We start from the raw sequence: 275,090 nt of genomic DNA, 5'->3' as shown, positions 1-275,090 counted from the left end.
GGGACTTAGCCCATTAGTTGGTCTTCTTCCCTGTGAGAAAGCTTCCACTGATTACTAGTCTTGGGAGATGGGCATTCTCCCAGGCTTTTGGAGTCCTAAAAGTGTCACAAATGCCAAGAAGAAACAGGGAAAGAAGAAGCAAGGAGACAATTTTCTGCCCTCTTTACTATTTACAAACCATCGCATGTCCCTGATTTCTGTCCTGGATGTAATCTAGGTTCTCAGCATTTAAGAAGAAATTGAGAAATTTTTCTGTAGCTCTGATAGAAAAAATAGTTCTGGAGGTCTATGCCTCTACGTGCTGGAAATGCAAAAGGGGAAGTATCCTAGCTCAAGTTTAGTAAATCATAACTCTTCCTGTTGTCAAGGATTTCACAGCTTTACTCACACTTGGGAAAGCTCTCAGAGCAGATCTGAAAATATTTCACAAATACCACAAAAGTACTTGCTCATCAAGGAAAATTCCAGGCTTGGCACTAAACAATGTAATCTATCAAACAGCACCAGCAAGTCTCACTTGATATGAAAAATCCACAGGACAGACCAACACCAACCTCAGACCTGGGCAAGAGGGCACCCTGACTTAGGACCCACGATTAAGAGGGCCTCATTCTGGTCCTGCTCTGGCCATAGCCCTCCTCATAGGCTAAGGGGTCCAAGTTGCCAAGGAGACATGCCTACCTAGAGCCTATTTCCCTCCTTTTACACCATGTTCCAGGTATCAGAGACCCTAGAATTTCAGCAATGGTGCAATACTTTTTCTCAGTCCTTCAACTCCAGACTGAGTAGTTTCAGTGTACACACCAAGGGGCAGTTGTTCTGACAATATTGAATACAAATGTGTGCACAAGGTCCTTCATGTGTTGGGCAGACCCCTGGACCAGAAAAGAAAGAAGGAGGATGGTCCAGGGCCCAACTCTTCCAACACCATCACGTTCCAGCAGAGAACTCTGAAGAGTCATAGAATTCTAATTGTGTGTGTGTGTCTGTATGTTTATGTGTGTAAAATAGTGTTAATATATAATACTAAAATTAGTATTTTATATATATATATTCCAATCATTGTAGAGTCAGTCTGGGAACTCTGCGCCTACAGCCCAATGTTCTTAGCTGCTCTAAGCAATCATTCACTCTGGGGGTCTGCTATCTCACCAGGACACCCACAGAGTGGGTCTCCACCACCACCAGAAACCAGAGACTTTGGTCCCCTTCTCAGCCTTGGAAAATCTCCTCCATTCTCTTGCTGCTTTCTTATACCTCATCTCTCCAATTGTTTTAGGCTTACCCAAGTGCCAAGAAGACAGACTGTGTTCAAGCAACTCAGGCTTCAGGCACTGTAAAAGTATCTGTGGCAAAGGAAACAAAGGTACAAACAAAACTGGGTACAAATTCCAGAGGGAAAAGCCCTCTGAAATATGTCTAAGTTTTCCAGCAGCAAAAAGAAAATACAAAGCAATACCTCAACAAACAATCACAGGGGATATTTGAATTGTTATGTATCTTCCATCGTTTTAAATAACACTATAAAAATCATTTGTACATGTGCCTATATTCCTGGGATGGATTTCAAACAGCAGAAACATGACATATCACTCGAGGGGCCCTACTTAGTTAAACAAATAGAGAATGAGGTCCTTCATTTCACAGTTGAAGGGCAAAGGGGAACATTTTGGTCATTTGATAGAGTTTGCTTTTCCAAGAAGACCCCTTAACATACCCTGTAGGCATGATGAACTACTTTTCTGGAAGCCAGTGGCTTCCTGGAGGAAACTTAACTCCCTATGCCTGACATTCAAAGTTAGGAGAACTTATCAGGATGGATTGTGATGGTCTAACCAAGTTCTGCCATCAAGAAAGAATAACAAAGCCCTCCTAGGACACTCACCAGGAGGAGAGGGAAGGGAAGTTTGGGGTGGTATTGGACCTCCTCACAGGCTTATGAAATTCGGTAGGGGGGGCTGGTTCTGTACAGTATGAGGCTGAAGAGGGAAGCAGTCCTCCACCAGTGACTCACACAACGGTTTGCTCTTGCCCAAGCACAGAGATGGGTTTGGACTAGCAGAGATATCACTGTACCAGTGGACAAGCAGGACAGACCTCCAACAGCAGCAATTGCAGCAGAACTGATGGACTGATTCATCCTTCCAGTCCCCTGCCTCCTCTGGAGTGTTAAGGCAGAGCTGGGCCCTTTTGCCTATGGCCCTTGACCATTGAGGATCTAGGAGGAGAGAACGCAAGAGGAAGAATTTGTGGGTGTTTGAATTAATAATTGCAAAAATAAGAAATGAGGATATATTTGTATCCCAGGCTGGAGAAATAGGCCCTTAAAAACTCACACTGGGACTTCCCTGGTGGCACAGTGGTTAAGAATCTGCCTGCCAATGCAGGGGACACAGGTTCCATTCTGATCTGGGAAGATCCCACATGCCACAGAGCAACTAAGCCCGTGTGCCACAACTACTGAACCTGTGCTCTAGAGCCCCCAAGCCACAACTATTGAGCCTGTGTGCCACAACTACTAAAGCCCATGCACCTAGAGCCTGTGCTCTGCAACATAAGAAGCTACTACAGTGAGAACACGTGCACGACAACAGAATAGCCCCTGCTCACCACAACTAGAGAAACCCTGAGTGCAGCAACAAAGACCCAACACAGCCAAAAATAAAAAAATAATTAATTAATTAATTTTAAAAAAACCCACATACTATCAGAATCATATTTATTCATACCACGGTACAGAGAAAATACAGAAAATGTAGATTCTACATTCAAGAAACAATAGTGCAGCCTTGGGACAGGGTCCTGGTTCTGCCCTAAGGGATACACTTAATATCTTTGAGCTCCTCTGCAGAACTGAAACCCCCAATAAATGGAAGATGTTAAGTACTTGATGAAGCACCCCTCATTCCAGGGAGAAGGTCACAGTTTGATAACCTCAGGAAGCACAGAAGCTCATCAGGGGACCACCTGAGGCCAGATTAAAGGATGCAGGCCCTGCACACACCCTCGTCCCTATCAGCAAACCTGCCCTTGAACCATTGCTCTAAAACTCGTCACCAAATCCTACCCCCCCCCCTCAACTAGTTGGGACACACAGTTAGCCGCTGTGCCCCCTTTTCCCAGCAAAGCAATAAAGCTGTTCTTTTCTACTTCACCCAAAATTCTTTGTCCAAGATTCAATTTGGCACCAGGGCACAGAGGCTGAGTTTTAGCATCATTTCCAGATGGGTTTACCCATCCTCCATCCCTCTTCAGTATGGTGTTCGAGCAAATGGCAAAGGGATTTCCTGACCTCATGAAAGCAAGAAAAGGGGGTCCAGGATTGCATGTAGTGCCCCTGGATCCTTGCTGGTCCCCATAAAAGAAAGCTTGTCTGTGTGTCTCCTGGACCAGTGACCACTGAGTTATGCACAACTGGTGACGTACTAGTGTATACAACCAGAGACCATGGTCCAAGCCATTTGGCCCCATCCCAAAGACTCTTCCTCATACCTATTGCAGGCCAAAATTTAAAAAAGTTTGATTGCAATAAAATAATTTAATTGGAAATAGTACAAATGAACAAATGACGTTGGGAGACATTTACAGTACAAGTGTGTCCACAGAGTATTGCAATGACAGTGCTCATGGAAGGCCTAACTGGTTAACATGCATTCTTTGCTTCTGCCAGTAGGGACTAGTTCATTGAAGTGAACAGATTCCAAAACAAGTCCAAACATGTTCTGTTTACGTTCTAGGAATTATAATAATATGCCTTTCATGATTCAATGGTCAAACAAAATTCCAGCCAGCAATAAGTTTCCCAGTGTTCTGGAAAAAAGGCATGCTATTTTGCATGTGTTTAGAACCATTGACAATGACATTGTGTATATATAGTCAAGATTTTTTTCTCATTTCTTCAAGCCAGGGCAAAGTGAGACGCCTCTCACCAAAACTTCAAGGCAAAGGGATGAAAGAATTGCTCACCCTCCCTAAATCTTAAACCTCCAAGAGGGGCACAACTAAACCAGAGCTTTGTGCTCTTGGACAGCCCCTGGCTGCGGACCAGCCCTGCAGGATGGGCAATTTGCCTGAAGCACTTGTGAGCCTGGAATCTCTTGGGCAGAACACTTGGCTTGAGAACAGTTTATCTCCAGGAAATGTCTTTGCTGGGGGCAGGTGGAGGGGGGGTAGGGAGGACTGAAGGGTCTACTTTACTTGAGATTTTTTTTCCAGCAGAGAGATTTCAAAACAATCCTCATTCATGTCTAAATGGGTCTTTCCCAGCTAGATTAAAGAAGCTGCTAAGCACTGTGGAACAGTTTTAAGTGATAGACTACTCAGCTAAAGTTAAATCTGCAGTTGCTAGGGGCCATTTGCTCCTGCAACAGCTACCACCAAAAGGCAACTAACAGTGGATTTTATGAGTGTGTGCCTTTTGAAAAGAAATCTTTAAAAGTAATATCCTTCATTGTTGTTAAGGAGAAATTGAACAATAAGGTGCTATAAGTGATAGAAAATGGACGATGTTAATACAATCAACCCTCCGTATCTGTGGGTTTCACATCTGCGGATACATAGGGCTGACTGGACTAGCCATTTTACATAAGGGACTTGAGCATCCTCAGATTTTGGTATCAGTGGGGATCCTGGAACTAATCCCCCTTGGATACTGAGGGATGACTGTATAAGTCGATTTACTTATATTCCTCAACTTGAAAATTTAATGTTTGGCAATCTTAATTTGGGAGGGGTTTATTGTGGGATTTTTCAAGGTTTCCATGACCTTCCAGTTTAAGACAAAGAGGAAACACATGGGTCTGTGTCACCATCCCAGGCCGCGGTGCACGACAGGTTTGATCAACGTCTGGAAGATGGAAAGCAGATGGGGTTATGCTGACCAATCACAGAGCACAGGAAACGAGAGAACGATGCAGTGAAGGCAGAAACCAGTCTCTGCTAAACCTCTGAGAGGCTTCTGGCAAGGCAGAGGCAGGTATAGAGAGTAGAAGGGGGAAAGAAAACTAGAAATCTCTCTTTTCAGCCATTCACTCCTTTCCCAGGCCCCTGACCAGGCAGGGTGATGGGTGGCGGCAGCGTTTAATCCCCAGCAAAAGCTAGAAGCTCTTCTCTAAAATATCCACATCGAAATATGGGTAGAATCAAGGTTGCTCGCATGGGTACTGGCACCTCAAAGTAAAATGATCCCTATTTTGTTATTTGCCTGCTTGCTCACCACTTTTAGTCTCTAAATTAAAGCCTGCCAAGCATACCAAGCCCTCCCACTCAGGGGAGAGGCCTATTGCAGGAAAAACTGATAGGAAAAGCTCACATCTGTGGCTGATGATAATCAACCCAGAGCTTCACAGGCGGGAACTGAGATCCAGACATTTGCAAACACCTGAGACAAACCACAGGATCAATGAGAGGGACCAAAATGAACAAACTACCAAAAAATAATATTGACCCTTGAGGAAAAAGCAATTTTTCACAGAACTAAGAAAATCCAAGGGAAAAAAAAATTCTGATTAGTTTTCTCCAAAAAGTCTGAGAAGATACTGAGACAGTGTATCCACAACTACGAGAACACGCTGCTGTCAAAAAGGAGAGATAACCAATGGATTTTTTAAAAAAATATTTTAGTCGCGGGAGGGAGGGGATATGGGGTTATATGTATAAATACAGCTGATTCACTTTGGTGTACCTCATAAGCTGGTACAAGAGTGTAAAGCAATTATATTCCAATCAAGAGCTTAAAAAAATATTTTAGCTACAAGAGAACAGTTAACAGAAGAATAGATGGCTGACTGATGCCATGTCTTCAGCTCTCACTTTATCTACATCCTTTGCTATTTAACATCATGGTAACTTCTCTAGTTTTCTCTGGGTTTGTCCAGGTGAATTCCTTTAACCAAGGATGCTAGCAGGTGACACAGAAAGAACCTGGAAAGATGTGTTCCCTTTCTTCCACTCATGCCATTGCCATAGAAATGCCTGGTAGCTAGGCTCCTGGATGTATGTGAGAGATGCATGGGGCATCTGGGCTTCAGCTGGCAGCCTGCCACCTCTTGGTCAAAGTACTGAGCCCAACAGACATCAGAAGAATTGCCCATTCAAGTCTCAGCTAACACTCCCCCTCAGGAAGGCTTTCCCTGACCGCTCCGCCTAAGAAAGCCCTGCTTGGCAATGATCTCATTACTGTTATACTGCCCTCCTGGCACCCATCATTACTAAATGACCTTGTTTCTATCTCTGTGTTCATGTTGACAGTTTGTTCTCTCTACTTGAATGAAACCACCACCAAATCAAGGACCCTGTCCATCTTCCTCACTCGTGTTTCTCTAGCATCTACAACAATGTCTTGCATTTAGCAGGTCATCAGTAAGGACTTTTTAAATAAATAAATTTTAAAATGAATGAATGGGTTGGCAGAAGGAAAAACTAAGAAGAAGATTAGTTATTAGCAGTGATAGTCAAAATATTTACTGCCTGCTATGGCCCATATTAGACAAATTCAAAAGGTCACCATCCATAGGCCTGGGGGCCACCCTCTTGCCAGGTGAATAACACGTTACTTAGTTGATCTAAGGAAGATCCGGGGGACCCCTGAAGTACAGTAGTCCCCCCTCATATCTGTTGTTTCACTTTCCTTGGCTTCAGTTACCACCCCCCTCAGTCAACCACAGTCTGAAGATATTAAATGGAAAATTCCAGAAATAAGAAATTCATGACTTTTAAATTTCGAGACGTTCTGAGTACAGTGATGAAATCTCACATCACTCTGCTCTGTCCTGCCTAGTACGTGATTCATTCCTTTGTCCAGTGAATCCTGCCTATTAGCTGTCTTGGTTATCGGATCGTCTGTCTCAGCAGTGCTTATGTTCAAATAACCCTTATTTTATTTAACAAAGGCCCCAAAGCGCAAGAATATTGGTGCCGGAAATTCATATATGCCAAAGAGAAGCTTCCATTAAGTAAAAAGTTACAAGTTCTCAACTTGATAAGGAAAGGAAAAAACTGTATGCTGAAGTTGCTAGGCTCTAGAGTGAGAACAAATCTTCTGGCCGTGAAACTGCAAAGACAAAAAATGAAGTTCGTGCTACTTTGCTGTTGGATCTCAAACTACAAAAGTTATGGCCACAGTGCATAATATGTGTTTAGTTAAGATGGAAAAGGCATTAAATCTGTACAATAAGATATTTTGAGAGAGACTTCATTCACATAACTTTTATTACAGTGTATTATTATAATTGTTCTATTTTATTATTAGTTACTGTTGTTAATCTCTTACTGTGCCTAATTCATAAATTAAACTTTCTCATAGGTGTGTGTCCATAGGAAAAAACATAGCATATACAGGGTTTGGTTCTACCCACAGTTTCAGGCATCCACTGGGGGTCTTGGAACATATCCCCTTGTGGATAAGGGGGGGCTACTGTATTTCAGTATTTTAACAACTGGGTTGGCCCCTGGTACATACCATTTGAAGACCACTCAGGTGATTAGGACAGCCATGGAATATGCAATAGTCACCAAGTCCCATAAACTGGACAAATACTTCATGTGACTCATTTCTGAGTGGTCAGTAATATCATCTTGGTGTCCCCAAATCTCACATCACTATTGTTGGATCTCATATCAGTGGCTACATGAAAAAGAGGATTGCTGAGCTTGAACCTCAAGCTCTCAGCCATCACTCTTGCTTTATGGGATTGAAGTCATTTAAGGAAAAGAATTAGATCACTTTCATTTAAAAACTGTCTCCCACTTCACCCACTCACATTTCTCTGAAGTCAGTGAGCCACTACTTCTGCTTGGCAACCAAGAGCGGCCCTCTCTTATTCCCCAACGTTCTCCTTCTTTGCCAAGATAATCTTTCCCAGACAGGGGCATTCAGGAGGAACAGAAATCTCCAGAAACGGGAGGAAGGGGGGGAATCCCACAGAAAAGGCCCTGGCAGTGCTTAGTTACATGAATTCCACATTTGGATAGGAACCAGCAGCTGACACACATATGAGAAGCTTAGGAGAGAATGTGTACTGAATAGTTCACCAAAACCAAAAAACAAAAATTTAATTTTCAGGCCATGGAGAAGAAGCCTCGTCGAAAGAATACACCAGCTAATTTTCCATACGAAATATCTGTTAACTACAAATGGCAAGTTAACTACTAACTAAAATAGTCAACATTATAAAACTTCACTTGCTTGGTTGAAAAAAAGAAGAAAGCCTGTTCAAGCCAATTTTTAAAGAGACGGGTGGTTTATTTCTCTAAATGCTCTTTTGCAGAACAGAAGGATAACTACTAATAGTCTCTTGGACAACCTATCAAGAATGAATGAGAAACATTTTCAATGACTTCAAATTGTTATATCCAGTTGCTTCAAGCATGCATAAAAATAGACTGTTATCACTGTATTAAGTATCCTGTCTTGTTTCTTAGAAATATCTTTCCCCGTATATGTGAACATTTAAGACATCAGCCCACGCAATGATTCAATGATTAAAACCATAAATAGGTTGGAGGTCAACTAACGAACTTTTCCATTTTTAGAAAACCAGCAGCATTATCTGAGAAAGGGATAAAAGAGCTGCAAGTACAGAGCTTTTTAACCCTATCTCCTGCTGCTAAGGGGCTGTTAAATATTTGTAAACAGAAAGCAAGCATAGAAGAAAAGCTTTTTGATTAATGGGGGCAAGTCTTTCAGGAAACATCCAACTTGAAAGATACTCTTTTCCCCGCCTAAAGCCAGAGAAGTCACTAAATCTTCTCCTACCACAGCTTCAGGAATTTTTTAGGTGGTTTTTTCTTTTTTCCAGAACAATTAACGTCATGGAACAGACAGAATTCCAGCATCCCTACATTTCATAGATAGCAAAAACATTCACAAAGAGCCAAAGTAATGGGAAAAGTTGATGAAATCCTTTAGTTACAGCAGAAATTTCCTTAAAGAGCAAACTTTGGTCTGTGAAATCATTTTGTCTCATCTGAAATCAAGAGGTAACTAACATGGTATGTCCCATGTGACTGGGTGTCCAGGGAAGACTAGCCTAGGAGGCACTACACCAGGCTCAGGCTTTAACCAATAACCTAATGACAAGAATTGGTAACTAACAGTAGAGACATATCATAGATATGCATATGGAGAGAAAGGTGGGTGGGGAGTAGGCTGTGATGACTACGGTTATTAAACAAAAGTGCTACACTTTATTTCATAGTTTAGGATGACTCACTGTTTTATAAAATCCCAGGCTGAGTCACTTCATTATTAAAAGCCAAGAAAGATGAAATGAGAGACTTGGCCTGCATCCTTACTATCCTGGGGCAGAGCTTGGCAGCCCCAAACTAGAACCACGCCTGAATGGGTTCCATTTCCCTTTCAAGTAGACCCCACATCAAAACTGGTACAAAAATCTCTGTTCTAACACTTCGCCTAATTACAGAGAGGACCAGTAATTTATTTTGAGGGTCGACCTGTAATAATAAAAAAAAAGTTATAAAAATCACTATCTCCATGTGAAAGTTGTAGTTTTAGGCACTTTATCTAGTGATAAAATGTCAGATTTAGCTAATTGCTAAGCCAGTTGGAACAAAGCTTACAGCCAAGGTCAGACACCTGGGAGAAGATAGACAGAATGGCAACATGTAGTCAAAAATGAAGAGCTCAGAACACCAAGTGGTCATAGAGGGAAGCCTAACACCATGGTCAAAGAGGCACATTCAAGATTAAGGCCATAGAGAATACTTCTCAGCCATAAAAAAAGAATGAAATAATGCCATTTGCAGCAGCATGGATGGACCTAGACATTATCACACTACGTGAAATAAATCAGACAGAAAGAGACAAATATCATGTAATATCACTTACATGTAGAATCTAAAAAAAAAAAAAAAGGAACAAATGAACTTATTTACAAACCAGAAACATACAGACATAGAAAACAATACACAGCTAGTGGAAACCTGCTGTATAGCACAGAGATCTCCACTCGGGGCTCTGTGATGACCTACATGGGTGGGATGTGGGTGGAGGAGATATATGTATACATACAGCTGCTTCACTTCATTGTATGGCAGAAACGAATACAACATTGCAAAGCAATTATATGCCAATAAAAATTTTTTTTTAAATTATAATCAACTCGCCCCACCCCCAAAAAATAAAATAAAAAACAAACGTATGGTTACCAAAGGTGAAAGAGGGTGGGGGAAGGATAAATTAGGAGTTTGGGATTAGCAGATACAAACTACTATATATAAAATAAACAACAAGGTCCTACTGTATATCACAGGGAACTATATTCAATATCTTATAATAACCAGTAATGGAAAAGAATCAGAAAAAGAATACATGCACACGCACACACACACAGGTAATGGAATCATTTTTCTGTACACCAGAAACTAACACAACATTGTAAATTAACTATACTTCAATTAAAAAAAAAAGATTAAGGCCATGGCCATAGAATTTGGAGGAGTATACGCTGTGTCAGAAGCCACGCATAGTACATCTGAGAACCAAGCTCCGTAGCAAGAACAAACATCAATAACAGACAAGAACAGATAAAAGAAACAGATGCACAGAGTGGGGAGACATGAGACTCAAGAGCTGAGATCTTAACACCTCTTTAATCCCGGTTCTCATGCTGTTGTGAGGCCCAACTGCAGCTCTGCCCTTGAATCGCCTGTGATACTTCCGTATTCATATAATATTATAACTCCCTGACCCCTTTTCTTTAAGTCAACTCCAGTTGCTTCCTGTTACTTGCAACCAAAGAATTTTAATTGACATAGCACACATTATAAAGATCTTGAAGCACATTGCCAAGTCGCTCTCCAGAAAGTACATGGGGATTCATTTATCCAACAACAGGGTCTGTTTTTCTCCACTCTTACTAACTCTAGATATTTCCATTCTTTCAAATCTTTACAAATTCTCTTTTATATTCTAATGGCTGGCATTTGCAGAAATAGCTTTTGCACCCCATGGCTTTGCCACAGAAAATACAGAAGGCATGGATATCAGGGAGAGATTTTGGACTCGGGGAACAAGCACTCCCATTGACATAAATGTGTGTTAACTTCCAAAGGGAAAGTGATGAGATCATCTGTGGCTCAATATGAAGAGTAAGAGGATGCTAAGCAAGGGCCTCTTGGAATGAATGGACAGGAGGGAGGATGAGCGTGAGTTGTGTCATAGTCTAAGAGGAAGAGAACACAGTAGACACCTCTTGGGTCTCAAGGAAATCACCCAACCCATAAAGATTTCCTCTTCTTATGATCCCACTGATGTCCAGAGGTGACCCACCAGAAGGTTGCTAATCTACCATGCTATTGATATATCGATTGTAACTTTACACAGATGAAGTGTAAGGATTAGGAGGGAAGAAACACTATCATTTTACTAGCTATACGACAGACTACTCTGATGGCCTATGAGTAACTGCAAATTATGAGAACTTATGAAAGACTTCTGAGAAGTAAATAGTTAAAAATAAACATGTACAAATCAATATATTCTAGATAAAACTGGTTAAAGTAAACAATACAGATGGTCACTCAATCACATGAAAAATGTAAATATCTGGGAACTGGTATGAAAATATATCTGATAGATCTATATAAACAGCAATGAGCAGAAAAAAACAATTCTCTTTATATAAACAAAGACTGCTTAAATAGAGAGACACAGGTTTTGAGATGGGACTATTTAGTATTATAAGATGTAGCTTATCTCCTGAAGTCAATTAAAATTCAAAGATATATTCAGAACTTGACAAAAATATTCATCTGGAAGAAAAGCCCATGAGGCTTATAAAATGTTGGATTAATAGGGGGCACTTATCCAAACACATCTTAAAGATTACCATAAAGCTACAGTAATCAAAAAAGAGTGGTACTGGCAGTAGAATAAACAGAAAAAAGTTCAATTAAAGAAAAGAACAGACTCAAAAATATATACATATATCTATATATATGCCATGCATATGATAAAGGTTAGATTACAAACCAGTGGGAAGATAATGGATTAGTAATAAATTATATTTGGAATAAATACAGTTAAAACCATTATGTATTTGTTACATTTAGTTACAAAAACCCAGTATCTTCTCTGGCTAGTTTAAGCAGAACAGGATTTAGTGCATAGCACTAAATGGCTTACAGAACCATTAAGATGACTGGAAAAAAAATAAGAGTACAGGCTGTATTTCCAGGAATGACTCCTAAAGCCACATGGCAGGTCTAGGCTAAGAGAGTTGATGCCAAATTGCTAAGTGGCTAATACTATTGCCAGATCGAAGCTTTACTACATCTGCTAGTTTCTGTATCAGTAACATGGATGTCATATACCCTACCTTTCTGCCCATTCAACTCATTTGCAAAGTGAAGACTCACACAAGTACATCCCATTCACAAAACCTAAATCACATAGGAAACACTGGCTACTCAGATATGTGGGACTTACAGCTTTCCCGCATGTGTAGTACAAGAGGTGCATTAGAAGAGGAATAATAGATGGTGAGCAGACCGATTCACATAGACCAAAATAACCCTCAGGTACTTTACATATAGAGAACCAAGTTCGAGAATAGAACAAAATACAGATATATTTAAATATGCTATACCTTGTAATGTGATATATAATAACAGAAACTGGAAAAACCCTAAAGTTATCAGCATGAAATAGCTTAAGTTAATTATGGTTCATACGTGGACTGTCATGCATCTATTAAAAGAATTAGAGATTAATGATATGAAAAGATGTTCACCGTGGATCATTGAATTTTAAAATCAGATAAAAGTGTGAGGAGTATAATCCTATTTTGTGAATTATTCCTGTAAATTGTGTTATACTCATTAATAGATATATTACATGTAATATACATATTTAATTTATGCTCTAGGACAAAGCACGCACACACACACACACACACATATTTATCTGGAGAGACAGAATGAGAGTGAGGAGGAAAAAAGTTATACACCATAATGATAACATTGACTATCTCAGAACAATGGGACTTTGGGTTCATTTTTACTTTTTTCTTGCTTATGATTTTAAAATGGATATATAATAACATAGTATCTCCTTTATTACAAAAGGTTGCTTTTTTATAAAGAAAAGGAGAATAAATCAATAGAGTTTAGAATAAAGATATTTTTAATCCTAAGTATTGATAAAATAGTAGCTAAGAAATATTTTTTAATAGACGTTAACATTTACTGAGAAATTACTATTTGACAGACACTATTCTTAGGGCTTTGAATGTATTAATATATAACACACAAAGAGGGTTAAGCAAGCTGCCTGAGGTCACACAACTTGGAAGTGGTTGAGCTGGGCAAGGTGAACCGGTTATAGGACCCTGCTCTCAATTCTAGCATTAAATAGTGTTATTAATAGTAACGTTGTTAGCTCACATTTCCAGGGCACCAACATACAATTCAATTCAGCTCTTCAAGGTGTACAATTCAATAGCTTTTAGTATATTCACACACGTGTGCATCCTTCTCCTCAATTAACTTTGAAACATTTTCATTACCCCAAAAAGAAAATCCACACCCTTTAGCTGTCACCAGCCACCCCCACCAACCACCTTAGGCAAAATATTTGTTTGAAGCCTAACCTATTGTATCCTTGCAACAGCTCTATGTGGTTGGGACTAATACCCACCCCCTGCCCCATACAGATAAGGAAACTGAAGCACAGAGTGGTTAAGAAACTTGCCCAAGTTTACACAATCAGCCAGCAGTGGAACTGGGGCTTAAATTTAGGCAGTCTGCCTTCAGAACACTTCTCTTATTGCCAGTGATGGTATGCTACCATCACTACATTACAAAAATTAAAATTTATGAACAAGTAGGAATTATTCCAATAATATAAGAATGGTTCAACTTGAATAAACCTAGTAAAACATATCATATTAATAATTGCAATTTTAAAAGTCATATGCCAAAAAGCATTTGATAACATTCAATGTCTATTTCTAGGAAAAAACAAAACAAAAAGATTGAAAAAACCCTAAACAAGAATAGAAGAATCCTTATACACCATCTCAAATAGATATAATACCTCATAGTGACGCAATGAAGCCACACATAAGTTATAAAGAATAAAACATGTCCATTTTCATTACCCTGACAAAGTTATTCTAGTAGTTTCATCCAATGCAATGTCAGTAAAAAGGAAAAAAATTAAGTTTCTCTTGAAAAAGAAAATGCAAAAAATTATTTCTAGAGAATATACTACATAAATAGAAGAATACTAGAAAATCGGCTTCTAAATCATTTTCAGTAATACAACATTCCAGTAATCTAAGGAACAGAATAGACAACAGTAGAAAATAAAACAAGATAAATGTACGTGGGCTTGGCCTGTGGGAGTCAGCTGAGAGCTCAAATCTGTCTTTCCGGCTGTACAGTCCCCGTAAACTGGAAACCATTAAGTTCTGCTTCACCTCGAAAGAATGCATCCCAGTTAAGATTCTTTACATTCTTTTCCCTCGCCTATTTTGCCCGGAAAAATACTCGAAACCACAATGTTAGATGGATTGTTTATTTCTGTGTGTCAGTACTTTAACTGGAAGGAAGAGGAGGGGATTTTTCATGGATCTTTAGGTTACAGTGATTTGACATTTTATTAGTTACAGGATTTATCACCCATGTGGAAAAAAGGAAGAACTTTTGCAAAGGAAGAGTGGAAAAGCTAAGGGCCAACATTACATATTCCCTTCTTCCCTGACCTACTACTCAAAACCTCCAAGTGTGGAGAGTAAAAAGAAAGGACCCCCCAAGAGTCCTTTGATGTCCATGTGACTATGAGGAAATTACAGACAGACAGTCTTGGTGCATCTTACAGACCTGCTGGTGTCACCAGGGATCCAGGCTGAAGGGACTCCATGGCTTTGCCTATCTAGAGGGCAAACACATCTGTTCATCTAGAGGTTATCAGGACTTCTAAAAGTTTTGGCCTAATGAACTTAGCAGATTTTTTTTTGATAAACTGTCATTTATTCATCTTTACTCTCTCCGCCCTCCCGCAAAGGCTTCTGTGGCTAAGATGTCAATATGTTAATTTAGCTTTAGAAATAGATCAATAGCTGAGGTGCACAGGATGAAAATTGAGTTGGAGTCAGAATCCTGGTCTGAAGCTCAGATTATCCATTTAAATATCGTTTGTAATCTTAGCTGAGCCACTTAACCCCACATTCACCTAAAATTATCCTGATCAATGTCACCAATAACCTGTTGGTTTCCAAGTTCAACAGATCCCTTTATTTAAAAATCTCACCTAATCTCTCTACGGCTTTGGACCCTGCCGATCACTTTTCCTCCTTGGGCTTTCATAATATCACCTTTCTGATTCTCCTCCTATCTGTCATATAATACTTCTTACTCATTAGTTCATGCCTTGCACCAAGGATCTGACTTCAGCACTCAGTTATCTGGGTTGAAAACCCTTTCTCTGGGTAGCCTCATGCAAATCCACAGATTCAATTCCCAGATCTTTATCCTGAGACCCAGAACATCGGAACAAACCATGGAGACTTAAACACAACAGGCCCCAGGTGAGTTAAATATCTACCCCCGTGCCTCTCACACTGTCCAAATCAGAAAACGAGTTCCTTGGGCGAGAATGCTGCTGATCTGTGGGTGACCCTTTGAGTAGCAAGGGTTGAGAAGCAAAGCCTCTTTTTATAACCCCAACAACAGATGGTCAAGTCTTGTGAATTCCACCTTGTTGATATCTGTTTCCTCCTCCTCATCCCCACCTCCACTGCCTTAGTTCAAGATCTTATGACATCTCCTTCTCTCTCCTGATCTTCCTAACACCTTTCTGGACCGGGCCAGTTTTTCCTGCATACTTCTCCCATAAGGACCTTTATCAAAGGCAAACCTGAGACTCTTCAATGGCTCTCCATGACTGTATAATTATTCAAGCTCCCTTATTTTATACACAAGGCACTTCAGGATCTGCCCTCATCCTGTCTCTAGAACTTCATCTGCAGTCGCCTTCCCACATTGCCTGCACCTCGATTAATAACTTGTTTCCTCAAACACTTCATGCTGTTCCACTACACTTGTCCACCAACTCTCCCTTCTTTCTGTTGGAATGTCATTCCAAACCCCGAAGTTTACTCTTCTCTCTTCCTTCTGGGATCCTCTCATTTGTCCCTTTGGCAAGACGTTTCCCTTTATCCTTAGTGTGATAGGTTGCATTCACAATGCTTCACCATTTTCTGCATTTACATTTTTGCCATGGCCTTATCATGAGCAAAGTGTACTTCCCCACACTTTAACTTTGAGGTCAGCTTTGTGCCTTCCTTTGGCCAATAACACAGACACAAAGAAGATGATGTGCCAGTTCCTTGACCCTTTAAACAAACTTCTGACATTGCTATGAGAAGAACGTGTCCAAGCAAGAGACACTCATGGAGCAGAACTTCTCCAGCGAGCTGACCTGAGTCCGGCTTTGATCAGCTGACCCTCAGAGGACCCACAGACACGTGAGATAAATGCTCACTGTTATATGGAACTGAGATTTTGTGGTTGCTTGTTAGGCAGTATGTTATAGCAATAGATTAACCAAGAAGCCAATGTGGTTTGTCTCTTCTTTGTCCTCCCATAGTGTCCTTGCATGCTTCTGTCCAGTTTCTCTCCAAGACAAATAAGAAAGCAAAACTGGCCCAGCTGCCCGTATTACCACTAAGCACATCACAAACTTCAGCCAGAGGGGGAAAAACTCCTCTGTGCACTCGGATTAAGTTTTTTAAAAAAGCCAAGAACATCCCACCTAGCACTGCTTCTCCAAATACAGGAAGCCTTGAGCCCTTTTCTTTAGGTTATTAACTCTCTAATCGAAACAATTTTACCCTTGACTTTTATAAGACCGATGCCTACACATATATGCAAACCTTTATTTATAGATGACAATCAAGTGAAGAAACATGTTTTTCTGCCATGAAAAAAGCTAACTTCACCTCGGTTATTTGGGGAGGCCAGCTCTCTTGAAGTGTGAGGTAATTGGAAAAACTTCACAAGTAAAAATACTTTTATTTTCCCAGTGCTCTTGTCTGACCTTTTCTTTGCCACAAGGTAAGGTGCTGCATGTTGGGCTCCACTGAGGGCTCAGTATTCCAAAAGCCTGTATCTTGCAAGGGTGATGGTAGCTTGGAGATTTGTCAGTGAGAGCAGAAATCTGAAGGACACTGTCTTGGCGAGATGCTAAATCAAAAAGACAACCCCATGGTCCAAACTCACCACCAAACCCAGACCAACAGGCAGGCAGAGAACCCCTGGATAAGTTTGGAGACAGACCTTGGGTACCCAGTTCTCACACTCATGAAAAGGTATTGCTGCACTGCTTTAGGGAGAGGTGAGTGTCATGCTGGCCATGGACAACCTCTCACATCAAACTTTGCACGTGCTGGTGCAAAAATTTTGTATTTAATTCTTTTGTGTTGTATATACAAAGAAGCCTTGTGATACTTGTGTGGCGATATTTAAAATGGTGATTACGAATATGATTTAGCTGTATGGGACATGGTTCTGAATGTTAAATGAAAAAACAGAAAAGAAAATGGCTTGCACACCATTATTATAATACATATTCCTAGAAACAGACTGGAAGAAAATACATGCCCCAAATAGTTGGTGAAATGAAGAGTCAGTTTTGAAATGTTTCTATTTTCAAAACAAAGTAAAAACATCTCACATAAAATAGCATCTACGAGTAGACACTGAAAATTTAAAAAGAAAGGTTTCTCGTTGAGCATTGAACCAGAACAAAGCAGCGTGTAAAACTCCCTGGCATCTCCCCATAGAGATACTCCTATCAAGGGCTACACTCCTCTCATTCCAGTCGGTGTGGTCCCATCTCCAAACTGGGTTGGAGATAAATGACTCATTCTTTGGCTCTCAATTTCTAGACTCTACACAGACTACTGTCCTTCCAACACATTACAATTGAGAAGATTACTGTTTACTTCAATTATATGCCAGTTACAGATTCAGGACTGGTTTTCTTGATTAAAATGGGACATACCTGGATGTTTAGCCGAAGGTCTTGAAATATCTCATCAGCGAAAGTACTCTGCTTTTTTATTGAATGCTTATACACAGAAACTAGAAGCTTCATTTTCAGAGGATGAATTTTCGACTTCATCTCCAAAGCCAAGGCTTCCTCTGATTGGTAGCCTCACGTGCTATCTACAGCCTGCTCCTGCTTTTAACAAGTGTGAGTGAAAGCAGCTGGTCCCAGTCCCGTGTAACCCTTCACAGGCTTGATGTTAAAATGGTCCATCAGCTTTTTATTCCAATTGAAGTCACCTGCTCTGTTTGACTTTCCCTCTGAGGTTTTGTTTGCCAGGAGAGAAACGAATTTTTTTCTGAAGACCTGTGAATATCTCCCCACTGGCATTAAACTGAAGATGTCGAAAAGGAATACTCAATATTGGTGCAAATATCCCCAGCATCACCTGTACTTTAAAGCAGAATGTAGGGTGGGGTGGGGAGAAGCAAGGAAAGAAAGATATCTTTCTCTACCAAAGTTGATTTCTTTTATAGGATATCACAAATAGACATGATGTTATGCAATAAATACAATCTTTGTGCTAACAGGAATCTGTTCCAAATAACAGATTAAAAGTAATCTATTTATAGAACAGCTTGTAACAACAAAATTAGTATGAGATTCCTGTAGGAATAACAAAATAGCAAGAGTGCTTTTTAGAGAAGATTCACTCTGGGGACTAATAAAAGGGAATATGAAGCTTTACAAAACAATGGGATAGGAACATGCCTCTTGCCCTGCAGAGCTCACAGAACTGTTTGAACAAAAACACTGGGAGGAAAATATAGGAAAGAGAGGATTGAGACTGGATGTGCCAGGAAGAGTTTGGAGATGGGCCAAAGTGATAAGCTGGGCAGTCAAGGATCAGGTTCTTCTCATGCTAGAGGCAGAAGAGTCAGAGTCAAAGGTTCATGTGCTGAGGCTGAGAGAAGCATTTGTGGAAAGAGCCAGAATTCTGAACTCAGGTTAGGAATAAGCAGCAATGGGGGTATGGCAGCAAGGACAGAAGCTGTGACTAATACGAATCTTGGACACTAATGGACTTGGTTCCTGGATGATGTCACCTTCAAGGAAACACACTCAAAACAGCCAAAAATAATAATTTTTTAAAATGTCAATCTTAAACACACAACTCAAAAAAAAGGCAATAAATTATGCCCAATTCAAAACCCATGTCTTTTATTACGGAGATCAATTTCATAACTTTTCCCCTGAGGTCTTCTCCCCTCTTCATCTCGTATCCCCAGTTAGGGCTCTCTGGACCCTTTCACTCTTTCCAGGAGCTAGTGAGGCAGAGAAAAATGCTCCTCAGAGAGAAGTAGAGGGGGAATAGCCAAGTGGGACAAGAGCTTTCTCTTGGGTAACGTGGGATGCTAAGATGATTTACATAGACTAATAATTTTTGACTATGTCTCCCTGCCCCTGTTTTCAAAATTACACTCCCCTCAAACTCACACATATACACACACAGACAAGAAAATTCTTCTATTAAGTGGGGATCCAAGAAATTCTTTTTATTTACAATCTAGCTTTCCCTCTCTCTTCTACAGGGGACATCAGGAATCACCCTTGTCATGTGCCTCTGGATGTCTTCCAGGCGGACAACCACAGCCCTCTCCACTCTCCTTAACTAAACTTGATGCTGGCAGATGGGCAAATGCCTGGGATGCAAACACAGTCAACTCAATATTTAATGGACTGGCACTCCAGGAGTTCTGTCTCAGATTTTTGGCACCAAAGTTATATCTCTGGTGACAATCTTCCTAGTTGCAGACTACCACTAGATATCCCTCTTCCCCTCAACCTATACAAAGGAATGAATCTCCACCCCACCTCTGGGTCTGTGACCAGAAGGGGGAAAGAATATCTGTGCGGGCAGAGCCTCTCAGTGAATAATTAGAAATGCAATTCAAATTCAGAACTTGGCTGCCTTGGAAAATCCCACCGGCTCCTCTCTTTCAAGTGCTGTGTCTTTAAAGAGTGGAGGAGCGTCTGCACACTCTGTCCCAGCATTGTTATCTTCATTAAGAAATCCTGTGACCTCAAGGCTTTAAATGTGGACTTCTTTTCCTCCTTAACTCTATTCTTCTTAATAGCAAGATTTAGAGGGTCTTCAAATTAGCAGTGAAGTTCAATAATTCCTGATTGGAAACTAACACTGCATGAATTCTAGAATCTTCATCCATTAACCATACCCAGAGAAAAGCTTGTTCTCAGACTCCTCCAGTCAGTAGCCAATTAGATTAAGCCATACTGGGGAGATCCAAAAAATACATGTACAATTTATCTCTGAAAGTGCTCAGATCAAGCTTATCCTTCGTTGATAAAAAATATATTCATTAAAGTACCCTGCAATAAAGGGGATCACTAGCTTAGTGCCTCAGCTCCTCCACTTGGAGAAACAGTTAGCAAAAACAGGAAAAAACTTTAAAAAAAAAGTCACAGTATGGGGGGGCAGGGAGGGGACTCCCCTGCCAGTCCAGTGATTAAAGCTGTAAGCATCCACTGTAGGGAGCGTGGGTTCAATCCCTGGTCAGGGAACTAAGATTTCACATGCTGCATGGCATGGCCAAAAAAGGAAAAAAAAAATCACAATGTGTATTTTCAGTGCAATTTACTAGACTATAGGGATGCATAGAACTAATGTATGGTGCTATGGGAAAAAGAGTAATCAGAGAACAAAAATGAGTCCAGGGGAGGTGGGGAGGAAAGATGATTTATCAAATTAATAAGTAATAAAGGCCAGAAATAGCAGAATGGATACTAGACTGCTGAAAATAAATTAGAATAAGCACACCAGGAATTTACTCAGCTATTCAAGAAATATTATTTAAACACCTCCTCTGCTCTCTGTTCCAGATCACATCCAGACATTGGGGATACAAGAAGCAAACAAACCCCTGCTCCCATGGAGCTTCCATTCTAGTGGGAATTATTACAGCATACAGAACAAAAACAGAAATTATGTAAATGAGAGGAATGCTCAGTAATATGACTAATAGAGGAAGATGGTCCAACATCTATATAATTAGGTCTTTCAGGAAACTAGAGAGCACATGAAAGAAATAATAGAAGAAATTTTCTCTGAGCTGATTGAGGTTTACATCAGACTCACTGAATCCAGAGGAGAAATGGTAAAGAAGTATCCAATATCAAATTGAAAAACAAGTTAAAAAGCATTATTAAAGATGACAAAAATCACTACATAATGATAGATTTAATTCACTAGAAAGATCTTTTTAAACATGAAACTCCTAATAAAATAGCCCAAAATACATAAAGAAGAAATGGATAGACCACACACTGAAAAAAAATGACAAATGCACTATCAAAGTAGACCTCCATACTGCTTTGTCAATTATTGACAGAGAAAAAGAAGAAAGCAGCAAAATGTCAAACATTAAAACACAATGAATGTGCTTGATCTAAAGAAAACATGAAATTTTGCATTCAACCATTAGAGAATATTATTTCTTCTACAAGAGACATTTAGAAAAAAAATAGATATTAAGAGACTCCTGATTTCTGAATTCCAAAATAAAGATTAAATCTTATACTATAATAATGTTACACACTGGCATCATTTACCATTCCTGCAACACTCAATGCTAGAGATAATTGAGCAATGTTTAAAATTTTCTTAAGAAAAAAATATTATTACCCAAGAACTGTAAACTTGACCCAAAAATGTTCACATGAGAGGGAAAACAAAACATGGTTTCTTACATACAAGCAGTCATGAAGTATGCCTCCTGGTGGAAAAACATCATTCATGGAAGCCAAAAGAAAAATGATTCAGCATAAATAGGTAAAGAAAGAGGAAGACATAGGGGTATAGGGGCAAAAGACTATCAAAACATCTAGTAGCTGGTTCTCCGACTTCAAAGAGATTAGAAAAGTAATTTCAGGATGGCAAATTAGAACAAAGAAAAATAAGGATACACAAAAGCAGAGTAAAGAAAAATAAAGAGAATCAACTAAATAACTATATTATACAAAACCTCATGGAATGAACAGTAAAGCAGAACCAAGCTTTTTGCTGTTTATAAACTCTATGCCCAAAACAAAATAACATAGAGCTGGAAAATGAATAAAGAAAAAAACAGCAGGCTTAGAAATACTAACATTTGGAGATGTCTAAATTCAAACAAACAAGTCTATGTTATCAAGTTGATAAAAAAAAAAAGTCCAACCATGTCCATCTAAGCCATATGCATTTAATTTGGCCAAAATTACAATCATAATGTGGGACTACAGCAAACCACTTAATGTGATACCTAATGTAAAAGAGAATAGCTTATATTAAATTAAATATACCAGACACAAATTTTATTAGAAAGAAAATATAGATCTGAGTATCTAGCAAAGAACTCACATGCTTTTCAAGTTACTTTGGGATTTGACACATTAATTCTAAATTGTAAATAGAACAAATGTGTAAGAATACTTACAAAAATATTGACACAAAGGATAGTATGAGTAAGTTTCTGTGTCGTATATTAAAACATTTAACATTGTAATAATTAAAATAAATATTAAATTATTATATATAAATTACTTAACTAAAAGAGTTGAGATCAACAGGCTACTTTTTCTTTCTCATCCTTTCTCCACATGCACATTTATTTATAAAGCATATATATGTACCTATATGAACAATTCCACAAACGATGTTAGAAAAATTGACTTTCTTCCTGGAGAAAAATAAAGGTATATCTTCACTTCTTACCTTATGCTTAAAAATTGCAGTAAGATTGAATATTTAACCACAAAAATAATAGAAACACAAAATAAATGGAACAAAAGATGGTCAGATATATTTATAAAATGGGGGTAGACAAAGTATTTCTAATCTTGTCACAAGATGCAGAAACCATAAATGAAAATACTACAAAATTGATTAAGGGAAAATGAATGCAGCCAAAGATATTACATTCAAAAACATTCACCATATATAAGAAAGACAAAGGTTAGTGAAACAACTTCCAAATTAAAATGACCAAAAACTCATAAAAAATAGAAAAAAGGTATGCAAAGAAAAATAAGAAACTCATGAAAAAAACTGTCAATCTCACCAGTAAACAAAGAAATAAAAATTAAAATAAAAGTGATGAATTGTTAAACACATATCAATTTGGCTAAGACTCAAAAGATTACTTAGGACCAATATTAATGAAGGCATAGGGAATGGGGTCTCTCGTAACTGGAAATCTTCAAGGATATCCAATAAGTAAAATCAAAAATTGAATGCACATATTCAATTGTGGTATCGGCAATTTCACTTCTAGAAATTTACCTTAGGGAAGTAATTAGACAAGCAGAGATACATAAGATTCCAGTATTTTTTATGAGGGAAAAATTATAAAAAAAATGTTCACCAAGCATGATTTTAATTACAGTTCATGTACACAATGGAATATTATGCAGTGATTTAAATGCTGAATTACATGTGTGTGCATATGCATGAATGATATCTAAAATAAGGAAGAAAAACAGATTATGACACAATACGTATGCCATGATCCAATTTTTGCCTGATGGGATTAAAATTTAGTTACATCTTGGAGGTACAAAAATGTAACTTTATTTCTTTACAGCTGAATTTGATCTTCTGAGGTTCTATTTCCACTCAATGGTAGAAAAAATAAAATCAATCTTACACAGAGTAACTGAAAATTATTTAAAAATTTAGTTTATTGAAGCTTAACTCATTTTCCTCTGGAAAACTTCTCCCCACTCCATTTTCTTTATTTTAGCCTGGAAACTTCTCACCTGAGGCATTTAGGTATGGGGGGAAGCTCATGGGTCTGTCTCTGAAACTTGCAATGATTCCAGGCTTATCCCACCTTAGGATTGGAAGTGGCTTCTGCCCAGATGTAGCAAGTCCTGCCTTGCTTTTTTGTGTGTTTGCAGGTACCCTGCTGCTGTCTGTGGTTCTGACCTGTCCTTAGGCCACGAGTTCCTGTGCATTCTACCTCCTCCATCCCAGACTCTCAGCCTCTTCCCATCCACCAGGTCTCTTGGCAATTTGTGCAAGACAACATGGTTTTTTGAGGGGATTACAATGCTAAGTAGGTATCTTTTTTAGGAGATAAAATCATGACTCTCATACAAAAATAAAATAAATACATGGCAAAGATTTTACTTATCTCATTAATTAATGAGGGAGCCAGTAAGATGTTACACTCCAGTAAAAAAGGAGAATTGAAAGTATAGGATCTGGAATTCTTCCCATCAATGTTACGCTGGAGCAGGGCAACTGCCACCAGGAGGCTCCAAACTATAGTAGGGAGGAGATAGTCTTGGCCCATGCAGCAAACCCCAGGAAATCTCAGAAGGCTCACTGCAATTTGCTTTAATCATTTCATTGACCTTTAAATGTGATACTGCATTTAAAGTAATTAAATTTGTTGGACTTCACTGATTGCATTACTGCTGGGATTTAAGATGGTTGAGTAGTGTCTTATTTCTTTTAAATCTGAACTTATTCAGCATAAGTAATGCAAACATCTGACTATCTCATTATTTCCTCTACTGTAGCGCTTTTCTGAGTATTTACATATGAAACATTTTATCGTAAATTAGTTTCCTTTTATATGTTTTCCATTAATTACAGTTAGAGAATTAAGATTATTGATTTTTGTTTTGAAAATTATGAATTAGATTGCATTACCTAAAAATCTCATTTCAGGATAGTAATTTTTTAAACAAAAAATTGTTAATCAAGGTAGACACTGGCTCTGATAAAGTTGAGAGCCACTGCATTGCACCATTCTGCTTCTTCTAGGGGCCTGTGCTCTGATCATTAAGGAGAAAATATCTCCAGTAGAGACAGTGACATTGGGCTTTACTTAGGTTCACCTTCACCATAATGGTGAGTCCTGGAACTCTTCCTATTTGATGGCCTGGGTGGGGCCAACACCTCTTTAGTATAGATGATACTTGAAGTTTACCATGCCATGTCTGCTCCAATATACTTGTATAAATGAATGCAGTGAAAAATTAGTATACTTCTATTTCCCATAGCACTTCCAAAACTAAAATATGCTTGTTATTCATATACATGGATATAATTATTCTGAATATATCATTCTTTTCTCTATTATTCTCTGTGAAATGGCCATTTAAATTTTACACAGTAAATTAATTTTAAATTAAACAAAACCTAATAGATTCTTCCAAATCTGAATTCAGGATTCAGGGTAAATTCACATCTTTAAAATGTATAAATTTTTACATGAATGGAGCATTCAACTCACGTGTCCCCAAATAAGGCAAGGATATGAGAAGAAAAGAATCAACAAAAACAGAATCAAGAATTACTGAATTCATGTATAAGAAGGCAATAGGTGGAATAACAAAACCCAAGAGCTGTTGCTTAGAAAATACTAATACATTTGCCAGGCTCTACCAAAGCTAATCAAGAAACAGAGGACATGTCAATACATTAATAGTGAGAAGGTACTATAATCAATACAAAAGTGATTTTTTTTAAGCAATATGTTTTAATAAGGAAAATGTATTAACACACACTCAGCCCTATGTTCAGGGGTAAACAGTCTGCCTTGTAGATATCCCAGAGGTAACAACTACCAAACACGTCTATAAGTGAACTCACATTCTTCTCCCAACCCTCACCCCAAATCTGTTTCTCATCTAAGTTTTCCTATCTTAGTAAACGGCACCATTATCATGCTTAATCCAGAGGCAAGAGAATTGCCTTTATTCTTTCATGTTCCCTTACAACACACATCCCATCAAATTACTAAATCTTGGTTGCTTTTCTCTCTTACGTATATCTAAAACCGTCCCACTTCTTTCCATCTCCACCACCAACACCGTAATCTAAGGTAACATCATTTTTCACCTCAGAAACATTAGTAGCATCCTACCGGTCTCTTTTCATCCACTCATGCCCCCGTCTAAGCTATTATCCAATTAGCAAGCTTTCAACCTGCATAGCTCACAGTTTTCCTCCCTGCCTTGAAATCGCTGAGTGGCTCATTGCTCTTAGAATAAAGGAAAACCTCCCTAGTGGAATGACAGTGTTCTGCCTAATATAGCTGCTAATCATCACCCCAATTCTAGCCCCACCCCCCACCCCCGCCTTGTTTTTTCATGCTCCATATATATAAACTTTCAGGTGCTTAAGAGCATGCTTTACAACTTCTACACATGACCTTCCATCAACCTTTCCACACCTCCCTTTCACCTAGATAACTTCTACACACTCCTCAGCTGTAAACTTGAAAGTTACTTTCTCAGAAAAGCCTTGTTTCCTACCCTACCCCCATTCTCAGACAAGGTTAAGTCTCCTATAATATTCATCTCATTCATAACAATTACTCTTCCCATGGCTCACCTCCTTTCTAGACTGTAAGCTCTGTGAGAATAGGCACAGGATTGAACTTTGGGGACCACAGCAGAAGAAAGGATTCAATGATATACTCTAAGATCACCAAAGAAGTAACTGAAATTTCCAAAGCTAGTGTCATAAATGTGGTTTGAAGACTGCTGCTGGTGAAGACTTAAAAGTGAGAAAAATGATATTGGAAACTGGAAAAAAGGGAATCCTTTTTAGATAGTGGTAGAAAGTTTAGTAACGCTAACACAGTAATGTGGAAAAATAAAAAACGTACTTACAGGCTGGGTGGTTTAGCTAAGAAGATTTCCAGGTATAGTGTTGGAGGTTTTGCCTGTGCTCTTTTTGACATTTATAGTAAAATGCAACAGGAGAGAGATGAGCTAAAGTAAGGACTGTTAAATATAAAGGATCCAGAAATTGGTTTGAAAAGTGTCAATTTCTAAAAATGGTAAAGAATGCTAAGTAAAAATGGCTTTGAGCAAAGAACAAATTGAGAGCACTGTCAGGAAAACATGGTCTAAAGATGAAGCTAAGTTTGTGACCATAAAATATTTTCTTCAAATTTCAGAAAACTGTAAGTTGGTGCCTTCAAGAACCATTCAAACAACAGGGCTTCTAAAAAACAAAAAAGGTTGTCCTTGCTATAAAAATCCATGTGCAGGTCTTTGTGTGGACATAAATTTTCATCTCCTTTGGGTAAATACCAAGGATCTCAATTGCTGGATGCTGGAAGGTAAGAGTATGTTTAGTTTCGTAAGAAACCACCAAACTGTCTTCTAAAGTGGCTGTACCATTTTGCATCCCCATCAGCAATGAATGAGAGTACCTATTGCTCCATATCCTTGTCAGCATTTGATGTTGTCAGTGTTTTTAATTTTGCCATCCTAATAGGTTTATAGTGGTATCTTGTTGTTCTTTTACTTTGTAATTCCTTAATAACATGATGTTGAGCATCTTTTCGTATGTTTATTTGCCATCTATATATCTTCTATGGTGAGCCATCAGTTCAGGTTTTTTGCCCATATTTTTTAATTGCATTGTTTATTTATGTTGAATGTTAAGAGTTCTTTGTATATTTTGGGTAACAGTCTTTTCTCAGATGCGTCTTTTGCAAGTATTTTCTCCCAGTCTGCAGCCTGTTGTCTCATTCTCTAGACAGTATCTTTCACAGAAAAGATGCTTTTAATTTTAACGAAATCTAGCTTATCAATTGTTTCTTTTATGGATCACGCCTTTGGTGTTGTATCTTAAAAATCACTGCCAAACTCTAGGTCATCTAAATTTTTTTCCTTTGTTAACGTCTAGGAGATTTATAGTTTTGCATTTCACATTTACATCTTTGATCCATCTTGTGAAGAGTATAAGTTCTGTGTCTAGATTCATGTTTTTGCACCATTTGTTAGAAAGACACCTTTGTTCCATTGTATTGGAAGAAATCTTTGTCAAAGATCATATTTGTGTGGGTCTATTTCTGGGCCCTCTATCCTGTTCCATTGATCTGCTTGTCTAGTCTTTCACCAATACCAGACTGTCTTGATGACTATAGCTTCATAGTAAATCTTGAAGTTGGATAGTGTCAGTTCTCCAACTTTGTTCTTCTTCATTACTGCATTGGTTATTCTGGGTCTTTTTCTTCTCCATAAAAACATTAGAATCTGTTTGTTGATACCTACAAAATATCTGCTGAGATTTTGGTTGGGATTGCATTGAATCTATAAGTCAATTTGTGAAAAACTGACACCCGACAATATTGAGTTACTATACACAAACATGGAATATCTTTCCATTTATTTAGTTCTTTTTGATTTTTTCCATCAGAATTTTAGTTTTTCTTGTGTCAATCTTGTCTATGTTTTGTTAGATTTATATCTAAGTACTTCATTTTCTTTGGTGCTACTGTAAATGGTGTTTTTAACTTCAAATTCTACTTGTTCATTGCTGGTATGTAGGAAAGTGATTGACTTTTGAACATTAATCTTACAGCCTTTCTATAATTGCTTATTAGTTTCAGTTTTTTGTTGATTTGTTCAGATTTTTGATGTAGACAATCATACCATCTGCAAACAGACAGTTATATTTCTTCCTCTCTTGCCTGTATATCTTTAATTTTTCTTGTCTTAGTACATTAGGTGGAATTTCCAGTATAATACTGAAAAGGAGTGGTAAGAGATGACATCCTTGCCTTGTACCTGATCTTAATGGGAAAGCTTTGAGTTTCTCACCATTAAGTATAATGTTTTAACTTTTTTGTAGATATTCTTTACCAAGTTGAGGAAGTTCCCCTCTATTTCTAGTTTACTGAGAGTTATTTATCATGACTGGATGCTGGATTTTAAAGCAGTAAATTCTTTTTCTGCACCTATTCACATGACTGTGATTTTTCTTTCTTTGTCTGTTGGTGTGATGCACTGCATTGTTTTTTGAATGTTTAACAAGCCTTACATACCTGGGATAAATTCTACTTGGTCGTTGCATATAATTCTTTTTATACATTGTTATATTCAATTTATTATATTTATTCAACATTTTATTGAGGACTTTTGCATCTATGTTCATGAAAGATATTGGTCTCTAGTTTTCTTGTAATGTCTTATTTGGTTTTATTAGGGCAATGCTGGCCTCATAGAATGAGTTAGGTAGTACTCCCTTTGCTTCTAACTTCTGAAAGAGATTGTAGAAATTTGGTATAATTTATTCCTTAAGGAGAATTCAAAGTGAACCAGTCTGGGCTTGATCAATTTCTTTAATAGATACAGACCTACTCAGATTGTCTATTTCTTCTTGTGTGAGTTTTGGCATATTGTCTCTCAAGGAATTGACCCATTTCATATAGGTTATCAAATTTACGAGCATAGAGTTGTTCACTGTATTTCTCTATTATCCTTTTTAAGTCAATGAGATCTATAGTGATATCCTCTTTTTCATTTTGGTATTAGTAACTCATTTCCTCTTTTGTTCTTAGTCTGATTATACGCTTATTGATTTATTGATCTTTTCAAAGAATCAGCTTTTGGTTTCATTGGTTTTCTCTTCTGATTTTTTTCATTGTCCCAATTTTACTCTTTCTTTTCTTCTACTTACTTTGGTTTTAATTTGCCCTTCTTTTTCTAGTTGCCTAAGGTGGAAGCTTAGATGACTGATTTCAAATCCTTCCTCTTTCCTAATATACATACACATTCACTGCTATAAATTTCCTTCTAAGCACTGCTTTCACAGCATCCCACAAATTTTAATAAGTTGTATATTCATTTTTATTTAGTTCAAAATATTTTAAAATTTCTCTTGAGATTTCTTCTTTTACTCATATGCTATACAGGAATTCTTTATACCCAAGTATTTGAGGATTTTTTCATCCAAATTTTTTTAAATTAATTAATTTATTTATTTATTGGCTGCATTGGGTCTTCGTTGCTGCACATGGGCTTTCTCTAGTTGCGGTGAGTGAGGGCTACTCTTCACTGTGGTGCGTGGGCTCCTCATTGTGGTGGCTTCTCTTGTTGCAGAGCATGGGCTCTAGGTGCACGGGCTCAACAGTTGTGGCTCATAGGCTCTAGAGCACAGGCTCAATAGTTGCGGCACATGGGCTTAGCTGCTCCACAGCATGTGGGATCTTCCTGGGTCAGGGATCAAACCCATGTGCCCTGCATTGGCAGGAGGGTTCTTAACCACTGCGCCACCTAGGAAGTCCCATCCAAACTTCTTTTAACTAAAGAAACTTCAAAGATTTATAGCATCCAGTATTGGTAAAATATAGATTAAAAACTGTTTTCATACATGTAGGACTATAAACTGGTATCATTTTTGGAACTGTGTTTTTGTATCCTCTACAAAAGTTAAAATTTAAATGTACATTTCCCATGACCCAGAAAAGCAAAAAATTAGAAACCTAACATTCATCAAAATTTAATACTATTTATTAGTATTAAAGCTAGGCTACGTTGCAGTAACAAATGAACCACAAAATATCACCATAAACACCAAAAATGTTTATTTCTTGATGATGCTATACATGCACTATGAGTTGGTAGCGATTTTGCTCTACAGAGTCACTCAAGGTCCCAGAATAATGGGGACTTCACTCTCCTCATGTTCACATCTCTGTGCTTGGCTTTTGGGAGAAAAAAAGATGTGGAAAGTAGCACAGGGGCTTTTTACTTCCTCAGTGTAGAAATGGCACTTATCGCATCCACTTACAGTCTACTGGCCATCATTAGTCACATGGGCCTGCCTAACAGAACTTTAGTTTTCCCAGAGACCAGAAGGAGGTGAAAATAAGATATTAATAGGCTCTAAACATCTCTACCTCAACTACACAGTGAGGTAGATACATATTTATCAACCTTGGATCGATCTCTGTAATGTATGATCAAGTAAAAAAAAAACAAACAAACCCACCAAATATGCTATATATAGTTAACCTTATTCTGTGAAAAAGAAACATCTCCACACGTTTCTGGGTAATATTTTCAGATATTAAGTTCTGCTCCTTTATTCCTCCCCATTTCCTTCCTCTTCTTTCTTCCTATTCAAAGAGATCAAAGGCCTTGTGTTTCCTATGTTGAGGAGGAATGTGGCAGGATGACAGCCGAAGGCTACAGACTCCAAAGTCTAGATCTTCAGTCCAGAGATACATCCTGAGCTTCGTGTATCACAAAGGCACTTCCCTACTGCAAAGTTCTCCTAGGGTGGCTCAGATATTTTTAAATGTACTCAATATCTTCATTCTGTAAACCTGCTCCTCATCCTAGGTTCTTTAATCTCACCGTATCACATTCCCATCTATCCAGAGGCCAAGGTCATAACCTGAGGTATGACCTTATTACACAATCACCAGGTCCCAGATACCTCTCAGATCCTTCCATCTCCTCTACACCTCCATGATCACCTTCATCTTTCATTAATGTGACAACCTCTGATCTTGCCTTTTGCCTCCAGGCCTCCTCCTCTTCAATTTATTCAAAAGCATAAATCAGACTGTGTCACTCCCTTATGTAAGTCCTTCACCTCATTCTCCCTATTTCTCAGGATAAAATGACTTTCAAAATCACTCAAGACATCATGCCTGCTGCCTTTCAAGCCTCCTTCTGACAGTCTCTGTGGCCTTTCTTTCCAAAATAAGTGCATTCTCTCACAAAGCATTTCCACGTCTTGCCTGGAATTCCTATCTACCTATGCTGGATTTGTGTCCATTTCTCTAATGGGTTGTTTTGATGTGCCCTGGTTACCAAAGTGGGTGCAAGTTCAAGAGCTTGACAGAGCCACACCTTCGTGCAATTCAGGCTTGAGGTGAGGACTTTGACAGGACAATTCCTATCCTAAGGAGAAGCCTTCCTAGTCTCTCCTTTCAAAGGCAGTTCCTCTCCCCGCCTTCTCTATCCCTTTTATCTTCCTTTAATTTCTGTGTCATGTGATAATTTCCTTTATAGCTCTTAATACAACTTGTAATTTTACTTTTAACTTACTTATTTCCCCCCATTATCTCCCTCACTCTTACTAAATTTTAAGTTCCATTAAAGACCTTCGATAGCTCCTTCATAGCAGTATCCTAAGGGTATACAGAGGGCCTCAAAAAAAGTCCTTCTGGATGAAGAAATTAAAGAACTACTGACAGTAATAACAATGACAGCACCTAATTATGGTCTTGCAGTTCTTGGTCAAGAACTATTTAGTAAACTATTTTTAGTTTTGTTCTAGTCATTTGAATCATTAAAAGGAGGTGAAAAGTATAAGAGTATCTCATTCTAAAAGAATTTATAATCTAGCTTGGGATACAGGCATACTTGCGACAATGTAAACCCCACACAGAACAATTCACACGCCTGTTCCTGACCTCATGTTATCTATTACTTTTACTGTACTAGGTTCTTTACAGGAGTTTTAAATGTAATGCATCAAACTGATCAAGGAACTCATAATTTGTTTGGAGAACCAAGATAGATAAGCACCTATGCGGAATTATGAATGACAATATAATAGGTTCAACTCCTAATAGGTTCAAAGAGTTCTCTGGACAACAAATATTAGGCCCCCAATTTTCCCTCTGAGACACAGTTTCCTCATGTGTAACAGGGTCATTGCAAAGATCAAAATACAAATTATATGAATGTCTTCGGTAAGCTGTATATAACGTTACAGATTCAACATACAGCAACATTAAAAATCAAAATAAGTTAAACAAGACACACTGAGAAAGTACAAATGTATCATTCAAAGGCCTTGCCCTTGGTCTTTCATTGGTCCTACTTAATTTTAACTGTAATATTCTTAATCATGAAGGGAAACCTTTATCAGGCTTGTGGAACTAAGGAGCATTTCTTGGTCAAGAATACCTTTCCTTGTGGCTTACACATTTTCTTTTATTTAAACAAGGAAGTATTAAGTAGTATTTAGCACTGTGATGTGAGGAGGAGGATACAAAGTGAAATAAGATTCCTTTCCTGAAAGAAAGATTCAAGTTAAGAGATAAGATGCAAAACAGGTAACAAAACTGAAGCCTGGCTCCCCTGATGCCAATGGGAAGACAGGAGAATTTCACAAAACAAAATGTAAAATCACTTTGGGAAAGTCTATTTGACAGGTAATGTGCTCAACAAATAATCTGTGGTCTAGCTTCCATCCTACAGGAGAGATTCTTACTTTTTACTTTACTCACATTTCTTGAAATACTGTTAAGTTTGTGTAGCTTTTATAATCACAAAACTCTCTCTGGAAATTGCATACACAGACACACATAACAACAACCACCTCTAGGGAAGTATCAGCCCCACACCCTGAAACTGCTGTTGCACAGAAGTTTTTAGGAGTTTCAGTATGAAAAAAAAAAAAAAAAAAACAGTTAAAATGTAACTGAAGAAATGAGAACAGATTAGTGGTTGCTAGGGGTCAAGATGGGAGTAAGGGAGTGGCTATAGAAGTGTAACAGGAGAGATCCTTGTGGTGGTGGAACTGTTCTGTACGTTGCCTGTATCCATGTCAATATTCAGCTGTGATGTCATATGCAAGATATCACCACTGGGGGAAACTGGGTCAGGGTTACAAGGCTCTCGCAATATTATTTCTTACAAGTGCATATGAATCTAAAATTATCTCAAACATTTAATTTTAAAATAATAGCAACATTATAACCAATCGAGTAAAGTCAGAATCCATGAGCCCCTACTGGTATAAATAAGTGAATAAATAAATGGGAGAGGACGAAGCTTTTTTTCACAGTAGAGAGCTAAATTTTAAAGAGAAAAGAGAATTAGAAATTCATCATTTGGCAACCATCAGAGTAATGATTCATTCATCCAAGAAATATCAACAAAGGCTAAAACTAGATGTTAAAATTTGATAAGGAACAGAATATTTCCTACAAAATGCTTATTACAAAGGGAAAAAGTAGTTTTTTTCACAGTGGAGAAATCTGGCAGACATCATCTTGAGTAATCAAAGTTCACATGACCAGTAAGGGAACAAATCAACATCATGTGCTCCTTGACAGGATGCAGTAAGAAGGACCACAGCAGCACTTCTATGTTGTTTTGTCAAAGATAATTAATATGAACCTAATTCTGAAGAAATATCAGACAAACTCCAAGTGAGGGACATCCTATAAAATGTATAACCTGTGATCTTTCAATGGCAAGGTCATGTCGGGCAAGAAAAGACTGAGGTACAAGACTGAAGATGACTCAAGAGATAGGACAACTAAACACAACCAGTGACCCCCCACTGGATTCCTTTGCTGTAAGGAACATGGCTGGAAAAACTGGTTAAACTTGAATGGGGTCTGTGAATTAAGTGGTAGTTTGTCTCAGTGTTAATTTCCTGATTTTGATGGCTGTGTTGAGGTTATGAAAGAGACTGTCCTTGTCTGCAGTTTGTAATGAATTACACAGTATTCAAGGATGATGGGGCATCCTGCCAGTGACTTACAAAGGGTTGAGGGAGAATGTTCTGTAAATTCAGCAAACTCTTCTGTGAGTTTGAGACTGTTCCAAAATAAAAATTATTTACTATAAAAAATGCAATTGATAATTTTCCCTGCAGTCTATAGAGCTCAAGAGGTCAAGGTGTGCCCAATCTCTGCTTCCTCTTTCAATGAACATACCGTTAAATGAGGAGAGCAATGACTGAAGATGCCATTCTCTAAAAAGGGTGGGCACGCTTTTCTCTGTAAAGGGTCAGAGAGTAAATATTTTAGACTTTGAGCAAAGTCTCTGTTGCAAATATTAGATTCTGCTGTTGCCGTAAAAAAACAGCCATAAACAATGCATTAGCCCTAGTGAGTGTGACTGTGCTCCAATAAAACTTGATTTACGGACACTGATATTTGACCGTCATATCATTTTCATGTTGCACAAAATACTCCTCTTTTTTCCCCAATCACTTAAAAATGTAAAACCCATCCTTAGCGCATAGGTCATACAAAAAACAGGCAGATTTGACCAATGGGTCTTCATTTGGCAACCTCTGTTTTAGCTTTGTAAATGGTCTTTATCTGCCATACCATTAATCAGATTATCAGGAAGTAATCTGAATGTGAACATTATCAACGTAAGAATTAGAGATTGTACATGTAGACTATATAAAGTACAGATGAATGTTACAGACTAAATGGTCCCTGCTTTGGAAGACTGATGACCCACGGTGGCTCCGCGTTACACACATTTCTTCTGTCAGATGGTGCCTAAATCCTAGCCCAACTCAACACACAAACCAATCCCAAGCCTTCCAAGGGTTTTGGGATCAGGTAAAACTCACTTAGTGTTAAAAAATAAGCAGTTTGTTTCAAAAGGTCTTGATGTTGAAATGCTTTGCTTACCTTGGTATAATGAAGGGACCTGATAAAGAAGCATGTCTATGGTTTTTATCTAGCACGAGTCACACTCTGGGTTTAAGAGGAAGGGCTGGAAAGAATGCCACAAAATTCCACTTCAGAAGTTGAGCGCCTGATGGAATAAATGAGAAAGATGACAAACAACAGAACCTAAAGCAACAGTTAACTGGGAAAGAGAACAGGAAAACTGATAAGACTCACTAATTGTATAAGGTTAGCTGAGGTTTTGAATCTAGCAAATTACGGTTTCACTAAAAAAAAAAACCAACACCAAAACCAAAACCAAAACCAAAACATGGTCACTTTGTAAAGAAGACTTCTGAGACATTTCATTTCTAACAATCTTACAACCACCTAAATTTAAAGGTTTGGAATTCTATTTCAAATACTCAGTGAGACATTCATTTGAATATGAATACATAGTTATTTCCCCCATCTTAACAATATATAGAAAAGAATAAAATTAGCATATAACCAGAAGATACCTATCACTTTTATCTTGTTAATCGCTAAATCTAAAAACATAAAGACCACCCTAATTTTATAAACTCCTAGTGAGAGTCTTCCATAAAGTCATCATAAAATTCTTATAAAATCAGTTTTTACAAAAGAAACTCACTCTCATAGTTACGCTGCTGAGGTGAAGTATTGTCCTAAGATGTTATCACTCCTTTCATGCAACACAAACCACCACCTCTTGGACACTGCAAAGACTTATGACTTAGGTTGGAAAAAAAAGCAGTTCTGAGCTGGGGAAACATATGGTGGCTTCACGTCCTAGTTCAGAAGCCCTTGTGGCAGGAACAGAAAAGAGGTCACAGAAGGCAGGCACCACGCAATGCAAGGATGACTCTTCAACAAGAGAAACAGCACTGGCCAGAACCACACATTACCAAACACTGATTGAGAATGATTTATTAAAGTCCAATTAGTATGTTTTAAAATTTCAAATAGTCCGTATCTCCTTCAGAATAAATGCACACGAGTAAAAGTCCAAGTTCATTTTCTTTCCCTTCCTCTATAAAATGCTCTGTATTTTGTATAAAGTCTGTGCAGACACCTTTCTGCTAACTGGTTCCACATACTCTTTCCAGTGTGGGCACTTGTTGAGTCTGCCCTCTGCTCAAATGGTGACCATGCACTGACTTCCTCCTTCCTAAATAAGCATTCTTCTTCTGAACATCACTCTCTTAGACGTCCTGCTGACTTTCCCACACCTGCTTCTGACTGTGACTTTACTGGTTACTTATTACAACAAACTGGTGCAATAATTAGTTTACCCGGACAGTTGAACAGGTATCACCTAATATAGTGGCATCTGGGGGAGTGACCTTAGAGAATACACAGTATCCAGTCACATACTGACACATTCAACCCATTTGCTACAGAAGCTATTATGTAACGTGAAGATGACCCCTTATTCACTCCGCACGTTTGACTTCTTTGCATTTTCTTCAATCCTACATTAGAGCTGTGGCTACCAAGAGCTAGAGCATTCATTGCTCAAATGAAATCTGGAATTGCTAGACATATTAAGTAGGGTGTCCTGGCTATTTGTGACAGCTGACTGTTTCTAGTCCATCTTGTTATATAAAAAAAGTCACTTGCAACTAAAGTAACCACTGCATTTCCTTTGTAAAAAGGTAATTTAACTGGCTTTCCTCATAATTGCCACCTGCATAGGGCAAAAGCAGGAAATCCCCTTTTATAAAAGGTAAGAGCATAAAAAGACATTTCACATTAAAAAAAAAAATCCTTCATGGGAATGTGTCCTAAGTAAATAATCAATTATATGGACAAAGTTTTATGTACATAAAACTTTTGCAACATTATTTATAATAGTGAAAATTAGACATAACCTAAGTAGTCGACAATACAGGAATGGTTAAATAAACTGAGTTGAACCCATTAAATGGAATATTATATAGCCATTAAATTATGTTTTTTGTAAAATTTTTAATGCCATAGGAAAATGTGGCAATTATGCAGTGGAAAAAACAAACTGGTTATAAAATTGTTTACAGTATGACTCCAATTATATAAAAAGGTTTATCATATACATATAGGCATACACAGGGGCGGGGCTGTTAATGGTGCTTACTTCTGGGTTGTGATATTATCAGTATTTTTTCTGTCTTATACATTTCTGCATTTTTCAAGTTTTCTACAATGACTATGTATTATCATACAGAAAAACACAGGTTATTAAAAAATTCCTCCGATGAACTAATAATTAGAATGTACTTGGGTATTATAAATATGTGGAAACAATACCATTGTGTTCATCTATAACTTTCATAGAGTACATATTCTTCTGATAATAAACTTACATTCCCTGTTTGTTTTATACATGTTACAACACTTTAATGAAAAAAGGTAATATGGTGGTTAGATCATTGTTTGTTTCATAACCTAAACAAACACTGGCTTTGACATCTAGGTTTTTCTATTTCCTAGATTTAAAATTAATACCCTTTTGTCTTTTTAAGTACGGCATACTGCATACATACATTATGTGCATGCTTTCTAAAAAAAGTAATTCTAATTTACAGTTTTCCTACATAAGGAAAAAAATGTAGTTATGATCGTTTAAAAACAGCCCATAGTCTTATCCATCACAAGCATGCTGATAGGCGTAGACATGTTTATTAAGTGAAATGTACCCTTTAAAAAGAAAAAAAGGGAAGCCTGTATGTAAATGAAGTTGTGGATTCAATTAGTCAGCATTTATTCTGACTTGCACCAAACCACACAAAATCTTTTGAAGACTAGTTAGTGTAGTGTAAATGGACACTCCAGAGTCTGTTTACGAATTCCAGAGCAAGATCTCCACTTTCTACTTTCAAAAGGAATGGGGAGCAGGATGAGGGGTGTCACATAAGCTAATTTTTCGATACATATCAAGCCTTGGTGGGTCCAGGAACAAATACTGCCATGGGTTAGTGTTTAAGTACATGAGTGCATTTTTTCCTCTCTCTCACATCCCACCCTGCCCTGGCCTTTGGGGAGGGGAAGGCTGCTCATCGCTCAATAGATGACGGCCACGTCTCATCTTCATTAGTCTCCTTTCTAAACCACGGAGTGGTCATTGCTGTGAACTCCAGCCAGGATGGTGTGGTTGAGGGAGGAAGCTGAGCGGTCGGAGCCTTCCGTGGGGCCGCTGGTGTTCTCACTGCGCTGGCAGCAGAGGATCTGCCTGAAGGTGGCGCTCATCTCCTTGTCGCGGTAGGAGTAGATGATGGGGTTCATGGCAGAGTTGAACTCGGCAAGCAGAAGGAAAAACTTCTCATAGGCCAGGACGTTACACTGTGGGCAGCACACGTCGAGAAGTAACAAGACCAATCCAGGAGTCCAGCAGACGATAAACGCACCTGCGAGGACGGGGAGCGGGATTGGGTAGGTTGAGAAAAAGAGAGAACAGAGAAATAGAATGAGGAAGTGAGCAACCATAGGGTGCAACGATTTCAGTTCAAGGTAAAAAATACTGAGCTGCAGAGCCACGAGGCTATCATTTGAAATAAAATGTTCATTTTCTGAAATAATCAGAAAAGGTTTCGACGATAAAACAAGCAGTTGAATAAAACCTCATTAATTCGGACCTCACTAAAACTGAGTATTTATGAGACTCTGGTGATGATTATTTTGAGCAAAACAGAGTTCGTTAAGCAATTGAGGTATGAAATCGAGACATCCTGCAGTCCGGATACACACTTCCGATGCTTATAAAAATACAGTTTTTAATAGCATAAGGCTGTTTTCAGGCAAAAGCACTGTGACAAACACCCTTTAATGTTTAGTTAAGGCACAGTTTCTGGATTCAGTTTGACGGGGCTCAGATCCTTGCTTTGCTATTTAATAAACTGGGTGAACTTAGGCAAATTACTTTCTTTTTTTTAACTGAAGTAGAGTTGACTTACAATGTGTTAGTTTCAGTTATTTTGTATACAGCAAAGTGATTCAGTTATACACACACACACATACACACACACATATTTTTTTAGATTCTCTTCCATTATAGGTTACTACAAGATACTGAATATAGTACCCAATGCTACGCAGTAGGTCCTTGTTGTTGGCAAATTAGTTTTTTTACCTCAGTTTTCTCATCTGAAAAACAGAAATGATTGTATTTACCTCATTTGGTTTGTTGTAGGTGTAAATGAGTGCTAAGAAAATAACGACTCAGTGTATCTTACCAGAAACAACAATAACAATAATATTGTTATTATCTGCTTAGTAACGTGGGCCTGTTTGGAAGTAGCAACTTCCAATGATAAGATGTATATTTACTGTTATTTTTAGTCAACTATCACTTAAATGGTGCTTTTCTATATGCTTTACAAATATTAACTCATTTAATCTGCACCATAGCCGTATGAGGTAAAAACTATTATCTCATCACACAGAGGAAGAAACTGAGAACCCGAAAAGTAAAATAAGTTGCTTAAGGCCATGGTCCTGGAAAGTGGCAGACCAGAGGCAAACTCCAGAGTTTCTGCTCTTAAAGGCTAGCTCCAGAAAGTACTATGTTATATTCCCACCTCTTAAATTAATAAAATTAAATACTTTAAACCAAAATTTTATGCTCTAGATGTTTTCCTATTTAAATTCTCTTGCTTCCCCAACTCTTATAAATCATGAAGACTTTACTATCACAGTAGAGGGATGGAAATACAAATTATATTCTTAATTCCAATTTATTTAGCTCCTGAAACCACTATTTTGGCTCCCAGGGAAAACGGAGGTTGTAAAATAGCATTAAGATCTACCACAGTGTTACCCCAGGATGAGCTGGGGCTCCTTGGCTAAGAGAACATGAACCGGTGGGCACCATTGTGTCCCATTACATCTTACTTGATGGGCCGCTTATGGATAATCAGGTTACACAGTGAGCAGACAGGGATGACCCCAGAAGTGCATTTGGATTTTTGATTTGAATGTCCCCGGCCTAGGTGGAGGCAGGCTTGGTTTGGGGTCATGAATTGAACTAGCCTCAACGAATGAGTTTCACAAAATGTAAACAAACGAGATTTAGTCTCCAAACAGCCCAGTTTTGACTGTGAGCTTTCTTTTTTTTTGAAACTTTTCAGCAGGGAAATGAAAATAAAGAAGGGAGCAAAGTACCCCCATAAAGCTCTTTGTTCTAAACACAAATGTGTGTTGGTTTTAAACTGCTGTTTGCTTTGAAGACTGGCCAAGGTGCTTCATTTTCTAATAAATACAATACCTTAGACTTTCCTTAGAGAGAAAAAAAAATATTTCAAAAATCAGGAGATAATAGCCAAGGAGCTATTTGAACTTCAAGTAAAAATGTTAATAAAGCATTCGCTCCAAAGTCCTTGAATTTCCTTGCTTGAAAATCACTCAGAAAGCTAAACATAAAGGAAAATCAAAGGAATGCCTCTTAAGTTTCAGAAATAATGCATTATTCATTGAGAAGCTGGGAAGGGAATTATTCTCAGGATGGAAAACGCTTGGATGGAAAATACATGGTCCATTATTCCATTTACTTGGAAACTAAAAACATGCAGGCTCTTCATGAATGGGAGAGCATTCTTTCAAGTTTCCTTTCCCCTTTCTTTTATCAAAGCTCTAATTGAGCTCAAATTTAGAGCTTGATTAGATACTAGCAACATGCATCTCAATGGATTTATTTTAAATAACATGATCTTTTTCTCCTTCCAGGCAGCAGAATGGAATGGACTTATTCTCATGGATTTGCTCAAGCTGTCTGACTTTCTTCAAAAGTGATGGAATTCAAATATAGTCACTTGTTGTTTATAACTTCTAACTTTTCAATTCAAAATGAGCAAGATCTTTGCGATAAAAGCTATGATGGTTTCAGGAACTAGCCCACTGGGCCTTACCAACCATGCAAGGAGCCTAGATGAGAGACAGGAAGCAGGAACACCATGGCCAGACCAGGAGATAATACACATCAGTGCTTCATTGAGGACTCCAAGTCCTCTCCTTCCTTCTTCACTAAAAGGAACTGTTTTTAGTACTATTATTAGGCCCAACCACACCATCCCAACCCTCTGTATTTGGATCTTCAAGACCTGATTGAGTAATTTAAGAGACTCATAGTACAGGCCTCAAAAATCAACATCTAAAATCAATCATATAATCCTGTATGCTAACACATATATATGGAATCTAAAAAAATGGTACTGATGAACTCAGTGGTAGAGGAAGAATGAAGACGCAGATGTAGAGAACAGACTTGAGGACACGGAGAGGTGGGGAAGGAGAAGCTGGGACAAAGTGAAAGAGTAGTACTGACGTTTGTATACTACCAAATATAAAATAGATAGTGGGAAGCAACTGCCTAACACAGGGAGATCAACGTGATGATTGCTGATGACCTAGAGGGGAGAGATAGGGAGGGTAGGAGGGAGCCTTGGGAGGGAGGTGATATGGGGATATATGTATAAATACAGCTGATTCGCTTTGTTGTACAGTGGAAACTGGCACAACAGTGTAAAGCTATTATACTCCAATAAAGAGAAAAAATAAAAAAAAATCTAAAATAAAATAAAAGCAATCATACAGAGCTTTTCTTTCTTCTCTTCTCCCCTCCCCTATCTTCCACAGAGGCGCTGAGGAGCAAACTGACCGAAAACTGAAGGTGGACTTCCTCAGTGGAAAATGGGCCCTGGAAACTTCCAAGGTGATTAGGCTTCTAAACAATAGTGACTGAATATTATGAGATCAACTTTGCTCAAATTACAGATTCACCACCAAGCATCTAAAAGCAAAAACTACACCCAAGCCCCTGTCGTATAAAGGAGTCAACCATCATCCTATCAGGTCACAGAACCTGAGAGGTGCATAGGGGACTCTAGATCTGTAGTCTATGGACAGATTACCAACACGTAATCTGTAGAGACTCACGCGTAAGGCAGGTTGATAAGAATGAAAAGGACCTCCATCTCCACATCTGTGGAGTGGAGAAATAACAGCTCTCTGCCTACTCCATAGGGTGTGGCGAGGATCAAACTGAGATAGATACTACACGTAAAAGCCCTCTACACGCTGCACATCTACCTGACTACGCTACCTATTGCCATCATGCGAGGCATAATGCGTGTAGGCTGGTGTAGCATAGTACCACAGCAGACTTCCTTCAGGGCACGATGTGGAAGCATGTTTTGGACGATGAAAACCTGGCATTTCAAAAAGTTCTGAGATGACATCATCCTAAATATAAGCAATTCCTAGGACTTGCAGGTGGATGTGACAAGAATAACAGGAAAAGAGAGGAACACAGACAAGCATGGGAGCCCCAAATCATTTTGGAGTTTCTTGTGGGTCAACTCAGTACCTACCAAGATGCTGAATAAAATAATGTGGTACTCAGTAGGGACAGTCCTTTAGGTGGCTTGTATATTTCCAGAACATTTCTGATGGATGAATCCCCACAGGTCAAGGCATAAAACCAAGGAATGGTATGCAACAGCATGAAAGAAAGAGGAAACGCAAGTAGTTTGTGGTTGCTTATTGTAAAGTCAGAAGCAGCAGTAGCAGAAGATAAGATGTTCAAGGTTATGAAGACCTTGTGCATAGCCTGGCTGAAACATTTGAAATTTTTCTAGTCTAGCACTGATTCTCAGCCCAGTCACGTACTACCGTAACCTGCAGAAGACTTAAGAAACAACGATCTTCATCTACCCTTCCTCCCACAAGATTTTAATTTCATTGGCCTCATTGGCCAGAGTCTGATTTAACATACAACGCTGTAAGAGAATGGAAGAAGAAAATGATCTGGATAAAAACAAAGGCAAAACCATCAGGTATTTCCAAATTCAAGAGGAGAAATAATAAGACCCTACACAGAGGCAGTGGCAGTGGGAGAAGGGAGGTATGAGAAGAGTGGAAAAGTATTTAGGAGGTGGACAGCATGGAATGGATGAGAGAGACACAAAAGTCTGGAATGATTCCTAGATTTTCCATTTGGGAGAAGGAGGAATGGTACTACCTTCCACAAAGGAGGAAACACAGGAGAAAGTATCAGTTGGTGTTTTCTGAGGGTAGGTGAAGAGAACACAGATGGTGCCCTAGGTTTTATTTATCTTCAGCTTGAGGTGCCTGCGTGACTTCAGATGGAGATGCCTTAAAGACATCCTGATGGGCTGATGGCAGTTCGAGTCCTTTAAGACTGTTTCTCAGTGGGCTGCACAAGAGCGGTTATATTTGGCATGATTTGCCAGTAGTACAAGTAACATGGGGAGGAGAATAATCAAAATACATCTGTGGTCTGAGATAAACAGCAGAAGTCGCTCTTCCATGAGCAAGCTTCATTCCTTTCTTCTACATCTGTCAAATCAATCTGTGAGGGCCCCGGTGCCCATGAAGATGGAAGGAGAGGTGCTGGAATGTGGACGCAAAAAAGCAGGGAGGAAGGAGGCTGTTTTGGAACAAGGGGTCACAGCTGCAGAGCAAGATCAGATTACCACACCGTCCCTGAAATCTACACACCCCCATCAGCTGAATAATGCTTACCATCTGGTCTCACAATTAGAGGCTTTTTTCTAGAGGGACTTTTTCCTGACTAGTTGAACTTTGCTTGTATATGGAACATAAGAACCAAAGTTAAAGAGAAAAAAAATGTCTGACAGAGAAGACCTCAAGGGAGGGAGTCCAAGGTTTTTGATGCAAAAAACAGAAAGCACTTCTAGTCTGGCTGGCAAATTTGGGTTTTTACAAAAAAAAATCAGACATCTCACAGATTGCAAACGAGTCAAGGTAAATCCATTCTACACCTCTGCCATGACTGAGTTAACCTCTCCTCAGCCACTCTCTTCTTGCTTCTCAGATGAGGATCTCAGTCCTGCTGATCTCAGAGGCTTGTGGTAGAGATCAAATGGGAAAATAAATGCTCAAACACATAAACTACTTTTTCTATTGCCACCACAGTGTGTTTTCTTTCAGGGCAGATTATCTTGATATCCCAGAATCCAATCTAATTTCAGTTCATCTTCATAGTGAGAGTGTGATTTCTGTTACTAAGGTACAGATATGCTTAGCTAGGAAATCACTCTAAATTATCAATCCCAAGAGAGACTGTTAGGTAAGAGACCTCAGATACAAAGCTTACTGCTAGGTCTAACAGTCATCGGGTCATTGTAATGGAGATGTACATGTGAATGGCTTTTTGAGATTAAAGATTTTCTAAAAGGGTAAACTAGATTCACTATAAAATCCATTTTCCATAAAGCTGAGAAGATGAAATTAATGCAACTGAGATATCTCCACAATAAGCCATTTCTATCTTAATATCAATTTTACTTCATTTAGTTTAGTGCCCAATACTTCTACTTCTTAATGGTCATAATAAATGTTTCACGCATGATTCATTAAATCATTCATTGTGTGTTTCTATCACTCACTCCTGAGAGCAACATTTATCTTTTAGAGAAGGGCATTAACAACACACAGATCTCCAAAGCAGAGTGGGGTACTCGTTACGTTCTCTTCTTAATATTCCTGTGCAGGAGTTTCAGCCCCCATACTGCTGTCCTGCTCAGCACGATGCTGGATTTCCTATACACGGGAGAACGCCAACAGTGCCCTCCTCCTGGCATTTTATACTCTTCCACACATAAGCAGTGAGTATCATACACATATATGCTCCATACCCTACAACAGACTCTAAATCTTGTCCTACAACCCGTACATTGGAAGGCACAGGCCGAAGTGGCTTGCGTGCCAGGACTACCTCTTAAAGAGGACCAACTGTGCCTGAGAACAGCCAGTGGAAACCACTTCTCCACAGCCACAAACCTAGCCAAGCAAGCAATACTTTTTATCTGCCTATTGCGACAGGCTCCTAACCAATTCCTCTTCCTGCTTCTTCTCTAAAGTCCAGCTTGCACAGAACAGCCAAAATGACCTTTCAAAAGCATAAATCAATTCACATTATATCACTTTCCTACTTAAAATCCTGAAAGGGCTTCCTACTTGAAATCCCCACTGTGGTTCATAGCGCCTTACGTGACTGGCGCCTGTTAGACTCTTCAGCCTCATCTCTTTCCACTCACCCCTCTTTCACTGGGTTCTAGCCACACACATACCAAGCTCATTTCTGTCTCAGAACCTTTGCATGTATGGTTCCTTCATCTCAGAATACTCTTTCTGTAGATCTTCATGTCTGCTTGCTATCAAATATCACTTCCTCAAAAGCCAAACCTGACTATACTAGCTAAAGCAGCACCTTTCTCCTCACTAATTATTTTATCATCTTCATACCCCTTATCTATACCTACATGATCTTATTTATTGGTTTATATGTTTATTTTCCATCTGCCTTCAATGAGAAGGTAAGCTTCATACAAGAAGGAACGGTATCTCTTTCATGTCAGTATCTCTGGCATCCAGAACAACGGCTGGTAAATGGTGGCAATGTATCTTCTGCTGAATGAACTAGCAAGTCACAGCTAAATGCCTAGTAGACATATCCGAAACAAGGAAAATTCATCAGTAGAAAAGTCACTTAATTCCGTGTAGAAAATAAACATTAACACATGGAAAGTGTAAGTTCCTTAAATGGGCACCATGAGGCATTCGAAGGGGCATGAGATGGACCCTATAATGCAAAAGTCTCGTTATACATGCATTTGTTACTTTAGCAAAAACTAGTCTGTTGTTTCTAATTCTGATGGATGCCAGATTATCTACGGAATCGACTGAGTTTTGGAGAACCAGGTCGGGTCAAGCCTTATGGTAGACACGGCATCAGCCAATTTGCTGGTAAAGGAATGTTTCAATAGGATGATGCTGCCCCATGAGACCCTAGATTCTGTAGCAGCTTTCTGGAACAATCACTATTTGACCAACATACCTTTGTGTTAATCTCTCAAGATTCAAAGTTCCCCTTAGGGGCATTCAACTCACCACGCTTTATTCTCATATCCACACTCTAGCTATTAAGAAGTAGGGAGAGGGCTTCCCTGGTGGTACAGTTGTTAAGAATCCGCCTGTCAATGCAGGGGACACGGGTTTGAGCCCACATGCCAGGAAGATCCCACATGCTGTGAAGCAACTAAGCCCGTGTGCCACAACTACTGAGCATGCAAGCCACAACTACTGAAGCCTGCACGCCTAGAGCCTGTGCTCCTCAACAAGAGAAGCCACCGCAATAAGAAGCCCGCACACTGCAATGAAGAGTAGCCCCTGCTCTCCGCAACTAGAGAAAGCCCGCGTGCAGCAACGAAGACCCAATGCAGCCAATAAATAAAAAATAAATTTATTAAAAAAAAAAGTAGGGAGAAAGAATACATCCTACCTCTCCAGCATATATCTTACCATTTTTTAAATATAAATTACAGTTCTAATCATTTATCAGCATAAATGCCCATCTATATTACTATTAATGAGACTTTCTCAAGTGTTATACTTGGATTTTTTGTAGAGACTCAAATTGGTCAGTTCTTTTCATATATTTATGTCCTGATAATTTGTAATATTGTTTCCTTAACTCAAGGAACACATAATTTATGAGAGGATAAGGATAATTCTCAATCTAATTTTCCTTCCCAGAATGGCATCTCAGCTGCTTTTCTTTCACTGATTGATGTCTAAATGATGGTATGAAGCTAATTCCTTGAATTACTATATTTTTTCCTATAGAAAATTTTGAAAATATGGAAAAATATAAATAGGAAATGTAAAAAATCACTTATAATCCTGCAGTCTCAAGACACTTTAGTATATGACCCTGCACACTTTTTAAATTTCTTATAATTATCAATTTGAGCCCCTTTTCTTTGGATTGCGAATGAAACTCATATAGAAAGATGGTCAGTTTATTAGTGGTGGGTAAAGGAGGGCAGGCAATCAGATGTTTTATTTTAAGGAATATGTTTTTGTTCTGTTTTTATATGTTTTTGATGTTTTCATATAGCAATGTGTCCTAATTTGGTCAGTATAATAGCCTCTTAAATCTTTGAGGATATTTATTATAATTTATTTTAAGCTATACTACCTCTGTGTCCATGTAAGATGCTTCAGAATATACAAAGGCACCGATGGGGGGCAGGGGGCACCATATTTCAGGGGCTGTCTGTCCATTGTGCAGGAGACTTTCCTGAATAGTGGACCCCCTGGGAAGACAGTATAGTGAATGTTATCAAAGCCAGCTTTTTTCTATACCTAAAACATCCAATGATGCCATCTAATGAATAGGCAAAATGCTATATAAGACAATCACATGAGGGAAAGGTGTGTTCCTCCGAAAGTTTCTGCGAACAGTGAAAATGAAGATGCAGTAAGACTCAATACAGAAGTAGCATGGCCATTCTCATTAGCTCCAAATTCTAAGAAATCAAGAGAGAGCTAGAAAACTAAAGATGTGCTAATTTATATGTCCTTACAAACACACCCACACACTCCACTTCCAACAGTAGCCAATGTTCTCCTGGAGATATGACCCCTGTATAAGCAGACAAAATAGGAAATGCATTAATTTACTTTCAACAAAACCAATGTGTGTTAAACCATGTTAAGATGGGTCACTGCCTCTTCTCTTCCTCCCTAAACATGTTTTCTGATTTCTACACAGCTCTGTCTTGGAGGGAACTAAGTAAAGTAAGACTGGCTCACCAGAGCATTATTACCCACTAATAACTAAAAAGCAATGTTACTCCAAATGCCTTTATCATTTTCAAATAACAGATATATTTTAAAATTAAAAAACATATAATTTATATATGCACATATAATACACACACCTACATATACTATATAAGTGTATATATAACATATATGTATGCGTGTATGGATATATATACCCATACACATTCACAACAGTCACTGCATCTTAGTGTCTTAAAAAAGACAATGAAAAAAAGACAGTGAGGTTTATTTTCACATGAGACCCAGCAAAAAAGGATAATGTCACATATTCTTCCCACAGGAGCTAATTCACCATTCTCAGAATAATTAAACCTGTTTTGCCTCCTAAACACAGTGAATACAAAATTTTTCAAAAACAGATTTCCCTCCCTTATTTAAAAAATGATCAATCTTAAATCTCACAGAAAGTTAGTATTGTCAACACAGTGCTACACCGCCTAACACAGAAAGTGATACTAAACTTATTGCATGACTGTGGTCTAGCTGTTACCAAGGTGATTTGAATAATATTTATCCCTTAAAGGATAAATGAAACTCCCCCTGCCCAGAATCTTTCCCTAGAAAAAGTTCAACATAAACAGGGAATCTGTAACTGGTTTTACAATATATTTTTCAACTATGAATTAAGATTTTCCCAAAATGGTACAAGTCTAAACGAGCACTAAAATCTGGCTGAAAATACAGAATAACGCTAATGACAGAATCCTGTGGGTTTTACTCTTTGCAGTTCTTGAACTGCTGGCCTGGATCAACAAGATATGTGTTACCCAGAAGACAAATTCAAGGAAGAAAACATGTAATGGAAATTTAATTCGTAATTCATTATTTTACTAACAAAATGAGGGGGGGGGGGGAATTAAAATTTAATCCAAAAGCAAATTCATAAAAATTCTTGCAACCTAAAAATGTTCATTTAAAAATATGTTTGTTTGTTTATTTATTTAATGGGGGAAAGACACAAAAAGAAGAATGGCAGAAATTGTAAATATGACAATGCATTTTGAGATTGGCTATGCCTCTTACAGTGGCTAAATGTTCTGAATTGATGTTTACGAAGTAGGGATTCTCGGCAGAGTAGGAGGGAGGTACAGTCTGTTCTACTATAGCAAGTGTGTGCCTAAGACATCTCTTGTTATCAAAAACATTTATTAAAACTTTTTTGTCATAAAAATGATTATTCAATTGGGAAGTGGGTATTTAGGCTAAAGAGTTCCAAATTCAAATCATAAACCTATTTTTCTACATGAATTTCAATCAGTTTATTTAACTACATGTTCAGAGAAAAATATTGGTTGCTCAAAACTAAGATAAAATATCACAAAGCAAATTCTAACACATAAATCCTGAACAAAAATCAATCAGTTCTAAAGCCATCAAAATAAACTGTAACAAGATTACTTCTCAGAATTTATCCTATAGATATATTTACACATAACACAATTATGTATGTACCAGGAATTCTTTGCAGCATTGTTTGTTTTTAAAAATTGGAAATAATCCAGGTAACACACAAGTAGAGAAGTAAAATAAATTAAGTTGGATTTATAAAGTGGGATTCTATTCAACTTTCTAAAGTTCTTAAGAAATTGTATCCTTACCAAATGATCTCCAAGATACACTAAGAAGAACAAAATATTAAAACATACATATAAAATGGTATCAATTATGTTTTAACAACAGAAACTAAAAGCGTGTGCACACACAAACACAGATACCCTATAATAAGCTTCAGTTGAGGCTAAAAGTCAATTAATTTTAAAAACGTTTAGAACATAAAATTATAAAAATGATACTTTCAATATTTTATTTGAAATGAAAATACCAATTTGTATTCATTTGCCAATCCTTTAACCTAGAGCCAAGACTTTGTATTTGAATATGGGTCTGTTAACTGGAGTTCTACACTGGCTTCCAAGCAAAGCCACACCAATAAAGCATCACATACTAACTCCCTCCAAACTGGCTTCTTCAGAGTGGAGTCAGAACTTAAAATTCTTGCAAAGCAATTTGAGTACAAAAACCCTGCTGATTTTTTATGGTTTTCCCCACATTTACAGTTGCTCTCCCCAGCAAATTTCAAGCAGTTTCTTTTTGCAGCTTGTCTGCACTGAATATTAACAAAGCCTTCCCCTTAGCTTTCCCAGAAACACTTTCTCGTTGCCCTCATTTTTATTAGATAATGTGATATTTACCTAGTCACATTATTGTTATAGTAACCTGGCACTTTAGGAGCAAAAATAATTGATTCTTGGTAACTGTAAGAGCTAAGTGACTTGGCCTTAAAGGCTATAGTTGACTAACCCTTTTTAAAAAATTCATCTAAATATACGAGTGTATACTACATATCAGGTACTATTCTAGGTACTGGGGATGCCACAGTGAATCAAACAGAAAAAATTATCTCCCCTCATGGAGCTTAGGTTCTAGGAAGGGTGTAAAAGACAACTAACAAAATAAATCAGTAAGATACTTTTAGAGGGGGACAGTATTTGGGAGATGATGAGACAGCAAGTGAGGAAGGAGGAGGGCAGCTAGAGGTTCACACAGTTATCCAGACAAGAGCTGAGGGTGGCTCTGAACGTGAGAAGGTGGTGATCACAGACACAGGTTGATGGTAAAAGCTGATATGATTTGCTAATAGACTGAGTGCTGGGGAGAGGGAGAGGAATGGAGGAAACCTGCAAGCAACTGAAAGAAAGGATTTAGCAATGAGGAAGTCACTGAGGACACTTCAGTGGGTCTTGAAAATGGAAGCCTCTTTGGGATAGATTCAAGAGTGAACAGGAAGACTTCCCCGGTGGCGCAGTGGTAAAGAATCCACCTGCCAATGCAGGAGACACCGGTTCAAGCCCTGCCCTAGGAAGATTCCACATGCCACAGAGCAACTAAGCCCGTGCGCCACAACTATTGAGCCTGTGCTCTAGAGCCCATGAGCCACAACTACTGAGCCCATGTGCCGCAACTACTGAAGCCCACGCGCCTAGGGCCCATGCTCCACAACAAGAGAAGCCACTGCAATGAGGAGCCTGCACACCACAATGAAGAGTAGCCCCCGCTCTCAGCAACTAGAAAAAGCCTGTGTTCAGTAACGAAGACCCAGCACAGCCAATAAATAAATAAAATAAATAAGTTAAAAAAAAAATGGCTCCTCGCATAGAAAGAATGAGGAGTGATATGATCTAAAAGAAAAAAAAAAAAAAAAAAGAGTGAACAGGAGAGAAACTGGACCTTCCAAGTACAGACAAAGCTTTTAGGCAGTTCTGCAGTGAAAGGAAGAGAAACGTGGCTATGGGCATGAATTACTATGTTTTACAAAGTTTCTGTTAACAATCAAGTTGGTTAAGGGAAAGCAAAGAATAAGTACATACTCTGTATGTGTGTGTATCACATATCCCCCACATAGATGTTCATATATGTACAGATTTTTAGACTGATATACCAGAGATTGTTACCAATTATATGTAAACTGTATACTTTAAATATATGTAGTTTGTTATGTCAATTATACTTCAATAAAGGGGGGGGAGGGAGGGAGAGAGAGAGAGAGAGAGAGAGAGAAACTCAGATAAGAAAGACTGAATAGCACCAAATCATCTTTAGTTTCTTTTTCGCATGTGTTGGTAGCAAGCATCTGTCTGGCCTTCTCAGAACCACGCAGGAAGGTTAGTGGCATGGGCTACGTGTTGGGATGGGGACGGGGAGACATCTTGTCCAGCAGTGTCCAGGGCTGGGTGGGTGAATCTTTCAATCCAGGAATGAAAAGTTAGAAAGCGCCTTTGGCTTCAGAATTAAATCTCAACTGTATTAATATGATTTTCTTATCTACAAAGAACAGCTAACAGACTGGGGAAGACTTATAATCCTATTAGTGATAGAATGAGTAATAAATCCATGCACACACCCATACACTGTTGATAGAAGAGTCATCTGACAATCTTTTTGGAAGCGATTTGGCAATGTCTAAATTTAAAATGTCCTATGTAACGATTCCACCTTCAGAAACACATCACCTCCACAAATACTTGAAGCAGCATATAAAATTGTGAATACAGAATTCTTGATGAAGAAATATATATACTTGGGGGAAACTGTAAATCTAAACATCCACTGACATTATATATAAATGAATAGTAAACAGTCATAACATAGACTGACACTGCTCTACTGTACTGACCCACGTCAGAAGATACGCAAATTATATTGTCTGTAAAGTTACACCAGGCACAATATTCCATTTGTTATAAAATTTCTATAGGTACTTTATGTGTATGTAACCCTACCTGTGTTACAGAAAGTCTAGAAGAATACACACCAAATTGTTGACAGGAGTTACCTGAAGGAGACAGGGATGGTAGTATGGACTTTAAATTTTAATGTAAATATTTTGTAATTTTTGGTTTTTTTATAAAGAGCATGTTTCTCTTTAATAATTAAGGAAACAGTGGACAATATTCAGGCATTATTCCCACAGGCACTCAAGAAGTTACCTGGTGAGGAGGAAGATGGAATGAGGCTCCTTAGAGATAAAATTTAATCTCCCAGGCTGTGCAATTGGAGAATTTTAAGGGTCAGTATTCATATTTTATAGGAGAAAAGGAGCCTGAGGTCACATACGATTTCTTTCCCTTACTAGTTATGTGACATTGGACAAGTTACTCGATGTCGCTGAGCCTCAGTTTCCTTATCTGTCAAGTGGGTAACTATGTATTTTCAGCACCGCAGTGAGGACAGAATGAGACACTGCACGTAGAATGTAAAGCACGAGGCCACTTAACAGACTCCCTCCATTTTCCCCCTTTCCTTCTCCTTCAGGGAAAACGCAAGGAATAAATCTACAAGAAATATGGATGTTTCGGGCAAACAGCTATTAGTTCTCTCAATCCAGAGATAGCAAATTGAGGGGCTGCCTTCCCTGTTACGCTGCCACCCCCGCCACAGAGGGACCATCAGGCTGTTTTTCGAGAACCTTCTGAAAGTCCTGGCTAGCATTTCTTGATGAGCTCTCAAATTCCAGGTTCTCCCCTTTCTGCTTTCAGTTGAAAATAAAATGAGTATTTTCTTTCCATTTCTTAACTTTTAAGACCCTGCCTCATATGAAAAAGAATTTGAGGTGAGAGACAAATGAATACAAAGTTTCAGTGATCCTTGACTTTCCTATGCTTCAGGCAGAGGGGAATAATTTCTAAAGAGTAAGAGGCCACCTCAGCCTGTTTTGCAGCTCTCACATTCTGGAAAAGGATGAAATCCTCCTGGCTTTGGAGAGCCTGGGAACACAGTGGAATGGAGACGCTCTACTTGGAGCCTGTTCAGAGCTGGCACAGCCAGCGGGGGCGTCTTTAGGCAGCTCGCTCTAAGTTTCTCTGAGGCGGATGCTGTGGCCTGGACACGTGGCAGCGTGGGCCCCTCCATCAGCAAAGGCAGGACTGAGTCCCCAGGTCAGGGCCCAAGGCGGAGGCCAGATCTTCCTCCTAACTGCAAAACTGGGTGAGGCTGACTTGTTTTTTTTTTTCCTCTTCTTTTTGTTTTTTTAATTTATTTATTATTTTCTGAGGGGTACACCAAGTTCAATCATCTGTTTTTATACACATATCCCCATATTCCCTCCCTCCCTCAACTCCCCCCTCCACCCTCCCTCGAGTCCCCCCCACCCTCCCCATCCCTGTCCTCTAAGGCATCTTCCATCCTCGAGTTGGACTCCCTTTGTTATACAACAACTTCCCACTGGCTATGTAATTAAGACTTGTTTTTAATGACAGGGCCTGACCCAGCTGAGATGTTCGAGGAAAACAGGTAAGGCAGGGAAGGAACTTCTTCAGGGAGTGGACACAGTCCTCACATTTCTGTTGCTGATGGTGGGGCTGGATCAGGCTGCGATAGCACTGAGGGTGGGTGGTCAGCCTCAGTGCCCTCTGGCCACCTCGGTAGGACTGGACCCCACCCTCCTGAAACAGTTGGGCTGCTGGGAAACGGCCAGTGCTGAGAGAATTCCATCGCAGTCTAGTTTTGGCAAAAGGGGAAAAGAAAACAGATAAAAAATAATTTTCCTAAGAGCAAATGAAGTCGAGAGGGGCTGCGTGTTTGCTTTTGTAAGAAAAGGGAATGGACGCTTTGGACCACCCTGGACATTTCTCTTGCTTTTCTCGCTACATTCACCTACCCACTTCATATACATTTCTTAATCAAAGATCTTAATCAGATCAGGCTTACAGAGAGAAAAACTCTGTTAGGGAAGATATAAGCTGTGGCGATTCACCTGCCTACCTTTTGCTGCAAGCTGTCAATAAGATATCTGCTTCCAGTTGTGACTGGAGAGAGACATGGTCTTTCCTGATTTCATCCAGGGTCGATGCCAATGTAGAGCTTCAAGTCTTAATTTGTAATGAGTCTTGTTACCTCCTAAGATTGTAAACTCTGCTGATGCTTTCCAGGGCTCTAATTTTTCAAAATTACGACTGATGGTTTTCTTTCAATAAACCTCTATTTTTCAGACACCTATTTCTTCCAGTCTTTTGTGGCTTTTTTGATTTTAACTACATAAAGTTCTAAAGTGCAATTAGACCTTTTAAATGCATTTCTACAAGATATCTTTTATAATGCCCAGTTGAATTTAGCAGGGGCAACCCATACATGGAACATACACAAGGCATCTCAAAGTGTGAAATGTAGTTGCTTAGTATGATTACTGACAGCTTATTTGGCAGTTTGCACTTAAATATTTGATTTTTAAAAATTCACCATTATGCTCCAGGGTACAATGTGGAAAATAACCCTACACTTAAACTGGTAAGGAAAAAGAAGCAAAGGATCAGCAAAAAATAGTACCATTCCATCTTATTGGATGAAATAGTATAATAAGATAAGAACGTTCCAATAAGATGGAACTAATATTAATGGTATAATACAAGTGAGTTTACTTGATTAAAGACTTCTGAAGAGTCTACTACCACATGAACATTTATCAAATAAATAATACACGTAAGCATGGCTTAAAAGTTGAGGCTGAGGGTGAATAACTTGTATATGGATGTGCAACTTTTTAATCAGGGAGAAGAAATTTCTTCCTGCATCCTGTCTTCCTACCCTTCTAACCCTCTTAGCATATTGGAAAAGCTCCAACAGATCAGAATTGCAGACAGAGCACATAGGGAGAAACTTCTGTATCAGTGCCATCTCTTGCATAAGTCATAGACACTTGTCTGTGTTCTCCAAATGAGAGTATTCCCATCATACTTTCTTTGATGATCACAAGACCTACGATAGAAGAAAAAAAGACACCTAGAAAGATAGGGAGAAAGGCAGGACAAGCAGAAAGAAAAAGAACTGGGTATTGACTAAAATAAGCTCTTCAAAAAATTTTTTAACAAAGCAGATACCCATACTACTCTTGTCAATGACTGTCATCTCTACACCACTGTTGTCGAATTTTCATCATTTGGAGATTATTTCATAAAACTTACATAAAGTCTTCAACCATAGAAATTCTAGAGGTAGGAAGAAAGCAGTTAATAGAAAAATAGGGGATTCAAGGAATCCTACTAATAAAACTTGCAATCTTGCACAAATCATGTTCTCACTAGTCCTCAAATACATACATATATATATATGTGTGTGTATATATATATTTTGCCCAGGAGTTGAAAAGACTGGTGGTTCTTCATCATTTCTATGACATCAGCCCCTTTCAGAGTCCAAAGAAAGCCAATGCTCTATCCTCAGGGGAAAAAAAGTGTCCTAAAACAACTTTTTGCTTATAATTCTAGGCAATCCACACCAAAATTTCTGGACCAAAACTTTTTTTTTTTTTTTGCAGTGCTAGTTGTGCTTTCAGGAATTTTTTTAAAGTCTGTTTGACTTTGTCTAATATGTCTAATAGATTTGGAATTGCAGAACTACAGCAGAGAGTTTATATAGTTTGGCGCTTTTATTCATCTATGTATGAAATTAAAACTTTTTTTACACAGATTAATATGTGCAAAGAAACATGAATTTAAATCTAACTTCAATACTCATATTGTAGTGAGGATTTTCCACCCCAGATAGAAATAGTCTACAGAGAGGCAGTGTGAAACTATAAAAAGAACATTACTTTTAAAATAAGGAGAACTGGATTAAAAATGTTCTCAAAGCTGCAAGGGGCACTCAAGGATCTTCTGGTTCACTGCACGCATTTATGAGATGAAGACATGAGGACTAAAAGAAAGGTCTCCCATGCTGCCCTTTCCACAAAACATAAGCAACAGGACCATCTTTTGCCCCATACTGACTTCTCTGGGTCTCAGTTTCCTTATTTGCAAAATGAAAGAGATCTATTACAATCTCAATAGTCAATAGCTAATTAAACTACAATTTTTAATTTGTCCCTTTGCTACAAGCAGTTAATTCTGACATATGCTACAAGCTGCAACACTCATAAAATCAAGCCATTTGTGGATTCTGTGTCACCTCAACTCCAAAATATCCAATGAATGTTTTCATTGTGTTGGTACAAAGAAACAAGTTAACTCCTTGCAGTGGTAGCTGTCATATAAAGTAACACATTTTGGTTGATACCAGAAAAACTTGATAATCCTCTTAGATGACTCAAACATTAGGCATTTATTTTTAAATGCAATACAAATTATTCCATTAGAACATATGATGATTCTGGAGATGTTTGCAATTACTATTAAGAACAAAAAGTGTTGCTACATTTTGTTACACAGAGAAGAATCTGAATACAGCATGCTATGATGCAGTCTCTTCTTCATGTGGTAGAGTCACTAGGAACCTTTAGTTCACAATGAACATTTAATTCACAATATTTTTTTTATACTCAAAACTCTAGGAAATGCTCAAATTAAATTACAAAGTAACCAAACCAGTCTTACAGCAATTACTAAAGGAACTTCTCTGGGCAGGAAACACAAGAGAAGGAAAAGACCTACAAAAACAAACCCGAAACAATTAAGAAAATGGTAATAGGAACATACGTGTCAATAATTAGCTTGAATGTAAATGGATTAAATGCTCCAACCAAAAGATACAGACTGCCTGAATGGATACAAAAACAAGACCCTCATACATGCTGTCTACAAGAAACCCACTTCAGACCTAGGAACACATACAGAGTGAAAGTAAGGGGATGGAAAAAGATATTCCATGCACATGGAAGTCAAAAGAAAGGTGGAATAGCAATACTCATATCAGACAAATCAGACTTGAAAGTAAAGACTATTACAAGAGACAAAGAAGGATACTACACAATGACCAAGGGATCAATCCAAGAAGAATATATAACAATGGTAAATATCTATGCACCCAACATAGGAGCACCTCAATACATAAGGCAAATGCTAACATCCATAAAGGGGGAAATTGACAGTAACACATTACTAGTTGGAGACTTGAACACCCCACTTACACCAAAGGACAGATCATCCAAACAGAAAATAAATAAGGAAACACAAGCTATAAATGACACGTTAGACCATCTCAACTTAATTGATATTTATACAACATTCCATCCAAAAACTACAGAATACACCTGGCTTCTCAAGTGCACACGGAACATTCTCCAGGACAGATCACATCTTGGGTCACAAATCAAGCCTTGGTAAATTCAAGAAAATTGAAATCATATCAAGCATCTTCTCTGACCACAATGCCATGAGACTAGATATCAATTACCTGAAAAAAACTGTAAAAAATACAAACACATGGAGGTGAAACAATACACTATTAAACAACCAAAAAGTCACTACAGAAATCAAAGAGGAAATTAAAAAATACCTAGAAACAAATGACAATGAAAGCACGATGACTCAAAACCTATGTGATGCAGCAAAAGCAGTTGTAAGAGGGAAGTTTATAGCAATACAATCCTACCTCAAGAAACAAGAAAAATCTCAAATAAACAACCTAAGCTTACAACTAAAACAATTAGAGAAAGAATAACAACAACAACAAAAAAACGTAAAGTGAGCAGAAGGAAGGAAATCACAAAGATCAGAGAAGAAATAAATGAAAAAGAAAGGAAGGAAGCAATAGCAAAAATTAATAAAACTAAAAGCTGGTTCTTTGAGAAGATAAAATTGATAAACCATTAGCCAGACTCATCAGGAAAAAAAGGGCAAAGACGCAAATCAACAGAATTAGAAATGAAAAAGGAGAAGTAACAACTGACACCACAGAAACACAAAAGATCATGAGAGACTACTACAAGCAACTATATGCCAATAAATTGGATAACCTGAAAGAAACGGATAAATTCTTAGAAAAGTACAAACTTCCAAAACTGAACCAGGAAGAAACAGAAACCATGAACAGACCAATCACAAGCACTGAAACTGAGACTGTGATTAAAAATCTCCTAACAAACAAAAGCCCAGGGCCAGATGGCTTCACAGACAAATTCTATCAAACATTTAGAGAAGAGCTAACACCTATCCTTCTCAAACTCTTCCAAAATATAGCAGAAGGAGGAACACTCCCAAACTCATTCTACGAGGCCACCATCACCCTGATACCAAAACCAGGCAAAGATGTCACAAAAAAAGAAAATTACAGGCCAATATCACTGATGAATATAGATGCAAAAATCCTCAACAAAATACTAGCTAACAGAATCCAACAGCGCATTAAAAAAATCATACACCATGATCAAGTGGGGTTTATCCCTGGAATGCAAGGATTCTTCAATATATGCCAATCAATCAATGTGATACATCATATTAACAAACTGAAGGATAAAAACCATATGATCATCTCAAGAGACGCAGAAAAAGCTTTTGACAAAATTCAACATCCATTTATGATAAAAATTCTCCAGAAAATGGGCAGAGAAGGAAAGTACCTCAACATAATCAAAGCCATATATGAGAAACCAACAGCCAACATCATTCTCGATGCTGAAAAACTGAAAGCATTCCCTCTAAGAACAGGAACTAGACAAGGGTGCCCACACTCACCACTATTATTCAACATAGTTTTGGAAGTTTTAGCCACAGCCATCAGAGAAGAAAAAGAAATAAAAGGAATCCAAATTGGAAAAGAAGAAGTAAAATTGTCACTCTTTGCAGATGACATGATACTATACATATAAAACCCTAAAGATGCTACCAGAAAATTGCTAGCACTAATCAATGGATTTAGTAAAGTAGCAGGATATAAAATTAATGCACAGAAATCTCTTGCATTCCTACACAATAACAATGAAAGAGCAGAAAGAGAAATTAAAGAAATACTCCCATTTACCATTGCAACAAAAAGAATAAAATACCTAGGAATAAACCTGCCTAAGGAGGCAAAAGACCTATATGCAGAAAACTGTAAGACACTGATGAAAGAAATCAAAGATGATACAAACAGATGGAGGGACATACCATGTTCTTGGATTGGAAGAATCAACACTGTGAAAATGACTATACTACCCAAAGCAATTTACAGATTCAACGCAATCCCTACCAAATTACCAACGGCATTTTTCACAGAACTAGAACAAAAAATTTTACAGTTTGTATGGAAATGCAAAAGACCCTGAATAGCCAAAGCAATCCTGAGAAGGAAAGACGGAGCTGGTAGAATCAGGCTCCCTGACTTCAAAGAATACTACCAGGCTACAGTGATCAAGACAGTATAGTAGTGGCACAAAAACAGAAATATAGATCAATGGAATATAACAGAGAGCCCAGAGATAAACCCACGCACACATGGGCACCTTATCTTTGACAAAGGAGGTAAGAATATATGATAGAAAAAAAGACAGCCTCTTAAATAAGTGATGCTGGGAAAATTGGACAGCTACATGTAAAAGAATGAAATTAGAACTCTTCCTAACACCATACACAAAAATAAACTCAAAATGGATTAAAGAGCTAAATGTACCACTGTGCAAAGGGAAGGTGGGATGCATTGGGAAATTGGGATTGACATATATACACACTGTGTATAAAGTTAGAAAACTAATGAGAACCTATTGTGTAGCATAGGGAACTCTACTTAATGCACTGTGGAGACCTGAATGGGAAGGAAGTCCGAAAGGGAGGGGATATATATATATATATATGGCTGATTCATTACGCTGTACAGTAGAAACTAACACAACATTGTAAAGTAACTACACTCCAATAAAAATTAGTTAAAAAGATTAGTATAAATAAATAAAGATCCTAAAAAAGAAAGATCTAAATGCAAGGCCAGACACTATAAAACTCTTAGAGGAAAACATAGGCAGAACACTCTATGACATACATCAAAGCAAGATCCTTTTTGACCCACCTTCTAGAAAAATGGAAAGAAAAACAAAACAAATGGGATCTAATGAAACTTAAAAGCTTTTGCACAACAACAACAAAAAAACCATAAACAAGACAAGAAGACAACCCTCAGAATGGGAGAAAATGTTTGCCAATGAAGCAACGGACAAAGGATAAATCTCCAAAATATACAGGCAGCTCATGCAGCTCAATATCAAAAAAGCAAACAACCCAAGCCAAAAATGGGTGGAAGACCTAAATAGACTTTTCTCCAAAGAAGACATGCAGGTGGCTAACAAACACATGAAGAGATGCTCAACATCACTAATCATTAGAGAAATGCAAGTCAAAACCACAATGAGTATCACCTCACACGGTCAGAATGGCCATCATCAAAAATCTAAAAACAATAAATGCTGGAGAGGCTGTGGAGAAAAGGGAACCCTCCCGCACTGCTGGTGGGAATGTAAGTTGATACAGCCACTATGGAAAGCAGTATGGAGTTTCCTTAAAAAACTAAAAATGTAACTACCATATGACCCAGCAATCCCACTCCTGGGCATATACCCTGAGAAAACCATAATCCAAAAAGAAACATGTACCACAATGTTCATTGCAGCACTATTTACAATAGCCAGGACATGGAAGCAACCTAAATGCCCATCAACAGATGAATGGATAAAGAAGATGTGGCACATATATACAACGGAATATGACTCAGCCATAAAATGGAATGAAATTGAGTTATTTGTAGTGAGGTGGATGGACCTAGAGTCTGTCATACAGAGTTAAGTAAGCCAGAAAGAGAAAAACAAATACCGTATGCTAACATATATATGGAATCCAAAAATATGGTACCGATGAACCCAGTGACAGGGCAAGAATAAAGATGCAGATGTAGAGAACGGACTTGAGGACATGGGGTGGGAGGTGAAGGGGAAGCTGGGATGAAGAGAGAGGGTAGCACTGACATATATACACTACCAAATGTAAAATAGCTAGTGGGAAGCTGCTGCATTAACACAGGGAGATCAGCTCGATGATGGGTGATGACTTAGAGGGCTGGGATAGGGAGGGTGGGAAGGAGTTGCAGGAGGGAGGGGATATGGGGATATATGTATAAATACAGCTGATTCACTTTGTTGTACAGCAGAAACTGGCACAACAGTGTAAAGCAATTATATTCCAATAAAGAGCTTACATATGTATATACATATATACACACACACACATACATATATATATAAAGTAAAAGATAAAAATAGCTGTCCTTTTTGGTCAAGAGAAAAAGGACCTATACCGAGACTGGTCATAAGTTATTTCAATGCAATTCATTCCAGAAACAATAATACCAAGCAAGTATTTTGTGTGAGACAGTGTGTTAAATGTCTTTGGGAGAATGGGGGATACAGAGATGAAATAAGACATAGCTCTGCTTGAAAAGCCCAGAAACTAAAGTTGGAAAGAAAGGCATTTGTACAGCTAAAATGGAAACAGAAAAGGAAGAAGCAATAGAGGGGAGGAAAAAGAAAACAAGGCAAGAGAAAGTCACCGTGACTATTCAAACTTGAATGTGAACATGAATCATCTAGGGATCTTATTAAAATACAGGTTCTGATTTAATAGATCTGCGGTGGGGTCTGAGAGTGTCTTGCTAACAAGCTCCTAGGTAATGCTGATTTTACTTGTCCATACCCAACGCTCCAGGTAGCAAGCGTCTGAAAGACCAGTGCAATCCAACAGAATTTTCTGCAATGACAGAAGTGTTCTATGTCAGTTATCCAATATGGTAGCCACTAGGCACTGTGACTAGTGAGCACTTGAAATCTGAAAAGTGTGACTGAGAAATTTCATTTTAAAATTGTTTAATTTTAATGAATTTAAATTTAAATAGCCATATGTCTAACAGCCATCCTTTCGGAGAGGGCAGGTCTAAACTATGCTGTTAATTTTATTTATTTATTTATTTATTTATTTTCGCTGTGCAGGGTCTTAGTTGTGGCACATGGGATCTTTAGTTGCAGCATACATGCAGGATCTAGTTCTCCGACCAGGGACTGAATCCAGGCCCCTGCATTAGAAGCTCGGAGTCCTACCCACTAGACCACCAGGGAAGTCCCTACGCAGTTAATTTAGAGCAAACTGCATGGTAGGACTCAACTTCCTGCATACTTAAGAAAATCAACCTGGTTCAGGATTTCTCATCCTGGGCACTAATGATATTTTGGACTGGATAATGCTTTCCTGTTGATGGGCTGCTCTTTCCATTGTAGGATGTTTAGCAGCATCCCTGGCCCCTATCCACTAGATGACAATGGTACCCACCCTAGTCATGAAAATAAATGTCTCCAAACATTGCCAAATGTGGGGAGGGCAAAGTCAGTGGTCAAGTAATGCTTTTACAGAGAAAAGCATATGAGGTGAACAGCAACATTCTTAAACATAAACTAGGTATTTGCATGTTTTCTATTGCTGCCATAACAAATTATCAAAACTTCAGAGCTCAAAACAACATAAATTTATTATCTCATAGTTCTAAAGGTCAGAAGTCTGAGATGGGCTAAAAATCAGAGTTGGCAGGACTGGATAGCTTTCTGGAGGCTTTAGGGAGAACCCATTTCCTTGACTTTTCCAGCTTTCAGAGGCCAGCTGTGTTCCATGGCTCATGGGCCCTTCCTCCATCTCCGAAGCCTATAATCCAGCATAATCTCCCCATCTCAAGGTCCTTAGTTTCACCACATCTACGAAGTCCCTTCTGCCATGTAAGGGGACTTACAGGTTCCAGGGAGCAGAATATAGATATCCTTGATGGGCTATGTTTCTCACTCCCATTGTATTAAAATGAAAACTTAAAACAGTAAATCATTCCATACCTAAAATAATTTAAGATAAAGTTTTCCCCCAAAGTCCTGGAAAATTATGCTGCAAGTACTTTCCTACGTGAAAACATCTGATAGTGTTTCCCATTCACACATAAATTTGTCTAAGGAAGATTCAAGTTTTTCTGTTTTTGCTATTACAGTTCTCATGCACTGCCTCATGCCTCCCCAACCCTGTTGAGATCACTAGTATAAAATTACATTTTTTTATATTTCTAACACCCAACAAGTGAGAAAATATCATTTATTTCTGGATCTTCAGATTTTTCCTAGAATTTGAGATTTCCATTTATATATGTATATAGTTATTGTCCTAGTCCATTCATGCTGCTGTAGCAAAATACCACAGACTAAGTAGCTTGTAAACAATGGAAATTTATTTCTCACTGTTCTAGAGGCTGGAAGTCTAAGATCAGGTGTGCCAGCATGGTCAGGTTTTGGTGAGAGCCATCTTCTGAGTTGAGGGCTGCCAATTTCTCATCGTACCCTCCCATGGCAGAAGGGGCTAGGGAGCTCTGTGGGGTCTCTTACATAAAGACACTCATCCATTCATGGGAGCTCCACCCTCAGAACCTAAGACCTCCCAAAGGCACCACCCCCAAGACCATCACTTTGGGAGTTAGGTTTCAACAAATGAATTTGAGAGGGACACATTCAGATTATAGCTGTTATATTTACAAATTCTTTAAATTTCCTTTAGATTTTTAAAATTATTTCCCTTAGAAATGAAAGTAGTATTTGATTTTCTGAACCCTCATCCAAAATCTTCATCAGCAACTGCTCTGCATTTTTTAGATTTTTGCCCAAGGCCTGGGGCATTTTCAGTTATAACACAATTTGTGACTATGTTAAAGAAGTCAAATTATTGTTCAAAAATTTAAAAACAAATCCTTTCTTCAATCTGCTCTTTAGAGCAAAAGCCTGTATCCGTTCAGCCGTTTCTGAAAGAGATGGGTGATGAAGAGTGAATAAAGCCAGGTGGCGTTTACACTTAAGGTGTCTTTCTCTTTTTGAGTTTGATGCACAAGATGTGACAAATTGTCTTTAAAAGCCCACTTTCCCAGTCTTGGGAAGTTAAGCTTAGTGAGGTTGACGAGAAGTGATGGGGAGGAAGGTGGAGGGAGAGTGGTGGCCCAAGGATAGAGTATTTGCTGACTCACTTTCCCACCACGAAGGGTGGCAAACTGAAACCAGGCTTTAATTTAACTCTTTTTCTACAATTTCAAAGACAAAGAACTTCCATTCATAGACATCTATGGTGGTAGCATAATTAGAGAAGTGGAGGAAGAAGGGAGGAAGAAAGAAAGGGTAGATTGTGTTCTGGTTTTGTTTATAGGGAACTATGACAGGTGGAAATGTACCAGAATAGAGTACTTTCTGCTGAAATAAAGCCACTGACCAAATTCATATTTTTCTATTAGGGGTAGTCTTAAGGGTTCCTCTCCCCCAAAAGTCCATGAATAAGACTTCTGATCCAGACAAGATGGCACAGATACATTTCTCCCTGTACCTCCCAGCTAAGTAAAACACAAACCCTGGAAAAAACACAAGAGGCAACCAAAGAGAACTCTGAAATGCATAAAAGGAAGGTGAACTGATTATAGACCCCAGGACTAAGACCTAACTAGAGATCCCAGACCTAACAGGTGGTCAGCCAAGTCCAGACTTTCCAGACCACCAACTAATCAACTAAAGGCAGCCCAGGTAGGCTTATTCCTCCCTCAGAAAAAATGGGGTACCACCAACCATGCTAGCCAGCAGCACTGGCAAAAGGGATGGACCAGGAGTGCCACTGATAGTAAGTGGCCAGGGAAAACACTCTCCTTACTCAGCAGGCTAAGACCCCCTTCCCTCGGTGAGAGACAGCGGGCAGCTGACAGCACCAGCAAAGGGGATCCTGACACAAAAAAGTCCCACCTGGGAAGTGTTCTCCTTCCCCGCAATGTGAGGGAAGGAGAGAGGAAAGGAGGATCACAGCACATTAAGTGCTAGGAAGTAGGTTTGTTCTCACAGGCCAAAGAATTCCTCTTCATACCACCACTGGAGACACTGGGAGGCCATACCCAGGGAAACTCCTTCATCCCCTCAGGTGGGACCAGCAGGGAACAGCAGGATGCTGAGCAGCCCCAAATAAACCAAGCCAACCAAAATAGCACGACAAAGTCTCTGAAAATGCTAAGCCTAAACGGGATGACTGCCTGATAAAAGAAAAGATTTAAGTAGCCAAATACAGTAGCCAAAATGTCTAGGATACAATGAAAAATCACCCATCACCTCAAAAACTAGGAAAATCACTACTTGATTGAGAAAAGAATCAGCTGACACTAACAGTGAGTCAGATGTTAGAATTATTGATAAGGACTTTAAAGCAGCCATCATAAAAATTATTCAACACACAACTGCAAATTCTTTAGAACAAATGAAAAAACAGAAATATCTCAGCAAAGAATCAGAAGTTATAAAAAATAGTCAAATGGAAGTTTAAAACTAAAATATGTAATAACAAGAATAAATAGTGGATTGAATAGTAGAGTGGAGATGACAGAGGACAGATATCAATGAACCTGAAAACAGATCAATAGAATCTACTTTATCTGAACAGGAGAAATAAAAATAGGCTTAAAAAAAAAAAAAAAAAAGAAAAAGAAATCCACAGTGGTAGGGACTGGGATGATAAAAGATCTAACATTTATATACATCATCAAAGTCCCAGAAGGACAGGAAAAAAGAAATAAACTTAAAAGAATTTTAGAGGAAACAATAGTTCAAAATGTCCAAATTTGGCAAAAAAAAAAAATATATGTATGTGTATATATATACATTATATATATAAACCTACAGATTCAAGAAACAGTATGAAACTCAAGGAGGATAAACATAAAGAAATCCACACCAAGACATGACATTTCATAATTAAATTTTGAGAAATGATGCAAAAAAAAAAATCTTGACAGCATTCTGAGAGAAATGACACATTACCCATAAGAGAACACCAATTCAAATAAGAGCAAATTTCCCATCTAAAACCATGAGAGCCAGAAAGAAGTGGTACATTTTCCAAGTGTTGGGCAGGGTTGGGGGTGATTGGGGGTGGGAGGTGGGGAGAGAACTAGTCATCTTCAAATTCTATATCCAGCAAAACTATCCTTGAGGAATGAAAGGAAAACAAAGATATATTCAGATGAAGGAAAAGTCAAAGAATTTGTTGCTAGCAGACCTACCTTTCAAAAAGTGGCTAAGTTTTCCAAACAGAAAGAAATGGTGAAAGAAGGAATCTTAGAACATCAGGAAAAAAAAAAAAAAGAACAACAACAAAAGGAACAGAAATATGGCTACATACAATAGACAATTCTCCTCATGGGTTTTATAAAACATATTAGATCACTGAAACAAACACTAAATATCACATGATACTCAAGATAATTATATTTAAAAGTGGGGAAAGTAAAGAGACATAAATGGAAATAACGCTTTCCACACCTCAAAGTGGTAAAATACTGATATCAGTAGATGGTGGTAAATCACATACATATATACATAGATATAGATAGATAGACAGAGAGACAGACAGACAGACAGACAGAGATAGAGATATCATAATACCCAGAGCAACCATTAAGAAAACAATACAAAGAGATACTCAAAACCACTGTAAATCAAGATGCAATCCTAAAAGCCCTGAACATCTACTTGGGATTCTATACATTAGATGGCTAAATGTATGCAGAAGCATAAAGTCATTCAGGTCAAAGTCCTGGACTGGGAGCTACCTCACTCTGGGATGGATCTAGAATAGACCATGATCTGAATCTACCTGGACATGTACATCACCAGAACTTACTGGGCCTCAGTTTCCACATTTCTGAAATAGAAGTGGCTGGGGAAATAAGTCTGTAAGACAACCTGGGCCATTTTTAGGGCTAAAATGTGATTATTCTATAAATTATGGATCTCCGTTCTTCTCATCCCCCGTGTTATTCCTTATGATTCAGATGTCTCTAAAAGTACTCTGAAAACTCTGAGAAAGTCTACAACCAAAAAAGGTATTTATGTCTATGCACCTTCAAGGCACGCACAGATGCCAGTAGAGAGAAGAAGTAAGAGGAGGAAGAGCCTTCAAGTGTAACACATACCAACTGAAGCATGGACCATTTCCATTTAGGGGGATTATTCATTACTTCCTCACCATTGGTAGGAAATGAAAGTAAACAAAGTATTTATTCCTGTTCACTTAGTATTCCTCTTACATCAACCTATGTCAAATCCCTAAAAGGATTATAGGAAAATTGGCTGATTCCTATCACAGTACACCAGCTCAACGTGCTTTCACTTCTTCCTCAGCCGGCTATGCTACTCTAATCCAAGTCTGCATCAGTGGTCCAAGATAATTTACCTTCGGGAAGTGCTAGGTCACATATGGATGGTTTGGTACATTAGACAAAAAAATACATTTAATAAAAAAATACCCTTCACTAAGTTTTATAAATAAGTATAAACACCTTAACTTTATTGCAAATGTTAAAAGCCTTCTGTTTTGTTATTAGTAATGCGTAAGGATTAAAAAGACTATAGGGAATTCCCTGGCTGTCCAGTGGTTAGGACTCTGCACTTTAACTGCTGAGGGTGCAGGTTCAATCCCTGGTCAGGGAACTAAGATCCCGCAAGCTGCACAGCATGGCCAAAAACAACAACAACAACAACAACAACAAAAACCAACTAAAAAGACTATAAACTTCCCTCAATATCTTATGTTCTGTGACCAGAATAAGTTATTTTTCCTACGCAGAATTAGATGGAACCACTCAACAAGGCAGTCTAGCTTGGTGGTTAAGAGCTCAGGCTGTGATGTCAGATGTACCTGGACTAGAAAATGCCCTGGTCTGTGTACCTGCTGGCTGAGTGTCCTAGTTTAACATCCTGGGTCTCAGTTGATTCATTTGTAAAAAAGATATGGTAATGCCTACTTTACAGGACTGCTGTAAGAACCAAATGAAGTTACATACATCAAGTGCTTTGGATATACTAAGCATTCTACAGCAGAAACATAATTTTGGAAACAAAATGATGCATTTCAAGAGGTCAGATCACTAAGGGTTATGGCACAAAAACACAAGTTCTTAGAGATGTTACCTCTGAAGCCAAAATTCTCCTGTGTTCACGTTTGGGACTCTGAGATCACTTAGCATATGACTACAATGCTGGGCTACCCTCTGTCTCCTAGGTTAGGATAACAGTAACTCCTCTCACACCTGGTGTAACATGTTCCATGAAATAGGGTAAAATTCTACTTCATTTGTATAACTCTGACACTGGTGACTTTTTTAAAAAGCTTATTTCAAGCATGTGTCCTTTTTTTGAGGGAAAATTGAGTAAAGATTTATAATCATTAAAAACAGCATCTCCATAATTTTAGCCTGTACTAGAAATGTAAGCTTATCTTCTCTTTTTTAATACCAACCCAAAAGATGCCAAATGGTTACCTAAAAATGATCTAATGAAAGTACACATTCCAATCATTCTGTGGCAGAACTTTTGTCATATTTAAATATTTTCCTTGGATTTGACTCTCACAGCCATTAGGGTTGATAATCAGCTAGTTTTCTTCTAGGACAAGACTTTTTAAATTAAAATGATTTTTAGGTAAAAAATATAAATATATTTAGCAAGTACAAATATAATGGATATATCACATAAAATATAAGACCAAAGTTTCTATAGTGATACTGGATACACTTCAAGAGGCCAACTTATGGATAAAGGAAGTTTCTGAAAATTAGGATATGATTGGAACAATATTTTAATTTTGTAATTAAAAAAACAAAATTAAGAATAAAACAACTTCTACGAATGTCTATACAGTTTCTAGTACAATGTAGATACCTAATCACAAAAGCTAATACATGTTTGAAAATACTGAAAATGTATTCATCATATCACTTTAACAAAGAGGAGAAAAGGATAATACCGTATGAGAAGGGAGTCAAACTTACTCAAGAATTTGATGGCAATGACTTCACAGACAATCAAGGTACTTGGTAACACACTGTTCAGTGAATAACATCAAGGGAGGTGTAGAGAGAAACTAAGAGTAACAGACAGGGGTGGAGGACCATCTAGAAGGATTCATTAGAGATTTGGCAGGCCCCCGAGGCACTGAGGGATCTAATCCCCTTAGTGCTGTAGAATGGCAAGGGGTGAAGGTTCCAGGTCACTCTTTGGTGGAAGAGAGTGCAGAGATAGAGGTATAAAGACAGTGAAAGAACCACACAATTACATATATGTAAATAAACAAGTTACCCGTAAAGCAAGAATTATCAGACTGACCTCAGACTCTTCTAAATCAGGATCCAGTAAAGCAATACGTATAAGGGTTTGTAGGAAACATATTGATCCATTAATTCTATATTCTCTTCCTCATTCACAAGCCAGGGTAACAGAAAGACCCTCTCAGATTAAGGATATGTTACTGTCTGTGTGATAGGACTATACAGGTAACTATTTTCTTCTTTTGTAATATTTCCTAGTTTATCTGTATTGATCATATATTACCTTACAATGGAAGAAAATAAACATCATTAGTAAAAACTTAGCCATTAAAGCAGAACAAGAAGTGAGAACCACAGAGAGTAGAAAGATGGCTTGCAATCCAAAGAATATTTGAGATTTCTGATTTATATCAGTTTAACCATTCTAAAATTTTCATACCAAAAAAGAAAGACATCCTTAACACACACACACACCCCACATTCACATACCCCTTTTATGAGTTGAGAATTGATTCACTAAAAAATTATAGTAGAAAAAGGTTAAGTTCTTTTTCAATCCAAATAGTTCAGCCTTCCGTCTATTGCTCTTTATTTGTTCTTAGGAAATAACTAATGGGTGTTTTTCTTATTTTCTTTTTTTCCCGTAAGCTTATTTTAAGAACATTTTCCATTTAAACTAGCAATTAAAGTACTAGTAATTTTAAATATTTTTATTTAAATATTTAGAAATACTTAGCTATTTTAAAATATCTTTATTTTTATTTTAAAATATTTAAGAATATTTTTGATTTTACAATGATTTATTAATCTTAACAAAACATTAATAAATTATTATTTAGATGGGTATTTTTACTATTAAATTTACTATTAAAATACTTCAAATATAATAGTTTTAATTTTAATGATTAAAATCTTAAAACAGGAAATTCCTATGCAAATGAATGCTTGATCACATAATATCTTTGAAAGAAACTCAGAGGTAAATGTAAAATAAAATAGTAACCTAAGAGGATAAACACATTTTAGTAACTGCATTGAATAAAACATTCTAGTCTGTAAGAGAGAAATTTATTAAGCAATGGGGGTAACTAGATATTGTAGAAAAATACCTTTTCCTCTGTGGACCAGAAACTCCCTGACATGCAAAACCTCCCAGAAAGCCTTATAAATTCAGACACAGCTCCTAGGGCTGCTGGGAAGCCCATGGTGCTGGCACGAGCCTTGCTGAAGGAAAGGACAGGCATGCCCAGCACCCCTTCAGGACAGCTGGCATGCTCCAAGCACAGGAAAAGCTCAATGGGATTTGTAGTTTCCATTTCAGAAGGGACAAGAGGACTAGAGACCAGACACCAGAGTGGTAAAGATCTGTATGATCTTGACCCCTTTTTGTACCTTCCCCATATTCCTAATACCTTCTGTTTCTCAGCTGAGATTGGAATTCAACGATTAATAATATACAAAAGGTCTGGGTGTTTGTATAAGGGTCAGCAAGAAAGCAGAGAGGCCAGGAAGACGCTATCTCAGTCTAAAGTAAACCTCAGAGGCAGAAAACCCCAGGTGAGAGAGGAAGTGGACAGATAGATACAAAGCCATCTGGGTCACCGAGGACTGGGGAAGGGAGAGAGGAAAGCACAAAATTAAAAAAAAGCACAGAAGCAAAACAGCTAAATCACATGTTTTCAATACTTAATAATAGAAAAACACAATATCTTTCCAAACACACCCACTTTGACCACCCATGAGGCCAGATCTCTTTGCTGTGATCCTCGGCCTCTGTAGAACTTTGTATCACAGAACCTTGGAACTTGGAACCTTGGACACTGCCAAGAATCCACCTCCCTCAAAACCCATTCTGACCTCTTTACAGATGCAAATGTCTGATCCCAGACCCAGGGACAGAATATAAAACTTCAAAAAAGGAAAACCCTTGTTTTTTAATGACAGTTTACAAAGAAAGAGAATTAATAGAGGTCAAAGACCTTTTTGCTGACTAAAGAGTTCTCATTTAATTGTTTTCACTTCTAAAAGCAGAGAGAGAAGAGGCAAGATTAAACGAGTTTCTCTGTTCATAATAAAATCTGTTTCCAGACGTTCATCATTCAGACAGCACTGATGTTCAGGATTTCACCAACTATAGAAACTGGTGATGTCTAAATTTTACCTATTATAATATAGCCCTATGCCTCTTGCTGAAGACAATGTCTCAACATCACAGTTTTTTCATTACTCAGGAACAGTGCCCAGAGGGATGAGCCAGAGATTCCACTCTAAATATCAGCAGGACACTGTCCTTCCTTCTTCAACATCCAGTTGAGACTGGCCCCTTTCAGTTCACAAGGTGCTTGCTAATCTTGCCTCTCTCAGAACTGCCCCGAACAGTGAAAGGGTCGACCTCAACTGGACTGAGCAACTGGTCAACCTTATGAGGGTCAGATTTTCAGCCACAAGAAGGTCTGGCACAGGAACAAGGACTCCATGGCAGAACATTTTGCATTTACTCTTCAACACAGTGTATAAAGTAGGATCAGTTGTCTTATTTCCAACGAGGAACCTAAAGCTGAATTCAATTGACTTGTCAAGCTACCATTCAAATTGAAATCTGTGTTCAAATCCAGATATTCCATTGTATTCCCAGACCCTGAAATTCATTTGGCATGTATCATGCTATCTATCTACTGGTCGGCCTACCTACTTTTATGCAAATAAAGTGTTGCACTATCTGATTCCAAGGCAATTTTCCACCAGACCATGCCACATGAAAAGTACAGACTTTTAGAGCAGCCATTACACTGTGTACAGGTTTTTAAAAGTAGTATTTACCACTATTATAAGTCAGTCCTAGAGCCAAATCAGAAAGGTTCACCTTCCTGAGAGAAGTAAAAATTAGCACCAACTTGTCATTACACACACACACACACACACACACACACACACACACAGAGAGAAACACACATGATTCTAAAACTCTTTAACTCCAAGTTTTACAAAAGTATTGACAAAAGGTGTTTTATATACATTTAAAGTATATGAATCTTCAGCTTTAGATATTACAAACCCATGTAATAACCAGACTAGACCAGCAGATAAATGCATGATACACCCAAGAAACAACAGCCCATTTTGAATGGAACAAAGCAAGTGAAGGAGAATTATGGGAAATAAGTCTGAAGAACAGGCTGCAATATGATTTTGGAAGGATGAGATTTTTAGGGTAAGAGATTTCAGCTTTCTTAGGCAGTGGGGATGGGCCGTTTGAATTAGGAAGATTGAAGTGACTATTTTGCAGGATCCAGAGGAAGGGTGAGATGCTGAAAGTGGAGAGAATGGCTAAGAAGTTCAATTGGGTACCTGTTACATTCCTGCACAGGGAGGCTGGTTGTTATTAATGGGACATGTCCAGGCTTGACACGTATCACTGCCCCTTATCTTTGGCAGGAGCTGAGGAACAACAACAAAAATTTCTCCATTGCTTTTTTCCTATGGTTCCTGCCCACAAAGGATGCTGTCATCTTCAAAGGTGCCTCTCCCCAGGGGAAAGCAAGCTCTACACCCAAGAACTTACAAACTCCCACTGGATTCTAACCATACTTCCCTTTGTCTTCTTATGTAGCTGCCTAACTTTTAAACTGTTTTATCATGGAGCACACAAATGTCTTTAATAAATGTGTTTCTACCAAACATCTAGAACAATCCTAGTGGAGAGAATAACTCATGGCCACCTTCCTTCCCAGGTTGCATCCACCCAGGTAAGTATCCCAGACTTCATGGAAGATGCCTAACACAGTATGAATACAAAAGTCTTCTCCCTCTTTCCACTTCTATCTTCATTAAAGACTTGAAAAGAAGCGTACTTTATTTTGCTTGGCGAGATGTTGCTTCTGTGTTTCACTTCTCCTTCTCCTTAAAAAAGGATGTTTTACCTCTTCAGCGATGTCAAGTGCTAATCCTTGAAAACGGAATCTGTCCTTCGTTCTAACCACCTGGCTCACATAGGAATTTGGGTGAAACAGATTTCACAAGTTAAAAATAAAAGTCTGAATTCAGTGACTGTAATGATGATAAGGGCCCCTTTGTGCCAATGACATTGATGTGAAGCATGTGGGTCATATGTTTAAGACACAGACACTGTCCTCAAGAATACTTCAGACTGTTTTCAAACTCTGTTTAACTGTACTCTTAAACTACTGTATTTAGGATTTTATAGCTTTTCTTTACCTTCTTTCATTAAAAAAATTTTTATTGCTGTTTTGTGATCATGACAGTTCTACACAATGTAGAACTCTTGAAAATGAAAAATACAACAAAATTTATAATTCTATCTTTGAGAGCAAGCCTGTGAACAGAATATATATATGTACATCTTTGTACACACACACACACAAGTGTGCATATACATGCAACCATACACGTTATCTTTGTACACATTTTTTTTCCTCAGAATAAATTCCTAGAAGTACAAAGACACAAAAGTATATGAACAAAGTCTTTAGATGGAGCTTTTAACTTATTTTCTATACTTATTATCATGAAGAATGAAACGGTAACTGACTTCCCTGAGAAACTGAACAAGTTTGCCTTCTTTTACCTCTTCCTGCTTACTTCTGAGTATCTGTCGACATAATAATTTAATAAATTATCAATTATCAAACCACGGTAACAACATGAATGACCAAAATAAAGCAAACAGGTAAGTACAGGATAAAAAAACTCTATGGCAAATATTAGGCAGACATTAAATATTAAAGGAAGCAGTATCAAGTACGATATCACTTTCATAACATGACTGTCTATAGTCATGTGCACGTATATACACACACACAATACCTGTTGAAGGCGTCTGCCACGTGCCCTGCACTGTGCCAAACTCATCCCGTGTACTTTCCCTTGTAGTTCTTCCAATAATCTCAGGAGATGGACACTCCTACTGTTTCTATCTTACAAACGAGGAAACTGAGGTTCAGAGAGCTCAAGAGGTTTTTGAGGGCCACACAACTAAGAAATGGTGGAGCTGGGCGCTGAGTCCAGATCTGAATCCCTCCAGAAGACTTCGTTCTGAGCCACAAGGCTACACTGCAACAGGGAAAAACACACTGGGTGGAAATACGTCCAAATGGTGGTAGTCAAATGCGGGGTGGCTTTTTACTCTTATTTAAATGTTTGTCCTTTATAAAACATTGACACTGGATGTGATTTACTTTGCTAGGCAGGCATAAATCAGTGAAGAGTAAATAAATATCACATGCAGCCCTTGTGACTCAGGGCCATCATTATTGATAATCCCAGTATTATTACAAGGAGATCCTTTGCTTGGCCATGGTTCTCCTCCTCCTTCCCTTGCAGCTGAGGTGGCGCAATCTTCTAAAGAGGCAGGTGTCTCCTTAAGCCCTTCAGGTTTTCTCTAGAGAATGTTAATTACTGCCCCCGATCTCCCGCCTTCCTCCAAAAACACTCCACTGACTTCAAACATTTTATACTTAACTCGAAATGTTAAAATAACAGTGGTCCAGATATGATTAGGAAATATCATCTGAAAAACAAAACCTTCAAAAAAGAACTATAACATAATATGCATGGCGAACTGCATAATTCATTCTTCTAAATAAGGTAAAATAAAGATTCTTAAAGGCTGTTGAGAGAAAATACAGCAGAATTCTGAGTGCTAAGCATATTCATTTTTAATGCTGTAACATCTTTATAAGCTGGAAGATTAAACAGCTTCTTTCAAAACATAAAGGTATAGGAAATGAAATTTTAAAATTTTCTTAACCTTGTGAGGTGCAGAACAATAAGATTTTAAGTCTAAGAAATACTCTAATAAACCTCACTCTAGACTGAATCAACCAATATATTAGAAAGTCAAGCGTCATGGAAATGCTTTCACTGAACTGCACTCTGGCAGCAGACCACCAGCCTTCATGAAGGAATATTATTAAAAAATGACCTTATGAGATGTGGTACTACACATGCTGACCACAGTGAGTTTGTCCAGTACCTCACACCATAACCGATGTGTCTGTCACAGACCAAGATGCATAAGAGAAATGTCTCATTGGGCTCAGTATTCAAAAGTGCTATTTCTCCTGATAACTTATGGCCATCAAATCATGATTCTAATTGTGTTTACATCTGCATTAATTACTAGAAAGTATATTTACGTGGCACTTTCCTACATTTATTTTTCCCTTTCCCTCCTTTTTCTTGCTTATTTTTATCTTTGTCCTCTGAACTGTATGCATCTTTTTAAGCTGCCTTAAATCCTTTTTTTTTTTATACAAGGTTAAGTATAAATAAACATAGGCAGATACTCTGCACACATCTGTAAGACTGTTTATGTCATGCTGCCATTTGGATATAACAGTCACCTAACATGAATGGAATCAGCATGTCTCCTACAAACCAAAAAGGAGAAAATAGATTTTCATTTCTATTTTAACAGTGAGGTCCATCCTAAGGTCGGTCACAGGCCATTCAACAGACACTCAGATGACAACTGACTCCAACACAGTTGCTGGCTTATCTGCTGGGTCACAATTACATCCTGATTGTGTGTTTCCGAGCAACTGTGCTCAGGAAGTAAGTGGTCAGGGATATAAGACTTCTATCCTTGAGGTGAGTGGACAAAGGGAATTGTCAGGTTGGAATGTGACATTTCAAAAACAAACAGTGAATGGAGGAAGTGCAAGTGAAGGGATGGGGCAAGAGATAGGAGAATCAGGAAAGAGTAACGTCTCAGCAGCCAAAAGAAGAGAAAAATTGAAGAAGGGTGCATTCATGATACAGGAATTTTCTTTAAGGAAAGACAAACATTTATGAAGCAAATGTTTTTTAATGTAGATTTAAATGTATAATATTCCATCCTAATTTAGTCTTCCATCGAATAACATCAATTCCTTTTAAAATGATGCTTTTCAAAAGCCAATTTTTCTTCCCACTGTGCTCATATTAAAACATATGGCACGTATATGGAGGGCACACTCTACGATAACTCCCCGCCCCCCGCCCCGCCACGAGTCACAGCCTTGCAGAGTCCCCTCCCCTCGTGTGTGGGAAGAACCTATAAGCTGCTTCTAAGAAACAGAATACGGCAAAGGTTATCCATCATTCCCTTGATGGTTTGGTTATATCGCAAAGGTTAAGGGATTTTGTATATGTAATTAAACTGACTTTAAGCGGATCAAAATGGAAATTATCCTAGGTCAGTTGGACCTAATCAAATAAACTCTTTTAAAAAGAATCTAAAGGTCAGACATTGGAAACTACGAAGACTCTCTCTCTGTTGCTGACTTTTTCCCCCAATTTATTATTTTTTTTATTGAAGTATAGTTGACTTACAATGTTGTGTTAGTTTCAGGTGTACAGCAAAGTGATTCAGTTTTATACACACACACACACACACACACACACACACACATATGTACTCTTTTTCAGATTCTTTTCCCTTATAGGTTATTACAAAACATTGAGTATGGTTCCCTGTGCTATACAGTAGGTCCTTGTTGGTTATTTACTTGGAAGAAGCAATCTGTCATGATTTCCATAGCCACAAGGAACTGAACTCCGCCAACCACCTGAAGGACCTTGGGAGCAGATCCTTTCCTGGTCTGGCCTCCAGGTGAGGAGGGAGCCCAGTCAACATGTTGATTTCAGCCTGGTGAGACCCTCAGCAGAGAAGCCACTATGCTGTGCTTGGAATCCTGACCTAGAGAACCTGTGCGATAGCAAATAGATGTTTTACCGCTAAGAGTGGTGATCTGTTATGCAGCACAGAAAACTAATACAACATCTAAAGATAGTCAACTTGCATGAGAATTGCCTTATAATACTAACAGAAAAAAATGGGATGCAAATTTCAGACTCTTTTTGTGAGATTTTAGGTATATATCATTTTTTTTTGTAGCCTTAATGTTTATTTTTTAAGCCTCTTTTTGAAGCACGACTAACATCAGACTCCTTTCTTAACTGCTCACATCCTACTTAGCCAAGCTCTCCCACATTAAATGTTCCAGATACTTAAAGCTGCTGCCACCACGTCCATGATGCTTGGCTGGAGGACCACCACGCTGTGTCACTGTGGGGGTTCAGTGTTTGCCTGCCCAAAGAAACCTGCCTCCAGTAGGCCAAGAAATGTTTAGCTTGCTAGCCTGTGACTTCCACAGTTTTCTAGTAAGCAAAGAGAGAACCAAGCCACATCTTTACATTGTTACAGTGACTCAGCCCATGCGAGTCAATGCCTTCAACCTCAAAGCTGCAAGAACCCTGACTCTCCCCTCACCTTCTATTTGGGCACAAAAACTAGGTAAGTATGGGACCAGTAAACTCCCTACAGACCTGAAAGGAGAGCCAAGGTTTCATTTCCATTTTTACACTGAGATGAAAACACAGTCTAAGGCCAGGCTAGTCAGCTGAGACTCAGTTCCATAATAGCATGTTCTCTCTGCTGTGTGCAAAATTACACGCTGATGATGTATTTCCATGCCTCTGTGCCCAGAAAGTGGTTAGGCGGCAATGGCTCTCACATGGGTGAAAGGGTTAGGCATGTGAACATTTGGAAAAAAGGAAAATGGGGGCAGGGAAAGTTTGTCTCTTTCTGAAGCACTTTTCTGTCAATTGGAAATTGAACTTAAAAATGCTTGTATTATATTTTTTGAGAGATGAATACAGTGTTTTTGACATGCAGTTCGACTAAGGCCACAAGGCATTTTCTCTCTTGCAGTTCTTACTAATGAAGCATTGGCAATATTTTTTTCAAACTGCTGTGATTCTTCTACACTAAATTAAAACTACTGTAACACAAACGTACTAGACACAGCAGAAATAGCAAATTTTCATTACTTAGAAAAATCAAAGAGAGTAACAAACGTCTTTCCTTTTCCTTTTTTTCCTTTCCTTCCTTCTTTCCTCTCTCATTTTCAATGTTTTAAATATTAAAGGAAGCAACAAAGTAAGGAGCACTGGCATTGAAGTTACAAATATGGAGTTAGGGTGTGGGTTCCAGCAAATGTTGAATTATCTTCAGCAATTCACATAATCTCTTGAGCTTCAGTTTTATTATCTCTAAAATGGGCAAAATGTCGTACACATAAAGTATACACCTATTATGTCATGCAAATCTTGAGATTACATGTCTACTAAGAATACTTTACTTTTATAAATCAAATGTTATTAGTGTAAGGTGTTTTTTGTTTTAATATTGATGTTCTCTCTCATAAACTGATGACAGATACTAAATTTTAAAAATGAGTTGTTTGTTCCTTTATTCCTAACAAAAATCAAAATACTTGAAAGTAAATTTTATAGTTGCTGTCAGAAAAAAAAATAGTAATGGTTAACATATTAAGTGCTTTAATAATACTTATTAACATCAGGCATTGTATTAAGAGGCACCAGATTTTATTTCACTTCATTTTATTTTCTCATTTTCATACAAAGTAAGACCTATTATTAATCTCCATTCTAACAGATGAGGAATCTGAAGTTTCAGGAAATTAGGTAGTAAGTGGTAACCCAGGTTTATATACAAAAGCAAGCGGTCTAATCCAGAGCCCACAATTAACCACTCGACTGCTTGAAATACATTTTCTGGCTTGACAGGCCGAGAACAGGGACAGTGAGAGGGGGCCTAGGCAGGTCTTTGTTGCTATAAAGCGAAGAGCGTTCCTGGTGAATTGGGAGGTCTGGTGCGGAAGGCGTGCCCATCCACACCGCAGGGAGACGGCCACAGACGGATGCCTAAAGATACTGCACATCACTGGCATACCCCTTGGGCAGCCTGCACAGGAAATGACGCTCCCTGGATTGTGAACTGAAGACGTCCTCTAAGATTTCAAGCACAGTGATTGGTCCACAGCCTGCTACGAAACCAATCAAGGCCTTCCGCGGCTGCTTCCAGGTCTGCAAAGGGCGGCGAGCAGCTCCAGAACCTGCTGCTGCTTGAGGGAGACTAGGCAGAGGATGGCTCAGGGCATAGGGGAAGGAAATTGGACAGCTAGAACCAAGAACTAAATAGAAACAGGACCAGAGGACAAGAGAAGTCGAGCAGCCGGAAGAAAAAAAAAACAAAACAAAACTGAAGTAAATCCAGAAAGCAGGAATACAGCAGGGCTCTGGTTCCCAAACTGTGCCTTGAGGCATCTTAGGGCTCTAATGGATTTAAAAGAACATAGCCAGATATAGACAGATAGATAGATAGACAGACAGACAGATATAATAGATATAGATATATGTCAAATGTCACTGTTTCCCTCCCCTTTATATATATGTATATGTATGTGTATATGTATATATATATAGTCAGAAACCACATGAACTACTGGCTTGAAGTAGTTCACAGTTTCAACATTAGATGGCATTACATTCCTTTCTGCGACATCATGTCCCTGCAGTTTGTCTGCTATGATAAAAAGTAAGTATTGCCTAAAACTCAGTGTCGAACAGGAAACGAGGATAGCGGCGGCCGATCCAAGTCAGGTTTTGAGAAGTTGTGCAGTGGCCAGCAAGGCACTCACATCCCTTTGTCATTGCCATTAAGAACTGGTTAAAAATTACTTTCTTCCTTTCAGTGTATGTGTTTCTGCTATGTTTTATGAAATGGCTACTAATTTATCAAGACTTATGTACTTCCTAAGTTGATTTCACTGCTTAATAGATGAAACTGTCAGGTACTTCTTTCGGCCTTAAAAGCTCTGTGAAAAAATTACCAGGACAATAAGGGCACTGGGGGATTATGGGAACGTCTACATGAGTGATTCAAGTTGTCCAGGGAAGACAGAAACGTGGCTGGTCTCAGAAGAAAGTTGTGTATCTGTTTTCAGAGTCATTCAGGATCCCTTGACATGGCAGCACCACCCAGTCCAAGGAAAGCCTGTCCCACTGAATCCCAGAAGCAGGATGGGTCCTGATCCTTCTGGGCTGCCCCTCCTTCTCACAGCATAAAGAAGATTTACAACAGTGAGCATTAAGCCAGGGACTTTAGGTTTCAACACAGCATTATGATAATTCAATGAAAACACCACGTTACGTATTTCATAACAGTATCTACCACGTCCTTACATGCCTGGCATCTTCTATAATAATCTTACTTAATTTTTGAGGTGTTACTGTTTCTGCCCTGCCTCTCATGATACAGACAAGGACATGGAAGCCTGGAGCAGTTGAATACGTTGTGCAAGTTGACTTTGCGGGTATGTACGAGGGCCAGGATTAGAACCCAGGCAGTTGGCACTTGAGAAAGAATACTGTTATCCCCTGTGCTTTACCGTTCAGCTGTTAGGCCTTTAGTTTCTTAAGAAATAAATATACTTTAGACTTTTACACAGAATGAAGTACTTCAAAGTAGTACATGTATTTATATAGGGCTAAATGCACTTCTATTTTTGTTTATTCTTAGCTTCTAAATCCCAGAAAAAGTTTCCATCGCTTTTCTAGGTTTGCTAATATCCATCCTCACAAATAGAAATAATGTTAACATGACACCATTAAGAGAGAAAAAAGAGCCACCCCATACTGGCATGAATGTAACAAAATATTCTCATCCCCTTATGGTAAGAGTATAAATTGGTACAAACTTTCTAGAGAACATTAAACAATAGTTAATTAAGACTCACAATGTTTCCATGAAGAAAGCAGAGATTCATACTAGATAATATTTATCTCAATGATATTTATAATAGCAAAAAAAAAAAAGAGAGAATAAAAGATAAAACCTAAATACCCAGTGATTATATAATATTCCATTATTTGGATGTACTGAACTTTGCATAGAAAACTTATGCTTTCAAAGATTACTTAATGGCATGGTAACATGCATAGGATACTTTTAAAAATCATGCAACAAAACTGTATGTACCATATGATTTCAGTTGTAAAGTATTAATCAGAACAAAGAACTGGAAAGAAACAGCGTATTCATTTTAATGTTTTAGTTCTTCTCTGAATGGTTTAGAATTCTAAATTTTCTTAATTTTTATTTCTTAATTTTTAAGTTCTTAATTTTGCTTTTTTCCCCTTCAATAAATATGTGTTACTTTGGTAATCGAGATTCTTATTAAAATAGGATTCAGTATTTAAGGGGGTAAATGCAGTCTAACAGATTATCTCATTCCTCAAAATCACCTACGATACACAACTCAACTAAAAAAACTTATTTACATAAAGCTTGCCTGATTATACCACTGACAGAAGTCTCTCTCACCTCTAAATCCCGATACAGCTTTATCCAGACTTCTTTTTTGGTGTTTTTGTCACCACGGGCCTTTGTAATAATCATCTATGTATATGTGGCATCTTTCCTACCAGACTACCGGCTTTAGGATGGCAGGGCCATATTTGCTTTGTAACTGTATCTGCCTTAAACCTTACTCCCATCCTGCCTTGCAATTTAGTCATATCTGTAAATGAGTAGAGACGACACATTTTGATATCTGTTATCCCAACACACAAGAGGCAACAGATGTCACTTGAACTGAACTGGTTTGTACATAGTTGCAGTATTATTTATGGCACCAAAGGGAAAAGAACCAGATCTAGTGGGTGGCACCCTAAAATATAGCTCTTTACCAGATTTTGGCTCAAAATATATAATAGCCATCCATATGAAGACAGCCTGGCCTCTAGGGAGGTAAGAATGTTCCGTGCATCCAAGATGTTTGAAGAAAGGCTGAAAGACCACATATCATTACTACTATACAGGCAAGCCAAGCCTGGCTTTGGAAGAGGCTATGAATGCCATAATTCTTATACTCTCATCCCACACCAGGACTCTACATTCATTGGTAAAATGAGTAATTAAGAGATGAATGGATTATATATGTCTATAAAAGAGGATAAATGGCTCCAAGGAATGACCATCCTGGGAAAACAGTTCAAAAGACTAATTGCTACTGGTCAAAGGTAGCACTTTTATGAATGCAGAACAACAGGTGAGGCATGAGAAATTCATGTTCACTGTAACATGTGTCAGATAGCATTCTAAGCATTTTAACACCTGTTTAATTCTCACAACAACCTTCCCATTTGGGGGAGGGGGGAGTGATAAGTAATGCTCTCCCCAGTCATCAATGGGAAACAGCTCAGAAAGGTCAACTATATTGTCCAAGGTCACAAAGTTTGCACATCAGCTGACTTGGAGTTTCTAACGCGTGTACATATAATGTTAAATCTTAATCCCACGCTCTTCAGATTACACCATGCTACCTCTGGAAGAAAAGGAGAGAGGAGATAGGATATTCTTTACGTAGCCAAAATGACAGATTTATCCTTTCCTGTGAAGGTCTCCATGCAGACAAATATAACTGTATTATGTTAATGTGAAAACAAACAAACATTGTTGCTTTATCTCCTCTCTTGGGGGGGATAAAATCTTCCTCCCTAGGATAATATAAAATCACATGCCTACCTGAAAAAACCTTAGATTCTATGCCATGATTTCTCAAGGTATCTTTATGATAGGTCAGTCACATTTTTAGTCACTAAATTTAAAGGTGACAAACTTTTCTTGGGTGATAATAACAATTAGTGTGGCTACTTCAAATACTTTAAGGAAAGTCTACTAAGTGGGAAAATATCAATTTTCTTTAATAGTAAGCTCTCCAAGAGCCAAGAATTTTATCTTAGTAGTACTGTGTTTTCTCCCTACCTCTACTTTCCTTTACCTTTCTCCTCATCCTCTTGTAAAGCTGGTGTACAAACACGTTTGTGGGGGTGATCACAGGTCCTCATTTGCTGTGTAAATGATACCAATCATACGTCCATTTTGGCAGGAGAGGTGAAAAACAGACTTTAGAAATAAGCAAGGACAGATTTCACGCCAGGTTTGTGTGACTGAACTATGGATGCCTGGAAACCAACACAAAGATTCTGCCTCAGTAGGTCTGGGCTGGGGTCCAGGAAATCAGTTTTTTAAACAAGCATCCCAGGTGACTGTGATGCAGATGGTCTTTGGACCACACCTGGAAGAACACTGAGGTAGCAGTGGTACAGATAAAGAAATTATCATAAAGGTTAAGTGGATTGCCCAGTCACACCAACCAGTAAGTAGCAAATCTGGAGTCAGAACATAGTTAATACCTTTGCAACCACACTACATCACATTTCATGCTTAACATTCCAAACTTTTTTTTTGTCATTGCTCTATAAGCAGCAGCTGTAAAAACATTCATAGCTTACATTTATGTGACACTTCCTATAAAAAGAGCTTTCACAATCACTATCATACATGATCGTCACAAAAATATATTATCTATATCTGGCGTATGAAGGAACTGAAATTCAGAGAGTTTAAGATTTTTGCTTAAATTTTTATATAATATATATTTGAGACAAAGTAGTAGGACTTAATGAGTCTTGATGACTAGTAAGCACTCGAATATTAACCATTATTATTATCCTCATTTCTTTGGAAACTCTCAAAACTATAAATATTGACCTAGGAAAAGTTAAAATTGGTATAAAAAATTAAAATTAAAATTAACAGCCAAACTACACAAAATCTATTACATGTTAACCCCCCCCAAAAAAATCAAATATTTTTGATAAAACCTAGCTGTAAAATAAAGCCAAAGGGGAAAAAAAAGCCAAAGACAAGTAAATGCGAGAGGAAGAATGAAAACTCACAATGGCAGACACTTTAATTGTTATAATCTGGTTTGTTCACAAAAACACGAACGGATAAATTGTCCTCATTTTACAATCTATACAAAAACATTTGATTCTCATGAAAACTTCAGTTAAACTACACCTGAAAAAGTGTAGCGAACTAACCAACTGTAAAATAGATAGTGGGAAGTTGTTGTATAACAAAGGGAGTCCAACTCGAGGATGGAAGATGCCTTAGAGGACTGGGGCGGGGAGGGTGGGGGGACTCGAGGGGGGGAGTCAAGGAAGGGAGGGAATACGGGGATATGTGTATAAAAACAGATGACTGAACTTGGTGTACCCCCCAAAAAATAAAAAAAATAAAGTGTAGCGAACTAGAAATGTTTTAACCGTGTTATATATTAAATTGTTGAAGGGATCAAAGTAGACTAATACACGCTCTAGAAAATATCTTCTCAACCAAAATTGAATGTTACTCTAATTCTGACTTAAACAACTATTTTCACAAAGATAGTACAAAAATGTCCTCAAGGTCAAATTAAAACAATGCGTGAAAATATTCCATAATTTCTATAAGCTACCTAGTAATAAAGCTACATACAACATTATTAATGCTATAAACCAATAGTTGCAAAGGGATAGCACATTGAACTTACAATGTATTGTAATGTAACAGCAGTAAATCATTCACTATTTGATATACTATAGACAATGCATATAAATGAATGTATTTTCTAATTCTGTTTCAAATTTTTTCCGTTTTGCTTCTCATGCCTTTCAAATGTATGCATGCTTTAGTAACAGATTTCTGGTCTTAAAAGTGGTAGAACCAATTCAGATTGAACTAAAATATTAATAAATTTCATTATGGAATTATATCAACCTTCTTGTCTTAGCATAGTAATGTAATCATCTATACTACATCTAGACTTCCTATTCCAATTTGGTTTCTACGGCATTCTCTTCTATTCTAGATAAGCTGTTCTTATGTATTAGTACTTGTAGATATGCTAGAGTATATGCATGGTGCCTTAAAAATAGTGTCTTTTTAATGAAAACACCTTCATTTTTCCCCAAGACATAAGAATTTGCCAAACTAAATAAAGCTAGTGCTCTAACATCTAGAACTTTTGTTTATTTGATCATTATATATGGATTTTGCAAGAAGTCCAAACACAGGCTTCCCCTGTTTTCGTTCAGAAACTCAGATTCCAGCACCTCGATTTATAGCTGGGCTTCTTCTCCTCTGGGGCTGGGGCAATATACAAAGGAGCATTCCCAGGCATCATGTGCTCAGCAAGGTTAGCAAAGCAAATCCCTTCAGCATAACGTGGTGAATCACTTGTTGGCCACAGCAAACGCTTGTCAGCTTTTCACCTCATCAGTTTCCTGTGCAGGTCCTATAAGGCTGGGCTCCTGAGCAGCTATCTTCCCTCTCCCCACCGAGAAAGGAAAATAACTCGAGCAAATGAATCCCTGCCTGCCACATGAAGAGAAGCTTTCTGAAGTGGAGAAATACCCATTTAGAATGAACTCATGGAAAACCCTACTTAAAATGCAGTGTTCTTTGTGTCAACAAAAGTCTACTTGGGCAGGATAAATAGGTAAAGCCATGAATTTCCAGTCTCCCGATGCCAGACTAAATCCCACTTCTTCAAAAAGACCCTGTTATTGCTGTGTCACCCTATTAGGACTTCATATTTGCTTTGGATCATTATAATAACTCCTCTATTGGCGGAGGAGACCAGCCAAGGTTTAAGTAAAGCCATGACCACACTCAGTCTAGACAGTATCATCTTCACTAAAGTACATGAATAAAAAGTAGCTTCTCAGAGCATAAGACTCCAGTTTAGACCTCAAAGAAAAAAATATCAAAGGTACAAACACAAGAAAATTATTTCTACAGAAAAACAAACTGTTAAGATACTTTTTTTAAAGAGCATGACAAAGTAAAAGGAGAGAATAATTCAGTTTTGAACTGGAGGTATACATTGCCTGCTCATAAACATACATAATTTCTGAGAAATAAATATAAGATTCTATAAACCAGATATGTCCCTTTATTTCTAGACAACTCAGAAATATTAAATAAGTGAAACCCCTGAGTACTTAAATTGATCTCCAGGATAATACAGAAACCTGTAATGCAAAGAAAAAAAAAATCTATGTATAGAGAGTGGACTGACATCTACAATGCTTTATTTCCCATCCAATGCTGTGTGTATTGGGGTTGCCAGATAAAATACATAATGCCAGTTAAATATGAATCTCAGATAAACAATGAATACTTTGGTTAGTATAAGTATGTCCCATGCAATTATTTTTATTTGCTAAATTTGGCAATTCGTATGCTTGTACATGTGTTTATCATAAGTGTAGGTGTCCACATCTCCAGGCAATGATCTTTCAAGTCCTGCAACATACATGTCACTACAGAGCACGTCTTACTTTCTACAAGATGTTAATTTGCACACGCAGAAAAATCATCCCTTTCCTTATAGGTCAGTAACCATTCAAACTCATTTACTTCATAACCAATTTAATGCGAATCTGATTAACTATGGTTAATTCAAAAAATGAATTATACAGTGTGAAACGCAGGCAAAAAAATTATAAGCACAATATTGTCTTAAAATCATGCAAACTTCCCCTCACACCCCCCAAAAAAGTCTAACAGGGGTTATTTCCATATCTAAGTAATAAATTAATTGCAGTATAAGGAAGTAACTGAATGCTTAATTCAGAGTGCAAAGAATACCTAATAGAAGTAATTGCTTTGCCTGGGTTCACATGGCAAACTCCTACATATCATCTAGGATGTTATTCCTACATCCCCTTCATCATAAAGTTTCCTGACGTTGCCATCAGAAGACAGCACTCTCATCACACCTTCCATATTTTACCAAATTATATTGTCTTTATTTATTTAAATTATTTATTATGATCTCCTAAAATGAGAGCCCCTTGAGATCAGGGTCCATATTTTCATTATGTCTGTATCCCTACTCCTTAACAGAGGGCCTAGTAGACATTCAATACGTGTTTGCTAACAAAACAAACTATTATTAACAAGCTCACACTGGAACTTAACCTAAAGAAATGCCTTTGACAGGCAGGATGTGGAACTGCCTTATTATAACTACCTTTTAACAAATATCCCTTTATGAATGAAACATTATTAAATCCTATTGAATTTCAAGCTACACAAGTATATTTCTGTTGTTACTAGGGAATCTGTACAACTCTATCCAGAATAAAAGGTGTAGTTCGTTTATTCATTCAACAAATATCTAGGGTGTTCCAAGTGCTGGGCCCTGTTCTAGGAACTGGGAAATAAGATAAAGCCTTGCCATCACTGAATCCCCATAACAATACTCCAAAGAGATGTGTAAAGCAGCAGTGAGAGATTAGGAGTGAAATATTCTTTCCTTTCTGGGTGGACAGTGATGGGGCCCAGACGAAAGGAACTGGAGGTGGTCACAGGGTAAAGCTAGGACCGACTGGGGAACAGTAATAAGGTCTCATGACCCTATCCATTTGCCATTTCTTTCATTTATGCCAGACACAGTCTTTCACTGTGGAACTAAAGGAAGCAGAATGGAGCCCTGAATGATGGCTGGGTTGCCAGCTATGCCCTAAGCATCGCAGGTGCGCCGGAAGGAGCTGAGGACCCTTGTTAACAGATATTGACAAAGTGACCTGTTCCATTTCAAAACTCATTTTAATGGTCAACACTATTTAACTATTTAATCTGGAGATGTCCAGAGAGTTACCAGGCCAAAGCTATCATTTCTTATGGGGCTAAGAGGACTTTGCATACCTAGGGCTTGAGGCTCAACAAATAAGATGCAGGCAACTCTGCAGTACAGATGTATCCTTGGAAAAGCAAAGGTCACTCGGAATAAAATTTACAGCCTGTTATTAGAGCCAACGCATAATAAACCACAATAGTATTTTTATACCATGACATCGAAGTGAAGTGCCATCAGAGCCAGGAAATCCACTATTATATGTATGCTGGTGTGTGGATGAGTGTGGGTGTGTCAGAAAGAAAGAGAGAGAAGGTGGGGGGGAGAAAATGAACGTGCAGACAAGACCTTATGGTAATGATACTTGCTACCATGCATTAAGTGGTTTACATTAGCCAGATCCTGTGCTAAGCGCGCTTTACGTGAATTACCTCATCTAATGCTCATGGTCACATGATTATAGAAAGGTCCTACTATCCCTATGTTATTAGTTCTGAAACTGAGGCTCAGAGAGGTTCAGTCATTTACTCAAGGCCATGAAACTAATAAGTGAGGAGTCAGGATTCAAACTCTAAACTCTGGCCTATTTTACTCCGAATCGAAGCTCTCAAGCCCTAAGCAAACTGGTTCCCAGGGGCCGCCACAATTCCTTCCGGAAACCTTTGCATCTTTTATGACCTTTGAGGATAAGGACAAAGGACTGTGTAACATTCATTCTGGGACTGACAGGAGTCTCAGCGAGATGAGGTCTGAATCACTCTCATCAGACCTAAAATAAGAAAGGGCTTCATGTTCTGCCTGCTCTGTCCACACCTCAGAAGGAACGCTGTTAGGTTCATGTGGTATTTTTGTTTTCTGTTTCTGTTTGAAGATTTCTTCTGAGTAAAAATATTTAATGCAGTCGGGCAACAAAAGGGTACAAAGAGCTGGTATTTAAAAGTTGTTTTCTCGTTTGACTGGGCCCAGGATTTGGGGTCTGGGCAGCGCTGTGGGGCTTCCGCAGGGACTCGCTCCTGACCACACCCGCAGTGCCAACCAGCCCCGTGGCCGGCCCAACAACAGAGGCTCTCATGAATGGCCTCACAGGTCCTTCCTCAAAGAGGCCTTAACAGGGACACCACAGGGACTAGACGAGACTCAGGGTAGCTCTGGTTCCTCTTCGGAGCAACAGGATGTGCAGTTGGTCACCTGTGGCCAAGGAATAAGAGAGTCTTGTGTCTAGTCACCTCTCTTAGCAACAAGACCAACTGGGAAACCCTCCCTTCTTGCCACACAGCTCTCTACTGCAGAGTCAGTCATTTTTTTTAAATCGTTTCTTTGAGACTCTCCTCTATAAAGGTGCCACTCCCTTTAATGGGGGAGAGTACACCTAAAGCTAGTTATTCAAAAGCTTATATGGAGAAAAATTATAGTCCCTTGCTTTAACTCCAATTCTATTTCTGTGTTTTCCACTAGAAAACTCTACATGGCGGATTCACAGTAGTTACGTCCTCATTTTATTTGTAGAGTTACAAGTAGAATCCTAAATAACCTTGGAAATCAAATTGGCCAACTCCATCGTAGAGATGAAAGTACAGAGAAATTATCACACAGAGAAAGTGACTTTGCCCAGAATCACTCAGTTAATGACCAGAGTCAGGAATAGATCCCAGAGGCATCCTGCCTCAGTGAATGTAAGTGGGAAAACACACACACACACACACACACACACACACACACACACACGGTAAAATATAAACAATAAAAAACCAAGATAAATGAGAAACTAATACAATGTACTTATTAAGAAAGCCAACAGGATGATAAGATGTGTAAAAACTACATAATGTGCCAGTAATTCAGTTTCCAATGACTTCTGTCAAAGCTTCATTTCAGAGATCACCAGTTGTTTATACCATAAGGCCAAATTGAAGGGGATCCTTTCTGTGGATTCCAGATACCTTTTACAGCCACAGTGTTGACACCTCAACTGGGTAGCCACATACATACATGCTGATGTTCACAAGGAAGAAAATGATGGAAAGAGTGGATGGAACTGAACAAGCTGGAGGCCTAGGCAGTAAGAACAGCACCTTACTGGGAGTTAATGCACCTAGTTCTTGGCTTGAGCCACCAGCTAACTCAGACCTACATTTCTCAATTAACTTGGGGGCTTCAGTCTCTTTATTTGTAAGATTGAGAAGTTGGATAGTGTGATTTTTAAAGGACCCTTTCAGCTCTAAAATCCTAAATCTGGGCAGATGCTTGCTTTAAAAAAAAAAGGGGAGTTGTTCTTTTCTATCTTTACACAGTGGAACAAGTCCAGCATTGAGCTCTACCTTTAAAAAGCCAAAAGAAAACATAGAAAGAATATAAACAAACAGAAAGCAGAGCCTAGAAAGAGGGTGACTATACATCCTGGGTTGACCAGACTAGTCTTGGTTTATGCCTGTTGTCCCCGTGTCCCAGTTAGTGCCTGTTTTCACTACCAAAAGTGTCTCAGTTTGGATGATAAATTGTATGGTTATCCCTATAAAGAACTGGTATTCTTTATCTTAAGGAATCCTTCAGCATCTCTGATCACCGAAAGGCAGAAACTCCTTAGTACATTATGAAGGCTCCTTAGTACATTATGAAGGCTCTAAGTCAAAACTCCATCCAGCATACTTACCACATGGCAATCTCACCTGACTACTTTCAGTTCCCCAAAGGTGAGCTGTTGCTTAGCTTCTCCTCTACCCACATCCCGTAGGAGGAAAAGCTCCTCCACATGCATCAAGACCCAACTCAATATTGCCTCCTCTGAGAGGCCTCCCTTCCCTCCACACTGCCCAGACATCAACTAGCACATGCACCCGATTGCTTCTGCAACTCTTTCTTAGTCTTCTCTAATACACTGTAAGCTCGGTAAAGAATGAACTTCAAAAAGCAAAAATAAACAAATATCAAACTAAAAAGCCTCTGCACAGCAAAGGAAACCATCAACAAAACAAAAAGACAACCAAGTGAATGGGAGAAGATACTTGCAAATGATATAGCTGATAAGGAGTGAATACTCCAAACAATAAAAAACTCACATAACTGAACGACAACAAAAAAACAAAAAATCTGATTTTAAAATGGGCAGAGGGGCTGAACATACATTTTCCCAAAGAAGACATACAGATAGCCAACAGGTACATCAAAAGATATTCAGATCACCAGTTATTAGGGAAGTGCAAATCAAAACCAAAATAAGATATCACCTCACGCCTGTCAGAGTGACTATTATCAAAAAGGCAAGAAACAACAAGTGCTGGCAAGGATGTGGACAAAAGGGAACCTGTCTACACTGTTGCTGGGAATGAAAATTGGTGCAGTCACTATGAAAAACAGTATGGAGATTCCTCAAGAATTAACGTAGAACTACCATATGATCCAGCTATCCCACTCCTGGGTATTTATCTGAAGAATACGAAAACACTAATTTGAAAAGATACATGCACCCCTATGTTCATCACAGCGTTATTTATAATAGCCAAGATATGGAAACAATCTAAGTGCCCATCAAAGGATGAATGGATAAAGAAGATGTAGTATATATGTGTGTATACACACATATACACACAAGCACACAATGGAATACCACTTAGCCATAATAAAAGATGAAATCTTGTCATTTGCAACAACGTGGATGGATCTTGAGGATATTATGCTAAGTGAAATAAGCCAGAGAAAGGTAAATATATGATTTCACTCATTGTGGAATTAAAAAAAAAAAAGAATATACCAATTAAAACCAAACATGTAGATACAGAGAACAGAATAATGGCTACCAGAGGGGAAGGGGCAGGGAAGAAGGCAAAATGAACAGTATGGTGATGGATGGAAACTAAATTTTTGGTGATGAGCGTGCTGTAGAAATATGATGTTCCTCACTTGAAACTTATATAATGTTATAAACCAATGTTGCCTCAATTTAAAAAAATGGTGTTTACCTTATTCATCTTTTTATCCCTTAGCATATAATCAACATTCAACAATGTATTTGTTGAATTAAACTGAACAGAGAAGTACATAAAGATTTGCTTATAGGATATTTGCCAAATTATCTTTCATCAGAGTAACAAGAAAACAATGGGCTTAAACTCATCTGGCCCCAACAACTATTATTAGTACCCGTAACATTCTCCAATATGGCATGTGACCAGTGTCCTATGATAGATGGTCATGGTCCACAACATTCTTACAGCTGGATTCCAGTTCTGCTACTTACAAAATAAGTGCTCTTGTACAAGTTACTTACCCTATCTTAACTCAGTTCCCTCGGTATACAATGGGAGAAACACAACTTTCCTTGGTGTAAGGTTATAAAACAGTGCATGAAGAGTAATGCCAAGTATTGACCCTGGCACAGGGTGCATAGGTAATAAGCAGTAATTGAGCTTCAGTGGTGATCATTTCTAGCCAGAACAGATCCAACTAGAAAAAGTGTCTCCCTCTTCTTCCCCAAAGACATAGGCTCCACCTGGATTTATTTTGCTTTATTTTTCTCACTCTCTCCCACAATTAAGATGCAAAAACCTCTATATCATAACCATTATTTTCTCTTTCCAAATCCTGGTTTCCCTCTTCTCTAACTATCCCCAACAGAAGTGTCATCCCAAGGAACAGAGCGAGAAAGGCAAGGACTTACAACTCAAGATAGACTGTGGTCAAATAAGGAAGAACTTGACTGCCACTCTGATTCAATCATGGAACATATTCAAAAGGAATTCTTGGTAAAATGTCAAGTGGGGAGAATTCAAGCCTGGGGAAGGATTACATGACTTCACGCTAGGACAATGAAACCTCAAGTTAACTACACCTTGAACTAAACACTCCCTCAATCAGAAGCAGTCAGTTACTGGTGCTCCAACACCAAACAGTGGAAAAGGGCTGATGAGATGAGAATCATAAGCACCATCACCAGAAGAAAAAGGAGGAAAGGAATGCTCCCTGAAAGCTTTCTTCTACCCAGGAAATAAAGCACAGGCAGCGAGGCAGTATCAACAGAAACAAACGGGATCACAATGTCTCAGTTTAATAGCACAGCGCTATTTAAACTTTATAACACAGTCCAGCATGGTGCTGGTAGTTGTTTGTGTTATAGACAGGCAGGATAGCATGGGGGTGAAAAACACATGGGCTTTGGAACCAGACTGAAACGTATCTCAACTCCTGTACTTAACTAGCTGTGTGATCTTGGGCAAGTTACCTAACCTCTCTGTGCCTCAGTTTTCACCTCTGCAAAATGAAGCTAACAAACAGATAGCTTTTGAAGCTAACAGATAGCTTTTTGAAGCTTACAGACAGAAGCTAACAAACAGGTACCTAGACTCCACAGGGATGCTCTTTACAAAAACTCATTTCTGGGGAAAGTGGTGGGGAGGTGGCGGGGGGGTTGAATTGGGAGATTTGGATTGCCATATATACATTACTAATAAGAAAAAATATCAAATTGTACACTTTAAATATATGCAGTTTATTGTATGTCAATTATATCTCAATAAAAGTTCTTAAAAAAGAAAGAAAGAAAGAAAGAAAAAACCTCTAAGGCAGAGTAGTGCTGGGCACATGATTAATGCTATATGTGTTTTACAAATAAAACTATTAAGATCCAGTACTCACTCAAGAGCAGCTTATACACAATCTTGTGCTTCAAAACTGCTACTGGTATTGCCATCAAAAATCTCAAAGACCCCTTTCATTTTATGTTGACTCCCAGAAATTCAACTAGATGACTAACAAATCCTTTTCTTGAAGGATAAATAACCAATAAACACTGGTATACTGAACTGAACAGGTCTAAAATCCAGAGATCATTTTGACGTGGTGAAATGGAAACTGAAGGTTTGACACAGTTCATCAGACCGTAATCACCCCCAGAATACGTGAACAAAATAAACATTATTTATTGAACAGCCATTGTGGTCACTTTCTAAGCTGTGGTATTTGATCGGAAGGCACAAAATGTAAGAGGGGTGTAGCTAGGCCTGGCTTCGGCCACACAACTGAACAAAGTGGCATCAACTTAGTGAATTCACCACGGCTCTCTCGTCCTCTGTTCTGAAAGCTCAAAAGCCCGGTTTTGTCACCACATTCATTTATTCAACAGTTACTTGACAAGCACCTACTATGTGTCAGCTCCTGCAACAGGTAATGTGGAGAGAGTGGACAACACATCATTCTAATCCCTGCTCTCTGTCACAAAGATGACAATCTGGCAGAGAAGACAGATTAAAAAACCAAACGTGCACACAAAAAAGCCTGATTGCCAATCAATTAATTTACAATGAGAAGAGCTTCAAGTAGACTAGGATTCTTGTTCCTACAAGACCAAACCATCTTTGGCATGCAGTCATGACTACACAGAACTCAAGCAGGGGGAGTATGTTGTGTGAATGCTATCAGGCACCCACTTGACAAACACCAGACTGTTGAGGGTTGTGAATTACCTATTCCAAGCCCCACCCATTCTCCCTTTCTTGCTGCTTTTCTCCCAAAGGTTGCAGTCCACTTATTTAATTTCTCCTTCCTCTATTACAATCCCATACACATCTTGCCTTACCAAATTTCTTCATCTATCACCCTGATCGGAATTTTCCATGTTCTAAAACGTCTTCCGTCACACATCTACAGAAATAATGCCTTTTATTCCAGAGGCAGCTACATGTATTCAATCTCTGCAGAGCCCACTAGTTTACCCTCAGAGGGCAGCATTATATTCTGTTATTTTCGTGTCTGGGGTTGGTGTGGTGGGGCAGAAGGGGCACTTAGGGCCAACGTGCACTGAAACTGTTGCCCCATAAACCCTCAAAATAATTCTCATTTAACCTGCAAATCCACCCAATGAGGCACAGAAGTGAATTTTATATGAATCATTAAGCATACTGCACACCGGAAAATGCTACACATTACACGAAGGTCAAAATTAAAACAAGAACTTGGCAGGTTCACAGTCCACGCTCAGTAGTTATTTTCTGCTGCTGGTTCTGTGAACTATAAGCAGTCCTTGAGATAATAATAGAAAAAGTGCAGCCACAGGAAAAGTTCGGATCAGCAGTAAACAAACACTTGAGTCAAATCAGAAGTGAAATCTCTCATGTTATTTAATTTAATACAAAAAACAGCATCCATGATAAACAAAGCTGTGTTTCATCCCTGTCATGGAGAATGTATACTTGCAGCACAGGTAAGCTCAAGGCTTTAGCTGATAATTAAACACAGAGGGAAACCATTTTTGTACATCCACTGAACTTTGTTGGATGCAATAAGATAATTTCACATCTAAGGTGGTGGCAGCCTCAGTGCCGATACTACCCACAGGTGCCAGTTAGTTACAGAAAGGGCTTTAGTTGTATCAACAATCCCAAGGCCTGCTCTTCATTCTTAGAGCCATAATCAGGGCTCCCTTTCCTGGGGCTAAGATTACTGTAGTTCCCAGAGTTTCAGAGGAGCCACATGATGCCAGGTTCCATCCACTCAATCCTGCTTTACAAACTGGAACAAAGAGCATTAGAGGAACTTTCCACTGAATTTTCACGGAAAAAAGATAAGATACTAAAGATTTTTTTAAAAGATTTTTAAAAATGTGATCAAACATTAACCTGAATCTAGTCCATGGAGAAAATGTAACTCGATAAGGTAATTATTTAAAATTCTCATTGGCTGAACTTTTAAAATAGGCCCTCTAAGCTCCAAAAGAAATGTTCTTTGTGTGTCTTCTTCATGGACACATTTCCAGGAGTCAGCACAGGGCCTGGAACGTGTGAGCTGTTCTTTACCTATTTTCTGAATACATACATGAATAAATACATTCCTCCTGATCATTAGCCATGAATTTCTCATTCAGGAAAACTAATAGTTGCTGAAAGGCAACAAGGATTTAAGTACCCATCACATAAAAGAATAAAACCGTGCACTTCACTTTGAAATATGAATTAACTTCCACCACTAAAAGCAGAAAATCAATGGAAAAAAAAGGAAATTCTCATAAAAATGACTGTCACAAATGGTATTAATTCCAACCCATTCGTGCAATAAATCTATCCAAAAACTTCATACTTACTTATATGTATGCAGTAGCAATGACAGAATGTGAAAGATACCTTATTTGGAAACAGACTCATAAAAATAACTATATATGAAAGCATATTCATAAGCCATTAAAAACAATTTCTGATACATTGGAGAAAAGAGCCTCTTCAATAAGTGGTGCTGGGAAAACTGGACAGCTACATGTAAAAGAATGAGATTAGAACACTCCCTAACACCTACACAAAAATAAACTCAAAATGGATTAGAGACCTAAATGTAAGGCCAGTCACTATAAAACTCCTGGAGGAAAACATAGGAAGAACACTCTTTGACGTAAATAACAGCAAGATCTTTTTTGATCCACCCCCTAGAGTAATGGAAATAAAAACAAAAATAAATAAGTGGGACCTAATGAAACTTCAAAGCTTCTGCACAGCAAAGGAAACTATAAGCAAGACGAAAAGACAACCCTCAGAATGGGAGAAAATATTTGCAAATGAATCAACAGACAAAGGACTAATCTCCAAAATATATAAGCAGTTCATCCAGCTCAATATCAAAAAAACAAGCAACCCAATCAAAAAATGGGCAGAAGACCTAAATAGGCATTTCTCCAAAGCAGACATACAGATGGCCAAGAGGCACATGAAAAGCTGCTCAACATCACTAATTATTAGAGAAATGCAAATCAAAGCTACAATGAGGTATCACCTCACACGGGTTAGAATGGGAATCATCAGAAAGTCTGCAAACAGTAAATGCTGGAGAGGATGTGGAGAAAAGGAAACGCTCTTGCACTGTTGGTGGGAATGTAAATTGATACCGCCACTATGGAGAACAGTATGGAGGTTCCTTGAAAAACTAAAAATAGAGTTACCATATGACCCAGCAATCCCACTGCTGGACATATACTCAGAGAACACCATCATGCAAAAAGACACATGCACTCCCATGTACATTGCAGCACTATTTACAATAGCCAGGACACGGAAGCAACCTAAATGTCCATCAACAGATGAATGGATAAAAAAGATGTGGTACATATATACAATGAAATATTACTCAGGTGTAAAAAGCAATGAAACTGTGACATTCTTAGAGACATGGATGGACCTAGAGACTGTCATACAGAGTGAAGTGAGTCAGAAAGAGAAAAACAAATACCGTATATTAACACATATATGTGGACTACAGAAAAATGGTACAAATCAACCAGTTTGCAAGGCGAAAATAGAGACACAGATGTAGAGAACAAACATATGGACACCACGTGGGGAAAGCGGGGAGGGTTGGGGGGGAATGAATTGGGAGATTGGGATCCCAAATTGTACGCTCTAAATATATGCAGTTTATTGTATGTTAACTGTATGTCAATAAGGTTTCAAAAAAAAAAACACTTTCTGAGAATCTGTGATAAAGAGACTACAAGCAAAAGGTCCTCAATTTGGGCTGTAATAAAACTTTTCAAAAGCTGATATTTTTCAATACTTGATAGCCGCACTCGTCAATGTCATCTTCCACAACGTCATCATCTGTATCAGATCGATGAGACATTACTTCCCCGTGACCAATTCTGTGACTACGGAAAGACTGGGACGCTGACTTCAGCACAGGCATTTGCTCTAAAGGCGCCTAGTCCCCTGGTGATTCCTGCATATAAAGCCAGTGAATCTGGTTTGTATTAAGACACTGAGAACCCATAAAGTAAGTTACAGTCAAGACGAAACTCACCAAGCACAATGACCACAGTCTTCAGAAGACTCATCATGGTATCCCGATTGCGCCGCGGTCCAGAACTATGCCGAGACATCCTCATAGTCCTCTGGCGAACGTAGCCAAAGATGTGAGCATAGAGGACCACCATGACAACAAAGGTCACCAGGTTGAAAATGGCCCAGAAGACCAAGTAGGAGTCACTGTACAGGGGTGCCATGTTGGAACAGTGCTCAATATCACAGATGCAGTTCCAGCCCACGCTGGGTATGGCCCCCATAACAATGGCCATGGTCCAGATGACCACGATTACCACCACCACCCGCCGGTTGCTCATCCGCGTGTGAAGCTGCATGCGGAAAACTGTAATGTGCCTCTCGATTGCAATGGCCAGTAAGTTGGCCACGGAGGCCGTCAGACTGGTGTCAATGAGGCCCTGACGCAGGAGCCACGTGCTGACAGTCAGTCTCCGAGTATTGGGTCCTGTGTTGAACATCAGGTAGAAGTAGGCCAACCCAGCAAAGAAGTCCGCAGCAGCCAGATTTGCCATTAAGTAATAAATAGGAAAATGGAAGCGGCGGTTGACGTAGATTGCCACCATGACCAGCAGATTGGCCAACATGATGAAGATACAGACGGTGATTCCAAGTCCCATCACCAGCTTGCTGACTGTGTTCCACTCTGTGGCAAGATACTTTCCACTCCGGTTATAAAAGAAGGCGATGGACTCATTGTAGAAGCACTGACGTTCATTCATGGCTGTGAACTAAAAGAGAAAGGAAGAAAGATGAGAAAAAGAGAAAAACCACAGATTCAAACTTAAAGATGTATAGATAACGCAAGGCTTCTCTGGGAAATGTGGCCCCAAAAAAAGCCATAAACAAAGAATTTGAAAATCTGATCCTGCGTAATGTTCTATGATTATGTTGAAACCCCAAGGTTTCTTACTGTTTTACTGTCTTCGAGATTAAAGACATCTGGAGTGAAATAAATGACAAGGTCTGTGCTTGGTGGTTGCACATCATTGAAGTCTACTAGAAAAGCCACACGTCCCAGAAAGCTTGCCTAAAATACATGAGACAGATGAGAATGTTGCAAAGTGTTGCAACTGGAATATTTACCATAGTGAAATCTATTTTGACCTGTTATTTAGGGAATCTGTAAACACAGTTGGTTTATAGATAGGGTATTATTGCCCTATTATTCACCATTTCTGTTCTCACACAGTATGTTCAATCTGTGTCAGACATCTTGTAATGCAAGTGCCCACAAGGACCATCGGTCCTAACATTTCAAAGAGGTCACTAGGCATCAAAGCTTCTTTGCCCAAGCCAGCATTTGCTGTTCAACATTCCTGTGGTCAGCACTGTCTACCCCCACGACTCCTTACCCCAGAATAGCACTGGTCAACCAATCTATGACCTTTGAGAACTTTTTTCTTTATGGAGGACATAAGAAATATGTTACCTAATGTAACCCTCAAAGAGCAGTTGATACTTTGACACTGCTCTAAAAGTATACCTTTTAAAATGTTGAGTGACAATGTTTCACTATGTGTCTTCTTATTTTTAACATCATCAATTAGAATATATTTGCTTATTAACTACTTATACTCTCACTTGAATCCAAAAAGGATTGAGGAAGTTTATAATAAAGTGATATAGGCAGTCAGTAAAACTATTAAAACAAAATTAGAAAGTAAAAAGTAAAACGAAGGAGAAATTACAAAATTACATATCAAATAGAATAAATCACCTTTTCTAAAGCCTTAAGTTTGTCTGTGACTCCTAAAATTAGAGAATATTTCTTGACGACAGCTCACATCCTGTCTTTTTTTTACTATCTTGCACTGCATTTAATAAATTACCTAGCAAATATGACAGTTTTAACAGCTAGTTTTGATCAAATATTCTATTGACTATCCACAGGTTGTGCATACATGTTTAACAAACACTGAAAAGTCCAGCACAGTGTGTGAAACTCTTCTTGAATGGTTAGTTTTCTGATCTGTCCAGACATCCAGGGTCCCTTTCCTCACTTAGACTTTAAATAGCTTTTAGATCATGCTTCTATAATCATTACTCAAACCATGCTGAATAATTATTTATCACTTTGTTTCATTAAAAGATGATAGTCCAGGGGAAGAGTGAAGACCTTGTTGTACACATCTTGGTATCTCATGCACCTTCCAAAGGGTCCCATTCATGGGTATCTGAGAACTCATCATGTTTCATTCCACTCCAAATCTTGCCATTACTCTGGGTAACTTATTTAACTTTCTAGCTTCTCAATCTCTTGACCTCATCTCTCACGAATTTCTATCCTATTACAACTCAGCTGCCCACCACTGCCATGGTCACACCCTGGACTTTGTAACCACTGAGAACTGTTTCCCTTTGGGAATAATCAATTGATACATTCTAATACTCTTTTCATTCTAATTACTCTTCCCATTCTTCCAAATTTCTCAATTGATCCCCACCACATCAGTTGAAGCCATCTATTTCCTTAAGCATCCTACTTTTCCCCAATGGATTACCTTCCTACCTTCCCCCTTTTCCTTATCCAGCTTAGGTTCCATAGTATATTGTTTCAACCTCTTTTTTCGCTAACACAAGAACACATTCTCTTCTTCAAGATTTTGCGGTCAGGTGTCCTTCAGAATTCAAAAATATGCTGGTTTTAAGAATAGTTAGAGAGAACAACCCATATTTGATGTAACAGCCCCATCGAAATTTGGGGCAGCACTCCATAATGATACACATTCATTACTACAGTAAAACACAGGAATATATACACTAAGTTTGATAAATAAAGGTTATAAGTAGCCTCATATCTATTCATCCAGTGAGTTAAGAAAAAATCTTCAGTTTTCAGACCTTGAAATTTATAACTTCAGGTAAGGAAGGAGAGGCCTTTATCTTTTAGTCTAGTTGCTCCACTGTAGCTCTATAACAATTCCTTAGAATAACACCAGGCTTAGATGAATGCAATTGGTTCCCACTTCCTCACCTATGCCAAGGCTTCTGAGAAATGTTAGAGAAAATCAACATATCTGGAAGATTGATTCTACTATAAATTCATGCTGTCTAGCCTCAACTGAGACTTTAATGCCACAGGAAATCGGATTTTCTCCCTAATTATTATTCTGTGTCTTCTTCACAGTAACTACTTTAACTTACTATTCCCTCTTGAGATCCACCTTCGCTCTCTCCATCAGCAATTGCCAAAAGAGGAAACTTAGAAATCATCAGATTGGAACTCTTTTTACCTTTAAAATTACACATTCAAGAACCCAATCTTTCGAGAGTTGAACTCAGGCTATTCAGTTCCACAGCCAGGGCTCTAAAGCCATCCACACAGAGTGCAGTTCCCTGAACAGCAGCAATAGCATCACGTGGGAGCTTGTGGAAGATGAAGAATCTCAAGCCCCAGCCTAGACAGACTGAATCAGAACCTTCATTTTAAAAAGATCCCGGGCGGTGAAGCAGAGGGACGTGGAGTGCATCCCTCTCCACAGATGCATTGGGAATGCACAGAAGGACGCAGTCATTCCCACAGAGAACCAGCTGAACACCAGCAGACGGCCTCCGACACCAGAAAGGACCGCGGGGAGCCCGACATAGCCGGTAGGGAGGCATCTACGAGGGCTCAAAGAGGGTGAAGCGGCGGAGCTGTGGCAGACGGGAGGGAGTGAGAAACATACGGAGGGTCCGCAGCGCAGCTCAGCGTTCCCGGACCGAGACATCGATCCGCGGCTGAACGGAGGGTCCAGGAGCGGGAGCGTGGGAACCGGAGAGCTGGTTCGGGGGAGAAACATTGTTGCCGGTAGGGTGACGGACCGAGAGGACAGGAGGGAGGAGGTCCGCGGAGAGGAGTGCCGATCCCTGAGAGCTGCCCGGCCATGATGGCGGCTGGAGGCTGCAGGCTCCCGGGCGGGGGGGGGGGGGGGGGGGGGGGGGAGGAGCCGCGCGCGTAGCCTCTCTCTCTCTTTCGGAGCCTCTGCAACAGGCAGTGGAGAGACGCCCTGCGGGCCACCTAAAGCACTCAGGGATAACAAGCACCCTCAGGCGCTCGGGCGGGGCTAGATTAAAACCCCTTGCAATGCCCACAGCAGGGAGGCTGCCGAGAGAAAAAAAAAAAAACAACAGCAACAAAAAAAAAAAACCCAAGAGAGGCCCAACTCTAAGACATTCTGTTTATGCCTGAGCCACCAGCGTCCCTCTGCAACAGGCACCTCCAAGCCCGACTGAAACAACAGCGTGCCACTGCTCACTCACTCCCAGGGGAAGGAGCCACTATTGTACCCTCTCCCTCCCCACACACCCATGCTTACAGACGAACAATAAAGGAACCTCTGCTGGTCACAGAATAATGCAAAAAAACCCAAGGCAAGGAGAAGGACACTTACAGCTGAGACGCTAAGGAAACAGAAATAGTAGTATCAATTCCTATTGAACTGGTCCATTCTGGGATCAGCTCTGGATTTTTTTTTTTCTTTTTCTCTCTCTTTTTTTTTTTTTTTTCTTTATTAAATACGATCTTAGCCCTAAGGGATCTACAAGTTTTATAACGTAATTTTTTAATGATACTTTTTATTCTTTTTTTTTTTGCCTTTTTATATACTTCTATATCTAGCTAAGTTTTTGGTAGTACGGACAATATATCTCTCATACTTTCCTTTCATCCCTATCTTTTATACATTTCTATTCCTTTCTTTTTATTTGCATATTTCCAACCACATTATGCTCTTCTGTTCCCCTTTCTTCCAGCCATTTTAAGTTTATTTTATCTTAACATACTTATAAGCAACACTATTGGTCTGCTCAGACTCCTTGCTCTATTCTCCAGATGACGCACTGCCTTGGTATTTAATATTAGGCTTTTGTCTTTATCTTAGTTCTTAGTACAGTTGTCTAATTACATTCTGAGAATCTCCATTCTCTCTGGTGGTACTCTGGCTCTTTTCTATATTTGATCCTAGCTTACAAAATCTCCCTGGATTAATGTTTGTATGTGTAAGGTGTTATTTGTTTGTTTGGTTGCTTTTGCTTTTGTCTCTGATTTGTTCTGTTTCAGTTGTCAATTTCTGTTGGGTTTCTCTTGGAATATCTGATAGCACACTGGGGTTCTGTCAGGTCTTTCTAGAGCCTTATGTCCTAACGGATTCAGTAATTGTGTGTCTTATACATGTATGTGTTTCCTAGACTTAATATTTGTTTAATCCAATACTTGGACATTAGTCTGAGGCTTAGACAGTCTTCTATAAACACCTCTATCGCCAGGACAAGCAACCCCAAAAGTTTGGACAACCATGAGGAAACAAAGAAACACCATGCAGGCAAAGGAGCATGAAAAAAACCCACAAGACCAAATAAATGAGGAAATAGGAAAAATGCCTGAAAAAGAATTTAGAGTAATGATAGTAAAAATGATACAAAATCTCGATAACATAATAGAGAAAGTACAAGAAACAGTTCATAAGAACGCAGAAAAACAAACAGCAATGGATAACAAAATAACTGAAATTAAAAATACTCTAGATGCTATAACCAGCAGAATGACTGAGGCAGAAGAACGAATAAGTGAGTTGGAAGATAGAATGGGGGAAATAACTGCCACAGAGCAGGAAAAAGAAAAAAGAATAAAAAGAATAGAAGACACTCTCTGAGACCTCAGTGATAACATTAAGCGTACCAACATTCGAATTATAGGCATCCCAGAAGAAGAAGAAAACAAGAAAGGGTCTGAGAAAATATTTGAAGAGGTTATAGTGGAAAACTTCACCAACATGGGAAAGGAAATAATTCACCAAGTCCAAGAAGCACAGAGAGTCCCATACAGAATAAACCCAAGGAGAAATACACCAAGACACATATTAATCAAACTAACGACAATTAAACACAAAGAAAAAATATTAAAAGCAGCAAGAGAAAAGCAACAGACAACATATAAGGGAAAACCCATAAGGATAACAGCTGACCTTTCCACAGAAACTCTGCAGGCCAGAAGGGAATGGCAGGATATACTGAAAGTCCTGAAAGAGAGAAACCTACAGCCAAGACTACTCTACTCAGCAAGAATCTCATTGAGATTTGAGGGAGAAATCAAAAGCTTTCCAGACAAGCAAAAGTTAAGAGAATTCAGCACCACCAAACCAGCCTTACAACAAGTGCTAAAGGAACTTATCTAACCAGGAAACACAAGAAAAGGAAAACACCTACAAATACAAACCCAAAACAATTCAGAAAATGGTAATTGGAACACACATGTCAATAATCACTTTAAATGTAAATGGATTAAATGCTCCAACCAAAAGACACAGACTGGCTGAATGGATACAAAAACAAGACCCTTCTACGTGCTGCCTACAAGAAACCCACTTCAGACCAAGGGATACATATAGACTGAAAGTAAAGGGATGGAAAAAGATATTCCATGCAAATGGAAGTCAAAAGAAAGCTGGAGTAGCAATACTCATATCAGACAAATTAGACTTGAAAGTAAAGACTATTACAAGAGACAAGGAAGAACACTGCATAATGATCAAGGGATCCATTCAAGAAGAACATATCACAATGGTAAATATCTATGCCCCCAATATAGGAGCACCTCAATACATAAGGCAAATGCTAACAGCTATAAAAGGGGACATCGACAGTAACACAATAGTGGGAGACTTGAACACCCCACTTACATCAATGGACAGATCATCCAAACAGAAAATAAATAAAGACACACAAGCTTTAAATGACACATTAGACCACCTCGACTTAATTGATATTTATAGGATATTCCATCCAAAAACGACAGACTACACGTTCTTCTCAAGTGCACACGGAACATTTTCCAGGATAGATCACATCTTGGGTCACAAATCAAACCTCGGCAAATTCCAGAAAATTGAAATCATATCAAGCATCTTCTCAGACCACAACGCCATGAGACTAGATATCAATTACAGGAAAAAAACTGCAAAAAATACAAACACATGGAGGCTAAACAATTCACTCTTAAACAACCAAGGAATCACTAAAGAAATCAAAGAGGAAATCAAAAAATATCTAGAAACAAACGACAACGAAAATACAACAACCCAAAACCTATGGGACACAGCAAAAGCAGTTCTAAGAGGGAAGTTTATAGCAATACAGTCCTACCTTAAGAAACAAGAAAAGTATCGAATAAACAACCTAACCTTACACCTAAAACAACTAGAGAAAGAAGAACAAAGAAACCCCAAAGTGAGCAGAAGGAAAGAAATCACAAAGATCAGAGCAGAAATAAATGAAAAAGAAAGGAAGGAAGCAATAGCAAAAATTAATAAAACTAAAAGCTGGTTCTTTGAGAAGATTAACAAAATTGATAAACCATTAGCCAGACTCATCAAGAAAAAAAGGGAGAAGATGCAAATCAACAGAATTAGAAATGAAAAAGGAGAAGTCACAACGGACACCTCAGAAATACAAAAGATCATGAGAGACTACTACAAGCAACTATATGCCAATCAATTGGATAACCTGGAAGAAATGGATACATTCTTAGAAAAATACAATCTTCCAAGACTGAACCAGGAAGAAATAGAAACCATGAACACACCAATCACAAGTACGGAAATTGAGGCAGTGATTAAAAATCTCCCAACACACAAAAGCCCAGGACCAGATGGGTTCACGGGCGAATTCTATCAAACATTTCGAGAAGAGCTAACACCTATCCTTCTCAAACTCTTCCAAAATATTGCAGAAGGTGGAGCACTCCCAAACTCATTCTATGAGGCTACCATCACCCTGATACCAAAACCAGGCAAAGATGTCACAAAAAAAGAAAACTACAGACCAATATCACTGATGAATATAGATGCAAAAATCCTCAACAAAATACTAGCTAACAGACTCCAACAGCACATTAAAAAAATCATACACCATGATCAAGTGGGGTTTATCCCTGGGATGCAAGGATTCTTCAATAGACGCAAATCAATCAACGTGATACATCATATCAACAACTTGAAGGATAAAAACCATATGATCATTTCAATAGATGCAGAAAAAGCTTTTGACAAAGTTCAACATCCATTTATGATAAAAGCTCTCCAGAAAATGGGCATAGAAGGAAATTACCTCAACATAATAAAAGCCATATATGAAAAACCAAAAGCCAACATCGTTCTCAATGGAGAAAAACTGGAAGAATTCCCTCTAAGAACAGGAACAAGACAAGGGTGTCCACTCTCACCAATATTATTCAACACAGTTTTGGAAGTTTTAGCCACAGCAATCAGAGAAGAAAAAGAAATAAAAGGAATCCATATTGGAAAAGAAGAAGTAAAATTGTCACTCTTTGCAGATGACATGATATTATATATAGAAAACCCTAAAGACTCTACCAGAAAACTGCTAGCACTCATTGATGAGTTTTTAAAGTAGCAGGATACAAAATTAATGCACAGAAATCTCTTGCATCCCTATACACTAACAACAAAAAAAGCAGAAAGAGAAATTAAGGAAACTCTCCCATTCACCATTGCAACAAAAAGAATAAAATACCTAGGAATAAACCTGCCTAAGGAGGCAAAAGATCTGTATACAGAAAACTTTAAGACATTGATGAAAGAAATCAAAGACGACATAAACAGATGGAGAGACATACCATGTTCCTGGATTGGAAGAATCAACATCGTGAAAATGACTGTACTACCCAAAGCAATTTACAGATTCAATGCAATCCCGATCAAATTACCAATGGCATTTTTCACAGAACTGGAGCAAGAAATCTTACAATTTGTATGGAAACGCAAAAGACCCCGAATAGCCAAAGCAATCTTGAGAAGGAAAAATGGAGTTGGTGGAATCAGGCTTCCTGACTTCAAACTATACTACAAGGCCATAGTGATCAAGACAGTATGGTACTGGCACAAAAAGAGAAAGGAAGATCAATGGAATAGAATAGAGAACTCAGAAGTAAGCCCAAACACATATGGGCACCTTATCTTTGACAAAGGAGGCACGAGTATACAATGGAAAAAAGACAGCCTCTTCAACAAGTGGTGCTGGGAAAATTGGACAGCAACATGTAAAAGAATGAAATTAGAACACTTCCTAACACCATACACAAAAATAAACTCCAAATGGATTAAAGACCTACATGTAAGGCCAGACACTATAAAACTCCTAGAGGAAAACATAGGCAGAACACTCTATGACATACATCAAAGCAAGATCCTTTTTGACCCAGCTCCTAGAATCATGGAAAGAAAATCAAGAATAAACAAATGGGACCTCATGAAACTTAAAAGCTTTTGCACAGCAAAAGAAACCATAAACAAGACTAAAAGGCAACCCTCAGAATGGGAAAAAATAATTGCCTATGAAACAACGGACAAAGGATTAACCTCCAAAATATACAAGCAGCTCAGGCAGCTTAATACCAAAAAAGCAAATAACCCAATCCACAAATGGGCAGAAGACCTAAATAGACATTTCTCCAAAGAAGACATACAGATGGCCAACAAACACATGAAAAGATGCTCAACATCACTCATCATCAGAGAAATGCAAGTCAAAGCCACAATGAGGGATCACCTCACACTGATCAGAATGGCCATCATCACAAAATCTGGAAACCACAAATGTTGGAGAGGGTGTGGAGAAAAGGGATCTCTCCTGCATTGTTGGTGGGACTGTAAGTTGGTACAGCCACTATGGAAAACAATTTGGAGGTTCCTTAAAAAACTACAAATAGAACGACCATATGATCCAGTCATCCCACTACTGGGCATATACCCAAAGAAAACCATAATCCCAAAAGAAACATGTACCATAATGTTTATTGCAGCACTATTTACAATAGCCAGGACATGGAAGCAACTGAAATGCCCATCAACAAATGAATGGAGAAAGAAGATGTGGCATATATATACAATGGAATATTACTCAGCTATAAAAAGGGATGAGATGGAGCTATATGTAATGAGGTGGATAGAACTACAATCTGTCATACAGAGTGAAGTAAGTCAGAAAGAGAAGGACAAATATTGTATGCTAACTCACATATACGGAATCTAAAAATGGTACTGATGAACTCAGTGACAAGAACAAGGATGCAGATACAGAGAATGGACTGGAGAACTCGAGGTATGGGAGGGGGCGGGGGGTGAAGGGGAAACTGAGACGAAGCGAGAGAGTAGCACAGACATATATATACTACCAGCTGTAAAACAGATAGTCAGTGGGAAGTTGTTGTATAACAAAGGGAGTCCAACTTGAGGATGGAAGATGCCTTAGAGGACTGGGGCGGGGAGGGTGGGGGGACTCAAGGCGGGGGGAGTCAAGGAAGGGAGGCAATACGGGGATATGTGTATAAAAACAGATGATTGAACTTGGTGTACCCCCCAAAAAAAAATAAAAAAATAAAATAAAATAAAAAGAACCCAATCTTTCTTCCCTTTCCGTTACAATGGAAAAAGTGTACCCTTTGCCACCCAAGTGTTCTGAACCCCATCCATTCCTACTATTTGCAGAGCCTTGCTCTATAAATTGCTTCCTTTCTCTTCCTTGTATCTTCAAGTCGACCTCCCCCCTTCTCCTCTCTTTTGAATCTTTCCTGTCCATATTCAAGTAAGTTTAATCTCTACCAAAGACAGAAAGAAAGCAAGCCCCATATAACCTCTTGTTTGCCTTCCAGCTCTGATAATGTTTCCCCTTCACAGCCAATTGCTCTCCAGTGTCTCACTGGACACACACTAATTTCTCAATTATCTATGGTAAGGCTTCTCCTCCACCCCTCCACTAAATCCACTCTAGTCAATTGTTGAGTTTCACATAACTTCCCAAAGTCACAACAATCTGGTGGCTGTTCCAATGGAAACTTTTCAGTCTGCACCTTACTAACCCTTCAGAGCATTAGATACATGACTGGGAGCCTCTTTTTCAGAAATTTCTCCTTTTTTAGCTATCATGACATCATACTATCCTGGGTCTTGATCTCTCTCTCTCTCCCTCTCTCTGGTTGGTCCTTCTCAGTCATTTCTGAGGTTCCCCAACCTCTGTGCAACATTACTGTTTCTACCCTATGTTCTCATTCAACACAGTTTCATTGAGTTTTCTAACATGTCCTCCAAGATTTCAATTATCTTATACATCTCAAATACTCCCGTATCTATACATTTAACCCCTATTTCTTTCCTGAGTGCTAAGCAAATACCAAAATGCTACTGTTATCTCTATCTCATAATTACTTCCATCTCTGTGTTCAAAACCAAGCCCTAACTTACAACCTTCCCCAACTTGTTCCTCCCGTGGTCACTATTTCAGAGGCTAGAGACCCACTATCTTTCTATTGGCCTGAATGCTAAACCTGGGAATTCCTTTTCCCTTCATCCTCATCATTTAATCAATAACCATACCTTGTAAATTCTCCTTCCTAAATATCTGTTTAACCTGTTTCCTATTCCATCCTTATGGTTATGGCCACCAGCATTACTACTACACTGGCTTCCTAGGTGTTCTTTCTACCTAGCACCAATTTCTTCTCTAGGGATCTTTCTAAAAGACAAAGTTGCCCAAACTGTTCCTCTGCCGAGAATGCTTCACTAACAAGTGCGCTTAAGCTAAAACTCTAAACTCTTCAACCACCTTATCAGGCCTCCCTTGCCTCTCCAGCCTCAACTCAAGTTATTAATGACTCCAGACTGTCTGCTTCAGCTCTATTTAATGTACTGTGCTCTCTCTCACCTCTGATTCTCAACATCACTGAGAACAGAGGTTTTCTGCATCAGCACCCAGAGGGTTTGATAGCCACATCCCAAGAATTTCTGATTTAGTAGATCTGAGGTGGGGCCCCAGGTGATGCTGATGCTGCTGGTCTAAGAGCCACACTTTGAGTATCACTGGCTTAGAGCAATCTTCTCCCCATTTTCACCTTATACTCATTCTTCATGTATCAGTTGAAATATTATTCTTTCTATTCATTCTCCCTAGATCTTTGCACGTCTGGGCAAGGTGCTTCCTACCACAGCTGCCTCCATCACTCCTATGACAACACTTACCAAACTGTATAACAATTGCTTAATTATCTATTGATACCTCCCCACACTAGGCTGGAAGCATGAGGAGGACAGAGAGTCTAGCTTTCTTGTTCATCGTTGTACAGTACCCAACTATTAGATTAGATGCTAAATATACATATTAATTGCTTTAATAAATTAAAGATAATTTTAAAATGCTCACATTTCACAAATTTCCATTCTGCAAAGGATATTTAAAAAACTGTAGATATTATATAAATGCAAAATTCTGTTCTTTCCTTTAGCCCCTGTAACCATTTACTTTCTTGAGACAAAGAAATTTCTTAAATAAGAAGCATGTAGTATTTCACAGCATTCCAACTTCTGAAAGCCAACTGCCAACAAAGTCAAGCAGTGATACAAACAGCTTCTTTGCTTTTGCCACAAAGAAAAACTACATAGTTAAGAATGACAAAATAAAGTATAAATTGGCTTTTTAAGCCACAATATGTTGAGATGAATAAAACTGACAAATTTTCTCTGAAGGTATCCAATGTCTACTCAGAAAAAGGCATGTGACCTAGTCCTATGCTATCTCTTATCTCTCAAAAATTGAGTAGTGATACCATAAAAACCATACCATATTTAATGACATAACTTACATGATTTTTTGAACCACAGTTTTACCATCTATTACATGAGGAAATTGGACTAAATTATACATAAGGTCTATTTCTGATTTAAAATTCTATACTAAGAATATTGTGGGTAAGAACTCTATATTTAATAACACTGTCAGAAAATATTAAAGCAGTAGAAAATACACCAGGAATTAAAAATAGTAAGGGTAGAATACACCTGAGAAAAAAATCAGGAATTTCAGCTAGATTTAGTACAACAGGACTGAGTTAAAAGAAGAATTAAATCTTTTCTCCTATCATCTGCAAAAAGCAGAAGATGGGAGAATAAGTGAAGGAGATCCTGGCAGCATCTTCAACGGTTGTCAGAAGGGCAGTATGAAAGCACTTCTTTACTTTTTCAGGACTTGATAGATTAGGCAGAAACCCACATCGAGCTCTGAGAGAATCCAATTCAACTACGACTGGACTATAAGACATTAAGGTAGTCATGGTTACACTGATAAAGCAAACAGAAAAAATCAGCCAACACAATGGGGAGAAAGTAATCTCAAGAGGAGGAGATGGCTATCCTAAAGAATAACAAAACACCTCCCCTTGAAGCAGATTTATTTAAAAAAAAAAGGGGGGGAAGTGATTAGAAATGATTAGATGCTAGGATAGTTCTGATGTGCATCCTCAAAAAGGTTTGTTAGGGTACAAGCAGTGAAAATAGAGCAAGCCATTAAGAAGACAAAAAGAAAATAATAATTCCAGAAAAAACTACACAGAGATTATATTAGCTTCCCACTGCTGCGGTAACAAATTGCCACAAATTTAGTAGCTTAAAAAGACAAATTTGTTATAGTCCTAGAGGTCAGAAGTCCAAAGTGGGTCTCACTGGGCTAAATCAAGGTGTTGGCAGGACTGTGCTCCTTTCCAGAGGCTCTAGAGGAGAATTTTTCTGTCTTTTCCAACTTGCAGAGACGGCCCACATTCTTTGTCTCCTGGCCCCATTCCAGCTTCAAAGCCAGCAAAGGCCAGTCAAGTCTTTCTCACACTGACATCTTTCTAACACTGACTCTTCTTCCTCCATCTTTCACATTTAGGGACCCTTGTGATTACACTGAGTCCATATATCCAGATAACCTAGGATAATCTCCCCATCACAAAATCCTGAACTTCATCACATCTGAAAAGTCTCTTTGCCATGTAAAGCAGCATATTCACTGGTTCTGGGATTATATTAGCTTCCCAGTATTTAATGGACATCATTAGAACTCCATCACTGTGCCCACCAAAGAGATGAAAAATCATTTCTGAATTAAAAACAGTAATTCAGGCAATGAAATGAAGCATAAAAATTGGCAAGTGGAAAACATACTTAGGAAAATTTACGCAGTGCTCAGAGAAGAAGGTCAGAGGTAAGAATAAAAGGAAAGAAGGCACATATAGGAAAAAATTCCTATCATAACAAGCTTTCCAAGTAAGACTAGGACAAAACTTAAGTAACACAGCTTAAAGCATATAAAAAAGCTATTGCTTAAAAAGAAAGACCTCAGATTAGTGATTTAAATTTACATAAATTACAACAGAGTTACTTAAAATCAACTAAAAATCAGATATAGCTAGGTTAGATTTTGGAATCTCTAGGTTAACATTCAAAATTCTAAAAATATACAAAAATAAACAAACAAAAAGCAAACAAATCAAATATTGAGACAAAGAGAGAAAATATGATATCGCTAAGCTTCTGCTGTAGAATTCCAAAAGACAGAACACAACCAATCAAAATCTCCTTATTTCAATTATACTGCAATTCGGAAAAAAAATCTCCATTATTCGGAGAAAATGTTTAAGAGCCATACATTCCACAGCCAACTGTACTGATGTTCTCATAAGGGGACAATAAAGAAGAGTCCCTCACAGTGAGAGAGTAGCACTGACATACACACACTACCAAATGTAAAATACAAGGCTCGTGGGAAGCTGCTGCACAGCACAGGGAGATCAGCTGGATGCTTTGGGACGACATAGAGGGGTGGGATGGGGAAGGTGGAAGGGAGACTCAAGAGGGAGGGGATATGGGGATATATGTATACACATAGCTGATTCACTTTGTTGTACAGCAGAAACTAACACAACACTGTAAAGCAGTTATACTCCAATAAAGATGCATTAAAAAAAAAAAAAAAAAAGAGTCCCAGAGATGTGGGAGCTCAAAAAGATCATCATCTACATTTCCTTCCTAAAGAAAACACAAATGCATGTAAGCCATGAAGAAAGTAAAAATAAAAACCACAACAGAATAAAAAGACTGGCAGCAAGCATCAAAAATATGCAAAACATAATTGAGTCTAAGTAACTGCTCTTCATATGGTTATAAAACAAAGCAAATATCAAAAATAACAACTGTATACTTATAAAACCAATAATTTAATAATAATCTGGAATTAAAATCACTATCAATAAGAACTTAAAAATGGGGGACGAGTAGTATGTAAATATCTCTTCATTTTCTCTTATTACTCAGGTATGAATCAAAACTTACTATTTAAGTTATAACAATAATTTTCAAAAATAAGTTTAAATATGATTCAAAAACCACCAAATGGAGTAGTTAATATACTAAAAGCAAGATGACTACTTTTCATATTACTGGAGAAAATACAGTAAAAAAAATAGGGGGGAAACAAACAATGTATAGAATGACAATTTTGTGAAATTTATACAGGTAAGACTATAAAAGGTTTGTCTTCTCTTCTTTAGAAAAGTAGTATTTGTTGCGAGAAATTTAGGAGAAAACAAGAATACAATCAGACACAACTCAAATACTTTTTAAAGTTCATTATTCCAAAATCCCAATCACTATAATTAGAAATTTCTCTGTAATAAGGTACAAAATTCCACCCTGCCCAAGAAACAAAGATATAAATAAAACAGAATGATTCCAAAAAGAAATTGTCCCCAAAGCTAAAAAGAGAAGTCCACATTCACGCCCTTTTCACATCCACCAATTACATCTAAGGGTGATGGGGTGGCAGGATGATGGGGTGGCTGCTCTACAGAACAGATGTTCCAGATCTTAGAAATTTACCTCACCCTATCGTGTGATTTCAAAAGAAGTCACAACACATCCGCCAAGCCTGAATTCGAAAGAGACACAGAGAGTGTTCATCTTCACTATGCACTTCATTTATTCACTGGCACATTCACCAACATTTCTCATGCCAGGTATGGGCAAAGCACTGCACTACCGCCGTGTCTTCTAGAGGTACCAAAACGATACTCTTGGGCGCCTGCTGCAGGGCCACTCACGCTCCATCCCGTGCGGTTTTTAATCTCCTGAAAGACAACTACATCTTCACTAGCCAAATGGAGAAGGGAGCACTTAACACAAGCTCATAGACTGGTAATTAAACCAATATGATTTAGCAAGTATTTAGATAAGAATGTAAATATGTACTCTCCTGACATCCTAAAGAAAGATTTTAATCTACACTGGATAAAGGACCAGTAATAAGATCTAAATCAAGTCAGTTTGGTTTCCCACTTGTGTTAAAGTACGACAATGGAGTGGGGGAGGATGTCTTCCTCATTCTGAGGCTCACCAGCTAACTTGGTCTCCAGTAAGTCTTATAACTGCTCTGAGTGTCGATTTCTAAGATATCTCTAAGGTCTCTTCAATTCTAGCGCTTAAATCTAAAATAATCAGACCTTCCATGCATTTCCTCCCTCTTGCCCACCCCCAAAAAAGGTTGAAAAGAGATAGCACAGAATTTAATTAAATGCCATTAAGTCTCTATTAACAAAAAAAAATTTCTCACACATTTTAGAGCCTAGAATTAGAAACAATAAAAAGAAAAAAAGGAATGATCTGCCACTAGAATCAGAAGACAGAACACAAAACAATGCTGATGCAAACTAAAAATGTTTTAAAGTTAGAACGTTATCCTCAAGGTAGCTGAAGAATATGCATCTACTAGATTTTTTAAAGTTTATCTGAAAAAATGTTTACATAAAATGCAACTTCTTACACAGTAACAATGTACATGAATATGATGTACACATGTAAAAAATAAAACTATGGAAAACAAACTGTAAATCAATGAAAATACTTTGTATCTGTTACAGCCCCTTGTAACAGGCTGAGTGAGTGACATCATATTAGTTGAATTTCCAGAGAGAATTCTGAGTTGGGCCCAAAAGGAAGAAATGGGAACAAAAATAAAAAATCAACACTAAGTACACCAAGACATGCTGGAGAAAAATATAAGCATTGTTTTAGACACACTGCTGAGCTAAAAGGGAACAGCAAACTGAAGTGACAGGCTGCCCCAGCAGCAGACTATCAGATTATGGAGACAGGGAGTTAAATATTACTGGGAAAAAGATGAGCCCTTGGCCTTGACTGGGGCAGCGACTTAGCACTGAGATCCAATTGTTACGCTAGCCGTCTAGAAGATCTCCATATCAGTAAAAGGGCGGACCAGAAAAAATAATCTACCCAGTTGCACTGGGAAAAACAAGGAAGTATGTCTGTCTTAGCTTAGGCTCCAGGTTGGGAAATAAATGAAAAGACTCCCTTCAGAAATCAAGACCCCAAGCCTATAAATCACACACGGATAGGATCTGAAGTTAGACCTTTTGCTCAGTCTGAGAACGCACAGAAGGAGAAATTAAACCATAGTCCTTGGCTTGTGGTCTCTCCCATCCACGTGCCACGCACTAGCAAGCATCAAACCCCTCCAGAGGCCAGACCTCAATACAGCCACACAGGATTCTCTCAGTTCAGCCCCACTGATGGTGAAGTCATCATGCCAAAGATTAAAAACACAGAGGAAGGATATCATGTATGAGAACAGGCAGAACAGTACACAGTAAGATCGGATCCAAGAATATCAGACTAAAGACAAAACTGAATTGATTGAGTTTTTGCACTCTCCCTTCTCCACTTCAATCGGTTCCAGTTACATTTCCATTTCTATTCTTTAATGCTTATTTTTAGTATTTTAACGTGTATATTTGAAGTCTAAAGGTAATCCTCTTCCCTTGATAAGCTTTCAACTCCAATGCCTCTGGCTCCCATGTTACTGTGGTTCAGCATTTTACTTCCATATGTTTTGAAACTTACCTAAAGTTACTTGATATCACTGTTTTGATTTTACATTCTCAGTTTATTTGGTTATCTTTGTATGACACCAGCACACCCATGTTACAAGAACAAAAAGGAGATTAACAGTGAAATAAATTATTGGCCAGTATTATTTAAGAACATAAATAAAGAGTTCCTAAATAAAATATAGTATCTAGATCTATATAGGAAAAGAGAGAGATGTGTGAGTAAATAGACTTTACTCCAGAATACAAAGATGATTTAACATTTAAAACTCTAGGGGACTTCCCTGGTGGTCCAATGGTGAAGACTCCTTGTTTCCACTGCAGGGGGTTCAGGTTCGATCCCTGGTTGGGGAACTAAGATCCCGCATGCCACATTAAATAAATAAATAAATAAATAAATAAATAAATAAATAAATAATCTGGTATTAGAATTCTTCACATGAACAAATTCAAGGAAAGAAAAAAAGGCCAATGATCATCTCACTAGACATGGAAATATGTGTTTGGTAAATTTACATATCCTTTCATGATAATTTGGCAACCTGGAGTTAGAAGGAAACTTCCTTAACTTGGTAAAAGGTATATGTACAGCAATTGTCACATTTGATGGAAATATTCCCTTTTAAGGCAGAACTAAAACAAAGCTGACTGAGTCACCAGCTGCTTTCAGCATGTACTGGTGATTATAGCCAAAACAATAAGGAAAGAAAAAAGTAAAGAATTGGAAAAGAGAAACTTACTGTTTTTCACAAATGATTAATCAGTTACATATAAAATGCAAGAAAATCTATCAACAAACTGTATTAACAGAGTTTTGCAAATTTCCCAGATTAAATATCAAGCCACATGAATCAACTCTGTTCCTGATAGAAACACCAGAAAAAAATCTTAATTATTATTTCAAGGACAAGCCATTTACCATAAAAAGTTCTAATGTATCTAGGAATAAGTCTAAATATTTAAAAGCTTACAAGGAAACCTAAATAACTGAAGAGATAATATTTCATGGGCAGAGGAAAATGTTAAGATGTCAGTTTTCCCAAAATTAATATATGAATTCAATGCAATAAAATGAAATCCCAAAAGGGTTTTTCATGAAGCTGGCCAGGCTCCCTGAATACTGTTATGGAAGTACAAAAGAACCAGTGTAACCAAGATAACTTGGAAGACAAAGAACTAGATGCCCTATGGAAAAGCATATTTTATTTTAAAGTGATAGTAGTAAGACGTGATGTTGGCACAGAAAAACATAAAGAGCCAGTGGAATAGAATAAAGAACCAGAAATGCACACTTCCATGGTAACTTGATATAAGAGACATGGTTTTACCTGCCAAGGGGAAAACAGCATAACTGTTCATCTATATGAAAAAATAAAAATGAAACGAATTGACTGTCTATGCCATATCATACACAAAAATCAATCTCAGGTGATATAAAGACACATGCAAAAAGGAAATAAAGAATATATTTATAATTTGTGAATGGGGGGATTTTTCTAAACAAGACCAAAACATCGACAAAATTAAAAAATTCGAGACTTCTGTGCCCCAAAAGAATTTCTAATTGGTGAAAAACAGTAAAAAGTTTGGTAATGCATATAAAAAAGGCTTAGTTCACAAACCAAAATAGAAAAGCCAAAAAATCCAATAGCAAAATAGGCAAAGAAGGGGACAGGCAATTCATAGAAGAGAAAAACTAAATGGCCAATCGTCACATGAAAAGATAATTACCCTTCCGGGGAATCACAGAACGTTAAATACAAACTGCAGTCAGATCTAATTAATCATTCCATTGGGTGGGCAAAATTTAACAAGCCTGAAAATATCAAGAGTTGGCAAAGACTGCCATACAGCTATGGTGGGAATAAAATTTAGTACAACTGCTTTGCAAAACAGGTTGGCAAAAATCCCTTAAACTGGACACGTTTATATACATGATTGAGAGATTCTAACCCTAGAAAATCTCACATGTAAACCTAAAGAGACATATACAAGAATTTTCATTGTCACTCTTTTATCACATCAAAATATTAGAAGCAACACAAATATATGTCACCTGGAGAATAGATAAGTTGCAAAATAACCAGAAGGGTATGCTATAAAAAGTCAAAATGAATACAGTAGAGCTTTATGTAAGCTCATGACTAAAGCAATTTGCACAAAGTATACATGCAGCACACCATTCTTAGAAATGTTTAAAAAAAAAAACTTACAGAAATATACTACACATTGTTTAAACATTTTCCTCACATATGTATACATCCACAAACACATGCAAGGAGATGACAAATCTCAATTTATGGTCTGAGCCAAGAGGGAGGCTAATAGAATTGGGAAGGAGTACAAGGGTTTCAACTTTATCTATAATGGTTCATTTGTTTTATTTATTAAAGCCCAGAATATTTTCTCATGGAGATATAATTGACATATAGCATTAATTTCAGGTGTACAACATAATGATTTATTATTTGTATATACTGTGAGATGTTCACCATAATAAGTCTAGTTAACATCCATCACTATACATGGTTACAAAATTTTTTCTTGTGATAAGAAGTTTTAGAATCTATTCTCTTAGCAACTTCCAAAAATGCAGTATAAGTTTTATTAACTATCGTCACCATGCTGTACATGTACCCCCAGGACTTTTTTATTTTATAACTGGAAGTCTGTACCTTCTGACCATCTTCACCCAAAAGATTCTGAAGGAATTACATCAAAATGTTAAAATTTGAAAAGCTGGGTAACAGACATCCTATTGTATTATAATACTCTCTACACTTTTCTGTACGCTTGACATATTTTTTAAAAAAACAAACAAATACCTTATTCAGTCTGAGTCAAAGCAAATGGGTTCTGTTGTCAATAAAGCAGGGAGGAGAAGGAAGGAGAGGAGAAGGAAAGTAGTGAGCGCTATTGCTAGGCTCTACCAGGCCCAAAGAATGAGTGACGGATAAAAACTGAAATATCAATACATGATGATGCTTCACCTAACATTCCTATTTCCTGGGAGACAGCAAAGGGTCTAGGAGATAACATTACAGACTGATAGTGGCTGACAGCTTAGACCCCAGAACTGGGGAGACCTGGGTTCAAATTCCAGTTGTTTTGTTTACTAATATGACTTCAGTAAATGATTTAATGCTCTCCTCTTAGGAGTTAGTTCGCTCATCTGCAAAATAGAAAAACACCACCTTCTTTTGGTTTCTGTAACATCCGTTTCTCCTGAAACTTTTAAGTTAAGTAACCCAGAGGGCTTAAACCTTCATAAATCAAACGCTACCTCTAAAATGCAGCCTTCTTAGACTCACAAAATAATTAAATAATGCACCTGATGAAGAAAATTATTTTCTGTTGGTCCTTTTTTTCTCCCATAGGCTAAGAACAGAGTACGTTTTTTTATGATCTTGTTTTAAATCAATTTTTGTACAATGATGTGTGTGGATCAGTGTCCAGGTTCTATTCCTTCCAACAGTTTATCTATCCCTATACAAACATCACATAGACTTATTCATTATAACTTTATAATAAATTCTGATATCTGGAAGATCAGTTTTTCACATCTAGGTCATCTTCTCCAAGATGATATTGGCTAGTCTTAACCTTCTGTATTTATACACAAATGTTAGAATCAGATTGTGAGGTTTCAAGACAATTTTTTGGAATTTTTAATGTGATTGCCTTCAGTCTGCAGATGCATTTAAAGAGAACCGACATGAAATCCATGAAACGTACAATCTGCTGACATGGTAGCCGTCTGTTTAATTCTTCTTTAGTGTCTATTAATGAGGTTTTATAAATAAGCTCAAAGAGTTCTCGCACCAACTTTATTGTCAGAGTTATTCTTAATACTTGATACATTTATTGCATTTGTATATAGCATTTTTGGGTAGTTTTCTCATTTAACAGTTTTTAAAATTGAGATATAATGGACATATATCATTGTATTAGTTTTGGGTGTTCAGTTTTTTAAAAAATAGGATTGTATACCTATGCTTTTAGTTTTTGTTGTATTCTGTTACCCACATTTACTGTATTCTCTTATTCTTACAAACAGCTTCTCCATGCTTTTTCAGTGACTAGCTTAGAGGAAAGCAGTAAGATGTGCAACTGGAAAGAGGCAGTTTTTAATATTTTAAACATTTTACACAATTTTTAAAACATTTTTGAGAAAAAATCATGCAGAAAAGTTCTCATAAGACTAAATGTATATTCCTGATACACTGTTTAAGTTAAACATCTTGGCGTGACTAGGCCTACAATCTCACAGATTCCCTATCATTGACCGCCTTGTTCTTTCTACCTTTTCTTTCTCCACTGATATAGAGTTGGATTTCCAGCTGCAAGCTGTGTTGTTGCTCTACTCTTCCAAGCTGGTCTTGAATGAGACAGAGAGCTGACCAACAGCGGAGCCTCTCCATCTTGACTTATCACATCTATGCCTGACCATGACCTCTGAGTCCTGAGTTCCCACTGTGAATCCATATATAAACCGGCGTGTCAGAGGTAAGCCCAGAGCACAGGCCATAGTGCTGGGCTTCTTCCTGGGCACTCCCCTCCACTGTTTTTTCCAGGTGACTTCAGTAACCTGATCAACCACAGTTAAGGTAATGCTAAACAGAGTTCTAGAATATGCAAAGCCCTTGGAGTTGGGGCCCAAACCTGAATCCAGATGAATGGATCCAGGCTGGAACTAAGGCTTCAAACCTCACTATCCTGGCTGGTGGAAGTTCATCTCAGTGCCACTACTTCTAAATAGGGCAGCTATCTTGTTCATCAACAACCACACCGTACCCCTCTTCCTACAGGATAGGCGCTCTTGCTCCCAAAGGTTGTCTGCATCTTTGAAAGTTGCTTAATAGCTTACCTCGCCCTTCAGGAATTCATCTCCATGGCCCTTTCAGAAACATTTTATCTGATGCTAAGGAGCAGATAACAACCCACCATCACTTCTCTTCCAGCCTGAGCCTGCCCAGGATAATCATTTACAAAATGGAATAAGTCTGACTTACAGGCAGTTCTTTAAGGGATGCTATGTGATTACCAAATGGCAGTATCGTCACGCAGCAAATGAAGGTGGAATTTTTAAATGACAGTCTTATTTCAGCAAGGTACAGTTCTCAAAAGACAAATCCCCTGGACCCTATGATTACCATCTCCTCAGCTGGTAAAAACAGCAGGGCGTTGTCCCACCTTAGCGTTTATTCATGGAATAGCTGCAACTAAAGTTCAAAGAAAAATAACTGGAGAAGCTAGGTGTGTAAAAAGGAAAATAGGCCAAGAACACCATAATGGGCAGTAAGAGGGAGGAAGCCACATCCCTTTGAAGGATAAAGAATTGGCGTCATTAATCATTAAAGACTAAACCAATTAGAAAGGATGTCTTAAAAAGAAAAAGAAACAAACATGAAAGGTCTCAGTTGTGGTTTACCCTCGGTATCCCAGTACAACTTTGTCTTGTGAACAGACAACTCCAATGTGCCCTCGGATTCTGAAATAGGATACCCTCTCAAACTTTATCTGTGTTTATAAACACAAAAGGGGGCAGAGATGAATTCAAATTGCAATATGAGAACAAATTTAACTTCTAATAGAAACATGGTTCAAGATGGAGTAAGTCAGAAATCTCAATGTTTATCCCCACATGCATTTATTCCTGGCAATACGTTGGAGTTTTCCATAGAGTGTTTATCCAACTTGGCTTTCCTGTGATGGATCTTCTGGCATACTACATAAGCGCGTCATAATACACACAGACCATATGTAGAGGTAACTACTCTCTCCCTGCAAAAAACTGCCAGAATAATTATGGGGGAAAAGGAAGGAACTAACATATGTCAGGGATCTAGTAAGAGGCTGATACTGTACAAAGCACCTAAAAGATATTTTGCTGCTTAAATCTGTGAGCACAGTATACATTATTTGAATTCTAGAGATTATAAAAAAAAATTAGCTGAAGCGAGATCTATATTGAAAGAGATTTAAACCTAGATTTGAACCAAAATTCACCTGGATCTAAACCCATGCATTCTCTTTTCTCAATTCCATGTTAGGGACACTATGTCTTCATTGTGTGGCACTGGAAACATACCTCATACAACAAGGAATTGTTCACACTTTAGTCCAAAAGAAAGTTACTATCAAGACAGCCATGATCTCTTACTTTACGGACTGATAATTTAACAATTGTAGCAATTCCTTTTTTAAACTTTAAAAAGCCATTGAATAGTTCCAGGCAGAAGAGTAAGCTGATCTAATCAATGTTTTTAAAAGACAACACTTCACATTTGGTAGTGTAAAACAGATAGCTAGTGGAAGCTGCTGAATAGCACAGGGAGATCAGCTCGATGCTTTGGGATGACCTAGAGGGATGGGATGGGGAGGGTGGGAGGGACACTCAAGAGGGAGGGGATATGGGGATATATGTATACATATAGCTGCCTCACTTTGTTGTACTACAGAAATTAACACAACATTGTAAAGCAATTATACTCCAATAAAGATGAAAAAAAAAAGATAATACTTTACATACCAACTGCAAAAACACTTTTGAGAAAAGCAATTGGGAAATTCTGAATATGGATGAGTAGCAAATGATATTAAAAAGTTGTTTTTAATTTTGCTATGTGTAAGAATGGGAGTGTGGTTATATACATTAATTCTTTTCTTAGAGATGCATATTGATGTACGAGGACTGAGATAAAATAACAGGATGCTAAAGACTTGCTTTAAAATATTTCATCCCCTCAAAATGGGAGAAAGTGAAGCAAGTTTGGCCAAATGTTAATAATTGTTGAATCTCAGTGATGGCTATATTGGGGTCCGTTACAATGTTCTTTTGATTTTTGTGAATGTTTGAAAACTGCATAATACAAAGTTCCAAAAACACAGAAGCCTTTCAATCTCAAAAAACACAACCCACTGAACATGGAATTCAACTGCTTTAATCCACAAGTATCCACTCTCTATATCCATATCAGAAATAAAACCTCTAAAAACCTATTAGTAATGGTGTTCAAAAACACCTGTCTTCCAACAGACCTACCTGTTAGTTAATCAGAGAACTGGGTAAGAACTAGGGGAACAAATCTGTTGATGAAGACATTGAGCATCTACCCAAATTCATGTCTTTAATCAAAGCTACAGGAAATCACTTGAAGGGATCAAAATATCTTCGTTTCCTTTGCTTAAAACCAAGACAGCCACTTAGCAAATGAGACAGAATGAAATACCTTGTAAAATACTGATGGCAAAGATTCCTTCCTTACTGGTATCACAGGTGTGAGATCCGAAACGTCTTTGAAATTCTTAAACACCTCTTCTGATCTCTAATACCAGTCCTGGGTTTGAGACAGGCCAAACCACCCATTTATGGAGTGAACTATTGACCCCTCCATTCAAAAGGAAAATAAAGCTTTTAATTCATACTCCACCCACAATAACTGGATGAACCACCATTAAAGTCCTGCTAAACAGCATTCTAGAAACAGAAAATGGTCATTAAGAGTGGCAAGTTTTTTGGTTGCCTATTCTACCTCCATCCCCTTCATCCTCCCATCCCCGCAGGGCAGGAGCACATTAATTTAACCAAAGGATGGGCGTGTTCCTGTCTGCAAACATCTCCAGAGCTTCCTTTGGGCGCTCTTTATCTGGACTAGCCGAACTATAAAGCAGCTACAAACACAGTCTTCCTGCTGCTGCTAGCCTGGTTTTGCCCCAGTATGCATCTAGCTTCAGAACAAGGTGCTGTCTCTCTCAGGGTGAGCAAACAAAAATCTGTCTTACAGTCTAGGCAGGAGTCAAGCAGGGAATACAAACTTGTCCCACTTCAAAGCACCAGGCGTATCTTTCACTGACTAAACAGCAATTCCAGCAAGAGTGACAATAAACGCTTTCTTCCCTTTTATTGTTGGAAACAATCACCAGCTATTTTGTCCATATTAATTAGTTTATATCTAGTATTAGGCAGCCTTGATTAGAAAACTGCTCTTTGTTATCAAATGAATAGAGTAACAAACAAAACTGAAAGCTTTTTTTTCTTTTTAATTGTTGTTTTTGTCTTAGGAAAGGATTGTCAGGCCTTTCACACTTGAATGTGGGTTTATCTTTGCACAGGTCCCGGAATTCACTCTAAAAGAATGCAAGTTGATGGGCCAGACAATACCAGGCGAAGCTGATTGAGTGAAGGCTTATTACGCCTTGCCTAAGTAGATGCTGTATTTAAATTACTTTTACCTTCTCTGAACCTGGGGAAAACTTGATAATAGGAGAGACTATGTGAATACAGGCTTGGGGTAAGGGCAAATCAGCCACGGATTAAAGTCTGACTGCACGAATTACATGTGAAGAGTTGACATACAATCAGGAGGCCCATCGTGGGTGAGAGGATCCTGGGAACCAAGTGACCCGATGATCTGCATCTCTCCAGAAGGGTACGCTGCCTCTCTCTGTGACCTAAAACCCCAGCTTACAGCTGACTCCTTCCAAGAGGGCTTGAGTTCCCCCAACTATCAGAGGCTACTTCTGTTTCCCACACATGGTGACAATCATGGGACTCACTTCCCTGGCTGAGACTCATTCATGGATTGGTCCAACACAATTGTCAAAAGTCAAGGTTTGAACCCAGGTCTACAACTCACAAGCTACACAGGCTTCTTTGAGGTTCATATTAAATACCTTCATTTGGCTTCCAAGACCCTGCAAAATCTTCCCGAACGTTGTAACCTAACCCATCCACCGTTTTTACAACCTGAAGTACTCCGATAAGTATTTAACAATGAGCTCTCAGGAATGAGGGCCTGTGTTTGCCAGTTTCTGTGGTGTAAATACTCCACCCTGGCTGATTTCAAGCCACAAGCATGAAGTCAATCGGCTTAAGAAATTCCTTTGAAAGCTGAACAATCAGATCTTGTGAGCTGGCAGGGCCAGCTCTAGACATCAGTGCTCGCACCCCGCTATACAGCAACCACCCCTGAACTCACATCCCAATGCTGTGGGCTCTCTCACCTTGAGACACTTGACATCCACAGGGGCTGTTTCCTCTCCCTCACCGGAATAACTCATCCTCATTCACAAGCTCCCAGCCTGGCAGTCTTCCTTCGAGAAGCCTTCCTCAATTCTACATGTCTTTTCTGGTGTTCCACTTTACTCCCAGAGCACCCATACTTCCTGTACCATAGCATTTGTGACACAGAATTCTAACCTTTTTCTTTCCTTGTCTGGGTATTTCCCACTACATTTCTAAATTCTGACAGGGCAAAAGCCTTCTTTATCTTATTTATTCTTGCATCCCCAGGCCTGCCACAGTGCTTGCTGAACAATACTGAGGTGTATTGAGCAACATGTCAGATACTGTTGTAAGTTCTACATGCACGATCTCATTTCAACCTTAAAACCACCCTGCGAAGTTGGCTTTTTCATCACGGTGCTCATTTTGCAGATAAGGAAGCCGAGGCACTGAGAGAGTGAATACCTTTTCCACCCCCTCCCCATAGGCTCAGTTAGGAAATACTGGAGCCAGGATTCGAACCTAGGCAGTGTGATTGCAGAGCTTTGCATATCCTTCTAGACCAGTGTTTCTTGACTTTTTTTTCTATTGGTGCTGCTCAAGGGGGAAATTTTAATGAAATTCAAATCTTCCCTAAGGAGAAATTAAGTACTAAGGAATAGGATTTCATCAGGCAGGGTTAGGCTCTAGAGGGAATTTCATCTCCTAAGATGCAATTTTTGCCCTCTTGGGGGCAATATCTTTCCTGTTGCCAATGTGTGTTATAGAGTTTTCACTATATGCATTGACATTAATGTGCCACATGTTTACCCCTAAAAACATACAGTCTTGTTTTACAGTTTTAATGACATCTTCCTGTAAGTATTATTTTGCATCTTGCTTTGTTTGCCCTCAATTAGATATCTTGAGGAGACAGAGCTGTGTTGAGATAGACAGATATCCATCATTTAACTGCTGTATTTAAATCATATCAACATGACCAACTTTATTAAGTCCCTCTGCTACTGAATATTAGAAAGTTTTGTATTTCTTGGCCTTCAACGAATGCCTCAATGAATATCTTCCTGCATGTCTCCTTGGACTCATGTTTTTCTAACCTAGGGACCAAGATGGGAACAGGGTATGTGAAAGGTCTATAATTTTAACAGATACTGTCAAATTCCTTCCAGAGTGACTGCACCAATTTACTTTCCCACAGAGACTTTACAAGAGTACACATTTCCCCATGAGTTTATATTAAATATGACCTCTTTCTACCTAGGGAGGTGCTAAACATTTTTATTTAATGAGTCATTTAAAAATATTTATATTACTCACCAGCTGATAGTAGCTTGTGTAAGAGGCAAGATGTGCAGATAAGATGATGCTATTGGAAATACTAATGAATGACGGCGGCAAGGCTGGGATGCTGAAAGGCCCTGTCCAGAGAACCTGCACAAGAGCCTAACTCACTCCACAAAAGGCTAAGAATAGTGCTTGCGAGGGAACGGCTGCAGTGGACTTTGAAATGGTGACCTCAGGTAATAGGCACTAAATCTTTTTACCTGTTTGCCACATCTCTCGGGCACCAAGAACACTATTGAGGGTAATGGAAACCGAACACCCAAAGTAAATGAAGCGTTGAAAAGGCAATAATCCATCTACCAGAAACAGAAAGACACGTGATGGTGATAACACCAAACATCCTGGAAAACGATACTACAAACTTTATAATGTTGAGGAACAGCAGCGACTGTATTCATATGATAAAATTCCAAGGTCTTTTAGAGACGAAGAAAAGCATTTATAGTAAATAAAGTAGAAATGCCCCTTTCTCCTTTCTCCCTCTCCTTCTTCCTTTCCCTCCCTCCCCTTCTTTACACAGGGAACTATACTCAATATTTTATAATAACCTACAAGGGAAAAGAACCTGAAAAAGAATACATATATGTACTCACATATATATATACGAAGATCTGAAGAAACAGACCTATGTTTTTATGCTGGGTGTTTTTTCTTTTAATTGAAGTACATACAATGTTATGTTAGTTTCAGGTATACAGCAAAGTGATTCAGTTATATATATACATATATATATTTAAAATTGAATATAAGTTTTATATGATACGGGAGCCTTCATAAGGAAACGAAGATCTGAAGAAACAGACCTATGTATTTTTATGTAATGTTACATGCAAAATTTAGTAGCCTGCAAAATGATACAAAGAAAAAAAGAGTGTGGAACAATATTTTGCATCATAAAGATTCAAATTTCAATCAATATGGCTTCTTCTCAGAGATGTATTTTTTTCTTCAACCTTGGCCTAAAAGTGATTCTTATGAATGCAATCGTAGGTCACAATCTAAAAGGAAGAGAAGAAGAAGAGGAACAAGAGGGAAAGCACACCTGTTGCGCACCCACTACGTGCCCTGCATAGGTTCTCTCCTTTAATCCCTGTAACCATGCTGCAAGGGATGGTTACACGAGAAGAAATGGAAGCTGAGTGAGGTTAGCATGACCAAGGCCCCTTATCCAGCAATCGCGATGTACACGCAGGCCTAATGACTCCAAAGTCTGTTTCCCTACTGTGCCACGCTGCCTGCTGAAACTGAAAGAGTCCGATTAATACTTGAATAGATCAGATTGTAAAACAGTGAGAACAATGTTCCTGTTGTGTGACTGTTCTTCACTGGACAGGAAAAGTAACTCATATTACTGTGGTTCAGAAGGTTCTGGAATGGCATTTTCTTCTCAAAGTTACTAGAACAGGTCAAGGCAAAATCATCATCATTGTAGGAGAAGGACATCAAGACGACATTCAGAAAACGTGTGGTAAGATTACATCTGTTCTAAGATAAACCCTACAAAAGCCAACAGTGGGATTTACGACTGACTCTCTTGATTTGGAGTTTGATGCCTACGATAACAGCCAGACCCGCTAGGCACTGAAAACCACAGCACCTCCCTCACAAACACACTCTTGTCCAAATCCCAATGATAATTCAGAAACACGTGATCTCCAGAGTCAAACACACTTTCTGAAACTCAACTGAAATGTTCAACAAATATACGATTACCCCGGACCTATGCGGGTTTGAATCACGTACCTGGGGCTGTGAAATGACAGGGGTGGACGTAGAGGCAGCAGCCATGGCAGCTCCGGAGTTGTGGGCGGTGACCAGGCCCCAGCACTAAGTCGCCCGACGCGGGAGTCAGGTTCTCGTGGTTGCTGATCAGATCTCGGTCATGCTAGGAGCAACTGTGTACCTGGAGAAGGACAGGAAAACCCACCTTTAGCCTGAGAGGACTAGCACAAGGGAGTGAAGAACCTTTGGCCACAGGAAGAGAAAAATCCCTGATACCAAATGCCAACACGCAGCATAATGAAAAGAAGAACCCAGGAGGGAGCATCTAACATCTCACGGGAGCATTTCTGTACCGTTCATCCAAATCATGTTCAGTTGATGTGCTTTCATAAGTCTGAATCCAACCTGGCATGCTAGCTAGATGCTTTGGGCAGGTGATTTCAAGTTGTGAAGACAGGGAGGGTGGGCAGAGGGAAGAGCCATCCTGTCATTAAATAATAAAGGAATTGAGTGACTCACAATTAAAAGCTGATAGTTTACAGGCAAAGGGCAAAAAGAATAAGAGTCTCAAGTGTTTTAGAGACACCAAGTTCAACCTGCCCATTGGCAGATGAAAAACCTGAGGGCTGGAGGAGAGAGATGAGTAGAACCATATTCTGCATTAATGGCAGAACCAGCTCTGGAGCAGCGAGCAAGTCCCAGTCCCAGTCCCAGATAAGACATAAGTGAATGTGTTCTAATGTGTTCCATGTTTACACTTCTTTAGAGAACCTGTTACCACTTTCGGGATTAAAGAAAGGCAAGACACCCCAAAGTTATAGGAGTCAGTCAGAAGAATAAATCAGGTACTTAGATTGGGGGAGGGGGGAGCTTTGTAAATCAGACTTCCACATGTGTGAGGAAGACTACACTTCTCAATGCCTCTCGACATCCTTGGAGAGAGGATGCTAGACCTATGTGATAATTTCCACATTGCAACTCAGTCCAGAAGGGGACATTTTTTCAGTTTAAGAATTTCAGAAAATACATTCATTGTAAGAAAATTTTTTTATTTTTAGGTTGTTTTCATACCACCTTACAATGTCCTTTCTTTTATTCAAACGATATTTATGGGGCATCTACAGAGAGCTAAGGACACAGTGAATAAAACTGAGCCTGCCCCTGCCTGCAGGGAGCTTTTGTCTGTAAATATACTTTCTGGTTTCACGAGCAGACAAGATGACACCGGAACACTTTTGGGAAATGATACTCTTCATAAAAGTAAAAGTCATGACGGTAAGGTCCAAGTCTTGAGCAGGTAGTAATGGTAGAGTTGGATATTTAACCCAAGTCTTTGCCAAATCCTCTGGCACTAGTTACTATTAGCTGGATGATTCTGGGCAAGTCACATAACCTCAGAAGAACTGTTTCGTAAGAAACAATCACGGTTTGGCAGCAACTTCTATGAACCTCACATTCTGATTTTTATCCTGTCGCCACGTATTATCCTTCATACTATAGTTTTAATCATTTTAGGTTTCAGTTGTTTAGAGCTGTGGCACCTTCCTATTTTCTTCCTCTACTTTTCTGTTAGAGTGACTGTTTTCATTAATAAATAAGAGGTGAAGCTGTCAAGCCATTTTGGTCTAACACTCCACACAAAATGCTATAGCTGCCCTAAGACAACAGTGATGTTCTCCTTAGTCTCAGTTTTAGACGGAAAAAGACCCGCTGTTTATCACACTGTGAGTTTAAATAACAGCCCGGGAGAAAGGCACATGTCCATAGAGTGCCTTTCCTCCTTCATGAGGGCTGCCAGAGAGCCAAGCCTACCCTGGGAAAATTACAGGGCCCCATGGTGCACTCTTTTGTACTGGACTTATTCCTGGCATCATTCTGTGCCCTCCCCCTTCTGTATTTTTCCTTTTTCCTTTTCACATATTTACAATTCACATTTTCTTGCTCTATTATGTGTGGAGTGGACAGATGAATATATAAATATATAATATGTAAATATGTAACGACTGATAACAAAAAGCAAAATAAGCAGGCAAGTGAGATTTAAAAAGACTCACACTCTGTGTGTGCTGGTCCAATATCATTTCTGCCGAGCTAAATCATTAAGCAATAGAACCATAAAACATTTTCAATATTCAGAGTACACGGAGTTGTCCAAAAAGTGAATGCTGGGCACCCAGTGTGCAGTTGGGAAAGGGATATAGAAATGGATGTGACAAATATGCCATATGGCATCACTGCTGACAGCAAGAGAGGGGGGAAGGAGACTGGGATTTAATGAATACCTACTAGACGCTGAGCACTGACTCAGTCATTTCACGTACAGTTTAAGCAGATCCTGTTAACTCATTTCATAGATGAGAAACCCAAGGCCTTGAAAGGTTTATGCACCATTCCTAGTCATGTGGCCAGGAAATGATGGTGCAGAGACCTGCACCAGGACCCATCCCAGGGCCTCTTCATAGACGAACCCTCCAAGTGTACAAAAATTAAGAGAGAAGAAATGCTTGGAGTTTTTTTAAGCAAAAATTTCTGAAGGTCCTAAGGGAAGCAAGATGCAAGTCAAATGTTCTGCAGAGTAACTATTTCCCCAAACCCTGAAACAGGGTACACTGGGCTGCTCTCATGTATATAAAACTTTAATGATGTGGCCCTACTTTTAATTTATGTGACACATCCCTGAGCTACACAGTAGATAATACAGATAATATGTGGATGATGTTAGTTTCATATTTTGAAGAACATCAAGACAGAACAGTAACTGTCCTCCCATAAAGCATCTAAGACATATCGAGTTTTGATGCTTCTGTTGAATCTTTTTTTTTTCCACATGAAGGGATCTTTATTTCTGAGAAAATAGTGTATAACACTAGAAGAGTCATGAAAGTGTATGTTGAACCTAATCTTACATTATAAGAGCCCTTTGTAAGATGGGATATGGTTGCTTAACTCTGAAAATGTAAGGGCTAAGCAATACTACCTCAAAGGGTATAAAACAGCTCTCTTGGAGAGCAACGTCTCAAAATTACATTCATGAAACCTATTTACTTCCCCGCCTATTTACAAAACTGTACAAATCATGGGGGAAGAGATGTGATGACAAAAAAGACAATATCCTAAGTAATGATGTCACTCAGTCTCTGGCCAAGTAAGCTTGATAACGTTGACATATTGTCTCCTGCTTTCCCAGAGCCCCAGACTGCCAACTACAGAGTTGCACAAAATTTCTAAAGAAATTCATCCCTCTTTGAACTCTTCCAAGTATTAGACACCTGTCCTGCCATTCTTATAACCAGCCCTCAGCCTAACTCTCTACTTCCTTTGCTTGAGCTCCAGGTAGAGGAAATCACAAAGTCGTGTGAGTCAGCTCCATTAACCCCAGATGCCCTTGGCCATCACTATTGCCCCTTCTCTTCTTCCCTAGTTGTCCCCACTTTCCATTCTAGGCATGCTTTTTAATCTATATCATTCTTTTCAAAACCACGAAATTATATCTAATGCCACTCACTTGCAGAACATGGCTTTGTTACCTATTGACATGCTCATTCATCCATTTTACAGTCATTGGGTATGAATTACTTCAAAATCCCTCCCTATAGTTTGAAATGGATATATATATATATATATATATATATATATATATATATATATGAGATAACCAACAAGGAGCTACTGTACAGCACAGGAAGCTATACTCAATATTTCATAATAACCCCATAAGGGAAAAGAATCTGAAAAAAATAGATATGTATGTATGTGTAACTGAATCACTTTGCTGTACACCTGAAACTAACACATTATAAATCAACTATACTTCAATTTTTAAAAGAAATATTTTTTTAAAAAATGGATAGTTAAAATACAATTTACGAGTAAGAAAGCTAGACAGGCTCTTGGTTCTGTGCTAGATTAATGGAAAATAATCAATTAAATATAAAAATAGGAAATATCCTGAATCAACCCTAGAAGCCACAGATGGATCCCAGCTATTGCTTAAACTTCCGGAAACACACACTGGAAAGAATCAATATGGGACACTGAAGAACATTTAGGGCTCGACATTCTCTTCACATGAAACTGTAATTACATGGACAGAAAAATAAGTAAATGAGACCCCAAAAGACTTGCAATGATGCTCCCCGTTCAGAGAGATGAGGGCTGGAGTGAACAAAGCCAGGGAGTGTTGGAGTACATTTAAAATACACTCAGCTCCTTAAAAGGGGTTCCTGGCTCCAACCGAGCAAGTAATCTCTGGCTGTATTTACTTCTCATTTACATGTGGCCATAATGACTGGTCCAGAAAATATATGGGAAAAAAGCACTACCAGCTGGCTTCTGCTACAGGCAGCTATGCCAAGCGACAATGATCTTGCTAATTACTAAGTGCCACACTGAATACCTTAAAAAAAAAGCCCCTGGTCCTGCGGCAAATGTTCCCTTTGATGACTCCTGGAGCTGATGCTGGCACTTTTCCTGGGCCTCAAAGGAAGATGAATTTCTCACTGGCAAATTTATCTACTATAAATCTAATCTCTTCCTTCATCTGGACTTGAGTCAAACAGTGACTCATTTCAGTCTCTTGAAAGGATACAGGTCAGTACCTGATACTGAATCTGCACAGACTTCCCTCTCTAAGGATAAGAGACAGAAAAAATCCAAATCCACCGGGCAAATGAGAAACATTATGGCGCTCAAGAGGAGGAGGACTCTAGACTCAGAGCAAATGTTTACTTAATAGGTATACAACAAAAAAGAGGTATACAACATAAAACTCTAGAAAAACATGAGATCAGAAATGAGTCGGCATTAACAAAAAAAGTATGACTTATGAACTTGAATAAGGGCAGTCGATAAAGTAGAGAACAGAATAAAAAAGCAGAAAATGGCATTAGTGAAGCAGAAGATAAACCAGAGTTTTGGGTGGGGGCCTATGTGACTAAAAATTTCAGTGACTAAAAATTTCAAAGCTTCCATTCCAAAAACAGAACAGATGAACACAAAGTACTAAAGGAGGAAGGAAATCATCAGCGCTGAGACCAGGAATGGATACATTTATCCTCAAAATTTTAGAAAAGTATTACACGTAAATAGAGCCACTTAGGTCAGGTAGGAAAAAATTTCAGACTTGAAATGTGTGTATTCTTCTTGAGAGAGCTCTATACTCTATAGTCCAGCAAAAACCAAACAGAAGAAACTCTCAACCTCAAACCTGGAAGAACAAGATGACATGATAGAGGAAGGTCAGGGCTATAGCGTGTCTTTCTCAGTATTTACTTATTTTCTATTTATCTATTTATTTATCTTAAGCATCTGAAGCCTGAGACTGGAAGATTCTCCTCTGGAATCTGAGCAGATGAAAAGACCTTAACAACAGTAACATCAGGAAGAAGATACTATACCCATTAACAAAACAGGAGACTTAAAAACCAATCATTGGAGATGCAGAAGATGGATTGGAATATAAAGTTAGGAAACGTGCCCCAAATGTAGAGCCAAAAAACAAAGTGAAGGAAAATAGAACAGTAAGAATGAGAAAGCTAGAGAACTAGTCCAGGAGATCTAATAGCCAAGTAAAAGCAATTCCTTAATAAAATAAATAAATAAAGGAAATGAAGCTGGGGGTGGGGGGGCAGGGGGCAGGGGTCGACCACCACACAACAAACTCAAAACATTTCCTAAAGTGCCAAGTCCTGAGTTGGTTGACTGTAAGGGTCCCCTGCTGCCTACCTCCCCAACTGCATTGATTTTAAGATGCCCACATTAAGCACATCATCATGATTTTATTTTTTAAACACAAGAGATTTTTTTAAAAATTCCTGTAAGTGCTCAGAAAGGGATGGGGGGCACTCACACACAAAGGATTAGGAATCAGAATGTCTTTGCGTTTCTCAACAGCAACCTAGAAGCTAGAAGATAACAGACATGAAGAAGGTGATTTACAATCTACAATCTTATTGCAGGATGTCCTTCGCAAAACAGGGAGGAAATTAATCAAAATAAAGGCATGGGACACAGGAACAGGAGTTCAATTCAGGAGAAAAATATAGGGAATTCCTGGCCTACTTGTGAAAGGACATCCCTGGATGACAGGTAAGTGGACCCACGAAGTAGGCTTCACAGAATAACTGTCCGTCTGGGTAGGTTGAGAGATTTCTAGGACCGACAAAGAGTTTGGGGTTGAATGAGCGTGTAGAATCCTAAGCACACAGAATAGAATAATAAGCACACAGGAAAGTAAGCAAACATAAGAAGAATAATTAAAATTTAAAGGAAAACAAAGAATTTACAGAAGAGGAGAAGGATTCATAGAATGCTAGATGGCTCAACTGTGAACAACATTAATAAGGTCATGATATCATTAACACTGAATAGTGGCCTGACCCACAATCACAGCCTAACTATATTAGGATGAAGAGGTACAGGAGGAGAGTATGTGTGCAGCACATCTTTCACAAGGGACGTCTATCAATACTTGAAACTGATATACCAAAAAGTACAAGTAGAAATCTTAGCGATGCAATGCAAATACCCAATGAAGCCGCTAAACCAACTGAAAATGGTAGCTACGGGGAAGGTAAATTACAGGGAGGGAGAAGAGAACTCTTTTTTCTTAGAAAGTCTCATACAGCTATTCGGCACTTTAAATGAAACACATCTGTAACACTGATTAAAAAATAAAAGCAAAAAAGGAAAAAAAAAAAATCACTGCTGAAACTAAAAAATGTATTTAAAACTACAAGAGGCAGAAGTGCCACTAGAGAAAACCAAGTTGATGCCATGGAATACAAGCTTGAGAAAAATCACACGTGCTTATTATAGTAACAGTTACTAGACGGATTAGAAATTTTGGCTGTGGAGCACAGAAAACAGAGATTCAATATAAGAATAATTGGTACACTCGGGGAGAACAAATGAAACAGAAGTTATTTAATAGTAAAAGTAAACTTTTCTTAAAAGGTTATAAGTTCTTAGGCTTCAAGAACACAAACAAATAAAAAACAGGTAAAACGCACTAAATCAAAATGTAAAACCTCTGTACAAAAAACACAAGTGTGAAAAGGCAATCCACACAATGAGAGAAAATACCTGCAAGTCACAAATTTAAAAAGGAGCTGATATCCAGAATACATAAAGAAACTTAACAACAACAAAATCACACAACCAAACTAAAAAAATAAAAGACTTGAATAAATATTTCTCCAAAGATATTCAAATGGCCAAAAAGAACTTGACAAGATAGTCAACATCACTGATCAGTAAGGAAATACAAATCAAAACCACGATGAGATAACACCTCACATGCATTAGAATGGTTGCTAACAAAATAGGCAAGGACATGGAGAAATTGGAACCTTTACGGCTGCTAGTAAGATGGTTCTGCTCCTACACATATCAGAATGGCAGTTCCTCAAAAAATTAAAAATAGAGTTTTCATTTTATCCAGCAATTCAACTTCTGGGTATATATACCCAAAAGAGTTGAAACCAAGATCTCAAAGAGATATTGGTACAACCACATTCACAGCAGCATTTATTCACAATAGACAAAAAGGTGGAAGCAACCCAAGTGTCCGTGGACAGGTAAGAATGGATAAATAAAATGTACTATATGCATACAATGGAATATTATTCAGCCTCAAAAAAGAAGGAAATTCTGGCACACATTACAACATGGGTGAACCATAAGGACATTATGCTAAGTGAAATAAGCCAGTAACAAAAAAACAAATACTATGTGATTCCACTTATATGAGGTACCTATAGCAGTCTAATTCATAGAGACAGTATGTAGAAGGGTGGTTGCCAAGGGCAGGGGGAAGAGGGAACAGGGAATTGTTTAACAGAGAGTTTCAGTTTTGCAAGAGTTCTGAAGATATGTTTCACCACAATGTGAATATACTTAGCGCTACTGAACTTGAAAATGTTTAAGATGGTAAATTATATCTCATTTATATGTTACCACAATTAAAAGAAACAAAGAGCTCATTCCAGGAAAAATATGAAGTACTTGATCTACAATTGAAATGCATGTTTGTTAAATAACTAAACTTCAAGAGTTAAAAGAATTCCCATTAAAAAACAAAGTGGGGAAAAATCAATCACAAAGGGAAAAACTTAGGCTGGACACAGTCATCAGCTTGGTCACAGCAGATGACAAGACACAGAAGCAACTTTCATTATTTTGTCAGAAATACAGAATGGCTCAAAAAGCATACATTCAGCCAAGGTGTTATTTACCTGCAATAGCAAGAACGAGGAACTTGTATTAAATATAATCATGGCATCTTTCACTCCTAAATCTCCACTCGATGACATAATACAGGGAATCATGTGACAAATCAAACTCCTGTGCTCAGGAGAGCCTCGGCAGGAGCCTCTTATCAATCCATGTAAACAAAGAATATCTGTGAGAATAACAGTGACCAAAAAATGAAGCTTTTATAACTATTAAAAGAAAAGCTATATGACTGAAACGCATATAACAGTAATGAACTAAAATAAAAACTCCAGGAAACCGCAAGAACAAGGAAAACACTCACCTTTTGAGAGTCAATCAATACTGTTTTATTTCTGAAGTTGCTAAAATAAGAATTTCAGGCCAAGTTTAAAGAACCAAAAGAGAAAGAGAAAAGGGGAGATGGGACACAAAGGGATGGCAGTGCTATACTGTTTTATCTGCGCTTCCTCTCCTCACCACTGCTTCCCATAAAACCAGGGAGGCAAATGGTCCAGCTGGGATAAAGAAAGCTGTGATTACTTTCAGGGTCCATTTGCTTCACATGCAGATTTAGAACAAGGAAGTCAGAAAAGCACTTGAGAGACCAAATAATTTCCTCATGCTTTAAAATACCACCTTCTACCTATGGTGGCAGAAACGTTCTTCTTCAAAGGATCAGACCCAAGATCTTGCTTCAATATACTCACTGAAGACAATATATTTCGTGCTCTTAAATCTTTCCTTTCCCACATATAGGATCAGTTTTTCCATTTGCTTCTCCAGCTTTTCAATCAGACCCACATTTGGCCTAAAAGTCTACCATTCTTTCCACACGGCACTCAGCTAATGCATTCACAGGCAGGAATACAGCTAGCCCATCCTGCTCGAACTGCCTGCACAAAAGATACACGAATACCACAATCGCACTGTTTTGCACGTATTGTAACAGCTCAGAGTTCAGGATTCTACAGACTGAAGGGACTGCCCAAAAAGTATTTAAATAAACTCACCATTTTGATTTCAAAGACTGTATGGACAGACATACAGTTTTCCCTTTTGGAAAGTGTTCCTGCTGTGGAGAGATGCTATCCTGAAACTTGTCAAAATAACCAGGAATTGTAAAAATTTTTAGAAAAATCTCAGAACAGTTGTCACTACCAGGGCCAAGGATGTATTGGTCATACTCTGTTTACAGTTTCAAGCTCAAGCTAGTTTGTGCTATATTGTTTAGAAAATGAGGGAAATCTGAAGTTTAGGAATAATGAGTCAGAAATTGGCCAAAAAAAGAAACACACCCTATAAATTCAAAAAAATAAAAAAAAAAAAAAGAACTTGTGAGTGTGCTCAATCATAAAGGGAGAGAGCAAGAAGAAAGGTGAGGAGAAGTCAACTAGGATTTCTCACAAAGGAAGAGAAGTCAACTAAAAGAACTGAGAAAATCCTCTTGGAAGATAGGACAATTAAAAGAATTACTCTTTGAATAAGAGATAGACTTACTACCACCCTGTTTCTTTCCATTACCCAAGGCCCACAATGTCTAAACTCCTGATCTCTTTAGTATCTGTATGCCTTGACCCAGCCATTTGCACAGGGACCCAGAGCCAGAGCCCTGTGAAGACGAATGGTAATCAAGAGTTCCACCCAAGAAAGTAAATATCCGGAAGCATAGATAGGATGGGTACATTTCTCTTGGGGAATGTTTATGGAGAGAGCCTCTGAGCCATGCTGGAGTGTTTGCAGTCCACAGGTTTCAGGACAAGAAGATTACAACTTCATAACCAACCTCAGGCTGAGCTAGACTCTTCCAACCAGAGCCAACTGGAGGAGCCTTGGGGGATATTTCCTTCTAAGAGCAAGTGCATGTTTCTAAAATCAGAAGTAATTCCCAAATTACTTAGAATAGAAGGGTGTGAGAGGAAGGGAAAGAGGGAAAAGGGAAAGCAAATGGGGGTGGGGGCAAAGTGTCAAAATTAGCTGCCCAGAATGTAGACGTCTACAGCTGTGATAAGAAAAGTATTCAGCCCAGAATAACAGCTCATAACAGCAAAGGATTCTGTGGACACAGGCATCTTCCATTACTTAAGGTTTCCAGTAGCTTAAACGTCAAGTCCTTTTCAGAGAGTAAGTCAAAATCAATTCTGAGTGCCTGAATTGAAGAAGAGTGATTTAAAACTGTACCTCAGACTTGCGGTTGCCAAGGGGTGGGGGGCAGTTGGGGAGGGATGGACTGGGAGTTTGGGGTTAGCAGACGCAAACCATTATATGTAGGATGGATAAACAACAAGGTCCTACTGTATAGCACAGGGAACTATATTCAATATCCTGTAATAAACCATAATAGAAAAGAATATGAAAAAATATATATATATCTGAACCACTTTGCTATACAGCAGAAATTAACATAACACAAATCAACTATACTTCAATAAAATAAATTTTTAAAAATAAAAATGTACCTCAACATAAAAAGGTTATGCCTGGAAGATAGTTTTCTGATGTGTTTGCCACAACGTAAGAGAATAGGCACTCAAGTTTATTTCCGGTATAGATAAACTATTATAATCTTTCTGGAATACCATATGGATGTGTGTGTGTGTGTGTGTGTGGTTTGCATCAAGATCCTAAAAAGTATACTGAATCAGAGAGTATGTTCCTCTACAACTGGGAATTTATACTGTGGAAAGAGTTAATTAAGGACAAAGATTTTGCTACAAGGGGACTTAAGGCAATATCATATATGACTAGAAAATTTTAGAAACAATCTATCTAATACAGTGCTTGCCAACAGAGTTATTAAAACTATGTTCACATGCAATTCAATTGTATACAGCCAATAAACACTGAACTATTGAAATTAAGTATCTATATATCTCTCCCATTTGGGAAACATATACACAACAAGATTATACATATATATGTATTGTGTCCGGAGGTGGTATGGATATTTTAATTTTCTGCAGAAAAATAATCTACAGAGCTAAGATAGAGTAACAGGGACCAGATGACTGCCTGTCTTAAAAAAAAAAAAAAAAAGAGGAAAAGAAAAAAACGAAACCATAAAATATACAAAACATTGGACATCTAAGAAGTGGGAAAAAGAACAAGGTGAGCCCTAAGATAGCCCCAGCTTCCTGCCTTAAGAGTGTCCTGCCACAGTACAGGCGAAACCAGGGGGGACCCAGAGAACTTACTGAGTTAAAGAGGCAGATCTGAGAACCCAAGACGCTCAAGGCAGCTAGAGTTCCCAGAACTGAGTATCACAGAAGAGAGACCCAGAAAGACAGAAAACTAAACACACCCAAAAAATAAACACTTTTACTCTTATACTACAGTACCTTGAAAAGTATAGTAGTTCACACCAGACAGGTGAACATAATTGGACATGTAAATACACATTCGCATCTTTGAAAGTTTATATGTAGGGGACTTATTGTATTCCAAACAATAGAATATTACTGCGCAAGAAAAAAAATAAAATGATAATAAACGCTATTATAGCATGCATGAACCTTAAAAACATTACGCTGTGTGAAAGAAGCCAGTCACACAAGGCCAAAAACTGTGATTCCATTCATATGAAAGTCCAGGATAGGCAAATGTCTGAGACAAAAAATTTGATTAGTGTTTGCCAGGGGATTGGAAAGGATAAATAGGGAATGACTGATAACTGATGTGGGTTTCCTTTGGGGAAGGAGAAAACTTTCTAACACTGTGGTGACAGATGCACAGCTCTGAATATATCAAAAACCACTGAACTGTATTCCTTAAATAGTTGAATTATATGTGAATTATATCCCAATAAAACTGTTAAAAAGATAATTGACATAATAATGATGGGGTTTATTATAGAAATAAAAGTTTTAGAAAAGTTAGGAGGGAAAAAAGTAAATATACTCTTGTAAGATTGTTATACTATAAAGAGGTATACTTAATGATACTTAAAAGTATCATTTAAAGTATCACTTAATATAATTAATTTAATTAAATAAATATTACATAGAATAAATTGAAGCCTACTATAAATGCTGAATCAACCACTAAAAACAAAACAAGGAATTATAGCTAATATGCTCAGGAGGAAATAAAAATCATAAAATAGACCAAATGCAAAAAAAAAAAAATGAGAAACAAAGAATGGACAGGACAAATAAGCAAACAGCAAGATGAGCAAGATGATGGACTTAAATATAACCATAACAAAATACAGACACAGACACACAGACACACAGAGGAAGTGGTCTAAACAACCAAATTAAAAGGCAGAGATTGTCAGACTGTATAAAAAACCAAGACCCAGCTCCCTATAAGATACACTCCCTATAAGAACCATATTTTAAATATGAAGACACAAATAGTTTTAAAGGAAAAGGAAAAAGATCTGCCAACCTGAAACTAAAAATAAAACTGGAGTGCCTATATTAATATCTGGCAGAGTATTTGGAGCAAAATACATTATCAAGGATAGAAAAAGTCATTTAATGATGATAAAGGGGCCATTTCATCAAGATGACACAACAATAATAAATTTTATACATCTAACAAGGGAACTTCCAACAATATAAAGTAAAAACTGATGAGAGGAGAAACACACAAATCTGCATTTACAGCCAAAATTTCAATACCCCTCTGTAATTAACTGATAGAACAGAAAATTGATAAGGATAAGAAGAACATGAACAACATAATCAACCAACTTGATCTGACTGACATTTCTAGAATACTTTACTGATGGCCAGCAGAATACACATTCTCCTCAAGTGCAAAAAGAACTGGTACTAAGACAGACCATATCCTGGGCGTTAAAACAAGTATCAATAAATTTAAAAGGATTCAAGTCATACAAAGTATGGTCTCTGACCACAACTGAATTAAATTAGAAATCAATAACAGAAAGATCTTTGGAAGATCACCAAATGCTGGAAAACTATCTTCTCTCTAAATACCTTATGCAATAAAGAAGAAAGTGAAGGAGGAAATTAGTATTTTGAACTGAATAACTATTTTGAGTGTTTTGAATTGAATGAAGATAGAAACAAAGCATCAGTACTTGTGGGGTGCCACTAAAACAGTACCCAAGAGGAAAATTATTGCATTAAACATTTACAGTAGAAAAGAAGTCTAAAATAAATGACCATCAGAAACCAGAAAAAGATGATCTAATTAAACCCAAAGTAAGCAGAAAAAAAGGAAACAGTGAATAATAGCAGATAATAATAGCAGAAAGTAAAAGCAATAAACCCAAAAGCTGTTTCTTTGAGAAAATCAATACAATTGCTAACCCTCTAATCAGGACTGGTTAGGGGAAAAGATGACACAAATTACTAATGGAAGAAACAAAAGAGGGGTGGTCATTACCAACCCCACAGACATTAAAGGATATAAAGAATAAAGATAGTGTGGTATGGGCCTAAAGAAAGACAAAGAGATTAAAGGAAAATAATAGAAAGTTGAGTAGACCTATACTTATATAAACAACTAATTTTTGACAAAGTTTTGACAAAATTAATTTGACTAAGAAAGAAGAGCCTTTCCAACAAATTGTGCTGGATATCTGAATGCAAGACCAAACAAAAAACAACTTTGACCCATATTTCAAACCACATACAAAAATTAACTTAGGGTGGTGGTGGTGCGGCAGGGCAGAGGTGCCTACAGTCCCCATGGCGGCTACACCGGAAACCAGGGAGCCAGGGAAGGGGAAGCCCTTTAAGCTCCTAGGAATTTTAGATGTTGAAAACATTCCCTGCACAAGAGATTCGATATTATATGGTTCGTTAGGATCTGTTGTGGCTGGTCTTGGACATTTTTTGTTAACTGGTAGAATTAGAAGATCATGTGATGTTGGAGTAGGAGGATTTATCTTGGTGACTTTAGGATGCTGTTTCCATTGTAGGTATAATTATGCAAAGCTAAGAATCCAGGAAAGACTTACCACAGAAGAATTAAAAACAAGATTTTATATGAAAGTACCCACCTTGATCCTGAAAGAAAACAAACCAATGGTGATAGCAGCAGCAATTGAGCAGTCCTGAGCATAGGAAACCCAGATACAACTCACCTTCAGTGTGAACAAAGCTGAGATCAACTACAGAAAGCATTTTATGTACCATAAGGCAGCTTTCAATCAAGTAAATAAAGCATGTGTAAGTTATAAAAAAAAAAATTAACTTAAATGGATCACAGACCTAAATGTAAAACCTACAACTATAAAACTACTAGAAGAAAACAAGAGAAAATCTCTGCAGAGCTGGGTCAGGCAAAGTTTTCTCAGGTAAGACATCAAAAGCATGATCCAGGAGAAAATAAACTGAAACACTGGTCTCCATCAAAAGTTCTTCTGGGGCTTCCCTGGTGGCGCAGTGGTTAAGAATCTGCCTGCCAATGCAGGGGGCACAGGTTCGATCCCTGGTCCGGGAAGATTCCACATGCTGCAGAACAACTATGCCCATGTGCCCCACAACTACTGAGCCTGCGCTCTAGAGCCCACAAGCCACAACTACTGAGCCCATGTGTCATAACTACCGAAGCCCGTGCACCTAGAGCCCATGCTCCATAAACATGAGAAGCCACTGCACTAAGAAGTCCATGCACTGCAACAAAGAGTAGCCCCTAGTTGCCACAACTAGAGAAAGCCCACGGGCAGCAATGAAGACCCAATGCAGCCAAAAATGAAATTAAAAATAAATAAAAAAGAAATATATTAAAAAAATTCTTCTGCTCTTTAAAACACACTAAATTTTTAAAAAACAAGACACAAACTGGATGAAAATACTTTCAAATCATATCTAATAAAGGACTTGTATCCAAAGTGTATTTTTAAAGATCTCAAAATTCAGTAAGAGAGATAGCTTCCTCCACAAGCAGGCAGACAGCAGTATCAGCAGTATTTCGTCTTGTGGAACTGAAAAACACAGCCACAGAAAGATAGAGAAAATGAAAAAGCAGAGGCGTTTGTACCAGATGAAGAGACAGGATAAAAACCCAGAAAAACAACTAAATGAAGAGGAGATAGGCACCCTTCCAGAAAAAGAATTCAGAATAATGATGGTGAAGATGATCCAGGACTTTGAAAAAAGACTCAGTGCAAAGATGGAAAAGTTTACCAAAGACCTAGAAGAAATGAAGAGCAAACAAACAGAGATATGCAACACAATAACGGAAATGAAAAATACACTAGAAGGAACCAACAGCAGATTAACTGAGGCAGAAGGGCAAATAAGTGACCTGGAAGACAGAATGGTGAAAATTACTGATGCAGAAAAGAATAAAGAAAAAAGAATGAAAAGAACTGAAGACAGCCTAAGAGACCTCTGGGACAATGTTAAATGCACCAACATTCACATTATAGGGGTCCCAGAAGGAGAAGAGAGAGAGAAAGGACCTGAGAAAATATTGGAAGAGATTCTAGTTGAAAACTTCCCTAACATGGGAAAGGAAACAGCTACCCAAGTGCAGGAAGCGCACAGAGTCCCAGGCAGGATAAACCCAAGGAGAAATACGCCAAGACATGTATTAGTCAAGCTGACAAAAATTAAAGATAGAGAAATGTTATTAAAAGCAACAAGGGAAAAACGACAAATAACATACAAGGGAACTCCCATCAGGTTAACAGCTGATTTCTCAGCAGAAACTCTGCAAGCCAGAAGGGAGTGGCATGATATATTTCAAGTGATGAAAGGGAAGAACCTACAATCAAGAATACTCTACCCAGCAAGGATCTCATTCAGATTCAATGGAGAAATCAAAAGCTTTAGAGACAAGCAACAGCTAAGAGAATTCAGCACCACCAAACCAGCCCTACAACAAATGCTAAAGGAACTTCTCTAAGCAGGAAACATAACAGAAGAAAAGGACCTACAAAAACAAAAACAAAACAATTAAGAAAATGGTAATAGGAACATACATATCAATAACTACCTTGAATGTAAATGGACTACATGCATCAACCAAAAGACATGGACTGGCTGAATGGATACAAAAACAAGACCCATATATATGCTGTCTCCAAGAGACCCACTTCAGACCTAGGGACACATACAGATGGAAAGTGAGGGGATGGAAAAAGATATTCCATGCAAATGAAAATCAAAAGAAAGCTGAAGTAGCAATAGTCATAACAGATAAAATAGACTTTAAAATAAAAAATGTTACAAGAGACAAGAAAGGACATTACGTAAAGATCAAGGGATCCATCCAAGAAGAGGACATAACAATTATAAATATGTATGCACCCAATATAGGAGCACCTCAATACATAAGGCAAATGCTAACAACTATGAAAGAGGAAATGCAAGGCAGAAATAGAGACACAGATGTAGAGAACAAACACATGGACACCAAGTGGGGAAAGCAGGGAGGGTTGGGGGGAGATGAATTGGGAGATGGGGATACCAAATTGTACACTCTAAATATATGCTGTTTATTGTCTGTTAACTGTATCTCAATAAAAGTTCTTAAAAAAAAAATTCAGTAAGAAACCAAACTCACTTTTTAAACTGGGCAAAAGATTTACACACTCCACCAAAGATAATATACAGACAACAAATAAACACAGAAGAGCAATTAGGAAAACACAAATTAAAATCACAATGAAATACCACTAAATATTAATAAAATAACCAAAATTAAAAAGACTGACCATACCAAGTGTTGGTGAGAATATGAATCAAGGGCAACTCTCACACACTGCTGTGGAAACGGAAGATAGGATCAATTTGGGAAACAATTTGGCATTTTTTTTTACTATCCAATCAAGCCATTTCACTCCTAGGTATTTACTTAAGAGTAAAGAAAGCATGTCAACACAAAGACTTGAGTACAAATGTTTACAGTAGCTTTATCTTTAATAGCCAAAAATTGGAAACACTCAAAAGTCATTTCACAGATAAATTGCTGCAATATCTGTACAATGGAATTACTACTCAGCAATTAAAGAAATGAACTAGTCATAGGCACAACAGCATGTATCAATCTCAAAATAATTACACTGAGTGAAAGAGGCCAAACAAAACACACCATTTACTGTATGATTCCATTTATATAAAACTATAGGAAAAGCAAACTAATCTATAGTGACCAAAAGCAGATCAGTAACTGCCGGAGAATATGAGGGAAGGGTAAGGGAATAGAAGGAAGGACTTCAAAGGGACAGGAGAAAATTTGAGGGGTGGTAGTTATGTTCATTATCTTGATGGTGGTGATCATTTCAAGGGTATATACACATGTCAAAACACATCAAATTGCACATTTTAAATATGTGCAATTCACATACATCCTCAATAAAAAATAATAGAAAGCATGTGCCTTATAATAAAGAAAAATGCTACGTTATAGATTTTTAAAATACAATATTTAAAGAATATTTTCCTTGAAAGGGAAACACTGGCTTATAAGAAAATCTGAGCACTAACTATAATATATACATATATTCCTAAGAATGTAAGGCAGCCCAATACAGAGTGTCAGAGACTAAACGAGCTAAGGAGGACATCTCCATGGGAAGGCAGCTGAGAGCACTTGTCAGAGCCTAAAAGGTAATGGGGCATCCAGGAGAGGAGGAGAGAGAGGTATAGACTAATGGTTTTCAAGAGCTATAGCAATAAAATTAGAGGTTTAAGAGTGTGTGGTGCGGTGTACATGTATGCGTATGTAAGTCAGAGGCCTGGGAGTAGTGACACCCCAATAACTATGAGTATCCTAGCACTTAGATCTTGGTCTCCAAATACCATCCTCTACTGAAAGGAACCAGGCTCTTTGGAGAAATGCCTGAGTCCAGAGCTGGGGCCAGGGAAGTATAAGATGAAACATCTTGTGCCAGAAAGAAAGACAGCATTCAAAGAATTATGAAGACATGTTAAAGAGACAGAGAAATTAGCTTCAAGGGCCCCTCCCTGGCCTAAAATGCACATTTTTGAGCTTCAAAATAAATGATAGAACAGATTTATGACCCTCTGAATAAAACAGGAATCTATGAGTTCATTATAATATAAATTAACTAATAAAAGTTTAACAAGAAATAGGATATTTACATAGACTCAAATACTTTCCCACAAAATTCCTTATTACTTACAAAGGAAAAAATAGTAACTTAACAGTGGAGAAGTCTGGAAGACACTAACTTCATCAACTGATCATAGTAAACATCACCAGAAATTGGGACAAATACACATTGTGTGCCATCTGATAGGATGCAATGAGAAGAATGCGGCATCATTTTGTAACATTCCTGCCAAAGTTTCAAAATCTGAGTTGCATCAAAATAACCATGGGTCAAACCCAAACTGAGGGACATTCTACAAAATAACATCCTATCATCTTTAAAAGAGCAAGGTCATAAAAGAAAAAAAAAACAAAACTGAGAAACTGTCATATATTAAAGGAGACTAACAAGAGACATGACCAACTAATACAATGCAAGATTCTGAACGGGATCTTCTCTATAAAGGGTATTATTGAGACAATTGGGGAAAACTTGAATGGATTTGAAAATTAGCTTGATAATACAATAATGATGTTAAGTTCTGAAATCTGACGACTGTTTTGTGACTGTGGAAGAAATGTCCTTGTTTTTAGGAAATACATTATAAAGTACTTGAGGGTGTTAGGACATCATGTCAGTAATTCATTCCTAATTGACTTGGCAAGATAAAAGGTTCTTTGCATTTTTGTACTGCACTTGCAACTTTTCTGTAAGTTTAAGAAAGGAGGAGCAGGGGAGGAGGAAGGGAGGAATAGGGGGAGCAGGAGAAGCCCCATGATCTAAAATAAAACGTGTTTAATTGGAAGAGAGTGTTCATGTGTCACTACTAACCACAAGAATAGATATGCACAAGAAGAAAATGAATGCAAAGAAAATTATTTTAATCTGGTTAGAAGTTACTGTTACAAATTACATGACTATCCCAGACACACATGTGCCTGTTTTTAGAGAAGACAGGAAAAGACGTCTCAGACAAATGGCAGAGGATAAGAGGCACGTTGCCAAAAGTCAAATAGGTCTTTTGAAAAAGAAGTCTGGACCACAGTAAACAGTGCAAGCAGCATCATCCCACCAAGTTCTGTTGTATTTCCCAAAGCTGAAGAAATATTATAGTATTAGGGAGACACATTTATGTTCAATGCAAAACAAAGAAAAGGGCAGATACCCCACAAATGTGGTCCTAGGAATGTCTTCTCTTTCCCGGATATAAGGAAAATGTGACAAGGTACCATGTTCTTTGAAGATGGTGGATTATGAAATTTCTTCTGCCAACTAGTGAGGATAATCTCTTCCAGATGTTGTTTGGCCCACAATGTGCTTTTCAAAAATATGAAAGTTTTGTTTATTTTCAGAGTTCAAGAGCCAAATAAGAAACCTTGTTTCCTTCACTAACTTCTAATTAAACCAGAGATAATCGCTTTAAAAAAAAAAAATCAGTGTACATTCTAAGTCTAGACTTATACATCCTGCCCAAAGTTTTAAGGGGAAAATAAAATCAAACCTGTTGAATACAACCCTAGTATCTACTTCACCATGGGGGAAAAAAATGAGGCGCTTCATTTCCTGCTACAATATACATCATTTTTCTTCAGTGAAGCCCCTCTTAGCAATATCTCTTTAAAACAGTAGGTAACAAAGGGAAATCTAAAGAAAACTAGTATGATGCTGAAGGAGGAATTATTCCCAGCTGGGATGAAGATATGTGAAGACTAGTTTTCCTGAGAGTTCACATACATGATTTTGACAACTTGAGAGGTCAGTAAGGAAAGGCTGGCCTCATTCATTAATATAATAATTCTGTGAGTAACATTTCAAACATTATCACCCTGTGGAAGAAATCAGGAATGTGAAGCAATGGGAATCAAGTGACTCTTCTCTGTTCACAATAATTCAGTAACCATGATAACAAATAAACAAAAAAAGGGCTCCTCCCTAACTTTCACGTGAATGGTATTTGAACTCCTGTTTTCCTTGCATGAAAGGGTTTTCAATATAACAGTGGGTATCTTTTTCAATTATTGTTGAAGCTGTTTATCACAAAAGCAGGAGAATATGGAAAGGAAAAGAAGCCTTTTTATAAACTGTGAGGAGATAATAAAACCACAAAGTAGTCACAAGTCCCTCAGCCTGAGATGTGACCTCAAAACCAATTGGAGACCTAAAAACAGCTGTGAGGCGCCACTCTGAAGAGTTCTAACCATCTAACCATCAGCCTAAAAGATGCTGTCCTGCACGTCCAGAAAAATCAAATATGCGGAGAATGAAGAGTGTCATACAGAAAACTTCTAACTAGTGTGAAAGGGATTATATGGCCACTCCAAAGGGAAGACAAGTTATAATATGAAAAACGAAATTCTCGTTATAAAAGGGACCAGAAAAAAAAAAGGGGGTTCGCTAAACTGATGTTACCTAAAATATCTGGAAGATGAAGAAACCACCAAACACACTCAGTGACAGCAGTTTCTACCTGACCAAGAATTTCCTGGGGTTTGAAAAGGAGGAGTATGCTGTAGGGTCAGACTTAGTGTGATTGCTGTTTTAAGCCAAGTCATGGAAATAAAATAAGCAGGCAACATATCTATAAATCCTTTGTGTTCCATTTTACACTACTGAAGTTCTGGGCTCCAAGAAACTGAATGTAGTGTTCAACCCGCTGCACAGAAGTGGGTCCAGAGGGAAAAGGAAAAAGTCACCTTGAACCATGACAGTTTCTTTGGGTGATGACTGTGGAGCTGACCAGGACGACAAGCAAGGACTCTCCTCCTGCTGGGGCCTGATGGTTTCGTTTTGGAGCCTGTTCTCAGATCCATGTTATATGAACTCCTCTCAACTGGAGTTCAGAGCACCACACAGATGTCTTTTGGCCCCAATCCCACATTGCAGCTGTTTGTACTTATTTGAGGTATGGTGTATTTTGAAACAAAATGAGCCAGACTTCCCCTACTGCCTATGTCAGTGCCTGGTACTGGGAAACATTAACTCTTTCATAGCCAGGCGACTGATGATTGTAGATTGTAGTGCCTCCATCAAAGGGAGGAGACATAAAGAAATACTGACCAAGAGCTGAGAAAGGGTCTCCATATAAGAAGCTTGTTTCAAATCATAGGCAGATATTCCATCATTTACTTAGTTTCTGGACCCCATCTGCCTCCAAACAAGTTTCAGCCAGGTTATAAGAGGTTATAAAAGAATGAGAGTCATGACTATGAAGAATTATAAGCCAACAAATTGGATAATCTAGAAGAAATGGATAAATTCCTAGAAACATATAATCCACCAGGACAGAATCAGGAAGAAACAGAAAAACTGAACAGACCAATAATGAGGAGATTGAAAAAGTAAGCAAAAACCTCCCAACAAGGAAAGACTAGGACCAAAAGTTTTCACGGGTGAATTCTATCAAACATTTAAAGAAGAATCAATACCAGTCTTTCTCAAACTCTCCCAAAAAACTGAAGAGGAGGGAACATTCTCAAACTCATTTTACAAAACCAGCATATCCTGATACCAAAGCCAAATAAGGACATTACAAGAAAAGAAAACTACAGGCCAATATCCCTGATGAATATAGATGCAAACATCCTCAACAAAATTCTAGCAAACCAAATTCAACAACATGTTAAAAGGATCAAACACCATGATCAAGTGGAATTTATCTCCAGGATACAAGAATGGGTCAACATAATGCAAATCCATTAACACAATATACCACATCAACAGAATAAAGGATAAAAATCATATGATCCTCTCAACAGATGCACAAGAAGCATTCGACAAAATTCAACGTATGTTCATGATAAAAACTCAAAACAAACTGGGTATAGCAGGAACGTACCTCAACATGATAAAGGCTATATACGACAAACTGACAGCTAATATCACACTCAATGGTAAAAGGGTGAAATTTTCCCAACCAAGATCAGGAACAAGACAAGGATGCCCACTCTAACCACTCCTATTCAACACAGACCTAGAAGTCCTAACCAGAGCAATTAGACAATAAAAATAAAAGGCATCCAAATCAAAAGGAAGCAGTAAAGTTGTCTCTGTTTGTAGATGATATGCTCTTATCTACAGAAAATCCTAAAAACTTCATCAAAAAACTGTTAGGAGTAATAAACTAATTCAGTAAAGTTGCAAGATATGAAAATCAGCATACAAAGATCAGTTGTGTTTTTATATTCTAAAAATGAATATCTGAAAAATAAATAAAATCCCATTTACAATAGCATCTAAAACAATAAAATTCTTAGGAATAAATTTAACAAAGGAAGTGAAAGATCTGTACACTGAAAATTATAAGACACTGATGAGAAAAATGAAGACACAAATAAATGGAAAGATATCCTGTGCTCATGGATCAGAAGAATTAATAGTGTTACAATATCCATACTACCCAAAGCAATCTATAGAGTCAACGGAATCCAAAACAAAACTCCAATGGCATTTTTCACAGAAATAGAACAAACAATCCTAAGCTGATATGGAACCACAAAAGACCCCACATAGCCAAATCAATTGTGAGAAAGAACAATAAAACTGGAAGCATCACAATTCCTGATTTCAAGCTTCATCACAAAGCTATAGTAATCAAAACAGTACGGGGAACGAGATCAAGATGGCTGAGTAAGAAGACGTGGAGCTTATCGTCCCGCACAAACACATCAAAAATACATCTACATGTGAAACTATCCTCACTGAAACCTGGAAACTGGCAGAAGGACTCCTATACATCCAAAGCTGTAAGAAAGATACACAAGTAATCAGGTAGGAAGGGAAGAAAAGTAATCAGGTTGGGACCTGTGCCCCTGGGAGGGGACCCAGAGAAAAAGGGAGATTACACAAGTGGACATCTGTCCTGGGGAGTGAGTGGGTCAAGTCACAGATTGGGCATCCCAGTCCTGGGGTCCTACGCAGAGGAGACAAACCCCCTTGGCTAGTTGGAAGACCACTGAGTCAAAGAGAAAGGCTGGAGAAGACTGGACTCCTCTCATAAGAAGCACGCGTGAGCAATGACTAGGTCTTGAGGCAGGGTGGAGAGAAGTCTGCTCTAGTGCCAGGATTCCCGCTACCACCTAGCTGAGCACCTCAGCCCGAGCCAAGCAAACACTCCAGCCCCACTCACTCCACACCACAGTGTGACACTGAATCTAGGGCAGCCAAGACCAAGGAAAAGACTCAACCATGGGACAAAGAGGCAATTGAGTCCCAAGGAGGAGCCCAGGTGGGGTAGCGGTGGCCACTGTTGGCACTTACCTAGGCAGTGCCCCAGAAGCTGCCCAGATCTCTGACAGTGACCCTCTACCACAGCTAACTCTCCCATACTCCTTGAGAATCCAAACTCTCCCACACTCCTTGAGAATCCACACAGGTTTCTACCAACCCTTTGGAGCAGTTCCCCAACAAGGCATGAGTGGTAAAGGTAGTGGGGGATGATCAGCTATGAGAGACAAAGGGAGCTCACCCCTGAGGATGCATCTGAGCAGAGAAACAGCCACCTACAGAGGAAGCACATTAGACCTGTGTCTATTCACAGGCCCCACTTGCTTCAGCACTCCCCTCTTCTGGGGCAAAGTCCCAGTGCAGGGAGAAGGGAAACACACACACTTAAAGGGAACAGAGACAGCATGAGCTGGGCCCTCAGAGCTTCTACCCCAGCAACTTGACATCAGACCACCCCCCCCCCCCCGACAGGGTGGCAACAGCCAATGAGCAGAGAGGAAATCCCACCTCACACCTGACTCTGGCTCTAGCCCCTCCATCTCCAGCCCCACCCCCTACCAAGGTGAAAGCTTCCAGCACACACTGAGGAAAGACAAGACTGGTGTCCACGTCAAATTCAGCACTCCCACCAAAACCACTGGCCAAAAGCAGTGTGCACAGGGATGCTCCCACATAAGAACATCCCTTCAAGATCACAATAGGTAACTGTTTTACCTAAATTCACAGAGGCAGAGAAAGTTTAGCAAAATGAGAAGGCAGAGAAACTTCTCAATTGAAAAAGCAAAAGAAAACCCCTGAAAAAATAATGAAACAGAAATAAACAATTTACCATATAAATAATTCAAAACACTGGTAATAAAAAATGTTAACTGAATTAGGAAAAAGAATTAACCTAAACATTGAACATTTTAATAAGGAACTAGAAAATATCAAAAAGACTCAATCAGAAATTAATGATTCAACAGCTAAAATAAAAAACACACTAGAAGGAATGAGTAGCAGACTAAGTGATACAGAAGAATGCATAAGTGATCTGGAAGACAAAACAATAGAAACCACCCAATCAGAATGTCAGAAAGAAAAACAAATTTTTAAAAATGAAAGCAGCTTAAAGATCTCTGGGATAATATTAAGTGTTCCAACATTCACATTAGAGGGGTTCCAGAAAAAGAAAAGAGAGAAGGGAATCAAAAAATGTATTTGAGGAAATTATGGTTGAAAACTTCCCAAACCTGAAGAAGGAAACTGATATCTAGGTATGAGAAGCATAGAGGGTCCAAAACAAGATGAACTCAAACAGGCCCAAACCAGGACACATAATTAAAATGGCAAAAGTTAAAGAGAGAATTCTACAGGCAGCAAGAGAAAAGAAACAGAGTCATATACAAGGGAATTCCCATGAAGTTATCAGCTGATTTCTCTGCAGAAAATCTGCAGGCCAAACAGAAGTGTAATAACATATTCAAAGTGCTGAAAGGGAAAAACCTGAAACCTAGAATACTCTATCCAACAAGATTATCATTTAGAATAGAAGGAGAGATAAAGAATTTCTCAGAGAAGCAAAAGCTAGAAGTGTTCATCAATACTAAACCTGCCCTAAAAGAAATGTTGAAGTGTCCTCTCAAAATGGAAAAGAAAGAATCCAAAGGAAAGGGAGAACCCCACTAGAAAAGGCAAATACATGGTAAGGATGAAGAACAACCACATAAATAAGCTAATACGTGTATTAAAAGACAAAAAAAAAAACAACTGTAAAGCAACTATAACTGCAATAAACAGTAAAAGGATAAGCATGAAGACATAAAATAGGACATCAAAAACACAAAATTGGGGGGAGGGGAGTTAAAAAATGTACATCTCTTAGAGTGTGCTTGAACTTAAATGACTACCAGTTTAAAACAAGTAGATATAGTTACAGGTCAACATATATGAGCCCTATGGTAACCACAAATCAAAAACCTACAATAGATACATAAAAACTAAAAAGGAAGGAACACAAACATACTAGTAAAGCACATCATCAAACCACAAGGGGGGAAAAAGAATTAAAAATGAACAGAGAAGAACTACAAAAACAACCACAAAGCAAGTCATAAAATGGCAAAAAGTACATACCTATCAATAATTCATTTAAATGTTAATGGACTAAATACTCCAATCAAAAGACATAGGGTGACTGATTGAATTAAAAAACAAGACCCTTCTACATGCTGCCTACAAGAGACTCTCACTTCAGGACTAAAAACATATATGGACTAAGAGTGAGGGGATGGAAAAAGATGTTTCATGCAATGGAAATGACAAGAAAGCAGGGATAGCAAAACTCACATCAGATAAAATAGACTTTAAAACAAAGGCTAGGACTTCCCTGGTGGTGCAGTGGTTAAGAATCTACCTGCCAATGTAGGGGACATGGGTTCAATCCCTGGTCTGGGAAGATCCCACATGCCGCAGAGCAACTAAGCCCATGTGCCACAATTACTGAGCCTGCGCTCTAGAGCCCACATGCCACAACTACTGCATCCCATGCACCTAGAGCCCATGCTCCGCAACAAGAGAAGCCACCACAATGAGAAGCCCAAGCACACAACAAAGAGTAGCTCCTGCTCACCTCAACTAGAGAAAGCCCACACACAGCAACGAAGACCCAACACAGCAAATAAATTAGTTAATTTAAAAAAACAACAAAGGCTATATCAAAGGACAAAGGCCATTATATGATAAAGAGATGAGTACAAGAAGAGGATATTACACTCAACATATATATACACCCAATGCAGAATCACCTACACATATAAAGCAAATACTAACAGACATAAAGGGACAAACTGACAATACAATAATAGTAGGTGAGAACACCCCACTTGCATCAATGGAGAGATCATGCAGACAGAAAATCAATAAGGCAACAGTGGTCTTAAATTACACAACAGTCCAGTTGGACCTAACATATATCTGCAACACATTACATCCAAAAACAACAGAATACACATTCTTTTCAAGTGCACATTAATCATTCTCCAGGATGGATCACATGCTAGGCCACAAAACAAGTCTCAACACATTTAAGAGAATAGAAATATCAAGCATTTTTTTCCAACCACAACAGAATGAAAGTAGAAAGCAACTTCAGGAAGAAAAATGGGGAAGGAACAAACACATGGAGGCTAAACAGCACGCTACCAAAAAACCAATGGCTCAATGTAGAAATCAAAGAGGAAATCAGAAAATACCTCAAGACAAATAAAAATGGAAACACAACACTCCAACATCTATGGGATGCAGCGAACAGCTCTAAGAGGGAAGTTTACAGTGATACAGATCTTCCTCAATGAAACAAGAAAAATCTCAAATAAACAACCTAACCTATCATGTAAAGGAATTAGAAAAAGAAGTATAAACAAAGCCCTAATTCAGCAGAAGGAAGAAAATAATAAAGATCAGAGGGGAAATAAATAAAACAGCTATCAAAAAATAATACAAAAGAGCAATAAAACCAAGAGCTGGTTTTCTGAAAGGATAAACAAAATCTACAAACCTCTAGCCAGGCTCACCAAGAAGAAAAGAGGGAGGACCCAAATAAGCAAAACTAAGAAATGAAAGAGGAGAAATAACAACAAATACTACAGAGATACAAAAAAGAGAATACAACAGTGATATGCCAACAAACTGGACAACCTAGAAGAAATGGACAAATTTCTGGAAACACACAATCTGCCAAGACTGAATCAAGAAGAAACAGACAACCTGAACAGACATATCACTAAAAGTGAAGCTGAATTTGTAAAAACAAAAACAAAAAACCTCCCAGCAAACAAAAACTCCAGGACCAGATGGTTTCACAGGGGAATTCTATCAAACATATAAAGAGGAACTAGTACCTATCCTTCTCAAAAAACTGAAGAAGACAGAACACCCTCAAATTCATTATACCAGGCCATATCATTACCCTTATATCAAAATCAGACAAAGGCACTACAAAAAAAAAAAAAAAAAAAAAAAACCTACAGGCCAATATCTTTGATGAATATAGATGCAAAAATCTTCAACAAAATATTAGCAAACCATATCCAACAATATATATAAAGGATCATACACCATGATCAAGTTGAATTTATTGAAGGGATACAAGGATGGTTCAACATGTGCAAATCAATCAGTGTGATACACCACATTAATAAGAATAATGATAAAAATCATACAATCATTTCAATAGATGCTGAAAAAGCATTTGACAAAATACAACACCCATTCATGATACAAACTCTCATAAAAGTGGGTATAAAGGAAATATATCTCAACATAATGAAGGCCATTATGACACACCCACAGCTAACATCATAGTCAACAGTGAAAAGTTGAAAGTCTTTCCTGTACATTCAGAAACAAGATAAGATGCCCACTCTTACCACTTCTATTTAACATAGTATTATAAATCCTAGCCACAGCAATCAGACAAGAAAACGAAATAAAAGGCATCCAAATTGGAAGGGAAGAAGTGAAACTGTAACTATCTGCAGATGATATGATACCTTATGTAGAAAGTCTTAAAGTCTCCACCAAAAAACTATTAGAATGAATTCAGCAAACTTGCAGGATACAAGATTAATGTGCACAAATCTGTTTCTTTTCTATATACCAATAATTAACTCTCTGAAAGAGAAAGTTAAAAAATAACCTTGTTTAAAATCACATCAAAAAGAATAAAATGCCTAGGAATAAATTTAATCAAGAAGGTAAAAGACCTATACTCTGAAAACTATAAATACTGATAAAAGAAACTGAAGAGGACACAAAGAAATGGAAAGATATCCCATGCTCTTGGATTGGAAGAATTAATACTGTTAAAATGGCTATGCTACCCAAAGCAATCTACAGATTTAATGCAATCCCTATCAAAATGCCCAGGACATTTTTCACAGAACTAGAATAATCCTAAAATTCATACAGAACCACAAAAGAACCCAAATTCCCAAAGCAATCTTGAGAAAAAAGAACAAAGCCAGAGGTATTAGGTGCCCAGATTTCAGATTATATTACAAAGCTACAGTAATCAAAACAGCATGGTACTGGCACAAAAACAGACACATAGATTAATGGAACTGAAGAGAGAGCCCACAAATAAGCCCATGTACCTATGGTCAATTAATCTAAGACAAAGGAGGCAAGAATACACAATGGAGAAAAGACAGTCTCTTCAATAAGTGCTTCTGGGAAAACTGGACAGCTACATGTTAAACAATGAAATTAGAACATTTCCTCACACCATATACAAAAATAAATTCAAAATGGATTAAAGACCTAAATGTAAGACCTGAAACCATAAAATGCCTATCATAGAACATAGACAGAACACTGACATAAATTGTAGCAATATTTTTGGGATCCATTTCCTAAGGCAAAAGAAAGAAAAGCAAGAATAAACAAATGGGACCTAACTGAACTTTTCTTTTTTAATTTACTTTGTACTGAAGTATAGCTGAATTAAAATGTTGTGTTAATTACTTCTGTACAGCAAAGTGACCCAGTTATACATATGTATACACTCTTTTTCATATTCTTTTCCATTATGGTTTATCACAGGATATTGAATATAGTTCCCTGGGTTATACAGTAGAACCTTGTTGTTTATCCATTCTATATATACACCAGTTTGCATCTACTAATCCCAAACTCCCAATCCAACCCTCTCCCCTCCCCCACCTTGGCAACCACCAGTCTATTCTCTATGGGACCTAATTAAACTTAAATGCTTTTGTACAGTAAAGGAAACCACTGACAAAAAGACAACCTACAGAATAGGAGAAAATGTTTGCAAATGACACTACCAATTAGGGGTTAATGTCCAAAATACATAAACATAAACAGCTCATACAATTCAGTATCAAAAAATGGGCAGAAGACCTGAGTGGACATTTTTCTAAAGAAGCCATACAGATGGTGAACAGGCACATGAAAATATGCTCAACATTATTAATTATTAGAGACATACAAATCAAAACAACAAATGAGGTATCACCTCACACCTGTCAGAATGGTTATCATCAATATACAACTAACGAATGTTGATGAGGTTATGGAGAATGGGGAACTCATATAGCAACTGTTGTTGGGAATGTAAAGTGGTACAGCCATTGTGGAAAACAGTATGGAGGTTCCTCAAAAAGCTAACAACTGGACTAACATATGTTCTAGCAATTCCACCCCGGGTATATTTGTAGAAAAAATAAAAACACTAATTTGAAAAGATATATGCACCCCGCTGTTCACAGCAGCGCTATTTACAATAGTCAAGACATGGAAGCAAACCAAGTATCCACCAATAGATGAATGGATAAAGAAAAATATTTGCAAATGATATGACATTGTATGAATGATAAAAGACACCAAACTATAAAACTACTAGAAAAAAAACATAGGCAAGAAGTTCCTAGACACTGACCTTCCTAGACACTGATCTTGATTTTAGATATAGAACCAAAAGTGCAAACAATAAAAGCAAAAACAAGTGGGACTACGTCAAACTAAAAACTTTTGCACATTGAATGAAACCATCAACAAAATGAAAAGGCAATCTATGGAATGGGAGAAAAAGTTGCAAATCATTCATCTGATCAGGGGCTAATATTCAAACTATATAAAGAACCCATACGATAATAGCAAAATAACAAACAATTCAACTAACAACAGGCAAAGGCCTTGAACAGACACTTTTCCACAGGAGACATGCAAACGGCCAACAGGTATATGAAAAAAATGTTCATCACTAATCCTCAGAAAAATGCAAATCAAAACCACAATGATATATCAATTCACACCTCTTAGAATAGCTATTACCAAAAAGAGACAAGTGTTGGCAACATTGAAGAGAAGAAAAGAACTCTTGTACACTGTTGACGGGAATGTAAATTGGTTCAGCCACTAAACAGTATGAAGTTTCCTCAAAAAACTAAAAATGGAACTACCATATGATCCACCAATCCTATTTCTGGGTATATATCCAAAGGAAATAAAATCACTGTTTCAAAGAGATAACCATACCCCCCATGTTCCTTGAAATATTGTTTACAATAGCCAAGACGTGGAAACAACCTAAGTGTGTATCAATGGATGAATAAAGAAAATATCGTATATATGTACAATATATATACAATGGAATATTATTCAGCCATAAAAGAGAAAGAAATCCTGCCATTTGCCATAACATAGATGAACCTAGAATGCATTATGCAAAGTGAAATAAGTCAGAAAGACAAAACACTATATGATCTCATAAAAAAGCAAACTCATCCAGAATAGGCAAATCCATAGATACGGATTAGCAGTCACCAGGGGTTGGTGGGAGGGGAAAACGGGAGGTGACTGCTATTGGGCATCCAGTTTCTTTTGTGATAATGAAAATGATCTAAAATTAGATGATGATGATGGCTGCACATCTCTGTAAATACACTTAAAACTACTGAAGCATACATTTTTAAGGGGTAAATTTATGGTATATGATTTATATCTCCATAAAGCTGTTGTTTTTAAAACTAAAAAATAAAATAGGAATAAAATGGAAATTTCAGTAAAAAATAAAAATTAAAAATTAAAAAGCAAACTCATAGAAATAATAGAATAGTGGTTATCAGTGGCTAGGGGGCGGGGGAAATGGGGAGATATTGGTCAAAGGGTACAAACTTCCCTGCTATAAGATGAACAAGTTCTGGGGATCTAATGTACAGATGATAATTAACATACTATATTATATACTTGAAAGTTGTTGAAAATAGATCTTAAATGTTATCACCATCCCCCCAACAAGTTGATTTTTTGAGATAATGGATGTGTTAACTAACCGTATTGTAGTAATCATTTTGCAGTCTATACATGTACCTGATCATCATGCTGTATGCCTTACACTTATACAATAGGTCAATAATGTCTCAATAAAACTGGGGTAAAAAAGAGTAAGTCATGGACTGAAGTGGGCAAAGGAAACAGATTATTTCAAAATTTTATACAAAACTTTACTCTGAGCTCTCTGTTAACTAAAGCAAAAGAAAAAAAAGAGTTGCACATTAACTATTAGGAGAGAGAAACTATTCTCTTCTACTAAATACTAGTAATAGTTCTCATATAGTACAAAATACACAGAAATATTATGATGATGATGTCTTCTATCAATTCTCAATGAAATCTGAAGATTTCCATGGTTCTCAGATGGCATTTCATCCATGAACTTAAGCACAAAGTATACACAAAAACAAACACTTCTCCTCACCCCTAACCAGATCTCTTGATATAGTAGAATCCAGTCTTCTGTATTTTTAAAGTCTCATTAAGTAATTCTGAAGCAACCTCTAATTACATGCCATTGTCTTAAATCAGAGTTCTATAAGGACATTGATATAGGAATCAAAATATTTTATTCTACATGTAGAGCTATTGACTAATCTAATAAGAAACAAAGTGAGAGCAGAGGTTCCCAAAGTAGGCTTTTCCACCAATTATAAAAATACTGATTTCTGGGCCCTATCTGAGTTCTACTGAATCAGACTCTGTATGAATGGGAACCAAGAATCTGTATTTTAACAATTGCCCAAAGTGAGCCTGGGCTGAAAACCAGATGTGTTAACTCCTGCATAAGACCAGTGATTCTCTGACTGCATGCAGCATCCAGAATTCACTGGAGGGCTTGTTCCAACATCAACGGTTGGGCTCCATCCCCTGAGTTTCTGATGCAGTAGGTCTGGAATGAGCCTGAGAATTTGCACTTACTAACAGGTTCTCAAGTGATGTTGGTGTTGTCGGTCCCAGGACCACACTCTCTGAATCACTCACTGGACTGTCCATTTAGTATACCAGTTGCCTCAAATGGCCTTTGATAGAACTGGAAAGTAGATAATTCTACTGAAGTCTTTGATAAGTGTCTGAAGCGTAAGTAGTTAGTGATGTTAACCAAAAACCACTTCCATGTGCTTTTGATACCGGGCATTTGGAATTTTCTTTAACAAAATAAACTAACTTGTAATCCAAATTGAGGGTCATTTCACCTATTCAATGATGAGAAGAGCCAGGAATACTCCCAGGAAGGAGCTTTCGGATTATTCAACAAAGACTTTAACTGAAATGCCATAGAAAAACGCAGGGCAGATATAACCATTCATAAACCTTGGACACTTTTTTTAAAAACACACTTAGTGAAGCTGCTAAGAACAAGTTGTTTTTGAGCAGGACTTGACCCCAGAGTGTGTCCATAAGAATAAAAGAGCTGCAATGTACCCATTACATCATATGACGTGACCTGTGGAGCGAAGTTATTTAGTGCTGTCCATCTGAATGCTGAAGGGCGTCTGCCAAAAGCAACAGCTTTAGTTTCGATACAAAACTAAGCAAGCTCTCCTTGAGAAAAGGATGGAACAACACATCTGTGGTTTCTTAAATTCATTTCTTGTTCATGAGCATCAGATCCTACTATAGCTCTACTGGAAAGGCAATATCTAACTCACACGGAGGTTTTTTTTAAGAAATTAAATTATAAATTTCAAAGAAGGCAGAGGGATGTGGACACAGACAGGTTTTACATCATTTGGAAATGGAATCTGAACTGTTAAAAGGTAATTCCTGTATGCCACGTGACTCTCAGTGTGGCTGTGTCAATTCTCATAAGAAACATTAAGGTCCAAAATCTTTGAGATCAGCCAGTTCAACCCAGAGGCGTTTCCTTACGATCAAAAGCTATGATTAAATAACTCATACTATAAATGGCCATAAACTGACTTCTGAATAAAGATGACATCAGCCCAAATTACCTGATTGTCCCCACCCAATTTCCACTTAAAGTATATATAAAGACAAAGAAGGCAAAAACTCAAAATTGGCTCTGAAACCAAGAAAAGCAGCCAGCCATTTATAAGAACCTGGGAATAATATACAGTAAGTACAGTGTAATATCTATTAAGTGCAGTGAAGATGGAGCTGAATTAAAAGTAATCAGTGTCCAATGAATGCTTTGCTTGCTGAAAACGAACAGGAAGAAGTAAGTTAGAAGGGTCAGACCTCCCCCACTCTATCTCATTTTCCAGAAAAAGGGGTGGAGACCAAAGAGAGCTGCTTCTTACCATGCAGCTCTGCTTTACGAAATGACCAGACAGCGATCCACTACTATCCCTTCTCCCATCACTTTCAGAAGTTCTGTGTTAAGAAGTTTTTTCATAAATCAGTAAGTACAGTAAATAATCTACTGGCTGGTTCATGGCCTCCTGAAAACAGGAGAACAGAAATCCAGTTCTAAAAGATCTGGGTAGAGGAAGAATTCTAACACGAAAATTTTCCTTGTCTCTGGCCAAGCCTCTCAGCATTGATTTGTAACTCAAGGAAAGAATGGGCCCCACTTTGATTGGGGAGATTTCTTAGGGAAAATAGAGCCAGGGTTTTCTCCTGTTTTAGCAGTCAAGGTGCAGAGCTTTGCAGGTAGTCGGGGGGTGGTCCTTGTCACTGCACAAGGGCATGTGGCTAAGTAGGAGAGGCAGGGCCGGAATCCAGTAAGCACTGGACCACTTGCCCAGCTGTGTGCCTCGGTGTAGAACTGTGTCTGCCCAGAAGAATAAGCTTTCAGAGACCAGTTAGGAGCTACACAGCTAGCAAATGAGGGTTGGTTGTAATTCCAAAGTCAAGGCTTGCACTGTCCAATTTGATAGTCACTTGCCACAGTGCAAAAATAGAACATTTCCATCTCTGCAAAAATTTCTATAGGGCAGTGTTGGCATACTGTCCACAAAAACTGTGAAGTGGAAAGAAGTTTCGTCACTTTTCAATTAAAATGGAAGCAGCATCATTCTACAAAATGAGGTCTCCAGAGAGTTCTGTCATTTGGGAGTCAGCATGAAATCTGACTAAATGCATCTAGAACAATGTAAACATTAAGACAAGTAGTTATAATAAGCTCTTAATTAACCCTTCTTGTTCAACATTTTCTAACTTTTAATACATTAAAATCAAACACATGGAAGCACTGAGCTGTTCTATGTTCCTTAAAAAGGAACAGAATTCTAATTATATATTCATCTATATTCATCTATTATATTGATGCTTTCCTCAGAAAATTCCCTTGAGAAATCAATTTTCAAATTTATTTCTAAGCCACCTCAATCTGTACACTAAACTGTAAATCAGGGTAATACGTATGTGTACTATAGTTATCGTAAGGTAAAACAAGCAATTAATTTTACCCAGTTAATACTCATTGTGTGTCAAAGTTAACCACACAAAACCAGAAGCAAGTAAGAACATATTTCAGGAAGAATTTATCTTTTAAAATAAATAGGAAAAAGTGTCACATGATGTAAACTAACAATGGGTGGGGATGGAATCAAAAAATGATACAAATGAACTTATTTGCAAAAGAGAAACAGACTCACTGCCTTCAAAAACACACTTATGGTTACCAAAGGGGAAAGGCGGGGGGTGGGGGATAACTTAGGAGTTTGGGGTTAACATATACACACTACTATATATAAAATAGATAATCAACAAGGACACAAGGAACTCTACCCAATATCTACCCAATATTCTGTAATAAACTGTATGGGAAAAGAATCTGAAAAAGAATGGATACATGTACATGCATAACTGAATCACTCTGCTGTACACCTAAAACTAACACAATGTTGTAAATCAACTATACTCCAATATAAAATAAAAATTAAATAAATAAAAGGATGTTATTAAATTTTTTTAAAGTTGGCTGAAAAGCAAAAAAAGGCAAAAAAATGTTAACTATATCATATACATATATTGAACCATTATGTTGTACACCTGAAGCTAATATATGTCAATTATATCTCAGTTAAAAAAATTAAACTGTAAAAAAAAAATTGACTGGGGAGTAGTGAGGGTGAGTGTAAAGCAATACATATTGTCTTCTGAGAGTTAAATAGGAAGGCATTCTCTTATCCCTAATCAAAGTTAGATAAACCAGAGGATCTAAAGCCACAAATAGAGATAGGATTTTTCCTGCCAAGGCTGAAAGACCAAAGAAATTGAAATTATCAGTAAAATAGGAATACAAAGGACAGACTCTAGAAATATGTGGTCCGTCCAAACTCTAAAGTACTAGGGGTGTGCAACTTCTCTTTAAAATAACAGAAGCGCTGGTTTTAAGAAGCCTAATTTGCATACCCAGATCAGGAACTCTGGGAATCCAGGTCATTTATAATGGAAATCCCTAAATCCTGTGGTTCAATAGGAAAGTACTTAAACCACAGACAACCATTCTCAAACAGAGAAGGAAGACTATGGCTGCCTCAATCCCTGGATTTTAGAAGGCAACCTAGAACACTCCAAGGTAGGAGAGAGCTCATAGGTGCATACAAGTGCTGCTCAGATAAAGGCTGGCAACAGTGTGACCAGCATGGTGGCACACAAATCATCCTAGAGCTCATCCTCTGGGGAAACCTAATGTAATTTGTTTAATGGTAGGTATCACAAATTGAAAGAGAAAGGCTATCTTTGGCACTAAAAGAGTTACAAACATGCCAGCATTTCTGAAAATGCCTTAAAAAGTTTTCCTACTTGCAAAGAAAACTTCATTCTTTTTTGGGGGAGGATGGAGTAAGGTGACCTATTATTTGGGGTGCAGTAACTAAAAAGTTGTGGCAACAGCCATAGAATGGACAGTCATGCAACCTGGTGGGTTAGGAGCTTGCTTCCTTCCCAAGAGCACCATCCCACAGAGCGGGAGCATGAAAACTAAAACAGTCTTTACAGGAGTGAAGGCAACATGCTGGAGCCGCATAGCTTAGTAATCATCCCCCAAACCTCTGACTGTACTTTGGTTCTTGTGGTTCACAGAAATGAAAATGTAATGGAAACCAGAATTAGGCTGGATGGCAATAATCCCAAAGTAACTGAATTCACTTACATATACCTTTGAACATTGTTCCAATGGACATGTAATATTCTTATACTGTTAGCAGTGTCAAAGACATATTAATGATACAAAAAAAGATTATCCAAACTAGTCAGACTTAGGGGAAAACACCCAACTAATTGTTCCATGAGGACATAATCAGGGCTGTATCATACACCCAACAGACAGCTACCGTAGTTCTTTGGGCCCATAAACATTTGTGAAATGCTTGCCTTGAAAACCTGTATCTTCCAACGATAGTAACAGTCACCAATTTTGGCCAACGCTGACTTTGTAAGACATTTCTCTCACCCATTCTTGTCCCCAGTCGGCCATGTCTAATTTAGAACTAAAGTTGGCTTCATTCAAATATTCTCTCCTGTGTACCTTCAGCTTTGTTCTCTCATCATTTCCCAGTCCTCAGAAAAAAAAAACATTTTAAAAAGAATGCAGGAAGAAATACTCCATGACCCCAACTACTGCTTCTTCCTCTTCGCCAGCTCCTTGCCTCGTCCCCCACCCTCCCTCTCTTTCCAAGGCCAAGAATATTGAAGGAACATTCTGTGCTCGTTGCTTTTGCATCCTTGTATGATGTTCCATGGCTTCTGCCCTCACTGCTCAAAATTTTGAGAAAAGATCCCTTCCTCTAAATAAGGACATTTCTCTTTCCTTATCTTACGTGACTCTTTCGTGGCATTTTACAGTGTTCATCACTGTCTTTTAAAACTTGCCCTACTCATGACACCATATTCCTTTGATTCTTATCCAACTTTCTGCTAGCTCTCTCAGGCCTCTTTGCAGGATCCTCTTCCTGTGAGGATCCGAAAATGTTGGTGTACCCCCGAGTCCTTTGCTTAGCCCTTTTCTACTTCTGCTCACTCTCCCTAGGCCATCTTATTCATACCAATGGACTCCACAGACACCTGCAGGCTAGTGGTTCTTAAATATGCATCTGCATTCCAGAACATTTGTCCACACTCCAACTGACCTCTCTATAATTTTAAAACCTTCGACTCCAAAATATCCCAAACTCAACTTATTTTCCTACACTGAGCACGTCACTAAATCCTGTTGACTACACTTTTCAACAAACTCAAATCCATTCTCTCTCCTCCAGCCCTCACGGTCACTTACTTAGCTCAGGTCACCTCCTTGGGACAACTGCAAGGGTCTCTATCTCTAATTTTAATTCACTTCTTTATCTCGCTCCAATTTAACTTCCCATAATGATCTAACTGGAAAAACAAAACAAAAAACAACTGTGGAAATCCATTCAGCTGTTCACAATTGAGAGGGAGGAAGCAAACTTCAGACTCCTTTGCACACCCCACAAGACCTCCCATGATTTGGCCTCTGCCTCATGCCTGAGCAAGTCTTTCATTACTTAGCAACCAAACCACCAGGAGTTCCTGGAAATCACCACATGATTTCATGTCTTCTCACATTCTATTTTCACTGATTGGAATGCCCTCTTCCACTGCCTATCCACAAGGTAAACTCTCCTTTATCTTTCAATTTTTCATTATCAAGTCTAAGAAGTCAAAGTACGGTTCAAGATGGCAGAGTAGAAGGACGTGCGCTCACTCCCTCTTGCAAGAGCACCAAAATTACAACTAACTGATGACCATTCATCGACAGAAAGACACTGGAACTCACCAAAAAAGAGACTCCATATCCAGAGACAAAGGAGAAGCCACGATGAGACAGTAGGAGGGGCACAACTGCAATAAAATCAAATCCCATAACCGCTGGGTGGGCGACTCATGAAGTGGAGAACAGTTATACCACAGAAGCCCAATCAGTAGAGTGAGGGTTCTGAGCCCCATGTCAGGCTTCCCAATCTGCAGGTCCAACAACTGGAGGAAGAATCCCCAGAGAATCAGACTTTGAAACCAGAGGGATTTGACTGCAGGACCTCCACAGGACTGGGGGAAAGAGACTCCCATCTTGAAGGGCACACAAAAAGTAGTGTCCACACGCGGACCCAGGGGGAAGGAGCAGTGACCCCATAAGAGACTGAATCAAACTTACCGGCTGGTGTTAGAGGATTACCTGCAGAGCTGTGGCTCACTGTGGAGACAGGGAAAATAGTGGCAGGGGTTGTGGGAAGTGCTCATTGCTGTGAGCTGAGTTCACCATTAGCCCCACCAAAGAACCTGTAAGCTCCAGTGCTGGGTAGCCTCAGGCCAAACAACCAATAGGGTGGCAACACGGCGCAACCCATTGGCAGACAAGCAGATTAATGTTTTACTGAGCTCCACCCACCCAGGCCTACCTACCATCAGTCCCTCCCATCAGGAAGCACGCACAAGCCTCTTAGATAGCCTACTCCACAAGAGATCAGACAGCAGTATCAAGCAGTATCGGTAGTATTTCATTCTGTGGAACTGAAAACCACAGCCACAGAAAGATACAGAAAATGAAAAAGCAGAGGCCTTGGTACCAGATGAAGGGACAAGAGAAAACCCCAGAAAAACAACTAAATGAAGTGGAGATAGGAAACCTTCCAGAAAAAGAATTCAGAATAACGATGGTGAAGATAATCCTGGACTTTAAAAAAAGACTGGACGCAAAGATTGAAAAGATGCAAGAAAAGTTTAACAAAGACCTAGAAGAATTAAAGAACAAACAGAGATATGCAACACAATAACTGAAATGAAATATACACTAGGAGGAACCAATAGAAGATTAACTGAGGCAGAAGGGCAAATGACTGACCTGGAAGACAGAATGGTGAAAATCACTGATGCAGAAAGGAATAAAGAAAAAAGAATGAAAAGAACTGAAGACACCCTAAGAGACCCCTGGGACAACATTAAACACACCAATATTTGTATTATACAGGTCCCAGAAGGAGAAGAGAGACAGGACCCGAGAAAATCTCGGAAGAGATTATAGTCGAAAACTTCACTAACATGGGAAAGGAAATAGCCACCCAAGTCCAGGAAGTGCAGAGAGTCCCAGGCAGCATAAACCCAAGGAGAAACACACCAAGACATACAGCAGTCAAACTGACAAAAATTAAAGGCAGAGAAAAATTATTAAAAGCGACAAGGGCAAAACAACAAATAACATACAAAGGATAAGAGCTGATTTCTCAGCAGAAACTCTGCAAGCCAGAAGGGAGTGGCACGATATATTTCAAGTGATGAAAGCGAAGAACCTACAACCAAGAATACTCTACCCAGCAAGGATCTCACTCAGATTCGATGGAGAAATCAAAAGCTTTCTAGACAAGCAACAGCTAAGAGAATTCAGCACCACCAAACCAGCCCTACAACAAATGCTAAAAGAACTTCTCTAAGCAGGAAACATAACAGAAGAAAAGGACCTACAAAAACAACAACAAAACAATTAAGAAAATGGTAATAGGAACATACATATCGATAATTAGCTTGAATGTAAGTGGACTAAATGCACCAACCAAAAGACACAAACTGGCTGAATGATACAAAAACAAGACTCATATATGTGCTGTCTACAAGAGACCCACTTCAGACCTAGGGACACATACAGACTGAAAGTGAGGGGATGGGAAAAGATACTTCATGCAAATGGAAGTCAAAAGAAAGCTGGAGTAGTGATAATCATATCAGATAAAATAGACTTTAAAAAATGTTATAAAACACAAGAAAGGACACTACATAATGATCAAGGAATCAATCCAGGAAGAGGAGATAACAATTATAAATTTATATGCACCCAATATAGAAGCACCTCAATACATAAGGCAAAGGGGAAAAGCTACAAAAGAGGAAATCGACAGTAACACAATAATAATGGGGGACTTTAACAGCCCACTTACACCAATGGACAGATCATCCACAAAGAAAATTCATAAGGAAACACAAGCTTTAAATGACACAATAAACCAGCTAGATTTAATAGATGTCTATAGGACATTACCTCCAAAAACAGCAGATTACACGTTCTTCTCAAGTGCACATGGCACATTCTCCAGGATAGATCACATTTTGGGTCATAAATCAAGCCTTGGTAAATTCAAGGAAATTGAAATCATATCAAGCATCTTTTCTGACCACAACGCTATGAGATTAGAAATCAATTACATGAAACAAACTGCAAAAAACACAAACACATGGAGGCTAAACAATACGCAACTAAATAACCAAGAGATCATTGAAGAAATCAAAGAGGAAATCAAAAAATACCTAGAGACAAATGACAATGAGAACACAATGATCCAAAACCTATGGGATGCAGCAAAAGCAGTTCTAAGAGGGAAGTTTATAGCAATACAATCCTACCTCAAGAAACAAGAAAAATCCCAAATAAACAATCTAACCCTACACCTAAAGAAACTACAAAAAGAAGAGCAAAAAACCCCCAGAGTTAGAAGGAGAGGAATCACAAAGATCAGAGCAGAAATAAGCGAAATAGAAACAAAGAAAACAATAGCAAAAATCAATAAAACTAAAAGCTGGTTCTTTGAGAAGATAAATAAAATCGATAAACCTCTAGCAAGACTCATCAAGAAAAACAGGGAGAGGACTCAAATCAATAAAATTAGAAAGGAAAGCGAAGTTGCAAAGGACACCATGGAAATAAAAAGCACCATATGAGACTACTACAAGCAACTATATGCCAATAAAATGGACAACCTGGATAAAATGGACAGATTCTTAGAAAGGTAAAACCTACCAAGACTGAATCAGGAAGAAATAGAAAATATGAACAGACCAATCACAAGTAATGAAATTGAAACTATGATTAAAAATCTTCCAACAAACAAAAGTCCAGGACCAGATGGATTCACAGGTGAATTTTATCAAACATTCAGAGAAGAGCTAACACCCATCCTTCTCAAGCTCTTCCAAAACATTGCAGAGGAAGGAACACTCCCAAACTCATTTTATGAGGCCATCATCACCCTGACACCAAAACCAGACAAATGATACTACAAAAAAAGAAAATTACAGACCAATTTCACTGATGAATTTAGATGCAAAAATCCTCAATAAAATACTAGCCTATGGAATCCAACAACACATTAAAAGGATCATACACCATGATCAAGTGGGGTTTACCCCTGGAAGGCAAGGATTCTTTAATATACGCAAATCAATCAATGTGATGCACCATATTAACAAACTGAAGGATAAAAACCACATGATCATCTCAATAGATGCAGGAAAAGTTTTGACAAAATTCAACATTCATTTATGACAAAAACTCTCCAGAAGGTGTGCATAGAGGGAACCTACCTCAACATAATAAAGGCCACATACAACAAACGCACAGCAAAATCATTCTCAATGGTGAAAAACTGAAAGCATTGCCTCTAAGATCAGGAAGAAGACAAGCATGTCCACTCTCGCCACTCCTATTCAACATAGTTTTGGAAGTCCTTGCCACAGCAATCAGAGAAGAAAAAGAAATAAAAGGAATCCAAATTGGAAAAGAAGAAGTAAAACAGTCACTGTTCACAGATGACATGATATTATACATAGAAAATCCTAAAGATGCCACCAGAAAACTACTCGAGCTAATCAATGAATTTGGTAAAGTTGCAGGATACAACATTAACACACACAAATCTCTTGCATTTCTATACACTAACAATGAAAGATCAGGAAGAGAAATTAAGGAAACAATCCCATTCACCATTGCAACAAAAAGAATAAAATAAAAATACCTAGGAATAAACCTAACTAAGGAGGTAAAAGACCTGCACTCAGAAAAGTATAAGATGCTCATGAAAGAAATCAAAGACGACACAAACGGAGAGATATACCATGTTCTCGGATTGGAAGAAACAACATTGTGAAAATGACTATACTACCCAAAACAATCTACAGATTCAATGCAGTCCCTATCAAATTACCAATGGCATTTTTTACAGAACTAGAACAAAAATCCTAAAATTTGTATGGGGACACAAATGCCCATGAATAGCCAAAGCAATCTTGAGGGAAAAAAAAGGAGCTGGAGGAATCAGACTCCCTGACTTCAAACTATACTACAAAGCTACAATAATCAAGACAATATGGTACTGGCACAAAAACAGAAATATAGATCAATGGAACAGGATAGAAAGCCCAGAGATAAACTATGGTCAACTCATCTATGACAAAGAAGGCAAGGATATACAATGGAGAAAAGGCAGCCTCTTCAATAAGTGGTGCTGGGAAAACTGGACAGCTACATGTGAAAGAATGAAATTAGAACACTTCTTAACACCATACACAAAAATAAACTCCGAATGGATTAGAGACCTAAATGTAAGGCCAGACACTATAAAACTCCTAGAGGAAAACATGGGAAGAGCACTCTTTGACATGAATCACAGCAAGATCTTTTTTGACCCACCTCCTACAGTAATGGAAATAAAAACAAAAAAAAATAAGTGGGACCTAATGAAACTTCAAAGCTTCTGCACAGCAAAGGAAACTATAAGCAAGATGAAAAGACAACCCTCAGAATGGGAGAAAATATTTGCAAATGAATCAACAAAGGATTAATCTCCAAAATATATAAGCAGTTCATCCAGCTCAATATCAAAAAAACAAACAACCCAATCAAAAAATGGGCAGAGGACCTAAATAGGCATTTCTCCAAAGGAGACATACAGATGGCCAAGAGACACATGAAAAGCTGCTCAACATCACTAATTATTAGAGAAATGCAAATCAAAGCTACAATGAGGTATCACCTCACACCAGTTAGAATGGGCATCATCGGAAAATCTACAAATAGTAAATCCTGGAGAGGGTGTGGAGAAAAGGGAACGCTCTTATACTGTTGGTGGGAATGTAAATTGATACCGCCACTAAGCAGAACAGTATGGAGGTTCCTTGAAACACTAAAAACAGAGTTACCATATGACCCAGCAGTCCCACTGCTCAGCACATACTCAGAAAACACCATAATTCAAAAAGACACATGCACTCCCATGTTCATTGCAGCATTATTTACAATAGCCAGGACATGGAAGCAACCTAAATGTCCATCAACAGATGAATGGATAAAAAAGATGTGGTACATATATACAATGGCATATTACTCAGCTGTAAAAAGGAACGAAATTGGGACATTTGTAGAGACATGGATGGACCTAGAGACTGTCATACAGAGTGAAGCGAGTCTGAAAGAGAAAAAGAAATATCGTATGTTAACACATGTATGTGAAATATAGAAAAGTGGTACAAATCAACCGGTTTGCAAGGCAGAAATAGAGACACAGATGTAGAGAACAAACATATGGACACCAAGTGGGGAAAGCGGAGGGGTTTGGGGGGGAAATGAATTGGGAGATTGGGATTGCCATATATACATTACTAATAAGAAAAAAAATATCAAATTGTACACTTTGAATATACGCAGTTTATTGTATGTCAATTGTACCTCAATAAAAGTTGTTAAAAAAAGTAAATAAATAAATAAAGTGCCATCTGCCCTGATATAGTGATGATTTGCTTAATTTATAACACTCAGAGGTTAATGATGAAGTTTGGCACTTTCAAGTGCTGTGTTGGAGAGTTTCAATGTCGAATAGTTCTCCTCATCCTTCAGGAGGACTCTGGCAACATCGAAAACCAAAGAAGCATGCCCTTTGACCTACCAATTCTGCATCAAGATATTTATCCTGAGGAAATAATCAGCTGTCCATGCTAAGATATCTATATGAGGACATCCTTTGTAACAGAAATTGAAAGTAAACTTAAGGTTCCAAGGAAGAAGATTATTTAATAAAAATATAATCAAAGGATGAATTATGCCCTACTATTAAAATGTCATAGTGTAGACTTCCTTTGCAGGAATACTGAGGACAAAATAACCTGAAACCCCTCCCAGTACAAAAACACCTAAAACTGCCAGGTGTGTGAACACATATGCAAATGTACACACACACACACACACACACTCACTCACACACACACAAACATATCACAACCTACCTTTTTAAGTGCTTAGCCAAGTTGGCCAAAAAAGTAATGAACCACCTGAGAAGCCAAAATATGTCAAGGTAAAAGAACACATAACCTAGCAACCAATTATATCCCAATCCTGCGTGACCTCTAGTTTTGACTTTTATAAGCAGAAATCAAGTGGGAAATAGAAGTCAGATCAAAAAGCTGGGACATCCCACCCTCAATAAGTGAACAAGGGGGAAAAGTACTGACTCATGTCACATAGGGAGAGGAGAAAGAAACATGACTGTCTCAGATTTGGATCTAAGCAGGAAGGCACCTCCTCTGAGAATTTATATTCAGACATTTGCCCCTAATACCCTGGGGGCCTGAATTCATACAATTGCTGTGGCCACCCAAAAAACTCAACCTGGATATTTAAACTGATGTGGACTTGAGTTAATAGTGTGCCCTTATGTCATCAGTAGAAGCAAATACAAGTTATTTGTATTTCACTTTAAGTTCTCAAAGAATTACTAGAGGAAAAGTTCCTAGAAACATGAGCTCACATCCAAAAAAAAAAAAATCACAGAACACATGAGGAAGCAAGCCAGCACATACCAGAGTCGTCAAAAACAACAAATAGCAGAATCAGACCTACAAAGTCTACAGATAATAGTAGCATCGGATACAGACTATAAAATAAAAATGTTACTATGTTTAACAATAAAAGAGCATATAGTAAAAGAATGGTACATTTTTCAAGACCACGCAAGTTTGAAAAAGATTCAAACAGTTTATAGGAATGAAAGACATAGTATTTCAAATTACTCAGTGCATGAGAAAAATACCTGATTAAGTGCAACTAATGAGAAAATCAGTAAATGAGACTGTTACTACAAAAAGAGAAAATTACACAGAATGGAGGACAGAGGCTCAGCGATGAGAATTTGAAAGTGAGGTTTAGCGGCAGGAATAATACTGAAAAGGTCTCATAATCATCTAAATGGAGATGCAGAACCACAAAACTGTCAGAAGTGTTACCCAAAGAAATGATGGACAACAATGTCCCAGAACTGGTGGTAGACATGAACCCTCAGATACAGGAAACGCGAGATCAATAAAAAGAATTTCACACCAAAACAAACTTAATAGTGCATTTATTGACAAAAAGTATTTGATACGTTTCTAAGTTAAAAAAAGCCAAACCACAAAAAAAACCAACAAAGCAATATATACTCTAGTATTTTTATTTATTAAAGAGTATGCACTTACAGACATGTACCTACTCAAAAAAATAGTTTAAAAATGGTTAATGTTTATTTTTAAGTAGAAAGACATCTCTCAATCTTTGATTTATGCTTTTCATCTTTTCCAGAGGTAACTGTACATGTATCACTTTTAAAATAAGAAAAGTTACTAAAAATTACAATTTTAACAATATGAAATATAACAATGTATTTGAATATATGAAGAGACACATACCAAAAATATTAACAGCTAATATTCCTAGTTTGTAAGCATTTGGATATTTCCCTACAGTTTCTAATCAATGACCAAACAAACTATATGCACAAATATGGGGGGGAGGGGAAGCGTTGGTATTTAAAAAGATTAAAAGTGGTTTCAATCTTTCTGGCTTACTTCACTCTGTATGACAGAGAAAAACAAATACCATATGCTAACACATTTACATGGAATCTAAAAAAATGGTACAGATGAACCCAATGGCAGGGCAAGAATAAAGATGCAGATATAGAGAACGGACCTGAGGACATAAGGAGGGGGCAGTGGGGAAGCTGGGATGAAGTGAGAGAGTAGCATTGACATACATACACTATCAAATGTAAAACAGACAGCGAGTGGGAGGCTGCTGCACAACACAGGGAGATGATGGGTGATAACTTAGAGGGCTGGGAGAGGGAACATGGGAGGGAGGCTCAACAGGAAGGGGATATGGGGATATATGCATAAATACAGCTGATTCACTTTGCTGTACAGCAGAAACTGGTACAACAGTGTAAAGCTATTATACTCCAATAGAGATCTGGGGAAAAAAGTGGTTTTATTGTGGATGCTTAGTTACATGCTTTATAATTTTTATATCTTACAAATTTTCATTTGTTATACTATTTCTATTGCTTATATTATGCACATTTTCATTTATTGTTTCACAATTAAGAAAACAATTTTTAACATATGCATGTGGATACACAGGTGGGTCATCTAGCCTTAGATTCTGGGTAAAATTTTGTGCAAGAAAACCTCAGTTTAAAACTAATCAAAATTTTGTAAATCAACTATACTCCAATAAAGAAAGAAAAATATTCAACCCTTCTCCCCAAAATAAAATAATCAAAATTTAAAATCTGCAGTATATCCATATATTTATATACAATGTTTTCAGAGACTTATGATGTTATGGGAAAGTGTTACCTTTAAATGTTAAAACTTTAAAGTGCCGAACAAAAATATGTGCATATCTCATACAGAATCTGCAGGGGAATCACAGGCAGAAATAACAGAATGCTAACAGTGGCCGTCCCTGGTGTCACAGTTTCCTTCATGCATTAATACCAGGGAGGGAGAGAACAAGGAAGCCAGTCAGGGTTTCTCAATGTTGACACACATCTGGCCTCAATTTTGATTCTTGGGAACAAGAGCAGTGAAAGCAAGAGAACCAGGAAAAAAGATAAGGACTAAAACCACCTTACTAAAAAAAACTTCAAAATTCACAATTATTGGCATTTAGAGGAGGAGAAGTCAACATTTACTACAGCCTTTCAACATAAAGGCAAAACACTGATGCAACCAAGGAAAAGGAGGAAAAGCTAATAATGTCTGGCTGCTGCCACTTCTCTTTAATGACATCAAAATCCACATCAGATACGTGATTTGTGTGTTTATGTACAATATCCTTGAACTAGAAACCACAGATTTCAATCTCAAATTTATTCAGGAATAAAAATTCAGACCACAGGCAACATACTTTTATGTGACTTTACATATACGTTACTAGCTAATGATAGGAAAACCTCACATTGGCTCATGAGCTCACACGAAATGCCATGACTCTCCCTCTTTCCATAAGCAGATCTCTGAAGGCAGATCCCTAGGCAAAGAACAAGAGTCTACAAAATATTGGGAGAAAACTCTTAACTTATTCTATTGAGCCTTCCTCTGATCTTTAAAGAAGTGATTCTGCAGTGCCTTCCAAATTCACAGCAGACCTGATGTATAAACAGCAAATCATCAAAGATAGTTCAAGAGAGCTCTTCATGTCTCGAAACATTAGGAGCTAAAACTGAGAGCTTCTACACCTGCAAATAATAAACTTCAAACGCAACCCAAAACTAGCCTGGCATTTATCATTTGTGAGCCTAAGACGAGAGAGAGAGAGAGAGAGAGAGAGAGAGAGAGAGAGAGAGAGATGTGTATGCATATAATCAATTGACCAACTATAGTGTACCTAGTCTTTAGCCTTGAATTCTTGTATAGCACCCTGAAACTTGTAAAAGTGTGCTGTTCATACAATAAGTAGCATCTCACAATTGGATGGAAACCACTGAGGTCATCTAGTTCTACCTCTTCCCCAATGCTTTCATCTCATCTACTTTCTTCAGTATCTGCTGGAACACTTTCAATGACAGGACGCTCACTCCCTTCCAAAGCCAGCCATAAAGTCCTTGGGCAGGTTGCTCACTAGAAATTCTCTTAAATGTAGTTCAAACCATCCCAGCTGAAAAGCCCATTCAGGGGACCCAACTGCTCTTTAATCAAACTGAATCTCATCCTTCCAACGCCTGAAGGTGGATCAAGTAGACAAAGGTAGAGGTCAAGTCACCCATTTATTCCTTTCCTTTCTCATAATTCCTATCTCATAGGTCCTCTATAACCCCTTTCCACTCTCCACTGAGAACACACATATTCTTAAAGGACGGCACCTACAACACGATACAGTACCCTTGTTGGGTGCTTCTGACCAATCCAGAACATAGTGAAACCAACATCTCACTTGCTTTCATTTTAATTTTCAGATATGATGTGTTTAGAGAACACACTATCATGAAATAAAGTCTATAGTTTGAGATAACGGCCATTTCAAATGGGTCCAGCCTTAAAATATGCTATTACCGTGAAACTGAGAATTATAAAAATTAAAGTCCCTAAAAGTTTCTCAAAGAAAATGTGGTCTACCAGTAGAATTTGTTAAAAATGCAGAGTCCTGAATCCTTCCCAGCTTGCCTGAATCAGAATCTCTGTGAGAGGGCCCAGTGCACTTTAAACAGACTCTCTGGTGATTCTGATGCAAAGTAAAAGGCGAGAACCAATGCCCTACCTTCATGGTTGCCAAATGGTTACCGCTTCACCACACATAAATCCATTTGTTCTGTCTCATCCTCTCATTCTCCTTCCCCCTCTCTCTATCTCCTGTAGGTCCACAAGGGCAGAGTCAAAATGACTAGCACAATCTGAGCTGGTTTCAACTGATGGTTAAACTGGGATTAGAACCAAGTACTGGTAATCCCTGCCTTTAGTTTCAGTCTAAACTTGTCCCTAAAGGGAGAGCAGTATCTGGGATGTAGTAGGAGAATGAGAAGGACAGAGTATGAGATGGGGCTGAACTGAGGGAAATAAATACCCTAAAGCAATCATTCACTGACACTTGATCCTTAGAGGTCGCTGGTAAAAAGCTGAGAAGTTGGTCAATGCGGAGGACCTTGCCAGAAGAAAGGAGAAGAAAAGGAAAGCAAGGAATGAGACGAGAGACAGCGCCAGAGACAGTCCTGTGACTGCACGGGACACACCAGTTAGATCCAGCCCACAGCTTTGTGAAAGCTCTGGAGTTTCACTCTTACAATTTTAATTTTCAAGTTTTCTTGTATTAATACTAAGCTTGACGTGATTTAGAAAATGTTCTTCCCCAAATAAGCAAGCTCAAAATCAAAATACTTGATGTCTGCATTTGCTGCAATGTCTGCATTTGCTGCAACAGCAGCGAAAACTCAAGAGCCGTCTTTATACATCAGGATGAGGATCAAACTTATCTCCTCCAATATCCACAAGAAATTCCACCACTGAGCACAAAATGTGCCTTCACAATTCTTTCCATTGTTGTGGGTCCTAGTTTTAAAAAGGATACTTCATTCTCGTTCCAAATACAGATGCAAACTGCAGACAAAACATCCTACCACAAAACTAAAATGCCCAGGACCAAGAAATCCACAATAAAGAGGTTAAACTCCAAACCCAAAATGGTAAATGTAATGACAATGACCTTTACCATGCGGTAAAAGATGAATCCAACTAACATTACCTTAAAAAGAACCTTAGTAACTTCTCTCCTTCCTGTTATAATTGCTCATTACAGGCCAGCTGTTTGGTGGAGACATTTCTGACCAATGTGCTGCTTCACCCTGTGTGAACCCTACGAAACACGCATTAAGAGATTCTGAAGGCATGTAAAGAGGCCATACTCTGTCAAACATTTACAATTACAAGGGGATCAATAAAAAGAGAAGTGTTAAATGGTTACTTTCCAGATTGCTGTATTCTGATTCCAAAACAACAAAAGGGAGGGAAAAAAGGATAGCAGTGGCTCAAAAAAATGACATTTTGTTAAATCATAAGGCTGGACGGGGCCTTAAAGGTTATCTAGTAAATCCCTCCTACCCTCCATTCCCTCCTTCAAACAACTCACTCATCAAGCAAGTCATTAGCAAGGGTAATTTCAACAGACCCCCAAATCTGACCTCTCTGCTTAGCCCCTCCTTACCCAGAATTGCCCATGACACTTCAAAATCCCCTTTCTAACTGGAAATGTACATCCGTACAGCCGTTAGCACTCACATGTGCTCTATCTGCCCTTGGATGTTAAAATATCCAGCTTCCTGCCCCCTCCGTTTTCCCCTGTTCATCAGCCCCGTCCAGCCTCAGTTCCCACAACATTCAGCCTAAATGTCACAGGCCACCCCACCACCAGCCTGCTACTTCCCACACTCCTTTCTGCCTTTTAACACCTCCATTCTGATTAAACTCCAAACTGCCCATTCTGCCCCCATTCACAGCCTCCAGAGGCCCCATGGAGAAAAGTATGGACAAGATGAAGATGTCACTGTCATCGGTTGTTCTCATCTCAGCAGAGCGCACAACATCAGCCGTTAATGGTGTCATGGCTCTTCGCTCTCTTCCATTTCTCCCAGTATCTCTCCTAAACCTTTAATCCTCTCAAATAAGCTCCGCAACTTTCACAACCATCATGGAGAAATCAGCGGACATCAGGCAAGACGCCTCTTTCCATTCTGCCCTTCCCCTCCTCCTCTCCTCTTCCACCCATCACTTGACTGATCTGGGCCATCCTTTCACACATCTCTGGCTCACCCATCCCACATCCTAGACACTCCTTTCAAACCTGGATGCACATTAGAATCACCAGATGGCTGCCCTAGTGTCTGTCCCAATGACGGGGTCAGTGGGTCTCAAGTGGGGCCCCTGCATGTGGTTTAAAAGCTCCCCAGCCCCCACAAGGTGATTCTTAAGATAAGGTTGGGTGCCTCGGTCCAAGATAACTTTATCCACTCCCATGGTTTTAACCACCAAATGTGGAGCACTCTTTTGAGCTGTGTTCTCACATCTCTCAACTCATTCCAGAACCACCACTGCATATCCACAGGCATCTCAAACTCAACGTGTACCAACTACGCTCCTCATCCTTCCTGTTATGTGCTAAACTGTGTCCCCAAAGATTCATACTAACACCTAGTACCTCAAAATCTGACCTTATTTGGATACAGGGTCTTTGATGAGGTAATCAAGTTAAAAGGAGGTCTTTAGAGTGGGACCTAATTCAATATGGCTGGTGTCCTTACAAGAAGAGGAAATTTGGACACAGACACACACATACAGAGGAAAGATCATATGAAGATACAGGGAGGGGACCATCTATAAGGCAAGAGATGCCTCAAAAGAAACCAACCTCGCCAGCACCTGGGCTTTCAGCCTCACAATTATGAGAACGTGTTCCATTGTTTAAGCTACCAGTCTGTGGTGCTTTATCATGGCAGCCCTGGCAAACGCATAGACTTCCCATGCCCTCCTTTCTCTCTCCTACTTCTCCATCTTAGTCAATGGAATCACCATTCATTCACCATTACTTCCCCCTCTCCCTCACCTGCCATATCTACCCATTCCCTAAATTGTGTCAATTCTTCCTCCTGAACATCTTTCACATCTGCCTCCTTCTCTCCAAACCCACTATCACTGCCTTAATTCAGGCCCTAATCATCTCCCCTAGGATATTCTAAGTCCTTTCCATCCACCACCATTTCCCTTGCTTGCATGGAGAATTAATCTTCCTGGAACAGATACCTAGTGTGCCAATGCTTGGTTTTAAACCCTTCCATGTTTTCCCATTGCCTCAAATCCAAGATCCTTGAGCACAGCATACTGAGTCCTCCAGCTACTTTCCACTTCAGCCATAACCTACCGTCCTCATGAAGCATCAGCACTTTGCATCTACTCGAAACTGCCCTAAGGCATAATGCAGACCCACACAACTGTCTTTACACATGCACTTGGCTCTTCCTGGAACACCTCCCCTTGTCCAAACTCTGTGCCTAGCGAACACCTACTTCATCCTTCCAGACCCAGCCACAGAACCACCTCTCAACAAAACCTTTTATGACCCGCCTCCCCACCCAGAGTAATCACCACCTGTTCTATGCTGCCTCTGAAAGTTACACATACTTCATATCATACTGTGATCACACTTTGGCAGGTGTCACAAACACGAATATCTCCAGGGACCACTCAGGTATCATAAATAAATGGAGTACCTAGTGAAAACAGATCTTAACTTTGCATGATTAGGGCCAATCATAATGCCCCCCTGGCTATGACACCCTTTGAAACCTCACACTGAACAAAGAAAATGCGTATGAGGCCAAATTCATGTAGCACACAGGCTGCCAGTTTTGCAAACACCAGCCAAAGGCATGAAATGTCAGGGCCTTCATTTTTCTTCCTTCTACTTCTTGAAGTGAAAAGACTACAGAACATGCCTGTAACTATTCCCATAGCCTGTGGTCATAGGCTGATCCTTATTCATGCTACCCTGTGGGGGTGACACTGAAAGCACAAAGCTCCCCACTTACCTGACTATAAGGAAAGCATACATTGTCAAGCTGTATACAACCTTGAACTCACTGCTACTCAGTACTTACCAAAAAATATTATTTTTCAAGGAATAACATTCACAGGCAATACCTGAAAGGTATCTAGCCCATCATTCCACGAGGAATGTGAAATGTCTATCCTTGGACAGGGCTACACCAGCCAAGAGCTACTTGTCTGAACTGTCTTGCTTTGGCTCCCGCAGAATTGCCTTTCTGAGACATGCTTTGACATTGTGCCTTTGGCCTCTATTGGGCAACGTTGTTGTTTTTCTACCCCCATGGTTACATTCATTGTACAGATTGTGTTTGGAGACATTGTTCATTACATTAACATACTGAATGTTTAAAGAACCATTAATAAAATCCTCTCTTCTCCCAGCACAATGAAGAGTTGTGCCCTCTGTTTAGCCCTCATCCTCACAGGCTCTCTGGATCATATAGCTGACAATGTCCCTCTTGGTGTCACCTACTAGCAAGGACAGCGAAATGTGTGGCCTTTTCCTAACACATGGATAAGACCTGAGGGAGACCCTCTGTCTTGGTCTTTGCTGAAACTCACACTCTCACTTTCTCTTCCTGCATTTCCTTCCTGTGCTTACTAAATTTCTTTACCTTCAGCAGGGAAATACACAAGTAACTAACTTCTAGCACTGCATTCATCGCACAGTATGTTCATTTAGTTCCCACCGCTACCATTTGTGAGTTTTTTGAACACAAGGCCTCTGTCTTACTCATCATTGTATCTCCGGAGTCTAATAAGTGATCATTAATTGAATATCAAATTGAACTGTATCACATGTGATTCCTTCTAGTTATGGATGAAATGGTAAATTAAATATCTCTTAAGGGAGCTCACTTAATTTCCCCAAAAGAGCAAAAGTAGTCCCTGGCCTCAATACCAATGGCATCTGGAGGAAAATACAGCTTATGGGGACAAATATGAGGACTGTACACCAAAGAAGAACAGGCATAAATACTATTTAGTTTTTAATCCTTCGCTATCCATTTTCAACTAATTGTTCCATTTTCTAGTAGTTAACCAGTGCTTCTGCAGAAGCATAGTAACCAGGAATTTTCCACAATCAGTTGAGAGAGTGAATGCAGTTAAAATCAAAATATTTTACAGCACATTAAAATCTGTGCACTCAGGACCAAGGAAAGCTGCAAGATGCTCTTTATTAGAATACAAAACTGTCAAGGAGTGAAGGATATCACCACAGTGGAGAGAAGTAAATCCACCAGTGTCATCCAGGACCAATTATTATCAAAGCTTCCCACTGCTCTAATCATTTTCCAAGTCCTATGAACCTACATTTCATTCACGAAAATTTCTATCTTTAAATTTTTCTCAAACTCTGTTGGTAGGAGCATAAAGTGTTATCATTGTTTTGGAGACTGATTTACTCATTTCTCACCACTAGTCAAAAAACCATCCCTACCTTTTGAGGCAGTAAACTCTGTAACTGGGAAGCTACCCTAAACAAATCATGTGAAATGCAGAAAAAGGTGTTCACTGCAGTGAAGTAGAGCTTCTGAATGGAATTAAGGTCACTTCTAATTATCATATGCTATTAAGACAAAAGACAGGATACTCATTGTACTCAGCAGGATTTCAATCAGCTAGTAAATGTACAGAGGAAATATTAGAAGGAAATATCCCATAAAGTTGACAATGGCTATATCTGGACAGGGATAACTACTTTTTTTTTCTTCTTTATATTTTCCTTTGTCTTCTACAATGAACACACACTACTTTTATAATTTAAAAAGTTTTTCTTAATAACCTTTCTAAGCCTACTTGGAAACCAAATAATATTACTCTCAAATTAGTGATCCCACTCCTAAGTCTCAGAAAATTACATAGAAAGTTGTTGGGTGTAGTGTTGTTTTTTATTTAAATAGCAAAGAAATTAGAAATAAAACTAAATGTCCAAAAATAGGGCAATAGTTGAATGAAAAACAGCTTAACAACTTAAATGGACTACTATTAAGCTACTAAAAATATAATGATTCAGACTATATTGCTACATATTAACAGTAGGTAGAAAATAGTCAGTAGAAACAAAAACATATTTGTTACCTCCAGGCAGAATTACATCATAGAATAGACCATAATGGGAACAGACCATAAAACTAACATGATTAAATGAAAAATATATTACATTAGGGGACTACAATTATGAACGGGTTTGTTTATTTAAATATTGCCATAATGTGGTTTCAAAAATAATTTTTAAAACATTTTAAAGAATACTCTAAGCAGCGTTTTACAGAAAAACAAATATTTTTAAATGAGTTGGACAGTTTTAATTACTTTAAGATGTGTTTGTTGAAAATTTTTCTACCAGCTGAGGTATTCCATCATCAAAACGGGATGAAAACAGAAAAAGGAAGGGGTTTAGGGAAGTAAAAAATTCTGTGCATCTTCGCTGTATTAAAATAAGCCCAAAACGGTCCACTAACCTACATCATAACAGCTCATGGCCAGGGTTAATACTTTTCTTCCCCAAAATTAATGGAATGTGAAATCTGTTTTAGATGAAATCTCTTGAAGAAACAGACATGAAACCTGGGCTGATTCCTACTCCTGGAGAAGGTATTCAACAAGGTCCCTAATCCCTGAATCAAATAAGAATTCGTGATTTATGTCCCTCCATTTTGAGGTGGCCAAACGCTTGGAGGATTGTGGGGACTGTGCTTCCCAAGGTAATGGTGACAAAGCCCAGTTAGAGCATCCAGGTTTCCTTACACAAGCAGAGGTGGTCAACTGATGCTTCCAACTCTGAAAATAAAATTCCTTCAGGGAGCTCTAGACTTCTGTCTACACAGCTTCTCTCTTAGGGCTATTGGGAACGTCTTGCCTTAAAATATACCAGGCAGTGCATGAAAACGCTCTGTGCCTCTTCCCAGCTATCAGCCTTGAACCTAAACTAATCCCATGACTCCAACCCCTTTTGATCCAACATATTTCTTCGTACCAGCCTTGAGCAACCTCCATACCTACTACCTGCCTGCACTTATGCCCAACCTGATCCCAAACACTGCCTGTGCGACCTGCCCCTGCCTTGTCCCACCCCAGGTCGGGAGCTTGAGGTCCTGGCCAGGTTTCCACACAGTATCAGCTTAAGGAGAAGAGATATTCAACAGCAAATAAAGGCATATAAACTGATGAATCAACACCAAAACACACTAAATAAAATACCCAGTCACCTGCACTTCCTGAATAAATATTTATTATAAATGAGGAATTAGGTAACACTCAAAAAGAAAAAGCATGCATCTTATCTTTTGTTTCCTCAAATATATTTTCCTCAAAAACAAGAACAAGTGAAATAAAGTACTTGTAAGTGAAATTGGAAGACTGAAAATTATTTTGAAATTATCAAAACTAACATATTTTAATCAACCGATTTAATACACTGGTAAGAAAAGCTGAGTTGCCAAGTACTTTTCATTCCCTTCCACAGAAAACCCATTCCTTATCCAGTATTTCTTCAACTTGGAATAGTCATTAAAACTGAATTAGTCTTCCATGGGATTCCTTAATCCTTTATATTTCTTCTATACAACATCACTACTGTTCAATGGGTTCTTATAAAATGTGGATTACATATAACAATTTAGACAGTACACATTTCCCCCAAAGCAAGCATCCAGCATATAAACCCAAGATGACTTTTTTCACCTTCACTGAATCTGAAAGATTAAAAACTAATGTAATTTCAAGTGTGGGCAAACTACAAACTATGATGCTAAAGTCTCAAGAATTTGCTCAGGAAAGTCTTCATCTTTGCCCACTCTCCCACGTTTCCAGAAGTATCAGTGCTGGCGTCCAATGTCAAGGTGTCTGTACCACCTGAGCCCCCCTTTACAGTACAAGTAAGGATGCAAATACCTGGAGTTCTCCCGTGTTTAGCTTGAGCTTATCAGACTAAATTAGCTCAATGGCACAAGAACATCAATTCTTTGAAGATGAAACTGCCAGAGCAAAGTTGAAAATAAAAAGCATGAAGTCACTGTATAATATGATGGGGAGAATGATTTCTGCATGTTATTCCATGTCCTCTATTTCAAGACAAGGACCTCAAGGCCCGGAAAGGGTGGGTCCTGTCAAAGGCCCCATGGACAGCGGTGGGGAAACTGGTATTTGAATCATGGTCACCTGTCTTACTTAGTTTCAATCAGTCCACTTAATTTAAGGATTTCCAATTTAAAATATCTTAGAACTCTTTACCCAACTTTAAAAAGGGGGCAGGGGGACGGGGAGGGTGTGGGGGAGTCGCAGGAGGGAGGGGATATGGGGCTATGTGTATAAATATAGCTGATTGACTTTGGTGTACCTCATAAGCTGATACAAGAGTGTAAAGCAATTATATTCCAATAAAGAGCTTAAAAAATTTTTTAAATAAAAAAAAAAGAATTAAAGGATATTGGAACACACACAGAAAAAGGGGGGGCAGGGGAATGAACCCTAAAACCCTACCATGACAAAATGAGGAAATAAAAAATACAAACACAAAATGAGGAAATAAAAAATCCTAACAGCAGTAATTCCAAACCATTATTTAAAAATCACTAAGAAGCTATGAAATGCTCATTCAATCATCAGAGCTTCACTTACTGAAACTTAACACAGTGTCCTACTTTCTCACAAATTATGCATAGTTACTAGATTGGTAATTACACTATATAGGAGTTTTTTTAATTCAACCAAAACTGCTTCTCCATATCCACGCAGTGCTTTGTACAGTTTCTCGTGCAGAGCATACCTTCAACAAATGCTATTATTATTTTAGCAAAACACAAAACTGCTATAATACAAAACCAGTACCCACCTCCCCCCCATATATTCTTTCTATTTCTCTTTGATTTTGTCAAATGAAAAAAAAAAAAAAGCCATAAACAGGAAAGGCCCACCAAATATCACAAAAATGCCAACTCATCAAACAAAAAAGTCTGCCTTCCATCTGTCTGTCATTCACTTCCAGTACTTTATTTTGCTCACATTACTCAGTTCTTCCATGACTCTACAATTGTGCACACACTCCACCTTGACCCTTCACTGAGTTAACCCCTTCTCATTCTGCAGATCTAATCACATGTCACTTCCTTAGGGAAATCCTGAGTCACCCCAAAGTCAGATGAGGTTCCCCGTTTAATTTTAATTTCTTTTTAAACTCCCTGTGCTTTTCCCTTGTAACACTCATCACGTTTTGTCCGTATATATTTGGGTGCTCATTTGGTCAATATACTCCTTCCCGCTGGACTCTGTTTCACGCCCACAGTGATAATGACTGCTTTATTCCCCACTCTAGTGCAGCTAGTTGCATAAGAACTGGTACCGTGTATATAATAGAGACCTGTAGGACAAGGAATAACCCTAATTCCACATAGAGCAGCAACAAACTAGATCAGAGTTTTTTCAAACCACCCTTCACAACCAGATCAGTGTTTTCAAGCCTTCTAAGTTATAACCAACACTTCTTTTAAATGAAAATGAACAGACTATAACAGAAATGGGGGAGGGGGGAGCATGTTTATTATAGGTAGTAAGCTGCATGAAACTGTCATTTTCTTCATGTATGTATGACCCTTTCTAACCATGGGTCATGGTTCAAAAAGTTTGAAAGCCACTGAACTATATGTCCCAATATGACTTCTCCCAACTTCCCACCAAAATGCTCAGAAAGGTGCACAAAATGGCAACATTGGCAATAGTACTAGAAAGAGGCAGGGAAAAGCCAAAATCAAGGCATTATTTCCACTAACTCTGTGAAGGATGGGTAAAAAGAATATTCTTGAACCACATGAATCTGAAAGACTCACAATGCACCTTTGGAAATTCAAAAACTCAGATGCTCTGATGAATGCAGAAAAAATTCTAACTCAGGAGTGCAGAAGATACAACTGGCCAGATAAAGACAAGGACGTACCTCAACTAGATGGGCAGCATCTTTCAAGCTAGCATAAGCAAGGGGACCCCAAGTGCAAATGAGGGTCAAAACTAACTAGAGACACACACAAAATATTGCTGCAGATTTTATTACAAAATAGAATACAAAAATCTAAAGTCTATACTTAAAATTTAAGCTATGTGCTGAAATACATACATTGTGTGCATACACACACACAATGAAAATTGAGAAGTGGCAAGAAGACAAAAGAAATAAAGGCATACCAAATTCTTTGTTGTGCACAGGAGTGGGATCAAAAGTTATTTACTTCTTTGACTTTGGGAACCAGAGAAACAGAATCGTGAATGTATTTGGAAAACAAAGAAACATTAGGAAAATAGCAGCATGTAGTTCCAAATGCATAGAGGGTCATTTTATAGTGATAAACATAATAAAGGCCTAACTAGTAAACTGAAAACTAGATTTGGCCATTTAAAAATACCTTACATATATATATATATATGTATACCTTACATATATATATATATATATATATATATATATATATATATATATATATATAGGAAACGATACGTAGAAAAAGATAGAAAATAAAGTCCAGAAAGTATATTAGATTGAACCATAGGAAACAGCCATTTTTATAGGTCAAAAGCAGTCAAATAACAATTTCATGACTCGATCCATCAACAATGCTAATAACATCAGCTAATTTGTTCAGTGTGCCAGGCACTTTTAAAGGATTAATTGAAGATTTATGTGTGCACGTTGTTTCTCTACAAATTAAAAAATGTAGTCCTAGAGACATTATATAATTTATCTGAGGCCAGGCAGCTAAATACTGGCAGGAAGAAGTAAAACAGTGCTTTTTACAGTACCTCTCCAAACAAAAAAATTAAAGAATTACAGTCAAACATATCGGTCATAACAATAAATGTTAAAGTAATAAATTTCCCATTAAGAGGTATGTTAAAATCCAAGTAAATGTTGTTTACAAGCAAAAACATACGAAACAAAATGACAGACACCAAAAGTTTAAAATCGGAAGGATGAGTGAAGTCATTTCAGGCAAAAAAAAAAAGAAAACACCGGCAACATTAATATTAGGAAAATAGCAGAATGTAGTTCCAAATGCATAGAGGGTCATTTTATAGTGATAAACATAATAAAGGCCTAACAGTAATCTTTATGCATTTAATATTATGTTAACACACAGAAATTGCTATAAAGAAACTGACAAAAGCCCATTTGTAGAGAGACTCTAAAGGACCATTATTATCAGCCTTTGACAGCTCAAGTACAGAATCAGGACATAGAGGGATGTGAATAATATTACTATAGTGGCTGAATTAATAAGCATATCTGTACTTGTCACCTACAGAAACCACACTCTTTTCAGTCATCAGGACACAGCAATCCATAATAGACAATAAGTAAAAACTGTACAAACCTCCCTTAATTACCATGATAAATAAAACCGATAATTTATGCAAAAGTTTACATGTAAACAATAAAGCAATATTCAGCCAAGTCATACTGGGCTGCTAGTAGCAGTCCCAATAAAGTCAGGTATTAACAAGAATGTTTACTTTCCCTGCACTGTTTTAAATTTTTACAGTGATTATCTTAGCACAAAGCATAGAAGTGAAGCTGGCTTCATTTTTTTAATTGCCACTTTCAGATTCTTATATGAAAATTTCTCTTCCCTCAATAATGACTGACTCGAAATTTAAAATAAAATACTGTTCATTATTGCAAAATCATTGAAAATGAAGTGACGTACATTAAAGATGACAACAAAGTTGATCAATGTCTACACTTTCATTTAAAATAAATGAATTCATTTCAGCTCAAGAAGTGAGAACCAGAGTTGTGTGTATTTTCTTGATTTTTTTCCCATCAAATCAGCCCATCTTTTGCTTTAATCAAATGTCTCCCTCCTCTTCTATCCTCACCTCCCAGTTTCACTAACCTATCTGAACTCTCCTTTCAAGCCTCCATATAAATGCCATTTTCTCAGAGAAACTTTCCTCACCCTCGCAGACAAGGTCAATCTCCATGTGACTCTTCCAGGACACCCTGCTTTCCTCCCTAATTCCAATCACACTTGGAGTTACTTGTTCAGAGGCTGTCCTTCACAATATGTAAATCTCACGCAGTCAAGGCTGTGTCTTATTTACTACAGTTATGCAGAGATGGTAAATATACTGCTTTTTTTATTCAAAAAATTTCAGTTCAAACAATTTTTTAATTCAAAATATTTGAGTTCTACATGCAAGATACTACACTAAGGGTATTACATTGGGAAAACAGCAGTAAATAAAATAGGAATTTTTTTTTTTAATTACTACTTTCGCTCATCAAAGAAGTAAAAAATATAAATGCAACGCAGAAGAAAATATCAGGCAAGCTAGATAAATGGGAAAGGTCATACAATTTTAAATGTAGTGACAATTAGAGATGGCCACACTAAGAAGGTAACATTTGAGTGAAGACATGAAAATGATGACAAAGCAACCATATGGATACCTGGAAACAGCATTCCAGCAAGAGGGTACAGTGGATGGCAAAGGGCTAGAACCACAGTCTACTCTGTACATAAGTCCATACATCGAGCTTGTTTAAAGTAAGGATGGAACTCTGGGAACATCAGCACCTAAAGATGGGCAGAGAAGCACAAATCCTTAAAAGAATAAAGAAGCAAATGGAGAGAGGAAATGATTAAATATGATGCATATTAAATATTGTGACTATCATGTGGTCAGTGGAAATTTAAAATGAAAGATTTTAATGGTGTGTGTACTTATGATACAAAGCAAAATGCTATTAAATATTCATTAGATCAAATATTTTAAAACCTGCAAGAGTTATTCCAACATGGAATAAAGAAGTTATCCCTGAGCAGTGGAACTATGCATGAGTCTCCCGGACTTTCCAAATTCCAAAATAAGCATGCACTGTTTTTACAGCTTTCAAATGGAAATGAGTATAATTTTAAAGAATCATAATGGCCTAGAGAGAAAAAGGCTGAGAACAGATTATCTTTGCTCTATCTTACTGCAAGAAGGCATGCCAATATAATTCCCTGAAATGAAAATACATGATTCACTGGAAAAGGTTGTTTTTTTTTTTAACCAGGTAAAGAGCAAAGTTCTACTGTATCCTATTTTTAACCTTCATCAAGCAAATTAAAGCTTAAATTTACTTGACCAGAGTTTATAAACCCCCATGACAAACCTGCTGGGGTTTCTCAAAGTCTGGGCTTTAGGCTGAGAAGTTTTTCAGCTCGTCTTTTATTATAGTGATGACAGTAATACGACATTCAATGCTGTTAGTGAGCAGTAAACCAAAACTATGTTTGCAACTCCACTCAAGCCCCAAATCTCCACCAATCTTCCAATTCTTTCCAGAATTCTTTTTTTTTCCTTTGCCGGAATGGATTGTTTCAGAGACTTTTATTCATCTCAAAGGAACATCAAACTGAAACTCTGTCTCCTCTGTATCATACTAGAACCACCTCATCAAAAGAAGCCACAGTGGAGGTTCACTGAATGTTTGACAACCTACAAAACTACTTTAAGCACTTGTTGGAAAGAAAAATTACCTGAAGACTCAAAATATGCCTTATAGTCCTTGTTAAGACACCTAGTACGTATATAGATGGGGGGAGAAAACTTTCACAATGTGTTTCTACATCAAATCATCACATTGTACATTTTAAATATCTTAGCTTTGTCGATTACACCTCAATAAAGCTGGGAGAACTTTTTAAATAATTTATAAAAACCTACCGAGTATATATCACTCTTCTCGCTCCAAAACTTCTCTCCAGCTTATTGCATAAATTTCACTGATATTTACTCTGACATATAATAAGCCATGCTTTGGCTTCTCAGCTAAGTTTCAAACTCAAATTTCCAGCTACCAGCTAAAAATCTCTGCCTCCTTAGTTTTAGACACGTCTAAAATCAGCAGGCCTCACTGGAACAATCCCCATACCCTCATGCCCCCCCCCACTCTCTGCTAATGGCACCAACGTGCCCTTTTCTTGGCCCCAACAGTTCCCTGCATCCTTCTGTTGGCCCTTCAAGGCTGACCCAAAGCAGAACACCACTCTGCCACAAATTGTAACCCGTCACTCACATGCAGCTCCCCAGCCTTCCTTATGACTCTTCTGCGTGGAATGAGCTTCTCAGCCCACGTGCCCATTGAGGCCAGAATCCTGCAGCAAATCTTTCCTCTACTCCAAGGCAGAGTTACTCTCTCCATCCTCAGATATTCAGATGGCACTTTGTTTAAACCTCGGTTTACAGTATTTATCACTGTCTGCCTGATCTCAGGCATTTGTATCCATGGATCTCCATGTTTAGGAGCTAGCTGAGAGCAGGGAACCATACTTTCTTGGTGGTGGTTTTCCCTTTTTAAAATTTTTTACTGTAGTGTCCTCCGCCAAGCATAGGGACTAAATCTCAGAAGCGTGCAAAGATTTTCAGCTGCATGAAACTGAACTGACAGGGCCTCAGATAAAGGGAGGCGAGCACAGATCCTACTGAATTTGGAAAAGCCAAGTCATCCTGCCCTAGCCTTTGAGCTTTCGGGTCTCTGTGTCTACTCGAAAAGTAAAGCAGGCAGTTCTCTGCTGAATTATAATAAATACTGGGTACAGAATGAATTCCTCCTTTTCTCAGCATGACAATAATCCCTCTCCCAACAAATCATAGTCCGAGATGGCAAAGCAGCCCCCTAACAAAAGGCAATTCTGTTTCAGCTGTGCTGCTCCCTCAGACTCCATCCTTATCACCTGCTGATTGCTGACTTCTAGGGGGGGCCTCCTTTAATGCTCCCACAATGAAACTCTCCTATAATGAGTAACTCCCCCTATCTGCTCTGCTCCAGAACTGGCTGATAGGCCTTCCTCAGTTGCCTTGCTTTGCACCTAACAAAAGGTTCGCTGATACCCACCATGTGCTTCTAAATGCCCCTCCTCCCCTTGGCCAGAGACCAGAGACCCGGATGAAGCAGAGCCCTGGTGGAAATAACATTCTGGGGCAATGACACTTGTTTTCTTGGTTGTCGGGCAGCTGGAAATCATTTTCTCGCTTCCCATTCATAACAGCCCAATCTTCCCATCTCTGGGATGAGAACTCTGTTTTTGTTTTTGTTTTTTCGGCCAGGCCACAGGGCTTGTGGGATCTTAGTTCTCCCACCAGGGATTGAACCCGTGCCCCCTGCAATGGACACGTGGCGTCCCAACCACTGGACCGCCAGGGAATTCCCAAGAACTCAATCAAGTCATACCTCGCTGCACCAATTCAGGAAGAGCCATGTAGGCTCCTTGGGACCTCAAACATCTGGCCCATGGTGGCAGCCTCAATCACAGCCTCTCTAAAACGAAGAGGCAGGAGAGATCACCTGCGCGCACAGACACACACCCCACACATATCAATATATATAAACACAAACATTAGGTTGTATAAACAAAAGTACAAGTATGGAAGGCTATGTAACAAATTCTTGACAGCGGCTGGTTACATCAGATGGGTAAACTTGAAAGAGAAGAGGGATATTATTACATTTACTTTAGACACATCTGTATCATTTGAATCATTACCAAACCCCTATCTTTGTATAAATGAACACAGCTACCTTCTTCTGGTGAGAACACTTTCTAATGTGTTCACACCCCTGAGTGACTTAAACAGGATAAGTAAAATGCATTAACAAAGCAGAGTTCACCATGGTGTGACCTCAAAATAGGTCTGACTTCCCACCAAGGCTAGATTTGGATTATTCTAGGAATCAAGTCATCTACTGAATACAGAACCTCAAACACAAACTGGGTCAAAGTAAGAATATCTGAAATGAGAAGGAAACAAGCCAGGGCTACAGGTAAGACACTGTTAGGTCTGTCTTTAGACTTGACAACCAAGAGGTAAATCTGGGCAAAAAAGTTTCAAGTTTATAAAACAAAAATGAAAATACCAGGATCTATTTCCTTCTCATCTTGCTAAGAAAAGCTAGCTGACCTGAAAACAACGTTTGAAGAAAACATTCCTAAAGTTGAAACTCAACACACGTGCTTCATATCTGAAGATGTTTCACAAGAACTTCGGTCGTTAACATAACATGATAGAATGCAAGCTTCTCTAGAGAGGGGACCTTCCATGTCTTGCTTTCTACCGTTCCCCAGTACAGAGTAGGCGTGCAGCAAATATCTACTGCATCTGCAATGAAGAAATTAAAAGATTACAGAATAAGTAAACAGAAACTAGAATTAGCAACTAGATAATATCACTAGCTAGTCTTATTTTACAGGTATAAAAAGCATGGAACTTTGACTCATTCACCAATGACGACACTGGAAATAAAAAGCCTCTTGATTCCCTCTATCTTGATCGCTTCTTCCTCTTCTGGGTCACTTGGTTTATCTCTTAGGTTCCTCCCAGATCCTAATCTCCTAGGAGCCTTCTCTCACCCCCACCCCCACCCCCCTGAGGTCAGGTGCCGCTGCCTGGTGCTCCCATAGTGCCCTGAGCCTTTCTCCTTCCTCACACTTGTTACACTAAAGGGCAATCATCATCTGTTAATACGTCTGTAGGCTCAGCTCCTCCTGGAGGGTAGGAACCCTGCCTTACTCATCCCCACTCCCTGCCTCTATCTAGTACCTGGCACAATGCTTGGGTTACAGCAGTGCTGCTAGGGGAAGCCCAGAACTTGTTTCCTCTGACTCCGAATCACTGCTCCTTCCAAGAGCCAGGAATATCCTTCTGTTAGGGCCTAGTTTCAGAATGAAGGCAGCTTGGGGATTAGTTAAGAAGAACCACTTAAACACAGAGGAAGAAAGCCGAGTGTAGCACACTTACATGAAATCAAATCCAGCCCATTGTCTCGAGATTTAAGAAAATGGGAAAAGGAAAACTTGCTAAAAAGGAATGGTTCCCAGCAGCCCTCTCTTTACAGTGAATCCTAAACCCTAAGAAGCCAAGGCACACGTGACGGCTGTAATGAACAAGACTTCCTTTAACAACAGTCTCAGTCTTGGAAATCCCACCCCGAAGAGATCCATAACCAGGTTGTATCAGTCCAACTTTCTCTCTTTTAAAGAAAGAGGCTGGTTTTGAAATCATTTTCCTTTGTCTCCATATGCAGTAAAACAAACACAACTTGATCTACCTCCTTCAGGCTTACACATGTTTGTTTTAGCACCGACTAAAGTTAAGAGTCTGCCCTGTCATTACATCACTTTTTTTTAAAAACAGTACCACAGAAATAAAATAAATTATAACCTAAATCCATGCATGTAGTAAAACAGTCCTCTTATTTCTAAAAGAAATTTGAATATCACATGAACTTCAAAGTTAAAGTTTCTATAGCACTGATTAGATGGCAGGAGCCAACCTCCAAGTACTGAGACAATTTTCTTTGCCCCACCCCCCAAGTCAATAATAATAACAACAACATTACTTTGAAATCATACTAACCTGCTGAAATAAAAGCCAGGGAATTTAAATAAATCACCACCACTAGCACTCCCCCTCCCCCACCAAAAAAAACTCAAAAAAACTCTGGGTTCCTTCAACTTAACTAATTTCATTAATTGATTAAACGTGCCAAACCCAAGTTCCCTTGCAGAAGATAAAACACTGCTGGGAGGGTCATTCATTCAAACTGTATTCAGAAGATAGTAAAAAGCAGCCGGACCTAATCTCCTTTCATCATCTGTCTCCTTGTTAGCCCAGCACTTCCAGATTTGAAGGCAATTAGGAGACTTACTCAAATCAGCTCTACCTTTGACATGCAGCTGGAAGGCCACCCACTCCCACCTTTGACAGGGAGGTATTAGGGTGTGCGAGGAAACCTCCAGAGTTGCTGGAAGTCTCTCCCAACTGGAGCCCACAGAGATTCCCTGTCTGAGAGATAATGAGCTCTACACCTTCACTCTAGAAATTTAGGGGAAAGAACAAAAGAAAAGAAAAGAAAAGAAAAGAAAAGAAAAGAAAAGAAAAGAAAAGAAAAGAAAAGAAAAGAAAAGAAAAAGAGAAAAGAAAGCAGATGACCAGAAAGAAGCTTCTCAGAGAAGCACTCATCTACAGCATTGGGCAAGCTACTTTTCCTGGAGGTTAAACTTAATAAAGGATCTTCGTGGTTGTGCCAGCCCTCATTGCAACGCCAAGGGTGCTTCTCCCGTCCCCCCAACCACCCCCCACCCCCTCCCTTTTAAGAGGGCGTTGACTCCATTTCTAAACTAATAATAAGTCTCTTCTGTGCTACAAATATTCAACCACTGTGGTCAAATACTCTGCATAACATAAGCAGGGTCAAGAACATCAGTTGCCATTAGCGTCGCGTTTAAATTAGCATTAACTAGCAGGCCCTTCCCTAAACAAAAACGAAACAAAACAAAATGCTTTCTTGGTCAGCTCTGAGCCTGGAGAGCAATTTTAACCCACATGCTTCAACGGCCTGGCAAGGTCCAGATGTAACACAACAATATCATTAATTTCTCAAAAGGCCACTATTGATTTGGCGGCAATATGGGAGAAGAAACTGCATATTCTTTATTCCGTAACCTTTCTGTAATCTGGATAAGCTGGCAGCACTGCCCTAAAACTCACTCACCATGAGCTACAAGGGAAGGTCATGGACGCAGGGCCCAGGCATCTCTCAATCATTTCAGCCCTACCTATGCCCAGTATTTGTGACTCAGTGGCTTCCTGCATTGTGGGGCTAAATCACACTTCCCCTCGTCACCCCTAGGTAGCACAATTCCTTACAATAACACCCAAGGTCCCCCATAATTTATCACCTTGTATCTTTCCAGCCTTCATTACCCCAGACTCCAACTACATGTTCACTCCCCACCATTCATCTTTTAAGGGACGCATCATTTTCATCCTTCAAGTCCCTTTTGTGAAGTCTTCTCCAGAGCCAACATTTAATTTTCCATTCCTGGCATGCCAAGCTTCTTGGATTCTACAGCTGCCACCTCGTTATGCAATCCAGCTGCTATATATTGAAGTTAGCTACATCTTTTCCCTCTGTACTGCAGCTCTTTCTAGAGCCTCCTTTTTTCTCACCTGCCACTGTCAAAGGAATTCAGTAATTGTTTATTCAATTAAAATTTCCTCCTTTTCTCCCAACTTTCTAAGGCATCCATAATAGCTCTCCATGAGATAGCTAAATAATAACACTATAGGTCTTTGAAGGGTAACGTGATATTAGAAACCAAATAAAATGCTGAGTTAACAAGGCCAGAGCAAGCTTCCAGACTTTAAACCAAGTTTTATTACATCACACTTCACTTTTAAAATAGATCAGGTTCCTCAAGTGTGTGTGCATATGGGTACCCAAAAATAATAATAATAAAGAAAAGGAAGACAGGCCACACATCAAGCACAGATATTAAAATCTTGACCTCAAACTAAATTTCAGGTCTTGTTTTGCTGAACACTTGGAGCTTCTAAGTGAAAATGATACAGTATATTCTGCCCAGATTGCAACTTTCCTTGCTAAGCATTTGAAATAAGATTCTTGTGCTTAAAAATCACAAACTTCAGACTGACTGTCATTATAGTATCAAAAAGACTTAGCAAGTGAGACTTTCACTTTCTTTGAATTTTCCAGTAGGTATAACAGTCAGTACAGATTCAGTAAAACCTTGAGAAGTCTATGGTAGAATCTTCTTTTAAATCAAATTACTTTTCAGAAAAGATTAGCTTCAAATAAAAATAGACATTTCAAACTCAGGTGTTGAAAGAGCTGCCACTTACATTCCCATGTCTGATAATTTTTCCCATCACTTACAGAGATCCTGAGATTCACTGAGTGCCCACAGCACTGAGCAGCAGCTCATCTCTTGAGAGAAAATAATGCAGATGGGAAGCTGGTCAGGTCAGACTACAGACTCCAAGTCAATTTTAAGGTTAAGTAGGCTCATAGGCTCACCCACTTTAAATAATATGGGTAATGGAAGACTGAATGGGGAGGGGGGAGTGTTATTGATGTCCGTGTGGAGGAGGAAAGAAAAAACGGGAAAAATTGACTCCCAGGCTCTGGGTTCCTCCCTCTCCAGGCATCTCCCACTGCTGGTTTTCTTCCACCTTCTTGGCCTTCCTGCCCTCCCCCTTACCTCCCAGACTAACAGTTTACACTTCCCTTTACTCTCTTTCTACTGTTCCAACATGCGATAACCACCCACCGGTTTGTAGTTATGGGGGGAGCTGGAAGCAACCGCGGAGATAATCAAACCCCTCCACTATTTTCCAGATGAGGACACGGAGAAGGAGGACCAGCTGACCTAACTGGCTAAGGTCGCACCACTAGGGGACGTGGTGTGCCTGTGGGATCGGATTATGATAACCCAGTCCTCCTGCCTGGCCCCTCAGCCCCGCCACACACTACCTCTTTCTCTGGCTACTTGGCTTCTTTACCCTCAAATTAAACGGTATCAAGAAAAATGCAGCCTTAATAATGCTGATCTTTATTCACAATTTTGCATTTGGGGCAAATATGCTCTGGCCTCCCCAGAATTGGAGAATCAAGGGTAGAAACAAATGGATGACACTGTGCGTGTGTGTGTTAATTCAATTTCATTCGGTTCAAATGGCCATAACTTCAGTACACACCCTTTTTCCTTGGGCCTTACTGCTCTATTTGACAAGGGAATAGTTCCTTAGGAGAATGAACTTAGTTTTTCCAGCATGGTCTCCCTTTAACCCGAATTGCAAGCTTTGAATCACAGACCTCCTGCTTCACAGTTATGCTTAGGCTGGGCAAACGACACGTACGCAAATAGGTGAAAAACACGGACTGTTAAAGCCGAAAGGAACAGAGGATTTTGCTGTAATAACTGCAATACCTGTTTTCAAGATGCATGTTTATAAATATGCATCTATTCCACCGGGAAACAACGCGTTCATAGTGAAACTTTAACAAGCCAGCCACTGGAAACGCACATTTACGAAACGTCCATAAATTTCAACAAGAAAGAAAAGAAAGAGAAATAGAAGCAGAAAGCAGCACTCTCAGGCCCAAGACTGTAGGTAGCAACAAGTCCTGGATACCGTCATTCTTACACATCAAAGTCCAAAATGCAGCAAAGAAAAGTAAGAATAAATGGTAAATCCATTCACAACAAACTAGTCCTGCGCGCGCGGGCGCGGACACACACACACACACACACACACACACACACACACAAAACGAGCCCGTCGATTTCAAAACCAACAACTCAAAGCCAGGTCCCTCCCTTGCCTTAGATTCCCCAGTTACTTGATAAGCGTGTTTGTTAGGCGTCTGGACAGAAACTTAAGTTTAAAGTCCTCGGTCGGGGAGACACCGCTGCGTGGCCGGTGAGAAGCGAGTGGTGCGAGAGGTCGGCGCGGCGGGGCGCGGGGACCCCTAGCGGTCCACGTCCACCCGGACGCGGCTCGGGGGGCGGGGGGGATGCCGAGTGCCGCCCGCCCGCCTTCTCGTGCCCCCACCCAGCCCCAGGTAACCGGAGACCACCTACGTGTCACTTGGGCGGGTCCCGGCCGCTGGCAGGGCGCACGGCGTGGGCCCCGGGGAGCGCTGACCCGGCCCGGGGAACGGGAGGGCCGGCGGCCCGGGCGGCTGCGGCGACTTCCCTCCCGGGGCTCGGTCCACTGGTTGGCTGGGGAGGCCAGGAGAACCTCGCCTCCTGCAGGTCGGCCCGCGGGCATTCACAGCCACCCACACCCGGCACAGGCGTACGCAGACACACACACACACACACACACACACACAGCCACAAAGCCCGTCTGCCGCAGGGCAGCGCGATCCCAGCGCGCCGTTTGGCGGCGGAAGGGAGCCGGCGGCTGCTGGCTCCGCGCTCAGAGGGCACCGTCCCCTCGCGCCGCGCCTATCCCTTTACCTGCGCCCGCTGCCGCCGCGCGTCCGGCTCCCGCCGCCGCCGGGCTGGCCTCGGGCTGCGCGGTCCGTCCCCGCAGCCCCCGCCCCGCGGCCCGCCGAGCCCGGCCCTCCGCCCGCCCCTCGGCCGTCGCCCGGAGCGGGGCCGCCCCCTGCGCCCACCCCGCCGGGGTCCCACGCGCGGCCGGCAGGCCGAGGAGGGCTCGGCGGCGCCGGGGCCCAGGCCGCCGGAGATCCGGGCTGGCTCCGCTGGGGGACAGGGGCGTCGGGGCTCCGGGAGCGTCAGCCGCCGCTCGGCCCCCACTGCTCCGGCTTTGGCGCGCTGGCAAGGGCGGCGGGGGAGGGGGCGCCGAGGGAGGGCCGCGGGAGCAGCGCGGACGCCAGCCCCCTTCTTCCTCCGCCTTCTTTCTTTTCTGCTGGCTCCACGTAGCACAAGTCAGCAACTCCCGCACCCCCCGACTCCCTCCCTCTGGCTCATTCCCTTACCTGGCGCGACGCCCCCAGAACCCCTACCCTCTGCTCTCCTCCTCCCCCATTCAGTTGCCTCCCCCACTCCCCGCCCCGGCTGCAGGGCGGGGGCGGAGGGTAGCCCAAGCCTCCCATTCATCATCTTCCCACAGCCCCCCACCCGGATCGGACCCACCCGCGGCTGGAGGCCAGGGACCTCCAGCGCCGGGTCTCCCCACCCCCACCCGCTCCCGCGCTCACCTCTGCGACCGACGACTTGCGGGACTCGGGTGGCCTCCCCTACACGTTGCATTTTCATTTTGTCGCTCTTCTCTTCCCACTTGAAAAGCTCTGGAAGACATCGCGGGGCCAGCAAGATCCCTGATATCTGGCCTCTCTCGTAGTTGAGTTTCCGAACTTTCCAGGAGGCACAGAGTTTCTCCCAGCGCAGCCCTTAACTCGAGGCTGCAAAGAACGCAGAGTCAATTTTGCTGCCGGAAAGGTGCACACGTTTCCATTTCTGAGTTTTCGATTGCCTAGGTCTGCAGACCAAAGCGAGTGTGGCTTTGCTCCCCTTGTTCTTCATATCCATGATTATAAATCTCTCTTCCGCTTTCCCAGTGCAACTTTGCAAGTGCAAACTATCAATTTTAGAAGAGTAATTAAGGGCGGGGAATACACACCTGGAGGTGTGGGCAGGAGCGGCGCGGGACTGAGGCCTGGGGATCGTTCTCAAGAAAGTGGCGGTCACAGAGATTCGCCGAGGTTCTGGAACAACACCCAGCCCGCCGGGGGGGGGGGGGGGCTCTCCAGCCGCGCCACCCCCTACCCACCTCCCACCCTTGGCTTCCCGGAGTGTTGGCCATTCTCTGCCCCTCGCTCTACTGCTAAAGCTGCGACACAAAAAAAGTAGCTGCTTACGAGTAAAAACTGAGCAAACTCTAGCCTGAAACGGCACGTGGGGGCCACGAGAGCAGTATGTCAGAGAACTTGGCTGATCTGATACATCTAAGAAAGAAACGCAGAACCAGGAAGGAGGGCTGCGTTGGTGGCGGTCATTCGGTAACCTTGGGCTCCGCAGAAAAGAGAGGTCACTGGAAACCGCAGAGGGCGGGGAGGGGAAGACTTCTTGGAGGGGATGGAAACTTCTCAGGCTTTCAATACGGTATGCTTCGAAGAGAACGTGACAGTCTCCCGCAAGTGACTGCTTAGAACCTAGAATGAGATCGTCTTGCAGTTTTCACAGGATGCTCAAGGCTAAACCCTGACTGCTCGTCAGTTACTATCTGAAGCCGTTTCCTTTTTCGAACATTGTATCAAATCCCCTTTGTTAAAAAATCAACTTTGAACAACTCTGCGTTCTCTCCTTTCCTACCGATTAATAATTTATTTTATAATAATCCATTAAAATGTGAAAAAATAGAAATTTTAATACATGCACAGTGCTAATATGTTCATTTACAGCATGCAGAAATGCATATAAAAACTCTCTTATCCGAAAATAATGAGAGCTGGTCTTAAACTCTAAAAAGATATACCAGGACAAATAAGAAAATGTCCACTATTTAATCTAAATATAACAAAAAGTGTATATTGGTAAGAAAAGAATGTACTGAAAAGGACTTTTATTTTCCACCATAGCTCTACCCAACTCAGAAAAATCACTTTGCTAATTTTCCTGTCTTCTTTCTACTACACACTCTTTGTATTTACTGTTGGGTTTCTCAATACCAAAACGTCTATATCAAGTAAAAAGAATATTTTAAAATTTTATTTAAAATAATTAAATTATTATATTAACTATAGCAATAAATAGTATCAAATAATTATTTAATTAATTTACAAATTAATAATTTCAGTGTTTAGCCCTTCCTCATAAATCAAAGATAAAGTGTGAGTGAGTTTCTTGCCTACCACTCAGCTTGAATGTTTTCCCAATATATTGATTTACCTCTTACCAACTTAAGGAATATGGCTGCTTCTGCTTTGACTATATATTAATTGTCAACTACTCTGTGGTCCTTTCTAACATCAAATGAGGAGTTCTGTCCACCCAAGATGTATATTCAAGAGTTGCAAGTTATTTGCTTAAAAAAAAAACAAAAAACTTTATTTCCTCTTTATTTGGCCTACCATTGCCTGGAATGAATTGGAGAGTATAGTACAAGGTCAGCCTGGATAGACCTGTCTCCCTGACACGTTTGGACCTGTCTGAATGAGACTGCTCCCAGTTTTAGTTCAATAAGTTTAAAATCAACTGTAGGTTGTATGCCCAGTGTGAAAGGAGAGAGAAAATGAAATCCAATACAGAATGCAATTCAGCACAGAGAGTAATCCATCAAAACTAGTGCTGTGTTCCAAACAAGGCATTTTTCTCATCTGTAAAATGGGATAGTAATAGTAAAAGTATTTTATTGGGTTTCAAGTTGCCTTTATCAAAGTAAGATAATATATTTGAGCAGGCTTCTTCAAACACAACAGTAGATGATGTTATTTCAACAGAGATGAAGAGGATACCTTGATATACTTTCTTTAATATTTTTATCTCTGTGGCCCTCTTGCCATTCAAACTGATTCCCTTTCTTGAATAGGCATCTGAATACTTTCTGTCCTAACCTTTCTCTCTTATCCTCTGCCAAGCAATGTTGTTCTAGATCTGTTTCTTCAAATGACTTCAGCAAAGCCAGAGACCCAAAGACAGCTCGTGCTGTCAAACATGAGAAAAAATATTTTCAGCAAAATGAAGAGAATCTGAATAAGGGGTATTTCAAGTATGGTTTATATTAATATCTTAAAGGATAACTGTAGACTTTGTCAGATTATTGCTGTTATCCAGTGGTCCAAGGACTATAACTTGCAAAGCATTTAGCATTGAAACACTGGCTGTCACTACTTTTGGCTCTGTTATTTGTTCAGGAGGGTTTGCTGGTCAGGCCAGTTCCCTCTGCCTCCCCAGCTTCCCTTCCATCTGGCAAAAAGCTTTTGAAATTTTCTACTAGAGAGTAATCAAAACTATCAGCAAAAAGATCTGTTGGAAACTTTCCCTCCAGCCTATGAATGTGGAGACTGATGCAGAGAATGTATGCTGGTGAAACAATACCCTGAGAGAATTCAGCCTGCTTGGGAAAATTTTTCAGGTGCCTCTCAGGCACAGGTTTCTTCCTTTTTAAAATGGGATATTTATACCTCTCTGGTGTTTTTCCCCTTGACTAGAAAGAAATCATTCTCCTCAGGAAAACTTTCTATCTTAAAAGGCCAGTGGCAGAGTGGGTGAGACAGCCCCATGCAGTAAAAATAAAATTAAATTAAAATTAAATAAAATAAAATAACACTCTTCAGGGTAGAAGTGACATAAGGAGACTCTAGGAACAGAAGGAGAAGACGGGAGTGTGTGTGCAGCAACCCTGTCTGAGGCCCAGACCGCAGTGAAATGAAAGCCCTGAATAGCGTGACTCTCTGCTCACTTTTTTCTTATCACTTATTTCTGCATGAATAATCTAGGTAGTCTCTGAAGTAGATCAAGGGTGAGCGAATCCTTTTCCTGTAGTTTCCCTTACCCAAATAGAAAGCCTTTGATCTAAAACAGAGGGGCGGGGGGCGAGGCAGGGAGAAAGTGAAGAAGAAAATATATATGTGTAGTATATGTATAATTTTAGAGCTAAAAATAGACCTAAATATCTAAAAAAAAATCATAGGAAGGGTCACAAAACAAAAAGTTCTATAAAACAATGATAAAATTGGTAAATTGCTAGTAAGACTGACAGTGAGGAAAGAGAAAAGAAACAAGACTATAAGTGAGATTACAATGATAGCTTTGAGAGTTTTTTTCTAATACTAACAGAATATTGTGAACATTTTAAAAACAACTGAAATATGACTTTGTGGCCAACAGGATCCTTGTCTGATCCATTTTTGAGCTCCCTACAGAGAAACCGTCCCAGTTTCTTACACATAGTAGGCAGTTGGTAAATGTAAAAAATAAATAAAATAAAAAAACAAAGAACTGAAATAGATACTTTTTAATAAGGTGCAAATTATAAACCTTTATTGACTCAAGCAAATTAAAAACATGAATATATTTATAACCATTAAATAAATTGAATTCATATTTCTAAATCTACCTACAAAAAGGGTACAAAATTTGGTGGGAAAGATTGATCAGATCTTCATAATCTCTACTCAAATGGTTTCAAAGAATAGAAAAAGAAGGAAAGTACCCCAATTATTTTACGAGCTAATAAAATCTTGATGCCAAGACAGGACAAAAACATAGAAAGGAAAATCATAGACTAATCTCAAAATGAATAAAAAATTTTATGCTTACATATAGTCAACCCAAGTTCAAGGATGTGTTTTTAAAAAATACATCACACACACACACAAAATACATCACGAGTACATCAGGCTGATACCACAATATAAGAATGGCTTCATATTAGAAAATATAAAGTAACATTCCACTCATTTTTTTTTAATCTCAGCAAACTAGAAAAAGGGAGGAATTTCCTGAACGTGATAGAGTTGCTACCAACAACCTAATTCTAGAAGCATTATTCTTTTTTTTTTTAAGCTCTTTATTGGAATATAATTGCTTTAGAAGTATTATTTTTAAGGTTAACTCATTAAACATTTTCCTTTTAAAGTTAGAAACAAAACAAGGATCTCTTTACCACTTCTATTCCACATGGTACTAGAGCACCTTGCCAAGATAATAACACACACACACACACACACACACACACACACACGCAGAGAGAGAAATTGGAAGACATAAGGGTTGGAACACAAGAAAAAAACGATTTTTAGATGATATAATTGTCTAAGAAAATTCAAGGAAATCTAATAAATTATTAGAGCAAAGAGGAGAGTTTAGCAACATTGCTGAATAAAAGATCAATATACAATGAAGCCACAGCCCATTAGAAATAATAAATGTTTGAAGGTCTCACTTATATAGCAACAAGTTTTTATTATAACGTGAATAAAAAGTAATAGAAAAGTATAGTATCCATATTTACTACATGTAGAAAATTTTAAAAATTTATTGAAATACATAAAAAGCCCTCAATAAATGGACAGATAATACCATGCTCATGGATGAGAAACAGAGCACAATCTACTCCAAATTGTAATAGGGTTTTTCATACACTTTAACAAAGGTCTACAATTCATGTGGGAGTGGAAGAGGCTAAGAATAACTCAGATGACTATGAAGAAGCATAAGGAGGGAAAACTGTCCCTCCAGGTATCAAAATATTCTAAAGCTTCACCAACTGAAACAATGTAGGATTGATACAGAGATTGATAAATAATTTCATGAAAGAGAACGGCAGGTTCAGAAACAGAACCACACATAAATGACAGATAAGCCCATGAAAAATAGTGCATCAAAGATGTTCTCTGTAATTCTCTTTAGAACTCTCTAAATATATTTTTAAAACAACATGGGATCCCTCCCTACACTGCAAACAAAACATAAGTTCCTAATGATGTGAAGACCTAAAGTAAAACTTCCGGATTTTTAGAATATCTTCATCTTTTCAGGGTAGAGAAGAATTTCTTACACATGGTACAAAAAGCACAAACCATAAAAAAGTCTGCTCTTTTCTTTCAAATAAAATATGGCTGATTCGAGTATACTGGATTCTTGTGAGTTCTAGTACTTGATATGGTACCTGCCTCAAGACCTGCAATGAGTATTCCAAGGAATATGAGCAGTATTGTGCCACTCTGGGCAAAAGTGAGACAGGGGTTTTCCCAAGTCATGTGTATCTTATGTCATTTCTGTTGTTTTGACTTAGCCTATTATACCTCCTAGAGCAAGGTGGAAGCAGCATTGCGGTAATGGTCCCTTAGCAGGAGGCTCTGAAACATTTTTGCATATGGACTGAATCAAAGCTATGAAACTGCTTTACAGGCAAATGTGGGATATACATATTGTAGCAGACACAACTACAATATCCATTCTCTCCTTTTGGGGCACCAGCTAGATTAGATTTCCCAGCCTCTCTTGCAGTTCATTGAGGCCGTATTACTGAGTTGTCTCCAGTACAACTTGAACATAAGTGACTTCTGCTGATTCTAGGACTACCAAAAACTCCTCTCACATGTGCTCCCTCAGGTTCTTTGTCCCCTCTGTTGACTGGAATGGCAATGCCCGTACCAACCTTGGAAGCCAAGGATTGAAGATGACAGGCAGCCAAATGCCTGACACTTGGGTGCCCACGTGAAGGAGAGCCTCTCTACCGATGTGAGCATCTCTCTGGACTTTTATGTGAAAAAGAAATTTTTTGTTCTTTAATCCACTTAATTTGGGAAATCTCTTGGCTTAACTAATATATGTAGTCATAAACATTTTGACTGTAATCGCAGGGGTTCAATAACACCCTGTAGCCTAGATTGTGTGTTGATCTGAGAAAAGATGAGATTCTGATGACCTGCCCTCTGGGGTGGGTATGCACCAGAAGTAGGCATGTTACACCTTTGCACAAACTCTACTGCTTACATTTAACTGAATGCCTCTGCCAATCCCCCTCATATCTCTGACAACATTTACTCTGCCAGAAGCAGAGGCAGAGTAAATTCTACAGGTTAAGCAATAATAATGGACATGACTGGAAGACCAGTCAGCAATATCAGGAACAAACTCGGGTTATACACAACAATAAGGGTGAATCTCAAAAACGTGCTGAACAAAATTAGATCCAAAACAGTGCATACTACATGATTTCATTTCTATGAAGTTCCAGAACAGGCAAAACTTATCTATGATGTTAGAAACAGAACAATGATTACCTAGGGATTGACAGAAAAGGCACACAAGGGAACTCCCTGGGGTAACAGAACTATTCTATATCTTGCTTTGTGTGGTGTATATAAGCGTTCAAACTCAGTGAACTGAACATTTAAGACTGGTATAACTTATTGTTTGTAAATTACACATAAATAATATATTTTAAAACACAAGTGTAATCATCTGGATCTATCCATATGATGATATTTCTAAGACAAACTATTATGGAATAATATTCATCCATCACATCCTCCAAGGGCTACTGCTGTGATTGAATATATATAAACACTACACACCTAAGAGCAGAGGATGACTGTACTCCTATATAAAACCAAGACACACTATACACATGTCCTAAGAAAAGTTAACTTTATAATAAGCAAGTCAGGATAAACAACAAATTCCTACTGTATAGCACAGGGAACTATATTCAGTATCTTATAATAACCTATACTGAAAAAGAATATGAAAAAGAATATATAGACATGTATAATTGAATCACTTTGCTATACACCAGAATCTAACACAACACTGTAAATCAACTATACTTCAATAATTTTTTTTAAATAATAAGCAAGTCAGTAGATTATTCCTATGTAAAAAAGCCTGTGATTTTCCATGGCTAGTATTCTAATTCTATATAACCATAAAATATATTTATATAATCAATAGTATGTGTCTTCTGGCTTTAGCAGTGTAGAATAATTATAATGACCAAACTATATTTTAAGATTTTTTTTTCCCATGTTTTCTTCTCCCTGCATTTCCACTTTCCTTCTCTCATTATTGAATAGCCATTTGTTCTGTGCTCATTGCTCTGGAAAGTATATGGCAAAATAGAAAACAGAAGAACCAAAAATCTTTATAGAAAACCTAAGCCCTTAGGAGAAGGGGATTTACAGGCATAAACAGTGCCTATAGACCTGAAGGAAAAACAATACACTTGGAGTGTGAGAACAACAGAGAGAAGCCAGCGTATCCCAAGAACAGAGGGCACCTCTGTCCTGCTTCCCAGCAATGCTGTTGTAGAGAGAGCAAGCCACCTTAGAAGAAAAGACTACAAGGTGCGTTTAGGTAGATGGAACATGGAATAGCTTAGTCACAGATGCTCATGTCTCACAGGTAACATATCAGCAGTGGACTTGGACAAAGGAAGCTTCAGAGGCAACCTCTGCAGAGCAGTGCTAGAGAAGTCCCTCCAACACGTTGCCATTATATGAAACTCTGGAAGGGAAACTGATCTGGATAGGAGTGTGTAACTATAATTCCCTAAGAAGGGAAGAAAACTCCAAAAGAACTGAGCTTATGTTTTCCTACCGAGGAATGGGAGATCCAGAATAAGAATTTAATCTGAAATATAGAAAAATCCTTCTTGAATATCTAAGTTTATTGGCTGAGATTTATACCCACTGTATTAGTTTGGTAGGGCTGCTATAACCAAGTACTACAGACTGGGTGGTTTAAACAACAGAAATTCACTTTCCCACTGACTGATCTAGAGGCTATAAGTCCAAGATCAAGGGTTCTTTCTTCTGAGGCCTCTGTCAGAGGCCTGAAGATGGTGGTTTTCTCCAGATGTCTTTTTTTTTTTTTTTTTTTTTTTTTTAAGACTCTGTATCAATTTTATTTTTATTTTTATTTTTTTATTATTATTTTATTTTATTTTTTTGGGGGTACACCAGGTTCAATCAACTGTTTTTATACACATATCCCCATATTCCCTCCCTTCCTTGACTCCCCCCCCTCGATTCCCCCCCACCCTCCCTGCCCCAGTCCTCTAAGGCATCTTCCATCCTCGAGTTGGACTCCCTTTGTTATACAACAACTTCCCACTGACTATTTTACAGTTGGTAGTATATATATGTCTGTACTACTCTCCCGCTTCTTCTCAGTTTCCCCTTCACCCCCCGCCCCCTCCCATACCTCGAGTTCTCCAGTCCATTCCCTGTATCTGCTTCCCTGTTCTTGTCACTGAGTTCATCAGTACCATTTTTAGATTCCGTATATGTGAGTTAGCATACAATATTTGTCTTTCTCTTTCTGACTTACTTCACTCTGTATGACAGATTGTAGTTCTATCCACCTCATTACATATAGCTCCATCTCATCCCTTTTTATAGCTGAGTAATATTCCATTGTATATATATGCCACATCTTCTGTATCCATTCATTTGTTGATGGGCATTTAGGTTGCTTCCATGTCCTGGCTATTGTAAAGAGTGCTGCAATAAACATGATGGTACAAGTTTCTTTTGGGATTATGGTTTTCTTTGGGTATATGCCCAGGAGTGGGATTACTGGATCATATGGTAGTTCTATTTGTAGTTTTTTAAGGAACCTCCAAATTGTTTTCCATAGTGGCTGTACCAACTTACAGTCCCACCAACAGTGCAGGAGAGTTCCCTTTTCTCCACACCCTCTCCAACATTTGTTGTTTCCAGACTTTGTGATGATGGCCATTCTGATTGGTGTGAGGTGATACCTCATTGTGGCTTTGACTTGCATTTCTCTGATGAGTGATGTTGAGCATCTTTTCATGTGTGTGTTGGCCATCTGTATGTCTTCTTTGGAGAAATGTCTATTTAGGTCTTCTGCCCATTTGTGGATTGGGTTATTTGCTTTTTTGGTATGAAGCTGCATGAGCTGCTTGTATATTTTGGAGGTTAATCCTTTGTCCGTTGTTTCATAGGCAACTATTTTTTCCCATTCTGAGGGTTGCCTTTTAGTCTTGTTTATGGTTACTTTTGCTGTGCAAAAGCTTTTAAGTTTCATGAGGTCCCATTCGTTTATTCTTGATTTTATTTCCATGATTCTAGGAGGTGGGTCAAAAAGGATGTTGCTTTGATGGATGTCAAAGAGCGTTCTGCCTATGTTTTCCTCTAGGAGTTTGATAGTGTCTGGCCTTATATGTAGGTCTTTAATCCATTTGGAGTTTATTTTTGTGTATGGTGTTAGGAAGTGTTCTAATTTCATTCTTTTACATGTTGCTGTCCAATTTTCCCAGCACCACTTGTTGAAGAGGCTGTCTTTTTTCCATTGTATACTCGTGCCTCCTTTGTCAAAGATAAGGTGCCCATATGTGTTTGGGCTTACTTCTGAGTTCTCTATTCTGTTCCATTGATCTTCCTTTCTATTTTTGTGCCAGTACCATACTGTCTTGATCACTATGGCCTTGTAGTATAGTTTGAAGTCAGGAAGCCTGATTCCACCAACTCCATTTTTCCTTCTCAAGATTGCTTTGGCTATTCGGGGTCTTTTGCGTTTCCATACAAATCGTAAGATTTCTTGCTCTAGTTCTGTGAAAAATGCCATTGGTAATCTGATCGGGATTGCATTAAATCTGTAAATTGCTTTGGGTAGTACAGTCATTTTCACGATGTTGATTCTTCCAATCCAGGAACATGGTATATCCCTCCATCTGTTTATGTCATCTTTGATTTCTTTCATCAGTGTCTTAAAGTTTTCTGCATACAGATCTTTTGCCTCCTTAGGCAGGTTTATTCCTAGGTATTTTATTCTTTTGGTTGCAATGGTGAATGGGAGAGTTTCCTTAATTTCTCTTTCTGCTCTTCCGTTGTTAGTGTATAGGAATGCAAGAGATTTCTGTGCATTAATTTTGTATCCTGCTACTTTACTAAACTCATCAATGAGTGCTAGCAGTTTTCTGGTAGAGTCTTTAGGGTTTTCTATATATAATATCATGTCATCTGCAAAGAGTGATAATTTTACTTCTTCTTTTCCAATTTGGATTCCTTTAATTTCTTTTTCTTCTCTGATTGCTGTGGCTAACACTTCCAAAACTATGTTGAATAACAGTGGTGAGAGTGGACACCCTTGTCTTGTTCCTGTTCTTAGAGGGAATTCTTCCAGTTTTTCTCCATTGAGAACAATGTTGGCTTTTGGTTTGTCATATATGGCTTTTATGATGTTGAGGTAATTTCCTTCTATGCCCATTTTCTGGAGAGCTTTTATCATAAATGGATGTTGAACTTTGTCAAAAGCTTTTTCTGCATCTATTGAAATGATCATATGGTTTTTATCCTTCAATTTGTTGATATGATGTATCACGTTGATTGATTTGCGTATATTGAAGAATCCTTGCATCCCAGGGATAAACCCCACTTGATCATGGTGTATGATTTTTTTAATGTGCTGTTGCAGTCTGTTAGCTAGTATTTTGTTGAGGATTTTTGCATCTATATTCATCAGTGATATTGGTCTGTAGTTTTCTTTTTTTGTGACATCTTTGCCTGGTTTTGGTATCAGGGTGATGGTAGCCTCATAGAATGAGTTTGGGAGTGCTCCGCCTTCTGCAATATTTTGGAAGAGTTTGAGAAGGATAGGTGTTAACTCTTCTCGAAATGTTTGATAGAATTCGCCTGTGAATCCATCTGGTCCTGGGCTTTTGTGTGTTGGGAGATTTTTAATCACTGCCTCAATTTCTGTACTTGTGATTGGTCTGTTCATGGTTTCTATTTCTTCCTGGTTCAGTCTTGGAAGATTGTATTTTTCTAAGAATGTATCCATTTCTTCCAGGTTATCCAATTGATTGGCATATAGTTGCTTGTAGTAGTCTCTCATGATGTTTTGTATTTCTGAGGTGTCCGTTGTGACTTCTCCTTTTTCATTTCTAATTCTGTTGATTTGCATCTTCTCCCTTTTTTTCTTGATGAGTCTGGCTAATGGTTTATCAATTTTGTTAATCTTCTCAAAGAACCAGCTTTTAGTTTTATTTATTTTTCTTATGGTTTCTTTCCTTTCTTTTTCATTTATTTCTGCTCTGATCTTTACGATTTCTTTCCTTCTGCTCACTTTGGGGTTTCTTTGTTCTTCTTTCTCTAGTTGTTTGAGGTGTAAGGTTAGGTTGTTTATTCGATCATTTTCTTGTTTCTTAAGGTAGGACTGTATTGCTATAAACTTCCCTCTTAGAACTGCTTTTGCTGCGTCCCATAGGTTTTGGGTTGTTGTGTTTTCGTTGTCATTTGTTTCTAGATACTTTTTGATTTCCTCTTTGATTTCTGTAGTGATTCCTTGGTTGTTTAAGAGTGAATTGTTTAGCCTCCATGTGTTTGTCTTTTTTGCAGTTTTTTTCCTGTAATTGATATCTAGTCTCATGGCGTTGTGGTCTGAGAAGATGCTTGATATGATTTCAATTTTCTTGAATTTGCTGAGGTTTGATTTGTGACCCAAGATGTGATCTATCCTGGAAAATGTTCCGTGTGCACTTGAAAAGAAAGTGTAGTCTGTCGTTTTTGGATGGAATGTCCTATAAATATCAATTAAGTCGAGATGGTCTAATGTGTCATTTAAAGCTTGTGTGTCTTTATTGATTTTCTGTTTGGATGATCTGTCCATTGATGTAAGTGGGGTGTTCAAGTCTCCCACTATAATTGTGTTACTGTCGATGTCCCCTTTTATAGCTGTTAGCATTTGCCTTATGTATTGAGGTGCTCCTATATTGGGGGCATAGATATTTACCATTGTGATATGTTCTTCTTGGATGGATCCCTTGATCATTATGTAGTGCCCTTCCTTGTCTCTTTTAATAGTCTTTACCTTCAAGTCTAATTTGTCTGATATGAGTATTGCTACTCCAGCTTTCTTTTGACTTCCATTGGCATGGAATATCTTTTTCCATCCCTTCACTTTCAGTCTATATGTATCCCTTGGTCTGAAGTGGGTTTCTTGTAGGCAGCATATAGAAGGGTCTTGTTTTTGTATCCATTCAGCCAGTCTGTGTCTTTTGGTTGGAGCATTTAATCCATTTACATTTAAAGTGATTATTGACATGTGTGTTCCAATTACCATTTTCTTAATTGTTTTGGGTTTGTATTTGTAGGTGTTTTCCTTTTCTTGTGTTTCCTACTTAGAGAAGTTCCTTTAGCGCTTGTTGTAAGGCTGGTTTGGTGGTGCTGAATTCTCTTAACTTTTGCTTGTCTGGAAAGCTTTTGATTTCTCCCTCAAATCTGAATGAGATTCTTGCTGGGTAAAGTATTCTTGGCTGTAGGTTTCTCTCTTTCAGGACTTTCAGGATATCCTGCCATTCCCTTCTGGCCTGCAGAGTTTCTGTAGAAAGGTCAGCTGTTATCCTGATGGGTTTTCCCTTATATGTTGTTTGTTGCTTTTCTCTTGCTGCTTTTAATATTTTTTCTTTGTGTTGAATTGTCGTTAGTTTGATTAATATGTGTCTTGGTGTATTTCTCCTTGGGTTTATTCTGTATGGGACTCTCTGTGCTTCTTGGACTTGGTTCATTATTTCCTTTCCCATGTTGGGGAAGTTTTCCACTAGAACCTCTTCAAATATTTTCACAGACCCTTTCTTGTTTTCTTCTTCTTCTGGGATGCCTATAATTCGAATGTTGGTACGTTTAAGGTTATCACTGAGGTCTCTGAGGCTGTCTTCTAGTCTTTTTATTTTTTTATCTTTTTCCTGCTCTGTGGCGTTTATTTCTTCCATTCTATCTTCCAACTCACTTATTCGTTCTTCTGCCTCAGTCATTCTGCTGGTTAGAGCATCTAGAGTATTTTTAATTTCAGTTATTTTGTTATCCATTGCTGTTTGTTTTTCTGAGTTCTTATGAACTGTTTCTTGTACTTTCTCTAATTTGTTATCGAGATTTTGTATCATTTTTACTATCATGACTCTAAATTCTTTTTCAGGCATTTTTCCTATTTCCTCCTCATTTATTTGGTCTTGTGGGTTTTTTTCCTGCTCCTTTGCCTGCATGGTGTTTCTTTGTTTCCTCATGGTTGTCCAAGCTTTTGGGGTTGCTTGTCCTGGTGATAGAGGTGTTTATAGAAGACTGTCCAAGCCTCAGACTAATGTCCAAGTATTGGATTAGACGAATATTCAGTCTAGGAAACACATACATGTATAAGACACACAATTATTGAATCCGTTAGGACATAAGGCTCTAGAAAGACCTGACAGAACCCCAGTGTGCTATCAGATATTCAGAGAGAAACCCAGCAGAAATTGACAACTGAAACAGAACAAATCAGAGACAAAAGCAAAAGCAAACAAACAACAAATAACACCCTACACATACAAACATCAATCCAGGGAGATTTTGTAAGCTAGGATCAAATATAGAAATGAGCTGGAGTACCACCAGAGAGAATGGAGATTCTCAGAATGTAATTAGACAACTGTACTAAGAACTAAGATAAAGACAAAAGCCTAATATTAATACCAAGGCAGTGCATCATCTGGAGAATAGAGCAAGGAGTCTGAGCAGACCGATAGTGTTGCTTATAAGTATGTTAAGATAAAATACACTTAAAATGGCTGGAAGAAAGGGGAACAGAAGAGCGTAATGTGGTTGGAAATATGCAAAGAAAAAGAAAGGAATAGAAGTGTATAAAAGAAAGGGATGAAAGGAAAGTATGAAAGATATTTTGTCCGTACTACCAAAAACTTAGCTAGATATAGAAGTATTTTAAAAGGCAAAAAAAAAAAAAAAAAAAAAAAAGAGTAAAAAATATCCTTATAAAATTATGTTGTAAAACTTGTAGATCCCTTAGGGCTAAGATCGTATTTAATAAATCAAAAAAAAAAAAAAAAAAAAAAAAAAAAGAGAAAGGAAAAAAAAAAAAAAAATCCAGAACTGATCCCCGAATGGACCAGTTCAATAGGTATTGATACTACTATTTCTGTTTCCTTAGCGTCTCAGCTGTAAGTGTCCTTTTCCTTGCCTTGGGTTTTTTTTTTTTTGTGTTATTCTGTGACCAGCAGAGGTTCCTTTATTGTTCGTCTGTAAGCCTCGGTGTGTGGGGAGGGAGAGGGTGCAATAGTGGCTCCTTCTCCTGGGAGGGAGTGAGCAGTGGCGCACTGTTGCTTCAGTCAGGCTTGGAGGTGCCTGTTGCAGAGGGCGCTGGTGGCTCAGGCGTACACAGAAAGTCTTAGAGTTGGGCCTCTCTTGGGGTTTTTTCTTTTTGATGCTGGTTTTTTTTTTTTTTTTTCTCTCGGCAGCCTCCCTGCTGCTGGCGTTGCAAGGAGTTTTAATCTAGCCCCGCCCGAGCGCCTGAGGGTGCTTGTTATCCCTGTGCGCCTTATGTGGCCCCGCAGGGCGTCTCTCCGCTGCCTGTTGCAGAGGCGCAGAAAGAGAGAGAGAGGCTATGCGCGCGGCTCCTCCCCCTCGCCCGGGAGCCTGCAGCCTCCAGCCGCCATCATGGCCGGGCAGCTTTCAGGGATCGGCACTCCTCTCCGCGGACCTCCTCCCTCCTGTCCTCTCGGTCCGTCACCCTACCGGCAACAATGTTTCTCCCCCTGAACCAGCTCTCCGGTTCCCACGCTCCCGCTCCTGGACCCTCCGTTCAGCCGCGGATCGATGTCTCGGTCCGGGAACGCTGAGCTGCGCTGCGGACCCTCCGTATGTTTCTCACTCCCTCCCGTCTGCCACAGCTCCGCCGCTTCACCCTCTTTGAGCCCTCGTAGATGCCTCCCTACCGGCTATGTCAGGTTCTCCGCAGCCCTTTCCGGTGTCCGAGGCCGTCTGCTGGTGTTCAGCTGGTTCTCTGTGGGAATGACTGTGTCCTTCCGTGCATTCCCAATGCATCTGTGGAGAGGGATGCACTCCACGTCTCTCTACTTCGCCGCCATCTTTTTCCTCCACATTTATCTTTATAGCAAGTAGTTCCAATCAAAAGAATGTGCCACTTTTCTGACACTTGCAGCTCAAGTCCCAAGAAAGGTTGTGATTGTTCTGAACTAGATCGTGCACCATCCCTGAGTCCTTAATTACCTCTTTAAAGGCCCTGCCTCCAAATACAGTCACATTCTGAGGTACTGAGGGTTAAGTACTTCAAAATGAGTTTAGGGGAGACACGATTCAGCCCATAACACTAAGTATGGAGTTCTAATCCATGATTGCTAATTCTACCCTTGGCCACCTTGTATCTGGGCCATGACAAGATCACAAACCCTGGAATAGGAACTAATCTGATAAAAATATGGCCATAACCGTGGGAGGATTGCTTTGCAGACAAGAGGTATGCTCACATAAGTCACTGCTAACTTGCAGAGTACAGAGGGACTACAGGGGGTTTGAGATGGTAACATGGGATACTTTAAAAACCCTGGGAAGATCCAGAGTGATCAGAGGAAGGAAGTGATAGCATTTGAGCCGTGGTAGAATTTGCTGATGAGGTTACTTTATCTCCAATTTCTAAGAAAATATCTAGAAAAAAATATCTCTGAAAAGTTATCTAAAACCCATTTCTGGGACCTTAAGTTTCTAAAAAATAAACAACAATAACAATAACTGGACTTTCACTCAGAGAGAGATCTGAACTGACTTGCAGAAATTTAGGCTAAGAGGTCATGGATCTGACCCATTAGGGATAGGTTTTGGCAAGTGTAAATTACATTGAATAGCAAAATCTATTCCAAGATGAACTTGAATGAACATGGTCCTCCCTCTCCCACAATTCTTCCAATTGGTAAAGGAGAGGGAAGAGGTGGAATTCCTGCTCATCTTCACAAGCAGGAATGCTGAGCCGGCCTTTGTCAGCCGCACAAAGGACACATGAATGAAGTGGCCACCAAGGCAGAGAGGGAGGCGATGTGTGTGTCCAACAGAAGAGACTCCCATTTACCAAAGCTGATCTCTCTAATGCTGCCTCTCAATGTCCAAACTGCCAGTAACAGAGACCAATCAAAAGCCCCAAGTATGGACAGAAGCATGGACCAACTCTGAGCCCCTAGTATGGACTACTTCTTAAGGAGACCAACTGGCAACTTGGCGGCAGGTTGACTAGGTTGGGCCTCTTCCATCCTAGAAGGGCCTGGAATAGACATCTATTCTGGATAGGGCATTGCCTTTCCTGCCTTCAGGGCCTCAGCCAGCATCACTATACAGGGCTTATGGAATGCCTGATCCACAAGTTTGGAATCCCATACAACATTCAACCAAGGCATTCAGTTTACAGCAAAGAAGGTGTGAGAATGAATCATGTGGTCTTATCACATACCGCCGCCCCACCCAGAAGCTTCCTATGGAGGGATGGAATGTCCTGCTGAAGACACAGCTGAAGCACCAACTTGGGGACAGTACCCTGCAAGGATGGAAACTATCTTTCAGGATGTATTATATGTGTTGGATCAGAGACATTTACGTAGTGCTCTGTCATCAATAGGAAAAACGCATGGGTCTGTGAAGTTAGAGGGTGGAAGCAGAAGGGACCCCATTTACCATTAATCTCAATGACCCACTGTGGGACTTTGTGCTTCTCTCCACACAGCTCTGGGATCTGCAAGGTAGAGGTTCTGAGCTCTTACCAGCGTCAAAAATCCTACAGCAAAATTCCCATTGAACTACAAGCTATAACTGCTTCCTGGGCAGTTTGGGGTCTTGTGTCTAGAGACCAGCAGACAAGAAGTACAATCACCATTTTAAGGGGTACTTCACCCTGAGAATTAGCAAGAGAAGACAATTTATCATTTGTAAATTACACCTAATAACTACTGTTATTAAATGGGGACAGGGAGGAAAATGTGTGGGATTCACATGGCCCAGGTGGGGTGCCTCTTGGTACTCCCTTGCCCAACGGTGACTGTGAATGGACAAATATAGCAATTAAAGAAGAGTATGGTTACCAGGAACACAGACCCCAGAGGAATGAGGGTTTGGGTCATACCATGAGATTAGTTACCAGGACTATTGGAGTGAGGGGAATTTAGAATGTTTATTGGGGAGGAAGGAGGGAAGGTAAGCATCAGTGATGGCCCTGAGATGAACTGCAGTGATGAAGGTTCATCTCACTAACCTCCCTCTTCTAAGTTTTTCCTCAGGAAGAGAGGCCCACCAGATACTTGGAGGTGCTGTTCCCCTCCAGTTTGGAGACGTGGATCTACAAGGAGCAAGCAATGGACTATGGCAGACATGGAACTGTGTCATTCAATTCCATTCCAAGAAAGAACTCACAACCAGCTGCAAAGGGTGTGGTTAGTGGATGGTCCATGGCTTGCAGCACTTTAAGGTGAGGCCACATTCCACTTAGGGCATCCCTTCAGCCAATGAATGAGCAAAGTGAAGGCCAAGACTACACTCTTCTCACGGTCAACCATGACTGTACAAGGGTCTAGCCATTTTTGTCTAATGAGGAACTTCTCTAATGGACCATCTTTGCTCCCAAGATTAGTATTGGGCTAATGAAAACTTTATTGGGTCTGTATCCTGGTCTGATACCTCCCCCTGCCCCATCCCGCTTCTCCACCTTTCCCTTTCATAGATGTTACTCCCCTATATACCCTTTCTTTGTTCTCCTACCTCAGTCGTAGCATCTACAGAGAACCCAACGTGCACAAGTATCTTCCACAGTTTCTATCCTATTTATCTTTCTATTTGTCTTTAAATGATCATCATATAATAGTCTTTTTGTTGAGATTTTCAAATTGCTTGAACTGAAATTGTTATGGTCTTTGTTTACCCTAGTACTGTAGATTACGTGTGCTTTTTTTTATGCTAGTACTGTAGATTATGTGTGTGTAGGTGTTTCTAATGATTTGCTTTGCTAAGGGTCTTTTTTAACTCTTTACAAAAAGAGAAATCGATCTAGGATGGATTTATCAATGCTATTAATTTTCTGCTGTGTATCTCATTAGTTGTTTTGTTCATAGTTAAATCCTTCCTATTGACTTCCTTGGGTTTATTTTCTAAGTCTCCTTAGTTTCTGGTGCTGAATGCTTAATGAATTTATTTTATTCTTTCTTTTCAATAAAAAAATTTTAACAATTAATTTTAAATGCCCTCAAGTTGGTACAGAATTCAGTCACTTGGACTAATCTTTACATTTCTCAACAAGGCTTTCTGGGTAGTATATATTTAGTCTTCATATATCTTTGAATATATTCTATTCTCTTCAAAAAAAGAAAAAGTAAACTATGCTGTAACCTAAAAGCTCTACAAATCTACAGAAATTGGTCTTTATATAATAAATTTTTTGGCCTCCTTACATATTATGTAATTTTTATGCTCAGTAGTTTATTTTTATTGGAGTATAATTGCTTTACTTCATTGGAGTATAATTGCTTTATGTTAGTTTCTGCTATACAAGGAAGTGAATCAGCTATATGTATACATATATACCCTCCTTCTTACACCTTCCTCTCACACCCTCCCATCCCACCCATCTAGGTTATCATGGAGCACCAAGCTGGCTCCCTGTGCTATACAGCAGGTTCATAACAGCTATTTTACACATGGTAGTGTATATATGTCAATCCAAATCTCCCAATTCATCCCACCCTCTGCTTCCCACTCTGTATCCACGTGTCCGTTCTCTACGTCTGCTTTTCTATTCCTGCCCTGTAAATAGGTTCATCTGTACCATTTTTCTAGATTCCTCATATATGCATTAATATACAATATTTGTTTTTCTCTTTCTGACTTACTTCACTCTGTATGACAGACTCTAGGTCCATCTACATCTCTACAAATGACCCAATTTCATTCCTTTGTATGGCTGAGTAATATTCTATTGTGTATATATACCATATCTTCTTTATCCATTCATCTGTTGTTGGACATTTAGGGTGTTTCAGTATCCTGGCTATTGTAAAATAGTGCTGCAATGAACATTGGGGTACATGTGTCATTTTGAATTATGGTTTTATCTGGTTATATGCCCAGTAATGGGATTGCTGAGTTATCTGGTAATTCTATTTTTGGTTTTTTAAGGTCCCTCCGTACTGTTCTCCATAGTGGCTATATCAATTTACATTCCCACCAACAGTGCAAGAGGGTTCCCTTTTCTCCACACCCTCTCCAGTATTTATTGTTTGTAGATTTTTTGATGATGGCCATTCTGACCAGTGTGAGGTGATACCTCATTATAGTTTTGATTTGCATTTCTCTATTAGTGATGTTGAGCATCTTTTCATATGTCTCTTGGCCATCTGTATGTCTTCTTTAGAGAAACGTCTATTTAGGTCCTCTGCCCATTGTATAGAAACAAGTGACAACAAAAACATGACAGCCCAAAACCTATGGGATGCAGCAAAAGCAGTTCTAAGAGGGAATTTTATAGCAATTCAATCTCACCTCAAGAAACAAGAAAAATCTCAAACAATCTAAACTTACACCTAAAGCAACTAGAGAAAGAAGAACAAAGAAAACCCAAAGTTAGTAGAAGGAAAGACATCATAAAGATCAGAGCAGATACAATAAATTTATAAGTAGTTTTATAAATTTATATGATAAGTTCAGGAAAGTTTTCTTCTACTATGTAAGTTAATTGTGGCCTTTGCTTCATTTGCTCTGTCTCCTTCAGGAACAGCTTTATCAATATACTGACTCTTTGTTCTATGTTCTCCATTCAGTTACTGTCTTGTCATTTTTATGTCCTTGCTTTTTTTTTTTTTTAAATCTTTTGCCCTGCATCCTAGGAGAGCTTATAAAGTATGAAATCCCCATGATTGATTCTATTATCCATAGTGTATTTTTCTTTCTGGTCAATCCAATGTAGATTTTATTTACATTGAATTTTAATTTTTTTGCATGTCCCCCTTTTATCTTTTTTAAAATCTCTCATGCTGTTAACATTTTATATCAAACTGCCCTTTTCATAATACACCTGTTTTCATTTCTTAAAAACCCATACTCTGTTAAATAGATATGCCTCATGCAGTATCTAGCACTTAGTAGAGGCTTAGTAAATACTTGTTGGATTATTAATCTTAAGTGAATGAATGAACCTTCAACAGCAGGTCGAGTTCCATAGTAGAGGGAAAAAATAATATGCTGGCTCATTCAAAGAAAAATGAAATGTCATTATTTTCCATGTTCCAAACTTTATTAAAAATCAGTTGTTAAACTATGATAAGAAGATTATCTAACATTTAATTTAAATATGTTTAGAAGCAGTAATAGATTATCATCAAGACTGAATCCAGCCTATACAACAGGGCACCTCTTTTTTTTAAATTGCCTTCAAGAAAAAATTTATTTCTGAGATGCTGAAATCTCCTACCCACTCTTTTGCACTCTACAGATATATTTGAAGTTCCTTCTTTCTGCATTCTCTTGAAAAAAAAGTTAGAATTTGAAACATTAACAGTGGAACAGTTTAAAAAAAAAACACCCCTCTTCTGGTCATATTAACCAGCCACAAATGGCCAGGGTAAACTTCCTTCATGAAAGCTTCTTGCCTAGAGGTGGGATTGGGTCATTATGTCTGCACAATAACCGCCCTGCAAACATATGAATGCCAGATGGTTGGAACTGTTCCATTAAGAAACTGATGTTTTCATTGTTTGGAATTTGATTTTGTAGCTTTCTCCATATAGTGATTTGATTGCAGCATTTAGAAGCCTTGAGAGCTTTCCCATAAATTATTCCACCTCTCAAATGTGAAACTAGGTTAGGCTTATTAGCCTGTTTTTCCATTAGTATGTCATTCCCACTTTCTTACTCAGATGTGGGTAATTTAGGCAGGATTCATAAAAAGAAAATGTAGGTTTTGTGCTTTAGTTGTTTCTTCAAGGAACTTGCTACTGAATAATACTTCCCTCATTTTGTTTATTTAAATATTTATACATCACTATTCATGAAAAATCAAAAATAGCTAACAAAGTTCTTACTATGCACTTACATGGCTCCTACTCTACTGTCATAGTTTTCACACTATTCTAAACATTTTATACATTAACTCATAGAAGCATCACATCAACACTGTGAGGTCAATACTATTACTATTCCTACTTTATAGATGAAGTAACTAAGGAACAGTGAAGTCAAGTAACTTACCTAAGGTCAAACAGGCAGTGAGTGGTAGATGCAGAATTCCAATCCTGGAAAAAAGTCTCAGAGTCTCTGGTCTTAACTACCTTAACTTACACTACATTGTTTAAGTCCCAACTAATCTAGCTTGTTCCAAAAGAACAATGGTAAAACTGAAGTCCCTGCTTCCTGCCTAGTCCTCATTCATGTGAACAAGATCTTGATATTATTGCGGCAAATGTCTTATCTATTCCAAGCCTTAGAGACAATGGCAGGATATATAACCAACCATCAGTAAGACAAGTCTCATCGCATCTTGGAAAGATCTATTATTCTGTTTAAGAAATAAAGGAGGTTTTCCTTCCTGAAATCCTTTACAAATTTTTCTTGCTATAGATGCTTTAGTTTTGGTGTCCCTCATTATATTACAGTGGGACATGAAGTGTCTTTAAGTAATCCATTTCATTAGAAATAAAGTACAGCATGAAGTTACAGAAAATGGAAGTGGGCTGTAAAATGAAAACCCTAAGAAATTACAATAACAAAGTGGCAATTACTGTGATGTAACTCATGATCAATAGGTCCTTGTAGGAAGGCATATGCCTGCCCTCAAGGTGAAAGGACATGAGGACATAATAATGACAAACACTTGGAGTATGACTTCGAGAGGAAGACTCAGGGCAACTAAGTAGTTTAAAGAGCTTTAGAGAATATCCTTAATCAAAGGCAAGTATTTAAGAGTCATCCTAGGACCAGTTTGGATTTGTCAACTTCATAAGCAAATGGATGGGCAGTGGACATCTGTTGCCCAGCATCCATGCTCCCTTCTGCTACCATCACCCTGATATTCTTTTCTACTGTTTGACGTTGACTTAACCTTTTCCTGTGATGGCGTGCTGAGCATTCAAAGCATTCAATTCCATAGTCACATTGATTAATTCAAACATGAGCCAGTGATCCAATCAGAGCCACTGATGTATAATCTTGGGTACTTTTGCTTCAGCTGAGGAGAAAGGGACATAGTCTCTTTTCCTGCTACAATCAGAGCTATGAAACTTAAAGCCTGAAATGTTGGAGGCCGGCATGAATGAGAACTTGCCAAAGGAGTAAGCCAACACTCAGACAAGTAGCAGTGAGAGACATAGGGGGAGTGAGATAATATCCTGATGATGTAATTTGAACTCCTGGATCAAGGTGTACCTATAGTCTGTCTCTTGAACTTTTAAGTTACATAAGCCAATAAATTCCAATATTTCTTTAAGCTGTTCAAGCTACCCAAGAAGTTCTGACAGAAGGAGAGAACTAAGAGTCCTTGGCCCCTTTGGAGAGGGTTTGTCTTGAATTCCTTCATGAGGAAAACCAATGGAGCACTTGAAGAAGGCTCTGGAGAAAAACAAAAGGTTGAGATTTGAGGATATCCCTGAGCAGAGCTAATCTTTCAGGGCATTGAAAGAGAAGATCTAGGCTGTGCCTTTCAGAAAGGCAAAGAAACTATTCTGGACTTTCACACACAATCATTGGGGATGAAGGGAAGAGAAAACGATCTCAACAATAATTGAAGTTTTATGGCAGTGACTAAAAGGTTCCACTTACATTGTTGTGCCAGACTTCACAGACTTGTCTTTTGGCTCATAACCCACAAAGATGGCTTTGGGCTCTTAGAGAAAGACAGTATTGACCTGGGTTTTCAAACTTTTCAAGAGATTTAATCCCTAGTAAAGATTATCTTGGTGCGGCACACTACTAAGTGGTTACCAGAAAGCCCTTCTTTTCTTCTTCCTTAATAGTGGAGTTTACCTGGCACATGGATGTTCAGCTAGAGCTGGCACTTCCCAGCCTACTTTGCAGCCAGTTATGATTATGTGATTAGTTCTCACCAATGGAAGTGGAAGAATGTGAGTGGAAGAAATGTATGCAGCTTCTATATCATTTTCTTAAAGGGAAATTGCCTGTCCTCCATCTCTGTAGTTTCTTCTAGTTTGATCCAATTTCAAATGATTAATGAGGACAACACCCTAGGGATTGGAGAAGCAACAAGATGGAAGAAACAATGTTCTTGAATGACTATCTGAAGACAGGAAAGCTCTCCCATCAATCTGGACCACTCACCACTAGACTGTTTCTTGACAGAGAAATAAATTTCTATGTTATTCAAGCTCCTGTATTTTAGGGCTCTTTTTTCCTATAGCACCTTAGCATCTATGCTAATATTCCTATTTTATGAATCTTTCACCAGAGCCGACTCCATTTTTTCATAATAGATAATTTTCATTCCACAATGTCTCCTTAATGACACTCCATCTGGTCAGGGTCTTTTAATCTCTCTTTAGGTTTTATAGGCTTTTGCAGCCATCACCTAATTGCTTTCTCTTCTGACAACCAAGCTGAAACTTCTATCAAAATATTGAGAAAATATCTCTGCTCAAATGTTAAGGGAGAAGTCCCTCAGCTATTAGAACTTCATTTTGATTCATTTCTGGAAGATTTGCCTGCTTAGATTTTGTAAGGGGTATGTTTGTATCGTTCTTAATCACCAGGAAGTCTTCACCTACTCTGCTAGTGACTCTCACTGAATATTTCAGAACAAAATGCTCTCTTTCTCACTGTAATTTTAAGTGTATCAAGTAGAAGGAAAAAATGAAAGTTGTGAAATTTTTTCCCATAAACTATCTGACACTTTTCTATTTTCTCAACTTCTGAAATGTACATGGTCTGATGATAAAGAACCCAATCATCTTCCCTCAAAAGTCAGAGGATGTAACTGTCATACATTGGTCCAGATGCATTCTGCTGTTCTGAGTGATCTCACAGAGACTGGAAATGGATCTCTGAGAGCAGCAGGTTGGTAGATACTCACTGTAAAACACGGCTTTAATGTGACTCCACTGCTATCTCAGTCTCTGTTCTCTCTGTGTCTTCTTGCTTCTCATACTATCAACTGAATTCATCACACTTAACTATATGTATTTGATTTAAATGAAATTTTTTCTGCTTCTTCATAACTTTAACTTGATCGTAGTCCCTAAAGTACCTCAAGATCTCTCTATACACCCTTTTGTCTTCTGTTCTTCCTGCCACTGCCTGATTCTCACTGTATTTCCTTGTTTGAATTCCTGAGAGTGAGAATCCAATTGGCCCACCTTATTCCTGTTTGGGCAAAACCTTTTTTGTTCCAGGCTCCTTTATAGGACTGGCCACCTTTGGGTTAGATGCCCTTTCCCCTCCTTGAGTAAACTGGTATAATACTGTGATATAATGGTTAATCAAGACTGTGTGAACCATTACACCACAATAATGAATATAAATGAGTATAAAGTTGTACAAAGTGGCCAGTTCTGGTGTTTATTTCCAGACTTCATTCGGTGAGGACAGCTCAAATAAATAAAACGGACAATTCTCTGTAGCAGGCTTCTGAAGTAGAGTGAAGTCAAAAATTCTGCTCAGTGGAAGTTTTCACCACAAAACCACGTGGGAGGTGGTGGGGGACAGCTCAGTATATCAATAAAACCCCACTCATGCTTAGTCATTGTAAACCATCCTGCTTCTCACTGGCAGCTACATTTTGAACCAGCCATCAAGGTCCCTGGGATCCCATGAGCAAAGCCTGTGTGAGTGGCAGGTTGAGGATCAGTCAGTCACCAGTGAGCAAACCACAGGATGTGTTGAAAGCCACCCTGAGTGGCCCACGTTCAGGCCGGCTGGCATATCACTCAGCATGAGCTTCATTTAGGACAAGTAAAGCTGAGTAGGGCTTTGGCCCCCCAAGAACTCACTAAAAGGGCAGTTCTGAGACGGTTCCTCAGGTCTGCTTCTGCCTTGCACATGTGGAAAAGAAGCAAGTTTTCGGACCCAGCCCAGCTGACACAGCTTATCCAACATCCTTACATCTACCTGCCCTCGATGAGGCAGGAAGGGAAGGGAAGAGGACTACCAACGGATGTTCAACAACCCAAAAAGATTGGTAAGGAAACCCACATTGGCCACTGGTGCTGCTTATTGTAACCCTTCGCTCATAAGTGAGTGGACAGTGAAAAATAACTAGGTGAAAGAAGAGAATCTGCCCCAGAAAGAAGAGAATCTGCCGCAGAAAGAAGAATGGTTCTCTTCTGAAAAGTCAGAGAAAATGACCTCCATTAACAGTAGTCATGGGGGAGAAAACTAAACTAGAACTTTAGAAGAAGTCTAACTGATACTCCCAATGAGATTTAAAGGATAGATGCATAGATAAAATTAAAATGGGTTTCCATTAGATGGTGTTAGAAAGTAATCATTGTAACAAGAAAGAATTCTTAAAGATTTTAAAGTATGATTGCAAATAAATAAACAAACAAACAAATAAAAGCAAAACTGACAAGTGGCAGAACGGACATTTCTGGAAATCAAAGTAATGGGTTAGATCCACTGCTGGACTTCTCCTAGAACAGAGTGTAACCACAGCATACTGTTGTGATGGGAGTGTAGTCTTTGTAGTTAGATGACCTGTGCTCAAATAGTAGCTCCACTCCTTTCCAGCTATTTCATCTTGTGCTGCTTTAGTTACCTTTTCTAGGTACTGATTCCAGGTGCCAAGTCCTCATCTATAACATTGAGCTAAACAGTGCCTCCTTCATGAGACTGCCATGAGGATTAAATGATTAATTTGTGCAAAATCTAAGTGTCTGACACATAAAATACTTAACAAATGTTAGCTATAATTAAAGTGGAAATTTTAATAGAAGAGATAAAGAATGTGAGAAAGAGATATGGGAGATCAAATGTTACACATATCTAATAAGGTGTTGAAGAAAACCTGCAGTTTTACAAAAATGGGCTATTAAAGCTGGTAGCTGAAAATAAGGAGATTCCAAGTGCGTGCTTTCTAAAGAGAAACACTAACAAGTAGGGATGGACTTACATGGTATAATGAGAGATGACACAACAGTCCCTAGCCACTAACACCATTTTCCCCAGCCCCAGTCTATACCAGGAGAAAGAAGGAGGGTGAGGATTTTCAGGGAGTTCACATACATGACTATGTATGATTCTCACTCATTGTACATATTGTCTAGTGAAACCTCTGTGAAGCTATAGACATAGCAGAAGGAGCAGGGAAAGATAACCTGCACCAGACTTGGTCCAGCATATTGATGATGCCTGAGAAATGTAAAATAAGTGGGAGGGTACCAGTGAAGAATACCATTCATTGTCAAGTCCAACGGCTCTCTCTCTCTTTTTTTTTAATTGAAGTATAGTTGAGTTACAATATTATGTTAGTTTCAGGTGTACAGCACAGTGATTCAGTATTTCCTGCAGATTATACTCCATTATAGGTTATTATAAGATAATAAGTATAATTCCCTGTGCTATACAGTATATCCTTGTTGCTTACCTATTTTATATACAGTAGTTTGTATCTGGTAGTCCCATCCATGGGCTCTCTCTTAACAGCTCAACTTGGGACAGTTTTAGGTGAGAGATTTGACAAAAGGGTAGAGGAGTAAGAAAAAAATGCGGAGGTAGAGGTGAAACTTTAGATTAAACAGAGCTTAAGAGACATATTGACCAATTGCAATGTATGGACATTAGTTGGATCCTGACCCAAACAAATAAATTTTGTTTTAAAAAAAATGAGACAATTGGGAAATTTGGATTGTGACTGGATATTTGATGACATTAAGAAACTATGATTAATTCTTAGATGTGATAATAGTATTGTGGTTATGTTTTTAAAGTTATTTTCTTTTAGATATATATATTGAAGTGTTAAATATAAAATATTTAACACAAAATACTGTGTTAACACAAAATATTACACAAAATAACACAAAATATTAACACAAAAGAATTGTTTTTAAATAAAGAACATGTGTGGGTACAGGTATTGATGAAAAAAGTTTTAAAAGTTTTTTTAAAGGTTGAGTGTTTGCATAAAATAACAATTATCTGCTGTTTAAAAGAAGCAGACCTAAGACAAAAAGAAAATATAAGTTTGAAAGTAAGTAGAATAGGAAAATACTAGGCAAATGTTAGTTTAAGGACTCAAGAATGGCATTATTAAGATCAGAATAAGTAATGTTCAAGGAAAAAATGCAATGAGATAAAGATGGACAGTTCAGATGAACCGATGGTATAATTTATCAAAAAGATGTAGTAATGAAATTGCATGTCAAATGATATTGCATTAACTACCTACGGCAAAAAGTATTGGAAGCACAAGAAGATTTTAAGATAGTAAAAGAAAGTACAAATCAATTTGACTAGCAACCATAGATACAAATATTCCAAAAGCAACATTTTAAAATTTATAAAATTTCAAACTAACTATATAAAATTATTTCCAGGAGTTTAAAAGTGACTTGTAATTTCACTCATAAGTCATCCCAAAACGAGGTCAAAGGAGAAAACAAAATACATCTTAATTAGTACAGAAAAGTCCCATTTTAGACCTTGGAGACATAGCAGTGAACAAAATATGGCTATCCCTCAAGGAGCTTCCATTCCAAGGGGAGGAGACAGAAAATCACCCAATAAGTAGATGATGTGGCAGGTAGCAATAAGTGCTATGAAGAGGATGAGAGCAAAGTGAACGCAGAGTAATTGGGGGGCGGGGCACTTATTTCAGATCTAATGGTCAGGAAAGACCTTTTGTAAAGACGGCAGCTGAACAGAGACCTGAGGAAAGCAGATAAGGGGGTTGAACATCCCAGGTAGAAGGGAAAGTAAATGCAACAGTTCTGAGAGGACGGTTTACTCAGTTTATTCAATAAGGGAATTTTACAGCACTTTACAATGCCTCTGAATAAACACAAGCAACACTTTTAAAATGATGAACTGGAGAAATATTTGTGTGAGATGAACAACATTTTTGAAATATTTGAATGTGGTTTGTCCTTTTTGAGAAGCCATCTGACTTGGATGACGGTCAGGGGTAATTAGGACTCAACAGCAGGAATACAGGAGAAAGAAAGGTCAGTGTTCAGCTTCTAACTATCAAATGGCTTTGCCCAGAGAGAGAAGGATTTTCTGAATTCTTTGAAATCTCACTTTCCCAATCATTCACTTGATCGCAGAGTTCCGCTACAAGTATTAAGTAGGGAGAACTCAGAAAGCAAAGGCCATGCTACACAGGAAGAAATGAAAGTCCATCCTTTCTTTTTCTAGTGGAGTTTGGAGAAAAAGAATGATCTGGGATCTCACTTTCCTCCTCTTAGCACAGGGGTCAATAAAAAAAACATCCGGAAAAGGTATCAGGGAAACTGAGGCCACTGGGTGCTAGTGGACTGCTTCCCTGGGTCTAGGGAAGCTCTGTCTAGACTTGCTCAATGCGAGGTTCAACGACGTGTGATGCGTGAGGACGATAATGCAGCATCAGCAGAGGAAGGTGGCTGGAGAGATGGACTTCCCACACCTGTATGTGCCGTTCAGGGGGACAAGACATTCCCACGTGCCTTCACATAGGTGACCCAAGGGCACTGAGTGGACTGGCAGGCCGCTGTGGAGGGGAATGCCCATCGTGCTTCCCTTCAGGTGGTAAGGCGTGCACAGGTTATTTCAAGGTGTTTGTAGTCAGCCAAGTCCCCTCCAGAACGCAGGCAATGGTCTGTCCGTCTCTTTAAGATCCACGTTTTATTTTCTCTGATTTTCTCTGTGGGTTCATAGCTATTTTAGCGAGACTTTATGTGAGTCTGCTTCAGGGAGTAACAGTCTCATTATTGGCACAACAAGAAAAAGAGACTGGAATGGCTTTAGCCACCTCCCTACCCTACCCCCCAATAATCTCCATCACCCCTTGTTCTTTGAGGTGAATAGCTGATTTTCTGAAACTTATGTAAAGCACTGTACAAACGCAACTCTGGCTCCCTTCCAAACCTATTACTGCCTCCACGTCCCTCATACAAAGAAATTTTGTAATCATCAGTGGCTAACCAGATACCGTTTTGAACTCTAAACTCTTAAAATGGACGCGAACGTAGACATTTTGAAGTTTTCTTTTCTGAGGTGGGGAATGACAGCCTTCCAGCTTTCCATTGGCAACTTCCGATCCTATCTCTTCTGGACCGGATTTTCTTCAGCTATTTTGAAATTCCATCTTCCTCTCTAATAAAAGGCATGTGCCTCAGTAGAACTTTTGGGAATAAGGGTGATGAATTCAACCAGTCATTTATTTCTGATAATACTTTCTTATGATTTCCCTATTGTGTCATAAGTATCTCAAAGAGAAGTATTGGGACAGAGGACTTATCAAGTGAGCAAGGAATTCAGCTCCAAGTTTTGGCTAATTTAATTAATGCCTTCACAGCAACTTGGTCATCTCCTACGTCTTCTCCTTTTCCTGTCTGCTATTTCATCTCATCAGGCAAATCTGGATGTTAGAAGGTAAAAAGAATCTCTGTAGGTACTCACTTCCTCTTTGAACCCTCTTTCTCCCACGTTTCATGAGGTCACTTTTGTTTTGCTCCTAACACACTCCTCTGACCTTGTTCCCCTAATTCCCTCTCACATGTGCATCCTTCCTTCTGCTTCTGTGACTTCACTATGTGCCTACAGCCCCGCTTCAGGCAACTTCTGCAGGCTCCAATACCTGGGAGCTACTGCTCTTCAACATTATTGAGACTCTTAAGTTGCTTCTTGTTAAAATGCAGATTCCTGAGCCCCAGGTAAATCAGAAACTGTCAGCGAGTCTTGAGATTCTTCATTCTACAAGCTTCCCAGATGATTATGATATGCACTAAACCTTAAGAAGTTAAAAAATAGATAAGGCCTTCGGTCCTCCGAATTCCTGCTTCTTTGGTTCCTGCCTTTCTCTCTTCCTTTTTTCCTTCTTGGGAAATGAATGGGACACCCTGGGCTCACTTTCTGGTCTCTAGTCTTGCTTCCTCCCTTTTTTCTCATTCATTCATTCTCAATCTCTCTCTCTATCTCTCTGTCTCTCCTGCCCAGTCCTGCCATGACCTGGCATTGAAGGACATCATGACAGCATGTGCAGCATTTTAAGTATCTGATACTCTTCATGAAATTTTTAAAAAGAGAAGAGAAGAAAAGAAAAAAAGAAAAGAAAAGAGAAAAGAAAAGAGAGCTAATGGGCAAGAGCTGCTGGACTAAAATCTCCCTTGAGCTTTGGACACGTAGACTACAACCTAGAGAACAGTAAAAAGCCAGGAAACCCCAAAATAAGCACAGCTGGGGTCCATAAAGTTCCCTCCTTCTGATTCAGGGAGAAACATGCAAACGGCTGACCTATTGCTCCAGCATTTCTGTTCCATCATCTGGAATGTGTGATAAATGGCTATTTAAAAGCTGACATTGCCCTGCCTCCTTTATCCTTCACCACAATTTCACCAATTATTTTTTGAGAAAGTTTCCATCCTACAGCCCTTGTGTAAAAAGGCTTAATTCTTCCATGTGGTTTTAGGGGTCTGTGTGAGCAGAAAATGAAGCAGTCTCTTCAAAACCTGTTGGCTGCAGGAGTGGGTAATGAGGCAAAGTCTGTGGTGGTTGTTTTATTAAAAACAAAAAGCTGAAAGAAAACTGTTTAGAAATTTACTGTTTTTTAATTGCAATTAATGTTACTGAAAAGGTACATGTTAATTAAATTATGGTTAATAACCAGTATATTTAAACTATACTTAAAGGAATTTTGTAGTAATTTGGGGTTCAAATAATTTTTTCAATGTGCAAATACATTATTCTACTGTGTCTTATTTTGCAAAACTCCCTTTTCCTTAAAGTGGAGCCATTTCTGTCTTGCTGAGTGTTTTGCTTTAAATGTTAGGAGAATCACAAACGCTCTAACCATGTTTACTTTGCATAAGAAACTATGGTAATTATATGTAAATTAACTGGTGAGTATCACAGTTTATAAAAAACGTTATGTGGAAAGTAGACTGAAAAATGTTAGCTGGCTCTAGAATCGTCTCAGATGACCAGGCTTTATACCCAAGAACTAGATAACTTCTTTCACCTGAAAAAAGATCTACTTTATCATCATCAGTTGGTTTTTAAAATAACACATTCCATTTTATTTGCAAAAGTTCACAAAGAGACCGATTTGATTTGCTGAATTTAAATAATTTATAGACAGATAGCTTTCCTAGAGATAGGAAGGGGGGAAAAGTAACAGCAGCACCCACAGAGAATTATCTTCCAAATACCGCCTCTAAGTCTGGACTTCACATCAAGATCTGGCAGACAAACAGTACTGAAATTGTCAGCTCTCTGAAATAATCACGCCCGCTGTCAGTCAGAAGTTTTGCCATTGAATTAATGCACATTTCTCCCTTACACAGCAACCCCCGCCTTGAATTCTTATTCTTCTCACTTACTTTTATAACAACTTTATTAATCACCACCTCTACCTCCCTCAGCCAGGCAAAATCACAACAGGAAATATAGGCAAGGGACCCAGGCTAATAGAGCGAGGAAAAAAAAAAAGGTGTGTGTATGAGAAAAAGAAGAAACAGGGAGAGAAAGCCCCAACCCCTGAATAGCTTCAAGATGCCCATCCCAAGTCTGATAAACATCTCTTTCATATTAAATATTGGCTGGAAGTACTTTTACATAAAGAAAAAAAGAAGACCTTTTTATGCCTTTGAAAGGTGAGCATAAGATCAAAGCAGCCAGGATGGAAGTTTCTTGACTGGAATTCCACCAACACAGATGGAAAACCCATTCAAAAACAAAAAAATCAAATCTATTCACAAATAAAAATAAGCCACTAGGTTTTAAGAGCTCTGGCCTATGTTATGTGAGACATCAGGAACCAATTAAATTGCTCTCCCCATCTTGTTTATCCTAAATAATATGGTCTTTTCCCTCCTCTGATTATACCAGCTCATGCCCCTGTGGCGGGGGTCTGTTCTTTCACTCTTTATTAAAGCTCTTTCTCCGTAGCACATAGGAGTTGGTAGAAGACTGAACGCCTGCATTTTATCACGCTAAAGAAAAATAGCTAAACATCTACCTCCTATCACGCAGTGTTCTCTTTTTTCTTTTGCCTCAAAAAGACAGTTGGCCGTCAGTTCATGGTTGAGCGCATCAGTCTGTTGAATCACGATAGCCAACCATTGACAACGATTCTGTTTTTCATTTGTTTAAACTTTTCACCTCCCTCCTGAGCTTATAATGGAACATATTCTTCATGTACTGCTTTTAGTTTTCCTTTTTAAGGCTTGGGCACATGGTTCGGTTCTAAGAGAATAGAAAGCCAGGCTTAGTGCCTTATTGTGAAATATGAACTATAAAATGACATCAATCTTTCCAGTTACTGTCTGAGAACAAACCACTCAGCATGTCTGTTTCCCGTCTGTCCACCAGGACCGCAGCCCCGGTAGAGGGTACTATGTCTCACGTCTACACATCAACACATCTACATATCTGCTCCAAGAGTTTATTCTGAGGAGCAGGGTGGGTATTACACATTGGAAAGAGCTACCGATGAAGCTTAGAAAACCACAAGTCACATGGCTCTTGACTTGTACAATACACAGACATGCATAATCATCCTTGTACATTTTGCCATAAAAAACAAATGGGGAAAGAGAAGGAGCTTGGGCCAGGGCCCTTTTAAATCTATCCAGAGTGACTAAGAGCACACTGGAGCTCAGAGTGCTTAGGTAAGAGTGTACGACGACCTCACAGACTTTTTGGAGCTTCTGCTCCCTGTGAATCCCAATCGGTAAGTTCAAAGTTCAATCACATGTCTTGTTTATGTCCAGATAACTATGCCAGGAAATGATGGAGGAAATGTTATCTCTAAGTTGAAACATAGCTTTCATCTTATATACATAATAACCCAAAGGCTTAGCTTCCCCATCCCAGGGGCTCACCAACAAATACTTTTTCCTCAATAAATACCTTCACTGTTCCACTCAGATCTGCCGAGCGCCTGCCATTTACGACTGTACAGTAACTCACAGTCCTCTCTCTAACTCAACCACTGAACGAAATTCTGTACCTTTGGGGACAGTTTATTGTCTTTCTGTCTTGCTGTCTTCACAACAGTGCTACTATTTGGGCTTTTCTAGGAAACAAGAAAGGAGTAGTTGCCTTCCTAGGAACTGCCTAGTGGCCTGGCATGACCAGATGTGTCCAGGTTGCCTAGTAACGTCATTCAAACTCGAGTGGTGACAAAGCATACTGGGGGTTGGGGGGATCAGACTAGGAAAAAGGAAACCAAAGTTTGGTCAAATCTCTTTTTCAAAGATGACACCTAATCTCTAGCCTCAATGTTCTAAATTATTAAAGGGATACAGAAATCAACATTCACAGAGTAGATACAATATTCCATGCACTTCGGAGAATTTTTTTATTTTTATATTTCACACAAAACCATGGCAAAGAAGGGTTTTCTCTCCGCATGTTATACGTGAGGAAACTGGAGCTCAGAAAGGTTCATTAATTTGCCTCATGTCACAAAGCAAAAAAGTAGGAGAGCAGAGATTTGAATCTTTGTCTAGCTTCAGAGCTGCAGTGTACTGCCTCCCCTAAAAATACATGTACGAAAGCATTATGCTCAGTGCATACATAGTGCTTGAAAAAGGTTCTTTTTCCTTCCAAATTTCCTTCTAGCTTTAAAATAAAAATTCTATTGTAAATTCCAAGCTTCAGACCAATTCATGTATGCAAATCACATAGCTCCCTGCACACACATCAAGGCACCAGCTACTGAATTCCCCCCTTTTAATTCTCGCCAGACTACTCTCCCTTATAACACCTTCATTTCTTTCAAGCTAAATTTCTTGCTAGCCTCTTATTCCAATGTTCCCACCACCCCATCTTTGATGCCTAGCAGGTGATGCCCTCCCCTCCAATACCATTTGCCAAAGTCCGACCCTTTTTTGTATGCGAAGGGCTCTTGAAATGTCAACCTTCATTAGAGGTCTTTTCAGAATAAGTTAAAATAAGCACAGTAATTCCCTGAACCCTCACTGACCTAGATGACAACCGATTTTCATTACAAAATTGTATTCAAGTGAAAGTATACAATATACTATATGTTGTATATATATTATAATGTTATATGTTATATATAATTATAGTATATATAATTATAGTATAATGTTATATATTATATATAATTATAGTATATATAATTATAGTATAATGTTATATATTATATATAATTATAGTATATATAATTATATTATAATGTTATATATATTACGTTATATAATTGTGTTATATATTATATATTACAATGTTATGTATGTATTATATATTATAATGTTACATAACATAGGATATTGTGTATTTTTATATAATATATCATATCTCATATATAGCAATATCTATAACATACACTATATACAAATCAATATTTAAAATATATAATATATATTATATTATACTATGTATAATAGCCTGTGGATAATTGTGAAAACACACACACACAACTTCATAAGAAAAACAAATAATTTTTAATATCAGTGCAGTCTAAGTCACACTTAGAAAAGCAGCACTTTCCAAAAGGAAATAAACCTGCAAAGATCCAACTCTTGCCGGCAATGAAGTCGACCTTTTATATAGGTATAGCAGAAGACTTTCGTTCCTGGAAACCACGTGGTCTCTCAGCTCTCTAATCCCAAATGAGGTATTGTGGTGGTCTTCCCCTAACAAAAGAATGTCCCCTACAGGCACCCACAAAGCAAAGAACTCCTGGGAGCTTTGAACTGACATTTGAGCTAGGAATCCAGCTCCCAAACTGTGGGATCCCCTTCCCGCAGCAGCCTCTCAGAGGGAAATAACTTTAGCCAAGTGCCTGGCCTGGGAAGGAGAGCCAGACCCTGAGATGAAGACAGTAGAAGACTTCCTTCTCTTTGGGTAGTAAATTCCGGAGGTTGTGACCTTTTTCCCCTGTTAAAATTATTCTTATACCAAGACATCTGTTTCTCTGCAATTTTATATTCCTCTTTTTTCCCCAACCCCATAGAATGTGTGAAAAAAAGGTATCTTTCTCAAATTTGACCTTAGTGATGCTGCTATGCTATTTTTGGTTTTGTATTTGAACAATTTTCCTTTGAAGTTTACCACTTATTAGAAGGTGGGTTAAAAGAATTGGCAGGTGCAGGAGAAGGCAAGAAAGGAATACTCCAGGTAGGATGGAAAGAAATCCTGCAACCATCTCTGTACTTTCCATGAATGAAACTCCCCCAAAGATGTCTATTTTAGGTTATTTTTACTTATTTCGAAAGATTCCATCTCTATTGCCCTAAGGTGATAACACTTGTAGACTTCTAAAATTATTTCCCTCCCACCCTGAGCTGAAGAAAGGAAACAAAAACAAAGGAAATCTGGAACCTGTCACTGTTTCTCTCTCCTCATTGGCTTTTTCTTACTCACTTCCTCTTCTTGCCTACTAGGAATCGCAGTCCAAACCCTCCTCACAGAGACTGTAAGCAAAAGAAACCATCTCAGCGCTCTGCATGCTCATAATTTCAATACTAGTCTTATTAAACTTTTAGAGTCATTTATACAAGGCAAACACTCTTCTTAGTAAGGGAATCGTATTTCCTGAAGAAAAAAAAAAAAAGCTACATCACACATGAGAATGAACTCAGTCCTAAGTATATCTTCAACATGCTTCCATAAAACTCCTTTGCTGCAGGAAATAAGATCCTAACTTTCTCATCCCCAATTCCATTTCTCTCAGAATAGAAAAATTGGGAAAATAACTGTTCCACAAAGGCAAATCAGAACAATCAAAATCTTACTGATAGGAGACTTGGGCGGGGGCGGGGGGAGGACATAATTCTCTGGATATTTTCCAGCTTCAGATGAGCTAGGCATGAGGCAAAAAGTTATTCAAGAATGTGATCAATAATATCCCACTAGTCAGGAACTACAGCACTCTTTCTACCCCACTCTTTCCCTTGCACTAACACACTGGCAGAGGATGGGATACTGCTGACAACTAATACTCTTGTCCAAGGAAGAAGTGAGAAGAACTGCAGAGAGTGCCCAGAGCTATCAATAACAAGAAAAGCCTATTTGGGGATGGCTGGTAGGAAAAGGTGACTGAGAAAGGAGTACTGTCCATCCTGAAATGAATGGTGTAGCTCTGGAATCCAACTCAGAGGGAACCTTCTTCTCTAACAGAGCACATGAGTTACCTGTTGGTTTAAGCATTTATGGAGAGACATGAAAAAGCTAAAGAAACATCTAATTTCATTAGAGGATGGTTCTAGAAACCGATCCAAGCAAAGGGCAGATGCTATAGAAATGGACAAATGAACTTGGTTGAGGGGGAGGGTGACTTTCAATAGTACATGGCCCATGGCTTCTAGGAAAGTAAAGAGGCAAAGAGAATTGATAAGAATTTTGATAAGAATTTTGTGAGATCAGATGAAAAATGCCTATCCCAAGGGTCTCCAAAAATCCTCAGAAAGACCTATACAGCCTCTTTTTAGAGGGTGATGACTTTGAGAACTGAATCCTACTCTTGGGAGGATATTCTGTTGGCCTCACACTCATTCTGAGGTCACTTTGTCAGGCCAGCAGTCATTTAGAGAAGGAGCCAATTAAAAGGAAAGTCTTAGAGGTGGGGAATGCCCCCCAACTTCCTACAGCACATGGAGGCAGGGAATCTGAAGGCCTTGGTCTAGATCTCTCTTATTGGGCTGGATTTGTTGAGGAAGGAGTTGAGTCCTAGGCAATCTAAATATCTAGATGGATTTTAAAATAGCATTGGTATGATCTTGATTAAAATGGAAGGAAGAGATTGAGCCCTTAGAAGCCACCATATGTGATCAGCAGGAATTCCTTGGGGTTTGGTGGAAAATTCCAAGAAGTGCTCCTTGAACCATATCATTGCCTTAAGAGTTCTAGGAGACGTGGGTGGGCCTAGAGACTATCATACACAGTGAAGTAAGTCAAAAAAGGAAAAACAAATATCGTATATTAACACATACATGTGGAATCTAGAAAAATGGTACAGATGAACTGGTTTGCAAGGCAGAAATAGAGACACAGATGTAGAGAACAAACGTATGGACACCAAGGGGGGAAAGTGGTGGGGGGGGATGAATTGGGAGATTGGGATTGACATATATACACTAATATGTATAAAATAGATAACATGTAAGAAAAAAAGTAATGGATATATGTATATATATAAATGCATCACTTTGCTGAACAAATGAGACTAACACAACATTGTAAATCAACTATATTCTAACATAAAATAAAATTTTTGAAAAAAAGAGTTCTAGGAAAACTCCTTAAGCCTAGATTCCTAAGAATTCAGATATAGGGACTTTCCTGGTGGTGCAGTGGTTAAGAATCTGCCTGCCAATGCAGGGGACATGGGTTCAATCCCTGGTCCAGGAAGATCCCACATGCCGCGGAGCAACTAAGCCCATGAGCCACAACTACTGAGCCCACGTGCCACAACTACTGAAGCCCGGGCACCTGGAGCCTGCGTGCTCCGCAACAAGAGAAGCCACCGCAATGAGAAGCTGAGAAGCCCGTGCACCTCAACAAAGAGTAGCCCCTACTCTCTGCAACTAGAGAAAGCCCACACGCAGCAGCAAAGACCCAATGCAGCCACTAAATAAATAAATTTATAAAAATTTTAAAAAAGAAAGAATTCAGATTAGTAGGAAGTACTTTCTTATTGTGGGGAGGGGAGGGTGGATAGAAGGGTAGATTTTATATTGAAAATTATTTTAGTGCATGTAGTCCTCATTTGAAGAATTAAATAATTTAAATTGTTTCCAAGTTGGCATTTACGGTGCATATAATTCCTAGTTTACCAATAGCTGTTTTCATTGTGCCAAATTTACTTTCTCCATTTCTCTTTGTCAGCTGCATTTAGTCTCTTAGTGAACTGGTATTTAGTATCTCATCTACCTAATTTTTGCTTACATAAATTTGTTGCCATCTCCGGTAGATTTATTCCCCAAGTTTTTCAGAAGGCAAAATAACTAGTTTAAACTGAATGATACAAGATGGGTAGTTCTAACATTGACTAGTCACATGATCTTTGGAAAGCTACTGACTATTCAAAACGGATTTGATAATCGTGCCTGCCCCACAGAGCTGCTGTGAGGATTAACTGAAGTGACATGTACGTGACACTGACTGGCCTGTAAGAGCTGCCTAATGAATGGAGTTCCCCACTGAGATGTCTGGGTGGTGGACCCTTCTAGGACTCTTCTGTTTCCCACATGGCATCACATTGGACAGCCACTAGCTGAATATATTATCTGACGTCCTCAAGTCTCTTTACATACTTCTCCACTCTCAGACCTAGAAATATGCTATGTTTCCTCCCTTAAAACCTAGAGTTACCTTCTCAGCTTCTCCAAACCTTTGCTCCTCACCATTGCACTGAATACTGTTTCCCCAAGTTCCTTTTGGCCCCCATTCCATGCCCCTCACCGTCCTCTGCTGGCAGCATTTTCTAACTCCGTAACTTTTCTTGTCCTCTTTTTGGAGGTCTGCAGCCTCTGTCTACAATCAGCCTGCCTGCCAAGCATTTACCTATGACGACTTCAGCGGCCTTCTCTGTAGTCCAGCTTCCAGAGAGAGACAGCCCAGCTCTCCAGAGATTTAAAAAGTAACGGGAAAAAAAGATGGTATAGGCATTCAGGGGGAGCTAATAAATAGTTCGGTGCGGTTGGGATCCCTACATCCTGGGAGTTAAATGCAGAGTTCATGGAGAACCAGGAAATGTCTTCACTCCCCACCTCATTCCAGGTCCTTCTTCAATCTGAGCTGTTTGAGTTCTTAGTATTTTAGAGAGATTGCCTCATTTCATGTTAAACTAAGTCTGTAAGTAGACACCTTTGTCATCATCCTCATTTCATAGATGTTGAAACTCAAGCTCAGACTGATATTCCAGGTCACACAGGCAGGAAATAACTCAGACATTCTGGCTCCAGGGCCTGTCCCCTTAATCACTGCTCTAAACTCAAGGGTTCAAGGTTACTATGGTTTTCAGGCTAAGAGAAAAACTGGTAAGGCTGTGATAGTTTCTTTCTAAGACTTTGGACCCTGATTATCTTACTGATGCATTTTAATAAGCCTAGGAGAAAGGATCTGACAAAGATAAAAATGTTAGTACACTGCTCTCAGAGCTCCAGAATTTTCGTAGTATTAAGGTAATAAAAATAATAGCTGCCATTGAGTATGAAGTATGTGATGGTGAAAAAGTAGGAACCCTCCTTATTTCATTTAATTCTTAAAATGACCCTTCCAAGTACTTATTATCCTCACTTTATAACTGAGAAAACCAAGCCTTAAAATCCTTAAGTAACTAAGTAGCTAAGATGGGCTTTAATTCAGGTTTCCTGGTCTCCAAAGCCCTTGTTCTTTCCAAGATACTGTCTTTCAATTGTTTTCTTTACTTTTCAAGAAAGCATGTATTGCAATCTTCTTCCTGTAGTCTCTGACCTATGACCATCTTTAATTCTGCATGAAAAGATTTAAACGATAAAGAGATTTAAATGATTCAAGTAATCAATTTCTGATTATCTCAAGTTGCCAAACAAAGTAAATTTATCCCATGAGCCAAGACCTTTCACCAAAAAAAGGAATAAAACAAACACATTATTTTATCTTTCGTCATGTGGTTTTTGACTCCCAGTGAAAGGAACTCAGCTGTAAAATTAAGAAACAAAAACCAAATGGTTCACAATGAAGTTCTGGAATCTATTCTCTTTAACAGGTAAGAGAAAGGGGAGGAGGGGGGACTGAACTAAATAACTAAAGGAAAATTGGAAAAATTGTATTCCATGGAAAGAGCACGAGGGTTTGGATTCTAATCCCAGTTCTGCACACATCATATGTTCTTGAATCAGTACCTTATTATCTCTGAGATACAGTTTCCTCATCTGTAAAATGGGGCCAATATCTACCTTTCTTAGCCCATTAAATTGACGGAAGAATTAAAACAAATGAAGGTATATGAAAGCGTTTTATAATTTATAAAGTCTATTTGAATACATCGCTCTGTCATCATCATTGCCTTTGGAGTTAGATGGATCAGTCCTAATTCAATCATTCACTATACCTGACATACTGGTCAGGTCACCTAACCTCTTTGTCCTTCCACTTATCATTTATAAAATGGATGCAGTGAATATATGTTAATTACGTACCCCAGAATTTAATGCCCCCTTCTGTCATCCTAGCATTATCCATACTTTTCATTCAGGAATCCACCTCTCCTCCATGGAGTTCAAAACATTTAGGTCACATGACTGTACCTTCAGTTTCAAAGGTGAGTCTTGACTGGACTAAGCAAATCAGAGACTACAACTCAACTTGTCATAGAGCTTGATTTATAAGCAGCATAATCTGATAACCAAAGAGACTGGTCCAGAAATAAACAAATTTAATGCCCCCCTCTGAACAGTGAAAGGCATTGGAGGTTTGCAGATGAACTGGAGCTTTGGGTAAGAAGCTTTCCACTTCTTAAGAGATAGTACCTTAAAAAATCTTTACATTTCCACTTCTGGCCATGATAGAATAACTGATACCAGACTAGCCTTCCCACAGTAAACAACTAGAAAACTGGACAAAATTTATAAAACAACGATTTCTAGACACCATACAATTTGCAGCAGAGGATTGTGACTCCTGAATGAAGGAAAACAAGTGAGTTGAATTCAATGATTATCCCAGCTTTCTTTTTCTTTTTTAACTTTTCCTATCTTTTTTTGTTTTTTAAGAACTTTTATTGAGATACAGTTAACAGACAATAAACTGCATATATTTAGAGTGTACAATTTAGTATCCCAATCTCCCAATTCATTTCCCAACAACTCTCCCCACTTTCCCCACTTGGTGTCCATATGTTTGTTCTCTATATCTGTGTCTCTCTTTCCACCTTGCAAACAGGTTGATTTGTACCATTTTTCTATATTTCACATATATGTGTTAATATACGATATTTGTTTTTCTCTTTCTGACACTTCACTCTGTATGACAGTCTCTAGGTCCATCCATGTATCTACAAATGTCCCAGTTTCATTGCTTTTTACAGCTGAGTAATATGCCATTGTATATATGTACCATATCTTCTGTATCCATTCATCTGTCGATGGACATTTAGGTTGATTCCATGTCCTGGCTATTGTAAATAGTGCTGCAATGAACATGGGAGTGCATGTGTCCTTTTGAATTATGGTGTTCTCTGGGTATATGCCCAGCAGTGGGATTGCTGGGTCATATGGTAACTCTATTTTTCATTTTGCAAGGAACCTCCATACTGTTCTCCATAGTGGCTGTATCAATTTACATTCCCACCAGCAGTGCAAGAGCGTTCCCTTTTCTCCACACCCTCTCCAGCATTTACTGTTTGTAGATTTTCCGATGATGCCCATTCTAACCGGTGTAAGGTGATACCTCGTTGTAGTTTTGATTTGCATTTCTCTAATAATTAGTGATGTTGAGCAGCTTTTCATGTGCTTCTTGGCCATCCGTAGGTCTTCTTGGGAGAAATGCCTATTTAGGTCCTCTGCCCATTTTTTGATTGGGTTGTTTGTTTTTTTGATACTGAGCCAGATGAATTGCTTATATATATTGGAGATTAATCCTTTGTTGATCAGTTTGCAAATATTTTCTCCCATTCTGAGGGTTGTCTTTTCGTCTTGCATATAGTTTCCTTTGCTGTGCAGAAGCTTTGAGGTTTCATTAGGTCCCACTAATTTATTTTTGTTTTTATTTCCATTACTCTAGGGGGTGGATCAAAAAAGATCTTGCTGTGATTTATGTCAAAGAGTATTCTTCCTATGTTTTCCTCTAGGAGTTTTATAGTGTCTGGCCTTACATTTAGGTCTTTAATCCATTTGGAGTTTATTTTTGTGTATGGTGTTAAGAAGTGTTCTAATTTCATTCTTTTACGTGTAGCTGTCCAGTTTTCCCAGCACCACTTATTGAAGAGGCTGCCTTCTCTCCATTGTATATGCTTGCCTCCTTTGTCATAGATGAGTTGACCATAGTTTATCTCCGAGCTTTCTATCCTGTTCCATTGATCTATATTTCTGTTTTTGTGCCAGTACCATACTGTCTTTATCACTGTAGCCTTGTAGTATAGTTTGAAGTCAGGAAGCCTGATTCAACCAACTCTATCTTTCCTTCTCAAGATTGCTTTGGCTATTCAGGGTCTCTTGCATTTCCATACAAATTGTAAAATTTCTTGTTCTAGTTCTGTGAAAAATGCCATTGGTAATTTGATTGGGATTGCATTAAATCTGTAAATTGCTTTCGGTAATATAGTCATTTTCACAATGTTGATTCTTCCAATCCAAGAACATGGTATATCCCTCCATCTGTTTGTATCGTCTTTGATTTCTTTCATGATTGTCTTATAATTTTCTAAGTACAGGTCTTTTACCTCCTTAGTTAGGTTTATTCCTAGGTATTTTATTCTTTTTGTTGCAATGGTGAATGAGATTGTTTCCTTAATTTCTCTTCCTGATCTTTCATTGTTAGTGTATAGAAATGCAAGAGATTTGTGTGTGTTAATGTTGTATCCTGCAACTTTACCAAATTCATTGATTAGCTCGAGTAGTTTTCTGGTGGCATCTTTAGGATTTTCTATGTATAATATCATGTCATCTGTGAACAGTGACAGTTTTACTTCTTTTCCAGTTTGGATTCCTTTTATTTCTTTTTCTTCTCTGATTGCTGTGGCAAGGACTTCCAAAACTATGTTGAATAGGAGTGGCGAGAGTGGACATTCTTGTCTTGTTCCTGATCTTAGAGGCAATGCTTTCAGTTTTTCACCATTGAGAATGATTTTGCTGTGCATTTGTTGTATATGGCCTTTATTATGTTGAGGTAGGTTCCCTCTATGCCCACCTTCTGGAGAGTTTTTGTCATAAATGGGTGTTGAAATTTGTCAGAAGCTTTTTCTGCATCTATTGAGATGATCATGTGGTTTTTATCCTTCAGTTTGTTAATATGGTGCATCACATTGATTGATTTGCATATATTAAAGAATCCTTGCCTTCCAGGGGTAAACCCTACTTGATCATGGTGTATGATCCTTTTAATGTGGTGTTGGATTCCATAGGCTAGTATTTTATTGAGGATTTTTGCATCTAAATTCATCAGTGATATTGGTCTGTAAGTTTCTTTTTTGTAGTATCATTTGTCTGGTTTTGGTAACAGGGTGATGGTGGCCTCATAAAATGAGTTTGGGAGTGTTCCTTCCTCTGCAATGTTTTGGAAGAGCTTGAGAAGGATGGGTGTTAGCTCTTCTCTAAATATTTGATAAAATTCACCTGTGAATCCATCTGGTCCTGGACTTTTGTTTGTTGGAAGATTTTTAATCATAGTTTCAATTTCATTACTTGTGATTGGTCTGTTCATATTTTCTATTTCTTCCTGATTCAGTCTTGGTAGGTTTTACCTTTCTAAGAATCTGTCCATTTTATCCAGGTTGTCCATTTTATTGGCATATAGTTGCTTGTAGTAGTCTCTTATGGTGCTTTTTATTTCTGCGGTGTCCGTTGTAACTTCTCCTGTTTCCTTTCTAATTTTATTGATTTGAGTCCGCTCCCTCTTTTTCTTGATGAGTCTTGCTAGAGGTTTATCGATTTTATTTATCTTCTCAAAGAACCAGCTTTAGTTTTAGTGATTTTTGCTATTGTTTTCTTTGTTTCTATTTCGCTTATTTCTGCTCTGATCTTTATGATTCCTCTCCTTCTACTAACTTTGGGTTTTGTTTGCTCTTCTTTCTCTAGTCTCTTTAGGTGTAAGGTTAGATTTTTTGTTTGGGATTTTTCTTGTTTCTTGAGGTAGGATTGTATTGCTATAAACTTCCCTCTTAGAACTGCCTTTGCTGCATCCCATAGGTTTTGGATTATTGTGTTTTCATTGTCATTTGTCTCTAGGTATTTTTTGATTTCCTCTTTGATTTCTTCAGTGATCTGTTAGTTATTTAGTAGTGTATTGTTTAGCCTCCATGTGTTTGTGTTTTTTGCAGTTTCTTTCATGTAATTGATTTCTAATCTCATAGCGTTGTGATCAGAAAAGATGCCTGATACGATTTCAATTTTCTTAAATTTACCAAGGCTTGATTTATGACCCAAAATGTGATCTATCCTGGAGGATGTTCCATGTGCACTTGAGAAGAACATGTAATGTTTTTGGATGTAATGTCCTATAGATATCTATGACATCAAGCTGGTTTATTGTGTCACTTAAAGTTAGTGTTTTCTTATTAATTTTCTTTGTGGACGATCTGTCCATTGGTGTAAGTGGGGTGTTAAAGTCCCCCACTATTATTGTGTTACTGTCGATTTCCTCTTTCATAGTTGTTAGCATTTGCCTTATGTACTGAGGTGCTCCTATATCAGGTGCATATATATTTATAATTGTTATCTCTTCTTCTTGGGTTGATCCCTTGATTTTATCTGATATGAGTATCACTACATCAGCTTTCTTTTGATTTCCATTTGCATGGAATATCTTTTTCCATCCCCTCACTTTCAGTCTGTATGTGTCCCTAGGTCTGAAGTGGGTCTCTTGGAGACAGCATATATATGGGTCTTGTTTTTGTATCCACTCAGCCAGTCTGTGTCTTTTGGTTGGTGCATTTAGTCCATTTACATTCAAGGTCATTATCAAGATGTATGTTCCTATTGCCATTTTCTTAATTGTTTTGTTGTTGTTTTTGTAGGTCCTTTTCTTCTGTTATGTTTCCCTCTTAGAGAAGTTCCTTTAGCATTTGTTGTAGGGCTGATTTGGTGGTGCTGAATTCTCTTAGCTGTTGCTTGTCTGTAAAACTTTTGATTTCTCCATCGAATCTGAATGAGATCCTTGCTGGGTAGAGTATTCTTGGTTGTAGGTTCTTCCCTGTCATCACTTGAAATATATAGTGCCACTCCCTTCTGGCTTGCAGAGTTTCTGCTGAGAAATCAGCTGTTAACCTTATGGGAGTTCCCTTGTATGTTACTTGTCATTTTTCCCTAGTTGCTTTTAATAACTTTTCTCTGTCTTTAATTATTGTCAATTTGACTACTATATGTCTTGGCATGTTTCTCCTTGGGTTTATCCTGCCTGGGATTCTGTGCACTTCCTGGACTTGGGTAGCTATTTCCTTTCCCATGTTAGGGAAGTTTTCAACTATAATCTCGTCCAATATTTTCTTGGATACTTTCTCTCTCTCTTCTCCTTCTGGGACCCGTATAATGCAAATATTGGTGTGTTTAATGTTGTCCTTAGGCTGTCTTCAGTTCTTTTCATTCTTTTCCACATCAGTGATTTTCACCATTCTGTCTTCAGGTCACTTATTTGCCTTTCTGCCTCAGTTAATCTGCTATTGGTTCCTTCTAGTGTACTTTTCATTTCATTTATTTTGTTGCATATCTCTGTTTGTTCTTTAATTCTTCTAGGTCTTTGGTAAACTTTTCTTGCAACTTTCAATCTTTGCATTGAGTCTTTTTTCAAAGTCCTGGATCATCTTCACCATCATTATTCTGAATTCTTTTTCTGGAAGAGTGCCTACCTCCTCTTCATTTAGTTTCTGCGGTTTTATCTTGTCCCTTCATCTGGTACAAAGTCTTCTACCTTTTCATTTTCCCTACCTTTCTGTGGCTGTGGTTTTCAGTTCCACAAAATGAAGTACTGCTGATACTGCTTGATACTGCTGTCTGCCATCTTGTGGAGGAAGCTATCTAGGAGGCTCGTGGGTGCTTCCTGATGGGAGGGACTGATGGTGGGTTGGGCTGGGTGGGTGGAGCTCAGTAAAACTTTAATCTGTTTGTCTGCCAGTGGGTGGGGCTGTGTTCCTACCTTGTTGTTTTCTTGGCCTAAGGCTACCCAGCACTGGAGCTTACAGGCTCTTTGCTGGGACTAATGTCAGACTCTGGGAGAGCTCACACCAATGAGAACTCCCCAGAACCCCTGCCGCCAGTGCCCCTGTCTCCTCAGTGAGCCACAGCTGCCCCCCACCTCTGCAGGTAACCCTCCAACACCAGCAGGTAGGTCTGGTTCAGTCTCCTATGGGGTCACTCCTCCTTCCCCCTGGGTCCTGGTGAGCACAGTATTTTTTGTGTGCCCTCCAAGAGTGGAGTCTCTGTTTCCCCCAGTCCTGTGGAGGTCATGCAATCAAATCCCACTGGCTTTCAAAGTCTGATTCTCTGGGGATTCCTCCTCCTATTGCAGACCCCTGGGTTGGGAAGCCTGACCTGGGGCTCACTTTAGTGGGTGGACTTCTGTGGTATAACTGTTCTCCAGTTTGTGAGTCACCCACCCAGCATTTATAGGATTTGATTTTAACACGATTGTGCCCCTCCTACCATCTCACTGAGGCTTCTCCTTTGTGTCTGGATGTGGGGTGTCTTTTTTGGTGAGTTCCAGTGTCTTTCTGTCAAGGATTGTTCAGCAGTTAGTTGTAATTCCGGTGCTCTTGCAAGAGGGTGTGAGCACACATCCTCCTACTCCACCATCTTGAACTGTCCTCCTACCCCAGTTTTCTATGTTGAAATATTTACCAAACATTAACACAAGGAGGAAGAATTCAAGCAGAGCACAGCAGTCTCAATAAGTTGAGGTTGCCAAGATTAGAGTTCAAGAGGGCCAAAGTGGCTAGAATTTGTATGGAGCACCTGAAAGGAATAAGGTGCCTAGATAAATTGCTCCATAAATCTTCATGGGAATCGCCTTGAATGTTTGGTCAAATAGCAAGCTGTATATTTATAGGGTAAGAACATATAAGAGCAACTACTACAGAAAGAAATGTTATGTGGAGCTGTAAGCTGAACAACTACCAGAACTTTCATAGTGTTAAGAAATCTTTCGGTCTGACCAACCAAAGTGGTGAAACCTCACTGAACACTCAAGGCATTCATTAGAATCCACAGAAGGTTACACCTGAGGAGAGGTAGAATGAAGGCTACCTGAACTGTCAAAATGCCTTAAAAAATATCAAGATCTAGAACTAAAGTAATTGCTTTCCAAAATAAAATCCAGTGCTGATTAAAGGAAGGCAACAAAACCCAGACACTCAACAATGTAGTCATCACAATGTATAGAATCCAATAAAAATGATTATACCATTAGTCACCAGATAAATGAAAATCAAAACTGCAATGAGAGGGCTTCCCTGGTAGCACAGCTGATGCTGGGGACATGGGTTCAATCCCTGGTCGGGGAAGATCCTACATGCCATGGAGCAACTAAGCCCATGTGCCACAACTACTGAGTCTGTGCTCTAGAGCCCATGAGCTGTAGCTAATAAGCCCACGTCCCACAACTACTGAAGCCAGTGCACCTCCCGTGCACCTAGAGCCTGTGCTCTGCAACAAGAGAAGCCACCACAATGAGAAGCCTGCTCATCACAACAAAGAGTAGTCCCTGCTCACCACAACTAGAGAAAACCCACATGCAGTAATGGAGACCCAACACAGCCAATAAATTAAAAATATAAAATAAATTAAAAAAAATAATAATAAAGTTAAATCCCCTAAAAAAAAACTGCAATGATATACCACTAGAATGGCCATAATAAAAAAGAAATATGGAAATAAACAAGTATTGGCAAAGATATGAAGAAATTCCCACATTGCTAATGGGAGTGTAAAATGGTACAGCCATTGTGAAAAACAGTTTGGTGGATTTTCAATAAATTAAACCTAGAATTACTATGTGACCCTGCAATCCCATTGCTAGATATATATACAAAAGAATTGAAAACGGGCGTTCAAACAAAAACTTGACGTGAATGTTCATGGCAACACTATTCAAAATAGCGAAAAGGTAGAAACAACCCAGTGTCTATCAACTCATAAGTGGATAAACAAACTGTGGTATGTCCATTCAATGGAATATTATTCAGCCAAAAAAGGAATGAATTACTGACATGAATCACAACATGACAACTTGAAAACACTGTACTAAGTGTAAGAAGCCAGATACAGAAGATCATATATTGCACAATTTCATTTACATGAAATATTCAGAATAGGTAAATCCATAGAGACAGAAAGCAGATTAGTGGTGGCCAGGGGGTGGCAGAAGGAAGGAATCAGGGATGACTGCTTAATGGGTACAGATTCCCTTTTGGGGTAAAAAAAAATGTTCTGGAACTAGATAGAGGTGATGGTAGCACAGCTCTGTGAATACACTTAATGCTAAAATATAGATATATATATACACACACACTTAATATATATATACTTAATGCTACTGAATTATAAATCTTTTAATGGTTCAGTTGGTAAATTTCATGTTATATGTATTTTACCACAATTTTTTAAAATTATTATTAAGAAATAGGAAAATTCTCACAGGGATTTTTTTTTTTTCCCTTGTTTGGAACTTTTGTTATAAAACAAGGAGAAAAATAAGACAATAAAAATAAACCCAGGAATAAAAGAGATGATGGGATAAGCAGACAAGTACTTTAAAACAGTGATTAAACCATGTTAAATTATTGTATTGCTTATCTGTTGCTGTGTAACAAATTAACCCAAAATTTAGCAATGTAAATATCAAAAATATATTGTGTTATCTCACATTTTCCAAGAATGAGAAATACAGTAGTACATTACCTGGTGGTTCTAGCTGAGAACCTAACAATTCCTTAAGCATTTAATATGACAAATTTTGCAGTAAATATAAAAGACAATAAAATAGAAAGGGCAGTAAAAGTCAACGTGGTAAGTATAGTAATAACATGACAAACAAACATGGCAGTAAAAAAGTAAAACTTTTCTGGTTTTTTAATCTCTCTCAAAGATAACGGAGGAATTCTCTGGTTGTGATAGACTAAGTCCCCTCCCCTCCCCTCTGCAGAAACAACAATGAAACTTAAATATGAATATAGTGCTGAGACCTTTATCCTAAGACAGAACCCAGAGAACTCAGACAGGCAAGAAAGACAGAAAGCTTATGTGTCACACCCTACAGGAAACACAAAAATCACTAGGTAAGGCTTGCCTGGTTATGTCATAAGCTGGAAAGATCTCAGGAGAAAAGCAATAGAGTTCATGTGAAAAACTTAGCACACACTGGGAAAAAATGAAGTTCAAACCAGTGTTGGTATATGAATTTATTTTTAGGACTTGTTCTCTAATAGAGAATCAAAATTCTCTATTAGATTGCCAAGGAAAAAGTGAAATATCTGTCCCCATGGAGTTAAACATGGAGTAAAACTCTAAAATTCTCCATTGGCTCTTACGTGGCATCCAACTGATGTGTTTCCCACCAGTTGGGATGCTCTCACAGCCTCCAATAACCAAGAGCCATTTGAGCTGTGGGAAGTCCTTTCAGACAGCTTTCTTAGACAATGTCATTAAGCTTCTTGTTTCCAAGAGCACCAAAATATTTGTTTTCAAAAGATTTCCTAAGACCTCACATATACTTCATGTCTTATTTAGAAAGTCAGCACAGCCCATGTCTGAGCAAAGTAATGTCATAGGACAGGATAACTGGGCATGTAGTTCACCCCAGTCATGCTCGGACCAGGAAATTGCAGAAGCACGAGTCCTCACCATGAGGATGGAACAAGGGAGGTATGTGGAGGGGACTGTGGGAATATCAAGGGAGAATAATGTTCCCTTCAACCAAGTGAAGCAAATTAAGATGTAAAAATTCAGTGATGCTAGATTCTGACATCATCAATCAATAGGGTCAATCTCTTTTGCTCTTTGCGGTTTCAACATGGCTAAATACTCCTGTCTTCTTTGGGATTTAGATTAATTTAACAACCCTCTCCTGCACTGGTTCCCAGCCCTTGATATACATTGGAGTTGCCTGGGGAGCTTAAAAAACTACTCATGCCTGGGTCCCATTCCCAAAATTCTAATCTAATTGGTCTAGAGTACTGGCCAGGCATCAACTTACTCTAAAGTTCCTTGCTAATTCTATCAGGCAGCAAAGTTTGAGAACAGAGTCTCTACTGCTTTGTTAGCAAAAGTGTGGGCTGAGGGCCTGGGAGCTCATTACAAAGGTAAATTTTAGGCACCACCTAAATCCACAGAATCAGAATCTCCACTTTAATAAAACCCCCAGGTAACTCGTATGCATATTCAGTTTGAAAAAGGATGCTCTAACTCTCTGTATCCTCCTTCTATTCTGGAGAGCAATAGTTCTCACCCTGGCTATACATTAGAGTCACCTGGAGAGCCTTTAAAAAGTACTAACGCCTGGTGCTCCCTCAGAGATTCTGTTAGAGTGTGGCTCATGCGTGTTTTTTATTTTTATTTTTTAAATCTCCTCAAGGAATGTTAATATAAACTCAAGGCTGAGAGCCACTGCTATCAAAAGATAGTTTTCTTCTATTAATTTAACAGCCTTTGGTATAAAGGCTGTTTAATTTCTGTTAAAAATTTAAGGTCCCTGGGAGCAATAACATTTTGGTCTATTTTTCTACACCAGTTGTCAAACGTTAATGTGCAAAGGCAACAACTGAGTTGCTTGTTAAAACGCAGATTCCCTATATCAAAAAAGAAGCAGATTCATAGGTACAGAGAACAAACTAGTGGTTACTAATGGGGAGAGGGAAGCGGGGAGGGCAAGATAGGGGTAGGGGATTAAAAAGTACAAACTATTAGGTATAAAATAAGCTACAAGGATGTACTGTACAACACGGGAAATAGCCAATATTTTACAATAACCATAAATGAAGTGTAACTTTTAAAAACTGTGAATCACTATCTTGCACACCTGTAACTTATATAATATTGTACAGCAACTAAACTTCAGTTTTAAAAAATCTTATCAAAATGCAGATTCCCAGTGTCTCACCTTCAGAGAGCTTCCTTTGGCAAGTCTGGAATGGGGCCCAGAATCTACATTTTTTATAAGCCCCGTTGGAAATTCTGATGTGCATCGTCTGTATCACATTTTGGAAATCACTGCTTGTGTGTGACAGAGGAATCTGAGCGTAGACTTTGCTGGGGACAGGGAGAGAAAGCTGGTACATAAGGGCCCAGACTACAGGGGGAGGGAGCAGAAAGAAGTGTTGTAGACAAAGCAAAAGATGGAGCTCCTTAATTCTCTGGAATGAGCGGTAAAGGTCAAGCTCTGTTCTCCTAGGCTACTTCCTGTCCAATCAATGTTGCACGAGGAGCAGCAGCTTGCCTAACCCAGTGAGTACCATCATGGAAGCCCCGAGACAGGGACACTGGTTAGGCTCTTAAGTGCTGCTGCCCAGGGTTCCCAAAGTTTGCCCCTCCCTTCCTGACCCACCAGATTAAGAATTAAAAGAAACAGAACTTACCCTGGAACCTGAAAGAACACTATTCAAAACCCCAAATCCACCAGCACATCTTGCCTTATAGAAAAGAAGTGTGTGAACAACCAAACATGGAATTTCTGTAAATTAACTGATATTTTGAAACACTACCCAATGTCACTAATCATCAGGGAAATGCAAATCAAAACCATTATGAGCTACCACCTCATACCTGTTAAGATGGCTATTATCAAAAAGACAAGAAACAACAAGTATTGGTGAGGATGTGGGGAAAAAGGAACTCTTATATGCAGTTCGTGGGAATGTAAACTGGTAAAGTCATTACGGAAAATAGGAAGGAAGTTCCTCAAACAATTAAAAATAGAATTATCACATGATCCAGCAATTCCACTTCTGAATATATACATTCAAAGGAAATGAAATCAGTATCTTGAAGAAATATTGCACTCCCACGTTCATTGTAGCATTATTCACAATGACCAAGATATGGAAACAACCTACGTGTCCACTGATGAATAAATAAAGAAAATGTGGTGTATACACACACACACATACACACACAGAATATTATTCAGCCATCAAAAAGGGAAATCCTACCATTTGTGACAACATGGATAAACCTAGAGGACGGTAGGCAAAGTGAAATAAGCCAGACACAGAAAGACAAATATTGTATGATCTATGACCTCACTTTTACATGGAATCTAAAAACGTCAGCTCACAGAAGCAGAGGCTGGAATGGAGACTGCAGGGGTTGGAGGGTGGGGGAAATGGAGAGATGCTGGTCAAGGGCACAAACTTCCAGTTATAAGGTAAGTTCCAGGGATCTGACGTATAGCATGGTGACTAGAGTAAGTAACAGTATGTACTCAAAAGCTGCTGAGAGTAAACCTTAAGTGTTCTCACCACACACACACACACACAGATAACTACATGAGTTGATGTGTTAATTAGCTTGATTGTTGCAATCATTTCATAATGTATCACCATGTACACCTTAAATATATACAATTTTTATTCATCAATTATAACTTAACAAAGCTAGAGGAGAAACACTACAGTGGGGAAAGGGGGCTTGCGATTTAAAAGAATCCCCTGACAATTTCTGCATATCTTAATAAAGAAGGGCATATTGACAGTTCATAGGGTCATTATCAGATTAAATGAGAAAATGCATTTAAAGCATTAGGAGTCCCTGGCACATAGTAATATTCAAAAACTGTTAGATATTATTTTTCCTATGATGATGGAATTTGTATAACCTATATATACCTCAGAAGACCTATCTATACCGTCCCACCTCAGGGTTATAACCAGTCCTGGGAGACTAAATGAGATTTATCTTTATTATACAGAGCTTGCAGATGGGCACATTCCCAGGCAAAGTCACCATCTGTCAATGACTGACCAATGTGAACACCCTAGAAAGGGTCAGAGTGAGCTGAACAGGGAAGTCCAGACCCCAGTCTCCAGCACTGGTAAGGAGCAGTCGTGATTCTTTCTTCCCTAACACATCCATTCATAAATGATCTGTTTTCACTCAGTGAGGGTTTACTATGTAAAGACACAGGTTTAAATCTCATTTAATCCCTCGTGGTTATTACTTCTGCTTTACTGATGAGAGAAGGTCTAGAAAGTGACGGAGCAACCACTAAAAGCTGGGTCTGCCTGTATCCCTAGCCCCGGTTGTAACCGCTCTGTCCACTCCCCTTCCTCAGGAACTATCGTCCCAACAGATGTTCCCTTTGTCACACTACCAAAATAAGCAAAGGCAAGTTGTTTGTAAGGTAACACTCAGCCATGCTACACACGACTTCCACCACTTGAAACAATTTCAAATGACAGAATGTCAAGCTCTCTCTCTTAAAAACCAGATTCCACATAAGAAGTTGGAAAGATACTGGCTATTCGTTCAGCAGCTCAGGAGAACTCTCAACTCACGTGAGCCTGAATTACCTCTTTGTTTGGGAAGTGACATTCTTAATGATGATTTGGGTTGTCAGGCAGGGCCAGAAGACAGTCACTTACCCACTGGAGGCCTCCATGGAGAGTCTGAGCCCCTGTCCTACCAGCTGAACTCATACCTGAGCCCTGCCTCCCTCCACCCTTAGCCCCGCGTGCTGTCTGTGGACAGGGCTCCACAGACTTTGCCCCAGTGCATCCTCTATGAAAGGGCACACAGCTGTAATGTGATGATTAGATATACGTATGCATTGTAAAACTATCACCACAGTCAAGGTCAGTAACACATCCATCATCTCACATAGTTACCATTTTGTGTTTGTGTGGGTGTGTGGTGAGAACACTTAAGGTCTACTCTCTTAGCAAAGTATAACTATACAATACAGTATTTTTAACTACAGCCGCCATGCTGTACATTAGATCCCCAGGACGTATTCACCTTATAACCAGGAGTTCATATCCTTGGACTAGTATCTCCTCATTTCCCCCACCCCTAGCCGGTGGCAACCACCATTCTAGTCTCTGCTTCTGCTTCTGGGAATGGACATTTTTAGAGTCCACATAAAGGTGAGATCATCTGGTCCCTCCGTTCTTTCTTAGCCTGAGGGCTCCATCTGTATTGTCTGGCAGTCCCAGGTTTTAGGTTGGAGGCCCCATTATACTTGCTATCCCAGCGGGTGTTCTCAAGTGCCAGGGGCTGACATTTGGTGGGGATTTACACCCAGAGTAGGACCACAAGATGACTGCAGCAGGGCCAGGTAAACCGGCCCATGGCCCACAATTGTCTGGAGCACTTAAGGAAATGAAATCCCAGCAGGTTTCCAGTTTTCCTCTTAATTGGCTTCCTCCGGTCTCTTAGGCATTTGTTCCCTTAGCAGGATCCTACCTCATAAACTTTCCTTTGTCCCGGCTCAGGGGTGTTAAGTAAATACCTGGCAGCCACTGCCTGCAGGTTTAAGCCCACAGCTTGCAGCCCACAGCCGGCTCCCTGGCCTGACAGCTTCTGCTAATGCTAATTGGAGTGCGTGGATCACACTTTCAGTCTGGAGGAGAGCCTGTCAACAGCGCTGCTCTGACTGCCTAGACCTCCTGTCAGAGTCCTAGAGTCTCCTTCAAAGAGCTTCTATCATGCGCATTTATTCCTGACAAGTCTCCCAAAGGGGCAGCAGGTGTTTATTTTATACATGTTAAAGGGCTTGCTTTCCCATATCTCTAGCTGTTTTGAGATGGAGAGGTCAACGGACAAACAGAATAAACCCATAACTATAATAACATTAATTCCATTTGAAAATCAGATTAAGGCAACTCAAATTATGGATCCAATGGAGCCAATGTTAATTCTACGCAAAAATGTTATAAATCTCTAAACAAATCAACTTATAGATATAGAGAACAAACTTGTAGTTGCCAAGTGGGAGGGGGTTGGGGAGAGATGGATTGGGAGTTTGGGATTAGCAAATGCAAACTATTATATATAGGATGGATAAACAAGATGGTCCTACTATTATAGCATAGGAAACTATATTCAATATCCTGTGATAAACCATAATGGAAAAGAATATGAAAAAGAATATATATATGCATAACTGAGTCACTTTGCTGTACAGCAGAAATTAAGACAACATTGCAAATCAACTATACCTCAATAAAATAAAATTTTTAAATGTTATAAAACTCATCACCAGGTTAGTTACAACCACACATGATGTGAAAATAGCGCTGACATCTGGTGACCTGTAGGGTCTCTCTGATTCTGCCACAAAAGCAGCTCCCTCTCCTGATCCTTGACAGCTCCATGGTCTGTCCAGCTTGATCACTATGTTAATCTTTTCAAGAAGAAAGTGCCAAAAGTTAAGACAGAGTGGAAGAGAACTGCGGAGAGAAGAGACATCTCTCTACTTCTGTATTAGAAAACCTGAATCTTTATTTCTATGGCTGAATTATGCTTCCAGGTAAAATGCTTCTGGATCATGTAATGCAGAATGTTGCAGGTGAAACATTTATCTTTATTTTTGTTGGATGAAGATAGGAATTCATTCATTCATTCAATATGTACTGGGGTTGTCGTTTAGAGAACAAAAGAGGTGCTTTATTAATTCCACCTAGACAAAGGGACATCCTGGGACTGTTCTGAACAAAACGGGAGCTATGATGACCCTAATTACTGGGTACTTTCTATACACCTTGTATAAAAACAGAAAATGTCTATGGGGGCGGGTAGAGGAGCCATCTTTCATTCCCAGATCCAAAATTGGTGCTAACTTCCACTTGTTCTCAAAATATCTAAAAATTTTGGTAAAACCTATGGGTTCTTTCAGATAAAATAAAAACATGTGCTCACATCATTCAACCACGGATGTGTCTGGCTTGGAACAATTCTCTCTATCCAAATAGGATCCAGTTTCTTCCATGTATTTTTGAGAACAGGTTGAATTTGGATAGATAATTCTGTTTTCATTTGCATTAATATATGATGAGCAAGTCTCTGAGGCCTAATCTTAACCAAAAAAATGTGTTCTCTTTCAAAAATAAGGAAATCACTGAATCACTCAAGGGAAATCATTCAAGGGAACACTACACAGATGGTGAAGATCTATTTTAAATAGTCAAGCAAGACAAAGTACAAAAACATACATATATGTGTATATATGCAAATATGTATAGATAGGTAGGTGGATACAGTTTTAGAAAGACTTGAGCTTAGTTGGTGTTAACTCATGTTTTCATAGAACAGTATTTAAGATTTGGAAATAAAGTTTGCCCACATTATCACAGTTGACGCTTACAACTGGCTTAGATGGTATCACTAGCCCCATTTTACAGTCAAGGAAATTAACTACTACAGATAGACACAGACTGGCACTTTTTAACTTTGATGGCATTGATCTTCTTAAAAGAAAACAGTAGATCATTATAGATGTTTAAGGGATAATGTGTATAAAAAGATTCCCTATACCTCCATCAGATTTGAAACTTTTCAAAGCACTTTCACATTTGTTTATTCAAGATACTTACGGGGACTTCATGTAGTATACACTGACTAGATGCTGGAGGCACAGAGGTGAATAAAACCGTCCCTGGGTATAAGGAACTGGACATCTGATGTGTAAAACAGATAACGAAACTGGTCCCATTCAGTAGATCCGTGAAATGATGTGCGTAATATGCCATGAGCCACAGAAAAGAGCACCAAGTCCAAGCTACAGGAACCACAGAAGGCATCCCAAGGGCGTAATGCTTGAGAGAGAAGTAGGAGTTTCCTTATACACACGAGCTCATGACCTCAAGTCGGGGGACATCAGGCTCCCTTAAAACAACACAAGTTGTTTTGTAAACAGTTGTAGGAAAGGATGTGTTTCAGGATAGAATGTCAGATAAGTGGCCAGGCCCAGGATGGGAGCCTGGAATGTTGGGCTAAGGAAATTGAAATGTGCCCAAGGGTTTAGGATGCCAAGGAAAGGAGAAAGAGGTGAGACAAGGGACAGGGAGACACCTGGGGAAGCAAATGCAATAGGCTTGGGGACAGATGGTTGGGATCTAAATTTAAGAGAAGGAAGAGGAGAGCATAGCCAGGAAATGTATTTGAGATGTAGCGTTAGTAGGATTGGGGGTCACAATATGGGAGATGAGGGGTGAGAAGAAAGCACGTGTAACTGTAAAAGCAAGTGTAACTCTAATTTCTTTGAGTAAGTTTCATGAACCAGGACGAGGGATGTAAAGGATGAGCCGCGTTTCTGAGGGACACCAAGAAATTCACTTTTGGGGGGAGTCTGGTATTAGCAGATGCAAACTACTATATATAGAATGGAAAAACAACAAGGTCCTACTGTATAGCACAGCGAACTATCTTCAATATCCTGTGATAAACCATAATGGAAAATAATATGAAAAAGAATGTATATACCTATCTATATATACAACTGAATCACTTTGCTGTACTGCAGAAACTTAATACAACAGTATAAATCAACTATACTTCAACAGAATAAAATTTTAAAAAGAAGTTCACTTTTGTACATATTGAGTGTAAGTGTCCTATAGAGCAGTCAAGTGGCAAGACCTAGAGAGAACTGCCAATCAACTCCTGAAGCTCAAGGGAAAGTTGTAGTTGGTGGATACAGATTTGAGACTCTGTAGTGTGAGGCCAAAGGTGGGGCAAAAAATAAATAAATAAAAATAAAGAAGGCCATTCACTGGACAGGGGAACAGAAGCACACTTCAACTGAGAAGATGGGGAAGGATTTTTAAATAATAGAAGATTGTTATCCTGTTTTGGTTTATTACAGAGATAATTAGTTGGAAATATATGTTTTAATCAAACAATATGTAGCAAAAAAAAATTTCCCCCTCACTTTGTTTTATTAGGAAATATACATGTACCTCCACAGTCTTTTCCCTTAATAAATGGACTTTGAATCACATAGAAGAAAAAACAAGGTTAAAGGAAGCTTTTCTTCCATGATGTCAAATTGATGAATGTGTGGTGACCTTTCATAGAGGGAGCTGCACGAGGGAGAAGGGGACATAGTTCTAGATGCCCCAGAGCACTGACCTCCAACGTTTTTGCCAGTTCCAACACACCCTCTGAGATCACACCGTTTCATTCAGCCTCTCCATGTACTCGTATCTAAACAAATGCTTTCAGCTTCCACCCACCCATGTTCTCATCCCTTTCAAATATCAGATGTAGAGGTCCCCATGGCCAGTAATAATGCCAAAGAATGACTGAAATCTCTCTCCAGCCCCGGGAAACAGGCCACATAATAAGGAAGAGGGAGGTAACTTCACTAAGTGTCCCACAGTGAAGTCACTTTTGGCTCCGTTCTGACTGTCCAAATGGCCTTCATCACAAAAAACAGCTTCCTACAGTGTGAATATGGCTCTGACCTTTGTGACCTTGGACCATACGATGGGCTACATTGTCCCCCACCCTAAATCCACATGTTGAGGTCCTAACCCCCAGAACTTCAGAATATAATTGAATTTGCAGATAAGGTCTTTAAAGGGGCGATTAAGTTAAAATGAGGTCTTTTGGGTGGGTCATAATCTAATATGACTGGTGTCCTTAGAAGAAGAGATTTGGACACAGAAGCACAGAGAAGAAGGCCAAGTAAGGACAAAGCAGGAAGGCAGCCATCTGCGAGCCAGGGAGAGAGGCCTCAGCAGAAAACCCTGATCTTGGACTTCCAGCCTTCCGAACTGAGAAAATATATTTCTGTTGTTTAAGCCACCTAGTCTGTGGCACTTCATTCTGCAGCCCTGGCAAACCAATACGGGCACTTATTAAATATGGCATAAAACATGTGCCAGATATTTCTGAAATGAAGTTAAATGGAAAAAAAAATCAGGCTTGTCTGGCAATGGAGGGTATTGATGATACCCTATTATATTGTGTAAACTGTGTTAATCTACTTCCACATTCTATAGCAGTCTAATCACCCAGGAGAGAAGCTAGTCAGTGGTTACTTGAATTTTATACCATTTTTGCTACAGAATTCACTGATGAATAGGGTTGCAGGAAATTACATCCATGGCTCAGATGTTGTATCACAAGACACAGTGAACTGTTTTAGACAGACTGTATTGAGTTGATTCTCTAAAACTCAATATGTGAATGCCAATTGCAGCAACGTGGATGGACGTAGACAGTATCATACTGAGCAAAGTAAGTCAGAAAGAGAAAGACAAATACCACATGATATCACTTATGTGTGGGACCTAAAATACAATACAAATGAACATATCTACAAAACAGAAACAGACTCACAGACATAGAGAACAGACTTGTGGTTGCTAAGGGGGATGGGGGTGGGGGAGGGAAGGACTGGGAGTTTGGGATTAGCAGAGGCGAATTAGTATACATAGGATGGATCAACAACAAAGTCCGACTGTATAGCACAGGGAACTATATTCAATATCTTATGATAAACCATAATGGAAAAGGATATGAAAAAGAATATCTATATGTTTAACTGAGTCACTTTGCTGTACAGTAGAAATTAACACGTAAATCAACTATACTTCGGTAACATTTTTAAAAACAAATTAATTTTTAATTAATTTTTTTAAGGGAGTGAAATGCTGGGGAATGGTTAAGGAGCACAGTCACTTGAGTTAGATTCCCAGCTCTGCCTAATTGTGGGACGTAACCCAAATCTAAGCCTCAACTATTCATGATTACAATAGAGGTAATTAACAACAGTTTTCTCCTCATAGGGCTGTTAGAGAATTAAGTGAAATAACAAGTAAAAAGCATTTGGCATAGTACATAGTAAAATACTCAGAAAATATAGGGTGTACTGTGATTGATCTTTTAAAACCCATCACCCTACAGTGTTTTATCATGCTCTCTTTTGCAGAATTCCACCAGCCAAGATTTTTTCATGCTGAGATTTCTTGCATTTATATTCTGAAAACAATAGGCCTGTTGAATGTTCTGTTTCAGACAGCACAGGTTTCTCCTGCCCAAGTCTCCTCAGTTAAGGGCCCAACGCTCCCTGTTTGAAAATCCTGGTCCTAACCGACATTTCCCAAGTCCTTCTCCCTACTACCCCCTGCTTCGAGTTCTTTTTCCAAAGCCCCAAACTCATCTTAACACTCCATCAGTGGCCTATTCTGGTTCAGGAGATGAAGCCGAATAGCTTTGACATGCCCCACAGCACTTTGGTCAAGCTGCCTCTATCTCCAAATCCCCATCTTCAGCCACGAGGCCCAGCCCAGGGCCTGACAAATGGCAGGAACTCAGCAAATGTTTCTTTGATGAGAACCTAAAGAACTCACACCGCAGGCTTGAGGGCTTGCTTCTCTTCCGTCTGCATCCGTGTGTCGTGTTGTTTCCTAGGGCTGCCATAATGCATGACCGCAGATTGGTTCTCTCACAGATCTGAGGCCCAGAAGTCTGAAATCAAGATGTTGGCCCAGCCACGCTCACTCTAAAAGTTCTAGGGGAGGGTCCTTCCTTGTCTCTTTCAGCTTTTGGAGGCTCCTGGTGTTCCTTGGCTTGTGGCTGCAGCACTCCATTCTCTACCTCCATCTTCATGTGGCCTTCTTCCCTGTGTCTCTTCTGTGTTTGTATGTCAAATGTCCCTCTCTTTTCTCTTATAAGGACACTAGTTATTGGACCTGGGACCCACTTTAAAACCAGGATGAATTCATCTTGAGCTCCTGAACATAATATCAATAATATCTGCAAAGCCCCAATTTCTAATAAAGTCACATTTGCAAGTACCTGGGGTTAAGAGTTGGATATACCTTTTTGAGGAAGACAATTCAACCCACTAAAACTTTCAAGGGTTAGGGAGGTTGAGGGGTGAGGTGTGACTGGAACACAGAGAGCTCTGACCATGCTCAGGAAGGAAATGGGATGTTCATTTGCAGTTCAGAGACCAAAGCTACCTGGGTACTAATTGTGCCATCTGGCAAGAGCCCCTGAACTGGCCCAGGGGAGCAGGGGGAGCAATGTTTTCTGCCCAGCTGTTTTGTTTCAGATCCACACGTTAATGGTTTGGGGTTTTGTTTTGGAGCTGTGAAAGATTATTTATTAATAAGGCAAATTAGGGGAAAGAAAAAAGTCACATAAATCCCTACATTCTCACATCTTTTTTCCCCATATTTAGGTTTTAGTTTGGGTTTTTTGTAATAGGTAATTTAAAATTAAACCTGCACATAACTTAGAGTTTATAAGGTTTGTTATAAAAAGGAAAATAGATCACAATATAAAAATAGCAATCTGTAGCTCCCTCCCATCTCCTGCTAGTCAAAGACAACCACTCTCAAATCTTTCAGCTGACTCTTTAAGTATCTACTTCCATATACTTCAATACCATGCTTATAGTAATTGTTCTTGTTTTATCAGCTTCAGATGTTATTTATCAGTTGACTGGTGCCTTGGCCTAGATGGCTCTTCATCTCTCCCCGACTTCCACCATCACCACCACCACTACCACACACACACACACACACACACACACAATCACACACTTCCTATCACCTTGTACTTTCGACATGCTTGTATATTTTTGTTTCGTTTTGTTTTTTGGTTATGTTTTTGTTTTTGACACGCTTGTATGTTAATTTTAGTTATATCAATAGTCAGTGTTTACATTATCCACAGTTGAGCCCAGAAGTATGCCATTTTTTTGCTTTGCTTTCTATATAATTATCACTAATGCATTTTCCAATTTTTCTCCATTGACTAAATCTCCTCTCAATATTCTATTAATGCTTCTTTTGGAGCCCTGACCTGTCTTCACTGGTTCAGTTGCTTCCTGTGCCTGCCACACACCTGCCATCCTGGGCTCTCCCTGGTTCTCACCTGGAGGATTCTCTTCACCCCTTGTCTCCCAAAGAACCTCTGTTTCCCAGGCCCCTTGTCTTCCTTTTCATTTGTTTACTCTCTCATTGTGATGGAGGACTTCCTCCAATACCTTCCTGAGAAAGGATGTCAATTCCTAGAGACCATGAAGTTCTGAAAATATCTTCAGTCTATTTCATACTTAATTGAGGTACTGACTGGGAATAAAAATCTAAGTCAAAAATAATTTTCTTTCAGAATTTGTAAGAAATCGCTCCACTGATTTCTAACTTTCTCAGTTGCTATTGAAAAATCCACAATCATTCTCTGCCAACATCTTCTCCCAACCACCCACCCCACCTCCAAGCTTATAAGATGTTCTCTTTGTCCCCACAGTTCTATAATTTCATGATGCTGTAAAGACCAGCCAGTAGCAGGAAACCAACCATACTCCCAGATGGACTTTTTTTTAAGACTTTTAAATAAAGGAACTAGTTACATAGGCCATGCTGAACAGAACCAGGGATTTGGAGACACTTTGGGACCAGCAAGTACAGAACGCTCACAGCACAATTTGATGTGAGGGGCCCCAGAAGAAGAAAGAAATAATTGTATCAGATTCTGTTGCATGTGGCAGCTCTAGATGAAGGATTGCCCAACAGGAACTGTAGCAACAGCAAGAGTAGCCACTTCTAGGACTGTATATGATCTTGTCATAGCTGGGGTCATCCAGTCGTGATGAGAGAAAAGCCACATTTTTGTCCTCACTCACATGGTCTCCCACGTGGTGGGTGCTTGGTGCTTCCTTGGCTATGTTGGCCTCTGGCTTATCAGACACTCCTTCCTATATTTACACGTAGTCAAGGCCTTCTTTTGCTGAGGAAGAGGGTGTGCATTAGATGTGGACACAGGAAGGAGACTAGTTGGTAGAACTTAGTCCTTGAAATTTAGTTGGATGGTCCAGCTGTCCAGCAGGGACGATGTATATCTCTTGGCCCACTCCCCAGGGCCCTGTGCAAAGGCCAGTTTGGGCAGGAAAGACATAGACAATGGGACTTGTATCTGGAAGGCCTTAAAGGCCCTTCTAAGTGGGACACAAATGGGCAGGCCATGAAGGAAAACATCCTTCAAAGGACCCAGGATGGGCCAAGGTAAGTCCTGATAGAGCCTCCGCAGACTCCTATAGAAAGATCTTGGTATCAGCTAAAGAAAGGTACCGCTGCTGTGGAGACAAGAGAAAAAAGATGCCCACCCTGGGCAGATCTAGCCCTGTGGGAATACAGCTTGATAAGCAGAACAGGGCTGAGTGTCACTCCCCATTCCCTCCCTGGGTCAGGTGCCTTTGTCAAACAGGCATACTTTACAGTTATGTAAAGTGGCCCTGGGTCCTCTTTTAGAGATTAAATGTGACACATTTGTCAGGGTATGGACATGACCAATAGGGCATGGTGATGCCAGGAAAAGAGAGGTCTGTTGTTACCATCCCAAAGCTGACTCAGAGTGAATTAAATACATTTTCAGAAGCTAAAAATGCACAGATAAATGATAACCAACTTATCAGACCCAAGAAAGGTGAATCATAAACCAGCAACAGGGAAAGCCAAGATGTTATCAAAGTTACACCACAAACAGAATTCCCAGGACACCACCAGAATTCTACAGTCTCCCCATTCCCTAATATGTCCTTTACTTTGAAACAAGCTTCATGTACAATCATAAGAGTATTGTTCTCCAAATGAGGCCACTAAAAGCCTGGAAAGGACCCTGCTAGCCCTCTGGAGGAGTGACTACAGAGCTGACGTAAGGACACAGGAAGTCCACCATGCATTTAGCTCCCTCACATATCTTGAGCAGAGGTGGGATGGAGGAGGAGTTTTTGGCAGAACAGATAGAGGCATGGACTTGTAATCCCCAAATGGGGCTGCAGAAGCTAAAAAGTCTTGGGTGGAAGAGTTTCAAGGCAAAGTAATGTCCGGCATCCCTTGTTATCTTGGCTTTTGAGAAATACTAGAACATGTTTCACTATGCTTCCCGGGAAGCTTGTGGCTTCAGGGACTTTGGCAAATAACCCGTCCACACCTCTTGCTTCTCTTGCCCCATCCTCCCAGGCCCTGAAAAAAAAAGGTTTTATAAAGAGCTCACTTTCCATTTCTGGACAGTTGAGCTCAGCTAGAAATAAAGAATACTCAGAACAGTGGGTCATAAGTGTAGGTTCTGTGGGTGGCCCCCACTGTGGCATTGCACTTAACATCTTGTTGCAGCTCCACATGGACATTGGGGAAATTTCCAAGAACTTGAAGGCCTTGACCTTCCACAATAATGCAACACTGGAATCCCGGAGACCCATTCAGGAAGATCATAGGTGGAAAATATTTTCATAATGATACTAAGATATCATGCCTTTCTCACTGCATTGACATTTAAACTGATGGTGCAGAAGCAATGAATGGCAGGTAAAACTGCTGGCGTAAATCAAGTCAGGGACACCAAAAGGTGCAAGTAGACTAGTATTCATTGCATTCATTACTGCCACACATTCACAAGGGGAAAAGCCAGTTTCACTTTAAAATGTCTTTGATAAAGCAGTGAAAAGTATGAATTTCATTCACTCTTGATTCTTTTTGATATTCTGGGTGATGAATTTGGTGTATGCATTGTTTGATGCATTCCAAGGTAATGTGTCTGTCTCCAAGAAAAGCCCTTGTGCAATTTTGTGTTTCAAGAAGAACTAGCTACTTTTTTTTTTCTCCACAGAACATGATTTTCACTTGAGAGAATAGCTGAAAGACAAATGTTCTTATTCAGATTTAGGTGTTTGACTGATATCTTTGTGAAAATTTAAAAAGCAAATCAAGAAAAACAACTGACAGTATTTGTTACTGATTACAAAATCTGAGCTTTGAAGCAAAATTCACAATTTTGGAAAATCTGTACCTGCACCTTGAACTTGACAGCTTCCCAGTACTTAAAGACTTGACTATCTTTGTTACTTATATTGTTTTCTCTGAGACTGGTGTTGATGTGAACAGTTGGGATGTTTGACGTTGTATAATACAATGTGTCAACATTTGAAACATCTACATAACTCAGTGAAGCAATACTGTAACATCATGAATGGGTAAAAGATCCATTTAAAGTGTAAAACAAGGACTTCCCTGGTGGCACAGTGGTAAAGAATCCTCCTGCCAATGCAGGGGACACGGGTTCAAGCCCTGGTCCATGAAACACAACTGCTGAGCCTGCGCTCTAGAGCCTGTGAGCCACAACTACTGTGTGCCCGCACACTGCAACTACTGAAGCCTGCTCACCTAGAGCTGGTGCTCCACAGCAAAAGAAGCCACTGCATTGAGAAGCCTGCGCACAGCAACGAAGAGTAGCCCCCACTCTCCACAACTAGAGAAAGCCCACGGGCAGCAACAAAGAGCCAATGCAGCCAATAAATAAGTAAATAAAATTTTAAAATAAATGAAGTGTAAAACAGACCAGTAGATTCTTCATGTACCAGAGTAGGAAAGTTATTTGATATAGCTTCAGATTTCACATTGCAGCTAGCCTCTAAGAAACTGCTACTTATATTTTTGTAGTATCAAAGAAGAATAAAATTTTCTGAAATGACTACAAAAACATTCATTCCTTGTCCAACTACTTATCTGGGTAAAACTAGTTGTCTCAAATACTTCAAGCAAAAGAGCCCCTCACAACCCATGCACAAGCATATGTGAGAATCCTGTTGCTTCTACTAAGCCAGACAATAGGAGATTTGCAAAAATGTAAAACAATTCCTCTCTTCTCACTATTTTTTTTGTCTTGGAAAATATAGTTATTTTAATTAATATATGTTACTTATGTTAACATGTACCAGCTTTATTATTTTAAATGAATTATTACATAAAAATTTTAAATATGGCTAGTTTTCATTAAAATGTACTATATATGTTAATGTATAATATTATGTTAATATGTAATAGGCTTATTACAGTTATTTTTAAATGACTTGATAAATAATTAATAAAAATTTTTTTAGTTCCACTTTCTAAATATGGTAAGTGTGCCCATAAAAACAAAAGCTAGTTGGGGTCCTCAGCAGTATTTCAGAATCTGAGGAAGTCCGGAGACCAAAAACTTTGAGAAACCCTGCCCCAGAGTATGATCCAAGGTAGCATGGTTGAAACTAACGCACCGGACAGCTTCGTGGAAGAGGGCAGAGAAGGAGTAAAAGTGACTTCCTTAAACAAAGACAATCCGGAAGTGGCTATTCCTGCTCACATCCTATTGGTCAACACTCGGTCTCACGGCCACGCCCAGCTGCCAGAGAGGCTGGGAAACGTGGTCTCCACCTTGGCAGCCGAAAGGGAAGAATTAGAGGTCTCTGTCTTACTCCCAAATCTGGACTTTGTTGGCACTCAGAAATAGAATTCTCTGAGTTGGTTTAAAGGTAGTTGTGTTACAGTGGCCCTCACTGCGTCGGCTGAGGCTCATAGGGACAATGTTCGAGCAACGCAGGAGCGAATGGTTTGCAATCCTGTGATTCAATTGGCTCAGCTGAGGCTGGCTCGGAATGTGGCATTTATAGCGTGCACAAGGGTGTATGCCCACTCAGAGATCCCCTTATATAACACTTGGACCTGAGGGCTGGCCAAGCAGACGAGGACAAGTAGATATAAACACTGATACAATCAGAACCACTCAGGCTCCCATGATCCACCAGGGCTCATGTGTTGTAATAATGATAATAATAATAGCATCAAGGGAATGTGGGTGGAGAAGGGACCCTCACCACAGATTTCAATGTGTCTCCCACCGAAGAGGAGACTAGCTGCCTCAGAGGATTACGGTCCTGATAGAGGACAGTTGCCATCCTTCAGAGAAAACTCTTTCTCTCTTGTTCGCTCCAGGATGACCTCCCCTAAGAGTAGCATGTTGGACCAGCCACCAGAGCCCCAGTGGAAAGGGGATGCAGCGTGGCTTCCTCTGAGCCTAAAGCACTGCAGGACCAGTCATGGCAGGATTGCAAGCCCAGCCCACATGGTTAACACTGGACAGCTGACCGCCAGCCTCAGCAAAGACCCAACAGACCCCCAGCTCAATTGGCACAAACAAATCACTTCTTTTCATCTTAGTTTCTTGGTCTTTAAAATGGAGGATTAAAAATGTGTTCCATTCATAGGGTTGCTAAGGAAATCAGACAAGATATAATTTGTGAAACACTATGCACCAAAAGGGAAAATTACCAAGTTTGAGGAGCCAGTTGTCATGGCTATTACCTCTGCCTGACACAGCTGAGGGATCGTTAGGTCACTTATGATTTCTTGTGCTCATATGTCCTCTTCCTTGTCACCCAGCTTTGTTTTTTTAATTTTTATGTTTAATTGTAGTAAAACACACGAAGCATAAACTTTACCATCTGAACCATTTATAAGTGGACAGTTTGGCGGTGTTAAGTATATTCATATTGTTGTACAACCAATATCCAGAACTCTTTTATCTTGCCAAAGTGAAACACTATCCATCAAATTAAAATTCTCCATTCCTCTCAAAATTCATTTTGAAGTAATCCTTTCTCTCAAGCTTCCAGAGCCATGATCAGCTAAAGCTGATGTGGCACAGTTCTGTGGGAACCCAGAACCTTTCCTCACCTTCCCATAATTTACTCATGAACATGTTGTTATGTTGAGCTGATCATAAGACAGGTTCTTAGCAATGCTTTGAGGCTAAAAAAAAAATGTTATTATTCTCAAAGATCTCAGTATATTTTACAAGTGTGTCAGTAATCAAGTGTGATTCAGTGGTCGTAAACGATAGAATTAAAGTCCATACAAGGTGTAGAGATAGCACAAACGAAGAAACCATCAAGGTGTCAGGGAGAGGAATGCACAGGAAACAGGTGAGGAATGTTATTAAAGGTTTCCTGAAGGAGAAGGTCCTCAGGTTGGGATTTTAAGAATGAAGAAGTAGGAATTCATCAGAGATAACAATGAAAAAGTTTTGAAATACAAACAGTTCAGTCTAATATGAAATATTTTTTGTCTAATATTTTCTCATCGATTGTCTAATTCACCAAAGAGGTTTGAAATGATGAGCATTTCAGGCAGGAAGTTTAATAGAGTTGGGGAGGGTGGTTATGACGATGACAGAGCAGTGAAGGAGATGATTTTTGCAGAAAGATGTGAAAATTCATCTCTGGAGATGACCCCATCCCTACGATGCACACCTTCTTCTCAGGACCAATATTCAGAATAAAAACAGAAATTATTTGTAAAATTTGGGTTTAAAATCTCTTCGTCTTATGATGTCTTTCCTTTCTGTTTCTCTCTCTTGATCTAGAGCTTGAAAATCCATAATTCTTTTTCTGCTATATTTTCAGTCTTCATGTTTGATTTCAAAGCTTGAGTTCTGTTTATAAAAAGCCTACCAATTGTGCAGGGAGAGTTTTTTTAAAAACTATTCTTTTGTTGTTCAATGCCATTTTAAAAGAATCAAAACATTTCCTAAAATCACATTTTACTGATAGCCATTTCAAACATCTGTTAGATATATCCCAATTTAACTACTGATTAATGAATAATTTAACTATTGATTGACTTTCCTTTTCTGCCTATGTACTCTAAAATGTTTACAGGATTGCTCTAAATTATTCCAAACACAATGAGATATTTGAAAATCAGCGCATTATGGCTTAAGTATAGAGAGTTAGGTATTTCTAGTACAAATCCTACAGATGTTTTGAATGAAGAATCAAAATATTTACAGATTTGTATATTTTAAGATCCCTTGTATCTTGCAATTGTAATAATAGCTTTCATCTCACTTCAAAAGAAGGGATCAGACTTCCTAGGTGGCGCAGTGGTTAACAATCTGCCTGCCAGTGCAGGGGACACGGGTTCCATCCCTGCCCCAGGAAGATCCCCCATGCCGCGGAGCAACTAAGCCCGTGTGCCACAACTATTGAGCCTGCTCTCTAGAGCCCATGAGTCACAACTATTGAGCCCATGTGCCACAACTACTGAAGCCCACATGCCTAGAGCCCGTGCTCTGCAACAAGAGAGGCCACCACAATGAGGTACCCATGCACCACAATGAAGAGTAGCCTCCTCTCACCACAAACAGAGAAAGCCCGTGTGCAGCAATGAAGACCCAACACAGCCAATAAAATAAATAAATAAAAAAGAAGGGCTCATCCAGGTAAAGAGAAGAGGGAAGTTAGAGCTGGGATCCATCTTGGAAAAACAGTCCCATAGACTTGGGAAGCACTCGGCAGCTTCAGAAGGCTAATAGCCCCAGGATGTCTCAATTTATGAGGCAGAACCTACCTGAGTTCCATCTGATCTGTCTTATCTCCCAAGGGCTATAATTCAGAGTCTGCATTCCACAAAAGAATCCTAAACCTAAGTGAAATAACCCTGAAATGTCATGCCCTTAGCATAGACCTGAGGGCAAGATAGACATAAGGCCCAGGTAAACATACAAGGATTGTAGGCAAGCTTAGAGTAGGTCTCCCTTCACCTTGATTTTCCTTTGCTATGTCTATGACATAATTTTAATGATAAATTAAAATTCAATAAAATGCTGAATAAAGACAAATTTGAAATCTATTTGGGAAACTAGAGATACTTGCTTTTATGTGTATACACACGTGGAAAAAAGGAAAACAGATGAAAGTTTCCCAGATGCTGTGGACCAGGGGCAAACACCCAGCTGCTTTCAGTTACTGGAGAAGCAGAGGTCTGTTTTGACAGAGCATCTCCACGTATGACTTAAATTCCATGATTCATGGAGTTTAATTAGACAAAGGAAAAATGCTCTGAACTAATCTGTTTCATCACTGATCTCTCCAATTAGAGTCTTTAATATGCCAGGAAATCTTATAGTCCTCAGGATGCAAAGTGTGTAAAATCCTCATTGGGTTTCTTCTTATTCCATTTCCATTTTTGGTATCAATTTTTCCATACTTGATTAATTATAACTAAAGCAAAGATTTTAAAATATCTCCCTCCTAAAATATAAAGTAACGAATTTTTTTTGAAGTGACCATTTTTCTTTTTCATTCTGTGATTTAAAATTTTGTTTTCTGTTTCAGATACTAGAGCATATGTTTTAAATATAATGCTTTTGGTTTTTTGAGTTCCCTCCCACATTTTTGTTAAGTGATACATCTGCTTAATGGTTCATCTTGAATTGGTTCATCTTGAAATGTCTGATTCTTTGAAATATGAAAACATATATAAGGAAATGACCATATTATTCAAATTTAGAATATTATGTTTATGGATATACACATTTATGGTAAAAGATTTAAGACATGCATGACAACTTCAGGACGCAAGCTAGCTCCCAGGAGGGAGGGAAGAGAAAAGATGGGCTTCTGCTGTATCACTCACATTTTATTTCTTTAACAGAAAAAAATATCTGGAGCAACCATGACATATTATTAAATCTGGTGTAGGATGTAGAGGCCATCAACTGCCACAAGAATAGGCACAGAAACCTTAGGAATAAAGCCAATGCTAAATTAACATGAACTGTACAGGTATAAAACATGAAAAGAATGAATATCATAAGGTAGAAGGTATTGTGGTACAACAGGAAGAGACTTGGCTTTGAATCCCAGCTCTGTCACTTCGGACAAGCTATCCAACCCCTCTAAGCTACAACTTCTCTATTTGTAAAAGGAGTACAACAACATTTACTTTGTGGGCTGTGAAGAGTATTGTGTTGCTATACATGTAGAATGCAAAACTATTATCGGACCCTTAGATAATCTTTAGCGATAGACTGATGATCAATTTATCAGCAGAGTCTTAAATTCACTTCTAGATTCACTTCTAAACTGATTTCTAGATTTATTGAATTTTTTTTAAATTTCTGACAAACAGATCTCGATATTCCCCACGGAAACACTTTATAAAGTAATTCAAAAAAAAAAAAAGTAATCCAAGCAGTGAGATGCTAGTGTGCAAATGGATTATGTAATAAGGGATCTGAATACAGAGAAGAATTAAAATAGAATATGGAAAATGAAGCAAACTATATATTAAAATGAGGTACTGAGGATAACACTCCTTAATTTTTTTTGTGGAGGAAAAAAGAGGAAATCAATGGAACCACCTGACTACCCAGAGGGGAGAGGAAAGGAAAATTAACTATTGCTTTCACAGATGTTATCACATTTAACACTCTTAATAAAACTCAGACAGACGTTACACAAGCCAGTAAGTGGGAGAACTATTCTTCAAAACTAGGTTTAATTTCATTCTCAAATTCATTCTCTTCCATTATTCTATGAAAGTATTTCCTTTCTGGACCTAATTCTGATCGACACAGAGTTGACTAAGGGGAGGTGATAAGTACATACCAGTTTACAGAGCAAAGCTACTGATGAAATCTCTAAATCACTACATCTTTGAACTCTGAAAAATGTAAATGTGAGAGAAATGTAATTCCAATATTGAAAAGGTTAGATTCTGCAAACTCTTCACTAAGAAATTTTTTTTAGACTTGATCCTTATTAAAAAAGCAACTGTAACCATTGAAAAGCAAATCAGAGTGCAGCCACTGTGGAAAACAGTATGGAGGTGTCTCAAAAAACTAAAAATAGAACTACCATATGACCCAGTAATTCCACTGCAGGGTATATATCTGCAAAAAACCAAAAACACTTACTTGAAAAGACATGCACTCCAATGTTCATAGAAGCATTAATTGCCAAGACATGGAAACAACCTAAGTATCCATCAACAGATGAAGGGATAAAGAAGATATGGTGTGTGTGTGTATATATATATATATATATATATATATATATATATATCTGTGCAATGGAATATCACACAGCCATGAAAAAGAATGAATTTTGTCATTTGCAGCAACAGGGATGGACTTGGAGGGCATTATGCTAAGTGAAATACGTCAGACAGAGAAAGATAAATATTGTATGATATCACTTATATCTGGAATCTAAAAAATACAACAAACTAGTGAATATAACATAGAAGCAGACTCACAGAGACAGAGAACAAACTAATGGTTACTAGTTGGGGGAGGGACAATATAGGAGTGGGAGAGTGGGAGGTACAAACTATTGGGTATAAGATAGGTTTAAGGATGTATTATACAACACAGTGAATATAGCCAATATTATGTAATAACTGTAAAGGGAAAGTAACATTTAAAAATTATACAAAAATATGAAAATTAAAAAAAAAGAAAAATCAGAGATAACTAGAACCATAATGGTTATAGAAAATGGTTGTGCTAAACTAATTTCATTTCTCTTTTAATAGGTGTATGATAGGCTGATCGGGGAAAGGCAACAGAAAACACTTACCTGCACTTTAGCGGGGCATCTGACAAAGTCTCTAAATCCTTCACTCAATTAACAATTACTGAACACTATCTTTTGCAAAGCCCGTCTTGATATTTAAGTAGCCCATTCCATCTGTGTTTCATACAACATGCTTGCCAGGAGCTGCTCACATATTTCCAACAGTACCCCCCAATGAGTTTCCTCCATCTACCTCTTTGGTTAACGTCTTTGCTCATTCTTCAAGATTCAGGAGTCACTGCCTCCAAGAAGCCTTCCCTGCCACTCCTCCCTCTGAAGCAGTCCCTCCTGTGTACAACCAAAGCTTCTTGTGTACTAATTATCCAAGCATCTGTCCCACTGATTTGCAATTGTTTTTTTACTTGCTGATCTTACTCCCCATTACAATCATCCTGGCAGGTTCTCTGCTCTATCTCTGTCCCTGGCAGAAAGTAAGGGTCCTATAAATATTGCTTGAATGAAAATCTATTAAGCAGTATTGGAAGTGGTACCAGACCTGACAGCAGTCACCTTACACATTTATTCAAGAGAGTTTCTTTTGTGCTTGTTTTGACATGACTAAGTGGGCAAAAGCTGCTCACTTTTGGGCACTCCTTCCCAGCTCCCCTCAGAGGTCGCCTTACCCATGTAAGTTACAGACAAATTTCTTTCCTCTTCAGGTTGCCCAACCATTAACTGCTAAATCATTACTAACATATAGAGAGAGCATCCACATGCATTGTCATAAAACAAACAAATAGTAAAGTCTAATCCATAGGAAGCAATTTCCTAATTGCTCCCCTAATTAGCTAAGAGCATCCTCCTCCCAGGTGTCTATCCTGAGGTTGAACTGAGGAGGGAGTTCTAACTACATTTTCTGAGCACCCGGTAAGCTAAGCCCTGTATAAACTTTAGCCCTTAATGTGCATCTTTATGTCAATCAAGATCGGCCATTTGGGGGACTTCCCTGGCGGTCCAGTGGTTAAGACTCCATGCTTCTATCTCAGGGGGCACAGGTTTGATCTCTGGTTGGAGAAATAAGAGCCTGCATGCCTTGCGGTGCAGCTAAATAAATAATTTAAAAAAAAAAAGATCAGATCAGCCATTTGGTTTTAGAGATGAGGAAACAGAGGTGAAGAAAGGAGAAGTGAGTCAGGACATGCAGCTATTTAGGGACAGGATTTGGACCCAGGGGCTCTGGATCCCAGGACAGAGTACGTTCTGTAACTTAGTACCTTTGAGCCAAGATTCCTTTCCAAAGGGAGCATCCCAGCAGGGTTTGTGAGGAATTTTGCTGACCCAGATTATATCACTCTTTGAAACTTCAAGGCATTTTCAAGTATCAAAGCTTCGTAGGAAGGGATGATAAGATGTGGATCTCCAGCTACCAACATGATGCTCTCCATGCCCCTCAGCACAATTCGTCTGCTAAAATGCACACAGAGATGAGGTCGCCCAGAGGGGCGAGATCATTTTTATTTATTTGCTGTTTTTGCTAGAAGGGGATTGTCTTCTCCCAGCCCCTGGTGATCGGTAGCAACTGCTGCAGCTGAATCCCTGCGAACCAGGCTCCCCTGATCAGCAGACACAGCTCCCACCCAACGAATAACATTTCAAAGCTCAGAAGAACAGGGCTATTCCGTGAGATACTCAGTACCCAGGTCTCAGGAAGACTAAGCCCTTAAAACCATCAACCTAATGACTTGTACACCAAACTGCCTTAAATGCAAATTCCCGTGGAAGAGCTGGATTTGAGAGGACCAAGATAACTAACACCCAATCAGGCCACTATGTCCAAGGCTGCGCAAGAATTAGGGAAATTATACAAAAAGCAATTTTTTCCCCATTCTCTTTGTTTATAGGTGATTGTTCAACATTGCAAATAGAGTTTGAGTCTCATCCAATTGGATGAGTTCAGTACCTTGAGCTTCTAATTTGAACCTGGAATCTGTTAATGAAACAACTACAAGCCACACGGCACCAACGTCATTTGTTGGTCAGTAATGTCCAATTATGAGGAGTAATGGCTGTATCTTGCAGAGTTAATAGAGTTCAAAATAACTAAAACTTGCCCTAGTTTTTAAAAAATTCTGTAAAACACTTCTGGATTACAGTGACATCTGGCTAGCAGTTCCCCATTTAGCTTGTCCACTTCTTATGAAAAAGACTATGAAATAATGGAAAAGAATATAAAAAAGAATATAGTCACTTTGCCGTACAGCAGAAATTAGACACTACATTGTAAATCAACTATACTTCAATAACATTTTTTAAAAGACTATGAAGACACCGAAAAAAGATAAAAACTGATCATGAACCAAAACTAAATCAAATAAATGCCTCCTTTCAATAGGTCATTCACTGCTTCTAGCAACGCAGTACTGGTGAATTTCTTGAGTACATGCCCTTTGACATACTTCTTTCACCATTTGTAGCAACATTGATGGACCTGGAGATTATCAGACTAAGTGAAGTAAATCAAACAAAGACAAGTCTCATATAATATCCCTTAGATGAGGAATGTAAAAAAAAAAAATGCTACAAGTGAAGTTATTTACAAAATCAGTTTGACAAATTTAGAGAACAAATTGGAATGTAAAAACAAAATGCTACAAGTGAACTTATTTAGAAAAGCAGATTGACAAACAGAGAACAAACTTATGGTTACTGGGGGAAGAGCGGGGAGGGATAGATTGGGAGTTTGGGATTGACATGCACACACTGCTATATTTAAAATAGATAATCAACAGACCTACTGTATATAGCACAGGGAACACTGCTCAATATTCCGTAATTATCTAAATGGGAAAAGCGTTTGAAAAAGAATAGATACATGTATATGTATAAACTGAATCACTGCTGAAACCCTGAAACTAATACAACATTGTTAATCAACTATGCTCCAATATAAAACTTACAAATTTTTAAAATAAAAATAAAGCAGATGTGCAGTAAGAGTATGGGGGGAAATGGAGAAAGAGGATGTACAGAGCAGTTCCTTCTCAGTCTACTCCTAAAACATTATATCATATTGCCCTTGAATCCCATATGAGTCCCTAGAATCAAACAAATCCATTGATTTTGCTTAAGTTTAATTAGAGTTTAGTTCCTGTGACTTAGAATCATAATGGACCATCATTACGAACACACAGAGTTAACACAACTCAATACGTTGATAGGTGATGTCAATTCGAATTTGTATCAATGTTCCCTTCTCATTTTCAAGTGATTCTTTTTGGAAAACATGAGAAATTAATTAAAAGAAAAAGAAACATTACATACATTAGCTGAATAAAGAAGAGCCAAAGAAAAGAAACTGGGGGCCAAGTGGGTCACAGTTTTCTACTACAAAAACAGAAAACCCCATTAAATCTGTGTAGGCAGTTCCAGGAACGGATCATTGCAACTGCACATGAAATTTGTATGGAAGGCAGAAAACCTCTAAATTATCTAAACTCCTAAATGGTAGAGTGTTTGACTCACAACCAGTTTAATTTCACCTAGCCAATGTCCTCACATTTCAGAAATTACCAGTGGCATCGTCCCTTCTCAAAACCCCATGAAGACCAGTGGCTTATGAAAGTCTATATACACAACACTGAACACAAATAACATGGATAGTCTTGAAGGGAAAAAAAATTGTTGAGAAAATGACTTTTCAAAGGAGTTTGAATCCACAAGCTTCCTTGGCTAAAATTGCACATCTCAGATTTCTAGACCAAGATCTTAGCTTACAACACTTATACACTAGAATAAATATCCTCAGGCAATAACATCATTCTAATGTTCTCTCTTAAATCCAAGCTTACTTCAGGAAAAGAAATTTAATTTAGTGTCAGAATTGGTCACAGAAGTTCAGTTTGTGAATACGATGTAAAAAACACATTTATTATATTCCAATCCTGACACAAGAGAGGTTCAAATGACTTTGCGTGGTTGGCCGTGTTTAGTTAGTAGGGGAATGTTTGTTCTCCCTCTGTATTGCTATCATAAAACACATTGATCATTGTCTGTAGCCATTTGGTTTTACTGTTTATATTTGAGAGATGTTGCAATATCTAGCAAGGAAGTCTCTGTCACAGAGGGGAAATTATTTGGACCATAAATGGTTATTTACAAATAAAGCCAGCTTATTCATCTGTTTTTTGTTTATGTTGCTAATTATCAGAGCTAAATGAGTCCTTTCGTGTAGACATCTCCTGAGTCCCAAGTCTCCTTCAGGCAGATTTTAAATACCAAAGGATTTATTTTTTGCCAACCATCACAAGCAAATATCTAGCCTAATTTCCAAATGATTGCAATTGTGATTCCTGCCCCCTTATCTTGCCTTAATTTCATGGAATGAACATTAAAAAATGAGGACATTTTAAATTCAATGGAACAAACAAACACCAGATATTTTCAACAGCCAGGCCTGTGCTAGCCATTTAGGGTGCAGAAAAATGAACACAGTTCTTCGTATATTTGGAGATGAAAGGAAACCAGAGGATCCACAAATGTTGGCCGCTATTCTCCATCAAGTCAAGACAGTCATTTAAGAGTAGAGGCCAATGGGGAAGAAAAGCAGGTTCAAGGTAAACGATACAAGGAGAGGAGCAAAGTTTAGGATCTGCCACTAAAACAAGGGCTGGCATTAATTGAGTACTATGTGCCAGCCAGTGGACAAATTGCTTTATGTATATTGCTTTTTTAATCCTTAAGACAATCTCTTGATGTAGGTACCATTGTTCTCATTTTAGAGATTAAGTAGCTGGGAAACAGAGAGGTTAAATGACTCACCCAAGGTCACACAGCCTAGTGAACTGTAGAATCAGGATACAACCCACTCTGTGTAGAATCAGGATAAAACCCATCTTATCTGCACAGCAGTAAGGGCCATGTTCAGTGTAACATCTACAAATTTACAGTAACACAAGCTTGTAGAACAATGCCATTTTTCCCAGCAAAGCTAATTGTTGACGTCATCTAGGATTGACTGAGGATTGATCTGGTTGTTGTGGCCAAAGCATGGTCGTGGTGAAGGAAATGAGTGCGCTGAAGAGTCCTGTGGGAAAGAATGTTAGATTAAGAAGCAGAGATAGTGCTGCCAGTTGAGGGATGCTGTTTTAGAAAAACTGAATTGTATTGATA

General features: G+C 38.8%; 1 protein-coding gene and 1 pseudogene across 4 annotated transcripts; one reads left to right on the top strand and one right to left on the bottom strand.

The window, feature by feature from the left end:
• Nucleotides 1–37,408: 37,408 nt before the first annotated feature.
• LPAR1 (lysophosphatidic acid receptor 1) lies at nt 37,409–198,348 on the bottom strand. Of its 4 annotated transcripts, none has more exons than XM_057724724.1 (4): nt 198,024–198,348; nt 127,183–127,342; nt 97,362–98,109; nt 37,409–38,612 (listed from the first exon to the last, which is right to left on the bottom strand). In XM_057724724.1, the coding sequence occupies exons 2-4, from the start codon at nt 127,225–127,227 to the stop codon at nt 38,311–38,313; spliced, it is 1,095 nt and encodes a 364-aa protein (XP_057580707.1). In that variant the 5' UTR covers nt 127,228–127,342; nt 198,024–198,348; the 3' UTR covers nt 37,409–38,310. The 4 variants fall into 4 exon arrangements, with proteins under 4 accessions (XP_057580707.1, XP_057580706.1, XP_057580705.1 ...); XM_057724723.1 differs by lacking the exon at nt 198,024–198,348 and adding an exon at nt 197,320–197,379; XM_057724722.1 differs by lacking the exon at nt 198,024–198,348 and adding an exon at nt 196,939–197,060.
• Nucleotides 141,036–141,225, top strand: LOC130846457 (cytochrome c oxidase assembly protein COX20, mitochondrial-like; annotated as a pseudogene).
• Nucleotides 198,349–275,090: the final 76,742 nt, after the last annotated feature.

Source organism: Hippopotamus amphibius, chromosome 2 (genome assembly GCF_030028045.1).
Source record: "Hippopotamus amphibius kiboko isolate mHipAmp2 chromosome 2, mHipAmp2.hap2, whole genome shotgun sequence".
Classification (NCBI taxonomy): Eukaryota; Metazoa; Chordata; class Mammalia; order Artiodactyla; family Hippopotamidae; genus Hippopotamus; species Hippopotamus amphibius.
Note: the sequence above shows the minus strand (reverse complement) of the source record. Positions and strands in the feature narration are given on the sequence as shown.

What these genes read in the sequence shown, in the direction of transcription:
- LPAR1 (XM_057724724.1), bottom strand. Translation starts at nt 127,227, where the DNA reads ATGGCTGCTGCCTCTACGTCCACCCCTGTCATTTCACAGCCCCAG. An exon ending in CTGTCATTTCACAGCCCCAG is followed by an intron (nt 98,110 to 127,182) that starts GTACGTGATTCA and finishes TTTCTCTTTTAG; the next exon opens with TTCACAGCCATGAATGAACG. An exon ending in GACTGTGGTCATTGTGCTTG is followed by an intron (nt 38,613 to 97,361) that starts GTGAGTTTCGTC and finishes CCGTCCTCGCAG; the next exon opens with GTGCGTTTATCGTCTGCTGG.